This window comes from Dendrobates tinctorius, unplaced genomic scaffold (genome assembly GCF_039654945.1).
Source record: "Dendrobates tinctorius isolate UK_male_01 unplaced genomic scaffold, ASM3965494v1 ptg000143l, whole genome shotgun sequence".
In the NCBI taxonomy this organism is placed as follows: domain Eukaryota; kingdom Metazoa; phylum Chordata; class Amphibia; order Anura; family Dendrobatidae; genus Dendrobates; species Dendrobates tinctorius.
The window spans coordinates 12,279,807-12,541,717 of NW_027361810.1; the positions used below are offsets into that span (position 1 = coordinate 12,279,807).

Consider the following 261,911-nt stretch of genomic DNA (forward strand, 5'->3'; position numbering starts at 1 on the left):
GCTAAAAAGGAAGAAAGAAATGTTTATAAAACGGAAAGAGGGAGGCATATCTAAAGAAGAATATAATGCTGTCTACAGAACATGCAGGGCACAAATCAGATTACTAAAGCTGACAATGAATTGAGGCTTGCAAGAGATGTCAAAAGCAATAATAAAGGGTTTTGGGGATATGTCAAAAGTAAAAAAGTCAAAGATGCTATAGGATTTTTACAGGATGAAAATGATGAAATGGTAAGACAGGATGTTGAGAAGGCCGAACTTTTAAATTCCTATTTTGCATCTGTTTTCTCTCAGAAAGGAAATGTAACATCAACTGTTCTTCACTGTGCTATTAAGGGAATAGAAGAATCCAGGATATCTATAAACAGAAAGATAGTGAGGAAACACTTAGCTAACCTAAATGAATTCAAGTCTCCAGGTCCAGATGAATTACACTCCAGAGTACTGAAGGAGATAGCAGAAGAAATTTTTAAACCCCTCTCCATAATCTTTGAAAATTCTTGGAGAACAGGAGAAGTCCCAGAAGACTGGAGAAGAGCAAATGTACCGGTGAGTCTGACTTCTATACCAGGAAAGATCTTTGAGCAAATTATTAAACAACATGTATGTCAGTACCTGGATAAGAATGAAGTGATTAAACAGAGTCAGCATGGGTTTGTAACTAATAAGTCATGTCAGACTAACTTAATTTCCTTCTATGACGGAATCACTGATTGGGTGGATCAGGGAAATGCTATAGATATAGTATATTCTTGACTTCAGCAAAGCATTTGACAAAGTATCTCATACAATCCTTATTGAAAAAATGACTAAGTATGGAATGGACAAGCCAACTGTTAGGTGGATTCTTAACTGGCTTAGTGATCGGACCCAAAGAGTGGTCGTAAATGGCTGCACATCCAGTTGGAAGAATGTCTCAAGTGGGGTACCACAGGGCTCTGTCCTGGGCCCTGTATTATTCAACATCTTTATCAACGATTTAGATGAAGGAATTGAGGGTAAACTGATTAAATTTGCTGATGACACAAAGCTAGGAGGAATAGCTAATACTAGAGAAGAGAGAGAGGATTCAAAAAGATATAAATAAACTGGAGAAGTGGGCAGCAACTAACAGAATGGTTTTTAACAGGAAAAAATGCAAAGTACTTCATCTGGGCAATAAAAATGAAAAAAGCATATACAGAATGGGAGGAATAGGGCTAAGCAACAGCACATGTAAAAAAAACTTGGGTATACTAATATATCACAGACTGAATATGAGTCAACAATGTGATGCCGCAGCAAAAAAGGCAAATGCAATTCTAGGATGTATTAACAGAAGCATACAGTCTAGATCACGTGAAGTCATTATTTCCCTCTACTCCTCTTTGGTCAGACCTCATCTGGAATATTGTGTCCAGTTTTGGGCGCCACATTTTAAAAAAAGACATCAACAAACTGGAGCAAGTTCAGAAAAGAGCGACCAGAATGGTGACTGGTCTGCAAACCCTGTCTTATGAGGAAAGGTTGCAGGATTTGGGAATGTTTAGTTTGCAAAAGAGAAGACTGAGAGGAGACTTAATAGCTGTCTACAAATATCTAAAAGGCTGTGACATTGTAGAAGGATCAACTTTATTCTCATTTGCACAAGGAAAGACTAGAAGCAATGGGATGAAACTGAATGGGAGGAGACACAGATTAGATATTAGAAAAAACTTTTTGACTGGGAGATCAATGAGTGGAACAGGCTGCCACGAGAAGTGGTGAGTTCTCCTTCAATGGAAGTCTTCAAACAGAGGCTGGACAGATATCTGTCTGGGATGATTTAGCGAATCCTGCTTTGAGCAGGGGGTTGGACCAGATGACCCAGGAGGTCCCTTCCAACTCTACGATTCTATCCCTAAATACCCATCTATAGGGGATGCTACAGACTAATGTTTGGCGAGATGGATTATCTGGAAAGTCTCTCAGTGCAGGATACCACAGCACTGTAAAGTCGTGTAACTTGACGCTCAGGGGCCCCAGCGCAAAAGCTCCAACGGGGCCCCATTTATTGCAAGTGTTTAATAGCTTTGGTCTTTTTATATAGGCCAAAAGGGCTTTTTGGGCCCTCTAGGTCCCAGGACCCAAATTCAATTGTAACCTCTGCACCTATTGCAGTTATGCTCCTGGCTCTGTAGTTCATATGTAGCAGGGCTGACTTTGTTATATGGCACAACTCCTGATAATATAATAATGGGGGGGGGCGTCCCATACAGAAAATCACTTATCCACTGGACAGATAAATATATGTTGTCAGTAAGGGTCCGGCTGCAGAGACCCCTACCAATCACAAGCCTGGGGGGTCCTTTGTTCCCTATGTGAACATGTACGACCACCACTCCTATAGATTTAGCATGTTTGCACATTCTCACAGCACAGGAGTTAAGGACCCCAAGTCTCGTGATCAGTGGTGGTCTCAGCAGCTGGACCCCAAGTGATCATACATGTATCATCTATCCTGTGCTGACGGGTGTCTAGACTTCCACAAGACATCATAGAAGATACATTAACAAGGATTGGTTATGATGGTAACAGAATTACTCAGCTCTGCTACATATGAAGATGTCATTATAGGCTTCTGGAGACCAATCACAAACGTTACCAGAACCCCTCAATTCTTATAGACTGTTCACAGCTGGTGTCATCCTATGCGGTCGAGGGGCTGCATCGGCCCCCAAGGTCCAGGTGCGACTGTAAACTTTGCCCCCTTTCCTGTAGTGACTCTCCAGGTTCTTTCTGCACAATCTAAGGGATCGGTAGCGATGAAAAAGTTAAAGATCATGAACATCTGTTTTGCGCAGTGCCCGGCAGCCGCTATTATCTCCTGCAATTCCTATTGCTATAGATGAAATGTCACCCGGAGGCAGAGCTGTCATAGCCAGCGCAAGCTTCGTCACCCGTATCCATCACCCAGCGGAGGCCGGCCCCGTATCCACCACCCAGCGGAGGCCGGCCCCGTATCCACCACCCAGCGGAGGCCGGCCCCGTATCCATCACCCAGCGGAGGCCGGCCCCGTATCCATCACCCAGCGGAGGCCTGCCCCGTATCCATCACCCAGCGGAGGCCTGCCCCGTATCCATCACCCAGCGGAGGCCTGCCCCGTATCCATCACCCAGCGGAGGCCTGCCCCGTATCCATCACCCAGCGGAGGCCTGCCCCGTATCCATCACCCAGCGGAGGCCGGCCCCGTATCCATCACCCAGCGGAGGCCGGCCCCGTATCCATCACCCAGCGGAAGCCGGCCCCGTATCCATCACCCAGCGGAGGCCTGCCCCGTATCCATCACCCAGCGGAGGCCGGCCCCGTATCCATCACCCAGCGGAGGCCGGCCCCGTATCCATCACCCAGCGGTGGCCGGCCCCGTATCCATCACCCAGCGGAGGCCGGCCCCGTATCCATCACCCAGCGGAGGCCGGCCCCCGAGCCAAGCAGCAATTACAATGCAATATACATGGGACGGTTCCATTGTGTTACTGGCGGAGCGCCGTCAACATCCAGATAAATGAAAGTCATTAATAAATCCGTCATTACAGGAGCGCAGCTGTGGGGTGGCCGCAGGCTTAATGCAGCGCGTCTACGGGTGCAAGAGGGTCCGCTGCAATTTGCAGAGTTAAACGAGTTCTCCGGGCTGTAATAAATGAAATGCAAAACTGGTGCAATGGAAACAAGAATGTTCAAATTGCAACCAAGAGACGCTGGTTATGGAAAGCCCAAGAGTCTGTGTATAAGAGAGGGAGGGACTAGAGGCAGATGGGGGAGGGACTAGAGGCAGATGGGGGAGGGACTAGAGGCAGATGGGGGAGGGACCAAAGGCAGATGGGGGAGGGACTAGAGGCAGATGGGGGAGGGACCAAAGGCAGATGGGGGAGGGACTAGAGGCAGATGGGGGAGGGACCAAAGGCAGAAGGGGGAGGGACTAGAGGCAGATGGGGGAGGGACTAGAGGCTGACGGGGGAGGGACTAGAGGCAGACGGGGAGGGACTAGAGGCAGACGGGGAGGGACTAAAGGCAGATGAGGGAGGGCCTAGATGCAGATGGGGGAGGGACTAGAGGCAGATGGAGGGACTAGAGGCAGATGGAGGAACTAGAGGTAGATGGGGGAGGGACTAGAGGCAGATGGGGGAGGAAATAAAGGCAGATGAGGGAGGGACTAGAGCAGATGGAGGCGGGACTAAAGGCAGATGAGGGAGGGACTAGAGACAGATTGGGGAGGGACTAGAGGCAGATGGGGGAGGGACTAGAGGCAGATGGGGAAGGACTAGAGGCAGATGTGGGAGGGACTAGAGGCAGATGTGGGAGGGACTAGAGGCAGCTGGGGGAGGGACTAGAGGCAGATGTGGGAGGGACTAGAGGCAGCTGGGGGAGGGACTAGAGGCAGATGTGGGAGGGACTAGAGGCAGATAGGGGAGAGACTAGAGGCAGATAGGGGAGAGACTAGAGGTAGAAAGAGGGCAGGACTAGAGGCAGATGAAGGAGGGACTAAAGACTGATGTCAGAGACCCCAGTATGGAAAGCCCAAGATTCTATGTATTGGAGGAGGAACTAGAGGCAGATGAGGGAGGGACTAGAGGAAGACCCTCCCTTCTACATAGAAGCTTACAAAAACCAACCATCATCTATCTCTGAAATACAACAAGAAAACACAAATTGACAAATTTGTAAAAAATACTCTGCAGTAAAAAATATGACAGTAATCAGCAAGTGCTGTATAACAAATACAGGGTATTTAGTCGATACGTTTTTTGCAAAAAATATATACCAAGCTGCTCCACCACGTCACGGTAACCCTTCACGGAGCAGTCCCTATCTAATGTATTTAAAACCTGAACATGTGAACAGTGTCTAAATGAACAGGATACAGACAAGTGCCTCTTGTATATGGGCTTGTGGTTTATGGCAGCTCATTTATGTGCATGTCACACAAGAGAGGGGTGGGGTCTCCCAAACCGTGCTGACCACCCAATGGCTGAAATACAACAAGAAAACACAAAATGACAAATTTGCAAAAAATACTCTGCCATAAACCACAAGCCCATATACTAGGAGGTGCCTGCCGTCCCTAACATAGATAGATAGATAATAGATAGATGATAGATAGATAATAGGTAGATGATAGATAGATAGATAGATGATAGATAGATAATAGATAGATGATAGATAATAGACAGATAATAGGTAGATGATAGATAGATAGATGATAGATCGATATACAGTAGAGATAGATAGATAATAGATAGTAACTCAGCTGTGTTCAGGGTTTGTGTTGATGTGGGCGGGTCAGGTGACGGGTCTTAGGCGGGGTTGGGTGACAGAGGGGTTAACTCTGGGCGTGGCTGTGCGGCTGGAGGCGCTCTCTGGGCGGGGCTTTGCAGGTGGGGGCGGCCTCTGGGCGGAGCTGTGCTGCTGGAGGACGTGGCTTTGCAGCTGGTGGCGGGGCTGTGCTATTGGAGGGCGGGGCTTCGCAGCTGGGGGCGGTCTCTGGGCGGGGCTGTGCTCCGCCGCGCACTCTCCGCCGCTGTCCGTGGTGCTGGAGCGGCCGCGCTGCTGCTGGTCTCCGGGGGTCTCCGCGTTTCGGGCTCACGATGCTCCCCGCGCTGTGAGGCTGCTCCGGTGCCGGGGCCCCTCGTACACCAGGATGCGGCTCTCTGCAGGGACCGTGCTCTGCCTGCTGCTCCTCACCTGCTGCTGCCATCACAGGGGCCTGGGGGCCCGGAGCCATGGTGAGTACCGGGACGAGGGTCTCCTCTCCACCCCGCGCTCTTCTCTCCACATTACCTTCCCGGCTGCTGCAGAACCTCTTCAGGATCCTCCCACAGAGGTGTTTATGAGCGGTATTCATATTAGAGGGGGGGTAAATGGCGCCCCCTATAGAGCGGGCAGCGTCTCCCCCTCTATAGGGTCCTGATCACAGGAGAGGGGGTGATGGGGAGCTGCTGTCCTCCTCTGCTGGGCCTCCTCCCTCCCTGTGCACCTGCATGGCATGGCTGCTGCAGAACCTCTTCATCCTGTATCTTCTCCTCCTCCTTGCAGCCAGTACAGATACCTGAGGACCCTGGTGCTCAGCAGGCATTGGGGCACAGTATCCCCCGTACCTCCCCAGCTGCTGCAGAACTTCACTGCTCCCCACTGTTACACTGTGTGTATGAGAGCATGTCTGCCTATGAGGGGCTCAGACACAGACCCCCGGGGCGAGGCTGATTATCCATGGGGGGAGGAGGGGGCTCCTGACACTTCTCCCAACTTTTTAGTTTTTCCTACTTTTTGATTTATAATCAATGGGATGATGAGGGTGATACTTCTAGGGAAGGCTTCTCTACTGTAAGAGCAGAGATTGATCTTCCTGCATAGGGAATGTGATGGGGGTCCATACAAACCCCTGACTTATTGCTGAGCTCCATTGCTGTTAGAGTGGGGACCCCCAATTACTTGTTACACCCCCCAGGTCAAACGTTTGGATCTTCTGATGAGGAGATGACGTGGCTGTGGGGAGGGTCTCACTGGGGGGTGTCTGTCTGTCATATATGTTTTTTTGCAGGTTGGTTTTATTTGCCTTTTTGTATCAATTTGTTGTTTTTTTCTTTGTAAATTTAAATAGAATAAATAGAAAATGGTAAACAAAGTATCTGGTGCAGAAAGTGGGATTCTAATGTCAGGGGGAGGAGGACATGCGCCCGGTGTGAGGTGAGGACCACAACTATGAAATGGGTATATAGTATATACCTCACAGCTGTCGCCCACACGTCATTCAGCCCCCGCTCTCCTCCACTATCAGCATAAAGTAAGGACACACATGGTCTCCAGACCCCTATGATGCCGGTGATATCAGGGGACCGTTCAGCTGTAGTGAATATTATATCAACTTTAACCATTTATTGACTTATTTCTTATGTTAAATGTAATAAGACCCTGCCCTGCGTCAGACCCCCCACATATGTGAGGAGGCTGAGCTGCCAGGAGCCCCCAATACCTTAGAACAGGTTCTTCCTACATTTTATGGTGATTCATGGATGCAGAGAATTGCATTTGTTGGTCGCTTTGCCTCTGCTGAGAGACTAGATGGCAGGGGTTAATTTTCACAGTCACCCCCCCCCAGCACTTTTTGAGTTAATGGTGAACATCAGGTGAGGTTTATTTTGGTGACTGGTATTCTTTAGGCAATATTTATTCCATACGTACCACGAAAAGCTTCCTTTGTGTGAAATTATCTTTATTGGTTTTTCTTTATGGGGGGGGGGGGGCAGTACAGATACACTGGCAGACATATACAGAAAGCAAGAACAATGTATGCGGCCAAATAGCTCATCATAGTGCACATTTCCACCTACTTTGGAGGTGGCATTGGCCCCCTTTACCTCTCGGACCCCTGTGCGTCCGCACAGGTTGCACCAGTGATATGTCCACCCCTGCTAGGTCAGTTAATGCTTAGCTGTCTGAATGCTGTATGCATTATACAGATGTAGCAGAGCTGAAATTGCTCTATACAGTAAGTATTTGTTTGTTCCATAGTATAACTCAATGAGGTCAGATAAGAGTGTAGGTTTCATTGCAGTCCTATGTAAAAGTACAGTGTCTAATCAAAATAAAGGGTCAGGGGCATACTAATTATTTGGGCGTTAGGGCAGAGACTGAAGACCCCATGCCAGATGGGACTTTTAGCTTTTTTGTCATTTCGCATTCCTCAAAGGGGCTTCCATAAAGTAATGGCTTATTGCTAGAATGTATTATGATGTTCTCAGTGGCGGATTATAATGAGGTCAATTTGGGCAGTTGCCCCGGGCCCAGTGGGGTTAAGGGGCCCACAGCCCAGGCCAGTAAATTGCCCCATTATAATCCGCCACCGCGCAGGGCCGGATTATAGGCAGGGCAGGCGGGGCTTCAGCCCCGGGGCCCCCACCACAAGAGCTTCTAAGGGGGCCCCCACCACATTCCTGCTGGCTGCTGCAATGGCACTCCATCTTCTCCCCACCTAAAAGTGAGTGACCGTGGGGGCGGCATTATGTGCTCTGCTACCAGCAGCATCTACAAGTAGCCTGAACGCTGATACTGCTGGTAGCGTGCAAAGGCTTGTGATGAGATCACAGGAGGTAAGGTGTCAGGACCCCCGATCATGTGACCCCTGTCTCCTCCCCTCCTGTGACCTCATCACAGGTCCTGTGCGCACAGAGCACTGAGAGCAGCCATGTATGTGGAGTGCGGCTCTGCGGGTGGAGGCTCCATTATTCTCTATGTGGAGTGCGGCTCTGCGGGTGGAGGTCGGTGCTGGAGGCTCCATTATTCTGTATGTGGAGTGCGGCTCTGCGGGTGGAGGTCGGTGCTGGAGGCTCCATTATTCTCTATGTAGAGTGCGGCTCTGCAGGTGGAGGTCGGTGCTGGAGGCTCCATTATTCTCTATGTGGAGTGCGGCTCTGCGGGTGGAGGTCGGTGCTGGAGGCTCCATTATTCTCTATGTAGAGTGCGGCTCTGCAGGTGGAGGTCGGTGCTGGAGGCTCCATTATTCTCTATGTGGAGTGCGGCTCTGCGGGTGGAGGTAGGTGCTGGAGGCTCCATTATTCTCTATGTGGAGTGCGGCTCTGCGGGTGGAGGTCGGTGCTGGAGGCTCCATTATTCTCTATGTAGAGTGCGGCTCTGCGGGTGGAGGTCGGTGCTGGAGGCTCCATTATTCTCTATGTGGAGTGCGGCTCTGCGGGTGGAGGTCGGTGCTGGAGGCTCCATTATTCTCTATGTGGAGTGCGGCTCTGCGGGTGGAGGTCGGTGCTGGAGGCTCCATTATTCTCTATGTGGAGTGCGGCTCTGCGGGTGGAGGTCGGTGCTGGAGGCTCCATTATTCTCTATGTGGAGTGCGGCTCTGCGAGTGGAGGTCGGTGCTGGAGGCCCCATTATTCTCTATGTGGAGTGCGGCTCTGCAGGTGGAGGTCGGTGCTGGAGGCTCCATTATTCTCTATGTGGAGTGCGGCTCTGCGGGTGGAGGTCGGTGCTGGAGGCTCCATTATTCTCTATGTGGAGTGCGGCTCTGCGGGTGGAGGTCGGTGCTGGAGGCCCCATTATTCTCTATGTAGAGTGCGGCTCTGCGGGTGGAGGTCGGTGCTGGAGGCCCCATTATTCTCTATGTGGAGTGCGGCTCTGCGGGTGGAGGTCGGTGCTGGAGGCTCCATTATTCTCTATGTGGAGTGGGGCTCTGCGGGTGGAGGTAGGTGCTGGAGGCTCCATTATTCTCTATGTGGAGTGGGGCTCTGCGGGTGGAGGTCGGTGCTGGAGGCTCCATTATTCTCTATGTGGAGTGCGGTTGGAGGTCGGTGCTGGAGGCTCCATTATTCTCTATGTGGAGTGCGGCTCTGCGGGTGGAGGTCGGTGCTGGAGGCCCCATTATTCTCTATGTGGAGTGCGGCTCTGCGGGTGGAGGTCGGTGCTGGAGGCTCCATTATTCTCTATGTGGAGTGCGGCTCTGCGGGTGGAGGTAGGTGCTGGAGGCTCCATTATTCTCTATGTGGAGTGGGGCTCTGCGGGTGGAGGTCGGTGCTGGAGGCTCCATTATTCTCTATGTGGAGTGCGGTTGGAGGTCGGTGCTGGAGGCCCCATTATTCTCTATGTAGAGTGCGGCTCTGCGGGTGGAGGTCGGTGCTGGAGGCCCCATTATTCTCTATGTGGAGTGCGGCTCTGCGGGTGGAGGTCGGTGCTGGAGGCCCCATTATTCTCTATGTAGAGTGCGGCTCTGCGGGTGGAGGTCGGTGCTGGAGGCCCCATTATTCTCTATGTGGAGTGCGGCTCTGCGGGTGGAGGTCGGTGCTGGAGGCTCCATTATTCTCTATGTGGAGTGTGGCTCTGCGGGTGGAGGTCGGTGCTGGAGGCTCCATTATTCTCTATGTGGAGTGCGGCTCTGCGGGTGGAGGTAGGTGCTGGAGGCTCCATTATTCTCTATGTGGAGTGCGGCTCTGCGGGTGGAGGTCGGTGCTGGAGGCTCCATTATTCTCTATGTGGAGTGGGGCTCTGCGGGTGGAGGTCGGTGCTGGAGGCTCCATTATTCTCTATGTGGAGTGCGGGTGGAGGTCGGTGCTGGAGGCTCCATTATTCTCTATGTGGAGTGCGGCTCTGCGGGTGGAGGTCGGTGCTGGAGGCTCCATTATTCTCTATGTGGAGTGCGGCTCTGCGGGTGGAGGTCGGTGCTGGAGGCTCCATTATTCTCTATGTGGAGTGCGGCTCTGCGGGTGGAGGTCGGTGCTGGAGGCTCCATTATTCTCTATGTGGAGTGCGGCTCTGCGGGTGGAGGTCGGTGCTGGAGGCTCCATTATTCTCTATGTGGAGTGCGGCTCTGCGGGTGGAGGTCGGTGCTGGAGGCTCCATTATTCTCTATGTGGAGTGCGGCTCTGCGAGTGGAGGTCGGTGCTGGAGGCCCCATTATTCTCTATGTGGAGTGCGGCTCTGCGGGTGGAGGTCGGTGCTGGAGGCCCCATTATTCTCTATGTAGAGTGCGGCTCTGCGGGTGGAGGTCGGTGCTGGAGGCCCCATTATTCTCTATGTGGAGTGCGGCTCTGCGGGTGGAGGTCGGTGCTGGAGGCTCCATTATTCTCTATGTGGAGTGCGGCTCTGCGGGTGGAGGTAGGTGCTGGAGGCTCCATTATTCTCTATGTGGAGTGGGGCTCTGCGGGTGGAGGTCGGTGCTGGAGGCTCCATTATTCTCTATGTGGAGTGCGGTTGGAGGTCGGTGCTGGAGGCTCCATTATTCTCTATGTGGAGTGCGGCTCTGCGGGTGGAGGTCGGTGCTGGAGGCTCCATTATTCTCTATGTGGAGTGCGGCTCGGCGGGTGGAGGTAGGTGCTGGAGGCTCCATTATTCTCTATGTGGAGTGCGGCTCTGCGGGTGGAGGTAGGTGCTGGAGGCTCCATTATTCTCTATGTGGAGTGGGGCTCTGCGGGTGGAGGTCGGTGCTGGAGGCTCCATTATTCTCTATGTGGAGTGCGGCTCTGCGGGTGGAGGTTGGTGCTGGAGGCTCCATTATTCTCTATGTGGAGTGCGGCTCTGCGGGTGGAGGTCGGTGCTGGAAGCTCCATTATTCTCTATGTGGAGTGCGGCTCTGCGGGTGGAGGTCGGTGCTGGAGGCTCCATTATTCTCTATGTGGAGTGCGGCTCTGCGGGTGGAGGTCGGTGCTGGAGGCTCCATTATTCTCTATGTGGAGTGCGGCTCTGCGAGTGGAGGTCGGTGCTGGAGGCTCCATTATTCTCCATGTGGAGTGCGGCTCTGCGGGTGGTGATTGGTGCTGGTGGCTCCATTATTCTCTATGTGGAGTGCGGCTCTGCGGGTGGAGGTCGGTGCTGGAGGCTCCATTATTCTCTATGTAGAGTGTGGCTCTGCGGGTGGAGGTCGGTGCCGGAGGCTCCATTATTCTCTATGTGGAGTGTGGCTCTGCGGGTGGAGGTCGGTGCTGGAGGCCCCATTATTCTCTATGTGGAGTGCGGCTCTGCGGGTGGAGGTCGGTGCTGGAGGCTCCATTATTCTCTATGTAGAGTGCGGCTCTGCAGGTGGAGGTCGGTGCTGGAGGCTCCATTATTCTCTATGTGGAGTGCGGCTCTGCGGGTGGAGGTAGGTGCTGGAGGCTCCATTATTCTCTATGTGGAGTGCGGCTCTGCGGGTGGAGGTCGGTGCTGGAGGCTCCATTATTCTCTATGTAGAGTGCGGCTCTGCGGGTGGAGGTCGGTGCCGGAGGCTCCATTATTCTCTATGTGGAGTGCGGCTCTGCGGGTGGAGGTCGGTGCTGGAGGCTCCATTATTCTCTATGTGGAGTGTGGCTCTGCGGGTGGAGGTCAGTGCTGGAGGCTCCATTATTCTCTATGTGGAGTGCGGCTCTGCGGGTGGAGGTCGGTGCTGGAGGCCCCATTATTCTCTATGTGGAGTGCGGCTCTGAGGGTGGAGGTCGGTGCTGGAGGCTCCATTATTCTCTATGTGGAGTGCGGCTCTGCGGGTGGAGGTCAGTGCTGGAGGCTCCATTATTCTCTATGTGGAGTGCGGCTCTGAGGGTGGAGGTCGGTGCTGGAGGCTCCATTATTCTGTATGTGGAGTGCTGCTCTGCGGGTGGAGGTCAGTGCTGGAGGCTCCATTATTCTCTATGTGGAGTGCGGCTCTGCGGGTGGAGGTCGGTGCTGGAGGCCCCATTATTCTCTATGTAGAGTGCGGCTCTGCGGGTGGAGGTCGGTGCTGGAGGCCCCATTATTCTCTATGTGGAGTGCGGCTCTGCGGGTGGAGGTCGGTGCTGGAGGCCCCATTATTCTCTATGTAGAGTGCGGCTCTGCGGGTGGAGGTCGGTGCTGGAGGCCCCATTATTCTCTATGTGGAGTGCGGCTCTGCGGGTGGAGGTCGGTGCTGGAGGCTCCATTATTCTCTATGTGGAGTGTGGCTCTGCGGGTGGAGGTCGGTGCTGGAGGCTCCATTATTCTCTATGTGGAGTGCGGCTCTGCGGGTGGAGGTAGGTGCTGGAGGCTCCATTATTCTCTATGTGGAGTGCGGCTCTGCGGGTGGAGGTCGGTGCTGGAGGCTCCATTATTCTCTATGTGGAGTGGGGCTCTGCGGGTGGAGGTCGGTGCTGGAGGCTCCATTATTCTCTATGTGGAGTGCGGGTGGAGGTCGGTGCTGGAGGCTCCATTATTCTCTATGTGGAGTGCGGCTCTGCGGGTGGAGGTCGGTGCTGGAGGCTCCATTATTCTCTATGTGGAGTGCGGCTCTGCGGGTGGAGGTCGGTGCTGGAGGCTCCATTATTCTCTATGTGGAGTGCGGCTCTGCGGGTGGAGGTCGGTGCTGGAGGCTCCATTATTCTCTATGTGGAGTGCGGCTCTGCGGGTGGAGGTCGGTGCTGGAGGCTCCATTATTCTCTATGTGGAGTGCGGCTCTGCGGGTGGAGGTCGGTGCTGGAGGCTCCATTATTCTCTATGTGGAGTGCGGCTCTGCGAGTGGAGGTCGGTGCTGGAGGCCCCATTATTCTCTATGTGGAGTGCGGCTCTGCGGGTGGAGGTCGGTGCTGGAGGCCCCATTATTCTCTATGTAGAGTGCGGCTCTGCGGGTGGAGGTCGGTGCTGGAGGCCCCATTATTCTCTATGTGGAGTGCGGCTCTGCGGGTGGAGGTCGGTGCTGGAGGCTCCATTATTCTCTATGTGGAGTGCGGCTCTGCGGGTGGAGGTAGGTGCTGGAGGCTCCATTATTCTCTATGTGGAGTGGGGCTCTGCGGGTGGAGGTCGGTGCTGGAGGCTCCATTATTCTCTATGTGGAGTGCGGGTGGAGGTCGGTGCTGGAGGCTCCATTATTCTCTATGTGGAGTGCGGCTCTGCGGGTGGAGGTCGGTGCTGGAGGCTCCATTATTCTCTATGTGGAGTGCGGCTCTGCGGGTGGAGGTAGGTGCTGGAGGCTCCATTATTCTCTATGTGGAGTGCGGCTCTGCGGGTGGAGGTAGGTGCTGGAGGCTCCATTATTCTCTATGTGGAGTGGGGCTCTGCGGGTGGAGGTCGGTGCTGGAGGCTCCATTATTCTCTATGTGGAGTGCGGCTCTGCGGGTGGAGGTTGGTGCTGGAGGCTCCATTATTCTCTATGTGGAGTGCGGCTCTGCGGGTGGAGGTCGGTGCTGGAAGCTCCATTATTCTCTATGTGGAGTGCGGCTCTGCGGGTGGAGGTCGGTGCTGGAGGCTCCATTATTCTCTATGTGGAGTGCGGCTCTGCGGGTGGAGGTCGGTGCTGGAGGCTCCATTATTCTCTATGTGGAGTGCGGCTCTGCGAGTGGAGGTCGGTGCTGGAGGCTCCATTATTCTCCATGTGGAGTGCGGCTCTGCGGGTGGTGATTGGTGCTGGTGGCTCCATTATTCTCTATGTGGAGTGCGGCTCTGCGGGTGGAGGTCGGTGCTGGAGGCTCCATTATTCTCTATGTGGAGTGCGGCTCTGCGGGTGGAGGTCGGTGCTGGAGGCTCCATTATTCTCTATGTGGAGTGTGGCTCTGCGGGTGGAGGTCGGTGCTGGAGGCTCCATTATTCTCTATGTAGAGTGTGACTCTGCGGGTGGAGGTCGGTGCTGGAGGCTCCATTATTCTCTATGTGGAGTGCGGCTCTGCGGGTGGAGGTCGGTGCTGGAGGCCCCATTATTCTCTATGTGGAGTGCGGCTCTGCGGGTGGAGGTCGGTGCTGGAGGCCCCATTATTCTCTATGTAGAGTGCGGCTCTGCGGGTGGAGGTCGGTGCTGGAGGCCCCATTATTCTCTATGTGGAGTGCGGCTCTGCGGGTGGAGGTCGGTGCTGGAGGCTCCATTATTCTCTATGTGGAGTGTGGCTCTGCGGGTGGAGGTCGGTGCTGGAGGCTCCATTATTCTCTATGTGGAGTGCGGCTCTGCGGGTGGAGGTAGGTGCTGGAGGCTCCATTATTCTCTATGTGGAGTGCGGCTCTGCGGGTGGAGGTCGGTGCTGGAGGCTCCATTATTCTCTATGTGGAGTGGGGCTCTGCGGGTGGAGGTCGGTGCTGGAGGCTCCATTATTCTCTATGTGGAGTGCGGGTGGAGGTCGGTGCTGGAGGATCCATTATTCTCTATGTGGAGTGCGGCTCTGCGGGTGGAGGTCGGTGCTGGAGGCTCCATTATTCTCTATGTGGAGTGCGGCTCTGCGGGTGGAGGTCGGTGCTGGAGGCTCCATTATTCTCTATGTGGAGTGCGGCTCTGCGGGTGGAGGTCGGTGCTGGAGGCTCCATTATTCTCTATGTGGAGTGCGGCTCTGCGGGTGGAGGTCGGTGCTGGAGGCTCCATTATTCTCTATGTGGAGTGCGGCTCTGCGAGTGGAGGTCGGTGCTGGAGGCCCCATTATTCTCTATGTGGAGTGCGGCTCTGCGGGTGGAGGTCGGTGCTGGAGGCCCCATTATTCTCTATGTAGAGTGCGGCTCTGCGGGTGGAGGTCGGTGCTGGAGGCTCCATTATTCTCTATGTGGAGTGCGGCTCTGCGGGTGGAGGTCGGTGCTGGAGGCTCCATTATTCTCTATGTGGAGTGGGGCTCTGCGGGTGGAGGTCGGTGCTGGAGGCTCCATTATTCTCTATGTGGAGTGCGGCTCTGCGGGTGGAGGTAGGTGCTGGAGGCTCCATTATTCTCTATGTGGAGTGGGGCTCTGCGGGTGGAGGTCGGTGCTGGAGGCTCCATTATTCTCTATGTGGAGTGCGGGTGGAGGTCGGTGCTGGAGGCTCCATTATTCTCTATGTGGAGTGCGGGTGGAGGTCGGTGCTGGAGGCTCCATTATTCTCTATGTGGAGTGCGGCTCTGCGGGTGGAGGTCGGTGCTGGAGGCTCCATTATTCTCTATGTGGAGTGTGGCTCTGCGGGTGGAGGTCGGTGCTGGAGGCTCCATTATTCTCTATGTGGAGTGGGGCTCTGCGGGTGGAGGTCGGTGCTGGAGGCTCCATTATTCTCTATGTGGAGTGCGGCTCTGCGGGTGGAGGTCGGTGCTGGAGGCTCCATTATTCTCTATGTGGAGTGCGGCTCTGCGGGTGGAGGTCGGTGCTGGAGGCTCCATTATTCTCTATGTGGAGTGCGGCTCTGCGGGTGGAGGTCGGTGCTGGAGGCTCCATTATTCTCTATGTGGAGTGCGGCTCTGCGGGTGGAGGTCGGTGCTGGAGGCTCCATTATTCTCTATGTGGAGTGCGGCTCTGCGAGTGGAGGTCGGTGCTGGAGGCCCCATTATTCTCTATGTGGAGTGTGGCTCTGCGTGTGGAGGTCGGTGCTGGAGGCCCCATTATTCTCTATGTAGAGTGCGGCTCTGCGGGTGGAGGTCGGTGCTGGAGGCTCCATTATTCTCTATGTGGAGTGCGGCTCTGCGGGTGGAGGTAGGTGCTGGAGCCCCCATTATTCTCTATGTGGAGTGCGGCTCTGCGGGTGGAGGTCGGTGCTGGAGGCTCCATTATTCTCTATGTGGAGTGCGGCTCTGCGGGTGGAGGTAGGTGCTGGAGGCTCCATTATTCTCTATGTGGAGTGGGGCTCTGCGGGTGGAGGTCGGTGCTGGAGGCTCCATTATTCTCTATGTGGAGTGCGGGTGGAGGTCGGTGCTGGAGGCTCCATTATTCTCTATGTGGAGTGCGGGTGGAGGTCGGTGCTGGAGGCTCCATTATTCTCTATGTGGAGTGCGGCTCTGCGGGTGGAGGTCGGTGCTGGAGGCTCCATTATTCTCTATGTGGAGTGTGGCTCTGCGGGTGGAGGTCGGTGCTGGAGGCTCCATTATTCTCTATGTGGAGTGGGGCTCTGCGGGTGGAGGTCGGTGCTGGAGGCCCCATTATTCTCTATGTGGAGTGCGGCTCTGCAGGTGGAGGTCGGTCCCGGAGGCTCCATTATTCTCTATGTGGAGTGCGGCTCTGCGGGTGGAGGTCGGTGCTGGAGGCTCCATTATTCTCTATGTGGAGTGCGGCTCTGCGGGTGGAGGTCGGTGCTGGAGGCCCCATTATTCTCTATGTGGAGTGCGGCTCTGCGGGTGGAGGTCGGTGCTGGAGGCTCCATTATTCTCTATGTGGAGTGGGGCTCTGCGGGTGGAGGTCGGTGCTGGAGGCTCCATTATTCTCTATGTGGAGTGCGGCTCTGCGGGTGGAGGTCGGTGCTGGAGGCTCCATTATTCTCTATGTAGAGTGCGGCTCTGTGGGTGGAGGTCGGTGCTGGAGGCTCCATTATTCTCTATGTGGAGTGCGGCTCTGTGGGTGGAGGTCGGTGCTGGAGGCTCCATTACTCTCTATGTGGAGTGCGGCTCTGTGGGTGGAGGTCGGTGCTGGAGGCTCCATTACTCTCTATGTGGAGTGCGGCTCTGTGGGTGGAGGTCGGTGCTGGAGGCTCCATTACTCTCTATGTGGAGTGCGGCTCTGTGGGTGGAGGTCGGTGCTGGAGGCTCCATTAATCTCTATGTGGAGTGCGGCTCTGTGGGTGGAGGTCGGTGCTGGAGGCTCCATTATTCTCTATGTGGAGTGCGGCTCTGCGGGTGGAGGTCGGTGCTGGAGGCTCCATTATTCTCTATGTGGAGTGCGGCTCTGCGGGTGGAGGTCGGTGCTGGAGGCCCCATTATTCTCTATGTAGAGTGTGGCTCTACGATTCGTGACCCCCGTCACGTGACGAGGGGGGCCCACAGAGTCTGAACTGCCCCGGGCCCTGGCTACCCTTAATCCACCCCTGGATGTTCTTGATCCAGAAGGGAATCCAATCATTCCTGACAATAAAGGGGATGTAACACTGTTGTGTGGTTATGTGGTCTCAGGTGGCGAGAGGAGGATACAGCTGTACTAGAGATCAATAGCGGTCAGACTCGCACCAGACATGAAGTGATCACATAGTGTAACAAGACCCTATCACTTTATGAGATGGAAAAATTCCTTTAAGTTTTAAAATCAGGACGTACAAAACTAAAAAAAAGCAAGAGATTATAAGTTTATGATAAAGGTCTTTTGCGATCGCTTGCAGCGCAGCCCTGTAAAGATTGAGTCCAGGATTGGTAAATTTGCCCAATTGTAAATTTACAGTCCACATTTATGGTCCCTCTTGTAAATCCGTGGTCCATCTTAGCATGGGTCACACAGACTGTTGTCACTGCCATTAGCCCCCCCCCGAAAAAAAGCAAATATATAATAACATAATAGTGATTAGTATAGAAAAGAGGAATCTTCCCCTGTCCCGGGATAGTGAGGAGGATGATTTCGTTATACTGGAAATTCCTATAAATCATGAGTCCGGCAGTTTGATTAATCTCTGCATAGGGCCGCACTGCCATAAAGCGGCAATGACATCTGACCTGTAATTTTGGGTTGTCCTGGCTGCATCAAAAAAAAAATAGAAAAGCTGAAACTTGGCTGAGACTCCACGACATACCTCCTCATTTTAAGATCTTTGTTTTCAGTGAATGGAAACAGTCAAGTTCAATATCATAGGCTGAAAATATGTAAGTGCAGGTAACACTGAGAATTCACTGCAGTTGTGTCCTGATTTGGCATTTCTATTGTTCTTTAGGCTGATATGGGTCGCCCCTCACACCCAGGGCAGCGGGGTACTCGGTATCGGGCCGGTGTCGGGGATGTGTCACAGCAGCGGTGACCCGGTCCGTGGCCCCTGGGCGCCCAATATCAATGGTGGTGATGTTAATGGTGTTAAGGTTTAATTGAATGGTTCGTGACGCCACCCGTGGTGTTTGGCAAGGTAGATGTTAAGCCAACGCTGCATGCAGATCTGCTGGGACTGATGGTGTGGTGCAGCAAAGATGGTGTAGCTCCTCACAGGTGGAGCTGTAGTCCCAGGGCAGTGTAGGTGCAATGGATGAGGAGAGGCGCAGAATGGTATAGATGCTGGTACCCAGATGTAGCGGTGCTGAAGGTGTTAGCGACGAATGAATGGAGGACACCAGGGCTTGCAGTTTCAAAGCTTTACTCACAGTTCGTGGTACCCACTGGTGCCCGCCTCCGTGCCGTGTCCTCCGGGGTAGAGACTCAATCAACCTCCCGGGCAAGTCAGGGTTCTTCTCTCCAACACTCCGCCAACATGTACCTTTCCTGAACGACTCCTCTATTGCGCCTTTTAATGTGAAGTGCTCCAGTACCGTAGTTCTCTGGAATTCCTCCTGTCAGATGTTCCTAGAACCTTACTTGTATGACAGACAGCTGTAGCCTGTATCGGGGACTCCTCTCAGAGTCCTGGCTCGCAAATCGGTTGCTGTTGTGTCCCAAGTCTTGGATGGGAGTAGTGCATTTACAGCCAACTACTCCACCGGTGTCTGCTGCAGAACCATAAGTGTCCATACAACCTCGGGGACCGGGCCCCGGCCTTGCGCTGAGAACCTATAGGCAGGGTACTCTCTCAACCCACAACTCCTCTCTGTTCTCTGACTCCTTCGTTCCGCACTGTTCCTTCTCTCTCTTATGGAAGCTTAGGTTGCAGGTCTACGTCCTTCTCTTTCTCTTCTCTTTCCCATGCCAGCTGGCTCAGATCACTGAGGCAGCTGCAGCACTCTCTTTCTAAACTGAACTCAAACTGAACTCATAACTGAACTTCAGAACTGAACTTCTCTCGCCTGACCTCCCGTCAGACTGACCTACTATCGTCAACTTTCCCCTTCTTTTATACTAACTCCACCCACCTCCCAGCACATCTCATGTTACGAAGCAGGGTTCCACGAAGGGTTCTCTGCTACCCCCAGCCTGAAGCTGCTAGGTGTCCCTGCTGAACTATCCTGTGTGTGGGATGCAGGTGTTGGAGTGTGGAAAGGAGTTCCCAACCTACCTAGTTGGTGGGGCACTACACCTTAGGAGAAGGTGCAGTACCTCTGTGGCGACTGAGCCTCAGGGGCGCCACAGATACATTTCACCTGCGCTGATACATTGTTGCAAACTATCAGGCCAGAAGAGAGATTAGTGCTACTGCTGTGTTTAGTTCTGAAAAGAAAGTCTAGACTGGATATAGGTTTAACAAACCCTCAGCCTTAGATCTGTGCAGGTTTCAGCATCTTTAAATATTAATATCTTTATTCACTGACAGCAAGCAGTGATCTTGGGAATAGAGGGGAAATAAGGTAAATTAGAAAGTTGCAGGTGTTTATTGCTATAAAACCCATTGAGTTATTGCATAATCTTTATACTTATTTGCAGTTACTTTGCTTGGGATTGGACACCAGTAGACCCCCAATCTCTTGCCTTTTGCTGCTGTAAGACCAGAATTCTAAAATCTGTCTGTAATCCTTCCACAGTTATATGTCCAGCTCATGGTTTAAATAGATGCATCTCGCATGCATTACTACTCATCCCATCATCTCTGATCTGCATTTATCAGTGACATTATTAATATAAAATATGAATTAAACATGAAAAACATCTCCTCCAAGCACATTCAGGTCCCCCACCCCCTCCTACAGCACAGTATATGCTGGATCCTATATCTGGATTGGTTCTATATAATACGTCTACAGATATTATATATATGCCATGTGCATGCATTGTACGCTGATTCAGACACTGACGTTACTCATGCCTGGTTCTCCACCCCCTCTTCCTCCTGTGACTCATCCCACTTCAAATATTGAAGATGGCCTTTACGATCGGCTTGTATTTTGGTTTGTGTGGGTGATAATAACCACCATGAATTATCCCCCGAAGTCTTACATGGGGGGCTTGGTGCCAAATCTATGAGGAGATGTAGCGAGTTATCGCACAGCGGCGTTCATCAATAGTAGAGTCTAATGCAGGTTATTCTACAGCCTGTAGAGTCTGAGCTCGGGTTTGTATGGTTATGGTTGGTGTAACATGTAGCAGAGCTGAATCTGCGCCCTGTAGTACTATAGCATGCACTGATGGATCGTAGACCAGGGAAATATTGTATTCCTGTTCTCCTGGATCTTGCTCTGCCCGCCTCACAATTATCTGAGAGCCCACGCTGACGTCAGTAAGGGCAATCATCTGCTACGTCAAGTGGAGATGGGAATTTACTGACATATGAAGAAGCTCTGGTAATTCAGCCGGATGGTCTCTGAGGATTTTAGCCGTTCTCTTCCCATCAGGTTCTGGTTTCATTGCCTTGTTGATCTGGATACATGCAATTATGATGGAACTGAAGGATCGTTCTGGTATTTTGTGGTTTGTTGTGGATGAGAAAAGGATCTTCAGCCATAGATGAGAGCTTGTGAAGGGGTGAGAAGGAAAGGTGCGGAGAGAGGACGCGCAGTATATAGTACATAAGGAGACACTAAGAAGTGTAAAGTATGGTGGACAGCAGTGCATAGACTTATTGCGATACAGGAAAGATGTATATCTTTGTACTGTGTTAGCCAGTAGATAGAAAAACTGAGGACTCTCAATTCTGAATATTTTTCTAGACTTATTGTGGCACTGAACATTTATGGGGCAGAGGTAATTTGTGGATAATGTATCGATAAGGGACAAAAAGCATCAATGTACAAGAACGGGAACAAATCTGGAGTATGTATATGAAGAAAGGAAAGGAAATGAGAAGTGTGCGGAGGAAAGATAGGAAGTGAAGTAAAAGGTCAGTAATGTGACAATAATGTAGTATGTGAGAGGAAACTGAGAAGTAAAGCTGGATGATTCGTGTAAAGATAGGGGAGGATAGCAGGTTATAGAATACAGGTAGGAGAAGACGTGTCTGTCAGGTCCTTCCCAGAGGGCAGCACAGGATACAGAAAGACGGTCTGAATTCAGAGACATCGATAGAGTTTTCTATGGGTTCATTCAGTGTTTTCATGTAAAACTGCTGCCAGGATTCATAGAGAAAATCTATGAGTGCTGCTCCTCCCAGTCAGAGCTAGAGAAAACCTGTGAGTCCTGCTCCTACCACCAAGTCATAAAGAAAGCCTGTGAGTCCTGCTCCTCCCACCATGTCATAGAGAAAGCCTGTGAGTCCTGCTCCTCCCACCATGTCATAGAGAAAGCCTGTGAGTCTTGCTCCTCCCACCATGTCATAGAGAAAACCTGTGAGTCCTGCTCCTACCACCAAGTCATAAAGAAAGCCTGTGAGTCCTGCTCCTCCCACCATGTCATAGAGAAAGCCTGAGTCCTGCTCCTACCACCAAGTCATAAAGAAAGCCTGTGAGTCCTGCTCCTACCACCAAGTCATAAAGAAAGCCTGTGAGTCCTGCTCCTACCACCAAGTCATAAAGAAAGCCTGTGAGTCCTGCTCCTCCCACCATGTCATAGAGAAAGCCTGTGAGTCCTGCTCCTCCCAGTCAGCGCTAGAGAAAGCCTGTGAGTCCTGCTCCTCCCACCATGTCATAGAGAAAGCCTCTGAGTCCTGCTCCTCCCACCATGTCATAGAGAAAGCCTGTGAGTCCTGCTCCAAGTCCAGGTCCTGTCACAATTCCACCACTCACAGTTTTCTAGGGATGCTGTGAATGACAGCTCTGCTGCCGTATGGGATCGAGGGCTGGCTGAGCTGTCAGGATTGTGAGTGACAGCTCTAGTGCCCAATCTGAGGCTGAGGGGTGAGTATTGTGAATGACAGCTCAGCCGTACTATCTGGCTGGATCTGTGGGATCTCCTCCAGGTGACACCTATGCTGAGTGATTACAGGGCTATATAGCACTCTGACAACAGTCAGATAATTGCCAATTGTACGCAGCACGGTGGCTCAGTGGTTAGCACTGCAGCCTTGCAACGCTGGGGTCCTGGGTTCAAATCCCACCAAGAACAACATCTGAAAGGAGTTTGTATTTTCTCCCCATGTTTGCGTGGGTTTCCTCTGGGTTCTCCAGCTTCCTCCCACACTCCAAAGACATAGGGAATGTGTTAGCGTGTGATGGTCTGGAGCCGGAAACTCACTCCTGGAGTTTCTGGGCCTTGGCACCGAGGCACCGAGGGACCCCGGGCGAGCTGCCAGGTGGAACCGACCCCTATACAGGGACGGTTAGGAGCAGGCCCAGAGGTTCGAGTACCACGGTAGCCGGTACCGAGAGGGACGGCTCACAGGAGACACGGGTGAGTATGGCTGAAGGGCGGTACTGGATACTAGGAATTCCAGGTGTGTACACAGAAGTGCGCTAACTACAGGATAGTGTGAGACAGGTACACGTGAGCACGTATAGCGTGTAGCGAGTAATACGTCCAGAGGTAAACAAAGCAGGACGCGTGCAAGGACGGAGTGAGTAGAGCAGCAGTCATGCCAGGACGGAGTGAGTGCCAGGAGGCACGACTGAGCAAGAGACAGAGGACAGGATACGAGAGTGTGCCAGGAGGCACAACTGAGCATGAAGCAAGTGAGAGTTCAGAACGAGTGAGAGCACAATAGAATACAAGACAGAGCAGAGGACCTGAGAACACACACAGCCAGGAAGCACAACAATAATCAGGCACCTCCCATAGGGGGAGGTCACATGACTACTACTGGTTCCGGGTCTATTCCTCTAGCCAGAAGCACCTGACCACCACAGCTTCCGGGTCAGGTCCTCCTTTACCATAGAGAGGACCGCCCCGAGGCCTGGAGGACAGGAACGCTCCAGCGTGACATGGAGGAGGCGAAAACCCAGAGCGGGCGCGACACCGGAGAGAATGACGTCGGGACCGTAGCCCCGCCTCCTGGTGAGCACGGCATGACAGTACCCCCTCCCTTACGCCCCCTCTTTCTAGGTCTGGAAAACCGCACCTTATCTTTAGGAGCGGGATCCAGGTACCTCCCATCTGCATGTGGTCCTATCTGATCCTAAGTCTCTCCAAGAGAAAATTTGGTCTGGAGAACTCCACGGACAGAGAGTCGGAGGCAGGTGCGCCCAAGACAGGACAAACCGGCAGAGGCACACTGATCATGCTTGGAGGCCGAAGCGGTGGTGCGGTTACTGAAAGTCAATTCAGCCTTAAGAGCTGTCGGAGGATGGTTGCTTGGGAACTTCCTTCTTGGCACAGGACAGACAAGCAGCCACAAAGTCTTAGAACTCGTGAGCAATAGACGGCCACCAGTAGTAGTGGGATAAACGGGAGAGTGTCCTCTTGACACCAACATGGCCGGCAACCGGAGAAGAATTTCCCCAGGATAACACACCTTTACGGTTACCTTTAGCCACAAAGGTCTCCCCCGGGCGCTGGGATGTCAACTTGACGGAAGCCACGGACCGGTTACGAGACAGATGTGGAGACTGACTCTCAGCCCCCTTCTCGACAATGTCGCAAGTCACAGATCGGTTGCTTGACAGATGTGGAGACAGACTCTCAGCCCCCCTCTCGACAATGTCGCAAGTCACAGACCGGTTGCTTGACAGATGTGGAGACAGACTCTCAGCCCCCTTCTCGACAATGTCGCAAGTCACAGACCGGTTGCTTGACAGATGTGGAGACTGACTCTCAGCCCCCATCTCAACAATGTCACAAGTCACAGACCGTTTGCTTGACGGCTGTGGGGACTGAATCTCAGCCTACTTCACGAGAATGTCACACGTCACAGACCGGTTAGCGGACGGTGGACCTGTAACCGCCGAAGACGAGCAAGCAGAGTTCTTCGGATGAACGGACAGCAGGCAACTTTTTTGACAGGACGGTCCCCAACGGAGTATTTCACCGGATTGCCAGTCCAGGGTCGGCCCATGAGTTCGTAACCAAGGAAGACCAAGAAGAAGGGTATGAGCCGAAGTTGGCAATACGTGGAAGGAGATCCGCTCCTGATGACATGTGCCAATCTGCAACTCTACTTCTTCAGTGACCTGGTTAACTGTGTCCTGCAAGGGCTTACCGTCGACCGGAACTACCGACCTAGGAGTTTCCAGGGATCTGACAGGAATCCGAAACTTCTTAACTGCCTCGAGACTAATAAAGTTACCCACTGCACCAAAGTCCACAATAGCCTTCACAGTGCAACTCTCGGAAGCAAAATTCAGGGGCACAGGCACGATCAGGGGTAAAGAGGAATCAGATACACCAGAGGAGAGCTCACTTATCAGTCCCAGGCGGAGAAACTTCCCTGGCCTCTTGGGACATGAGTGTAGGAAGTGGGAGGCATTCCCACAATCGAAACAGAGCCCTTGTGCCTGCCTCTTCACCCGACACCGTTGAGCTATCTGGAGACGATCCACCTGCATAGGCTCGGGTACCGGATCTACTGCAGATAACTCGGGTAACGGATGGAAAGAACTGCGCGTGGAAGAGAAGAGGCGGGAGGCCCCTCTTTCTCTGGCTGACTCGCGGGTGCGCTCCTGGTAGCGCAAATCAATGCGTGTCGCGAGAGAGATGAGGTCCTCTAAAATGGTAGGAGCATCTCGGCCCGCCAGTTCGTCTTTGCTCCAGCTGGACAGACCACGCCAAAAGGCCCCTACGAGGGCATCATTATTCCAACCAAGTTCGGAGGACAAGGTGCGAAAACATATTGCGTATTGTCCAACTGTTAGAGTACCTTGACGGAGATTAAAGAGTGACTCGGTGGTGGAATCGAGGCGACCCGGCTCGTCGAACACCTTACGGAAGGTGTCCAAAAAGACAGAAAGTTGAGAGACGAGTGGGTCATCCCGCTCCCAGAGGGGATTAACCCATGCAAGGGCCTTCCCCTCTAAGTGAGAAACTATAAAAGCTATTTTAGCACGATCGGTGGGGTAATGCTGCGGCAAAAACTCAAAATGCAAACGACGCTGATTCAAAAACCGGCGACACAACACAGGGTCACCACCATACCGAGGTGGCTTATATAAGCGCGGTAGTGAGAGAGGAACCATGGCCTGGGCAGAAACGGATTGTATAGACAGGAGCCGATTATCTACTGACGACATATAGTTGATAATCTGGGCCTGGGAGTCGCGTTGCTGCGCGAGTTCCTGATGGAGACTGGCCAACTGGACAGCATTCCCAGGCTCAGAGGACTGTAAGGTAGATAAACAGGACTCCAAGGACTTGAGAAATAACATAATTCTAGTCTGGTTTTCCCGGAGGAACGCCAGCTCCTTTTGGACGGAAGCCGCAGTACCAGCGGGGTCCATGGCCTGAATATACTGTTAGCGTGGATGGTCTGGAGCCGGAAACTCCAGGAGTGGACCCTCTGGGCCATGGCACCGAGGGTCCCCGGGCGAGCTGCCAGGTGGAACCGACCCCTATACAGGGACCGTTAGGAGCAGGCCCAAGTGAGAAACTATAAAAGCTATTTTAGCACGATCGGTGGGGTAATGCTGCGGCAAAAACTCAAAATGCAAACGACACTGATTCAAAAACCCGTGACACAACACAGGGTAACCACCATACCGAGGTGGCTTACATAAGCGCGGTAGTGAGAGAGGAACCATGGCCTGGGCAGAAACGGATTGTATAGACAGGAGCCGATTATCTACTCAGTGATGTACAGTTGGTCTTTCCTGAACCAGTAGTTGCCCTCCCTGATAAATCTTCAGGGGAGAAAGATCAGTTCAGGGAGAGCTGTAGGTTATCGATTGGTGTCAGAAGGATTTTGTTCAGTGGATTGTTGTAAGAAACGTCTTAGTTCTGTACAAATTTGCTCTGCTAGTCTGGAGGGTCTGCCGGGGAACCTGAAAGACTTCGAAGAAAAAGAGTCAGAGATATGACCTCCCCATCATCCTTATGATTACACTATTAATCATATCTCTGATGTCAAGTTGCCTAAAACTCGCCTGTGTAATTTATCGGGTCCTGAATGGACCGTCATGAAAGAATATGTCATCAAAAGTTTACGGAAGGGTCTTATCCGTCCTTCCTCCCTTCCTGTAGATGCTGTTTTTTTTTTTCTCCACGCTTGCCTCGATTTCCCTGAATTAAACAAAAATAGAGTTGAGAATATTTACCCACTTCCACTCATCCCCGACCTTTATCATCAGCTTATGGGGGCTAAATGGTTTTCTAAACTGGACCTTGGAGGGGCTTATAATTTGATAAGTATGCAGAAGGGTGATGAGTGGAAAATGGGTATTTTAACATCTGAGAGTCTCTTTAAAAATCTTGTCACGCATTTTGGGTTAACCAATGCGCCAGAAGTCTTTCAAAACTTTATGAACAATATCTTTTCGGTATTGGAAGGTTTTTTGCGGTTTACCTTTATGACATTCTAATTTTTTCCTCGATTTGGACTTTAACTATGAACATGTCCATTTTGTTTAACAAAAGCTTAAGGAAACTTCTTTGGTTGCTAAATTGGAAAATTGTGTTTTCTCTGTCCAAGAAATATCGTTCCTGGGGTTCATTGTATCGGCTGAAGGGCTTAAGATGGATCCTGGGAAGGTGCAGGCCATAATTGATTGGGTTCAACCTCGTGACCCAAAAGCTTTGCAACATTTGTCTAGGATTCACCAATTACTATAGAAAATGTATTAGGGGTTTTTCACAGATCGTCAAACCTCTTACTGACCTCACACGTAAGAGGGGGAACCTTAAAGTTTGGTCGTCGGATGCTATTTGAGCCTTTAGTGACTTGAAAGAGTGTTTCATGTCTGCTCCAGTTTTAATCCAAGCAAATCTCCAGAACCCATTCCATCGTGAGAAGTGGAAGCGGTTGGGGTAGGGGAAGTCTTGGCTCAAGGTTACTAAACTCTGACCAACTTGCTTTTGAAGAATGGAGGCATATTTTGGAGGGAGCCATTCATCAGGTCACTGTTGTGATGGATCATACAAATTTAGCTTATATTGAATCAGCTAAACATCTAACCCCAAGACAGGCCAGGTGGTTCCTGTTTTTTTCTAGATTCAATTTTTCGATCCCGTTCATACCTGGGTTCAAGAATATGAGGGCTGATGACTTATCATGCAACCTTGATTTAGGTTTCTCCTTCAGAACCTCCATCCTCCATCCCTAAGGGCATTGTGGTTTCTGTGGTAACCTCTGAGTTGAAGGATGAGATCTGTGAAGTCGTTGGCTCCTTCTGCCGCTCCAGGGTCCAAATTATTTGCACCTGTGTATTTAAGATTATGTCTGTTACAGAAGTTTCATGATGCCGTCTTGAGTGGTTTTCCTAGGGTCATCGGTCGCCATCCATGCTTAATAATATTAATGATTTTGTATCCCCTTGTGAAGTCTGCGCACGTGCTAAAGTTATCATAACCATCCTGCTTGGGAATTGGCTCCATTGCCAATTCCAGAAAGACCATGGACTCATCTGTCCATGGATTTCATCACACATTTGCCTCTGTCTGGAGGGCAGACTGTTATTTTGGTGGTGGTTGACTGGTTCAGATAACAAGCTCACTTTGTTCCGTTTTCTGGGTTACTGAATGCTGACGCACTTTCCAGGTTATTTATTAATCAGATGCTGAGATTGCATGGGACCCCTCTGAGCATTGTATCTGATAGCGGGGTGCAATTTGTTTCCAGGTTCTGGAGAGCATTTTGTAGGAAATTGGGGATAGAATTGACATTTTTTTCTGCCTACAACCCTGAAACCAGCAGTCAGGGAGAAAGGACAATCTAGTGGTTGGAATAAATTTTAAGGTGTTTCATTGCGGCTCAGCTCTCCAATCTGACTGGGTCTGTAGGATCTCCTCCAGGTGTCATCCATTCTGGGTGATTACAGGGCTATTTAGCACTATGACAATGGTCAGACCATTGCCAATTGTAGCTTTGCTCAAGTGGTGTGTGCTTGCTCTGTGCTTTTGAGTTGTATCCTGATCTCCGTTGCCGACCTTGGATTTACTTTTTGACCATCCGTTTGACTCACTCCTTTGTCTTGATCCACTACCTTCCTGATACTCTGACCTTGGACTGTGACTATGCTTTTCCCTTTGTTATGAGCCCTCTTGGTACTGACCCCGGACTTTTTGACTATCCTGCCTCACAGTAAGTCCATGAGTAGTGTCTAGCGTCGCAGAAAGCCTGTGAATCCTGCGTCTCTCTCCCACTCTGAATGATTTTGAGGTCTTTCTATGTACAGTACAAACTCATCATGAAAATGCCTTCAATTACTTTAGTGGATAAGGTCTGCAGGACTCACAGGCTTCTCTATGACTGGCTGTAGGGAGCAGGGTTCACAGGTTTTCTCTATGACTGGGTGGGAGACGCAGGACTCACAGGCTTTATATATGACTGGGTAGGTGGAGCAGGATCCACAGGCTTTCTCTATGACTGGGTGGGAGAAGCAGGACTCACAGACTTTCTCTATGACTGAGTAGGTGGAGCAGGATTCACAGGATTTCTCTATGACTGGATGGGGGAAGCAGGACTCGCAGGCTTTCTCTATGACTGGGTGGGGAGGCAGGACTCACAGACTTTCTCTATGACTTGGTTGGTAAGGTAGGACTCACAGGCTTTCTCTATGACTGGATGGGGGAAGCAGGACACAGGCTTTTCGTTGTAAATTTATACGTGCTATCCTCTGCACCTTTTTCCTGTTGTCGTAGAGGGAATAATATTAACTGGGAATGTGCTGATTGGGTTGTTATGGACGCTGCGGGAGATGTGTGCTGACGGTCATCCTTCAGTGGGTGTCGCTGATGACGTCTTTAAGGGGTGGGCAATATAGGTGATGGATGGAATACTGATTCCCCAGTCACCATCCCTTGACGCCTGATGTGATGTCTCGTTGTGGATGTTCCACCTCCACACATCCGGGGACGCGGCGCCGGATCCATCAGTTAACATGGCCCTGTTACAGGATGTCACGGTGAGCTGTGATGACCCTGCCCCTTCGCGTCACAGGACGTGACGTTGCAATAGAGGAAATGCCTTCCTTGCCATGTTCAGATAACCCCGCCCCCGTTCATGTCGCGTTATATGAGACGGGAATATGGGGGAATTTATGATACATCATCGCGCCGATGGCGCAAGGTAAGAGGCGCCAGTTGGCGCAGTGATGACGTGGGTGTGAAGGACACTTAGACATAATGTGATACAGCTGTAAACGGTCTGATGATTGGTTGTTCATCTTGTGATGGGTGATTTAAAGAGGGCTTATTCAACACAATGTGCACTGCCCCCAGAGGAAGCAACAGCGAAACGCGCGTCGGGGTAATTGCGCTTTGGTAAACGCATTTATCATGGGTAAGCATCACTTGGGTTTTTGGGTGGAATAGGAGTCTTACATTTGTGGGTGTTTTATTCCACAATAGACATGCATTGCGTATTTGTACAGGAAACTTATAATAATTGATCTCTTTTCCCCAGAGCCATGCTTTAAATAGACATTTATTTCCAGATACAATGCACTTTTTCTTGTTGTGAAATGTATATATTTTTCATGAGTGGAAGTACTTGTCTTTACCTTAATGGTTTTGCGTACCATTGCAGACATGGTTATAAAGCTGCCCGCCTGTTCATGCAACGTTTACATTTTACAACTTTGTGAATTTATTGTTGGTGTTTTTTGTACTATGAAATAAAGGTATGGATCATTTATTCTGGTTCTTTATGATATACGATTTGGTATCTTGGATTTCTTGGACTAAAAATGACTCTCTAATAGTCCGTATTTCTATGATTCAATACTTTTGAGAGTATCCTTTTGATAAGGAATATGTATAGATTAAACCAGTTTTTCCCATATGTAATTATTTTCTCTATGACTGGGTAGATGGAGCAGGACTCACAGGCTTTCTCTATGACTGGATGGGGGAAGCAGGACTCACAGGCTTTCTCTATGACTGGGTGGGGAGAGCAGGACTCACAGGCTTTCTCTATGACTGGGTGGGGGAGCAGGACTCACAGGCTTTCTCTATGACCGGGTAGGGGGAGCAGGATTCACAGGCTTTCTCTATGACCGGGTAGGGGGAGCAGGATTCACAGGCTTTCTCTGTGACTGAATGGGGGAAGCAGGACTCACAGACTTTCTCTATGACTGGATAGGGGAAGCAGGACTCACAGGCTTTCTCTATGACTGGGTGGGGGAACAGGACTCACAGGCTTTCTCTATGACTGGATAGGGGAAGCAGGACTCACAGGCTTTCTCTATGACCGGGTAGGGGGAGCAGGATTCACAGGCTTTCTCTATGACTGGATAGGGGAAGCAGGACTCACAGGCTTTCTCTATGACTGGATAGGGGAAGCAGGACTCACAGGCTTTCTCTATGACTGGATAGGGGAAGCAGGACTCACAGGCTTTCTCTATGACTGGGTGGGGGAGCAGGACTCACAGGCTTTCTCTATGACTGGGTGGGAGAGCAGGATTCACAGACTTTCTCTATGACTGGGTAGATGGAGCAGGACTCACAGGCTTTCTCTATGACTGGATGGGGGAAGCAAGACTCACAGGCTTTCTCTATGACTGGGTGGGGGAGCAGGACTCACAGGCTTTCTCTATGACTGGGTGGGAGAGCAGGACTCACAGGCTTTCTCTATGACTGGGTAGATGGAGCAGGACTCACAGGCTTTCTCTATGACTGGATGGGGGAAGCAGGACTCACAGGCTTTCTATATGATTGGGTAGGGGTAGCGGGACTCACTTGCTTTCTCTATGACTGGGTAGGGGGAGCAGGATTCACAGGCTTTCTCTATGACTGGGTAGGTGGAGCAGGACTCAGAGACTTTCTCTATGACTGGGTGGGGGAGCAGGACTCACAGGCTTTCTCTATGACTGGGTAGATGGAGCAGGACTCACAGGCTTTCTCTATGACTGGATGGGGGAAGCAGGACTCACAGGCTTTCTATATGATTGGGTAGGGGTAGCAGGACTCACTTGCTTTCTCTATGACTGGGTAGGGGGAGCAGGATTCACAGGCTTTCTCTATGACTGGGTAGGTGGAGCAGGACTCAGAGACTTTCTCTATGACTGGGTGGGGGAGCAGGACTCATAGGTTTTCTCTATGACTGGATAGGGGAAGCAGGACTCACAGGCTTTCTCTATGACTGGATAGGGGAAGCAGGACTCACAGGCTTTCTCTATGACTTGGATAGGGGAAGAAGGACTCACAGGCTTTCTCTATGACTTGGATAGGGGAAGAAGGACTCACAGGCTTTCTCTATGACTGGGTAGGGGGAGCAGGATTCACAGGCTTTCTCTATGACTGGGTAGGGGGAGCAGGATTCACAGGCTTTCTCTATGACTGGGTGGGAGAGCAGGACTCACAGGCTTTCTCTATGACTGGATAGGGGAAGCAGGACTCACAGGCTTTCTCTATGACTGGGTAGGGGGAGCAGGATTCACAGGCTTTCTCTATGACTGGGTAGGGGGAGCAGGATTCACAGGCTTTCTCTATGACTGGATAGGGGAAGCAGGACTCACAGGCTTTCTCTATGACTGGGTGGGGGAGCAGGACTCACAGGCTTTCTCTATGACTGGGTGGGAGAGCAGGACTCACAGACTTTCTGTATGACTGGGTAGATGGAGCAGGACTCACAGGCTTTCTCTATGACTGGATGGGGGAAGCAAGACTCACAGGCTTTCTCTATGACTGGGTGGGGGAGCAGGACTCACAGGCTTTCTCTATGACTGGGTGGGAGAGCAGGACTCACAGGCTTTCTCTATGACTGGGTAGATGGAGCAGGACTCACAGGCTTTCTCTATGACTGGATGGGGGAAGCAGGACTCACAGGCTTTCTATATGATTGGGTAGGGGTAGCAGGACTCACTTGCTTTCTCTATGACTGGGTAGGGGGAGCAGGATTCACAGGCTTTCTCTATGACTGGGTAGGTGGAGCAGGACTCAGAGACTTTCTCTATGACTGGGTGGGGGAGCAGGACTCATAGGTTTTCTCTATGACTGGATAGGGGAAGCAGGACTCACAGGCTTTCTCTATGACTGGGTAGATGGAGCAGGACTCACAGGCTTTCTCTATGACTGGATGGGGGAAGCAGGACTCACAGGCTTTCTATATGATTGGGTAGGGGGAGCAGGACTCACTTGCTTTCTCTATGACTGGGTAGGGGGAGCAGGATTCACAGGCTTTCTCTATGACTGGGTAGGTGGAGCAGGACTCAGAGACTTTCTCTATGACTGGGTGGGGGAGCAAGACTCATAGGTTTTCTCTATGACTGGATAGGGGAAGCAGGACTCACAGGCTTTCTCTATGACTGGATAGGGGAAGCAGGACTCACAGGCTTTCTCTATGACTTGGATAGGGGAAGAAGGACTCACAGGCTTTCTCTATGACTGGATAGGGGAAGCAGGACTCACAGGCTTTCTCTATGACTGGGTAGGGGGAGCAGGATTCACAGGCTTTCTCTATGACTGGGTGGGAGAGCAGGACTCACAGGCTTTCTCTATGACTGGATAGGGGAAGCAGGACTCACAGGCTTTCTCTATGACTGGGTAGGGGGAGCAGGATTCACAGGCTTTCTCTATGACTGGATAGGGGAAGCAGGACTCACAGGCTTTCTCTATGACTGGGTGGGGGAGCAGGACTCACAGACTTTCTCTATGACTGGGTAGATGGAGCAGCACTCATAGGCTTTCTCTATGACTGGGTAGGGGGATCAGGACTCACAGGCTTTCTCTATGACTTGGTAGGTGGAGCAGCACTCATAGGCTTTCTCTATGACTGGGTAGGGGGATCAGGACTCACAGACTTTTTCTATGACTTGGCAGGGGGAGCAGGACTCGCTGACCTTATCTATGATGAAGCTACAGATCCAAAACAATGATGATATCTTCCCATTGTGCAGATTTTACCTCTCACAGAATTTTCTTCTCGCTCCTTTTCTCCAGGCTGTCTCTTTGATCTGCGGCTTTGCACCAAGGAGGAGGTTTGTGTACAAGGTAAGTGTCCTGGACCCAAGCGTGAAAATCTATATAAAATTGGCCAAAGAACAACTCCACCTAAAACTGAAATCATACGGCCTAGAACTTTGTGCTACATTATATTTAGAAGTTTTTCCGTAGTTTTCACCCCAGCCAGAAAGTTAATAAACAGTCCCACCATTCTGCTGCATAGTGCACAGATTGTACTGGCATACAGTGGCCGGATAGCAGAACCATAGGATTACCGCTATGACGTGATCAGATAATAACACAATGCAGTGCTCACATCCTATTGCCATAAAGGGCCCAAATAAAACCGACCCTCATAGAGAAGAAAGGGGCTTCCCTGTTGATCCACATAGAGGATATAATATTTTACATTTTCTGGTGTCCCCATACTTTGTATCATGGAGTGAGAAAAGCAAAGTTCTCTGGTTTCTGCTAGATATTGGACACAGGCAAATGATGTCACAAACTAATTTGTCCTTACACCATTGTATTGTGTTCTTTAAAGATGTAGAAATCTTAATTAGACCAAGCAGAAGAGCGGCGAAGCAATGAATATTAATAATGTGAAAGCCGCGTATTAATATCTTACTTCTCTGCTGAGATATGAACACTTGAAGTCACCGGCCCAAAGCCCGAGGCTGCACTACTTAAAGATTCTGGGGACAACAAGATTCTGATTTGTTGTCATGGAAACACCAACATGTAACATAACTGCCACCGCTCGTGCCAGGTGGCTGCAGATATTGATGTATCTGGTGATTTGAATTCTTACAAGGTCTCCGTGACAACGCTGAACAGAAAACAGAATGTTGCCATCAGAGTCTCTCAGTAGTGCAGCCTCGGGGGGCGGGATGTGTAACTTTAAACTATGATATCTCAGCATAGGAGTAAGATACTACAAAAAGGCTTTCACATTATTAACCCCTTCCCTTTATATGACATACTCTTACATCCTGTAGCAGGTTCTGGTGTATGTCACGGGATCAGGAGCTGAGCCCGCTCCACGCAGGGCAGTTGCTGGCTGTGTTATACACCTGGCATCTGACTATAAGTGTTAACCTTTTAGAGACCGCTTTCATTTTATGGTCAATGGGTCACCATCGCCGCTATGTCTGCCATCTTGGTACTCCTGGTAAGCCAGCCACTGACTGGACATCATAAGACACCTTAATTTTTCCTATCAGCTGTAATTCCATGACATTGGCAAAAGATTACAGGTTCAAGTCCATTAAGGGGCAAATGTATACATTTTAAATATTAAAAAAAATATATAAAAGTTCCTTAATTTAAAAATAAATCAAATAAACATATTCGGTATTTTAGTGTCCATATAAGTAAAATCTATCACAGTATAAAAGCATTTAACCAATACAGTAAACATTTCAAAGCTAAAAAATGCCAGAATTTTTGTTTTTTTATTTGCTGCAATTACTCTAAAAAAATGCAATAAAAGGCGCTCGAAATGAAGTATGTCGCTCAAAACGGCATCAACAAAATGTCATTTCAGAAAATAAACAAACCCTGACGCAGAAGTTAATAATAATATTATAATAGACACATACCAAATGATTATTTTTTTACTTTTACAAATGACTGAATTTCTTTTAACCACTAAAATAATAGAAAAAAACTACCGTATGTAAGTTTGGTATCGCAGTAACTGTACTCACCTGGAGAATCATGTCATTCTTAATGCACGATAAACACTGTGAAAATAAAATGCATAAAATTTAAAAAAACAATGTCGGAATTGTGTTTTTTTTTTCCACCATTTCACTGCAATTTTTTACCCATTTTTCAGTACGTTCTATGGTAAAGTGAATGATGTCAATAAAAACTAACAACTCATCCTGTAAAAAAATAAAGCCCTGCTGCGGCTATGTCAAGAAAAAGATTAAGAAAAAAATGTATGGCACTTAGAGTAAAGGGAGGAAAAAAATGAAAGCACCAAAAAAAAAAAAAAAAATTGTCCGTAACGGGAAGAGGTTAAATGCTGATATCTTCGCAATAGAACATGATGCTACAAGTAAGTTTTTGTGTTATTTATATACAGAAAATTGGCCCTTTTTATTTTGATAAGTGATAAAAAAGAGATATAATGATATAAAACCATTTATATACCCCTAATATATATAGAGAGAGATGGACGGACAGATGGACGATACCTTATATAGTCATTACCTACATAAATCGATACATGTGTATACACTTTATGATTTGTAGTCATTTTCCTTAGACATCGAGTTCTATGCATGTTTAATATTCTGCTTCTTTATTCCAGATGGTTTGTTTGGTCAGTGCCGCGATCGGTCCGAAAGGGACGTGGGCCAGTTCCAGGTGACGCCGCAGCTGCAGGCGATGCTTCGTCGACTCACGGCGAAAGGTCGGTGGTCATGAAAACTCTTAAAAGTGAGACATGACGGGTTCACACCTCACACTGTGTGACTGACGGCCAGGGTCATGGCTGCCTCGGGGATTCGCTTTCTTACCACTCGATGTCTCCCTTTCCTGTTGTGACAGGCATCACTAATTACAGGAGACATTTTATACATTTTATATCATTTTATATCGCCCTCCCGCCCCATAGTAAGGCAATAGCATGGGAGCTGGGGGACAGGTATAGACTTTTCTTTGGTGCCCAGAAGCTTTACGTTATGGATCCGATAATCTCTGGACATGCTGGGAGTTGTAGTTCTTCAGCAGCCTCAGATTGTGAACCGCTGCCGCTATTTCTACTCATTATCGCAGATGTCTTGCAGATCCATATGCAGAATATGCATTAGCTGTAATAGTCGATGCTGTGAATAGGAAGACGTGTCCGACAGGTGACCCTACTCTTCCATCGGGGACAGACCCAATTAAGGAGTAATCTCGGTAATGGATGTGCATTTTGCTGTCTCCTTGTCCCTGTGGCTGCAGGGTTGTCCTGGAAGGATGATGTAACGCAGCGTGTCATGGCTCATGAGATGGGACGTATCCCCCAGCACAAGTCCTTGGAGCCACTTGACCTCCTGGATGAGGACAGGTAAGCCGGGTCAGGCAGCTGCTGCTAAAGCTAGTGTGATATTGGTGTGCATGGAAGCTCTAGTATTATCTCTTATGGGCCGATATTAGTCATACAGACAATGCTTGCATGCATTGGGGTCATTTATGACCCTCTTACACAAGGATCACGAGCCTTTGGTCTTCTCTGGGCTGACAGTTGCCGACAGCCACATTTTACCTCCATGTTGGTTACCTGTTACTAAATGCATGTATGATCCCTTCCATGTCAGGTCTTCTTTGCCCCTTTCTCCTGGGCGGTCCGCCATTCAGCGCCTTACAGGGGCCGGTCCAATTTCACTGCAGAGATGGAGTAATCAGGCTGATGCCCTGCACTACTTCAGACCCCGGGTCTCTTCATCCGATTCTTCTCCTCTGCCACAAAGGCTTCCTGGGAACTTCAAGCAGAACACGTCTCCTCTGCTGGATCGCTACTTAACCTACTTCCTGCTGACTCTACCGTCAGCCAATTCTCAGGTGAGTGCTGGCTATGGCATTGTACGTAGTGGATATATGGAGGGATGAGGGGCTGCAAAGTAAGAGAGAGGGGTCACATGGATTCAGTATTCTGCTCTGATTAGTTTCCTAATATAACTTTATAGTGATATACAGGGCTCCATTTCTGACACAGAGCTGTAAATCCTCTGCTTCAATGTGCTGCAGATTATAACAATCTGCTGCCACCTCTAGGGGGAGCTCATGAGCTTACTGAATACTGATCATACCGCACTCTCATTACTAATAAACTTTGCAGTGAGCTCCATCTAGTGGTGGCTGCAGGTAGAAATCTAACAGATAAAAGGGGGTCTGTCACCAGTTTTGAACCTCAAAGTATTACATCAATGTACATCATGGCAGCACTCCTTTATGGCTAATGCAGGATTGTCTTGAACAGGTAACATCCTATATTTACTCTGTCATTGTATACTTATCCTGAGTTACATCCTGTATTATACCCCAGAGCTGAACTCACTATTCTGCTGGTGCAGTCACTGTGTACATACATTACATTACTGATCCTGAGTTACATCCTGTATTATACTCCACAGCTGCACTCACTATTCTGCTGGTGCAGTCACTGTGTACATACATTACATTACTGATCCTGAGTTACATGCTGTATTATACTCCACAGCTGCACTCACTATTCTGCTGGTGCAGTCACTGTGTACATACATTACATTACTGATCCTGAGTTACATCCTGTATTATACTCCAGAGCTGCACTCACTATTCTGCTGGTGCAGTCACTGTGTACATACATTACTGATCCTGAGTTACATCCTGTATTATACTCCAGAGCTGCACACACTATTCTGCTGGTGCAGTCACTGTGTACATACATTACATTACTGATCCTGAGTTACATGCTGTATTATACTCCACAGCTGCACACACTATTCTGCTGGTGCAGTCACTGTGTTCATACATTACATTACTGATCCTGAGTTACATCCTGTATTATACTCCACAGCTGCACTCACTATTCTGCTGGTGCAGTCACTGTGTACATACATTACATTACTGATCCTGAGTTACATCCTTTAATATGCTCCAGAGCTAAACTCACTATTCTGCTGGTGGAGTCACTTTGTACATATATTACATTACTGATCCTGAGTTACATCCTGTATTATACTTCAGAGCTGCACTCACTATTCTGCTGGTGCAGTCACTGTGTACATATATTACATTACTGATCCTGAGTTACATCCTGTATTATACCCCAGAGCTGCACTCACTATTCTGGTGGTGCAGTCACTGTGTACATACATTACATTAGTGATCCTGAGTTACATCCTGTATTATACTCCAGAGCTGCACTCACTATTCTGCTGGTGCAGTCACTGTGTACATATATTACAGTACTGATCCTGAGTTACATCCTGTATTATACTCCAGAGCTGCACTCACTATTCTGCTGGTGCAGTCACTGTGTACATACATTACATTACTGATCCTGAGTAACATCCTGTATTATACTCCAGAGCTGCACTCACTATTCTGCTGGTGCAGTCACTGTGTTTATACATTACATTACTGATCCTGAGTTACATCCTGTATTATACTCCAGAGCTGCACTCACTATTCTGCTGGTGCAGTCACTGTGTACATACATTACATTACTGATCCTGAGTTACATCCTGTATTATACTCCAGAGCTGCACTCACTATTCTGCTGGTGCAGTCACTGTGTACATACATTACATTACTGATCCTGAGTTACATCCTGTATTATACTCCAGAGCTGCACTCACTATTCTGCTGGTGCAGTCACTGTGTTTATACATTACATTACTGATCCTGAGTTACATCCTGTATTATACCCCAGAGCTGCACTCACTATTCTGCTGGTGCAGTCACTGTGTGCATATATTACAGTACTGATCCTGAGTTACATGCTGTATTATACTCCAGAGCTGCACTCACTATTCTGTTAGATTACATATGGGACCTTTAAAGTTTAGGCAATATTAAAGTCATTTCATTGTCAACTCGTTGAATTTCCGAGTGCCCCCGCTATGGAGTAACATTACACTCTTTCTATATACTGCTCCCCATTTCCCGTCTACTTCTGACTTTCTGTATCTTTCCTCCATCACTCAAATTAAAAACCAACCAAGCGCAGTTAGTAAATGCACAGTAAATGGCGGAGTGTCTGCAGATTACAGAACATATTGTTGTGAAGTGACTCCGGGGAGATCTGAGGCTTCCAATGTGCAGACAGAAGTCAGATAATCTCCGGATGAGTCATTGCCGCTGCATCACTTTCTGCTGAGACGCGCCATCATGGAAAAACACAATGGAGAACATTTGTGATACATGTCACATACGCCGTCTGCTTCATACTGAAATATTTCATAGGAAAACGAGTAAATGTGTCTTTAATCCCACCCGTCTGGATCCTTCTAAAGGTCTTGCAAGCTATCATTAGAATAATAGCCTTATAAATAAGAATGCGTAGCTGCAATAATAGCGATTCTCTCGTTTACAGGTCCATTATTCCGTTTTACTTAATTCCATTATATATTTTTATAGGAATTCCATTTCCTTTCCTCTGATACCAAACTATAATCCCGGCACAAAGCTATAGAGATAAATGGTGAAGTTGTCAGTGTAGTCACCACTAGGGGGAGCTCAGGAGCTTACTGAATACAGTATAGACTGTGAGCTCCCTCTAGTGGTGACTACACAGGACCAGAATTGTATTTTTACGAGACCTATGGGATATGTTAGGAACATTTTAGAGCATATTGTTATGCTATGATGAGTTAATGCGTACCTGTCATTTCAGGTGACTGCTCAGAATAAGCTGTTCTGTGTGCACACGAGGAATAACACTATTTATGGCCATTACTTGACTTGTATCCGGCATTTTTACCAGTTTTCCCCTCTGCTGGCTCTGTTGCTAATTTTCAGTTGTCTCTGAGCTGGTGGGGAGAGACTGGTTAATATGATGCCTCCCATACACAGCACACACACAAGGGATTCCTGCTCTCCTGTGTCTATGTGGCCCATGTTCAGGAAAGTCACATCCAAATTCCCCAGATAAACGCTCGGATTTCTGTTGCAGAATTCCCGCAATTTGGATTTTCCAGCCTCTATTTTCAGTAGGGCAAACGCCCCCTTTGGTCCATTTCTGTCGTGGCGAATCCATAACAAAATCTGCTTGTGTTAATTTGCTGTGGATTGTGCTACTCATTTACCGTGGGATTCCACCTCCATGGGTGGAAATCTATGGGAAAACTGCTGCAGAATTGGGGCTGTGGATTTCGGCAGCGTGGATGAGATTTCATCATCTTGTCCTGTGCTGCAATCCTCTGTGGATTTTACTTCTACAAATCCGCAGGTAAAATCCACATCGGATCCTCCACATGTGAATCCAGTAAAGTTGTCGTCATCAGGTTGACGCAGGATCAAAATATCATATCCCCAAACGTCTCACGTGAACCTCTTTCTGCCTCTGCACAGCCGAGCTATCAGGACCTGACCCGTGTGAGGAACCCATCACAGCATGTCTTCGCTGCCACCCACACCAGGCCAGATGGAACCCGGAGGCTTATCTATGGGAGGTACGAGGGAGGACGGGACCCCCCGGCGCTGCCCCTACAGGTGCCCAGCGATATCCACCATTCTTGGTCAGAATTAAGGAGGAAACTTCCCCGTGAGAGCATGGACACCGGCCTCACAGATGATGTAGCAGAAAGTTCTGAGCGGATCGAGAGGATGAGCCAGATGAACCGCGTGCCGGAAAGCAACCAGATCCGGCAGTCGGAAAGTCGAGAGGAAGGAGGACGTATGTTCAGAGGTCTGTGGCTGATTGGGGGATGACAGAGCGACAGCTAAGTATTGTGCTAATGTATCTGTTTTTGACAAAATTGGGGAGAAGTTATTATACCCACCATTACGACCTTCCCGATGAAGCAGGTAGGGTGGCGAGGATATTTCACCCCGTAACTGAGGAGACTTAATGTTCTGGAGACTGAGAGAGTGGAACTGTAATGGTATAGCAGAGCTGTAATGATGTAGCAGAGCTGTAATGATGTAACAGAGCCGTAATTATGTAACAGAGCTGTAATAATGTACATAGCTGTAATGATATAGTAGAGCTGTAATGATGTAGCAGAGCTGTAATGATGTAGCAGAGCTGTAATAATGTAGCAGAGCTATAATGATATGGTAGAGCTGTAATGATATAACAGAGCTGTAATAATGTAGCAGAGCTATAATGATATAGTAGAGCTGTAATGATGTAGCAGAGCTGTAATAATAATGCAGAGCTGTAATAATGTAGCAGAGTTGTGTTGATATAGCAGAACAGTTAATAATGTAGCAGAGCTGTAATGATGTACCAGAGCTGTAATAATGTAGCAGAGCTGTAATGATGTAGCAGTACTGTAATGATGTAGCAGGGCTGTAATGATGTAGCAGTACTGTAATGAAGTGGCAGAGCTGTAATGATGTAGCAGTACTGTAATGATGTAGCAGAGCAGTAATAATGTAGCAGAGCTGTAATAATGTAGCAGAGCTGTAATGATGTAGCAGTACAGTAATGATGTAGCAGAGCTGTAATGATGTAGCAGTACTGTAATGAAGTAGCAGAGCTGTAATGATGTAGCAGAGCAGTAATAATGTAGCAGAGCTGTAATGATGTAGCAGTACAGTAATGATGTAGCAGTACAGTAATGATGTAGCAGTACTGTAATGAAGTAGCAGAGCTGTAATGATGTAGCAGAGCAGTAATAATGTAGCAGAGCTGTAATGATGTAGCAGAGCTGTAATGATGTAGCAGAACAGTAATAAGGTAGCAGAGCTGTAATGATGTAGCAGAGCTGTAATAATGTAGCAGAGCTGTAATGATGTAGCAGTACTGTAATGAAGTAGCAGAGCTGTAATGATGTAGCAGAGCAGTAATAATGTAGCAGAGCAGTAATAATGTAGCAGAGCTGTAATGATGTAGCAGAACAGTAATAATGTAGCAGAGCTGTAATGATGTAGCAGAGCTGTAATGATGTAGCAGAACAGTAATAATGTAGCAGAGCTGTAATGATGTAGCAGAGCTGTAATGATGTAGCAGAACAGTAATAATGTAGCAGAGCTGTAATGATGTAGCAGAGCTGTAATGATGTAGCAGAGCTGTAATGATGTAGCAGAACAGTAATAATGTAGCAGAGCTGTAATGATGTAGCAGAACAGTAATAATGTAGCAGAGCTGTAATGATGTAGCAGAACAGTAATAATGTAGCAGAGCTGTAATGATGTAGCAGAGCTGTAATGATAAAGTATTACACGTTGGACACTGGGAACATCTGACGGCCATTGACTTATATGTTTTGTTCTGCCCGAGCCTCTGCAGGTGCGAGCAGAAAAGATCCGGTCGGCATACATTGCACATATATGACTATGAGGGTCGTGCACATGGCCGCGTCGCTCACACACAGCAGCATGCACAGGGGCAGACGGAGTGTCTACCGCTCCTTATTCCTCGGCTATATGTGTCTGTACATCGTCTCCATAAAGTAATGTGCTTCCCGCTCTAATACATCATGGAATCTGCCGCAATTAACCCTTTGCGCTCCTCAATGCAAAATCTGAAGCATCAGATATCCAGACTGCCCATAACGGTGCATGAGCCCCAGATCCACTGTGTCCTACTGAACCGAACCTCTGAAGCCTCAGGCGCCATTATATTTCGGCATTATGTAGCAGTACAGTGTTTATGACGGGCATTTGCCGCATATGTAACTCCGGATGGAAAATCTGCTGCGTATATACCCTATGGGGATAGATCTGCCTCCAAACGGAGCAATGAACCTCAATCACCGCAAAAACTTGGCGCCAGCGCAGAAACCTCATGCACATAGATTCCAGATCACCACCATACAGAGCCATACCATGACGGTGTCCATGAGGCGAGACTCTTCAGTCCTTCCATTTAATCTCCCATCTAACCTTGGATCCTTCTAATCATCCAGTGAGTAATCCGACACACCAGGTGAAGGGTCCGGGAAGGTGCAGCAGCCCCCTGTGGTTATCAGCCGACGGTGGGACCGCGCACAATCCATTACTCATGGCGGTGTCTGGGACGAGATCCTGAGTGATCCATCTTCTGTGTCACAGGTTCGATTGGGATTCAGAATTCAGCAGAGGCCCAGTCAGCGCCAGAGATGGCCGGATTGTTAGACGTGCAGAGCTTAGCCGGCGTGCTGGAGAGGTACGGAGTGGACCTGAAGCAGCTCAGTGACTCTCAGCTGGAGCAGCTCTCCGTCCTCCTGCAAATGCTGCAGTCTGACGTTCCGCAGAACCCGGGTGAGCGGTCACAGATCTCCTCATTGAGGAATATAATGGCAGCAAAGACTGACACCGGCACAGTCACATAGCGGGAGACGACGACCATGATGGTCACTTATCGCCAAAGCGCCATCCAAAAGTTACAGAAAGTTGGTGATAACTTTTATCCTAGAAATTAATATTATGTCATTGTTTTTGCAGGAACGAGAAGTGGAGACAGAAGCCCGCTGAAACGCGTGAGTGCAGATTTATCAAGGGATCACTTAAAGCCATAGGGGTGCAGGGGAATCCAAACATCACAAGATGCCAGTGTTATAAGGGAATGTTCACAAGCAGTTTTTTGAGCTGTCAAAATCCAAGAAAATCCATATCAGAAATCATGGAGTTTTTTCGACCCAGATTTCAGTTTGTTTGTTTTTTTTTCTCAGCTTTTTGGATTTTGTCCCATAGAGTTTTTTTTTTTAGGCAGACAAATATAATACAGGTACGGTAGTTTTTTTATAAGCTTGCCTGTTCTGATGCAGCTTTAGAAGAGTTTTCTGACGCGGTTTTGAAGCTTTTTTTTCCCATGCTTTTTTTTTTTTTGCAACCTTTCGACTTTATAAATGTCGCATTTCCAGCGGATTATTCCGTAAGGAATTTGCATCAAACCAATGGCTTTTTTTTTTTCTTTTTCAAAACTTCGCTGCAAGAAAAAAGTTATTGTGTAAACGGTGACATCGATATCACACTGAAACTATTAAGATGAGTATTCGACGTGTTTATTTTATGTTTTTATGGATTTTGGAGCGGATCCGCTTTAGAATACTTGTAATAGGAAGAGAATTCGAGCAGTTTTTTTACGTGGATTTTGGAGTAAAATCTGATCCTAAAAACACATAAAAAAATTCAGTGTGAATCTGTCCTAAATCACACATGGCACATAGTAGCCTTTGCAGGGCTTGCGGGGACTCAGGAGCTGTACATTCCGCATTATATACAGTTATTTCTAACAACGTTGCAATTTTCACAAAATCTTACCCAAACAGTTGGGTTTGTGCCGTTTTGGACACAGCAGATTTAGCTGCAGATTTTCTACTACAGATGACAGATCTGCTCTTCCGGAACCTCGGAAAGCTGGGTGACATCCCCTTTAATACAACCGAATGCATCAAGAAACCATGATCCATTTGTTTTTAAGAAATGGTCATATCACTTTCAGATCTCGGAAGGCGAGATGCAGCATTCTTCTGGGGTTCAGCCACCCTACCCCCCTCCAGACATTATCCAGAGGGACACCTCTCCGGCCCCTGCGGCACTTAATGCTGAGCAGGATGGGGACAATGTCATGAGCGCCACCCCCGCCTCTATCACCACCCATCTGGCACCTGATGCTCAAACAATGGGAGAACAACAAGCTCATCTGCTGGCTGCCATCAATGAGGGGTCAAAGAAGGAGACCCTCGAGAAGAAAAGTTACCAGGAAATTGCGGGGATCCTGGATAATTTGGAACTGAAACCGCAAGTAGCCACAGAAGACTATGGATACATCCTCACCGATGAGAAGTAAGTACCAGTGATGTCACACCGCATCGAGGCTGGGGGAAGGGAAAGGGGCGATGAAGAAGGAGATGCTCACTAAGCCTCAAAAAGACAGAGACCAGGTTCATCTGAATTAAAAGTATTCAATAGATCTCTTGCCTCTAAAAAAGTTTCATACTTGGCAGTTTTTTTTTCGCTAACTTGGGTACACTGATCATTTGGGCACTAAGTGGCCTATAGTTCACAATCCCAAAAATTAAATTTCTAGTTACCTGCAGCCACCCACTTCAGTGTACCTCACTACATATAGATTTCTACAGCCACAACTAGAGGGAGCTCACTACATACAGATTACAGATTTATACAGTCACCACTAGGGGGAGCTCACTACATACAGATTTATACAGCCACCACTAGGGGGAGCTCACTACATACAGATTTATATAGCCACCACTAGGGGGAGCTCACTACATACAGATTTATACAGTCACCACTAGAAGGAGCTCACTACATACAGATTACAGATTTATACAGCCATCACTAGGGGGAGCTCACAACATACAGATTTATACAGCCACCACTAGAAGGAGCTCACTACATGCAGATTTATACAGCCACCACTAGAAGGAGCTCACTACATACAAATTACAGATTTATACAGCCACCACTAGGAGGAGCTCACTATATACAGATTTATACAGCCACCACTAGGAGGAGCTCACTACATACAGATTTATACAGCCACCACTAGGAGGAGCTCACTACATACATATTTATACAGTGACCACTAGGGGGAGCTCACTACATACAAATTTATACAGTCACCACTAGGGGGAGCTTACTACATACAGATTTATACAGTCACCACTAGGAGGAGCTCACTACAAACAGATATATACAGCCATCACTAGGGGGAGCTTACTACATATTTATACAACCACCACTACATGGAGTTCACTACATACAGATTTATATAGCCACCACTAGGGGAGCTCACTACACACAGATTTATACAGTCACCACTAGATGGAGGTCCCTGCATACAGATTTATACAGCCACCACTAGGGGGAGCTCACTACATTCAGATTTATGCAGCCACCACTAGAGGGCGCTCACTACATACAGATTTATACAGCCACCACTAGGGGGAGCTCACTACACACAGATTTATACAGTCACCACTAGATGGAGGTCCCTGCATACAGATTTATACAGCCACCACTAGGGGGAGCTCACTACATTCAGATTTATGCAGCCACAACTAGAGGGCGCTCACTACATACAGATTTATACAGCCACCACTAGGGGGAGTTCATTACATACAGATTTATACAGCCACCACTAGGGGGAGCTCACTACATACAGATTTATACAACCACCACTAGGAGGAACTCACTGCATACAGATTTATTTCACCTAGTATTAATAACCCTTATTGACCCTTTTCAGGTAAAAAAAAAAAAGCCCTCACATATGGCTGATCACTTTTTGGCTTACGGTTCTTTTTTGTCTCCAAAATATTTGCATTGATGCATTCCCTCATTTGCTTTTTTCTGGTGAACCCATGGAAGTAGGAGGAATGTGTTTGAAATCTTAATGGATGATGGAGGAGTACTTTCTGCCCTCAGATCATCACTTTCACCTCATCCCAGCCTTGAACGAGTGGTACATATTGTCCAGATTGTGAGCTGCCAGGCACAGCAGAAGCGGATGACGAGAGTCAATAAGTGTAATTGCTGTAATTTTATGCAATTATTCCTGAGTAGCGTCAATGAGTGTACTAACCAAGCTCGGGAACATGGGGAGGATGAGCGGGGGTAATAATCTGCATCCAAACATAACGGATTGGTGGAATATTCCCCCACGGGTCTCATATTTATGGTGTGCCCTTGGTCCTATATTGGATTACCCCTCTTTAAGTGAAATATATATTATCCTTAAGTATGTGTGTATATATATATATATATATATATATATATATATATATATATATATACACACACACACACACACACATATGTCCGTTCAGGGTCACTACAATTCCAGTTTAGCTGATAAACATTTAAATATTTCAGTTAGCAAAGATGATCCTTGATCGATCACCAATTCTCTTCTCATGTCATTAGAGGAAGATAGAGCGGCCACTACAGGTCAACTGTAGTATTACATTTCCCCAATAAAAATGAATGGCAGACCATGTAATCATAGCTGTGCTGAGTCCTCCAGAGATGAAGACCCTCTTTTCAATGGCAAATAGAGGGAAAATCAATAACTTCATATTATCCTTGTACTAAGATTTTGCCCTTTTAACATGTATATTGTGCTCCCCACAGAAATGACTGTAATAGACACAATACGTCCAATTCATTATTGAAATTTGCACCTATTTTTGTCCTGTTTTTGGTGTTTCTCATCTGTTTTTTTTTTATTTGCACCTTCTTCTTTTAAATTGTGCCTTTTTTACGTCTACTTTATATGTGTTCACCTGGTTTTTTTTGCTTGTCATTGTGCACAGGGTTTATGTTTTCTGCCGCTGGAATTATTTTATGTATATTTGAATTTTTTTAACTGCAAATTTCGCAGCCTTTTAGAGGAATATATTGCTTCGTGCTACAAAATCCCCCAAAAAGGTTGGGGACAAAAATAAGGAACATTTTTAATTTTGCATAAAATTCATCAACTGCTTACCCCATAGTAATAAAAGAGAAGTGATTTACATAAAAATGAAATTATGAAACAAGACCTGTAGTTTTATTTAGGGTAAAACTTCGTTGTTCTGCTCCAGCTCTTCGGGGGTGGTAATACAATATACAATAAATGACTATCTCTAGATCTAGGAAGGACCCTCAAGGAAAACCTCTGCTAATGCAAATTCAGATACTTTTCCATTTCTAATTTTCCGTTTTCCGGGACTCTTCGTTCACTTGAAACCTTTACTGAAACTCACAATTACTGTTTAATGTTCCCACAGCGCTCCCACAGGGGAAGTGAAGTATTACAACATTCCCATTGAAATCAACTTTGCTGAGTCCTCCACAAGGTGGATGATATGGAACAAAGGACTCTCCTATTTTTTTAACTCTGAATTAGACTATAAAAAAATGGGTTTTACAACTAGACAACCCCTTTAGTGATGCCAAAGGCAACACGTATACAGGACGCGAACCTCCAGTTTGTCGGATAATAGCAAATGGTTCTAAACCTGAAGTAATAGGACAGATGCACGCAGTAAGGACATTCGCCTCCATTAGCATCTATGGGGGTGGGAAGGTCACTAAACCATGGGAAGGGCCACAGCCCTGGGCTCACCTCCACCCCTCTGCCTTTCTCCGTAGGCCTCTGAGCCTGTTAAATGGTTTTCGTCTCTTGGATATCCTGGCCCGACGCATCCACATGTCCACTTCCAGCTTCATCAACATCAGGTGAGGAAGAATGATCCATCCCACCATATAATACAACGGGGCAAAAAAAGGGGAGTTAGTATCAAAGGGGTTTCGCCATAATGGAAATTTGTATTTGAATGGTGAAGATCCGACCCGATGGGGAAAACCGACTAATGACAAGAATGGGAGTCTGATTATCCTGTGGGAATGGAGTGATGGTCACGCACGTGCACTACTGTGGGGTAGTCGGCGGTCCCCTGATCTCTTGATAGGTTGGGGTCCCACCCATCAGACATTTCTCACCTATTCTGTGGTAGATGATAGCTAAGCTTCATTATGGGAAACCCCTTTAAAGTGTGGCGAAACAAATTTTCATAGAATTGCTCATCTTCGGATGCATTTAATATGACCATATTGGGCGTGTATACTTTTGCATTTTTTTATTGCTACAGTTCATCAAAAATGAAGCAAGTTTGCAAATACTCTTGATTAAAAAATCTATTATTGATTTGCGTATGCAGCTCTATGGTTACAGACTACAAGCAAACCCTGGGTGCAGTCTGATCCGGCAGTCGAGTGTTAACCCTGGGCATAGTCTGATCCGGCAGTCGAGTGTTAACCCTGGGCATAGTCTGATCCGGCAGTCGAGTGTTGCAGCTGTCTCGTCTGTCCCCTCCCATTGATAACTCACAGATGATAAAACAAGAAAGAAGAGAGTAACTTGAGACTGCAAGGCCAGACTACACAAGGTTTGTTTGTAGTCTGTAACCATGGAAACACATAGATCTGCAAACGAGCTGTGTACACAAAACTATAGAATTCTTTCACAGTTACATGCTTGTAACGTGGAGCGGGTGTTAGTCATGGACAAGGTGCGTGTCTTCCATGCCCCCCGGCACGCTACATGGAGGTGGGCGTCCAAGCTGGTTGTGTGGACTTTGTCTACGGGGGCGCTGCACCCTTGCAGGCAGCATGATGCCGGTGACTTTGGTTTGTCTGGACCAGATGTCTGGACCAGATGTTGTCAAGCTCCATGGGGGAGACCGCCAACAACGACGTAGGGCCTGGTGTGTACAGTGGATAGCGGATGCAAATCTTCATGGACATAGTACATTTGTATCCACATTCATTCTCTCCTTCCTAAACTCTCTCAGTTCTTCCTCAGTTAGTTCCTCTGCCTTCACCACAACCTGGCACAGCACTTTGGAAGCTTCCCTAGCCCCCAATAATGACACTATGGTCCAGTGAGCAAGAGTCTTGTACTTGAACCCGCGTCTCTGCATCCTTTTGCCACTATGGCCGCTACTTAGCTTCTCTGCTTGCCAATGCCTTGGACCTACCACCCGGGGCACTCTCTTCATCTCACGTTTTCTGCTCTGATGCGTCCCGTTACCTCTCTGGCTTGAGAACTCAGGACCGTCCTGCCCCAGATTCCGTCTCTGGTAAATCAATCAATCCATCAATCACTTTTCATCATTTGTAATCTGGATCTATCTGTTGCCTCGGTCTCCTCTCACTTCAGGGACACCCACTTCAGATTGATAAAAGACGCCTCGAGCATTTGAAACGCATAACTATATCTTGCCATGTGAACTTTGCCATTGTCATGGTTTTTTAAGAAGCATTTTCTAATAAATTTTTGGAGTCAAAGAAGCTGGAACATATCTCCTTTTTCACACCCACTTCATGACTCTGTGCTCGCCCCTATTTGCCTCCAAACAGGAAACTCCCTCTTTCCCTTTACCTTGGACCTTCCCACTCTGGGCTAGTCCCAACCATTATCCCTAACTGTCCCTAGCAACCACTTAGTGCTGGGTGAAACACAACTCTATCACTATCAACATATTACTAAGCGTACTACACATGACATTACATTAATACACATATCTTCTAAGGGGGATGTGGGCAAAACTACAGAGGTGGATTCTTTAATGGCTAGATTGGAGTGTAAAGTCTAAAGGATCCTCCCGTTATTCAGTCTTAACCCTTACAAAACAAGAGGTTGCTGCAGGAAGAACTCCAGAATTCCCAGGAAAGCAGATAGGAGAGAAGATGGTGGCTTAGTCAAGAATGAAGCCAAGGTGCAGAACAGCAGGTACCATATGAATATTCTGCAAGGCAAAGCAAAAACAATATCCAAAAAATGATTCTGAGTTTAAAATCAGGGTTAATCTGGAGTTGGCACGGAAGACAAGTGCCAGGACAGGTTATGAACTGCAGTCAACAGGCAAGGCAGGATGACCCTTAAAAACCATCAGGCTCTAAGTCATGCTCGGGCACTGGCTGCCTTAGCAGCCTGATGCATCATCCAGCAAGGGCAAGATATCCAAAGGCCAAGGGAGCACGGCTAAAGCGTGAGTCGTCAGATACAGAGGACAAAGTCTCCTATTGGCTACCAACTGGATCTGGCCATTGAAGCTCAACGGGACCCAGGACTGGAACTGGACAAGGTAAGTAACAAGAATATTTTAATTAAAACTAATTGTAAAGTTGCTTCAATTGCTATTTTCTATTAACATGCAAAAGTAGACATGTCCTTTCAGTGAAAAAATTCTATTACTAACCCAATCTTGGAGCATCTCCACGCATTCCTTTCTCATATCAAACCCCAAAACCTGGATGTCACCGCAGTAACTGTATACCCACAGTACAAGCAGGATTTCGGACCATCTTGTTACTCTAACTTCCTCACATCCTCCCCCGGTGTTTCCTGCTGTGCTTGATTTTAGGTTGCCTAGCTGTCTTCCTGTCTGAGTGACTATAATTTGATGTCATGTAGCTACAAGTAGTGAGATTGTCACTGAAAGTTGCACCTGCTGTAGAATGTGCACAAGATTGATGTAGGTCCTTTTTAGAGACACCGAAAACAATTATGCAGCTTTAGGACAAATAAATTAGATACATTTGGAAGAGAGTCCCAGCTGCATATGTGATGTAGATGTAATACCCAAAGTGGGCGTGGGCATGTAATGCACTCTTTTCTCATAGCAGTACTGTGGCCTGTTATGTGTGCATAATTTCCTATGCATGCAGAGGTGGCAGTGGTCAATTTCCCAAACTTCTGTAAAATGCACACCTACATCAAATGGGGTTTCTCTCAACAAGGGATTAGTCACCCATGATTTGCTATCCCATTTTGATGACCAGTTTAGTTAGAAAAGATATTGGAAACAGAGATCAACATAGATAAGTGTGAACACAGCACTTCTACCCTGGAGGATTTCCTTATTTTTATGAAGTTCCAGAAAACAGATTTCTAAATAATTCAGTAATGAATTGTCTCATCCGTGTAGTATGAATGGAAATATGTAGGTATAGAGAAAAGTACCGTATATTCAATAAGGATTATTAGGAATCTATTGTCTATAAGTAGGGGTGAAGCTCAGCCCCATAGCGGTCCCATATCTGATAAATTCTTAGAAGATTTTTTTGTGATCATAATTATGCTCTAATTTAACTATTTTGTCTAACGTAAATGGTCAGCAATTAATATGTTAAAGGGATTACCCACTTTCTCTTGATAGTTCAGCTTTCCTAACAAACTGCCTAGAAATTATGTCGGTAAAATGACTTCTGATGGAAGAACATATAACCAGAAAAGTCCATCAGCCTCCTCCAATTGTAAAATGCCTTACATGGAAAAGCTGCTTTTCTATTGGAGGAGGTTGATGGACTGGTCAAGTCACATGCTCCATCACTAGCAGTCATTTTATAGACAAGTTCTGTGCACTTTGTGAGGATATCTGCACTAACAAGAGAAAGTGGCCGACCCCTTTAAAGTTGTTGTGAGGAATATTATTCGTCCAAGTAATATAATTGTACATAGGTATAGAAGAAACACGATGTAGTTAAAAACATAGGGAACCTAAAGTTTGTAAGTAGGGGTGATATTCAGCTCCATGGCAGTTCCATATTTGATGAGTGCTTATATGTGTTTAATCATAATAATGCTCTTATCTTACTCATTATTCTGTCTAAGGTTGGCGATCAGCAAAAAAACTGTTATGCAGATAATATTTCAGATTATGTCTGCAGCTCCACATCATGATCATGTAGACTTTATAAAGAACATCAGCCTTTACTTAATTTTATGCTCAGTTAATTTTATATTACAATATATTCTCATGGGTAGATTCAGTCAAAAGGGCTGAACGAGATCTAAGAAATATTTATCAAGAAACAGAAACACAACTATACGTACCATTTCACACAAGTAATCTCTGCACCGCCTCTTTGGTTGTCCTCGACAGTCTTTGTTTATTTTGTTGTACATGCACGTGAGAACTGCATCCAATCACTGACGTCAGCAGTATCATGTAGAATATGCATGGATCTACTGTATATGGATATACTGTTTTGTTTTTGTTTTTTTTTAAATCATCGACATCCCTTAAATGTTTAACAATTTAGTGACCCGTTCAGTAGAGCTATTTTCATCAATCACTTGTACTGTTACTCATAAGTCAACATCAAATTATATGACAGTCCAATCAGCTGCCAGTATGTACTGGAAAGTACTGTAGCATGTATTTTCAAAAGTGCATAACTATCATATCAAGCTAACAAATAGCAGGGACTCATGGGGCCCCCATTACAGTGCCTTACAGTGCAATACAACTAAATAGTGATTGTAGAGTCATATAATGCCTATATCAGTTGCTTGCTGTCTTTGATACTCAGGGCAAGACATTTGGTCACTATTTTGTTTGTACGGTCAATACCAGACAGATTCTCTATTATCTGAAAGATGGCAGACAAAAATGAGCATGTTGCTGATCAAAAATGACATGTAGCAGGAAAAGGAAGATACGACTAGTAATAAAGCACATGACCGAGCCCTTAGTAGGGTAAGAGCTGATTGCCATCATTACTACATATTCCTTGATGATATAGCAGAGCTCAATTTGTTTTTTGACACAACTAACGTCAGTGATTATTTTATGGTTTTCCATAGGGCTGCATGTAAACCTATGGAGTTTTATTAACTCGTGGTGCACAAAAAAATAGTAAAAACTCAAACATGTTGAGGTCTGCTGCATCTTTCTTTTACCCTTTATTAATAAGTAATATGTAATAGTCCTGGTATTTTGTATGTGATTCATTTTTGGTGAATTAGAACTCAAGCTCTTCTGGTTTCCCTACAGTATTGCTGGATCCGCTGTGACATTCAGGATCCGAAAAAATCGGCAAAACTTGACACTATCAGATATCACCAACCAAGCAAGTGAGTAGATTCTGTTTTTTTTTCCAATGTATTTTAAGTAAAAAATAAGCTTTGTATTTGAAAGGGCGTACTTAAGAGGATCCAGTACCGCCATCTACCACATGGTGGCACTACAGAGCTGACAGCTCAGGCGGTGCTTGTTACTGGCCTAGTAATGAGATCTGTGATTATATCAATATCTATCATCTCATTAATGAACTTGCTAATGTCAAAGTTGTGCTCTTAAAGGACATTTAATTCTAAATTGTGTGTGAACTGCCAGTGAACTAATAAAACATGTAAAAAACTGTTACAAATATTTAAAAATAAAAATGATAAATAATAATTGTATTTCTATAGCACCAACATATTCCGCAGCACTTTACATTTTAGAGGGGACTTATACAGATAATAAAAGACATTACAGCATAACAATAAACACATAGATCATCAGATAACAAGAGGAATGAGGGCCCTGCTTGCAAGCTTACAATCTATGAGGATATATAAAATATAGTAAAAAGTAAAAAATCATTATTGCCTTTGGCTTCATGGTACAAAACGGAGAAACGCTCAACAACCCCTTTAACTGTATCCCTCACTATTCATAATACTGTCTGCTGATATGTGGCGGAGAGACCTTTATCGCCCCCCTGAGGATGCAGGTGCTCTGTGCATCTGCATGACATTTTTGCATGACATGCTCAGCATAGAAAGAAGACACAAAACCGCAGTGGAATTTGCCAACAAGATTGCTTTGATATATTGTTTCAAAATGTTTCTTTACTCATTGTAAATATTTACAGAAAGGAAATATAAAATAAATATTTGCGTTTCTTCGTCTTTCAGTGGCTTTGAAGTCCGACCTGCAAACGGAGACGGGTGTGAATATTGTGCAGACGGGCACAGGACAGGTGAGACGACGGATCTCATATTCATTATGTGGATGTGTATTTGTCATGTCAGCGCTGCGCAGGTCTCAGTCCCAATACATCAGTCACAGTCATTAGGAATTACTTACCTGCTATTCATTTTATTCACTCTTGGCTATTAGGAAGTCGCTAGGATCAATGACTCCAAGTCGGCTGCGTTATCCTTTGGAGTCTGATATAGTCTGATAGCTACTGCCTGCCTCATTCTGTTGCTTTATCTCTCCATGCCTTACACTGCAGCTCTGACTGTGTCTGTACGCAGCACCTATTCTCAACAATCCCAGAAGTGATTGAACAGAAAGAATTAGTATATGTTAGGAGTATTGGCTTAGGCTTTATCCCCTCCCCGATGTGTGACGTACGAGTACGTGTCATGCCTGATTGTAGTGTACGGGGTGCAGGCTCAGGGGCACAGCCATCACAAACGGGGCGGTTGCCAGCTGTGTTATACAGCTGGCACTTACCTCTAACAGCAGTGACCTCTCCTAGCAGCAATAGCGCTGTTTAACCTCCTAAATGCTGCTGTCAATCTGTGACAGCTCCGATAAAAGTGCATGATGTGGGCCCAGAGGCCTCTCTCACAAAGTCATTGCTGCCAGGTCACTCTTACCACACAATGAATACTACAAAAACTAAATCCTCCCCTCCATTCTGATACCTCCCTTATTACTGCATGTGATGGTGTGATATGCTATGTGGATGTCATTTTTTTTTTTTTTTAGCATATCACACCACCACACTGCAGCTACATTCCCTCCTCACCCTTCTTCTCTATTGTTTTTATTGTACCCTATACTGAATGTTTGGGGAATGGGAAGGTCGGCCTACAGAGAAAGGGGCACATCAGGCTGCTGTAAAGGGGTCACTTTTACTGGTCTGCTGGGCGGTAACTATAGTGCATACAGAGGACCCCTTAGGCTCCGAGCCGTGGACCCTAGAGGAGCACAAAAAGACTATATGAGAAGAACTATTCTGATTAAGACCCATGAACGTTGGAGGCCGAGTTGGAAATATTTCATTTAATTTGTGTAATAAGAGGAAAATGAATATTAAATTAAGATATTGCTATTTCAGCAGTTGCCAAATACACATGACAAAATGTTGCTTACCTTCAGCCACCATTAGAGGGAGCTCACTGCAGATATATACTCTGCCAATTTTGCAAGTTTTCCCACCTACAAAGAATGGAGAGGTCTGTAATTTTTATCGTAGGTACACTGTACACTTCACCTGTGAGAAACAGAATCTAAATATAAAAATGCATTTTATTGCATGAAATAAGTATTTGATCACCGACCAACCAGCAAGAATTCTGGCTCTCACAGACCTGTTAGTTCTTCTGTAGGAAGCCTCCTACTCCGCACTCATTACTTGTAATAATTGCCCCAGATTTATCTCATTACCTGTATAAAAGACACCTGTCCACACCCTCAATCACACTCCAACCTCTCCACCATGGCCAAAAACAAAGAGCTGTCTAAGGACACCAGGGACAAAATTGTAGACTTCCACAAGGCTGGGATGGCCTACAGGACAATAAGCAAGCAGCTTGGTGAGAAGGTAACAACTGTGGGCACAATTATTGGAAAATGGAAGAAACAGAGGATGACTGTCAGTCTATGGGGCTCCATGCAAGATCTCGCCTCGCGGGGTAAGGATGATTCTGAGAAAGGTCAGGTATCAGCCCAGAACTATACATGAGGACCTGGTCAATGACCCAAAGAGAGCTGGGGCCACAGTCGCAAACATTACCGTTAGTAACACACTACGCCGTCATGGATTACAATCCTGCAGGACACCCAAGGTCCCCCTGCTTACGCCAGCACATGTCCAGGCCCATCTGAAGTTCACCAATGACCATCTGGATGACTCAGAGGAGGCCTGGGAGAAGGTCTTGTTGTGAGTGATTTATCTACTGGGGTTGGCTTCAGTCATTATTTACATTATATCTGTACGCTTATCCCATGTGTCTCTTACCCCTACGCAGTTTACGTACGGATGCTTCATACGCATGCGCAAGGAATCCATCTGACTTGCTTATAAAGCGTACTGCTATGAGATACTTATCTGGCTCTTGTGCGCACAAGCGATTCACCTTATACCTCTCACTTTATTATCAGCCACCCTATCGGCCAATCTACCCCAATGCTGTCTGCGCTTGCGCTGCTTTACAGGCACGCGCATTGCCGATCTCGTTGCTGGCTTGTGTGCGCGTCACTCCCATATAGTACATGCCGGCTGAGTTCCTGCTCCTGCCGTCTTATTCATGTGTATATATAATGCCGACTGCTTGTCCTCACTCACAGACCCCTGAGGAAGCCACATTTGGTTGCCGACACCCTTTGGGCGTTATGCCCCGTCTTTTGCTCTGACCTTTACCTGACCCAGGCCACCATGCTTGCCTTATGACCAACACCATTGGCATTTTTGCCCTTTAGGCGCAGGTATTTATGCTTCTCCGTTTATAGTAGGGGTTCCATTGTGCGATTGGCACCTTGTCTCTTGTAAGTCTTGCATTTTCTATGCTTACAGTATTTCTTTCCTGGGTGCCTCGGTCACATTTACACTTTTATGCTTTTAGGTGCTGTTTATATTCTGCTGGGACATTAGGTCACTAGCTTTAGGGAAGTGCATATATTGAGATTAATGCCCTATTGGGGGCGTCTCTCGGGCACGGTGGCTAGATACGGCTTGTATACTTACCTTTCTGGTTCTTCATATTGGAACTTGTATTTTGTTTCTTCTTGCCTTGGTCTCAAATCAAATTATTGTATTTAGATCATCACATTATTCATAAACTGTTTGACGGGGCCCATCACCCCATTTCTGATGTTTGTGTGTATAGTCATGTGGTTTGACTTTTTATTTATTTTTTAATTGTAGTTTGTAGCTTGCATTAATAAAATAATTTTGCACATTTCATTCTGGTGACCCCCTTTTTATATAGACTTACATGGGTGCGAGTGAGTCGGGTCTTGCGGAGTCTCGCTGCCAATCACAGCATGCCAATTCGGCAAGAGAAAATAATGGCAGATGTGCACTGCCCCATAGAGTTACACTGGGCCGAACCAATAACCTGAGCAATGGAAACCTACAAGGCTAACCTGTCGGAATAATGTCTATTATTGCATGTATTACAGCTTCTGTGTACTACTGTTTATTGGTGCAGGAGTCTCTGTCTCCAACAATAGTGTTATATTGTCAATAGTACATTGTCTAAAAAGACAAAAAGAGCACCAGGACGTTCCCGCTCCCTGTTCACACTGAGTGTAGCTGGAGCACATTCTGCTTTCACTTTTCAAGCTGGCAGACGAGATGCTAAGATCCCAAGCTGTAAGAAATACCAGTTGTAAGCTGCATTATCTTTGTTCGTGAATAAATATATCTTCACTGTTGAACAGCTGGACAGTACACAGATTAATCCACTGCCAACATAACCACCCAGCCACCGTGCTGTCCAAGAGCTGTTTACGGGCTACGTCATGAAAATGACTTCCAACACCTATGAGAAGGTTGTGAAAAGAGAAATTAGTTCCCATTGCAGCCACTCACTTCATTTTTTTAAAGTGTGCCTGAGGAGGTGGAATCTCAGCGTGCTCTGTCTGAGTTGAACAAATGACTTCAACAACATTAATAACCACTGAGCCACCATGCTGCCCAGGAGATTATTTATAGGTAGGTTATCAGTATGACTACCAGCAGTAATGGCAAGATCATGAAAGAGAAAGCTAGATGCCCAAGGCATCAAATCAGTTAATTGATTTTAATTTCTGAAGTGTACTTGAGAGGTGGAATCTCATTATTATTGGTCAGAGTTGAGCCAATCACTCCAGTGCTAACCACTGAGCCACAGTACTAGCTGGCAACAGCCACTGTATTACCCGGCAACTGCCACTGTGCTACACTATAAACATCACCAAGCCACCACCATGCATCACTGTAGAAATCAATAAGCTCCCACTATGCTTCACTGTAGACATCCCCAAGCCCCCCACCATGCTTAACTGTAGGCAGTGTGTTCTTTTCAGTGTATGCTTCATTTTCCCTCCTCCAAACAGTACATAATGACACTAACACTTTGGGTACAGGGTAATGACACTAATACCTTGAACAGGGAGTAATGATGCTGACAATTACGGAACAGAATAATTACACACTGATTCTTGGAATATATGATAATGACACTGAAACTTGAGGTTCTCCTCTTTCTGGCTGGATGTTCATCTAGTTCTCATCATCCATTAGTGACAACATCCATGAGTGAAGAATGAAGCTACATTGCATCTCGTTGCTTGTCCCTCACCATACTGGTTTAAGCATGGTGAATCTCCTGATTTTTCTTCTCTGTAGTTTATGCTCACCCTGGAGCCGGTCATGCAGATGATGTGATCATCTCCTCTTTGTACAATGATAACAATTATCAACTGTCATGATCTGAAGTGATCTGATAGTTTTAAAAGCACAGAGTGAACTTTTTTTCCTTTTGGCAAGTTGCCAAGGTGACTTGACTGTCCCCGGTGGTGGTTAGTGGTATCGCACCTTAGGTTTTCAGTTTAAAGTTCTCTGTAATTATGATTCAGGTGTGGGGCTCTATAAATGAGTCTCAGGGTGTGCAATCACGGCTGGTGATACTCATTCATTGATTCTGAGTTGGTGAGAGCCTGGTGGAAGGATGGAGCTGAGGAGGAGTCCTGCGCAGCTTAGCCAGGGGGGACGTGTGTCAGCTATGGTGTCTGGACGAAGGGCTGGCATGGCGTGGTGGGGTCGCAGTGATGGTGTCGGCAGGAAGTGTCTGCATGGACTGGTGGAGTGGCGACTATGGAGAGTGGCACTCACCATGTGGGACTTGGCTGCTGAGCTGGACTCAAGCATGCTTGCCTTCGTGGCAGAAGCTGAACTCATCTTTGGGACTCTGTTACTAAGCAGCAGCAACTGGTGGTGGACTCTGCTCCAAGGCTGCACTATGGTGATGGATCCGGGTGGAGGAGAAGACGCACGCAGGTGGAGGGCTCTGTTGCAGGAGCATAAGCACAGAGCATAAAGCTAAGTGGTGTTTCCCCTGTATTGTCTTCTTTCCTCATGTGTGTTATTAGTGCAGTGGTGGGATTAGTCTCCGCACCGCCCAATTCCCTAGTGAGGGTTTAGCGTCAGGGCGAGCAAGGGCTTTGAGGTACGCGTGCGGCGACAGGTGCGGAACCGGCATAGGGAACGTTAGGAGTGCAGGGAGACTGGCTCAGGGGAGCTCAGGAGGTCTCCAATTCCCTTTTCCCTATCGCAGGGCCCACCATTGTTAATGTGATCCAGGTTCCCCCTTGTTGTTTAAATTTGCCGTACTGGAGGCGGGGTTTCCAGAATTTATATTAACGTGTAATACCTAAATTCGCCAGGTGGAGGCGGTGTATCCATCTGCACGTATTATTATTTAAATTCGCCACTGGAGGCGCTGTATCCAGGGTCACGTGTGTTATGGGTCCGCCTTGCGGTATCATCTGCGTCCAGACACACGTGATCATGACATCAACAATATAAAAGTAGACAATTTTTTTTTGAGGTGTGATATTTATACGAGGTTGCGATCTATACTGTCCTGCAGTCCAGAAAATAATCTACTATAACAATATGTAGTATATAACCGCAGCTCACATGCAAAACCTGCAGTGGAGAATAAAGATATGGGAGCGGCCAGACACGGTGGTGAACCGTCCACTGACCCAGTGCGAGGATAAAGCGGTGTCACGATCCATTTTTGGATTTGTGGCAACTCTGGTTCCACTTTGATTTAAATGGAGTTATTTTCCCTTTCAGGATCAGCGGGGGTTAATATCAGTTTTCCTTGCTGGCAGCTTGCTTGAATTGCAGAGTGGCTAGGTCAGCTGATGTGGGTGGTGACCACTCTCACCATCCTTTAAATAGTCACCTGATGCATCAGCTGACTGTCGGTGATAGAGGATTCTATATTGACCAAGCCTGGAGGAAGGAGCTCTCTGGGTGCAGTGGTGAATCTGCTGGTTTTGTGAATGTGTGGTCTGGGTGCCTTTCTTCTGCTGTGCAGTGCTTTACAGCAGAGAAGGCTATTAAGCTAAGTTTGGGGGTTTTGTCCTCCTCTGTCTCATATTTCACTGTCCCCTGTGTCGTTCCATCTGCTGTGATGATGCTAGCGCCCTTGCTGGCCAGTGCACTAGCCAGGGAAAGGCTAGGTGACAGCGAGGGACGAGGTCCTGACGGCGGTGGGGGGAAGGACCCACTTAGGGCGTTAGGGGAGTGCATGATCAGTCTCAGGTTTGAGTAGGAGGTGTCCATCCCTCATTTTCCTAACAGTAGGGCCTTCCTCTCCCCATTTCCGTCCCATTTTGTGTGTGTCGTGCCGTCTTCTGAGCTACCCCCTGTGGGGTCGCTACATATCGTGACAGGTGGCTGCAGGGCACAGCGCTTTGAATATGGCATCATACATAGGCATTTGCAGGACTGGATTGCTTGACATAAATATGGCAAAAATGGTAAACTGGGAAGGAATACCCATTTAATTATTTTGATGTAAAATGTTCTGTAGCTTTCTTATATAATCTCTGCTTCAATCCTATGTATCCATAATGCTTCCATCACCCATCTGCATCATCTATCAGCCATCCATCTTACGGAGCACAGTGAAGCTGTAGAGGACCTGACTGTCGTCTCTTGGGGCCCGTTTCGTCCCTCTTTCTCCCACCTACATTTATATACCAGTTTATCTTTGCTTCTCTTGGCACCGCTCAGCATGAACACGACTGATGGAGACGATCTTGTTGAAGCTGCTTCACACCTCTTTCCTATTCATCACATGCGCTGTGTTGTGCACACGCTGCAGCTGGCAATAAGAGATAGTCTGCAAGAGGGACATGCTGGAACTCTGATTAGCAAAGTGAGGAAATTGGCTATTGCTGTCAGAACCCCTAAAATTGATTCCATCTTGAAGAGATGTGCTAAAAAAGGGGAAATTGTGGATCAAGCCACTCGGTGGGGAAGCACCTATTGAATGATTGAGTGATTGCTTGAGCTGAAACCCTTCCTTGTAGATATGGCCAACCCTCAGGTAACACTACATGGACACAGGTGGCTGAATTGAAGGAATTGCTTCATCACCCATTTACAGTGACTAAAAAGTTACAAGCTGAGGATTTAACTCCTGGCATTTTTATAAAGGAGTGGAAGAACTTGTTTTACCTGTCCCAAAGGGGAGGATTAATCGCAGATGGCATTGCTGCTTCAATGAAATGGAGACACAGCTACTAGAAAATAAAATTATTCTGGCAGCTGTTTATGTGGACCCGAGTCATCATACACTGCTGGAAGATCAACAGCTTACTAAAGGATCGAAGCTCTGACTGAGGTAGCAGTTAGGATGAGTGGGCTGCAGGACGGCCAAGAGCAAGAGGACTCGGGTCCTGCCAGTGCTGCCGCTGCCGTTTCTTCATCCTCATCAGATGAGGAGTTTGATTTCGACAAGTATTTGTACGACATGGAGCAGGCAAAGCGTTGCCGCAGGGAGAAAGATTCCACTCCCACAGAAAACAGATTGACCATATTTCAGCAATATTTTTCACTTGCTCTCAAAGAAGTAGAAGAGATCAATTGTTCATCAAAACTGACTGTGCGCGAGGCAATTCCTCTACACCCTGAAATTGTTAGTGATGTTGCCGTGTGGTTACTGCTTTACCACCAACACAAGTTAGGGTAGAGAGGTTGTTCTCTAGCGTTATAATAGTGAGGTCAGATGTGAGGTCATCTATGAAGAAGGATCTAATGGAGGCGATACTATTTCTCAGAACAAATTCATAGACCGCACAAATGTTATTCAGTACGGTTTTGTTAAAAACTGTTTTTTTTTCCCCACTTACTGCATAGTGTATAATATATTGTAAATATGCAAAAGGTTTTTTGTTCTAAAGTTGTTTTCCAATAAATATATTTTCTCTTCTATCTAAATGGCTTGATTATTGTATCAAAATAATGATTAAAAGCCTGATGTCACCATTTTACTAGAGGAAATTTATCACTCAATCTTAAATATGAGCCATGTATGAGGGAATCGGAGTCGTGGAAATTGAGGAGTCGGAGTCGAAGGTTTGCCTTACTGACTCCACAGCCCTGATTTTGTGTGACTGTGTGGGTTTCCTCCCATGTTCTGAAGACAGACCTGTAGGAGATATGCCCCCTGATGGGTGCAGTGATGTCTGTAAAGTGCTGTACAATCAATAGGCTTATGTATTATGCTTCATAAGAACAGTCTCACTTTGCAGACATTGTTGCTCCCGTCAGGACTCACATTCTATCAATATGTCTTTGGAAGTGGAGCTGCTCATACTCTGCTCCATTCATTGTTTATGGGACCGTCTCAGAATGCAGAGCTCCGTTATTTCCAGACAGTCCCGTAGACAATGAATACAGTGGAGGATAAGCCCGCGCACCTCTGCTCCATTCAAGAGTGGGATGGATCTAGGACACTTGTGCACCGAGCTCTGGAGACCGTGTCATGGAGATTATTACGTGATGTATTCTAGTACGTGGACGTGTCAGAAATGTCCCACAGTGAATGGCCGCCCTCGCCGGACTCTTGTCTGAGAACACGGAGACTAAAGGCCTTTTGTTCCCGTCTCATAGATCGGTGCACAGCCTGCTGGTGCTGGTGGTTAAGCACCTATGGGGCAGCATGGTAACACTGAGGCTTTCTTTTTCTTGTTACTGTTTTCATTGGTTCAGCTCTGACCAAGAACAATGAGATTCCTCCTCTCAGACATGTCTCAGAAAATGTTCGGCGCAGGTCACCGCACCGACAAAACGAGGCATCCACATACATCGGCACGGCCTGCGTACCTAATGCTAAAAATAGGGTACGCAGGCCGCATGCCGACGGAGGCGGAGCTGACCGGAGGAGGAGCGGTCGTGGGCGGAGCTTCACTGAGGAAGTCCGCTTCCCTCCGCAGCTCCTCCATACGCTAGTGTGAAACTAGCCTTATACAGCCAGTTAGCAGGAGCTCACTACATACAGATTTATACAGTCACCACTAGAGGGAGCTCACTACATACAGATTTATACAATCACCACTAGAGGGAGCTCACTACATACAGATTTGTACAGGCACCACTAGGGGGAGCTTACTGCATACAGATTTATACAGTCACCACTAGAAGGAGCTCACTACATACAGATTTATACAAGCACCACTAGGGGGAGCTCACTACATACAGATTTATACAGTCACCACTAGAGGGAGCTCACTACATACAGATTTATACAGTCACCAATAAGGGGAGCTCACTACATACAGATTTATACAAGCACCACTAGGGGGAGCTCACTACATACAGATTTATACAGCCACCACTAGGGAGAGCTCACTACATACAGATTTATACAGCCACCACTAGAGGGAGCTCACTACATACAGATTTATACAGTCACCACTAGAAGGAGCTCACTACATATAGATTTATACAAGCACCACTAGGGGGAGCTCACTACATACAGATTTATACAGTCACCACTAGAGGGAGCTCACTACATACAGATTTATACAGGCACCACTAGAAGGAGCTCACTACATACAGATTTATACAAGCACCACTAGGGGGAGCTCACTACATACAGATTTATACAGTCCCCACTAGGAGGAGCTCACTACATACAGATTTATACAGTCACCACTAGAGGGAGCTCAATACATACAGAATTATACAGTCATCACTAGAAGGAGCTCACTACATACAGATTTATATATCACCAATATGGGGAGCTCACTACATACAGATTTATACAGTCACTACCAGGAGGAGCTCACTACATACAGATTTATATAGCCACCACTATGGGGAGCTCACTACATACAGATTTATACAGTCACCACTAGAGGGAGCTTGCTGCATACAGATTTATACAGCCACCACTAGTTGGAGCTCACTACATACAGATTTATATAGCCACCACTATGGGGAGCTCACTACATACAGATTTATACAGTCACCACTAGAGGGAGCTTGCTGCATACAGATTTATACAGCCACCACTCGTTGGAGCTCACTACATACAGATTTATACAGCCACCACTAGGGGGAGCTCACTACATACAGACTTATTCAGCCACCACTAGGGGGAGCTCACTACATACAGATTTATACAGCTACCACTAGTTGGAGCTCACTACATACAGATTTATACAGCCACCACTAGGGGGAGCTCACTACATACAGACTTATACAGCCACCACTAGGGGGAGCTCACTACATGCAGATTTATACAGCCATCACTAGGGGGAGCTCACTACATACAGATTTATACAGTCACCACTAGAGGGAGCTTGCTGCATACAGATTTATACAGCCACCACTAGTTGTAGCTCACTACATACAGATTTATACAGCCACCACTAGGGGGAGATGACTACATACAGATTTATACAGTCACTACTAGAGGGAGATTGCTGCATACAGATTTATACAGCCACCACTAGATGGAGCTTGCTGCATACAGATTTATACAGCCACCACTAGTTGGAGCTCACTACATACAGATTTATACAGCCACCACTAGGGGGAGCTCACTACATACAGACTTATACAGCCACCACTATGGGGAGTTCACTACATACAGATTTATACAGTCACCACTAGAGGGAGCTTGCTGCATACAGATTTATACAGCCACCACTAGTTGGAGCTCACTACATACAGATTTATACAGCCACCACTAGGGGGAGCTCACTACATGCAGACTTATACAGCCACCACTAGGGGGAGCTCACTACATGCAGATTTATACAGCCACCACTAGGGGGAGCTCAATACATACAGATTTATACAGTCACCACTAGGGGGAGCTCACTACATACAGACTTATACAGCCACCACTATGGGGAGTTCACTACATACAGATTTATACAGTCGCCACTAGAGGGAGCTTGCTGCATAGAGATTTATACAGCCACCACTAGTTGGAGCTCACTACATACAGATTTATACAGCCACCACTAGGGGGAGCTCACTACATAGAGACTTATACAGCCACCACTAGGGGGAGCTCACTACATACAGATTTATACAGCCACCACTAGAGGGAGCTCACTACATATAGATTTATACACCTTCCGCAGTGGTGTTAGGGACAGTAGAGGATTTGGAACTGTTTATCAGAATAAAAAAGACTCCTGTAAAGATTTTGTTATGGGCTTGTTGCTGTGTGCATGCTCTTGGTCAGATGCATAATTACCCATGTCTCTTGCAAATCCATATGATGACTTGTGGTTGTAGCTGGGATGACGGACAGCAGATACTATAATGACTGATGTGCAGCAGATAGAGGGAAGCTGGATATGTCTCTGATCACATGGAAATCATTACTGGGTTACCATGACAACCCAATTTGGAAGTCCCATTTCCGTATTGGGCTGATTGCATAATACATAATGGTGATCAGGACTTCATTCTCTTGCTGCATCTCCTGACAAATATCAGAAATGGTGACGTGTCCTGGAAACGATGTCAGTCTCTCCATGTGACAGCTCCGGATGTTGTCTGTCAGTCTCTATGTGACATGACAGCTTTGGATGTTGTGTGTCAGTCTCTCTATGTGACAGCTCTGGATGTTCTCTGTTGGTCTCTATGTGACATCTCCTGATGTCTGTTAGTCTCTGTGTGACAGCTCTGAATGTCAGTCTCTCTGTGTGACAGCTCTGGATGTCTGTCTCTCTATGTGACAGCTCTAGATGTCGGTCTATCTGACAGCTCTGGATGTTGGTCTCTCAATGTGACAGCTCTGGATATCTGTGGGTCTATAAGTGACAGCTACAGATGTTGTTCTCTCGGTGACAGCTCTGGATGTCAGATTCTATGTGACAGCTCTAGATGTCTGTCTCTCTGTGACAGCTCTGGATGTCTGCCTCTCTATGTGACAGCTCTGGACATATGTCTATGTGACAGCTCTAGATGTCAGTCTCTATTTCACAGCTCTGGATGTTGGTCTCTCGATGTGACCACTCTGGATGCTGTCTGTCGGTCTCTATATGACAGCTCTGGATGTCTGGTTCTCTATGTGACAGCTCTGGATGTCTGGTTCTCTATGTGACAGCTCTGGATGTCTGGTTCTCTATGTGACAGCTTTGGATGTCTGGTTCTCTATGTGACAGCTGTGGTTGTCGGTCTCTATGTGACAGCTCTGGGTGTCGGTCTCTCGATGTGACAGCTCTGGATGTTGTGTGTCGGTCTCTATGTGACAGCTCTGGATGTCAGTCTCTGTGTGACAGCTCTGGATGTCAGTCTCTCGATGTGACAGCTCTGGATGTCTGTCTCTATGTGACAGCTCTGGATGTCTGTCTCTCTATGTGACAGTTCTGAATGTTGTCTGTCTCTATATGTGACAGCTCTGAGTGTTGTCTGTCTCTATATGTGACAGCTCTAGATGTCAGTCTCTCTATGAGACAACTCTGGATGTCGGTCTCTCTAAGTGACAGCTTTGGATGTCTGTCTCTATATGTGACAGTTCTGGATTTCTGTCTCTATGTCACAGCTCTGGATGTCTCTCACTATGTGACAGCTATGAATGTTGTCTGTCTCTCTATGTGACAGCTATGGATGTCAGTCTCTCTATGACAGAACTCTGGATGTCGGTCTCTCTATGTGACAGTTCTGGATGTCTGTCTCTAGGTGACAGCTCTGAATTTTGTCTGTCTATGTGACAGCTCTGGATATCAGTCTCTCTATGTGACAGCTCTGGATATCAGTTTCTCTATGAGACAACTCTGGATGTCGGTCTCTCTAAGTGACAGCTCTGGATGTTATCGGTCTCTCTATGTGACAGCTCCGGCTGTCGGTCTCTCGATGTGACAGCTCCGGATGTTATCGGTCTCTCTATGTGACAGCTCTGGGTGATATCGGTCTCTCTATGTGACAGCTCCGGCTGTCGGTCTCTCGATGTGACAGCTCTGGATGTTATCGGTCTCTCTATGTGACAGCTCCGGCTGTCGGTCTCTCGATGTGACAGCTCCGGATGTTATCGGTCTCTCTATGTGACAGCTCTGGGTGATATCGGTCTCTCTATGTGACAGCTCCGGCTGTCGGTCTCTCGATGTGACAGCTCTGGATGTTATCGGTCTCTCTATGTGACAGCTCCGGCTGTCGGTCTCTCGATGTGACAGCTCCGGATGTTATCGGTCTCTCTATGTGACAGCTCTGGGTGATATCGGTCTCTCTATGTGACAGCTCCGGCTGTCGGTCTCTCGATGTGACAGCTCCGAATGTTATCGGTCTCTCTATGTGACAGCTCTGGGTGATATCGGTCTCTCTATGTGACAGCTCCGGCTGTCGGTCTCTCGATGTGACAGCTCCGAATGTTATCGGTCTCCATCTAATACTTTGTATCTTTTCGCATCTTCTCTTCCTATTGATTACAGGTTGATGTGGGGGATGGGCCCTTAGTGGGGGCTTGTGTGTGTGTGGGGGTGATCCTGGGTGGTGTCGGTCGGCCTTTGGGTGGGGGGGGGACGCCAGCGATCACGCCTCTCCTCGGTAACATGGAGCTGTTGTCATGGTAACCCCTTTTGATGTGACAAGTGCTGTGATTGTGACGGAGCCGCTGATGATGTCGGGCGCTCCCGGTGGCACGGAGAGGGTGCGAGGGTCCCCATCCCACCCTGCCTGCCGCTCCCATCCTCTCCGCCATCCCTGCTCTCCATCCCTCCCCGTGCCTCTCACTTGCCCATCTTTTGTGCCCTCTCGGTATTGTCCGTCCGCCCTCGTCGTCCCCTTCTTCTCATTCATCGCACACACAGCCGCCCCTCTCTCACTTTTTTCCCGGACCCCTGTCCCTCTCGCTCCCCCACCCCTCATGCCATCTCCATTTGTCCCATCTCATTGTCTCCCTGTATGGCTCCTCCCGGGCCCTGAGTAAGGTGCGGGGCCCTGAGACCCCACAATTGTCCCCACACCCCCCTCGGAGGACTGAGTGAGGAGGCGCTCAGGTGGACCTGTCCTCCGCTGCCATTAGGTAAGTTCTCGGCGAGCGGCTCCTCTCTTCTGTCTGTGCAGGAGGGTGTTGCCTCTAAATGGAGAGAATTGTTATTTTTTATTTGCATTTTTGCATTTATTTATTTATTTTTGCTTCATTTTATATCTTGTTTTTTCATTAATGGCAGCTTTATTAACATTTATACAAAGGCTCGAAATAAAAAGTGGGGCCCGAGGCCCTCCTTGCCCGGGATGGGGTTAGGAGATCGGTAGCACCTTAGGCTCTATGATCACATTGACCTTGAAAAGACGGGGTAACCTCCAGAGTTTGTCCGGTCCGGATCGCAAGCTCTGGTGGCAAAGAAGTAGCAAACGGAAATGCAAATGCTGGAAGGGAGGAGTGACGATTATGGGATGTGTTATACATGCAGGTCTATAGGGTCCGATATGGGATGTGTTATACATACAGGTCTATAGGGCAAGATATGGGTTATGTTATACATACAGCTCTATAGGGTCAGATATGGGATGTGTTATACATAGAGGTCTATAGGGTCCGATATGGGGTGTGTTATACATACAGGTCTATCGGGTCCAATATGGGATGTGTTATACATAGAGGTCTATATGGTCCGATATGGGATGTGTTATACATAGAGGTCTATAGGGTCCGATATGGGATGTGTTACACATACAGGTCTATAGGGCAAGATATGGGTTATGTTATACATACAGCTCTATAGGGTCAGATATGGGGTGTGTTATACATAGAGGTCTATAGGGTCCGATGTGGAATGTGTTATACATACAGGTCTATAGGGTCCGGTATGGGATGTGTTATACATAGAGGTATATAGGGTCCGATATGGGATGTGTTACACATACAGGTCTATAGGGCAAGATATGGGTTATGTTATACACACAGCTCTATAGGGTCAGATATGGGGTGTGTTATACATAGAGGTCTATAGGGTCCGATGTGGAATATGTTATACATATAGGTCTATAGGGTCCGATATGGGATGTTTTATACATGCAGGTCTATAGGGTCATATATGGGGTGTGTTATACATACAGGTCTATAGGGTCCGATATGGGATGTGTTGTACATAGAGGTCTATATGGTCCGAAATGGGATGTGTTACACATAGAGGTCTATAGGGTAAGATATGGGATGTGTTAGACATACGGGTTTATAGGGTCCGATATGGGATGTGTTACGCATAGAGGTCTATAGGGCAAGATATGGGTTATGTTATACATACAGCTCTATAGGGTCAGATATGGGGTGTGTTATACATAGAGGTCTATAGGGCAAGATATGGGTTATGTTATACATACAGCTCTATAGGGTCAGATATGGGGTGTGTTATACATAGAGGTCTATAGGGTCCGATGTGGAATGTGTTATACATACAGGTCTATAGGGTCCGATATGGGATGTTTTATACATGCAGGTCTATAGGGTCATATATGGGGTGTGTTATACATACAGGTCTATAGGGTCCGATATGGGATGTGTTGTACATAGAGGTCTATATGGTCCGAAATGGGATGTGTTACACATAGAGGTCTATAGGGTAAGATATGGGATGTGTTAGACATACAGGTCTATAGGGTCCGATATGGGATGTGTTACGCATAGAGGTCTATAGGGCAAGATATGTGTTATTTTATACATACAGCTCTATAGGGTCAGATATGGGGTGTGTTATACATACAGGTCTATAGGGTCCGATATGGGATGTTTTATACATGCAGGTCTATAGGGTCCAATATGAGATGTGTTATACATACAGGTCTATAGGGTCCGATGTGGTATGTGTATTATATACAGGTCTATAGGGTAAGATATGGGATGTGTTATACATACAGGTCTATAGGGTCAGATATGGGATGTGTATACATACTGGTCTATAGGGTCATATATGGGGTGTGTTATACATACAGGTCTATAGGGTCAGTTATGGGATGTGTTATACATGCAGGTCTATAGGGTCAGATATGGGATGTGTTATACATACAGGTTTATAGGGTCCGATATTGGATGTGTTATACATACAGGTTTATAGGGTCCGATATTGGATGTGTTATACATACAGGTCTATATGGTCCGATATGGGATGTGTTACACATAGAGGTCTATAGGGCAAGACATGGGTTGTGTTATACATACAAGTCTATAGGATCAGATATGAGGTGTGTTATACATAGAGGTCTATAGGGTCAGATATGGGTTGTGTTATGAAAACAACAAAAATTACTCCAAAAATATAAATAAATGTACATCAACTCATGATCAATATGAAAACACCAGAAAAGAAGAGTATAAGTACCATAAAAAATATTTTATTAAATACATAATTAAAATACTATAAATATGAAATAAAAGAGTTGTAATGCCAGAGGCTGAAAAAAACATATGCAGATTGAAGGAGGCCAAATCACATGTATTTTACTCAACTCAGGTTGTACCACATGTCCACAGAATATAAATCTTTAAATTTATTATTTTTTTTTTTATTATTATTATTTATTTCTATAGCACCATTGGTTCCATGGTGCTGTACATGAGAAGGGGTTACATACAAATTACAGATATCACTTACAGTAAACAAACTAACAATGACAGACTGATACAGAGGGGAGAGGACCCTGCCCTTTCGGGCTTACATGCTACAGGATGGTGGGGAAGGAGACAGTAGGTTGGTGGGTTGCACCAATAGTAAATTAAATAGTAAATTACTGCTGGTGCAAGTGCATATAGTGCAAAAAGCTGCCTTATAGCGTGCAAAAAATAGCAGTAGAAGTCAATGAAAGAACTTATATTAAAGGACAGGGTATAGTGATGACGCTCCTGCTGCCCCAACGCACGTTTCGTTATGTAACATTCTCAGGAGGCTATATAGTCAGATATGGGATGTGCTACGTATGTAGGGCTAAATGGTCAGGTATGGGATGTGTTACACATATACTGTAGGTCTTTAGAGTCAGTTAGGGGATGTGCTATATATGTCTAAAGGGTCAGGTATGGGATATGTCTGCTCCTGAAGAGCGGCACTTATATGAATACTAGCTGAAGAGCCCGGCGCTGCCCGGGCATAGTAACTAACTACAGTTAGTTATAACAAATTAAAATGATTATATCTATATATATATATAAAGCTGAGTGTAGAGCCCCGTCCACTCCGCATAGCCACATTCACTATAATATCCCACATCCCGTCAGCCAGAGCTACCGGACAACTACCCCTAATATCCCACATCATCCCGTCAGAGCCACCGGACTACTACCTCTAATATCCCACATCATGTCATCAGCCAGAGCTACCGGACTACTACCCCTAATATCCCACATCATCCCGTCAGCCAGAGCCACCGGACTACTACCCCTAATATCCCACATCATCCCGTCAGAGCCACCGGACTACTACCTCTAATATCCCACATCATGTCATCAGCCAGAGCTACCGGACTACTACCACTAATATCCCACATCATCCCGTCAGCCAGAGCTACCGGACTACTACCCCTAATATCCCACATCATCCCATCAGCCAGAGCCACCGGACTACTACCCCTAATATCCCACATCATCCCGTCAGAGCCACCGGACTACTACCACTAAAATCCCACATCATCCCGTCAGCCAGAGCCACCGGACTACTACCCCTAATATCCCACATCATCCCGTCAGCCAGAGCCACCGGACTACTACCCCTAATATACCACATCATCCCGTCAGAGCCACCGGACTACTACCCCTAATATCCCACATCATCCCGTCAGCCAGAGCCACCGGACTACTACCCCTAATATCCCACATCATCCCATCAGCCAGAGCCACCGGACTACTACCCCTAATATCCCACATCATCCCGTCAGAGCCACCGGACTACTACCACTAATATCCCACATCATCCCGTCAGCCAGAGCCAACGGACTACTACCCCTAATATATCACATCATCCCGTCAGCCAGAGCCACCGGACTACTACCCCTAATATCCCACATCATCCCGTCAGAGCCACCGGACTACTACCTCTAATATCCCACATCATGTCATCAGCCAGAGCTACCGGACTACTACCACTAATATCCCACATCATCCCGTCAGCCAGAGCTACCGGACTACTACCCCTAATATCCCACATCATCCCGTCAGCCAGAGCTACCGGACTACTACCCCTAATATCCCACATCATCCCATCAGCCAGAGCCACCGGACTACTACCCCTAATATCCCACATCATCCCGTCAGCCAGAGCCACCGGACTACTACCCCTAATATCCCACATCATCCCGTCAGCCAGAGCTACCGGACTACTACCCCTAATATCCCACATCATCCCATCAGCCAGAGCCACCGGACTACTACCCCTAATATCCCACATCATCCCGTCAGAGCCACCGGACTACTACCTCTAATATCCCACATCATGTCATCAGCCAGAGCTACCGGACTACTACCACTAATATCCCACATCATCCCGTCAGCCAGAGCTACCGGACTACTACCCCTAATATCCCACATCATCCCATCAGCCAGAGCCACCGGACTACTACCCCTAATATCCCACATCATCCCGTCAGAGCCACCTGACTACTACCACTAATATCCCACATCATCCCGTCAGCCAGAGCCACCGGACTACTACCCCTAATATCCCACATCATCCCGTCAGCCAGAGCCACCGGACTACTACCCCTAATATCCCACATCATCCCGTCAGAGCCACCGGACTACTACCTCTAATATCCCACATCATCCCGTCAGCCAGAGCCACCGGACTACTACCCCTAATATACCACATCATCCCGTCAGAGCCACCGGACTACTACCCCTAATATCCCACATCATCCCGTCAGCCAGAGCCACCGGACTACTACCCCTAATATCCCACATCATCCCGTCAGCCAGAGCCACCGGACTACTACCCCTAATATCCCACATCATCCCATCAGCCAGAGCCACCGGACTACTACCCCTAATATCCCACATCATCCCGTCAGAGCCACCGGACTACTACCCCTAATATCCCACATCATCCCGTCAGAGCCACCGGACTACTACCCCTAATATCCCACATCATCCCGTCAGCCAGAGCCACCGGACTACTACCCCTAATATCCCACATCATCCCGTCAGCCAGAGCCACCAGACTACTACCCCTAATATCCCACATCATCCCGTCAGCCAGAGCCACCAGACTACTACCCCTAATATCCCACATCATCCCGTCAGCCAGAGCTACCAGACTACTACCCCTAATATCCCACATCATCCCGTCAGCCAGAGCCACCGGACTACTACCCCTAATATCCCACATCATCCCGTCAGAGCCACCGGACTACTACCCCTAATATCCCACATCATCCCGTCAGAGCCACCGGACTACTACCCCTAATATCCCACATCATCCCGTCAGCCAGAGCCACCGGACTACTACCCCTAATATACCACATCATCCCGTCAGCCTGGGGTCAGAACCAAATCACTGAGTGGAGTGGTCCTAACTTCCATACCGGGGATCCCTTTAAGAGAGGCCTTGGGTCAGAACCAGAGCGCTGGATGGATTTGCCCTGACTTGCATACCAATGATCCCTTTAATAGAACCCTGGGGTCAGAACCAAAGCACTGGATGGATTTGCCCTCACTTCCATACCGGAGATCCCTTTAAGAAAAGCCTGGGGTCAGTACCAAAGCACAGAGTGGATTTGCCCTAACTTCCATATCAATGATCCCTTTAAGAGACCCTGGGGTCAGAACCAAAGCACTGAGTGGAACTGTCCTAACTTCCATACCGGGGATCCCTTTAAGAGAGGCCTGGGGTCAGAACCAAAGCACTGGATGGATTTGCTCTGACTTCCATACCAATGATCCCATGAAGAGGGAAGATGTGCCTATAGGATGGAGGATGTGTGATGGGTATATAGGCACGGGAGGGGGGGATTCATTTCTGTCATGTACTCACTGCTCCTTTCTGGGGGATGGCTGGAACTTATGTTCCCAGGGATGCTAGATTTCTCCCACCATGTCAGTGTCTGCTGAGGTGTTGTCAAGTGGGAAAACTTGCTCATAGCAACCAATCACAGCTCAGCTTCTTTTAACCAGCTCTGGTGAAATGAGAGATGCTTAGTGATTGGTTGCAAGGGAAAACTGTTGCTCATAGCAACCAATCACAGCTCAGCTTCTGGTGAAATGAAAGATGCTTCATGATTGGTTGGTGATGCACACATACATACATACATACATACATACATTCAATTTTATATATAGAGATTATGACACATAGTGTAACCTGCAGGATGAATATCTACAATGTATCAAATCCAGAATTGTATCTTCATGCAATCGCATTGGTTCTTGATTGTTGTCTATTGTCCGATTTCATTTAGATCAGGTCTGATTCAATTAAATATAATAATAAAAAAAAATGTATTTTACCAAAGTACTTTCTGTTGTTGTAGTTTTTGGATATTTTTGTCCCGGGGACTTCCACCTGCCGGGTCAGTGACTTCCTCTGGATCAGCTCCTCTTATGTTCAGCTCAAGGATATTTTGGGTCGTCCAGAGTGGGAGAAGTCTTTGGTCTGAGCCTTACTAACAATACTTTGGTAGGGAACGGGGGTAGCAACTCCCATTATGGAGACCAGGAGTGTTTAGCAAAGTTCCATGGGAAAAACATGCAAATTAGCTCTATCCCAAAGGGGAGTAACTACCTCACTACTGCCACCTGTCAGGACATGCTGAGAGTTGCAGCTTTACAGATTGTTGACCCCAGTCTTTCAGGTTAGAGCAATCTCCGGCCATGATCCTCCCTGACACGTGGTGCTTAAATACAAAAATTAATTTTTTTAGATAAATATGATAATAGAAAGGAAGAAGCCGGAATTAATAAATATTTAATGATATCAAAATAAAGGCCGTGATATTCAGCTTTTCAATACTCAGATTTGCTTTCAGCTCAAAGTAAAGAATCCGAGAAATCTGACTACTCATGAAGCCGGGATGGGAGAGGACATTGGGATTGTCAGAGGGTTGTCAGACAGAAGATTCGTAGTCACAGCCAGTCTGTCACATATTACTTAGAAAACAGGAGAATTCAGGAGGATTCGGAATAACTACTGCACATCGCTCTTTTTCTCTTGCTGCTACAGTGATCAGATTATATGTTTTTTATTTTATTTTATGATTTTACGTATTTGGATTAAAATCTGCTCTTCTTCAATCCCAGAGGAGCAATTCCACCACCAAAACCTTCCCTCACGCCTCTCATTTTGGGGATACTTTCCGGTTTGTTCTCCTTATCTTCATCGCCTTGGCCTGTATAGCTGGAATCGTCATCGCCTCAGCTGTTATATTCTGTCTACGACAACATGCCAAGCAACGGGAAAAAGAGAGACTTGCGGGGCTTGGACCTGAAGGAACCGGAGACTCCACTTTTGAGTACCAGGTAAAAACATCTACTGTTGTCAGTTAAGTATTATGCACTTTTATTCTTGTACATAGGGGCAGTATTATAGTAGTTATATTCTTGTACATAGCAGCAGTATTATAGTAGTTATATTCTTGTACATAGGGGACAGTATTATAGTAGATATATTCTTGTACATAGGAGCAGTATTATAGTAGTTATATTCTTGTACATAGGGGGCAGTATTATAGTAGTTATATTCTTGTACATAGGGGACAGTATTATAGTAGATATATTCTTGTACATAGGGGCAGTATTATAGTAGTTATATTCTTGTACATAGGGGGCAGTATTATAGTAGTTATATTCTTGTACATAGGAACAGTATTATAGTAGTTATATTCTTGTACATAGGGGGCAGTATTATAGTAGTTATATTCTTGTACATAGGAACAGTATTATAGTAGTTATATTCTTGTACATAGGGGCAGTATTATAGTAGTTATATTCTTGTATATAGAAGGCAGTATTATGGTAGTTATATTCTTGTACATAGGGGCAGTATTATAGTAGTTATATTCTTGTATATAGGGGCAGTATTATAGTAGTTATATTCTTGTACATAGGAACAGTATTATAGTAGTTATATTCTTGTACATAGGAGCAGTATTATAGTAGTTATATTCTTGTACATAGGAGCAGTATTATAGTAGTTATATTCTTGTACATAGGAGCAGTATTATAGTAGTTATATTCTTGTACATAAGGACAGTATTATAGTAGTTATATTCTTGTACATAGGAGCAGTATTATAGTAGTTATATTCTTGTACATAGGGGGCAGTATTATAGTAGTTATATTCTTGTACATAGGAGCAGTATTATAGTAGTTATATTCTTGTACATAGGAGCAGTATTATAGTAGTTATATTCTTGTACATAGGAGCAGTATTATAGTAGTTATATTCTTGTACATAAGGACAGTATTATAGTAGTTATATTCTTGTACATAGGAGCAGTATTATAGTAGTTATATTCTTGTACATAGAGGCAGTATTATAGTAGTTATACTCTTGTACATAGGAGCAGTATTATAGTAGTTACAGTGGGGCAAAAAAGTATTTAGTCAGTCAGCAATAGTGCAAGTTCCACCACTTAAAAAGATGAGAGGCGTCTGTAATTTACATCATAGGTAGACCTCAACTATGGGAGACAAACTGAGAAAAAAAAATCCAGAAAATCACATTGTCTGTTTTTTTTCCTTTTATTTGCATATTATGGTGGAAAATAAGTATTTGGTCAGAAACAAGCAATCAAGATTTCTGGCTCTCACAGACCTGTAACTTCTTCTTTAAGAGTCTCCTCTTTCCTCCACTCATTACCTGTAGTAATAGCACCTGTTTAAACTTGTTATCAGTATAAAAAGACACCTGTGCACACCCTCAAACAGTCTGACTCCAAACTCCACTATGGTGAAGACCAAAGAGCTGTCAAAGGACACCAGAAACAAAATTGTAGCCCTGCACCAGGCTGGGAAGACTGCATCTGCAATAGCCAACCAGCCTGGAGTGAAGAAATCAACTGTGGGAGCAATAATTAGAAAATGGAAGACATACAAGATCACTGATAATCTCCCTCGATCTGGTGCTCCACGCAAAATCCCACCCCGTGGGGTCAGAATGATCACAAGAACGGTGAGCAAAAATCCCAGAACCACGCGGGGGGACCTAGTGAATGAACTGCAGAGAGCTGGGACCAATGTAACAAGGCCTACCATAAGTAACACACTACGCCACCATGGACTCAGATCCTGCAGTGCCAGACGTATCCCACTGCTTAAGCCTGTACATGTCCGGGCCCGTCTGAAGTTTGCTAGAGAGCATTTGGATGATCCAGAGGAGTTTTGGCAGAATGTCCTATGGTCTGATGAAACCAAACTGGAACTGATGGTAGAAACACAACTTGTCGTGTTTGGAGGAAAAAGAATACTGAGTTGCATCCATCAAACACCATACCTACTGTAAAGCATGGTGGTGGAAACATCATGCTTTGGGGCTGTTTCTCTGCAAAGGGGCCAGGACGACTGATCCGGGTACATGAAAGAATGAATGGGGCCATGTATCGTGAGATTTTGAGTGCAAACCTCCTTCCATCAGCAAGGGCATTGATGATGAAACGTGGCTGGGTCTTTCAACATGACAATGATCCAAAGCACACCGCCAGGGCAACGAAGAAGTGGCTTCGTAAGAAGCATTTCAAGGTCCTGGAGTGGCCTAGCCAGTCTCCAGATCTCAACCCTATAGAAAACCTTTGGAGGGAGTTGAAAGTCCGTGTTGCCAAGCGAAAAGCCAAATACATCACTGCTCTAGAGGAGATCTGCATGGAGGAATGGGCCAACATACCAACAACAGTGTGTGGCAACCTTGTGAAGACTTACAGAAAACGTTTGACCTCTGTCATTGCCAACAAAGGATATATCACAAAGTATTGAGATGAAATTTTGTTTCTGACCAAATACTTATTTTCCACCATAATATGCAAATAAAAGGAAAAAAAAACAGACAATGTGATTTTCTGGATTTTTTTTTTCTCAGTTTGTCTCCCATAGTTGAGGTCTACCTATGATGTAAATTACAGACGCCTCTCATCTTTTTAAGTGGTGGAACTTGCACTATTGCTGACTGACTAAATACTTTTTTGCCCCACTGTATATTCTTGTACATAGGAGCAGTATTATAGTAGTTATGTTCTTGTACATAGGAGCAGTATTATCGTAGTTATATTCTTGTACATAGGGGCAGTATTATAGTAGTTATATTCCTGTACATAGGGGCAGTATTATAGTAGTTATATTCCTGTACATAGGGGGCAGTATTATAGTAGTTATATTCTTGTACATAGGAGCAGTATTATAGTAGTTATATTCTTGTACATGGGAGCAGTATTATAGTAGTTATATTCTTGTACATAGGGGCAGTATTATAGTAGATGTATTCCTGTACATTGGGGCAGTATTATAGTAGTTATATTCTTGTACATAGGAGCAGTATTATAGTAGTTATATTCTTGTACATAGGAGAAGTATTACAGTAGTTATATTCTTGTTTCTTGTACATAGGGGCAGTATTATAGTAGTTATACTCTTGTTTCTTGTACATAGGGGCAGTATTATAGTAGTTATATTCTTGTACATAGGGGCAGTATTATAGTAATATTCTTGTACATAGGGGCAGTATTATAGTAGTTATATTCTTGTACATAGGAGAAGTATTACAGTAGTTATATTCTTGTTTCTTGTACATAGGGGCAGTATTATAGTAGTTATACTCTTGTTTCTTGTACATAGGGGGCAGTATTATAGTAGTTAAATTCTTGTACATAGGAGCAGTATTATAGTAGTTATATTCTTGTACATAGGGGCAGTATTATAGTAGTTATATTCTTGTACATAGGGGGCAGTATTATAGTAGTTATATTCTTGTACATAGGAGCAGTATTATAGTAGTTATATTCTTGTACATAGGAGCAGTATTATAGTAGTTATATTCTTGTACATAGGGGCAGTATTATAGTAGTTATATTCTTGTACATAGGAGCAGTATTATAGTAGTTATATTCTTGTACATAGGGGCAGTATTATAGTAGTTAAATTCTTGTACATAGGAGCAGTATTATAGTAATATTCTTGTACATAGGGGCAGTATTATAGTAGTTATATTCTTGTACATAGGGGCAGTATTATAGTAGATGTATTCCTGTACATTGGGGCAGTATTATAGTAGTTATATTCTTGTACATAGGAGCAGTATTATAGTAGTTATATTCTTGTACATAGGAGAAGTATTACAGTAGTTATATTCTTGTTTCTTGTACATAGGGGCAGTATTATAGTAGTTATACTTTTGTACATAGGAGCAGTATTATAGTAGTTATATTCTTGTACATAGGAGCAGTATTATAGTAGTTATATTCTTGTACATAGGAGCAGTATTATAGTAGTTATATTCTTGTACATAGGAGAAGTATTACAGTAGTTATATTCTTGTTTCTTGTACATAGGGGCAGTATTATAGTAGTTATACTCTTGTTTCTTGTACATAGGGGCAGTATTATAGTAGTTATATTCTTGTACATAGGGGCAGTATTATAGTAATATTCTTGTACATAGGGGCAGTATTATAGTAGTTATATTCTTGTACATAGGAGAAGTATTACAGTAGTTATATTCTTGTTTCTTGTACATAGGGGCAGTATTATAGTAGTTATACTCTTGTTTCTTGTACATAGGGGGCAGTATTATAGTAGTTAAATTCTTGTACATAGGAGCAGTATTATAGTAGTTATATTCTTGTACATAGGGGCAGTATTATAGTAGTTATATTCTTGTACATAGGGGGCAGTATTATAGTAGTTATATTCTTGTACATAGGAGCAGTATTATAGTAGTTATATTCTTGTACATAGGAGCAGTATTATAGTAGTTATATTCTTGTACATAGGGGCAGTATTATAGTAGTTATATTCTTGTACATAGGAGCAGTATTATAGTAGTTATATTCTTGTACATAGGGGCAGTATTATAGTAGTTATATTCTTGTATATAGGGGCAGTATTATAGTAGTTATATTCTTGTATATAGGGGCAGTATTATAGTAGTTATATTCTTGTACATAAAGAGAGCAAATATTTGATTTTCTTTCTCCTGTTTTCTCCCATTACGCAAACTCTTTCTAGTTAGGTAATCCGTATACGGTATATTAGAAAACTGATGTAAGTGAACTTTCTCTGCAATTTCAATTTTAACTGGAAATTCACTTTTAGGGTCATTTGTGAATCATAAGATGACATTATTTATGTGTGAGCTCAGGTTTTTCCATGGGTATTGTGTCAGTTTTCTGCTGTCTTCAGGTCTTAGGTACAGACTGACCTAATGAAGTTGTATCTCAAGTGTCCAATATCACCTAATAGTGCAAAATAGATTCATACCATCATTTTTGTAAAATTCATATATCTTTCTCCCTTTGAGATTTCATATCTTTTCGCAAAATGACAAAATACAGTTGAGTGACATTTTTTAAACCGGATACCATGTTCTAGATTTTTACATGGTTTACACAACACATTTTTATTTACCGTAGGTTCTTTAGGGGCTAATTATTGTACCTGTAATATTTTTGAGATATTTCTTAGGAGATGTTCTGTGGGTAATGCCAAGTTTCCTTGGTGGCACTCGAGGGATAACGGTAAAACAGACATATCCATTGAGAATATAATGGAGACATGTACTATGTATGTAACTCTATTTTTATCATAGGTTCACAAATTCGCTGTTTTCTTTTGTACAGCCCAAAGAATATTATTCTGTCTGCATGTAGCTGCTACTAGAGGGAGCTCAGAGCGTACAGATTTAAACAGCCACCCCTAGAGGGCGATCACAGCATACAGATTATACAGCCACCACTAGGAAGAGCTCACTACATACAGATTTATACAGCCACCACTAGGAGGAGCTCACTACATACAGATTTATACAGTCACCACTAGAGGGAGCTCACTACATACAGATTATACAGCCACCACTAGGAGGAGCTCACTACATACAGATTTATACAGTCACCACTAGAGGGAGCTCACTACATACAGATTATACAGCCACCACTAGGAGGAGCTCACTACATACAGATTTATACAGTCACCACTAGAGGGAGCTCACTACAAACATATTTATACAACCACCACTAGGAGGAGCACAGCCACCACTAGGAGGAGCTCACTACATACTTATTTATACAGCCACCACTAGGGGGAGCTCACTGCCTGGAAAGATTCACAGCTCCCATTCAATCTGATGAAGTATTTTCTCTCCTTATAGTCCGATTATTTTCATCTTCATGTCTTTCCACAGGATCTTTGCAGGCAGCATATGGCCGGAAAATCTCTGTTCAGTCGCACAGAGGCAACCGGAGCAGCGGCAGAAAACTCTCGCGTCAGCAGCGTGTCGTCCCAATTTAGTGATGTCCCACAGCCAAGCCCCAGTTCCCACAGCAGTACTCCATCCTGGTGTGAGGAACCCGTGCAGTCCAACATGGACATTTCCACCGGTCACATGATCCTGGTGAGTGAATTGTGTAAGGACAGTCTCTACCACCTCCTCCAAAGCTTCATATCTCATCTTTTGTGAGTTCTGTACTTTGCGTTTTGTGCTTGCTCAGGCATACATGGAAGATCATCTGAGAAACAGAGACCGTCTGGCCAAGGAGTGGCAGGCCCTGTGCGCTTACCAGGCTGAGCCAAACGCTTGCTCCACTGCTAAGAGTGACACAAACCTGAAGAAGAACAGGAACCCAGATTTTCTACCTTGTGAGCGCCATCATTATATTTAACCACTGAGCCATCTGCACTCCCTCATTCTTTGCACTGCAGCTAGGGTCAGCCTTAAAGGGATTATTGACTTGTTATTCATATATTTATTTTTAATGTTGCCACTTTCAGCCGAGGCCAATTTAGAATGTGTTTTAAAGTAGTGGACAATCCCTTTAAGAGTGCCCAGTTGCACCTAGTAATGTGTCATTACTTAAGAGGCCCTGGAATCCAGGAGCGTACACCTCAGATCCTGTACTTGGTACACACATTATGTGGCTTCATTTCCTAGTTTTGTGATTGGAGACTGTTTTATTATTCACGATTAGAGAAATTCCCTGCAAAATACTGCAAATAGTAACCCGAATAAGAGCATCATACTGTGTTAAAATCATGTCACTGTACTGTGCAAAATAGCATTATATAGTACATTCATAATACTGCCACATAGTGCCATAACATGACCATACAGTGCTATAGTGACAAATAACTGTACCATATAGAAACTATACAAATATCAGAATAATACAGTTGTTTCATAATACTGTTATATGGGGCAAATAACTGTACCGCACCACACCTTCCACAAGTACCGTGCAGTGCCCTCATTATACTGTTATACAATCCACATAACAGTTCATACTGTGGTTTCATAATACCACCATTTATTGCCAAATTACTATTAGCCCATATACCGAAAAGTAGTATTGTGTTCATACACTGCCTAAATTCAGCAGCATTGTCAATATAATAGCACTATGATCCATAACACTGCCATATGGTTCCCAAATAACAGTACGATACAGAGCGTCCATATAACTGCCATCCAGTGCCATGATAGCAGCTCTGTATAATGCCCAAATAAACCCACCATGTTAGACCCAAGTTTACTGAACGATCACAGATTAGATATTGGAAGCGGGCTGAACATGGCGGTGCCGTTTCTCTCCCGCTATAATCTGGGCATGATCACATACAGCGGCTTTATATCTATTCTGGCAATTGTGCTTATTCTGTCATTCTGCGGATTCATTCTTCATGTTCTGTGGTTTCTATGTGACCCTCTGTATCTCTCCTGCAGACGACCATGCACGGATAAAGCTGAGGAGCGATAACAACCCGTCCCGCAGCGATTATATCAACGCCAGCCCCATCGTACGTAACGGTCACTGAGTGTTCCTTAGAGATACGTCTTGTGGTGTTATCCAAGTGCTGATACGACAGCCCCCGACGGCTGCCAGGACGTGATGTTCCCCAGGGAGCACTTACAGATGGTGCTCACTATTGTACATATGAAGATGGATGATCGATACATAGATATAGACATAAAGAGAGCGATAAATATAGAGATTAAGAGATAAATAGATTGTGGGGATTCACGCTCTTTGACAGCCGTTAGCGTAGACACAAGCAATAGGTTCTTGTCCAACAATGCAATGTTTATTCGGAGGACTCAACACAAAAACAGCCTCTTCACGGCATATAGGTGTCACAAATTCACCAGCTCAGATAACCATCCATTTCTCTGGCTATGTCACACGCTCACAGTTCAGCTGTCTTAACCGGGAGTGTGGAGATATGGGATTGACCAGTCCCACCCAAGCTCTTCTAGTTGTTCCTAAAACCCAGACCAAAAATTTGGTTCCAAAAAAACCCACTCTCAGTAACCTTCTATTGCTGGAGCCTTCACCTCCGGGAACTTTCGTCTCTGAGGCTAGCCAACTCAGCGACATTTACCTCCCATTCAGGAGTTTACCTCCTGCTTTCCTACAGGATATAAAGAGAAAGGAAAAGATAGATAAAAGACAGATTATCCGATGAGAGAGTTGTCTGGGGGGCCTTGCACTCTTCATTGGCATATTTGGTGCTGTTCCAATATTTTTTTATTCTAGATAGAATACCTCCAGATAGCTCCAAAAAATTGAAAGCAACACTCCATCTAGACTTTAGGAAAAATTGATTTATTAGCCCATTGGGGCTCAGCAACGTTTCGGTTCTATTGAGACCCTCTCTCACGCCTTGCTGAGCCCCAATGGAGTGCTGCTTTCATTTTTTTTTTTTAATAAATGCATAGACGCTGGAGATGGAGGATGAGATGATTACAGATGTTGATTTCCGCCATAACACTCTGAATCTCCATTAGATTGAGCACGACCCCCGTATGCCCGCTTACATCGCCACCCAGGGACCCCTCTCTCACACCATTGCTGATTTCTGGCAGGTGAGTTCTTACGATGCTGGGACAATTATTATAGAACGTCCCTGGGTTATAATATATCCCTGCCCCAATAGCGGATGTGTAATATCAGCCGGACTCACCGGTTCTCTGTCTGTAGATGGTTTGGGAAAACGGCTGCACGGTGATAGTGATGCTGAGCCCCCTGGTGGAGGACGGAGTTAAGCAGTGTGATCGCTACTGGCCTGATGAGGGATCCTCTCTCTACCACATCTATGAGGTTAGTGAAGAGATGCAATGTAGATTCCTGTTTACACATTCATCAGCTGCTGCAGAACATCTTTGTAAAAAAAAAAACCTGCTTTTATTTTTCATCTTAAATCTTATATGGAGTAATTTCATAATATATCTTTGCAATCATCTGAGCTCCATTTTTCTGATACATGGCGACAAATCCCCCGCATAGACATAGAGGGCATAAGATTGCTGCCTGCAGCCACCACTGGGTGGAGCTGAAGAGCTCAGTGCATGCTGTGTTAAGATCAATGTATAAGTGTGCAGTGAGCTCCCCCTAGTGGTGACTGCCATGAAGAAACCGTGTGCAGTGAGCTCTCCCTAGTGGTGACTGCCATGATGAAACCGTGCGCAGTAAGCTCCCCCTAGTGGTGACTACAGAGAGCGATAATTTTAATCATTTTAATGTCCATGCAGAGGATTTCGGGCGCTGTGCTATAAAACAAAACCTCCAACCGCTGTGAAGGTATATTAAGAAATTAATCAGTCAGGAATTTTGCTCTTAACCTCTAAGAATGCTAAAAGTTGGAGAATCCTTTTAGGGCATAATTATTAGAAATCAGTGTGGGGTTCCATGAGCCAGGTACCGTGCATGTTCTTTCCTCCTGCAGGTTAATCTTGTGTCTGAACATATCTGGTGTGAAGATTTCCTGGTTCGCAGCTTTTATCTGAAGAACGTCCAAACCCAGGAGACTCGAACTCTTACACAGTTCCACTTCCTGAGCTGGCCAGCAGAGGGCATCCCCAGCAGCACTCGCCCCTTGCTGGACTTCCGCAGGTGAATTCCCCAATCTTATTACCAACAATGGGGCTCATTTATCCTCCTACAGTCTAATACAAGCATAGATGTTGGGGTCTTGTGTACATGGATGCGACAAGAGAGATGATCCTTAGGGTTAGTGCAGATTTTGGGATGTTCATTTTCGATAATTGTTACAGATGGAGAAACTTCTGCAAATCTGCCGCATGTGAATATGCCCCAATACTGATCAAAGCTGAAGATTTGTTACAAATACATCCAGAGCTATAGAGCCTGGACTTCAGAATGATACATTTTACTTGCGCTGATACATTGTAACAAACTATCAGAAGTCAGGACAGCAGAGATGAATCTAGCGCGCAGAGGGCACAATACATTCACTGACGGCAAGCAGAAATATTGGAAACTGTATTGAAACACAAAGAGTATTATACAATGAACCTTCTGCTTATAGAATTGTTAGGCTGTGTGCACACGCTGCGGATTCCGCTGCGTTTCCGCAGCGGTTTTGGCCGCTGCGGACACGCAGCAGTTTTAGCTGCGGTGTACAGTACCATTCATTTGAATGGGAAAAAAAAAACGCTGTGCCGACGCTGCGGAAAAAAACGCGCGGATTTGCTGCGGTTTTGAATCCGCAGAAAGAATTGCATGTCAATTCTTTCTGCGGAAACCGCTGCGGGTTCCTATCTCCACCATTGTGGAGATAGTGAATCCGCAGGACCAAACCGCAGGCAAAACCGCAGATAATCCGCAGGTCTTTGCAAAATCCGTGCGGATTAATCCGCAGCGGATTCCGCAGCGTGTGCACGTACCCTTATGATAAAACTGCATCAATGCCTCTGATGTTAACGCCTTAGATTCCGGCCTTGAGGACGCTCCGGTAGATGATGAACTCTCGTTTGTTGTCCGGCCACGTGTTTGTTTCTTTGCAGATCCACAGTTCTGTATTTCTTGCTTTCGGCTTCCCCCCCGGGACTCAGCTCATGGCTGCCCTTGTCATTTTTGTGATTTGCAGCTTGTAATTTTGGTCTCAGTTGCATAGTCACAAAAGTGATCATGAGCAGATGAGACGTGCCTCCACCAGCAGGGGGCGCATTCTGTCCTCTTATACACAGTACAGGGATGTCGGCCTCCCGGGGATTCCCTGCATGGACTCTACACAGTGGAGGGGAGAGGGTCCATAGGTGACAGTAATGGTGATACTGGTTATACTGGTGTGATCGTGTTCTCCTGTGTTACAGGAAGGTGAACAAGTCTTTCCGAGGACGATCCTGCCCCATTATTGTGCACTGCAGGTAACAGTATAGTCTCCCAAATACATGCACAACTGTGCTTTACTACACCCGGTGCACATGCTACACTATACTACATCTGGAGCACATGCTGCAGGCGCGCAGCTCTGCTATACTACAGTACACCGGTGTATACGCTGCAAGTGCGCAACTCCGCTATACTACACCTAGATCATATATTGCAGATGCACAGCTTCACAATATTACGCTCGGTGCACACGCTGCAGTTACATGGCTTCGCTATACTACACCTAGTACATATACTGCAAGTGCACAGCTTCGCTATACTACACCCAGTACATATACTGCAAGGGCACAGCTTTGCTATACTACACCCAGTACATATACTGCAAGGGCACAGCTCAGCAATATTACGCCCAGTGCACATGCTGATGGTGCATGGCTCCGCAATATTTGCCAGGTACACTGCTCCTCTATAGTTCACCCGGTACATACACGGCAGGTGCAAGGCTCCACTATACTACACTCTGTGTATATCTTGCAGTTGAACAACTCCACTGTACTACATCTGGTGCATGCGCGCAGATGTATAGCTCCACTATACCACACCCAATGCATGTTCTGCTGGTGCACGTCTCTGCTATACTACACTCAATGCATATTCTGTAGGTGCACAGCTGCGCAATACTACACCCATTTCACACGCTGCAGGGCCTCAGCTCCACTATGATACATCCGGTGCATGTTATGCATGTGCTATACTACACCCAGGGCATACACTACAGCGCCATCTATGATACACATGTACAGATAATATACATACTTTTCTTCTAGTGACGGAGCTGGGAGGACAGGAACCTACATCCTGGTAGATATGGTTCTGAATCGCATGGCTAAAGGTGAGAGAACATAATTATAATTTCCATTAGAAATCACCAGTATCCAAATACTCAGTGTAGCTAGCATCCCGGCTCCAATTTATCATGTTCATTTTCCCTACAGTGCCCCTAAAGGTAAAACATAGAATTGCAGTATATCTATAATAAACCACAGTCCTCCAGCCGCTACACGCAGCTCTTGGCTTCAGCTAATATGAAGGACAGGACCCAAGCTGCTGCAGAGCTTGATATAACCATGTCTCCATCTTCCAGGAGTAAAGGAAATCGATATCGCTGCATCACTAGAACATGTCCGGGACCAGAGGCCAGGGATGGTGCGGACCAAGGTATACACTTACTATTAGGGGTTAAATGACTGATACTTCTGCACTAATCAGCTGTGCTCTCTGCTTCATCCGCCCCCAATGTAAAGATCGATGGTGGGCACACCGCACATTAGACAGGGCATGCCTCTTCCCAGCAGGAATCATTCGATGCTTTTTGCTGGTGATCCCCAATGTAAACGCTTTTATCTATCATTCCAGGATCAGTTTGAATTCGCCCTGACGGCGGTGGCCGAGGAAGTCAACGCGATTCTGAAGGCCCTGCCGCAATGAGAAGGAGATGAACGAGGTTTCCTATTCCGTCTCATGACCTGGACCTGCATTATGGAATTGGCAGTTCGATACATCCTCAATAAAAACCCATTTGGTGTTCTCTCTGCTCATCATTCCAGGGAGCCAAGGCTGCCCATCCATGCCCCTACTGCCTATCTGCCTTTCCAAGCTTTTATCCCAGTACTGACAGATTTAATGCCTAAAATTTGCTACCTCGTCCCCCCATGCTTCACTCCTAAGCTGCTGGTACCTCATTATTATATAGTCATGTCTGTTCATGTTTTCATGTTTCCCAAAAGCAAATCTGTTCTTAGTCTCCTAAGCTCCCACGGGTGAAATCCTTGAATAACTCTTATATCATATCTGTAATGCAACGTTCCAGAGCACGGCATGCCCACCTTTCCATTATCCTCCATAATCTTACATAAACATATACTTCTGTACATACGCCATGGCGTTTAGAGAAGCAGGATGGAAGCATGTGGATGAGTGTTGTCGGGAAATAGTCACACAACAATAGTCCCGGCCTATGTATTCTGTTGGGGTAGGTAAGATAGGTGGTAGAGGTGCCCATCATCATTACCTACTCCCAGCGTCTACCAGAAATAAAATATTGGCATCTAAATAGCTGTCCTGTGTAATAAATCTATGTACCTAGCAGCAGATTAAAAATGGCTGATGAATCCGCCGATACTTGTGCGGGGTCAAGATTTCTCAGCAAAAGCTGAATCATTGTACAATGAAAGCTAATTCACATTCAGTCTAGAAGCCTCTCTCCCTGCTTGCTGTCAGTGAATGGAAATATGCTATAGCTCCAGAGGTTGATCTCCAGTACAGACCCAATACTTTTCACATTTGTATCCAGTCTAGATAATCTTTGGGAGCTAAAAACACAAGCAGCCAAACCTCTGCTTTGTGCTGATAGTTTGCTACAGTGTATCAGTGCAGGTAAAACCGAGCTAATCAATTCAGGACCCCAATGAAAAGCTATGAGTACTCCCCCCTACAGCCGTGCCCTTCCTGCAATGTCAGCGCCACTATTCCCGGCGGGTGAGGTGACATTATTGTGTCACGTGGCCGCAGCTCATCAATATTCCATCCGGGCTGACGTCTGGGAATAGTAACATCGACATTGCAGGAACAGCAGCGCTGCAGGAGCCGAAGGATCCAGGTGAGTTTTTGTTTTAATTGCTGTCCTGAATTGATTAACCCCTTTATTTCTCCTCTCAGCTGAAGATTTGTTACAATAGTATCTGGTATTCGAGAGGAAACATTTTACCTGCTCTGATACATTGTAACAATCAGGACAGAGAGATTTCTGCTGTTATTGTTTTAGGCCTATTCAATAAGAAGGCAAATTTCTATTCAGAGACAACAAGCAGTTCCGTCCCGTCCTATTCCAGTTCCGTCCCGTCCTATTCCAGTTCCGTCCCGTCCTATTCCAGTTCCGTCCCGTCCTATTCCAGTTCCGTCCTATTCCAGTTCCGTCCTATTCCAGTTCCGTCCTATTCCAGTTCCGTCCTATCTTCTGTGTATCTGAATATGCTGCATTCTCCGCTGGGGATTGGCATGGGGGTGGCACGTTAGAGACGAGGTAGCCCTTTCTCTGCCCAGCCTTACAATCTGTTTTCTATGTCATCGCATCGTACATCACAGAAAAAAAAATCATTTCTAGAGAAATATAATAGACTTTAATTTTGTATATTGATGTGAATAAAGTAATTGTGTTTCGTTTGTGCAAATGCAAAAGATGTTGCCTGTCTTCATTTTAGCTTGGTCCGAAGAATGGGTTACATCAGGGGTCTCAAACTCGGCAGAGTAAATGGGCCGCACGTAAAAATAATTTGAGCTCCAGGAGGGACCGCATTCCTTTCAAACTTAATACACCTCGTGCACACCTCATTCACATGCGACTCCGCACACCTCGTACACACGCGGCTCCGCACACCTCATTCACATGCGACTCCGCACACCTCATACACGCGGCCCCGCTCCGCACACCTCGTACACACGCGGCCCCGTTCCGCACACCTCGTACACACGCGATCCCGCTCCGCACACCTCGTACACACATGGCTGCTCTCCATACACTTTGTACACACACTGCTCTGCTACATCCAACCTGTAAACCTCTCCTGACCCCACCCATAAACTTACCTTCATCCTGCACCATGACAACCAGCAGAGAGCAGCGTCTTTCATACACTGAGGCCCCTGATCATGTGACCCCTGACTCCTCCCCCTCCTGTGACCTCATCCCAGGTCCTGTGCAGAGTGTCCACACAGAACAGCCATCGCGGATCGCACACATTGCGCCTCCCCCCCCTGCCTCAGGGAGTGAGACATGTGGTGTACCTCGGGCCGCAGATGCCGCGTGTTTGAGACCTCTGAGTTAGATTGTAGGAATCGATGGGCACCAGCCAAGCATGAGGCTTCTTATACAAGTGAACTTCCTGAACTGCGGAATGAGAGCACGAGAGTATCACCTGCAATTACCACTAGGGGGAGCGCAAAGCAGACATATTTACACAGCCACCACTAGAGGGAGCTCACTACATACAGTGTTGCATGGCAACCACTAGGGGGATCTCATTATATACAGATTTATACAGCCACCACTAGAGGGAGCTCACTATATACAGATTTATACAGCCACCACTAGGGGGATCTCATTTTATACAGATTTATACAGCCACCACTAGAGGGAGCTCACTATATACAGATTTATACAGCCACCACTAGAGGGATCTCACTACATACAGATTTATACAGCCACCACTAGAGGGAGTTCACTACATACTGATTTATACAGTCACCACTAGGGGGAGCTCATTATATACAGATTTATACAGCCACCACTAGGAGGAGCTCACTACATACAGATACACGGCAACCATTAGGGAGGAACACAGTATATACAGATTTAGACGGCCACCACTAGGGGGAGCCCATTACTTGTTTTTTTTTTTTTCTTTATACAGCCACCACTAGAGAGCTCATTACATACAGATTTATACAGCCACCAATTGGGGGAGCTCAATGCATATGAATTTATACTGCTGCCATTGAGGTTATTAGCTGTGTAAATACATATGCAGTGAGCTCCCCTTAGTGGTGGCTCATGGTAGCTCACTGTAAAATCCAAAAAAGGGCTCTTCAAAACAGATTTTATTAAATTAAATGGGGATTCCCAACTCATGGCATATGGGGAAAATATCACTTTATTTTCCTGTATGGATCTGGCGGTTCCATTCTTGTCATGTAGCCAGATACCTCTATGTGGGAAAAAAAAAAACCTTGAAGGGGGACACAGCGCAGCACTGAACACGCAGCTGTCCACCTTCTTTCTCAGTATGAATCTCCTCACTGCCAGTAAGAATCAAAAACAGTGTACATTAAAAGGTTTGTGTATCAATAGATGTATACGGCAACTTTCATCAAGAAACAGTGCCTCCCCTGACCACAGGCTATGTGTGGTATTGCAGCTCTTCATAATTCACTTTAATGGAGGAGAGCAGCAATACCCAACACAACCAGCAGACACGTGTGGTGCAGATATGACTTTCTATTTCGGTACATCACCTTGAACATGGTACATTTGGAGGAGCAACGCTCAGTGGAGACTGAGGCCCAGTCTTATTTTTCGATGGTTTGTGATTTCTGCAGAACTTTATGGAACTTCATCAAACCTCCCACCTGTGGGCAGTGCTGAGCAGCTCTCCATGTATGTAGCAGATCTTAATATCCCATGATCCCCTGGGGCATCGTGGGTAATCCCAGGTTTCTACAGTGTGAAAGAATAAAAGCTTAGGATTCCAATAGACACCAAGGATCGGATCCACCAGCTGTTCCTGCACCGGCGCACACCGCCCTCCGTCATCATAACAACACGAGCAGATAAGAAAAGTTGTCAGGTTTAATTGAGATGGTGGATTGTTCACATCCTCGCCGCTCATATGTCGCCATCACATGAATTCAGTCCGTGATTAATATATTAAATCTTAAAGCACATAACACGGCACACGCCATCTCGCCCGGAATATAAATATGCATCACACGCAGCCCGAGCACGTAATGTCCCTTGGGTCCAGCCCCTCTTTAAATCCATACATGAAACCTCCCATCCATAAAAAAAGGGTTCATTCCAGTGTAGTGCAGAATATGGGAAGAAGGGGGAGAGGGGTCCCCAAATCTGTCAGGATGGTAGAGCCCATATGCCAAACCTGCGCAGAGGAAAGGTGCAGCGGTCGGGGGGTTAAGCTTGTCTGTGCTCCCCTCGTACCCCCCAGCCAGCGATGGGAAGAGCCCTGTAAGTCATCCATTCTCAGAACACACCTAGTGAGAAAAGCAAGACATTCAGTAGGCAAATCATGGGGCTGCACGGCATCAATAATCAGCAGGAGGGGGAGAGGTGCTACCGAAAACTCAGTGTGAACACCGCCGATAACAAGATGTGCTGACTATACTGCTGCCCCCAATAACTAAGGCAGGTCCCCCATGTACAGACCATGTGACCAGATAGCACTGCTCTAGACAGGAGAGAAGCGTCTGTCATCACACATTGTGCCGCTTATCTCCTGGGGCTTAGAGAATTCAGTATATCAATGTCTTTTAGCCTGCTCCTTTTATTCTCAGGGAGGTAAGCCGAAAACAGGGGTGTCAGCCCCTCTCCCTATAGAAAACACATGCACACTCAGTCGAATTAAGCGTGCATGAGTATTGTGGAGGTACGGAGGAATAGCTCACAGTTACCGAAAATGTACAGCTCTGACAAAAATTAAGAGACCACTTACAAATATTCAGTTTATCTGATTTTTTTCTTTATAGGTATATTTTGAGTAAGGCCTGTTTCACACTTCCGTTTTTGTCATCAGTCAAAATCCGCCAATTTAAAAAAAAAACAAACGCATCAGCCAAAAAAGGGGCGGATCCGTTTTTTCCTCCATAGACTAACGTTAGTGGCGGATTGTGACTGATGGTTGTCTGTCTCATCCGCTTTTTGACGGATCCGCCAAGATTCTAGCGGCTCCCGGGCGCATGAAACGGACCCTGCAACGTTTTTTGGCTTGGCGGACAGCTATTTGTAGCTGCGCATGCCCGGCCGAGAGCTCTTTTAACCATTTAATACCATTCCGGGAGCACTCTCTCTCCCGCGATGTCACCTCCGTCCTCCCGTGAGATCGCGGCCACCACCGACCTCCCACGATGTCACCTCCATCCTCCCATGATTTCGCGGCCGCCGGTGTCCCCTCCGACCTCCCACGAGATCGCGGCCGCCGATGTCACCACCGACCTACCGCGAGATCGCGGCCGCCGATGTCACCACCGACCTCCCGCGAGATCGCGGCCACCGATGTCACCACCGACCTCCCGCGAGATCGCGGCCGCCGATCTCACCAATGACCTCCCGCTAGCCGCCGTGACGACCGCGGTCCCTTTAAATCATGCCGCTCCACGGATCCGTTTTCCTACGTGGTCCGATGTCATCCGACATCACTAAACGGAGACGGATCAGTTTCTTTCATCCTTTGGCGGATTTCAGCTGACCGCCAACGACGGAGGTATGAAACAGGCCTAAAATGTAAATTATTTTATTCTATAAACTTCTGACAACATGTCTTCGAATTTCCAAGCAATACATTTTGTATTTTTTTTTTTCCTGACAAAGAAAAATGGTCAAAATTTGAAAAAAAAAAAAAACCCCAGTGCTTTCAGACCTCAAATAATGCAAAGAAAACAAGTTCAAAATAATTTAGAAATAATGCTAATGATTTAACTCAGGAAGAGTTCAGAAATCAATATTTTGTGGAATAACCATGATTGTTAATCCCAGCTTTCCTGCGTCTTGGCTGCTTTCCACCAGTCTGTCACACTGCTTCTGGCACAAAAATGTAAGTTCTTCTTTGTGTGATGGCTTGTGTCTATCCATCATCCTCTTGATTACATTCCAGAGGTTCTCAGTGGGATTCAGGTCTGGAGATTGGACTGGCCATGACAGAGATTTGATGTGGTGGTCTCTTAATTTTTTTCCAGAGCTGTATGTGCAATTGTAAAGGCAGACTCCTACCGATGTCGGTGAAAATCTCAACTACTCTGCGAGTTATCAGAGGGTGAGAAACTGAAGGGAAGAAGGTAAAGCCGAGGACTATCACTACTGGTTGTGGACTTACTCAAAACAAGACCAATGGCACAAAACTAAAGCAAAGGCACCAGAGCCTGAGACGCCGTCATTTACATAAATACTGTATATATCGTTACATTGTAACTTCACATTTGGCAGTTTAAAAGGAAACTGATTCCATAATAAAAGCGGCAGTAACCGGTCAGAGTGGAAGTATTGGCAGAGATCAGCCACAGGAGGCAGCGCAGAGCGAGGAAGCTTAGAGGGCGTCCGGGCCAGGGACCAAAAGTATTCATACCCCACACCTTCAGTCACGAGACCACCGAGCGAGTACAGGTAGTGCTGGGAAATCGTGACAGTGTGTGCACCGCAAACTCATGATTCTACAGTCACAGTCTGGCGGCAAACTTTTGTCCCAAGCCCAGGCAACCACTCTAACCTTCCAGATGTTGGTACAAAAGGCACTGCAAATGCTCTGCAGACTTAACCCTCTAGCTGCTGGAAGTGAGAGAAGGCACTGTAATGCTCTGCAGGTTTAACTTTTCCAGCAGCTGGAAGAAAGAGAAGGCACTGCAATGTTCTGCACGATGAAGCCTCTAGCAGCAGGGATAGAAGGCATTGCAATATTCTGAAGAATTAACCCTTTAGCAGCTGAAAGAACAAAGGCACCGCAATGCTCCGCAGGATTAACCCTCTGGCAGCTAAGAGAAATAAGGCACTGCAATGCTCTGCATGGATTAACCCTCTAGCAGCTGGGATAGAAGGCACTGCAATGCTCTGCAGGATTAACCCTCTAGCAGCTAAGAGTGAGAAATAAGGCACTGAAATGCTTGCTCTGCAGAATAACCCGCTAGCTGCTGGAAGAAAAGTCATTGTAATGCTGTGCAGGAGCAATAGCAATAGGAAGAGAAGGTATTATAATGTTCTGCAAGCATAAAACACTGGCGCCTGGAAGAAAAGGCGCTGCAAGGGTAAATTCAGTTTTACCACCCACGGTGTTGGCCTAAAATAAAAAGTAATGCAGTTTATGTGAGAAATAATGAGAAGCAAAAAAATGCTACAAAATGAAGCATCTTCTTTTCTTTTTCTCCTCTTTGTTTTTGGGGTCCCCCTCTCCCCCTCCACTTTCCTTGACTTCCTCTGTGTGTCCCGCCTGTTCCTCTGATTCATCTCTTTGTGGCCTAACAACTTTTGCCTGATGTCTTTTCTGCTCATTTGGATGATCTGCCCCCTGCTGGTGACTGGGTGGCTCCTCACTCCTCTGCCGCCCCCTTTGCTGTCTCTCTGCTCTCACTTTACTTCGCACACCTGCTCTGTGCTGCCCGGCGGCTTCCATCTCAGAGAGGCTGTATGCCATTGCCAGCTGCAGATCCTCATCTTCATCGTCGCTGTCCAGCACCAGGCAGGTAGGGGGCGCTCTCTGCACGTCATGTGGAGGCTCCCTGGTCTGGTTTCTGGTTGGCATTGGCTCACTTTTCTGATCCCTTTTGCTTATCTCGATTGCAAGAGCGAGTTCATCTTCAACCCCTGCAAAATGAATGCACAAAAAAGGACAGTGTCAGCTGCGACATAATGTATATGAACGTATGGGGCCGATGCTGAAGGGAACGACTCACAACATGGTCATATCATTTAGGATGTGGTTACCCCCGGGCTTCCTCGCTGTAATATCTAATCTTTCTTCACGTCCATTGCTAAAAGGCTTCCAACTTCTGCTGCTGTAATCTCAGGGGACGTCGTCACTGCTATAAAATAGAACTACACTGATGGTCACTAGAATTACACTTTTCTGGAGCGGCAAATGCACGGTTTTTAAAGGGGTGGTGGGACCCTCTGCTCTTATGCTCTTGGTAAACATGGCAGAGAACTTACTGTATATACTCGTGTATAAGCCGACCCCCTTAATTTTGCCACAAAAAACTGGGAAAACTTATTGACTCATGTATAAGCCGAGGGTGGTGCTGCACAAGGGTTAATGGTGGTCCAAAAAGATGATCCATAGATTAATACCCCCATAAAATGCTGCACAAGGGTTAATGGTGGCCCAACAAGATGCTCCAAGGATAAATACCCCCCACATATTGCTGCACAAGGGTTAATGGTGTCCTTAGTAGATGCTCCATACATAAATACCCCCATATGCTGCACAAGGGTTAATGGTTGCCCAAGTAGAAGCTCCATACATAACTACCCCCCATAATATGCTGCACAAGGGTTAATGGTGTCCCAAGTAGATGCTCCATACATAAATACACCCATACATTGCTGCACAAGGGTTAATGGTGTCCCAAGTAGATGCTCCATACATGCATACACCCATATATTGCTGCACAAGGGTTAATGGTGTCCCAAGTAGATGCTCCATACATAAATACACCCATATATTGCTGCACAAGGGTTAATGGTGTCCCAAGTAGATGCTCCATACATAAATACACCCATACATTGCTGCACAAGGGTTAATGGTGGCCCAAGTAGAAGCTCCATACATAACTACTCCCCATAATATGCTGCACAAGGGTTACTCGTGTCCCAAGTAGATGCTCCATACATAAATACACCCATACATTGCTGCACAAGGGTTAATGGTGTCCCAAGTAGATGCTCCATGCATAAATACCCCATATATGCTGCACAAGGGTTAATGGTGGCCCAAGTAGATGCTCCATACATAAATACCCCCATACACTGCACAATGGTTAATGGTGGCCCAAGTAGATGCTCCATACATAAATACCCTCATATACTGCACAAGGGTTAATGGTGGCCCAAGTAGATGCTCCATACATAACTACCCCTCATAATATGCTGCACAAGGGTTAATAGTGTCCCAAGTAGAAGCTCCATACATAAATACCCCCATATACTGCACAAGGGTTAATGGTGGCGCAAGTAGATGCTCCATACATAAATACCCCCCATATGCTGCACAAGGGTTAATGGTGGTCCAAGTAGATGCTCCATACATAAATACCCCCATATACTGCACAAGGGTTAATGGTGGCCCAAGTAGATGCTCCATACATAAATACCCCCATATGCTGCACAAGGGTTAATGGTGGCCCAAGTAGATGCTCCATACATAACTACCCCTCATAATATGCTGCACAAGGGTTAATGGTGTCCCAAGCAGATGCTCCATACATAAATACCCCCATATGCTGCACAAGGGTTAATGGTGGCCCAAGTAGATGCTCCATACATAAATACCCCCATATACTGCACAAGGGTTAATGGTGGCCAAAGTAGATGTTCCATACATAAATACCCCCCATATGCTGCACAAGGGTTAATGGTGGCCCAAGTAGATGCTCCATACATAACTACCCCTCATAATATGCTGCACAAGGGTTAATGGTGTCCCAAGCAGATGCTCCATACATAAATACCCCCATATGCTGCACAAGGGTTAATGGTGGCCCAAGTAGATGCTCCATACATAAAATACCCCCCCATATGTTGCTGCCATATTTAAAAAAAAAAAAAAAAAGACATACTCGCCTCTCCTCGCTGGAGGCCAGGTGCTGGTGTAGCCGCTGGCTCAGGCCCTGGGCACTGGCTATATTTACCGTTCCCCGCTCCATCGCTGTCTCCCGGGTCCTGTGCAGTGATGTTAGCAGAGGGCGCGCACTGACTACGTCATCGCGCCCTCCGCTGAATGTCACAGCCAGAGACAGCAATGGAACGGGGAGCGATAAATATTGCTCTGCTCCCCGTCCTCCCCTGTCATACTCACTCCCCTCCTGGCGCACAGTCTCTTCAGCCCCTGCTTCCCCCATGATCTCAGCGTCCCAGCTGTTCCTGCATTCAGCGGTCACGTGGTACCGCTCATTAAATATGCGCATATTCATGAGTTTAATGAGCGGTACCACGTGACCGCTGAATGCAGGAACAGCTGGGACGCTGAGATCATGGGGGAAGCAGGGGCTGAAGAGACCGTGGCAGGAGGGGGTGATTATGGTCTCTGACACCCCCACTCCCCCTCCGACACCCGTATATGACTCGCGTATAAGCCGAGAGAGGGACTTTCAGCCCCCCAAAAAATGGGCTGAAAATCTCGGCTTATACACAAGTATATACGGTAGGTTTTTTTTCAGTATCATATACTGTAGTGTTCCTGATAGTACGTGTCACTGTAGAGGTTAAAGGGTTAATAATGCCTAATATTTTTCAAATATGGTGGAGGAAGGGTTCACAATAAAAATTTTTGGCGAACGAGGTTTAGTTATAGGTTAATATATATATATAATTTCCCCAGAGGTCTGAACCTATTAGAGGTGAATATCTTATATTTCAGGTCAAGGCTGCAGGTGATTAATGCTATTATCTGCTAAAGTCTACACTTTATCTTTTCTCCAGTTGTGACAAATATTTGTTGCTTCGTATTAGAATTTGTTGGAATTCTGGAGTTCAGTTACCCTTCATAAATAAAGTAAAAAAAAAAAAAAAGAAAAGAAAATTGATGTGGGAATTAAACTCCACCCACCAACAATCACCACTAGGGGGAGCTTAATGGACTACCAGTAAGATCAATACTTGCCTCACAAATTCCTAAGTGGTAGAATTGCATTGTTTCCTTTGGCACTTTTCAGTATATATTTATTACACACACCCCTTCACCTCAGCCCCCCCATTTCAGCAGTGCAAGGGTTAAAGGCGTGCGGCATACTGCTCATGGCTACTGGACATGATGGTAGACGCCATTTGCACATCCGGCTTCTCCTGTAATGGGTCAGGTCCCCCATTACTGTATACAGACCACACAAGGGAGACGGCTGTTTTTTGTTGGCTATGCACATAGGTAACTGCACGTCTCTATATAGTTCTGTGCATGGGACATAAGATATATGTGTGTAGTCATGTGTGCGTGTATTAATACACTTTGTGAGACGCGGGGTCGCCCTGCACAAACAGCCACACACAGAGAGAGTGCACGTCCTGTTCTCCTTTATTACAGCACTGCTCGGTTAGCAGAATCTCGGACCTTTACTGTGGCTCCTCATAAGTCCTTACCATTCACCCGGATGGACTTCAGCTGCCCGTCCTCCTCTACCTCTTCTCGTTCTACACCATTTTCTACTGTCCTGTAAGAAAGACCATGTAATTAATAACGATAATGACAATGGCAGGATGGCTATCCGCATGAACGCCATCGCCGCTCCATGACATATACCAATCATGTAGTGGGTGCAGGTGAATGGAGCGAGCTCAGGAGCTGTTATACAGGAGGTGCCATCTCTATCGGCAGTGACCGGAGCTTGCTCCAATCACTGCTATTAACCCCTATAGATGCTGCTGTCAGTCTCTAACAGCGACATTTATGTGTCACGAATATGGGGCATGTACGTGCAGTGTATGGACCAGCAGGGGATAAAGCCTGTCACACTAACAGAAGCTCTGGTTGGATGATTTGGGGTAGAAGTAGCGGCCACACCTGGGCGCCGGTGCTCCTCTCTCACATCTATATAGGGTAGGTTCACACGAGCGTATTTTCGATCAAAAAAAGAACAGCGGACCAATGTTTATCAAGGGGCAAGTGAAGAGGAGCGTTTTTTTTCACTGACTGAATCTGCGCGTAAAAAAAAAAATATTGAGGCATGCACTAATATTTTTCCATATGTCAGATGAGACTCGCCCATTCAAGTCTAAGGGGGCACAAAAAAATAAATTGGACTCCATACATATAGCATCCGATTTTTACGGACACTCTGCAATTCTTTAACATAGGAAACTGTATTTAGACTTGTGCATTGTTAATAGCTACTGCTGTATGAAAACACTGTTCTGTGATGTATTAAGAGAAGCACAGAGTCTAGATCACGTGCAGTAATTCTCCCCCTCTACTCCTCCTCGGTCAGGCCTCAACTGGAATACTGTGTCCAGTTCTGGGAACATTTTACAAAAGACATTGAAAAACTGGAGCAAGTTCATAGAAAAAATACCAGGATGGTGATCGGACTCCAAACTATATCCTACAAGGAACGGTTAAAGGATCTGGGAATGTTTAGCTTCCAAAAAAGAAGGCTAAGAGGAGACTTAATAGCTGTCTACAAATATCTGAAGGGCTGTCACAGAGTAGAGGGATCATCATTATTCTCATTTGCACATGGAAACACGAGAAGCAATGGGATGAAAGGGAGAAGATACAGATTAGATAATAGAAAAACATTTTGACAGTGAGGGAGATCAAGGAGTGGAACAGGCGGCCATTAGAGGTGGTGAGTTCTCCTTCCATGGAAGTCTTCAAACAGAGGCTGGACAGACATCTGTCCGAGATGGTTTAGTGAGTTCTGCATTGAGCAGAGGGCTGGACACGATGAGCTCCGAGATATCTTCCAAGTCTAACATTCTATGGTTCTATGAAATCAGATTTCATACAGATGACAAATGAGTAAAAGAATCGTCAGAGTTTTCTAGTGGATCTATTTATATGCTTGTGTGAGCCCAGCCTTATGAATGGCTCATGGTAGTTGGGGCCCCTGGCACACACTTTTTGGGGCCCTGGTTAGATTGCTATGTTGTCCAGGATCTTTAAGTGATGTTTGCAGGAAGAGCTATGGAGAAATCTCACCTTCTGGTTGTTATCTTCTTCCCGTTAACAATCGTGGTTGTAGTAGACACAGAGGAAACGTTTCCGGACAACCCACTATTTCCAAAAGATGAAAAGGACGAGTAAACTGAAAAAAGAAATGCTAACTTCAGGTTACTGGTATTAAAATCTGAGGATTTCATTAATAAAACAAACAAAAAAAAAAACACAGATGTTGATGGGGGTTTTTAGGACTCTGCTTGCTGCCAGTGCATAAAAACGTCCACTAATAGGTGGGATTGTTACTATGTATCAGTGAATATAATAGCAATTAGCCAGAAGTTCAGGGCAGGTATGAGGACATTACTACACCCCCCCAGAGTAATGGCATTTAGGCTATGTGCCCACATTGCAGAAATGCTGCAGAATTGTCCGCAGCATTTCCGCAACTCCCTGCCGCGGGTAAAACACATGTGGAATTTGCATGCGTTTTCCCACAAAACACAAGCGTTTTGCAAGTGTTTTTAGCTTGCAGAATGCTAGCGCTTTTCCAAGAGATTTGAAGCATCGCTTGGAAAAGTGATTGACAGGTTGGTCACACTTGTCAAGCATAGATATTTTTAACATTCTAACAAAAAAAAATAAAAAATAGGGATATATTTGCCCTCTGTCGGCCCCCGGAGCCCTCCCGGTCCTCATTGTCGCTGGCGGCAAATTCCGTTCCCAGGGATGCCTTGTGACAATGACCTCTGATAACGTAATGCTACATCATCAGAGGTCATTGTCGCAAGGCATCCCTGGGAACGGAATTTGCCGCCAGTGACAATGAGGACCGGGAGGGCTCCGGGGGCCAACAGAGGGCAAGTATATCCCTATTTTTTATTTTAATTCAATTTTTTCCCGGAATATGGTACCCAGGGCATGGGGGAGTCTCCTCTCCTCCAGACCCTGGGTATCATCCGCACATGAAGACACACTTTACGCATGGTGGGCATAGCCACATGTGTAAAGTGAGCGTTTCAATGCAATCCTATGACGGCGGAATCGCCGCGATTCCGCAGCAATAATGGACATGCTGTGGATTTTACTATGCGATTCCGCAGTGGAAAAATCCGCAGCATTGGCACAGTAACTGCGGAATCCCATAGGATTGCATGGGAATGCGTTTTTTTAAGCGTTTCCGCTGCGGGAAAAACACGGCGGAAACGCATAAAATACGCAACGTGGGCACACAGCCTTAGGAGGTCATTCGTGGATTTTGCCACATGTTTCCAAAATGTCAACAAAAATGCAGCATGACTGGGAGAGGCGAATAGTAAAACACCTTACACTTTAAGTACGGTAATTCTGTTCAGCTTTACCTCTGCTGCCTGGAAACATGTCTGTAAAGAATGGCGAGGAGTGGGTGTGACGCATCTCATCGCTGAGCAAACCAGGACCTTAAAGAGACAGAACATTGCAATGCCTCACACTCAGCAGAAGGTGGCAAAATTAAGGATCACAAATATAATGACATTTGCCTTGAGGCCAGTTTATATCCCATCATACTCTCAATAGAAAGTCTAGGAGTCTGCTCTGTGCATGGACTCTGTGAAATCATCATCCATTCCTCCAGTGAACTATTCCTTTTTCCAATTATTTAAGAAATTATCAATTAAATAATGGTTCCTTTCAAGTACAGAGCAGATATACGTGAAGGCTGGGACTAGCAAAAATAATATACATGTGCTGTCTGACCAGGACTATGCTTCCTATGAATATAATATATGCAGCAAAATACTGACCAACAATAATGTACCTGAGGGAGAAACAGGAAAAGATCACAACATCCTCAACTACTGCAGAAATCAGGACACCTTAACTTACCAAAGAAATCCGAGAAAGGGTCTCTGCTACCAAAAAACTCCCGGAACACTTCCTCGGGACTCCGGAATGTGTATGTAAAACCTTGGTATCTAGAGTTGGAGCCCGAAGGTTCTGGGACACAAATAAAAGAAAATAAAGAAAAAATATAACATTTAAGGATAGAGATTAAAAAGAAATTAGCAGAAAATTAATTATAGATTTCACTTCAGTATCTGGTGTCATAAAGTCAGAACTTTTACCGCATGGCAATTTTATGTTCATATTTGCCCTTTTTTTTAGCTTTTAAACCAATCCTGACTATAGTAGAATATAACAAGAGGCGTTGTTATTATTGGCTGGAATTAATTTCTATTCTAATTATATGTATTTTATACTTGGACAGAGAGGAGGTGAGACTTACCAGGTCCTGAGAATCCGGCTTTACCGTAACGATCGTAAGTTTCACGTTTGGTCACTTACAAAAGGAAAAAGAAATGATGACAATTCACTTCATATTTACATGTTAATATTTCCAGAGAACTTAAACCCCTTTCCATCCAGCCAAGAGGCACAACTTTTTACTTTCCCGTTGTCATTGGTGTATGAGGGTTTGGCGGCTGTGGGACCAGTCATAGTTTTACATTAAATTAAATGAACTGGTAAAAAATAAATTCTGTCTTTTTTGGGTGGGAGGTGTTACTTTTAAGGCATTAATTGTACAGGCAAAATGACGTAGTAACACTATTCTCCAGGTCAGTATGATAATGACAATACCAAATTACATACAGGTTTTTATGGTTTTTATATTTTATTGATTTAATAAAAAGATGATAATTTAATTAAAAAAAAAAATTAGTTTGTTCCATCAATTTCTAAGTCCTGGATTGTTTTCATTTTTCTGTTGAGGAAGATAAAGTGTGATTTTCTTGTGTGCTAAGCTGCAGTATTTATTGGTACCAATTTGGGATAATTACGGCTTTTTGACTGCTTTGCATTCCAGTTTTTGCAGAGGCGAGATAAATAGGATGCAGCGCTGTCATTTTTATTTTTTTTACACTGTCGTTTACTACATGGACTAAATTTTAGACTTTGACATATAAGCTCAAATAAAGGAGGGCCAAGATGGTGGCAACATGGTCTTCAGTTTACACCGGCCGCCATGCTACTCCATAGGTACCCCCACCCTGTATATTTATGACTAAAGTGATGTCTGTCAGCAGTAGAGGGTGTGCTCCGAAACAGAAGATACTATTAGCACTGACTTGAGAGCGTCACCTCCAACTAGTAACGCCCATTTGTCAATTTACACGTACATTTCCAGGAGTAAACAGAGGAGGTGTTCAGCAATGGTGAATTAGTACATTATCATGGGCGGCACATGGTGGCTCAGTTGGCAGCACTGTATGTTGGCTCAGTGGATACCACTGTAGCCTTGCAGCGCTGGGGCCCTGGGTTCAAATCGCACCAAGGAAAACATCTGCAAGTTGTTTGTATGTTCTCCCCATGTTTGTGTGGGTTTCCTCCGGGTTCTCTGGTTTCCTCCCACATTCCAAAGACTTACTGATAGGGAATCTAGACTGTGAGCCCCAATGAGGACAGTGATGATAATGTCTGCAAAGTGCTGTGGCGTTAATGGCGCTATATAAATGAGTAAAATAAATAAAAAATAAATTATCATTGATTATTCTGGTCTGTGATGTTATAAAGTGAGATGAGTGTGGTGGCCACATTGCGTGTTCCTTATTTCAAGGAACGACCTTTCCCAACTTCAGAGAGCAACATTTTACAGTGCTCGGAGTAGTCGTCGCTTGCTTTTCTCCACACAGCAATAGAACAATAATTAGTGGTTCAGGCCAAGCGTTATATGATGCTGCGGAGCACAAGGACCAGCCAAATGTCTATAGGGGAAAGTGGCTTATTACCCCCTCAGTTTTGAAACTGTATATGATAAAGTAGGGAAATGACCGCTATAATAAGTGTACGGCTAATTAAATAGGTCATTATTCATATCATAGTCAAATTGCAGCAGCAGCACAGCTACATACCATCCGATAACACCTCGTAAGCTTCCGCAATATCTTTGAATTTCTTCTCTGCAAGCTCCTTGTTATCTGGGTTCTTGTCCGGGTGCCATTTCAATGCCAATTTCCGATATCTGAGGGGTCAGGAAGCATAAAAACTAGGAATGTGTGTATCGGGCAGTATTATAGTAGTTATATTCTTGTACATAGGAGGCCGTATTATAGTAGTTATATTCTTGTACATAGGAGCAGTATTATAGTAGTTATATTCTTGTACATAGGGGGCAGTATTATAGAAGTTATATTCTTGTACATAGGGACAGTATTATAGTAGTTATATTCCTGTACATTGGGGCAGTATTATAGTAGTTATATTCTTGTACATAGGAGGCAGTATTATAGTAGTTATATTCTTGTACATAGGAGCAGTATTATAGTAGTTATATTCTTGTACATAGGAGCAGTATTATAGTAGTTATATTCTTGTACATAGGAGCAGTATTATAGTAGTTATCTTCTTGTATATAGAGGGCAGTATTATAGTAGTTATATTCTTGTACATAGGGACAGTATTATAGTAGTTATCTTCTTGTATATAGAGGGCAGTATTATAGTAGTTATATTCTTGTACATAGGAGCAGTATTATAGTAGTTATATTCTTGTACATAGGGGCAGTATTATAGTAGTTATATTATTGTATATAGGAGCAGTATTATAGTAGTTATATTCTTGTACATAGAGGCAGTTTTTTTGTAGTTATATTCTTCTACATAAAAGCAGTAATATAGTAGCTATATTCTTGTACATAGGGGGCAGTATTATAGTAGTTATATTCTTGTACATAGAGGCAGTATTATAGTAGTTATATTCTTGTACATAGGGGCAGTATTATAGTAGTTATATTCTTGTACATAGAGGCAGTATTATAGTAGTTATATTCTTGTACATAGGGGCAGTATTATAGTAGTTATATTCTTGTACATAGGGGGCAGTATTATAGTAGTTATATTCTTGTACATAGGGGCAGTATTATAGTAGTTATATTCTTGTACATAGGAGCAGTATTATAGTAGTTATATTCGTGTACATAGAGGCAGTATAATAGTAGTTATATTCTTGTACATAGGGGCAGTATTATAGTAGTTATATTCTTGTACATAGGGCAGTATTATAGTAGTTATATTCTTGTACATAGGGCAGTATTATAGTAGTTATATTCTTGTACATAGGGGCAGTATTATAGTAGTTATATTCTTGTACATAGGGCAGTATTATAGTAGTTATATTCTTGTACATAGGAGCAGTATTATAGTAGATATATTCTTGTATATAGGAGCAGTATTATAGTAGTTATATTCTTGTATATAGGAGTAGTATTATAGTAGTTATATTCTTGTACATAGAGGCAGTATTAGAGTAGTTATATTCTTGTACATAGGGGCAGTATTATAGTAGTTATATTCTTGTACATAGGGGCAGTATTATAGTAGTTATATTCTTGTACATAGGAGTAGTATTATAGTAGTTATATTCTTGTACATAGAGGCAGTATTATAGTAGTTATATTCTTGTACATAGGGGCAGTATTATAGTAGTTATATTCTTGTACATAGGGGCAGTATTATAGTAGTTATATTCTTGTACATAGGAGCAGTATTATAGTAGTTATATTCTTGTACATAGAGGCAGTATTATAGTAGTTATATTCTTGTACATAGGGGCAGTATTATAGTAGTTATATTCTTGTACATAGGAGCAGTATTATAGTAGTTATATTCGTGTACATAGAGGCAGTATAATAGTAGTTATATTCTTGTACATAGGGGCAGTATTATAGTAGTTATATTCTTGTACATAGGGCAGTATTATAGTAGTTATATTCTTGTACATAGGGGCAGTATTATAGTAGTTATATTCTTGTACATAGGGCAGTATTATAGTAGTTATATTCTTGTACATAGGAGCAGTATTATAGTAGATATATTCTTGTATATAGGAGCAGTATTATATTAGTTATATTCTTGTATATAGGAGTAGTATTATAGTAGTTATATTCTTGTACATAGAGGCAGTATTAGAGTAGTTATATTCTTGTACATAGGGGCAGTATTATAGTAGTTATATTCTTGTACATAGGGGCAGTATTATAGTAGTTATATTCTTGTACATAGGAGTAGTATTATAGTAGTTATATTCTTGTACATAGAGGCAGTATTATAGTAGTTATATTCTTGTACATAGGGGCAGTATTATAGTAGTTATATTCTTGTACATAGGGGCAGTATTATAGTAGTTATATTCTTGTACATAGGAGCAGTATTATAGTAGTTATATTCTTGTACATAGAGGCAGTATTATAGTAGTTATATTCTTGTACATAGGAGCAGTATTATAGTAGTTATATTCGTGTACATAGAGGCAGTATTATAGTAGTTATATTCTTGTACATAGGGGCAGTATTATAGTAGTTATATTCTTGTACATAGGGCAGTATTATAGTAGTTATATTCTTGTACATAGGGGCAGTATTATAGTAGTTATATTCTTGTACATAGGACAGTATTATAGTAGTTATATTCTTGTACATAGGAGCAGTATTATAGTAGATATATTCTTGTATATAGGAGCAGTATTATAGTAGTTATATTCTTGTATATAGGAGCAGTATTATAGTAGTTATATTCTTGTACATATTAGCAGTATTATAGTAGTTATATTCTTGTACATAGGGGCAGTATTATAGTAGTTATATTCTTGTACATAGGGGCAGTATTATAGTAGTGTGGCAGGGCTAAGGGTCGTGTAATCGATGGGAGATATGTGTCTCATAAATGGCTTGTCTCTATAATGTAAGGCATAAGTAAAGCATACCAGATATTGTTTTTGTTGTTGCTTGAAGAACCTGTGGTGAGGTCACAGTCATGTGACCAGTCAGCTGCTGAGTTCGTGGGTGTGGCTACAGCCTTATAATGTGGCCTGCTCCTGAACCAAGGAGTTGTGTATGGGGAGGACTAAGCTTCCCATGTTTGCTGAGACTCCTGGTCTGAGTCTTCAACCACGGACATTTTCTGTTATTTTGCCTGAGCTAAAGGCTACTTTTTGGTGTTACGCTGCCTTGTGCGTTTATGACGTGAATAAACCGCATGAACTGTTGAAGAACCTGTCTCCTATTTGTCTCCCGCTGCCCCTAAGCGAGTCACATCCCCACAATTGGTGGAGAATGCGGGCAGCGGTCCCAGCAGAGACTTGAGACAGTTGCTGCATGTCCTGGGTGAAGTTTGCAGCGGGGCAACAAGCACTGCCTGGAATCATGGAGGACCTGCTGAAACACCTGGTCCAGTCCCAGGCACTGCAGCAGGAAACCAACAAGCTGTTGTTACAGCAGATCCAGCAAAGCCAGCAGGACCAGCGGCAGCAGTTCCAGCAGAGCCAGCAGGAACAACGGCAGCAGATGCAGCTTCTGGCAACAGCCATCCAGGAGGGCAGGACGAGTGCCCCAACCCCAGGTCGGGCTGATGCCACCGACGTCGAGAAAGCGGTAAGACGTGCATTACAAAAAATGACCCCTGAGGATGATGTGGAGGCCTTCCTGACGGTGTTTGAGAGGGTGGCTGAGAGGGAAAAACTTCAGCCAGAGCGGTGGGCGGAGGTACTGGCCCCATACCTAACGGGGGAGCCCCAGAAGGCGTAATTTGACCTGACGCCAGAGATGCCAGAGAGTATCCCAAATTAAAAGCGGAAATTCTCGCATGCTTGGGGGTAACAATGACTACCAGGGCACAGCGAGTTCATCGCTGGGCCTATCACCGGGACAAACCCCCGCGCTCCCAAATGTTTGACCTGTTGCACCTGGTCCAGAAATGGCTGCAGCCAGAGTCGGCTTCCCCTGCACAGATGGTAGAGCGAGTTGTGATGGATCAGTTTGTGCATTCTCTGCCGAGACCTCTACAGACTTGGGTTGCCCAGGGTGATCCCCAAAATGCTGATGGGCTGGTTGAGAGATACCAGGGGATGGAAGGTTCCTTGGCGAAGCAGCCCATTCCGTATTGGGGGTCCCAGCAGGGGGTGGAGTCCCAAAAAGTGGTGGTGCTTCCAAGGTCAAAAGGGGTGGGGGTGGCGGTGCCCAAGGTCCCCTCGGGTGATATTATTTGCTGGAAGTGTCACAGGCCAGGACATATAGCGGCCCGTTGTCCCCAGACCACCGAGCCGATGGACTGCAGCATGGGACGCCGTAGTTCATACTACGCATATCCAGCATGCAGTGTGAACTCGCTACCTAACAAGGGGCCACAAGCGTATCCCGTGAAGGTGAACGGTCGAGCAGTAATGGCACTTCTGGACTCTGGGAGCTTGGTGACCCTTGTGAGGGCCAGTTTTCCTCTCAACATACTCCCGAATAAAAAGATTGGTGTTCGGTGCATACATGGCGATGCAAAGGACTACCCTATGGCTAGGGTGAATATTGAAACGGCGCATGGCACCGAGTCGCATGAAGTTGGTGTTGTTCGAGACTTGTTGCATCCTATAATTATTGGCCGGGATTTCCGTCTGTTTTGGGATCTGTGGGGGATGGGTTCTGAGGGTGCTAGCAAGAGCAGGGAACCAATCCACTCCACTGAGGTATCTCCACCACCTGAGGCAGACGGGTTTCCTTTATGTGTCCTTGTTGGGGATGAAGAGGAAGGGTCCCCTGTACCTGACATACCAGAGTTAGGGGTGGCCGGAGAGAATTTTGGGACTGCCCAACATGGGGACCCACGCTAAGGGAAGCCTTTAACAATGTCACCGTCATTAATGGGATTGCACAAGAGCCGGGAGCAGACACAAGGTTTCCCTATTTTATGTTGAGTGGGGAATTGTTGTACCGGGTCACGAAAATAAGAGAGGAAGGGGTGGAGCAGTTAACAGTACCAGGCCCCTATAGACGGAAAGTGTTGGACATGGCCCATTCACACATCTTGGGGGGACACCTGGGGGTGGAAAAAACGCAGGAACGGATTGTACAGAGGTTCTATTGGCCTGGGTGTCACCGGGAAATAGCAAACTATTGCAGATCCTGCCCGACATGTCAGTTAACTGCCCCCACATCTCATTTTCGGAACCCTCTTGTGCCACTGCCCATTATTGAGGTACCATTTGAGAGAATTGCCATGGACTTGGTCGGTCCCTTAGTTAAATCTGCTCGGGGCCATCAGTATATATTAGTCATCCTGGACTATGCCACACGCTATCCTGAGGCCATTCCCCTGAGAAACTCCTCCGCGAAGAGTATAGCCCGCGAGCTGGTCCATGTGTTTTCCCGGACGGGTTTGCCGAAGGAGACCCTGACCGACCAGGGGACACCTTTTATGAGCAAGGTGATGAGAGAATTGTGCAGAGTCTTGCAAATTTCCCAGTTAAGGACTTCAGTGTACCATCCGCAGTCAGATGGCCTTGTTGAGAGGTTTAACAAGACACTGAAGAGCATGCTGAGAAAAGTCATAGAGGAAGATGGTAGAGACTGGGATTGTCTCTTACCGTATTTACTGTTTTCTATCCGTGAAGTTCCCCAGGCCTCCACGGGGTTCTCGCCCTTCGAGCTTCTGTACGGCCGGCATCCGCGAGGTCTCCTAGATATAGCCAAGGAAACCTGGGAAGCCGAAGTCACGCCCCACAGAAGCGTCATTGAGCATGTGGCACTGATGCAGCAGAGGGTTGCGAAGGTGATGCCCATTGTTAAAGAACATCTCCGCCAGGCACAAGAGGCTCAGGCCAGGGTCTACAACCGGTCAGCCAGAGTGAGGCAGTTCAATCCGGGAGACAGAGTTCTCGTGCTAATCCCGACGGTGGAGAGTAAGTTCTTGGCCAAGTGGCAAGGGCCATATGAGGTGGTGGAGAAGCTGGGAGACGTAAACTACAAGATCCACCAACCCGGAAGACGGAAGCCATACCAGGTTTACCATGTTAACCTTATCAAGCCGTGGCAAGATAGGGAGCCAGCGGTAACTCTGTGCTTTCTGGGCAACCTAGAAGGGGAGGTTGGAGCAGCTACCATAGCGGAGACTCTATCGAAGGCCCAGAAACAGCAGTGCCGGGAGTTACTCCAGAAAAACAGCAACCTGTTCTCAGAGTTGCCGGGGTGCACGAAGGTGGTGGAGCACGAAATTCTGACCGAGCCACATGTGCGGGTGAACGTGAAACCGTATCGTATTCCTGAGGCCCGGCGAGAGGTAATCTCCAAGGAGGTGCAGCGTATGTTGAAGCTCGGGGTCATTGAGGAATCCAAGAGCGGCTGGTCGAGCCCGATTGTCCTGGTCCCAAAACCTGTTGGAGAATGGAGGTTCTGCAACGATTACCGAAAGCTGAATGAGGTCTCCAAGTTCGACGCTTATCCCATGCCACGCGTTGATGAGCTCATCGAGAGACTTGGACCTGCCAGGTACATCACCACTTTGGATCTGACAAAGGGATATTGGCAGATTCCCATGGCACAGGAAGCCAAGGAGAAGACGGCTTTCTCCACACCAGACGGGTGCTTCCAGTATGTCCGGATGCCGTTTGGCCTACAGGGAGCTCCGGCAACCTTCCAGAGGGCGATGGATAGAATCCTTGAGCCTCTAAGCTATACGCTGCCGCATACCTGGATGATATCGTCAGCTTTACCCCGGACTGGGAGACTCACCTGGAAAAGGTCCAAGCAGTGTTTGACGCTCTAAGAGAGGCGGGGTTTACAATAAACCCGAAGAAGTGTGCTTTGGGGAGAGAAGAAGCCAAGTACCTCGGATATGTAGTGGGGCGTGGCGAGATCAAACCCCAAATCAATAAAGTGGAGGCAATTCAAACATGGCCGAGACCTCTGTCAAAGAAGCAAGTTAAAGCCTTCCTGGGGATTGTGGGATATTACAGGAGGTTCATCCCAAACTTCGCCACAATGGCTGCACCTTTAACTGATCTGCTTAAGGGGACAAAGTCAGTGATGGACAGCTGGTCCGAAGAAGCAGAGTCAGCCTTCCAAGAAATGAAGGGAGCTCTTTGCAAGCAACCCGTTTTGGTGGCCCCAGACTTTAAACGTGAATTTGTCCTCCAGACAGATGCCTCAGATGTCGGGGTAGGAGCTGTCCTTTCCCAAGAGATACGTGGGGAGGAGCATCCTGTTCTCTACTTGAGTAGGAAGTTGACTTCTTGTGAGAGAAATTACTCAGTTGTAGAGAAGGAGTGTTTGGCCATAAAATGGGCAGTGGACACATTACGGTACTACCTGGTGGGACGGAAGTTTAGGTTAATATCCGACCATGCCCCACTCAGGTGGATGAGGGAAACAAAGGGCAAGAATGCTAGGGTCACCCGCTGGTTCTTAGCCCTACAAGACTTCAGCTTCCATGTAGAGCATAGGGCCGGGAAGCTACATGGGAATGCCGATGCCCTCTCCAGAATCCGTTGCCTGGTAGGTGAAAGTGCCAAGCCCCACGGCTTTAGGCAGAGGGGGGAGGTATGTGGCAGGGCTAAGGGTCGTGTAATCGATGGGAGATATGTGTCTCATAAATGGCTTGTCTCTATAATGTAAGGCATAAGTAAAGCATAACAGATATTGTTTTTATTGTTGTTTGAAGGACCTGTGGTGAGGTCACAGTCATATGACCAGTCAGCTGCTGAGTTCGTGGGTGTGGCTACAGCCTTATAATGTGGCCTGCTCCTGAACCAAGGAGTTGTGTGTGGGGAGGACTAAGCTTCCCATGTGTGCTGAGACTCCTGGTCTGAGTCTTCAACCACGGACATTTTCTGTTATTTTGCCTGAGCTAAAGGCTACTTTTTGGTGTTATGCTGCCTTGTGCGTTTATGACGTAAATAAACCGCATGAACTGTTGAAGAACCTGTCTCCTATTTGTCTCCCGCTGCCCCTAAGCGAGTCACATCCCTACAGTAGTTATATTCTTGTACATAGGGACAGTATTATAGTAGTTATATTCTTGTACATAGGGGCAGTATTATAGTAGTTATATTATTGTATATAGGAGCAGTATTATAGTAGTTATATTCTTGTACATAGGGGCAGTATTATAGTAGTTATATTCTTGTACATAGGGGCAGTATTATAGTAGTTATATTCTTGTATATAGGATCAGTATTATAGTAGTTATATTCTTGTACATACTAGCAGTATTATAGTAGTTATATTCTTGTACATAGGGGCAGTATTATAGTAGTTATATTCTTGTACATAGGATCAGTATTATAGTAGTTATATTCTTGTACATAGGAGCAGTATTATAGTAGTTATATTCTTGTACATAGGAGCAGTATTATAGTAGTTATATTCTTGTACATAGGAGCAGTATTAGGCTATGTGCCCACGTTGCGTGTTAAAACGCACACTAAAAACCGGACTCCTTCCCAGAAGTCGCGCGTTTTTTTCAGCGCGATTTCACCACGATTTTACCGCGATTCTGTTCGCGATTTTGCCGCGATTTTCTCAAGCGCTTTCCAAGCGATTTGAAGCAGCGCTTGGAAAGTGATTGACAGGTTGGTCACACTCGTCAAACATAGTGTTTGACAAGTGTGAGCAGTTTTCTACTATTGAGGCTGCCTATGCGGCATCAATAGTAAAAGATAAAATGTTAAAAATGATAAAAAAAATAGAAAAATCGGGGTATATTTACCTTCCGACGTCCCGCGCTGCCATCCCAGGCCACAGCGTTCCCAGTAATGCATTGCGAGACCTGTGATGACGTTGGTCTCGCGTTACTATAGCGATCTCGCGAGACCGCTAGAGTCACGCGAGACTACGTTATCACAGGACCGTGCCGCAAGGCATTACTGGGAACGCTTAGGGCGGGAATGCAGCGCGTGACGCCGGAAGGTAAATATACCCTGATTTTTTATTCCTTTTTTTACAGGGGTATGGTACCCAGGGCCTGGAGGACAGTCTCCTCTCCTCCACACCGTGGGTACCAACCGCACGAGACGCTTAACTTCCCGCATGGTGGGCATAGCCACATGCGGGAAGTAAGCGATTCTCATGCATTCCTACAGGTGCGGAATCGCTGCAATTCTTTGCGATTCCGCACAAAAGAATGAGCATGCTGCGATTTTTTCTGCGATGCGATTCCGCTGCGGAAAAAAGCGCAGCATTAGCACAGCATGTGCAGAATGCCATAGGAATGCATGGGGGGCGTTCTGTACACGATTTTTAAACGTTTTCGCAGCGTTTTCGCGCCGAAAATCGCGGCAAAAATGCTTAAATATCGCATCGTGGGCACACAGCCTTATAGTAGTTATATTCTTGTATATAGGATCAGTATTATAGTAGTTATATTCTTGTACATGGGGCAGTATTATAGTAGTTATATTCTTGTATATGGGGCAGTATTATAGTAGTTATATTCTTGTACATAGGGGGCAGTATTATAGTAGTTATATTCTTGTACATGGGGGCAGTATTATAGTAGTTATATTCTTGTACATGGGGGCAGTATTATAGTAGTTATACTCTTGTACATAGGGGCAGTATTATAGTAGTTATACTCTTGTACATAGGGGCAGTATTATAGTAGTTATATTCTTGTACATAGGACCAGTACTATAGTAGTTATATTCTTGTACATAGGGGGCAGTATTATAGTAGTTATAGTCTTATACATAGGGGCATGTTATGATTGAGTCACCGTAGGAGGCAAAAATAGAAATGCTAGCTAAGTCCAGAAAACCAGAGAAGTTGGCAGCTATCGGATTGCAGACCCCTGAACCTATCAACACAACTAGCAGTAGCCGTGGGGGGCTCCTACGATGCCCTAGGCCCCTCGATCACAGCCGGAGGACTACATAGCCTAAAGACAGAAAGGGAAATCGAAACTGCCCCAGAGCAGACCCCAAAGCAAAAGGCAGCCCCCCACATATAATGACGGTGAAGCAAGAAGAAAGAACAAAACACAGACAGAAAGATAGACTGAGCAAAGATGGGGCCCAAGCTAGCTTAGATAGGAAAGGACAGGAAGGCTGCTGTCTGCAATCCGTGAAAAAACCTAAGAAAATAAGAGCCAACAAACTGACAGTAAAAAGGCCCTGAAGACGCTAGGCTTCAAAAAAGGCTATGTCAGTACTCAGGAATATTCTGAAGACAGAGCAACAGGCAAAAGGAGATTCAGCTCACCCCAGCAGGGAATGGCAGAATCCAGAAAAGCAAGGAAAACAAAACAATAATGCAAAAAGGCAAAGCAGAAATCTTAGCTTTAGATGAGCAGGAATCAGACTGGTTTCCTAGAAGTCCACAGAGAAATCACCCGCAGGCCAGAAGGGCGTCGGCAGCCTTATATCCAGTCATTAACTCCACTCAGCCAGTCATCATCATCAGCCCCAGGTGTCTGACAATCAGGCTCACTACCTTTCTTCACCAGAAGAGAGAGTTCCTCGGGCCTCAGTAGTGAAGGGGAAAATGAACTCACAACAGGGGCAGTATTATAGTAGTTATATTCTTGTACATAGGAGCAGTATTATAGTAGTTATATGTTTGTACATAGGGGGCAGTATTATAGTGGTTATATTCTTGTACATAGGGGCAGTATTATAGTAGGTATATTCTTGTACATAGGAGGCAGTATTATGGTAGTAATTTCCTTGTAGATTCTTATCTCGGTCAGATATGTGCTTGGAGCATTTCCCATTTCCTTTCTAACATTAAAGTATAAGACATACGTAATCCTTTGTAATGTTCATGCATCTGTGTCTGGCAATGTTCCATGTATAATATATGAGGTCTCATATTACAACCAATCATCGAGAAGATGAATAACTTACGCTCGTTTAATATCATCCTGGGTGGCGTTTCGGGGAACTCCAAGAATTTCATAATAATCTCCCATGATTGACAGGAAATCTCTGGAAAGTAGAAGGGATGAGGTTACAGATACTTCTTTGATACATTGTAAATAGATGTCCAGCAGTGAATCAGATACAGAAATAGTAGATGACAGATGTTCGGATTTCCCCTAAAGTTACGACCTTCCCCTACTCATCCCGCCCGGCAGCCATAATATTTCAGGAAACAGTGAGCGCAGTAAAACAATACCATTCCCTTCTTATAAGTTGAAACCATCAACAAAAAATAAAATAAAATTTGGAGGACTCAGGTGTTAGGGACAATTTAAAAGGATACAGTTATTAAAATGTGTACTCCTTATGTTTCTGGTGCTGGAAATAGCTGATAATGAGTAAGAGATGTTGGCATACTGATATTGTTCCCTGTTATCAGCTATTTAAGAATAGCATAACCGTCCTAAGTGGAAACAGTGAGTGGGAGCAAAAAGGGTCGGGGGCAGGGATAAGAGATGGCTGGTGCGATTGGCATGTTGATGTATTACGATGCCACTCTCACCTGGCAGCTTGTGCCCCTCTTCTCTTATTAACGAGTGAAACTAGAAGCCGCAGGTGATACCTGAACATGCAAACCTGACCGCAGGAACACGACGTCAAACTCTATTTTTACCGGCAGGGACGACAATGAGAATAATGGAGCTGCAGTTCTCCGCTCTATAAAAATCATTCAGTAAAAGTCAGACGTCTTTCTCCGTCTGTGCGGCTCAGATATCGTTGCTTACGTACATGCCGTCACTTCTGATCGCTGGGTGCACGACCTCTGGGATCCCCACTAATCCTGATCATGAACAAGGCTTCAGCACTGATGATAGCAGTGTTGCCCCTTTTTGTCCAGGCCACCCGCTGTGCAGGGAACTGAAGCAAGACCTCATTCAAGTGAACGGGACCGGCTACAATTCCCTGCAAAGTTAGGGTTTAGGGAAACGTTATGCAAGGCAAATGAGGTGAAGGGGACCCAACAATGCTGCCGCATCCACTTCTAGGTTTTCAATGCATCGTGATACTCCTGGCCACCAGGCTGTGAAGGACACTGTAGCAGGTCAGTGACTTGAAACCTCCCTTTACAGCTGGGTGTCTGGAGATCCCACCGAGTCAATGCAGTAAAAGCTATTGAATTTCCAGAACCACAATAGAAAATTTGGAAAGAAGTTAAATGGGTTGTCCGGTCTTAAAGGAGTTGTCCAGTCTTAAGCTAAAAGTCTGCAGTTACTCTGTGACTCCACTTGTGAATCCTCACATTACGCACACAGTGAGGACTCTCCGGTTCCGGTGGTGATGTGGCTACAAATACGCGATATGTGACACATTCAGACTAGATGGCTAAGTCTAGTCGGAATGTGGCCAGGAGTAAGCATATCGTATACTTCTGCTCACATGACCACCGCCCCCCCCCCCCCCCGCCGGCCGACACCAAAGAATCCTCACAGTGCGCACGATGAGAGCATTCACATGTCTGTAGTCACACAGAATGACTGTAGACTTGTAGCTCAAGGTCGGACAGCACCTTTAAAGAGGTACACTTATCTTACAATGTAACGATATACAGCTAGGACATGTAATGAACTATTCAGGTGACTTCTCAGGATAGGCTGTCATGTATGTGAACAAGAGGAATAACACTATGTCTCGCCATCACATGACTTGTATCCTTAATTTTCCTATCAGCAATGTCTCTCATTTTCATTTATCTCTCAACTAATAGATGGAGACTAGCTGTTATGAGGTCTCCCACACACAACACACACAGACGCAAGGGATTTCTGCTCCCCTGTCTCTATATAGCACATGTTCAGAAGCAGAAATAGCAGCATGTAGAGCATTATGTTTAAATACTAAGCATTGTAGCTGTGAATCCAGCTCTGAGATAAGATAAAACATTTGCTATAAAGCAGTAGCACAGTCTTTATTTTTCTATCTGCCTGTGTTTCACTGTGCGCCTTACTCCTCTCCATACAGTTTAATGGGCAGCTGTGACTACCGTATAGCCCTCAATAAGTTGCATTTTTTGTTTTGTTTTGTTTTGTTCTTTTTACAGCGAATGGTTCTGGAGGAAGGAGGTGAGAGGCAAAAGCAGCTCAAAAGTGGAGAAAGAAGCAGATCACTGACTGATAAGATTATATGCAAATTAGTTGAAACAATAATGATCATTCACAATTGGCTGCAGTCACTTTTCTTGCACAGTGGCACGTCCAGCCGTTCACTGTGCAAGGGTTAACTGTTGTTGTCTAATCTAGAAAACCCCTTTTCCATCACTCATTTAGGGAATCTCTAAAAGGGGGGGGGTCTCATTAAGGACCCTTAACTATTAGAAAGATCCTCTCATACATTACATAGGCAGCCTGCTGCCTTGAGTAAAAGCAGTTGTAATACTTCCTTTCACCTGTGGTGGCACTGCAGGGAAATTGCGGTTAATCTCAAAGGGTTACATCAGCAGGACACTCGGTCAGGGGGATTTCTAACAAAAGGGACTGACCAATGTTTTCTAATATACTGTCACTTTCATATTATGTTTCATGGAACTGGAAATTTACACACAAGCATCTGACAACCCTACATCCTTCATTATAAATGCATGAGATTCCTGTTAACTCTTCATATCCCACGCTCGAATCTTGCTGTGCTCATGATCCATCTGAAATATCTCAGATGCCAGGCGCATGTGACACTGGTGGCACGGCCTATTTGTGGGATGTCTGCCAGTCCAGATCGACACAAACGAGTCAGACCAACTGCTATTAGGAACTTGGGACTTTCTGGGTGATGTGATAAATCTAAACCCCTTACTATGTGCACCCCACACACACGGAAACTAGCTGGAAGACTGCTATCCAAAATAGCACCCCCTGCCGGGTCATGCTACAATATACCCCTCCCTAGGCGCCAATGTCCACAATTCCTTCTAACAATTCCTTCTTGGAGAGGAGGATGGCATGACATTTAGCCTTTTCCAAGTCTTCTTTGCTTACATTGAGGTGCAGAAAACCATAAGTAAACCCTAACCCATAAGGAAAAGGGAAGAGGCCGTCTGACCTGGAGACCCAGCGCCCTTAAGGGTGATCCTAAGGAGTATTTACATACATTCATTGACATACGAGGTGCAGACAATCTCCTAAACTGCACCCAGGGGCCACAGTAACCATGTTAATTCTGAAGAACCCTACTGTAATCTGCCGGGCGGCCACCATGGCTAATATACGGTGGTCCTGAGCAGAGCATACCTCCTCTATGATCATAAGCATATCCATATTCATGAAGACTTGTGATCACGCTCCTGGGAGGAGTGGAGAGGAATAGCTTGAAGGGGTAACCAACCTGTAAGATCCTCATCATTTCACAGAATGAAGGGGCTAAGGGTGCTGGTGAGGTTTTGTATCCCCTTCACAGATGCCAAAGGGGTACAGGACTAGACCAGCCCTGCAACCTCTTTATTTTCAGAATTGATAGGGGTCACAGTGGTCGGACCTCTACCAATCGTGAAGCAATTAGCAATACGTCTTCACATTGGGGGGAAAACAAATATGGCAACTTTTAAAAGGGGTTTCCAAAAATAACAGAAGACTGACTAGTGGGAGGAAACTGCTAAAGGAAATAAACTCGATAAATCAGATGCCGATTCAGTGGCCTGACTTTTTTTTCCTATAGCATTGCTATGTCATCAATCCATGTGACCACTGCAGCCAATCACTGGCATCAGCTGGAAGACATAACAAGATCACCGAGGCCAACGACTGGACATAGTAATCACAAGGATGTACATGATGTCATCAATGCAGGAACGTTGGTGGAGACCAGCAGAGAACTCACAGATAACCGGCACAGGAGTGGATATTTTAAGTACAGTTTTTTTGGTTTTTTTTTAACCATTTTCTTCCCTCTTTTTTTCTGAGCTTGGACAACCTTATAAATCCAGCCCTGATGCTTTGAACATAGTGTCCCCTGTACAGGCAGAGCGCCCAGGAGAGTCACTTGGTGGCGGATGAACAGAGGCTACAATATGTCGGATATCTCAGCGGTGTTGCCGGCTTCCTGGAGATGCTCCTTTCAGACGTGATGTACAAGTGGCAATACATATAACATAGAACATGAACTAATGTAGATTCCTGATCCAGTCATCGCCCCCTCCCCCACCTCGCGCACTCAGGAGCAGCTTGGAAACATATTTTTTTACCAAATATGTCCACTATGAAAAGAAAATGAGAGTAAAAGCAGGGATCCCTGCAGTGTTTTCCCTGCTGTAGGGAAAAGAAGTGCCATATGTACAGGAAAGTGCTGACAGACAATGTCACTACGGTGAACGAGGCACAAAATAAGGGCGCGCATTGTGGGAAAGGTCATTACCAGAATGAGGAGGCAGTGTCAGACTGTACAAATGCTTTACTGACATTATAAGCTCATAGTACACCTCGGCTGCTGCAGAACCTCATAACACACACATAGCACACCCCTCGGATGCTCCAGAACCTCATAGTACAGACGTCAGCTGCTGCAGAGCCTCATAATAAACAACTCTGCTGTTGTTATTATTATATGGTGTATCACATAGTAGATTATCTTTACAGCATTTTATTACATCACATATATTATGTGACGTCACATTTTTTGGTGGTAAATTTTCCCAGACAACTCGAGGCAAGACTCTGCATTAAGTGATATTACATGCTGCTACGTTACACAATAACCCTTATCAGAGTCTATTATACTGCATCGCGTTATATATTATAGGTTACCACTTTATCGTACATCCTGTTACATTACATGTTTGGAGAGCAGCGTCGCACACAGCGCCTTTCACTTACCCTCTTCTCAAGGTCTCTTAATACCAGAAGACACAGGACTGGGATATTTTGTAGCAGCTGTGGTGGGAATAAGACGTGGAATGTAAGGAGAATCCGCTGATACTAATCCAGGGTCAGGCCATTGCCCAGCTGTCCTTCTGCCCCTTGGTTCCTACAAGTTCCTAAAGAAGAAGGAGAGATGCCCAGGATGATGCCAGCTGGATTCTCATTGACGGTATGTGATCTACATACGTACCCCCTACACCCCCCCCCCACACACCCTCAGCTCTGTAAGAGGCATTCTGCCCACGTTAAGGCTAATCTCCCCATGCAGATTATGGGACAGTCTGCTAATCCCAGCTGCTCACCAGTATGACATCATCCCTCACTGGAGACATTTATTTCTCTGACCCACAGCAGATAAAGCAACTGCACTTGTTACATTGTATCAGTACCTATTAACCCTTTACTGGCAGGACTCCATTTCTGGCCCTACCCAGCGTGTTCACTCCTGATACCGTATACTAATATCTCGTCGTTACCCCCAGTACGTTCCATACCTCCTCCCAGTGTACTCCAGTATCACGTTATACGAGAGTTGCTGTATCATCCGAGTGTCAGCACCTATAAGGCTCGGGCCCCACGGGTGTCTGGCGGCATCGAGACCGCGGAGTCAAACTTATGGCGCTGCATCCAATGATTCCTTGCGGTGTCACATTGCAGTTTATCGACCTTCCGCGACTGCGACAGTTTCCCAAATGTGCTGAATATTCTGTCGCCGGTCACAAATCGCACCCGACCCACCCAGTTGTCACAGATTTCAGCACAAGTCTCATGGGACTGGCCTGCAATTTCGCCATTTTTCTTTTGTAAGGCAAAATTTCAGCTCTGAAGTAGCTGCAGACAAGTTTGCATGAATGTTTTTAGTCTCGCGACTTGTCTGAGAATGGAGCGCGGCTGCGCAGCGGGTCGTGTCCTGTGTAACGCTCCAACAATATCATATCTGCCACTTGCCATAGTGCGAAGATTTTACAGCTGCGACTTTCCTGTAAAACAATCTCCAATGGCGGACAAGTCACAGGCGCTCGCCACTCGCATCAGTCCGCGACAGCCGCGCGTCACCGGCAGTTACGGCCAGCGACAGAAAATCCAATGTTTGACCCGGAATCGCAGTCGCTGTGAATCGCAATGCGGCAACAAAGGAAATGGTCAGATCCGATGATCGCACGATGTCACATGTAGGGGCGACGACAGCGAGAAACCAAAACCCCAATCCTGCTGAGAGAAGCCTGGCCACCACCTGCTCCGTCCACATCACCCGGGGGAGCTGGTGAAGAGGAGCCCCCGACCCACCAGGACACTGCTGCATTGTATCCGCCCCTATTAACCCCTCACTCCCCAGGAGCTGGGATCTTCCTCTTCTGACCAGTCATATTATATCAGCCCCTATTAACCCCTTCCTATAACAACTCGCCAGTGTCACCCCCCCGCTTATCCCACATGACGTCACCGCGTCCCCCCCTCCTTCTCCCGGTCACACTCACTTTCCGTCTCCTGTTATTTCTCCCCGGTCTCGGTCGCGCTCCGTCCTGTTGATGTTATATCAGTTCGCCTGTGACGTCACCGTCAGCTGAGGAGAAACGTCCAGAAAATACCAGACGAGAGTTTGGAGCGTGACAACCAATCAGCTCTCGTCTCCGCCTCTAGGCCTCACATTCCGCGGTTTGATTGGATGAGCTGGGGAAGAGGGCGGGGCATGAATGCAGCAGAAGAGAACGATGAAAGGTGCAGAAGACTTATAATGTCCAGGGTTATAATATCTAATAATATCTATCATCTATCTATCTATCTATCTATTGTCTATCTATCTATCTATTGTCTATCTATCTATCTATCTATCTATCTATCTATCTATCTATCTATCTATCTATTGTCTATCTATCTATCTATCTATCTATTGTCTATCTATCTATCTATCTATCTATCTATCTATCTATCTATCTATTGTCTATCTATCTATCTATCTATCTATCTATCTATCTATTGTCTATCTATCTATTTATCTATCTATATATTGTCTATCTATCTATCTATCTATCTATCTATCTATTGTCTATCTATCTATCTATCTATCTATCCAGAGGCGTATCTAGGCTTTCTGGCACCCGGGGCAAGAATTCGGTTCGGCGCCCCCCCCCCCCCACGTACATATGCGACTTGCACACTTAGCCATGTACCCACGAGCTGCTCTTCCTAATGCTCTCAGTGTTCAGTAAAAAACTGAGAGAAGCAGAAAGAGAAGCTCGTTGTCACAGGACCATAAGTATGAGAGTCGCATATGAGTGAAGTGTCCATGTGATGACTCCTGGAACCTGCAGAGCTGAATCCTGACACTGCAGCTTCTGAATTCTCACAACGAATGCACTGCACACTTTTAGGATTCTCCCTTGCCGATGTACAGTCATGTCAGCACAAGTATGTGATTTATATACTTCTGGCCACATTCCGACTAGACGTGCCCGGCCTCGCTCCGTTCATTTTGATTGAGTGAGGCCACACATGTCTAGTCAGCATGTGACCGCATGTATGTAAATTACCGGCACGAGAGAATCCTGACAGCGTTCAGTGAGCACTGTGAGAATTCAGAAGTCTGCAGTCACATAGAATGACTGCAGACTCAGCACAAACCTGGACAACCCCTGTAATGTTCCTAACAAATAAAAACATGAGAATTAGTCAGTATCACAAATAATATCTACATCCAGGTACCTTATAGATGACGTCGTCTCTGCAGTCAGTCACATTTTCTTCTAGACCCCATGATGAGTTTTCTCATCCACATCTCGTCTCTGTAGACTTCCATCTTCTCCGGTCTTCTGCAGCAAATCTCCACACGACGCCCTTAAAGATAGAAGTGTCATTATAATGCCCCTAAATAAAAATATCTGCAATATACTGTCACCTCACACTATTCCCCTCTAGCATCCCACCTGTTCACCATACTGTCTCCTCATATATTTACCCCCTCACTCTCTATACTGTCTGCTCACACATACCCCTGACTCCCCATACTGTGTCCATCCACATACATTAACCCATTCGCTCCCCATACTGTCTGCACCAATCCCCCATACTGTTTCCTCATACATACTCTTTATTTTGTGTCCTCAAATCTCCCCACACATTAAATCCCCCCATCCCCAATCCCCCACACACATTAAGTACCCCCATCCCCATTCCAAATCCCCCCACACATTAAATAACCCCCCATCCCCACTCCAAATCCCCCCACACATTAACCCAATCCCCACTCATTAACCCCCATCAGCACTCCAAATCCCCCCACCCCCACTCCAAATCCCCCCACACATTAACCCCAACCCCACTCATTAACGCCCCCATACATTAACCCCCATCCCCATTCATTAACCCCCACGCACATTAACCCAATCCCCACTCATTAACCCCATCACCACTCCAAATCCCCCCACACATTAAATAACCATCTGCACTCCAAATACCCCCACACACATTAACCCCCATCCCCACTCATTGACGCCCCCACACATTAATCCCCATCCCCATTCATTAACCCCCCCACTCATTAACCCCCATCACATTAAATAACCCCCATCTCCACTCCAAATCCCCCCACACATTAACCCCATGGCATCCCCACTCATTAACCCCCACACACATTAACCCCCATCTCCACTCATTAACCCCCATCCCCACTCTAAATACCCCCACACATTAACCGCCATCCCCTCTACAAATCCCCCCCATCTCCACTCATTAACTCCCCCTCATCTCCCATCTTCAGGGTTCTTCAGCTCCACAGTGGAGCACACTTACCACCAGCGTTTGCTTTGGGCGCCGGGGAGTGACGTCAGCAGCGTGATCACATGACCTGATCACGCTGCTGACGTCGCTCTGGCCCGGCAGTCAGAGCTTCAATTGTACAGGCGTCTGTATAGACGCCAGTACAATTGCTCCCTGGGAGCCGGCACGGCCTCCTTCTCTGCGCCGGCTGTCAGCTTGACAGCTGACACAGAGAACCGCCGACTCTCAGGCGGAGGGCGGCAGAACGCAGCCGCCAGGGAGGACACTGCGGACCGCTGCATTAGGCGGCCCGACTGCGCCCCCCTGCTGGCTGCGCCCGGGGCAACTGCCCCGGCTGCCCCCCCCTAGATACGCCACTGGGTGTATCTAGGCTTTCTGGCACCCGGGGCAAGAATTCGGTTCGGCGCCCCCCCCCCCCCCCCCCCGCGTACATATGCGACTTGCACACTTAGCCATGTACCCACGAGCTGCTCTTCCTAATGCTCTCAATGTTCAGTAAAAAACTGAGAGAAGCAGGAAGAGAAGCTCATTGTCACAGGACCATACCTATGAAAATCGCATATGAGTGAAGTGTCTGTGTGATGACTACTGGAACCTGCAGAGCTGAATCCTGACGTTGCAGCTTCTGAATTCTCACAACGAATGCACTGCACACTTTTAGGATTCTCCCTTGCTGATGTACAGTCATGTCAGCACAAGTATGTGATTTATATACTTCTGGCCACATTCCAACTAGACGTGCCCGGCCTCGCTCTGTTCATTTTCATTGAGTGAGGCCACACATGTCTAGTCAGCATGTGACCGCATGTATGTAAATTACCGGCACGAGAGAATCCTGACAGCGTTCAGTGCGCACTGTGAGAATTCAGAAGTCTGCAGTCACATAGAATGACTGCAGACTCAGCACAAACCTGGACAACCCCTTTAATGTTCCTAACAAATAAAAACATGATAATTAGTCCGTATCACAAATAACATTTACATCCAGGTACCTTATAGATGACGTCGTCTCTGCAGTCAGTCACCTTTTCTTCTAGACCCCATGATGAGTTTTCTCATCCACATCTCGTCTCTGTAGACGTCCATCTTCTCCGGTCTTCTGCAGAAAATCTCCACACGACATCCTTAAAGATAGAAGTGTCATTATAATGCCCCTAAATAAAAATATCTGCAATATACTGTCACCTCACACTATTCCCCTCTTGCATCCCCCCTGTTCACCATACTGTCTCCTCATATATTTACCCCCTCACTCTCTATACTGTCTGCTCACACATACCCCTGACTCCCCATACTGTGTCCATCCACATACATTAACCCATTCGCTCCCCATACTGTCTGCACCAATCCCCCATACTGTTTCCTCATACATACTCTTTATTTTGTGTCCTCAAATCTCCCCACACATTAAATCCCCCCATCCCCAATCCCCCACACACATTAAGTACCCCCATCCCCATTCCAAATCCCCCCCACACATTAAATAACCCCCCATCCCCACTCCAAATCCCCCCCACACATTAACCCAATCCCCACTCATTAACCCCCATCAGCACTCCAAATCCCCCCACCCCCACTCCAAATCCCCCCACACATTAACCCCAACCCCACTCATTAACGCCCCATACATTAACCCCCATCCCCATTCATTAACCCCCGCGCACATTAACCCAGTCCCCACTCATTAACCCCATCACCACTCCAAATCCCCCCACACATTAAATAACCATCTGCACTCCAAATACCCCCACACACATTAACCCCCATCCCCACTCATTGACGCCCCCACACATTAATCCCCATCCCCATTCATTAACCCCCCCACTCATTAACCCCCATCACATTAAATAACCCCCATCTCCACTCCAAATCCCCCCACACATTAACCCCATGGCATCCCCACTCATTAACCCCCACACACATTAACCCCCATCCCCACTCATTAACCCCATCCCCACTCTAAATACCCCCACACATTAACCGCCATCCCCTCTACAAATCCCCCCCATCTCCACTCATTAACTCCCCCTCATCTCCCATCTCCCAATTGAAGCTCTGACCGCCGGGCCAGAGCGACGTCAGCAGCGTGATCACATGACCTGATCACGATGCTGACGTCGCTCTGGCCCAGCGGTCAGAGCTTCAATTGTACTGGCGTCTGTATAGACGCCAGTACAATTGCTCCCTGGGAGCCGGCACACGCACCTTCTCTGTGCCGGCTGTCAGCTTGACAGCTGACACAGAGAACCGCCGACTCTCAGGCGGGGGCGGCAGAACGCAGCCGCCAGGGAGGACACTGCGAACCGCTGCATTAGGCGGCCCAACTGCGCCCCCCTGCTGGCTGCGCCCGGGGCAACTGCCCCGGCTGCCCCCCCTAGATACGCCACTGTATCTATCTATCTATCTATCTATCTATCTATCTATCTATTGTCTGTCTATCTATCTATCTATCTATTATCTATCTATCTATTGTCTATCTATTATCTATCTATTATCTATATATCTATTGTCTATCTATCTATTGTCTATCAATCATTCTATCTATTATCTATCTATCTATTATCTATCAATCATTCTATCTATTATCTATCTATCTATCTAATATATATCAATCAATCATTCTATCTATTATCTATCTATTATCTATCTATCTATCTATCTATCTATCGTCTGTCTATCTATTGTCTATCTATCTATCTATCTATCTATTATCTATCAATCATTCTATCTATTATCTATCTATCTATCTATTATCTATCAATCATTCTATCTATTATCTATCTATCTATCTATCTATTGTCTATCTATCTATCTATCAATCAATCATTCTATCTATTATCTATCTATCTATTATCTATCTATCTATTATCTATCTATTGTCTATCTATCTTTCAATCATTCTATCTATTATCTATCTAGCTATTGTCTATCTATCTATCTATCTATCACAAATATTATGTGGCCATTGCTCATTTGTGGCTTTCACTTATAAACAAACATAGGAGAATAACAGGTTTTTCTTACTTTGTGTTAAGATCTCTGCTTGCTGTCAGATAATGGGAATATTAGATAATCGCGGGTGCAGATCCCCCAAGGTAAGTTATTTAAAAATACAAAAAGTCAAATCACTCAACTTTTAAAATAAATAAATAATTTTAAAAAATAAATAAATGTATTTGGTATCGACACATTGATAAAAGTCCAGTCTATCAAAATCTAAAATTAATTAATCCACATGGCAAACTCTATAAAGAAAAAAAAATCAAAAACACCAGAAATGTGATTTTTTGGTTCCTATACCCTCCTTAAAAAAATGCAAAAAAAAATTATTTCAATGTCTTGCATAACCTAAACTGTTTTCTATTAAAATGTCATGTTGAAATAGAAAAATAAGCTCTCATACAGCTCTATGGACAGAAAAATAAAAACGTGATGAGTCTCAGAAAATGGGGTAAAAAAAAATCCCAATTTTGTTTTTACAAGTTTCTAAATTTTTCTTCAGTACCTAAAAGAAAAAAAATCAATAAACAATGCAAGCGTGATATTGCCATAATTGTGCTGACCTGGAGAATCATGTCAACAGGCTATTTTTTGCCATACGGTTTAACAGTCTTGAGGAATTGCGCTTTTTTTATATAATTTTACTGAACTTGGAATTTTTTTTCCCAATCCTTAGTGCAATGTATGACAAGCGGAATGGTGTCACTCAAAACTACAGCTCAAATAAAAAAAAAAAAAACCTCTTATATGTCTATGTCATACATGCGGTCACATGCTGACTAGACGTGTGTGGCCTCACTCAATGAAAATGAACGGAGCGAGGCTGGGCACGTCTAGTCGGAATGTGGCCAGAAGTATATAAATCACATACTTGTGCTGACATGACTGTACATCGGCAAGGGAGAATCCTAAAAGTGTGCAGTGCATTCGTTGTGAGAATTCAGAAGCTGCAATGTCAGGATTCAGCTCTGCAGGTTCCAGTACTCATCACACGGACACGTCACTCATATGCGATTTTCACAGTTCTGGTCTTGTGACAACGAGCTTCTCTTTCCTGCTTTCAGTTTTTTACTGAACATTGAGAGCATTAGGGAGAGCAGCTCGTGGGTACATGGCTAAGTGTGCAAGTCGCATATGTACTTGGGGGGGGGGGGGCGCCGAAACAAATTCTTGCCCCGGGTGCCAGAAAGCCTAGATACGCCTCTGCGTACAAATATCCTAATAAGGTTGTACAGATGAACGACAGCTCAAGATGAAATGCTGATGCAAAATATGCCAGGAATCTCGTAATTTGTGCTCAGCCTTCTAGTTCTGGGACAGAAATTTCTAGAAAGTCAAATATTAAAGAAACTTTTGGTGTTCAAAGTGTTTGAGATGTACGATGCTTGTTGATTATTAATATTAATCTGAAAAGCAATGGTACATAGATGTTTAAGGGTGTGTGCACACGCAGCGGATTCTGCTGCGGATCCGCAGGGGATTTGGATTTGTACCAATATTCCCTATGGGAAATGGAAACCGCTGTGCAGACGCTGCAGAATTTTCCGCGCGGATTACCTGCAGTTTCTAAACCACAGAAAGAATTGACATGTTAATTCTTTCTGCGGATTCCGCAGTTGTTTCCTATCTCCACCATTGTGGAGATGGTGAAACCGCAGGGCCAAACCGCAGGATAATCTGCAGATAAACTGCAGGTCTTTTGACCTGCGGATTTATCTGCGGATTTTGCAAAATCCACGCAGATGAATCCGCAGCAGATTCCGCAGCGTGTGCACATACTCTAAAGGGTACCTGTCACCTGATGCATGCTGCCCAAACCACAGGGAGCATGAATCAGAGACTGGCTGCCGGATTATAACCCGGTATGCTTTTTTTTTTTAAATATTGCAGTGTTAAAACATTTTTTTAAAGGGAACCTGTCACCCCCCCAGGGCCTATTAAAGTAAAAGAGCCACCTTCAGCAGCACTAAGGCTGCATTCTGTGAAGGTGGATGTTATGTTTATTATCCCTATGAACGCTGAAATAATCACTTTTATAAATTTCCCACCATACCTCTATTGAGTCAGGGAGGTATGTTTTCTCCACCTAAGGCCGGGGTCACACTGGCGAGGAATACGGACAAGTGAGAGGCGTTAAAAGCACGCATTACACACGGACCAATGATTCTCTATGGGTTTGCTCCCAACAGCCGTATATTTCTCGTCTGTACTCTATGGTCCGTGCCAATCGCAGCATGCTGCGATTGTCAGCGTACTACTCCTGTAACACTACACATAGGGATAAGAAGAATTTACTAATTATCCCAAAAAGAAGCGAACCAGCTAACCATATTAATAAAAATATTATTTTTTTTTTTTAAATATCAAATACACCAATTTTCATAAAAAATTGCAGACTACATAATACTTAACCAATAACATACCCCAACGGGGAAAATGCACAGGCCATAAATACAGACAAATATTCTTCTATGAATAATCATAATATCCCTGCATAATAAATGACAAAAATCCAATATTATAGCTCTCCCAAACAAAAAAACAATCTAGCCTTGTCGTTATAGGGCGTCTCCGACGTTTATAATATATAATTATATGTCTCACTCTGTGTATTAGAATTTAAGGTACAAACACCTTGTATAATTGCAGACGTGAGACACAGTATCAGTACCATATAGAACCATCGGGAAGGGATAAATCCCCACAATAATAAAGCACCAATATGGCATAGGCAGGAAAGAGCTTGTCACCAATAGGATAACATAGTAAAGAAATCACCAGGCTAATAATTACCTTAGACCGATCATGCAGAGATAAATGGTCCTGTGCAGGAATCCCCGCGCCCCGACGCGCGTTTCGCCCTCTAGCTTCTTCCGGGAAGTTATTGGTTAAGTATTATGTAGTCTGCAATTTTTTATGAAAATTGGTGTATTTGATATTTAAAAAAAAAAAAAATAATAATATTTTTATTAATATGGTTAGCTGGTTCGCTTCTTTTTGGGATAATTAGTAAATTCTTCTTATCCCTATGTGTACTATTGTGTCTGAAGTGCCAAAATAGTTGTAAGGACAGTTTAGTGTCTTACTCCTGTAATACGCCAATGCAAGTCTATGGGTGCGCAAAAAATACGGATTACACACGGACCACACATGTGACTTGCGAGAAATACGCACCCGGTGTCTTTTAGAAAAGCCGGCAATTCAGTGTGCTATACAGTAAACTCACCCTGACAGGTTTAATAAAGAAACGGAAGAATAGATATATACACATAGAATACATATATATATATATATATGCATTCTATGTGTCTATATCTATTATTTCGTTTCTGTTATAAACCCTGTCATAGGGCTCCATTATACTGTATGTCCATTTTGCTTCCGCTACATGAAGGCGCGATATCCTTACATCACCTGATGTAAGTTCCTGGGCAGCGCGCTCGGCACATGCCCCAGAAATGCCCAGGCTTCTGTGACTGAAAGCTGGAAGCTACCGGGAAGAATAAAGTACATCTCCTTGTAGACAGAATTTAAATGACACTGTCGCACTGCTTAAGAATGCTATTAACCTGCAGATTAACCCCATATTTGAAGGTTAATAGCACTTGGGGACATGACAGGTTCTTTTTAAAGATCCAGTTTAGAGAAAATACATTTTAAAGATCCAGCCAGTGACCATAGCTGGCAACGAATTTAGTACGGCATTGCTGGACTTCTCCCAGCGCCGCTGCGGGTGATTGACAGATTTCTCACTCATATGTACATAGGTAGAGACCTGTCAGTCGCCCACAGCAGCACTGGAATGAGCCGGCCGGGGGCTGTGCCGGACTCTAGTCTCTTATACGACTATGGACCCGAATGGATCTTTAAAGTTTATTTTCTCTGAAACGCCAGTGTTTCAGAGAATATTCTACCTGGCTGCAATTGAGTAGCTGGGATCTGATTTATGCTGCCTGAGAGTTGGACAGCATGAATCAGGTGACAGCAGGTTTACTTGTAGCATCCAATGCCAGGCGGCTGTTATAAAGACTGCTGGAAACCTGTCATGCCATAAAGCCCATTTACCCAATCAGTCATCATCTAGGTAACTTTTATTGTGTTCTGTCTCTCTAGTCCCCCCCTTATTAGTCGTAGCTGTTCTATAAGTCAGTGTTGGATCTTGCTACATGATTAGGATGTTAGCCAAACCATAGTCTCCTCTAATAGGAAAAGACACCCATCTGTAGACAGGAGTTTTGGGGTTCTTGCCTATCATCAGTACAGAGCAGGGTACGTCTTGGTCCAGAAGTCTAGGAAGAGACAGCACCGTGGAGGTAGACGTACAGTTCAGGCAATGGTCCATGGAAAAGGAATTAAAATGAGCTTTCCACCAGAAGGAAGGAAGGAAGCTGTCTCTCTAATACCCCCTGTAGGGAGCATTATGTCAGTCGATCAATATTTGAATATTTGCCCGTGTAATGATTCTCACAACATGACAACAATTTTGTCGGACCCATTTTTGTGGGTTTTGTGTGAAATGATGTCCAATTTGTCTTTTTTCCTGTGTTTTTTTTTTTGCGTTGTTCCAATACACACAAAGGAAATAAACATGAGTATAACAAAACGTGTAATTGCAATAATTTTCTGGGGGAAATACTTCATTTTTGGAACAATTTCGGCCATAACTGTATATAAAGCTGTTGAGACCTGCAGCCAGTCTCAGCATCGAGGTCCAAACCCAGACCGGGTTCCTTATACGACTGAATTCTACCTCAGTATGGACACCCCCAGAGTAGCGAGGTAACAAACCATGCATTTGCCATGTTGGGGGTCACATTTCGCCATCCGGTCGGCACTGGTGGTCTCAGCTATGTCATATACCGTGTTACGTATTCCATCATATTTGACCCTTGGTAGTACACAGTATATATAGATCAGTATATATGTATTTTAGGGATGATACACCTGCTCTTCCTGTGTTAGTCATGCTTGTGTACGTGTTGACATATGTGACCTGTGCTTATTTTGCACAGTAAGTCTCTTGTGTGGTGGGGACATAGCAGTCTGGTGTCATATTCTGGGGCTGTCTGTAAAATGGCCTCATTAGTGGTAGAACACATCACGTTTTCCATAGTTGTAACCTGATAGACCTTTTCTGTTGCCCTTAATGTCCATAGCAACCAATCACAGCTCATTTTTCATTTTTGAGACAGCTCTGGTCAAATGAAAGCAGCACTGTGATTGGTTGCTATGGGCAACACACAGTCAGTTTTTATAAATGAGGCCTAGTGTATCCAGGTAAGCCTGTACTTGAGTAGTTGAGTGTATAAGTCCACGCAGCAGATTATCAGGGGCCACATCTGTCACTGTCTTACAAGACCCGGTAAGTGTATAATTTTACCCCTTTGGATTATAACAATCCGTACACTTCTCTGAGCTTGTGTTTTTGCAGGAGTTGTGTACTTCCGAGTGGTGTTTGGTGGTGGTCTCAGGACTCAAGCCCCTTCCAGTCAACAGCACTTTGCTGCCCTAATAACATATAAAGCTTTTTTTTTGGAAAATTATAGGTTGATATTAAGGGCCAGTTCAGACAAGTGTATATATCTAAAGGGCTGTCACATTGTAGAAGGATCATCTTTATTCTCATTTGCACAAGGAAAGACTAGAAGCAATGGGATGAAACTGAATGGGAGGAGACACAGATTAGATATTAGAAAAAACTTTTTGACAGAGTGATCAATGAGTAAAGCAGGCTGCCATGAGAAGTGGTGAGTTCTCCTTCAATGGAAGTCTTCAAACAGAGGCTGGACAGACATCTGACTGGGATGATTTAGCGAATCCTGCTTTGAGCAGGGGGTTGGACCAGATGGCCCAGGAGGTCCCTTCCAACTCTACGATTCTATGATTCTATGATAATCTGACCGGACATAGAGCCATTATAACCAGTGTGTCAGTGTACATGGCCGATTTCTCTCCATGTATTTCTTTGGTTGGCAATGTGAACGAGCATAGGGAGTCATTTGCATCTGCAATTTGCAGTTGCGACCGGCCCGATTTCCAGTGCTGCCGTCTGCTAAACATTGCTTAGCCTTCAGCCCAGTGTTATACTATGGGGCAGCTCACATCTGTGATTTTTCACATGCTGATTCAGCATGAGAGAACAATCGCAGCGAAACTCGGCTCACTAGCACCCATACATGTCTATGGGTGCGTGTGAAACATCGGACTGCACTCGGATGTCATCCCAGTGCAGTCTGATATATGCCAAGCCAGGCCATGGAGGAGATGGAGAAATTACTTTCTCCGTCTCCTCTGCACCTGTGCTCTGATTCTCTCATTCAAGAGGATTGTGGCACTGACATTCGACTCACGGTCGCAGCCGACCAGGAGCCGAGGGTCATTAGAATACCGCATCCTATTCTCTTGCATTGGATGCCATACGCTGGTGTGACTCCAGCCTAAGAGATGCTCTAAGGGGGTTGTCTGTGCTTATAACATTGACGACCTATCTATTATGTGTCATATAATATGTACATATAGTCTCAGCAGGGAGTGAGGAAACCATTTATCATTCTAAATAGAATTATTAAGTGGGGGTCCGACCCCCGGCAGCCACACCAATCAGTTGTTATCATCTCTGGCGGTGGCAGGAGATATAAACACTGTGCGGAGTAGAATACAGTATGTACAGTTGTGGCCAAAAGTTTTGAGACTGATACAAATGTTGGCGTTTACATTTTGCGGCTTCTATGTTTTTCCACTCTTTTAGTTGGATATTTCTATGGTTACTGAATTATAAACATTTCATAAGTTTTTATACTTTTATTGACAAATACATAAAATTTCTGTAAAGCCTTGATATTTCCAACACTGCCCCTTATTTCTCCATACTTCTTCCCCTCTTCTCAACGGCTGGATATCGGCTTCTGGGCCAAATCCTGACTAACGACTGCCCGTTCTTGTCTCATCAGAGATTGGGGTTATCACAATTTCTTGGTTTTCGTTTGTCACTTTATGAGGATTGACTGCAGGTTCTGAATGGGATGTGATATGGGGAGTTTCCTGACCATAAGTATCAATGTTCTAGTCACCAAACCACTTAGTTATGACTATTGGTTTGCGACATGGTCTCCATCATGCTGGAAAAAAATCCTTGTTCATCTCCATATTGCTCCTGGATTGTTCCTGGTGGAAGTTTAGATACCATTCTTTAATAATGGTCGTGTTCTTAGGCAAAATTGTGACTGATCTGCAAACTCCCCAAACATGAATGGTCTCAGGATACTTTAATCTTGGCAGACACAGGACTCATGGTAGCATTTACCTTGTATTCTCCAGACATTCTTCCAGATCTCACATAGTCTCAATAGGCATCATCCGAGAAAATAACTTTACCCCCCCCCCCCCCGTACTCTGCAGTCCAATCTCTGCACTTCCTTAAAAGTTATTTTCTCTGATGAATCCTTGAGCCGCTTACTTCCAGTCACTGGAGCGGTGCAGCGTGCAATCACAGACACTGCACCGTGTACTATGAGTGTGCTGAGATCCCTCCCCGATACTTTGATTGGCAACTTGCTTTGCAGCACGTGCGCATGTCAAAACGTGTTGTCAATCAAAGTGCTATGGGGAGTGATCACAGACACGCTCACAATATAGTAGGTGGTGACCAGAGCTGGACTGGCCATCTGGCAATTCTGGCAAATGCCAGATAGGCTGGTCCAGTCGTTGGCTGCATTGTCTGCTATGCTGTTAACAGTATCAACATCCTCAGGGTGCAGTTGAGACGGAGCATCAGAGGAGAGGAACAACACGGGCCTATGTGCTTTTAAATGCCAGGGCTGAATTTCAATCCCAGTCCATCCCTGGCGGTGACTGTAACCACTCCCTGTACTGCCCCAATGTCTGGAAGCAATTAGTTGCAGGGAGGATATAACTTCATTTTTCTCCCTGTTGCCACTGACCCAGACAGAATTTAAATGCTATTTACCTTCAGATTACCTTTGCATCTGTATGTAAATAGCGTTTGTGGACTTGACAGGATCCCTATAATCTATGAGTGCAGTAGCACATCATGAGCTGCAGATGTCACTGTTGTCTTTAAAGAGCTTTATCACGGTAGTATGAAATCAAAATGATGCAGTGACTGCATTTAAATTGACCAGGATTAAAAAGAAAAAAGAGGACTGCTTATATCTTAAAGAAAAAGTGCTACTAACTTTACTGGGTTCACTTTGGTTTAGCAGCTTTTTCATCATTCAACTAAATGGAGGGGGGGGGGGGGGGGGCTGAGCTGCAATGACCAACAAAGCCCTTGGATTAGAGTGGAGTTATTTTCTGCATTTGTTTTCCAAATCTTTTTTTCAAAATATCACTTATAACTTCCAATAGGTGGCACTACAGTTCAAGTCCTCTTCCTCTCTGAAGAGGCAATTTGCATATTTAATTTCCCAGAGGAACACGTAAGGCTAAGTGCACACATACCGGAACTCTCGTGGAAATTACCGTGAGAATTCCGGAATTCCATTCCACGGGAAAATCGCATTTTAAATTCCCGCGATTTTCCCGCGGAAAAACTAGCATTTTGCAAGCGTATTTAGCTTGCAAAATGCTAGCGTTTTCCAAGCGATCTGTAGCATCGCTTGGAGAACTGATTGACAGGTTGGTCACACTCGTCAAACACAGTGTTTGACGAGTGTGACCAACGTTTTACTACTGAGGCCGCCTATGCAGCATCAGTAGTAAAAGATAGAATGGTGTTATTCTTACCTTTCGACGTCCCGCGCATCCGTTCCCAGTAATCCTTTGCGAAAATGCCCGCAATGACGTCCGTTCTTGTGGGATCGCGATGTCTCGCGGTCATTCGCAATGACGTCGCACGAATGACCGCGAGACTTCGCGATCCCGCGAGAACGGACGCCATCACGGGCATTTTCGCAAAGGCTTACTGGGAACGGGAGCGTGGAGAGAGGCGGGAAGGCTGCGCGGGACGCCGGAAGGTAAGAATAACAATATTTTTTATTTTAAATTCTATTTTTTACAGGGATATGGTACCCAAAGCCCGAAGGACAGTCTCCTCTCCTCCGGACCGTGGGTACCATCCGCAATTGTTCTGCTTACTTTCCGCATGGTGGGCACAGCCACATGCGGGAAGTAAGCAGAACAATGCATTCCTATGGGTGCGGGATCGCCGCAATTCCGCAAATTAATGAGCATGCTGCGTTTTTTACCGTGAAGCGATTCCGCCGCGGTAAAAACCGCAGCATTAGCACAGCATTGCCGAATCCCATAGGAATGCATGGGATGCTTATTTTTCGCGTTTTCGCAGCTAAATCGCGCAGTTAAAACCGCCGCGGAAACGCAAAAAAACCGCCACGTGTGAACTCAGCCTTAGGCTTATAAGTCTCCTCATATGACATGCCAGACCTGCCTTGTCACTCTCCACAAGGCGAAACTTTACCCCTTAGGTTTCAAAATAGCAGAAATTTTACAAGAATTAGTATGTATTGCAAGTAGCTTTATAACAAAAAGACATTTCTCAACCAGACATATTCAGATGAGAATTCAGAAACAATCCCATCTCCCTCTCTCCCGTGTCTATGTATAACTTGTATAGAAGGTAGAAGATTACTAATTGATTGTCCAATCTGATAAAAGAATAGCTGTTTGCCCTTTACAAACTTTTGTTAAATACTTATTAGTTCTGACTAATTTCTAATTGTCTTTCAAGGTTAAACAGAAACATTCATTGCCTACCCTCAAATTTCATTTTGTTCGTAAATGTAGGATTAAAAAAATTCTGGTCTGATTTATTTCTCAATACGCTTTTTTATAGCTCTTGGAGCTTCATTTTTCTGATACAGAGCTCCAAATCATGTACGTAGATGTAGCTATAAAATATAACATGCTAGTTGCCTGCAGTCACCACTAGGGGGAACCTAATGCACACTGTTACCCATGCAGTTAGCTCCTAAGCTCCCCCTAGTGGTTACTACAGGCCTTCAGAATATCATTATTAACCTCAATGTCTGAACAGAAGATTTCGAGCTGGGGTTAATAGGGGGACATTTCTGTAAAAGCAACCTAAATCCCAAATACAAACATTATATTTCCTGACAGTATAACAGCTTATTTGCTATAACCTTTTACACTTGAGTTTACTTTATTATTTATCATGGACGCCACTCAAGAATTTCTGGAGTTTGCAGTCTTGAATAATCTCAAAATTACTTTATTTTCAGTTCCACTTCCATACTCTTCATCAAGGGGAAGGGGAAATAGTCTCCAGATGAAGGAAGGAAAGAAACAATGTATCATTCCTAATATCAGGCTTTATGCATTGTGGGCGCCAACATGTTCATTGTGTTACCTCCTCTATGTGAAGCCTTTGTGAATGTGATGATTGTTACTGACACATGAAAACTATAAATTACAGAATGTAGCGGCTTCAAACAAATATTTCTACTGAGAATTATTGTTTATTGCACTTATAGATGAGTGCATGAACATTTAATACTCTTCTCCCTCCTCTCCTTCCCCCTCTCCTTCCACGCTGTCAGTGCCAACCTCTTCGTAATCCTTCTCCAGGGCAGCCATGTCCTCCCGAGCCTCAGAGAACTCTCCCTCCTCCATGCCCTCACCTACATACCAGTGCACGAATGCTCGCTTGGCATACATCAGGTCAAACTTGTGGTCCAGGCGAGCCCAGGCCTCAGCAATGGCGGTGGTGTTACTCAGCATGCACACAGCGCGCTGCACCTTGGCCAGGTCTCCACCGGGAATCACAGTTGGTGGTTGGTAATTGATTCCAACTTTGAACCCTGTTGGGCACCAGTCCACAAACTGAATGGTACGCTTGGTCTTTATGGTGGCAATGGCGGCATTGACATCCTTAGGTACCACATCACCACGATAAAGCATACAGCAAGCCATGTATTTGCCATGCCTGGGGTCACATTTCACCATCTGGTTGGCCGGCTCAAAGCAAGCATTGGTGATCTCAGCCACTGTGAGCTGCTCATGGTAAGCTTTCTCAGCAGAGATGACGGGGGCATAGGTGGCCAGGGGGAAGTGGATACGGGGGTAGGGCACCAGGTTGGTCTGGAACTCTGTCAAGTCCACATTCAGAGCGCCATCAAACCTGAGAGAGGCTGTGATGGAGGACACGATCTGTCCGATTAGACGGTTCAGGTTGGTGTAGGTTGGGCGTTCAATGTCCAGGTTCCTGCGGCAGATGTCATAGATGGCCTCATTGTCCACCATGAAGGCGCAGTCTGAGTGCTCCAGTGTCGTGTGGGTGGTGAGGATGGAGTTGTATGGCTCAACCACAGCGGTGGAGATCTGGGGGGCAGGATAGATGGCGAACTCCAGCTTGGACTTCTTGCCATAATCAACGGAGAGACGTTCCATCAAGAGTGAGGTAAAGCCTGATCCAGTACCACCACCGAAACTGTGGAAGATGAGGAAGCCCTGGAGACCTGTACACTGATCTGCCTGATGGAGAAAAGACACAAAAGAAACTTTGATGTTAGAGGAGACATTTCTCTAAAGTGTTGAGGATTTAAAACTTCACTCCAATTATTTATCTCTTAAGACGTCTTCTTTATATCCTACTATCTGTATTGTTGCTTTGGGTTCAATATTGCATAGTACATGAACATCTCCATGAACTCACCAGCTTGCGGGTCCTGTCCAGCACCAGGTCAATGATCTCTTTGCCAATGGTGTAATGGCCACGGGCGTAGTTATTGGCGGCATCTTCCTTGCCGGTGATGAGCTGCTCAGGGTGGAACAGTTGTCTGTAGGTTCCTGTTCTCACCTCATCTGTAGGAGAAAAATAATGAAGGTTTCTATGTGAGATCCAGAACTAACCGCTCCTCTCATCTCTTCAGGTATGCACTGCCATCTCTTCTATTCGTTGTCATAGACAATCGATGTACTCACCTATCACAGTGGGCTCCAGGTCCACAAACACAGCGCGGGGGACGTGTTTACCAGCTCCTGTCTCACTGAAGAAGGTGTTGAAGGAATCGTCTCCTCCACCGATGGTCTTATCACTGGGCATCTGCCCATCCGGCTGGATGCCATGTTCCAGGCAGTACAACTCCCAGCAGGCATTGCCCATCTGGACTCCAGCCTGGCCAACGTGGACTGAGATACATTCTCTCTATAAACGTATAAGAATCCGATGTGAAAACCTGAACCAACATATGCAATCTGAATTCTATAAGGCAGAGGTAATTTGCAGGGCAGGTACTTGCTTTATCTTATGAGAATACAATACTTCTTGAGATCCTCATAGATAGAATATCCAGTGAAGCCCATATGGATTATCACTAGTATCATTTTAGACTCTTTTAGGAATCTGGGTAATAATATATATTCCCCTAAATACAGTTAGTTTACTCAAAGTCTGCAGTGTAGACTTTACAACAGGTATTAGGGTATGTGCACACGTAGTGAAATCTGCTGCGTTTCCGCAGCGGTTTTGGCTCTGCAGAAACACAGCAGATTCTGCTGCGTTGTACAGTACCTTTATTTTCAATGGGGAAAAAAAAACGCAGTGCACATGCTGCGGATTTTTCCGCGCGGTTTTGCTGCGGTTTACAATCCGCAGCATGTCAACTGTGTGGTGCAGAAACGCTGCAGTTTTACACCTCATCCATTATGAGGTGCAAAACCGCAGATAAACCGCAGGACTTTAGTCCTGTGGATTTACCTGCGGTTTTCTCTCCAAAATCCGCACACCCAAAAAACTACGTGTGCACATACCCTAAGCTATGTGCACACGTTGCGGATTCTGCTGTGGATCCGCAGCGGAATTGGCCCTGTGGATCCGCAGCAGTTTCTGCTGCGTTGTACAGTACCCTTTTAATCTATGTAAACTGAAAACCGCAGTGCCCACGGTGCAGAATTTTCCATCCGGATTTGCTGCGGTTTTAAATCCGCAGCATGTCACTTCTTTGTGCGGATTCCGCAGCGGTTTGGCACCTGCTCCATGACAGGTGTCAAACCGCAGGGGAAAACCGCAGGCAAATCCGCAGATAAACCACAGGTCTTTTGACCTGCGGATTTAGGCAAATCCGCGTGGAAAATTCCGCAGCAGAATCCGCAACGTGTGCACATAGCCTTATAGAAAAAACTGTCACCTTATGAATTATTGGGACTCAAGAAGACTGTTAGACATGTGTCTGACTTGTAACTTGCTGACTGTGACTGCAGCTCTGGAGTATAAGGCTATGATCAAACGTTGCGTTTTTTTCATCCTTTTTCTTGATGCATGTTTTTTATGCAAATTTTCAGCTGTGTTTTACAGTACCGGCAAAGTGGATGATATTTCAGAGCTCTCAGGCACACAGTTTGGCTTTTATGTCCTCAGTATTCCGTGCCAATCCTTGGTTTTTGCAGAATGCAGCATGTCACTTCTTTCAGTGTTTTTTCAGCATTTTTCACCCATTTGAAGTAATGGGTGGTGCAAAAAATGCTGCAAAAACACAGGTATCAGTTTTTGCTGCATTTTTTGTGCCAAAATCTGATTAAGCAGGATCAGATTTTTTTTCACTAAACTTTATCAGAATGCACAGGAGGCAAAAACACAGCAAAAAAAAAGTAACAAAAACTAAGCAAAACTTGCTTTTTTGAGTCAAGTTTCTTACTGCCAAGAGATCAGGTTTTACCTTAGGAAAAAAACGCATAAAAAATGTAGGTATATACTGTGCAAACATCCCATTTTCCAGGGTTTCAGACGTAAGCCCCGATTGAACCACTGACAGTAGTCTAAAATGCAATTTGGACATAGCTTGAATCATATATATTAGATACAGACCAAAGTGTCTGGGAGGCACTCACCATGATGTAGATGTGTAATCCCTGATATGGTTTCTGAGTGTGAAGCTCTGGCTGCCAAGACGCCTGTGATCATTATATAATGTGGGGGGCTGGACTGACCCTCAGCTGGACACATTGTTTGGAAGACTGGCCGTGTAACGCTGGTGATACGTCTCCAAGACACAACGTCCCCAGCAATAAACAATCAAACCATTACAATTAATTCTAAATACCAGTTTGTCATTGTGTAGAAAAAGAGAAAAAGCTTTAGAACTTGATACAATGTGTCAGAAGTAGTTATGGAAACAGCAGACTGGTTATAAAGTATCAACAAATGTATCGACAGACATCAACACAGCGTCAGTATCAGATGACAACCGAATAATCTGCATAATAGTCACAAGCATCATTTAGCCAGAAAGAAGAGAATGTAAAGCGCCATGCACTAGAGTATTACCCCTCCATACAAAACAGAGCAGCAATACGGCCACATACCATCCTGAGTGGGGAACCATTATACCAAGGGCCACGCTGTTATCTTACCATCAAAAAGGCACAAGTACCACCACCACTTACAAGGATCAGTATCGAATATAATACAGAAGCTAACTCAGGATCAGTACAGGATCAGTAGTGTAATGTACGTATATACACAGTGACTGTGTAGGGGAAGTGGACTGATGTACGGACCTGTCTGCAGCAGGAAGGGTTAATGTACAATATGCTGGACATGCACTGCTGTATAGGAAGGTGGGAGACAGCTAGTCAGAGGGGAAGGATGATGTTGTAGTACTGCAGTTTGGCCACGAGATGGGACCAGGGAGCAGTGAGAGCAGGGCTTAACATCAGCTTATGGCTACGAAAACGCAGTCATGGGGTGCGGGGTTACAAGGACTCTAGGGGGAATTCCCAGGGAGGGGATATATAGAAGGCAGAGAGTTCTAGAAGGGTCAGTCCAGAGAGAGGAGCTCAGAAGAGAAGACTAAAGGAAGAGACAGGAGAAGCTCCAGGAAGGACTGTTGAGGAAGACGGTCAGGGGGGTGACCCTGACAGGAGAAGCCGCAGACAGAGAGAGAGCCTGGGGGTACCACTAGACGGACGGACTCGGGCAGGCGAAGCGCTGTGGTGGTAGGCCTAGGGAAGCCACAGTGAAAGAGCCGCGAGGGACGTCATAAAGAAGAGGAGGCAAGTGAAGGTACCCGGGCCTGTGTGCGGAGTTGAGCAGCTGCTGTGTGGTGCTGCGAGTTTGTCGTGCAGCTGCTGTGTGGTGCTGCGAGTTTGTCGTGCAGCTGCTGTGTGGTGCTGCGAGTTTGTCGTGCAGCTGCTGTGTGGTGCTGCGGGTCGTGAGAGTACGACCAATAAAGAGGACCTGTTGGATGCACCTTGGACTCTGTCTCAAGTCTGTTCGCGGCGAAGAAAGGGGTCACCCCCCAGTCGGCTCGTCTACCTACATTTGGCGTAGTCGGCAGGATCATCGCCGCCAATACACCATTCTACACCATCTTCTGCGGTAAGCCTGCCCCGAAGATCCAAAGGACCCAAGCTGAATGGGTTGAAGATTTTCCCTGTGGATTACAAATTGGACTGTGTTCAGGATTGCTGGCTGTCATCAGGCGGATCCAGAGTGGAAAAGAACTTTGCAGGATGGCGGTGGCATAAAAGCGCCTGAAAGAATCGGGGGGGGCGTGCGGCCACATTGGACTACCAGAAGCAGCCGCTGGAGGAGCTGTTGCCGATCGTCCCAGGGGAACCATCAGGCCTGGAGGCTGGTCCTGCCGGACGGCGGGATGAAGAACAGCAGCGGATCTCAGATGACAGGACCGGGAGCTGCAGAGGAGCAGCGGAGACCAGTGACTCCCCGAACCGACCCCTGGAAGAGTGGTGGAGCGGCCGGAAGGGAGCTGTGGCGTCGGGGAAGGTGAGCATTCCCCCGGCTCGGCCGGCGGCCCCGCAGGCAGTTCCTGCTCCCATGCCCCAGGCTCCTGATGATCCCGTGGGCCCCGCAGGGCCGACCGACGCCCCCGCCAATGACCCTGAGCCGCCCCGCCCGGCGGCGGTGTCCCGCGTCACCGGCGTGGAACCGATCCGCTGCCGCCCCTGCCGTGCTCCACCTTCCGGCGGTGGCCTATCCATCGAGGCCTGCCGCCACTTCGGCCCCGCTCCAGATCGCCACGGTGTCCAGGCCACCAACCATCGCGGCCTACTCACTGGCATCCGCGGCCGCCGCTGCTCCATCCTCAGCCTTGGCTGTGGCCTACTCCGCGGCCGCTTCCACTGACTTGTCAGGCTCCGCGGCCTACTCCGCAGTGCCTGCGGCCGCTTCTGCCCCACTCCATACCGCAGCTGAGGCCTGTGCATCAAGGCCTGCGGCCGTTCCGCTCCAGATCGTGGCTGCGGCCGGGTCACCGGGCTCTGCAGAGAAGGTGCCAATCCCTGCGCAGGGACGGCTGAGGCCTCCTCTGCCCCTGAGACTTTGCCGCCGTTTAGAGATGCTGCGACGGCGGAGTGAGGATGCGGCGCAGGATGCGCGCCGTGGAACTATGTTCGGCCCCTTCCCCTTTTAATGCATCTCTCAGGAGGGAGATGAACTCCTAGGTCCTGGGCAATAAGAACACTTGGGGCCCAGAGACACTTCAAGCATCCCGGAGGCTCTACGGCTGTGGAGTTCCTTGCTGCCGGCAGAACATCGGCCATCAGGAGATGGCCCAGAGTATCCTTACAAAAAGGACTACCGGGACTGCTGTGCGCTGTTGCGCAGCATGGGGACTGTTCCGCGTCCCCTCGGGGTAAAATATCCTACTCTTGATGCAGCGGGGATGTGTGGAGGTGCTGTTCGCAAAGGAAGGGGGCGTACCACTCTTTAAAAGTATTGTTGAAAAATGTTTAAAAATGCATCATGAAGCTGTATGATAATGATGTGTAGTTTGATAAAATTGTAGGAATGATGTCCGTGAAGTAACGGGGATGGTGACTAGTTTAAATGGTTAAAACTAAGAGGGGAAAAAAATGTTTTGATAATGTTTGGAACGTTGCATAATGAGACTGGTAGATATAGGTAACAGAACTAGTGAATAGTTTAAGCATAGTATGGTAATTAATGTAGAATGTTGTAGGAATAGGGTCAATGTTATACCCGCCAAAACGTAGTACATGTTGCAACTATGTATAGTTGATTTGAAATATTATTTGAAAAAATGAAAATGTTCAACAGCTCCTGGGTAATCAGAGTGAAGAGAAAACCGCCGACCATGACTATTTGATTTGACCGGACAATAGAGACAGATGAGATTGAAACAGACAACGGTCTCCAGTACCACATACACCCCCAAAAGAAAAGGAAGACGCTGACGATGACCTGGTAGCTTAGGGCCTCGGTCATTGCGCACCAAATTGTAAGATGGTACAGAAGGGGAGAAAAGTGGGAGATACGCACCCGTAGAGTAGTCCGGGTGGACCTAACCCATCCTGAAGGAATTGTCATAGTGGCGTACGCGCTGGCGAGTAAGCCATCAGCTACTCGGAGCATGATTGCTCCCAGTTTGGTTCAGCCCCCCGTGTATTGCGGGACTGGCTTAACAACCGGTCAGACAAGAGATGGTGGGGAAGCTTCAGAACGACAAAGAGAGGGAACGAGATTGTCGAGGACGACAAAGGTCAAAGGAAGGGGAGTGTAGGGGAAGTGGACTGACGTACGGACCTGTCTGCAGCAGGAAGGGTTAATGTACAATATGCTGGACATGGACTGCTGTATAGGAAGGTGGGAGACAGCTAGTCAGAGGGGAAGGATGTTGTAGTACTGCATTTTGACCACAAGATGGGATCAGTGAGAGCAGGGCTTAACATCAGCTTATGGCTACGAAAACGCACAGTCATGGGGGGCGGGGTTTACTAGGACTAGAGGGAATTCCCAGGGAGGGGATATATATAGAAGGCAGAGAGTTCTAGAAGGGTCAGTCCAGAGAAGGGAGCTCAGAAAAGAAGACTAAAGGAAGAGACAGGAGAAGCTCCAGGAAGGACTGTTGAGGAAGATGTCAGGGGGGGTGACCCTGACAGGTGAAGCCACAGACAGAGAGAGAGCCTGGGGGTACCACAAGACGGACGGACTCGGGCAGGCGAAGCGCTGTGGTGGTAGACTAGGGCAGCCACAGTGAAAGAGCTGCGAGGGATGTCATAGAGGAGAGGAGGCAAGTAAAGGTACCCGGGCCTGTGTGCGGAGTTGAGCAGCTGCTGTGTGGTGCTGCAAGTTTGTCGTGCAGCTGCTCTGTGGTGCTGCGGGTCGTGAGAGTACGACCAATAAAGAGGACCTGTTGAACGCACCTTGGACTCTGTCTCAAGTCTGTTCACGGCGAAGAAAGGGGTCACTCCCCAGTCGGCTCGTCTACCTACAACTGCACCAGCAGAATAGTGAGTGCAGCTCTGGAGTATAATACAGGATGTTACTCAGCTTCAGTAATGTAATGCAAGTACACAGTGACTGCACCAGCATAATAGTGAGTGCAGCTCTGGGGTATAATACAGGATGTAACTCAGGATCAGTACAGGATCAGTAATGAAATGTATGCACACAGTAACTGCACCAGCAGAATAATAATAATAATAATAATAAATTTTATTTTTATAGCGCCGACATATTCCGCAGCACTTTACATTACATCAGAGGGGATTTGTACAGACAATAGACATTACAGCATAACAATAATCACATACAGTAGATTATAACAAATAACAAGAGGAGTGAGGGCCCTGCTCGCAAGCTTACAGTCTATGAGGAAAGAGGGAGACACGAAAGGTGGGTGGAGAATAGTGAGTGCAGCTCTGAAGTATATTACAGAAGATAACTCAGGATCAGTAATGTAATGTATGCACACAGTAACTGCACCAGCAGAATAGTGAGTGCAGCTCTGGAGTATAATACAGAAGATAGCTCAGGATCAGTAATGTAATGTTTGTACACTGTGACTGCACCAGCATAATAGTGAGTGCAGCTCTGGAGTATAATACAGGAGGTAACTCAGGATCAGTAATATAATGTATATACACAGTGACTGCACCAGCAGTATAGTGAGTTCAGCTGTGGAGTATAATATAGGAGGTAACTCAGTATCAGTACAGAATAAGTAATGTAATGACTGTACACCTTAACTGCACCAGCAGAATAGTGAGTGCGGCTGAGGAGTATAATACAGGATGTAACTGAGGATCAATACAGGATAAGGACTGATTGTGTTTCTGGTGCTACACTCATGTACTGACAGTGTTTCTGGTTCTGCATTCATGTACTAACAGTGTTTTTGCCGCTGCATTCATGCACTGACAGTGGTTCCGATGCTGCATTCTTGTACTGAAGGTGGTTCTGGCTCTGAATTCATGTACTGACGGTGGTTCTGGCTCTGAATTCATGTACTGAAGGTGGTTCTGGTGCTGTATTCATGTAATGATGGTTGTTCTGATGCTGCATTCATGTACTACTGGTGGTCCTAGTGTTGCAGTCATGTCCTGACAGTGGTTCAGATCAGATCTTGTACACATGTAAGCAATCTATAACATGATTCATGGCTATTTTAAAATTCAAAAAGTTTCAAAATTTAGTCATGTGAGATTATGAGAAGGATTTGGAGAGTTTCTGCAATTTAAATTAAAATTAACGTATCTCAATTTAAAATAATGTGTGTTCACACTGATTTTTTGAGCAGAAACTCTCCAAATCCTTCTGAAATACTCAAATTTGGTTCTGGTAATGTACTAATGTACTGATGGTGGTTCTGGTGATGTATTCATGTAACTACACTATTAAAAAATGTTGCCGCCCTTGGAATTGATTCAGTATGGCAATGTGGCCTTTGAACCAAAAAATGTGCACCCCTGCCTTATACTATACTCTACAACCATCGCTGAATCTATTTGATTAATATAATATAATATGTAGATTACACATGCCTCAGCATTAGAATTGTAACATCAAGAAGGAAAAGTCATAGAGTTATAGAAATTACATGATGGAGACATGTTAATAATCAGCAAATTATAAAATAATTCTAAACATCTCAATTCTTCAGTCTGAAGTCTGAGCCTCCTGCAGAAATCCCAGCACTTCCAGCCTCGGCTGCTATCACAGGTTATTATTGGTCGTCTAAGGAAGGTTCTGCCGCTGAATGCACTTGGGCAAATACTCAAAATCCTCTCCTGGCATCTCCTGTGCATCACCTCGACCAATGATGTCCCAGATGTGACAGACAGGAGACAAGTCCGGAGACACTGTGACCATCGGAGGACATTCAGGCCACACAGACTACTCCTCAGAGTAGAAAAGCAACATGTGGTTTCTAGGACACTTTGGAGAAATGGCCGTATAACTAGTTCCACAATTGAACTATTCTGTACTGCAAGTGAGATTGATTGCCACATAATAAGCCTGAAGAGTCAATCAATGTTGGTACAAACCAGATATCCATCTACAGGTGTCCATTGACCTTATGGCACCACTCTCAAAGACCATCAACAGAGCTAGACCACAATGAAGGCTGGTGGGGAGATTTATCCTCTTCAGCGATGAGCCCCACTTTTGCATTAAATGAAGTGTTCTAGAGACCACGTGGGCAAAGCCATGAAGAGGCCTTCACTGGTGAACATCACACAAGTCCTACTCACAGGATCATGGTGTGGGGCGGCATAATGTATGATAGCGGGACCCCTCTAGTTTTTATTGCAGGCACACTAACCGCTCAACATTACATTGATTTTGTGGTGGAACCAGTGGTGCGGCCATTTCTCCAATGTGTCCTAGGAACCATTTTTCAACACAACAACACCACGCCACATGTTGCTCGTACTACTGTGAGCAGCCTCCGTGTCCTAAACCTGCTCCAATGGCTGCTACGTCTCCAGATTTTGAACCTTCCTCAGAAAAATTAATAACCTTATTGGTAACAGCCATGGTGGGTAAGTGTGGGCATTCCTTTACATGGTGCTCATACTTGATACTGACTATAATCCGACACCTCACTGTGCTGGCAGTCCATCTTGCTTTTGCCAAGACAGAAGTGTTGTTTTTGGGCCCATTATATATAGAGCATTATATGGGGCCAATTATATATGGAGGAATATATGGTGCATATTCTGTAGGGAGCATTATATGGGGCCATTCTGTATGGAGCAATATATGGGGCCCATCATATACTGGAGCATTATATGGAGCCCATCATATACTATATGGAGCATTATATGGGACCCATGTATGGTGCTATATATGGGGCTCATTATTCTGTATGGAGGACTATGTGGTGCCCATAATACTGTATAGACGACTATGTGGTGCCCATAATACTGTATGGAGGGCTATGTGGTGCCCATGATACTGTATGGAGGATTATTCTGTCTGGTTTCTGACCTATTGTAGAATCTACAATAGATATCACTCATGTAATGTAAGAAGTAAGTGAAATCTTTGGCATTGTACTATACCTATATTTCTCTGCCATATCTATGCATCATGAATTGTGGTATGTGTTACAGCGGCCTACTGAGACTCTTTCGCCCGGGGCCCACGAAAGTAGCCGATTTCAACCATAATGAATGATCGTCGGGCGTCTCGATGATCAACTGTGAATGATCATTCATTTTAAAAACCCTGTAGGGTGTGTTGTATTCTTTCGTCTGATGATCTGCACAGATGGAATGTAAATGTGTTACTCAGGCGACCAACAGTCGTTCTACAATCACCTGTTTTCACTTGTATGAAAGTTTGATACAGAGGTGACCAACAAAGGATCCTTCCGTGAGCCGGCCCCACTCAAGTACATGCCATGTCATACTAAAGTTGCATTCAGCAGTGGGAGCCACCAAAATCAAAGATATGTCATAAAGTGTTTTACCTGTTGTAGCCCTACAAATTCTACACTACACCCATAGAAAAATTAACACACTGCAAAGAATATCTAGGTAGGGAAAATATATACTTGTGGCAACAAATGTAACATTTTTTATTTAAACATAAAGCTTTATTCTAAGATAGCAGAAGTATAAGTGACAATGCCTGTTCAAATCTTATAGAATATCTGTTACAATTTACATTTGTTTGAGAAAATACAATTGTGTGTAGCTTAATAGAGGGAATATGCGGAATATTGGTAGCAGGAATATTAGCAGAGTCGATCGCTGCTCAAGTCACTCAAGGAAGATACCTGCAAGATACCATACAATTTCCCAGCTATGGATAGACATTATGTTCTGGTGATCATACAAGTATATATATAGAAATTTCCTGCTATAAATAAAGAAGAACAAGAGCCCTATAAACTTATTAACCCCTTCCCGATGTAGGATATAATATCAATAGGTTTCAATTAAATTTTCAATAACAAACAAAAACAAGTCCTCGCACAGCTCCATCGACAGAAAAATAAACACTCTAGGGATCTCAAAAAATGGTGACATAATTCCATAAAAAAAATACTACACAATTTTTATATTACAATAATTGTAAAATGTGGGGAATCATGTTACCAGGTAATTTTTTCTTTCAACTGTAATTTTTTATCAAAGTTTTACAAATTTTTAACAAAAGGACTCGAGTCCCGACAAACAATTACATTCAAATCATCATAAAAAAAAATTGAAAAATAGAAGATTAGAAAGGTTACAACGACAAAGTAATGTGAGATATAATATACCCAGTTATAATATCTGACTGGGATGATTTAGCGAATCCTGCTTTGAGCAGGGGGTTGGACCAGATGGCCCCAGAGGTCCCTTCCAACTCTACGATTCTATGATTCTATAAGCATTGACTACAAATTTTTCCAAGTCAATCTAGGTACCCATACACCCAAATCAAAAACTAAGTAGAATCATCCAACAATATACAGAAAAACTACACAAGAAAATGATCTTGGATATTGTGTAAATGCACCTCAAATAGATGGATAAAAGGATATAACCCACACACACAAGGTAGGGAAAGGGTGGGATGCGGGATCCCAACCGTAGTAAGTGATCAAGAAAAGCTTAACCATTTCTCTGAGCCCAGTAGTAATCCTAAGGGGCCCGAACGGAGTCAAATCCATCCACTCTCGCTCCTAAAAGAGCCATCATATATTCCATCCTATGAATGTCATTTATTCTATACAATAAGGAGGAGACGTCTGCTTCCAGTGAAGAGCGATCAAACACCTTGACGCTGTAAGAATATGTAACAGCTTGGCTGAGACTTTTTCCCATCCCCTTGGGGGAAATATTTAACAAATATATAAACGAGTCAAGCCCCACCTCAACATAAAGACCCCTTCTAATTAATACTCTCACTTTGTCCCAAAAACCTGTGATCACTGGACAAGACCAAAAAAGATGGTATTGAGATCCCACCTCAGAACCGCAACATCAGCATAGATTCGAGAGTAGAGGGTTCAATCTGTGGAGGAGGTCAGGTGGGTGATACCAGAACATCAGTATTTTATACTGATTTTTCTTTATAAAGAGTACAAATCGAGGATTTAGCAGCTTTTCCCCAAATAAGGTGCCAACTTTGAGGTTATATCCCCCTTTCCAGAATAGACTCCCATTTGCTCATGTAGGGATGTTTTAGTTGTTGGCCTTCCTGAGGAAAACCTAAAATCTTATATATTTCTGAGATTAGTCCCTTAGTCGACGGTTTTCTTCTGCAAATCCTCTCGAAGTCAGTCGATAAAGAGACCTTTGGTACTCCATAAAGCGAGGAAGCAAAGTGCTTAATCTGCAAATACTGGAAGAACTCTTTATTAGAGATGGAAAACTTGGACTTGACAGTGTCCAACATGAGAAGCTCCAGCGTGTCCTCTTCTACTAGGTCCGCAAACCTAAATAATCCTGCAGAGGTCCACAGGTGAACCATCGCATGATCCACAGTAACAAGGGTTGGAATATGAATGAGATCATTGGCGAGTTAGGGGAGGTCAAACTGAACCACTTCATACAAGAAAGCCATATCTAGCTCGTGAACAACATTGGACACAGCAAAGACATCGGCATTCTAAAGGTCCTAGATGACCATAATAGCGAATTCAGATGAATTGGCGCTAGCCATAATTTTTTTTATTTCTGTCCACTTGTTGTATGCCCATAATGAAGTCCACGAAGGAGTCCTAAGTAAATATGCTGCCCAGTAGTATTTAATAATGTCCAGAACTGAGAGGCCCCCTTGTAATTTATGAGAGACAAGGACACACTTGGAGATCCGGTGACGCAAATCAGAAATCAGACTTTAACCTGTAAGGTCTCAAAAAAATATAATAACTTAGGAAGGAGCGACATTTTAATTGAAGTAATACGGCCTATTAAAGAGAACGGTTTCCATTTTTCTATTAGTCTCCTTAAGTCATTCAAAAGTGGCGAAAAGTAGGTGCTATATAGGTTACCATAGGAAGAGGCCAGGTTAACCCCTAGGTATTTAACCTGGTAATTTTTATTGCACAATGAACACCGTAAAAACAAAAAAAAACTATTACGGAATTGCATTTGTTCACCATTTCATTGCATTTGTAGCTTTTTTTCCATTTACCAGTACATAATATGGTAAAGTGAATTATGTCTTTCAAAAGTAATGAAAAAAACAAACAAGTACCAGAAGGAGACTAGGGAGCAAAAGAGCGCAATAGGATTTCATCCGATGGTAAAGTTGTGAAAAACACAACACTTTCTAAGTAATTTGAACCAGTTGCTGCAATCCACGAGTTAAAAACCAAGATAATATTCAAATCAGATGTGTAGGTTGTTTTTCTGCGCTGCTGGTAAAGTTCCACAGATGAAACCAGGATACACAGGATGAAGGAATATGCGGTTTTACAATCTACGCGTTTTGAAGTTATCAAACTTCTTCGGGATACAACCATAATATGCACCGTGCTCTATGTAATATAAACAGATGTATGGACGCTCTTTATTGAATCATAGAATCATAGAATCGTAGAGTTGGAAGGGACCTCCTGGGCCATCTGGTCCAACCCCCTGCTCAAAGCAGGATTCGCTAAATCATCCCAGTCAGATGTCTGTCCAGCCTCTGTTTGAAGACTTCCATTGAAGGAGAACTCACCACTTCTCGTGGCAGCCTGTTCCACTCATTGATCACTCTAACTGTCAAAAAGTTTTTTCTAATATCTAATCTGTGTCTCCTCCCATTCAGTTTCATCCCATTGCTTCTAGTCTTTCCTTGTGCAAATGAGAATAAAGTTGATCCTTCTACAATGTGACAGCCCTTTAGATATTTGTAGACAGCTATTAAGTCTCCTCTCAGTCTTCTCTTTTGCAAACTAAACATTCCCAAATCCTGCAACCTTTCCTCATAAGACAGGGTTTGCAGACCGGTCACCATTCTGGTCGCTCTTTTCTGAACTTGCTCCAGTTTGTTGATGTCTTTTTTAAAATGTGGTGCCCAAAACTGGACACAATATTCCAGATGAGGTCTGACCAAAGAGGAGTATAGGGAAATAATGACTTCACGTGATCTAGACTGTATGCTTCTGTTAATACATCCTAGAATTGCATTTGCCTTTTTTGCTGCTGCATCACACTGTTGACTCATATTCAGTCTGTGATCTATTAGTATACCCAAGTCTTTTTCACATGTGCTGTCACTTAGCCCTATTCCTCCCATTCTATATATGCTTTTTTCATTTTTATTGCCCAGATGTAGTACTTTGCATTTCTCCCTGTTAAAAACCATTCTGTTAGTTGCTGCCCACTTCTCCAGTTTATTTAAATCTTTTTGAATCCTCTCTCTCTCTTCTCTAGTATTAGCTATCCCTCCTAGCTTTGTGTCATCAGCAAATTTAATCAGTTTACCCTCAATTCCTTCATCTAAATCGTTGATAAAGATGTTGAACAATACAGGGCCCAGGACAGAGCCCTGTGGTACCCCACTTGAGACATTCTTCCAACTGGATGTGCAGCCATTTACGACCACTCTTTGGGTCCGATCACTAAGCCAGTTATGAATCCACCTAACAGTTGCCTTGTCCATTCCATACTTAGTCATTTTTTCAATAAGGATTGTATGAGAGACTTTGTCAAATGCTTTGCTGAAGTCAAGATATACTATATCTACAGCATTTCCTTGATCCACCCAATCAGTGATACCGTCATAGAAGGAAATTAAGTTAGTCTGACATGACTTATTAGTTACAAACCCATGCTGACTCTGTTTAATCACTTCATTCTTATCCAGGTATTGACATACATGTTGTTTAATAATTTGTTCAAAGATCTTTCCTGGTATAGAAGTCAGACTCACCGGCCTATAGTTGCCTGGGTCCACCTTCTTCCCCTTTTTGAAGATAGGAACAACATTTGCTCTTCTCCAGTCTTCTGGCACTTCTCCTGTTCTCCAAGAATTTTCAAAGATTATGGAGAGGGGTTCAAAAATTTCTTCTGCTATCTCCTTCAGTACTCTGGGGTGTAATTCATCTGGACCTGGAGACTTGAATTCATTTAGGTTAGCTAAGTGTTTCCTCACTATCTTTCTGTTTATAGATATCCTGGATTCTTCTATTCCCTTAATAGGACAGTGAATAACAGTTGATGTTGCATTTCCTTTCTGAGAGAAAACAGATGCAAAATAGGAATTTAAAAGTTCAGCCTTCTCAACATCCTGTCTTACCATTTCATCATTTTCATCCTGTAAAAATCCTATAGCATCTTTGACTTTTCTTTTACTTTTGACATATCCCCAAAATCCTTTATTATTGCTTTTGACATCTCTTGCAAGCCTCAGTTCATTTTCAGCTTTAGCTAATCTGATTTGTGCCCTGCAGGTTCTGCAGACAGCATTATATTCTTCTTTAGATATGCCTCCCTCTTTCCATTTTATAAACATTTTTTTCTTCCTTTTTAGCATGTGCTTAAGTTCTGTGTTCATCCATCCTGGTTTCCTTAAATGCTTCCTATTCTTCCCTCTTTTCGGAATTGTTAACAACTGTGCTTTGAGAATTTCATTTTTCAAGATTTCCCATCCTTCCTGGACATTTTTGTCTTTAAGGATATCCAGCCATTGGATCCCTCCAATTCTCTTTCTGAATCCCTTAAAATCTGCCTTTCTGAAATCTAACCTTGACGTCTGAGTCTTCACAGGTCTTCCACCTCTAGTAATCCAAAATTCTAAAATAGCATGGTCGCTACCTCCTAGGGTCCCAGCCACTTTTACCTCCTCAACCATTTCCTCCCTGTTTATAAGGATTAGATCCAAGGTAGCAGTTCCCCTTGTTTTCTCCCTTACCTTTTGGAAGATAAAGTTGTCAGCAAGAGAGGATAAGAATTTCCTTGACCTGTTAGTTTTGCCTGAGAGAGATTCCCAACAAATGTCTGGATAGTTGAAATCTCCCATGACAACTATGTCATATTTTTTGGAGAACTTGGCCATCTGATGCATGAAGAGTTCATCTATATCTTCGGCTTGCACAGGCGGCCTGTAGTAAATGCCTACAATGGTGTCCTTTCCATTGTTCTGTCCTTGTATTCTTACCCACACAGTTTCCACAGAACTCCCAGTCTCTGAAGCTTCAATCTCTGTGCAGATATACGCGTTTCGAACATACAATGCGACACCCCCTCCTCGTTTATCAAGTCTGTTTCTTGCAAATAAGTTGTATCCTTCTAGTCTTGTATTCCAATCATGTGTATTGTCCCACCAAGTTTCAGTGATTCCAATTACATCATATTTCTGTTCCTGTGTTAGTAGTTCCAATTCTCCTTGTTTGTTGCCCATGCTTTGTGCATTAGTATAGAAACATTTTAGTTTGTGATTGGTTTCTCTTTCTCCAATATTTTTATTAATTAGATTCTTTCGTCTTTGTTCTTCCTTTCCACTTCTAATAGCAGAGTTCTCAATAGCATTTGTCAGGTGTATGGCTTTTTCTGGTCTTTTGCTTCCCTTCCCATGTTGTTCTAGTTTAAAGCTCTCCTTACAAGTGTAGCAAGGCGACTTCCAAATACATGCTTTCCAGTCTTCGTAAGGTGCACCCCATCTCTAGCAAGTAGTCCATCGTATAAGTAGTTCACTCCGTGATCCAGAAATCCAAATCGTTGCTGACGGTTGTGGCTGCTGCCCCATCCTCCCATTCCTCTTCGGGGAGTTATCAGTCCTTAATTTTTCCACATAGAGGGAAAACTGTTAAAAAATGGTAATCAGCTGTGGGTTCATTAAAAAAGTAAGTTGGTAAGGAGAAAGAAGGGACCACAAAATCTGAGATAAGAAAACCTATGAGTCAAAGGGAGGTCAAATTCTTCTTGTAGTCCTGGAAATTCTTATCCTCTGAGTATAACTGAGATAGATGCCAATTACCTATTTTCCTCCAATCTATACACAATTAACAATTTAACATAAAAGGATATATCAAAAAATTATTCATTTTGAAGGGCAATCAGTTTCGCCTCTGCCTCTGTTACCAAAGCCTTTAATTGCGACATAAAGTTAATTTGGATCCTCAGTGTATGATTAATAAGAGACTCATCACCTGTAAAAAAAAAAAAAAGTAAAAAGTGTAAACTCGTATTTCATGATGATCATTCATATACATTATGACCGCTTAAAATATATAAAAAGAGTATTTCTATTATGGTTCCACTAGCATCTGTTCAGTTGTTTTGTAAACTATTTTTTTTACCACCATGAGAACTTATTGTACTTGACCACGACAATCCCGGATCATTGGTAAAATTCAAATGAAAGCAAAGTTATGTGCTTTTGTGGGAAGGATTTGCCCACAGTCCACACACTGCAATGCCCGAATTTGGGAAAGCAAAGATACAATGTAATTATTTCATTCCTAATTGACACTTACACAAACAGATCTGAGGTCCTTGTGTAACACTCAGAGAGCCAGGAGGTTCTTGTGTAAGGGTACCGTTACACCTAGCGATGCACCAGCGATCCCGACCAGTGATATGACGCAGTCAGGATCGCTGGTGCATCGCTAGGTGGTCGCTAGTGAGCTGCCACTCAGGCAGATCTCACCAGCGACATCGGTGGGGACGGGGATCGCTACTTACCTGTCAGACGCGGCGATCCTGAGTCCTCCCGCCCGGCTCCACAGCAGAAAGCGCCGCAGGAAGCTGACGACGAGAAATGATCCAGCAGCTTCTCACGCGATCAGCGATAACCAGCGGGGGAGCGGGTCGGAGGTAAGTATCACATGCAGCGATATCGCTAGTAATATCGCTGCAACGTCACAAAATCGGTGACTTTACAGCGATATTGCTAGCGATATCGCAGTGTGTAACGGGGGCTTAACATCCAGAGAGCCAGGAGGTCCTTGTGTAACATCCAGAAAGCCCGCAGGTCCTTGATCGAGCTCTGCACCATTTTGCATACTTGGAGAAACTGTGGCGAAAACAATAAGGCATTATGATATTTGTTTTTTTTTAATGTATCATGTAGCCACTTATCAACCTTTAAGTTGACTTGCTTTTCAGATAGTGCTTGCTATAAAGGCCCTGTTACACATAACGATGTCCCAGCAATCCTACCAACGATCCCCGACATGATGGGATCGCTGAGACATCGTTAGGCTGATCGCTGGTGAGCTGTCACAAAACAGCCCCAGCGATCAGGACCAGCGACGCTGGACGCTGGTTTCTAATGTAAATATCGGGTATCCAGGAGCCGCACGACTCCTGGATACCCACTGTTTACCTTGGAAACCAGCGTCCAGCGTCACTGATCGCTGGTCTCTCGCTGCCACACGTGCCACAGCGGGAGACCAGCGATCGAAAAACGGCCCAGGCCGATCAAGAACGATCAGTGATAACCGGCAGGGGGGCGGTCGCTGATCCCCATCACACACAGCGATCACTGTGGCGTCACAAAATCAGCGATCTCTCTAGCAAGATCGCTGTGTGTAACGGGGCCTTAAGGCAATTTGGAACCATCAACCAGTGGGCAGAGCAGTACATTAAGCTTCTTGGACACACCCAGTCTGCAACAAGCACCTAATTAGCATACTATATATGATTTAACTTCAGTTTCTGCAGAACGAGGGCAGGGATAAGATCACTTTTGGGGCAATTAGGCGCTATCCCTTACAAGGCTGTGCACTAAAGGACCCTTTACACATAGCGATATCGCTAGCGATATCGTTAAAGCGTCACCGATTTTGTGACGCAGCAGCGATATCACTAGCGATATCGCTACATGTGATACTCACCTCCGACCGGCTCCCCCGCTGGCTATCACTGATCGCGCGAGATCGGCCTGGTCCATTTCTCGTCGTCGGCTTCCTGCTGGCGCCGACGAGTGAGCCATGGACGCAGGTGGAAGACGGTCACCCTCACCGTGTCTGACAGATGAGTACGACCTCCGACCGCTGCTGCATCGCTGGTGAGATCTGCCTGTTTGGCAGCTCACTAGCGACCATTTAGCGATGCACCAGCGATCCTGACCGGTCATCGTGGTCGGGATCGCTGGTGCATCGCTAAATGTAACGGCACCTTTAGTTTATACTGTCATTGTGGGCACACTCCCTTAAATTGTTGCTGGTAACCAGGGTTTATTCTCTGCATTTCTAGGAATAATTGGAAGAGGACTGATCAGGAGCAACGGACGCATAAAGGGAATACAGCTACGGTCTCATACAGCACTACCTCTTGTTCTCCACTCGCTGCTACAGACTGCACACTCCTTCTTATAAGGTGGAAGGTCTTGGTGCCAGATTAATGTTGTCGTGCCTCCACTAGATATTGTAATGCGGCCAATTCCTGTCTTCTGCCACCTTCCTGCCTGGGACATACACTTCAACCTGCCCAAGTCACAGAAACACACTCAGAAATCCCACAAACAGCGGATCCTATCTTCAATACAGGGCCATCCCTCTTGTATGTTCTCCTGTAGTTTCTGGATGTTCCATCACCCTTACCACATTTTTCAACTTCTATCCACCATTTTATGCTGTTATCCCAGCAACCTGGTTATTGATAATATAGTTCTTAAATCTGGAAGGCAATCTCCAAAAGTTGAAACGTTGAGAATAATTTACCTGGGACGAGTGTTGTGAGCCGGGATGGGTGTTCTCCACTTTCCCTGATGAAACAACAACCTTTCCAATGGTTCAGCATTTGGACCAGATGGTACCCACCAAGTTTCCTGTCCGTGCATTCTCTCTGTTACCGGAGTGTGAACTGGTGCTGATTGTTGGGATATACTCACAGATATTTAGGGGGGTAGCATATGTCTGTGGACAATACTATGGGGTCTTGAATCTTCCTTGCGTTTGACCACAAACCAAGAAATTAATTTGTCTCACCACTTCATAGCAGCTGGAAACCATTTATGCTGTAACTTGACGTCTCTTCACAGTCTCCATCCAGTAATGGCAACTCCCATAGTTTCTGATTTACTGTGATCGAGTGTGACCTGAGCCGCTGGGCTACCAGGTCATACATTTCCTGTGCCTCAAGTAATTGCATGTCATCCAGGTTTGTAGCACCCAATCACCCATCCTTTCCATTGTCCCACAACATCATGTTGAGAGGACATCTCCCATTTCTTCCAAAATCAATAAGAAGGACCAGTAGCCAATAGTGCTGTGTATGTGTAGTGCTGTGCTGTGCTGTTACACACCAAGACCAGTTCAGAAATATATTCAAGTTATATTTCTTTCGTTTCTTCTTCGAGAACTTGAAAACACTGTAATAGAGTACATATCAGGCATTCACATCCACTGTCTCACTGAGGGTTTTAGGGTGTGGTGCGGAGTATTCGAGTGTCAGATATTCTTGATGAATAGAGACAGTCACTAGATCTTTGTAGGCTCGATCGATTTCCTTAATATTATTATTTATTATAGTCCCATTTATTCGATGGCCATGGTCGGACTGGCCCACCGGAGAACACTGACATCTGCTGGCATACAGGGCCGGCAGCTGCCTAGGGCTCCCGCTACCCCAGGGGCCCCCAGCCAGTGGTGTTTCGCTAATAGCGGAACACCATGCAGCTGCTATGTGACCCATAAGTAAGGTGGGCCCGCCTGGCGCCAGCAGAGCAGCAGAGGTGAAGCAGCAGGTGACAGGAGGCCGGAGCCGGCTGCTGCGGCTAAAGCCTGTGCCAACTGCTAAAAAGAAATTAATATTCACTGCTCCCCACACCCATGGGCGTGGAGAGGAGTGAATATTCCTTTCACTTTAATAGCGGGCAGTGTTAGCAGCAGCTGCCCACTATCAGGGCCAGCGTTAGAGGCAGGCAGACTGGGGCCCCGATCCCTCAGGGACCCCCAGCCAGTGGCGCACCGCTAATAATGGTACAGCATGCAGCCGCTATGTGGCCCGCCCGGCGCCAGCGCGGCCTCCACCAGCGCACGCCACATTCAACTGTATCAGCATCCTAGATACCGATACAGTTGAAAGCAATAATGGAGGAGAGGGCGTCAGATGATGCTCCCTCCCTCTGCCTCTGACACAGCGGGTGCGCGGTGACGTCAATTCATCAGGTGCCTTGCTGAATTTGTGGAGTCATTTTATCAGACAATTGATACATTTTTGTCTAAATGATTTCACTTACGAGCCATATTGGCCCGGTCGGTCCCTCTGCCGCCACAACTCGCACACTTATCTCTACCTTTTAAATTGTGAAATGTAAAAAAATTATAATTTTTTTTTTTAAATTATAGAAGAGGTGGTCCACTACATTTTATACTGCCCCCAATGATTTAAACCATGTTAATAGGTATTTTTGTAAATACCTTCTGTTGTCATCTGTGCCTGTGAGCAGCGCTATCGCTGACCGCTCACTCGGCATCACGTGCTTGCGGCCAATGAAAGCAGAGGACAGAGACAAAGCGCGCTGGATACTGGGCTGTGACGTGTAGTGAAACTCTGCCCACAGCCCAGTCAATAGGGAGGGAAAAGGCTGAGACTGGGTCACGCCCGGGTGATGCAAAGGATTTTGGAACTTAACGTGATTTCAGCAGCGGCTGCAGCCGGGGTCGCGTGCTGCGGACTGAGCGTTTAGCAATAGAACCGCTCACAGCGAGAGATAGCAAAAAAAAGGTATTTACAAAAGACATTAGTAAGGTTTAAATTGATGGGAGTATTATAAAATGTAGTGGACAATCCCTTTAAGGAACTTACCATCATTAGGCATGTCTAAACTAAACTACATTTGCGTGTGATACTGAGGCAAAACAGAATCATGTGGAATGGGTTACATATACTTAGGCTATGTGCCCACGTAGCGTTTTATTCCGGACACTAAAAACCGGACTCCTTCCCAGAAATCGCGCGGTTTTACAGCGATTTTACCGCGATTATGATCGCGATTTTGCCGCGATTTTCGCGTGCGATATTCAAGCACTTTCCAAGCGATTTGAAGCATCGCTTGGAAAGTGATTGACAGGTTGGTCACACTCGTCAAACATAGTGTTTGACAAGTGTGAGCAGCTTTTTACTATTGAGGATGCCTATGCGGCATCAATAGTAAAAGATAGAATGTTAAAATGCTAAAAAAAATAAAAAAATCGGGGTATATTTACCTTCCGACGTCCCGCGCTGCGTTCCCGGCCTCAGCGTTCCCAGTAATGCCTTGCGAGACCTGTGATAACGTTGGTCTCGCGTTGCTATAGCGATCTCGCGAGACTACGTCATCACAGGACCTTGCCGCAAGGCATTACTGGGAACGCTGAGGCCGGGAATGCAGCTCGTGACGCCGGAAGGTAAATATACCCCGATTTTTTATTCTTTTTTTTTACAGGGGTATGGTACCCAGGGCCTGGAGGACAGTCTCCTCTCCTCCACACCGTGGGTACCAACCGCACATGAGACGCTTAACTTCGCGCATGGTGGGCATAGCCACATGCGGGAAGTAAGCGATTCTCATGCATTCCTATGGGTGCGAAATCGCGGCAATTCTTTGCGATTCCGCACAAAAGAATGACCATGCTGCGATTTTTTCCGCAATGCGATTCCTCCGCGGAAAAAAGCGCAGCATTAGCACAGCATGTGCGGAATGCCATAGGAATGCATGGGAGGCGTCATGTACACGATTTTTAAACGTTTTCGCAGCGTTTTCGCGCCAAAAATCGCGGCAAAAACGCTTAAAAATCGCTACGTGGGCACACAGCCTTACCGTATTTTGTTACCCTGAGTCCACAGACAGCACATAAAGGGTTAATGCTTTTCTTTTTCTGATTCTTCTGAGCTAGGACTGAAGAAAAAAAATGGCATGATACTCACTAATTAATACATTAGCCAACCATGCTTTATTACACAAAATGTAAACCATCTAATTTATAATAGTTGCTAAGGTTATTTAAAAAGAAAAAATATATATGTTTTTTTTCTATCATATAATGTCTGTTGTATGTTTATGTTTGTTTTCTAAATCTTTTTTTTGGCAGGTTACATGCATTTCACATTTTACATTTATTTTCATTGTACTTTGTGTCCATGACATTTTGCACTTGATCATGGCATTCCTGGGTCATTGGTATATTGGAAATCAAAAAATGTATGTGCTTGTCTAGAAAGGATTTGACCACTTCAACACATTGCAATCATGGAACTTGGGAAAACAGAGCTAAATGCAAATATTTAATTCCAAATAAACTTACGCAGAGAGGTCTGAGGTCCTTGTGCAAAATCCAAAGAGGTCTGTGGTCTTTGTGCACCACCCAGAGAGGTCTGTGGTCTTTGTGCACTACTGAGAGAGGGCTGTCGTCTTCGTGCACCACCCAGAGAGGTCTTTGGTGTTTGTGCACCACTGAGAGAGGTCTGTGGTCTTTGTGCACCACTGAGAGAGGTCTGTGGTTTTTGTGCACTACTGAGAGAGGGCTGTCGTCTTCGTGCACCACCCAGAGAGGTCTTTGGTGTTTGTGCACCACCGAAAGAGGTCTGTGGTCTTTGTGCACCACCGAGAGAGGTCTGTGGTCTTTGTGCACCACCCAGAGAGGTCTGTGGTCTTTGTGCACTACTGAGAGAGGGCTGTCGTCTTCGTGCACCACCCAGAGAGGTCTTTGGTGTTTGTGCACCACCGAGAGAGGTCTGTGGTCTTTGTGCACCACCGAGAGAGGTCTGTGGTCTTTGTGCACCACCCAGAGAGGTCTTTGGTGTTTGTGCACCACCCAAAGAAGTCTGTGGTCTTTGTGCACCACCCAGAGAGGATTCAGGTCTTTGTGTAACACACAAAGAGACCTGTGGTCCTTGTGTTGAACCTAGAGAGACTTGTGGTCCTTGTGTTGAACCTAGAGAGACCTGTGGTCCTTGTGTAACACCCATAAAAGCTTGTGGTTCTTGCTCCACTTCTTGACTTCCTTCCATTATTGGAGAAACTGTAGAAAAAGTATTATGACATTTACTAGTTAAGCTCAAAACATGTTGTCACTTATAAATCTAGAAAAGTATCACACATATGTGAACCCCTTGGTATTTTCTTATTTGACACATTGGCTGCTGCAGAAAACCATTCAAAGATGCCTTGATGCCAATACAGTTGAAAGTGCGATACCTGGCGGTGGGGAGCGATACTGGTGTCATGGGCCAAATATAATTACCCAGTGGGCCAGACTATGCCATGTGTGCTCTACATGTTCCTCTTACTTCCTCTTTGAAAGCAATGATGGATGAGGGAGCCGTCAGCTGATGCTCCCTCCGCCATAATACTTACTCTGCTTCTGATGTCTCAGCGCTGTGGGTGAGATAACACCACTATTTTGCGCCCACTGTGCCGAGCAGTGAAGAGCTGCAGCGATCTCGCTGCCGAGACCGAAGCAGCAGGAGAATGGTGATAGGTGAGTGTTTTTTTATGTGGGTCCACTATACTGTATGGAGGACTATGGGGGCCATTATACTGAATGGAGGACTATGTAGGCCCATTATACAGTATGGAGGACTATGTGGAGCCATTATACTGTATGGAGGACTATGTGGGGCCATTATACTGTATGGAGGACTATGTGAAGCCATTATACTGTATGGAGGCCTATGTAGAGCCATTGTACTGTATGGAGGACTATGTGGGGCCATTATACTGTATGGAGGACTATGTGAAGCCATTATACTGTATGGAGGACTATGTGAAGCCATTATACTGTATGGAGGCCTATGTGTAGCCATTATACTGTATGGAACACTATGTAGGGCCCATTATACTGTATGGAAGACTATGTGGGTCCCATTATACTGTATGGAGGACTATGTGGGTCCATTATACTGTATGATGGATATGTGTGCCCATTATACTGTATAGAAGACTATGTGGGGCCCATTATACTGTATGGAGGACTATGTGGGGCCCATTATACTGTATGGAGGACTATGTGGGGCCCATTATACTGTATGGAGGACTATGTTTGGCCCATTATTCTGTATGAAGGACTATGAGGGGCCCATTATTCTGTATGGAAGACTATGAGGGGCCCATTATTCGGTATGGAAGACTATGTGGGGCCCATTATTCTTTATGGCAGACTATGTGGGGCACATTATTCTGCATGAAGGACTATGCTGAGCCCATTATACTATATGGAGGACTATATATTTACATAGTTGCATTGGTTGAAAAAAGATCTAGGTCCATCAAGTTCAACCTTTCTCGATGAATTGTACATTTTGTCACTGATTTAATTATAACCCACAATGTTATGTCTATCAAGGAAATCATCCAGCCCTTTTTTTAAAAACTGTTGTTCTGTCTGTCATTACTACTTCTTGTGGTTGGCATGCCACAGTCTGACTGCTCTAACTGTAAAGAACACTAATCTAGTTGCCGCCTTTGAACTAACTCTAACTTCTGAATATTCTTTGTAAAATTTGGAGCCCAAACCTGGATCCCATATTCCTGATGTGGCCTCAGTGATTTATGAGTGACTATGTGTGCCTCTTACACTGTATAGAAGACTATGTTTGGCCCATTATACTGTATGGAGGGCTATTTGGGGTCCATTATTCTGTATGGAGGACTATGCGGTTCCCATTAATCTGTATGGGGAATTATGTGGGACCTATTATTCTGTATGAATGACTAAGTGGGCCCATTATACTGTGTGGAGGACTATGTGCGACTCATTATATTGTATGGTGGACTCTGTGGGCTCATTATACTGTATGGAGGACTATGTGCGCCCATTATACTGAATGGAGGACTATATGCGCCCATTATACTGTATGGTGGACTCTGTAGGCTCATTATACTGTATGGAGGAGTATGTGGGGCATATTAAACTGTATGGAGGACTATGTTGGGCCATTATACTGTATTGAGAATTATGTAGAGCCCATTATACTGTACGGAGGACTATGTGGGGCTCATTATACGGTATAGAGGACTATACTGTTTGAAGGACTGTGTGGAACCCTTTATACTGTGTGGGGTTCACAGTTGGGAAATCATAGTGTGTTGGGGTCATCATACCATGAATGTGGAGGGTACTGTGGAAGAATTCACTGTGGTGGTATTATACTGTGTTTGGGGGGTCACTTTTGTTGGCATCATACTTTATTATCTGTATTATTTATTAATTCAATTTTTTTATTCATTGTTATTATATACAGTGGGGCAAAAAAGTATTTAGTCAGTCAGCAATAGTGCAAGTTCCACCACTTAAAAAGATGAGAGGCGTCTGTAATTTACATCATAGGTAGACCTCAACTATGGGAGACAAACTGAAAAAAAAAAATCCAGAAAATCACATTGTCTGTTTTTTTTTCATTTTATTTGCATATTATGGTGGAAAATAAGTATTTGGTCAGAAACAAGCAATCAAGATTTCTGGCTCTCACAGACCTGTAACTTCTTCTTTAAGTCTCCTCTTTCCTCCACTCATTACCACTCATTACCTGTAGTAATGGCACCTGTTTAAACTTGTTATCAGTATAAAAAGACACCTGTGCACACCCTCAAACAGTCTGACTCCAAACTCCACTATGGTGAAGACCAAAGAGCTGTCAAAGGACACCAGAAACAAAATTGTAGCCCTGCACCAGGCTGGGAAGACTGAATCTGCAATAGCCAACCAGCTTGGAGTGAAGAAATCAACTGTGGGAGCAATAATTAGAAAATGGAAGACATACAAGACCACTGATAATCTCCCTTGATCTGGTGCTCCACGCAAAATCCCACCCCGTGGGGTCAGAATGATCACAAGAACGGTGAACAAAAATCCCAGAACCACTCGGGGGGGACCTAGTGAATGAACTGCAGGGAAGTGGGACCAATGTAACAAGGCCTACCATAAGTAACACACTACGCCACCATAATAATAATAATAATAATTATAATAAATTTTATTTTTATAGCGCCGACATATTCCGCAGCACTTTACATTTCAGAGGGGATTTGTACAGACAATAGACATTACAGCATAACAATAATCACATACAGTAGATTACAACACATACCAAGAGGAAAGAGGGCCCTGCTCGCAAGCTTACAATCTATGAGGAAAGAGGGAGACACGAAAGGTGGGTGGTAACAGTTACCCTGATTGTATGGACCAGTCATAATGTTAAGTGTGTAACAGTACAGACACAGAGGGCTAATGGAGGCATAAAGCATGTGGGAACATGATGCGGGGAACCTGGTTATGGTAAAACTTTTGGCTCTGCCACACAGGGATAGATTAGGTTAATGTGTTGGGGTGGTAGGCCAGTCTGAATAAATGCGTTTCAGGACACGCTTAAAATTGTGGGGATTGGGGACTAATCGTATTGACTCAGATATTGAACCATGGACTCAGATCCTGCAGTGCCAGACGTGTCCCACTGCTTAAGCCTGTACATGTCCGGGCCCGTCTGAAGTTTGCTAGAGAGCATCTGGATGATCCAGAGGAGTTTTGGGAGAATGTCCTATGGTCTGATGAAACCAAACTGGAACTGTTTGGTAGAAACACAACTTGTCGTGTTTGGAGGAAAAAGAATACTGAGTTGCATCCATCAAACACCATACCTACTGTAAAGCATGGTGGTGGAAACATCATGCTTTGGGGCTGTTTCTCTGCAAAGGGGCCAGGACGACTGATCCGGGTACATGAAGGAATGAATGGGGCCATGTATCGTGAGATTTTGAGTGCAAACCTCCTTCCATCAGCAAGGGCATTGAAGATGAAACGTGGCTGGGTCTTTCAACATGACAATGATCCAAAGCACACCGCCAGGGCAACGAAGGAGTGGCTTCGTAAGAAGCATTTCAAGGTCCTGGAGTGGCCTAGCCAGTCTCCAGATCTCAACCCTATAGAAAACCTTTGGAGGGAGTTGAAAGTCCGTGTTGCCAAGCGAAAAGCCAAAAACATCACTGCTCTAGAGGAGATCTGCATGGAGGAATGGGCCAACATACCAACAACAGTGTGTGGCAACCTTGTGAAGACTTACAGAAAACGTTTGACCTCTGTCATTGCCAACAAAGGATAGATCACAAAGTATTGAGATGAAATTTTGTTTCTGACCAAATAGTTATTTTCCACCATAATATGCAAATAAAATGAAAAAAAAAACAGACAATGTGATTTTCTGGATTTTTTTTTCTCAGTTTGTGTCCCATAGTTGAGGTCTACCTATGATGTAAATTACAGACGCCTCTCATCTTTTTAAGTGGTGGAACTTGCACTATTGCTGACTGACTAAATACTTTTTTGCCCCACTGTATTTAATTTAGGAAATTGGGCCATACAGTGGGGAAAAAAAGTATTTAGTCAGTCAGCAATAGTGCAAGTTCCACCACTTAAAAAGATGAGAGGCGTCTGTAATTTACATCATAGGTAGACCTCAACTATGGGAGACAAACTGAGAAAAAAAAATCCAGAAAATCACATTGTCTGTTTTTTTTCATTTTATTTGCATATTATGGTGGAAAATAAGTATTTGGTCAGAAACAAGCAAACAAGATTTCTGGCTCTCACAGACCTGTAACTTCTTCTTTAAGAGTCTCCTCTTTCCTCCACTCATTACCTGTGGTAATGGCACCTGTTTAAACTTGTTATCAGTATAAAAAGACACCTGTGCACACCCTCAAACAGTCTGACTCCAAACTCCACTATGGTGAAGACCAAAGAGCTGTCAAAGGACACCAGAAACAAAATTGTAGCCCTGCACCAGGCTGGGAAGACTGAATCTGCAATAGCCAACCAGCTTGGAGTGAAGAAATCAACTGTGGGAGCAATAATTAGAAAATGGAAGACATACAAGACCACTGATAATCTCCCTCGATCTGGTGCTCCACGCAAAATCCCACCCCGTGGGGTCAGAATGATCACAAGAACGGTGAGCAAAAATACCAGAACCACGCGGGGGGACCTAGTGAATGAACTGCAGAGAGCTGGGACCAATGTAACAAGGCCTACCATAAGTAACACACTACGCCACCATGGACTCAGATCCTGCAGTGCCAGACGTGTCCCACTGCTTAAGCCTGTACATGTCCGGGCCCGTCTGAAGTTTGCTAGAGAGCATTTGGATGATCCAGAGGAGTTTTGGGAGAATGTCCTATGGTCTGATGAAACCAAACTGGAACTGTTTGGTAGAAACACAACTTGTCGTGTTTGGAGGAAAAAGAATACTGAGTTGCATCCATCAAACACCATACCTACTGTAAAGCATGGTGGTGGAAACATCATGCTTTGGGGCTGTTTCTCTGCAAAGGGGCCAGGTCGACTGATCCGGGTACATGAAAGAATGAACGGGGCCATGTATTGTGAGATTTTGAGTGCAAACCTCCTTCCATCAGCAAGGGCATTGAAGATGAAACGTGGCTGGGTCTTTCAACATGACAATGATCCAAAGCACACCGCCAGGGCAACGAAGGAGTGGCTTCGTAAGAAGCATTTCAAGGTCCTGGAGTGGCCTAGCCAGTCTCCAGATCTCAACCCTATAGAAAACCTTTGGAGGGAGTTGAAAGTCCGTGTTGCCAAGCGAAGAGCCAAAAACATCACTGCTCTAGAGGAGATCTGCATGGAGGAATGGGCCAACATACCAACAACAGTGTGTGGCAACCTTGTGAAGACTTACAGAAAACGTTTGACCTCTGTCATTGCCAACAAAGGATATATCACAAAGTATTGAGATGAAATTTTGTTTCTGACCAAATACTTATTTTCCACCATAATATGCAAATAAAATGAAAAAAAACAGACAATGTGATTTTCTGGATTTTTTTTTCTCAGTTTGTCTCCCATAGTTGAGGTCTACCTATGATGTAAATTACAGACGCCTCTCATCTTTTTAAGTGGTGGAACTTGCATTATTGCTGACTGACTAAATAATTTTTTTCCCCACTGTATGTTCTTTACTGCTCTTATCTAGCAAATTATATTATTCCAGTATACCCTCTTTGTGATTATGTGTCTATTTTGTTCTAAGATCTATTAATTAAAATGTACTTTGTCCATGGGACAAACCCTTTAAGTTTATGTCTACATGAAAAAGTTAGTTGTTCGGGTTCGTTGGGTTCTGCCGAACTTTGGGTACACCAACTTGACTCTAAACCCCATATGAGTGTAACGCCGCTGCCTGCCCCGCTGCCGCGCGTGCCACCGCTGCCCACGCCCCGTCATACTCACCGGGTCCGGCGCGTCCCCGTCCTCTCTCTTCCTCCTGCAGCAGCGTCTGCTTCCTGTCAGGCGTGCGCGGCCAGCCCTACCGTGCATGCGCACACCGCACTCTGTGAGACTGGCCGCCCTCCCTCCCGGCTCACTATAGGCTCTGACCAGGAAACACCGCCGCACTTGCCCTTATCAGGCCGCCTCTTCCTCCTGGAGTTGCCTGATCGTCACTTGTGCTTAGCGAGTGATCCTGGCACCACGCCTGCCTGTCTTCTCCGTCCTGCCTGCCACGCTTCCCTGCTTCCTATCACCTCCACCCTGACTAACGTTCTCCTTTGTATCTCTCCCAGTGCTTGCCTTCCCGTGTCCACTCCCAGCCTGAGTTCCTGTGGCTCACCTACCCTCCAGCCTGTGTCTCCATCTAGCCCGTGTCTCTTTGTTCCAGCCTGTGTCTCCCAGCCCATGTCTCTGTGTACCAGCCATGCCAGCCTGTGTCTCCATCCTCTCCGTCTTCCGTGGTTCCTGCCTTGCAAGTCCGTCCGTCTGCCTCTCTAGTCTCCTGTGTCTCCTGTGTCCGCCCTGGGTACCGGCTGCCGCGGTAATAGTTTCCCCTGGGCCTGTCCCTAACGCTCCCTGTGGTGGTCCACCTGGCCCGCTCGCCCAGGGGAGGTTCGTTGCCGTGGTCCTGTGGGTTCACCCTTGGGAATCCTCACAGTACAATCAGGCCATGTACCCCGCTGGTACCTCAGCCGCCGCCCAAAAGGAACTAGCGTTCCTGCGGGAAAATCAGTCCCGGATCATGGCCTTTTTGAAGACTATGGAGTCCCGTCTCTCGGCTTTACAACCCTCCGGTCCGGGGAGCGCGTCCCAGTTGTCCAGTCTCCAGCAGGAGCTTGCCCAGCAGCGAGACACCCAAGCCCACATTCTTAACTACATGACTTCGGTGGATAACTGACTGCTCTCACTCCAAACCGCTGCCTCGGCCCCGGCTCCAGTCCCACATCTGTCACCCCGTTTGGCCAAACCTCCGCGGTATAGCAGAGATCCCAAGTTGTGTCGGGGGTTCCTTAACCAATGCCAGTTGCATTTCGAATTGTTGCCACAACAGTACCCCACCGACCGAGCCAAAGTGGCCTTTGTGGTATCCCACTTGGAGGGTGAGGCGCTGGCCTGGGTGAACCCCCTGTGGGAGCGAGACGATCCTCTGGTCTCCCAGCTGGCAACCTTTCTAGAGACTTTTCGTAAAGTCTTCGACGAGCCTGGTAGCCTGGCCTCTACCACTGAGTCTCTATTTAGTCTCCGCCAGGGTACTCTCTCTGAAGGGCAGTACGGTTTCCAGTTCCGTACGTTGTCCTCCGAGCTGGGATGGAACAACGAGGCCCTGGTAGGAGCTTTTTGGCGAGGTTTGTCCGCTCGAATCAAAGACGAGCTGGCAGGGCGAGACACACCAACGTCTCTCGAGGACCTCATTTCCCTGGCTATGCGTATCGAGCTACACTTCCAGGAGCGTTCCCGCAAAGCTGCCAGGGAGAGAAGGCCTCCTCGTTCATCTCCAGCTACACACAACTATCCCCGCTCGCGATTTTCCACCGCGGCTTCAACACCAGAGCCCATGCAGGTGGACCGCCTCAAGCCAGCTGAGCTGCGTCGTCAATAGAGGCTCGCTCAGGGTCTCTGTCTCTACTGTGGCAGCTCCTCTCACCTTCTGCGCTCTTGTCCAGTGACGCCGGGAAACGCCTCCGCCTAGGACAGGTAAGAGAGGCCTCCCTAGGTGTTAGCGATACCTCTCTACCCTTGACCCTCTCCGTCGTACTGAATTTTGGTTCGAGCCGCTCCTCTGAGGTGGCCTATATAGATTCTGGAGCAGCCGGGAACTTCATCCAGCTCGAGGCGGTCAAAAGATTGCGGATACCTGTCAGATCCTTGGAGACTCCTCAGCAGTTAGCTTCGGTCGACGGCGCTCCTGTTATGATGAGTCACCGAAGGAGGAAAAAACAAAATACCAGCTAAGTCCAGGAAAACCAGAGAGGTTGGCAGCTATCATATTGCAGACCCCTGGACCTATCCACAACAACTAGCAGTAGCCGTGGGGGGTTCCTACGGTGCCCTAGACCCCTCGATCACAGCCGGAGAACTATATAGCCTAAAGACAGAAAGGGGAAAACTAAACTGCCCCAGAGCAGACCCCAAAGCAATAGGCAGCCCCCAACATATAATGACGGTGAAGCAAGATGAAAACACTAACACAGATAGAAAGATAGGTTGAGCAAATGATGGGGCCCAAGCTAACTACATAGGACAGGATAGGAAAGCTGCTGTCTGCCATCCGCAAAAACCCTATCAAAATGAGCCAACCGACTGATAGGAAAAACAGGCCCTGAAGTCGCTAGGCTTCAAAAGACTATATCAGCACTCAGGTATATTCTGAAGACAGAGCAAAAGATCAACAGATCAGAGACAAAAATGGAATTCAGCTCACCCCCGGCCGGGGATGGCAGAACTCCCGAAAAACAAGGCAAAACAAAAACAAAACTGAAGATTACAAAGCAGAGCAGAAAAACTTAGCTTTGAGATGCAGGAATCAGACTGGTCTCCAAGAATCCAGCAGGAAAATCACCAGCCAGGAAGAAGGGCATCGGCAGCCTTATATCCAGTCCTCAATTCCAGCCACCCAGTCATCATCTAGCTGCCCAGGTGTTTGGTAATCAGCCTCACCACCTTCCTTCACCAGAGGAGGGAGTTCATCAGACCTCAATGGTGAAGGGAAAAATGAACTCACAACAGTACCTCCCCCTTGAGAAGGGGTCACCGAACCCTCATCCATGCCACCAGGGCGATCTGGGTGAGCCCGATGAAAGGCATGCACCCATCTTTCGGCATGAATATCAGAGGCAGAGACCCAGGAATTATCCTCCTGACCATAACCCTTCCACTTAACCAAATACTGGAGTCTCCGTCTAGCCAGACGGGAATCCAGTATCTTCTCTACCTCATATTCCATGTTACCTTCAACCAATATAGGGTCAGGAGGTGCCACCACAGGAACTACTGGTTCAACAAACCTCTTCAACAAGGACTTATGAAACACATTATGAATTTTAAATGTGACAGGAAGAGCCAACCGAAAAGAGACCGGATTAATAATCTCCAAAATCTTGTAAGGTCCAATGAATCTAGGCTTAAACTTAGGAGAAGCCACCTTCATAGCGATATTTTTTGATGACAACCAAACCATATCACCCACCTTAAACTGGGGACCAACGGTCCTACGCCGGTTGGAAAACCGCTGGGCCTTTTCCTGGGAGAGATACAACTTATCCACTACTTGGTCCCAGATCTGGTGCATTCTCTCCACCACAGTGTCAACACCTGGGCAGGCAGAAGGCTCCACCTGCCCTGAAGAAAATCGAGGGTGAAAACCAAAGTTACAAAACAAAGGTGACATCAAAGTGGCAGAACTAGCTCTATTATTTAAAGCAAATTCGGCCAAGGGCAAAAATGAAACCCAATCATCCTGATCGGCAGAAATAAAACATCTCAAATATGACTCCAAAGTCTGGTTTGTTCTCTCCGTCTGCCCATTGGACTGAGGGTGAAACGCAGAGGAGAAGGACAACTGAATTCCCAGCTTGGAACAGAAAGTCCTCCAAAATCTAGACACAAACTGAACTCCTCTGTCAGATACAATGTTCTCAGGAATCCCGTGCAAGCGAACCACCTGTTGCAAAAACAAGGGCACCAACTCAGAGGAAGATGGCAACTTAGGGAGTGGTACAAGATGGACCATCTTAGAGAATCTATCACAAATCACCCAAATAACAGTCATTCTCTGAGAGACAGGCATATCAGAGATAAAATCCATTGAAATATGGGTCCATGGCCTCCTGGGCACCGGCAAAGGCATCAACAAGCCACTAGAGCGAGAACAAGGTTTAGACCGGGAGCAAGTCCCACAGGACTGCACAAAACTCCTGACATCATGAGACAAGGCGGGCCACCAAAAAGACCGACTCACCAGATCTCTAGTACCAAAAATACCTGGATGACCAGCCAATGCAGAGCAATGAACTTCAGACATCACTCTCTTCCTCCACTGGTCAGGAACATACAACTTTCCACTGGGACAATGCTCAGGTTTGTCCTCCTGAAACTCTTCCAGAGCACGTCTCAAATCGGGCGAGATGGCAGAAAGAACTACCCCCTCGCCTAAGATGGTAGCAGGCTTAGTCACAACAGGAGAATCAGCAAGGAAACTCCTAAAGAGGGCGTCAGCCTTGACATTCTTAGTGCCCGGAAGAAAAGAGACCACAAAATCAAAATGTGTGAAAAACAAGGCCCACCTAGCCTGTCTAGGATTCAAGCGCTTGGCCGACTCCAGGTAAATCAAATTCTTGTGGTCAGTAAGGACCACGACTTGGTGTTTGGCTCCCTCCAACCAATGTCTCCACTCCTCAAATGCCCATTTCATGGCCAACAGTTCCCGATTCCCCACATCATAGTTACGTTCGGATGGGGAGAACTTTCGGGAAAAGAAAGCACAAGGATTAATTTTAGATGTCACAGGATCTTTTTGGGACAACACCGCTCCTGCACCAATCTCAGAAGCGTCCACCTCCACCTGAAACGGGAGTGAGACATCAGGTTGCCGCAAAACCGGAGCAGAAGTGAATCTTCGCTTCAGCTCCTGAAAGGAAGAAACAGCCTCCGGAGACCAATTCAGCACATCAGCACCCTTCCTAGTCAAATCCGTCAATGGCTTGGCAATACCAGAAAAATTAGCTATAAATTTCCGATAAAAATTAGCAAAACCCAAAAACTTCTGGAGGGCCTTCAAAGAAGTGGGCTGAACCCAATCATAAATGGCCTGTACCTTGGCCGGGTCCATTTCAATAGTTGACGGAGACAAAATAAATCCCAAAAATGAAATCCTCTGTACCCCATAAAGGCATTTCGATCCCTTGACATACAGGGAATTCTCCCTCAAAATCCGGAACACAGTCCGAACATGTTCCACATGAGAGTCCCAATTCTTGGAGAAGATCAAAATATCATCCAGATAGATAATCAAAAATTTATCCACAAACTCTCGAAATATATCGTTCATGAAGCACTGGAAGACAGAAGGGGCATTAGTGAGCCCAAAAGGCATCACCAGGTACTCAAAATGTCCCTCCGGAGTATTAAACGCCGTCTTCCATTCATCCCTATGCTTAATGCGAATAAGATTATACGCCCCCCTGAGGTCAAGCTTGGTAAACCAGCAAGCACCTTTAACTCTGGAGAATAGATCATAAATCAGGGGTAACGGATACTGATATTTAACAGTAATTTTGTTGAGGGCACGATAGTCAATACAAGGCCTTAATGAACCATCCGTTTTAGCCACGAAAAAAAACCCAGCACCTAAGGGTGAAGAGGATGGTCTAATATGACCCTTCTCCAATGCCTCCTTAATATAGGATCGCATAGCCTCGTGCTCGGGTACAGATAAATTGAAAAGCCGACCCTTGGGGAATTTACACCCCGGGTTCAGCTCAATTGCACAGTCATAACTCCTATGAGGAGGCAAAGACGCAGACTCATTCTCACTAAATACATCATAAAAGTCAGCCAAATAGTCAGGAACATCATGCGACTGGGGAGAGGTGGAGAAAACAGGAGCATCACTAAGGGCACACCGACAACCCCAACTCACCACAGACAAAGATTTCCAATCCAGAACTGGATTATGGATTTGCAACCAGGGAAACCCCAGAACAACGGCATCATGCAGACCATGCAACAGCAAAAAAATGCAATTTTCTTGATGGTCTGGGGCGACCCGCATTACCACCTGGGTCCAAAACTGAGGTTTATTCTTCGCCAAAGGAGTAGCATCAGTACCCCTCAAAGGGATAGGCGTCCGCAGAGGTGTCATAGGAAATCCACAACGTTTAGCAAAATCCAAGTCCATCAGGTTCAGAGCTGCTCCTGAATCCACAAACGCCTTGGCGGAAAATGTGGACAGGGAGCAGATCAGAGTAATTGCCAGAAGAAACTTAGGTTGAACACCACCCACAGAAAACGTGTGTGCACAACGTTTCTCTCGTTTAGGGCAGACAGAAATAATATGCGAGGCATCTCCACAGAAAAAACACAGCTTATTACGCCTTCTGAACTCCTGACGTTGCGCCCTAGACAAAACTCTATCACATTGCATAGGTTCAGACATTTGTTCAACAGGTGGCAACATCTCTCGTGTAGTTTTGCGATCACGTAAACGCCGATCCACCTGAATGGCTAATTACATAGAATCGTCAAGACCAGAGGGAACAGGAAATAAAGTATCTTTTACAGTTTCTGACAAACCCTTCCGAAAGAGGGCTGCCAAGGCACCATCATTCCAGGTAGTAAGGACCGCCCACTTTCAGAATTTTTGACAGTACAACTCTGCCGAATCCCGACCCTGGCTTAATGCCAACAGGGTCTTTTCAGCCTGATCAATAGCATTAGGTTCATCATACAACAACCCCAAGGCTTGAAAAAATGCGTTCACATTATTCAGAATAGGATCATCAGGTTTCAAAGAAAATGCCCAATCCTGGGGATCGCCGCGCAGCAAAGAGATGACAATTTTAACCTGCTGTGCGGAGTTCCCTGACGAGTTAGGCTTCAAGGCAAAAAATAATTTACAATTATTCTTGAAATTCAAGAATTTAGACCGATCCCCAAAAAACACATCAGGAGTGGGAATCTTTGGTTCAGCAGCATGTGAATGAGCAAGATAGGCGGAAATTCCGCGCACTTCAGCAGCGAGCTGCTCCACACGATCAGACAATTGCTTCATCTCCATTGAGAGAAAAATTCCCCCTATGGCCTCAGAGATATAGAGGAAAAAATATGCACGCAAAAAAAAAAAAATTCTGACACTTTTTTTTTCCTTTTTTACAATTCTCTCCTGCTATTGAGTGCCCTAGGATCTGCGGTATGGCTGGTGATTCTGTTATGATGAGTCACCGAAGGAGGAAAAAACAAAATACCAGCTAAGTCCAGGAAAACCAGAGAGGTTGGCAGCTATCGGATTGCAGACCCCTGGACCTATCCACAACAACTAGCAGTAGCCGTGGGGGGTTCCTACGGTGCCCTAGATCCCTCTATCACAGCCGGAGAACTATATAGCCTCAAGACAGAAAGGGGAAAAACTAAACTGCCCCAGAGCAGACCCCAAAGCAATAGGCAGCCCCCAACATATAATGACGGTGAAGCAAGATGAAAACACTAAAACAGATAGAAAGATAGGTTGAGCAAATGATGGGACCCAAGCTAACTACATAGGACAGGATAGGAAAGCTGCTGTCTGCCATCCGCAAAAACCCTATCAAAATGAGCCAACCGACTGATAGGAAAAACAGGCCCTGAAGTCGCTAGGCTTCAAAAGACTATATCAGCACTCAGGTATATTCTGAAGACAGATCAAAAGATCAACAGATCAGAGACAAAAATGGAATTCAGCTCACCCCCGGCCGGGGATGGCAGAACTCCCAAAAAACAAGGCAAAACAAAAACAAAACTGAAGATTACAAAGCAGAGCAGAAAAACTTAGCTTTGAGATGCAGGAATCAGACTGGTCTCCAAGAATCCAGCAGGAAAATCACCAGCCAGGAAGAAGGGCGTCGGCAGCCTTATATCCAGGCCTCAATTCCAGCCACCCAGTTCATCATCTAGCTGCCCAGGTGTTTGGTAATCAGCCTCACCACCTTCCTTCACCAGAGGAGGGAGTTCATCAGACCTCAATGGTGAAGGGAAAAATGAACTCACAACACGCTCCCCTGCGGGAGACCGTTACCTTGGTCACTGAAGAGGTGGAGCTACAGATCGGAGCCCTGCATCGGGAGAAGATCGCCTTCTTCGTACTGCCAACGCTATCCCATACGCTCCTCTTAGGTCTTCCTTGGTTAAGGACTCACGAACCCATACTCGATTGGCGAGCTGGTGACATTCTACGATGGGGTCAATCCTGTCAGTCTACGTGCCTTCTTCCCGTTCAGCCAGTCAAATCTTCTCGGTCTCCTGCGGTGCCTGCAGGCTTGCCTTCAGCCTACTGGTCCTTTGCAGACGTTTTCAACAAGAAAGAAGCAGAGAGCCTGCCTCCGCATCGTCCCTATGATTGCCCAGTCGATCTCATTTGGGGCTCTACTCCACCCCGGGGACGAATTTACCCTCTGAATCTTCTCGAATCCCAAACCATGACCGAGTACGTGCAGGAAAATTTGGCCAGGGGCTTTATTCGGAAATCTTCTTCGCCCCCAGGCGCGGGTTTCTTCTTCGTCAAGAAGAAGGATGGCTCTCTTTGTCCCTGCATCGACTACCGGGGGCCTCAATGATATCACAATCAAAAATAAGTACCCGCTCCCTCTCATTCCAGAGCTGTTCGATCGGTTGCGGGGGGCACGAATCTTCACCAAACTGGATCTCCATGGGGCCTACAATCTCATCCGTATTCGCTGCGGAGATGAGTGGAAGACTGCTTTTAACACCAGGGACAGCCACTACGAATATCTGGTCATGCTATTCGGTCTGTGCAATGCCCCCGCAGTATTCCAGGAATTCGTGAACGATATTTTCCGAGACCTTCTGTACTCCTGTGTGTTAGTGTATCTGGACGATATTCTTGTCTTTTCCCCGGACTTGTCTACCCATAGAAAGAACGTCCGTCAAGTTTTGTTGCGCATGCGGGAGAATCGCCTATATGCTAAGCTCAAGAAGTGCTCCTTTGAACAGAAGTCTCTTCCATTCCTGGGCTACATCATTTCTGATTCCGGCTTATGTATGGACCCGGAAAAGGTGTCTGCCGTGCTCAACTGGCCACAACCTCATGGAGTCAAGGCAATTCAGGGATTTCTTGGTTTTGCAAATTATTGCCGGCAGTTCATCCCTCACTTTTCTTCTTTGACTGCGCCAATCTCCTCTCTGATTGGTAAGGGGGCCAACCCTCACGTCTGGTCCTCAGAGGCCGAAAAAGCTTTTCTTACCCTGAAACAAGCCTTTGCCTCAGCTCCCATGCTCCATCGTCTAGAGACTAACAAACCTTTTATTTTGGAGGTGGATGCCTCTGCCATCAGGGCCGGAGCCGTACTCTCGTAGAGATCTTCCTCTGGGCGACTGGTCACCTGCGGCTTCTTCTCAAAGACATTTTCCATCTCGGAGCGAAATTATGCCATTGGTGACAGGGAGCTGTTGGCCATCAAGCTGGCATTGGAGGAGTGGCGGTACCTATTGGAGGGAGCTGTGCATCCATTTAAGATCTACACGGACCATAAAAATTTGGCATACATCCGATCGGCACAGAGGCTTAATCCCCGGCAAGCTAGATGGTCCTTATTTTTCGCTCGTTTCAATTTTGAACTTCACTTCCATCCGGGTAGTAAGATAACAAATCCGCTGTAGTCCACAGATGCGAAACTGAAAGACATAAAAACAAGAAACACTCCCTCATACACCAATTTATTATTTAAAAAAATCCCCGTAGCTCAGAAGTAATCCATTGGGGTTCCCATGGAATCCAGCGATTCTGCCTTGCAACCTATGGAGCAATATTCTAAGAACGAGGCTGCATAGGTCTCTTTTGAAAGGGGAAATGTGTCAAGTGTGTGTGGTTAACAATTACAGCTATGTGGTAATGAATTATTGTTACATGAGAAAAGTGCATTACTCTCATATGGATTATATGGTAACAATTTAAAGTCACATGGGTGAATGTCAGCACTTCCATGTGGTGTGATATATATGTACTATATTTTTAAGGACACTGTTTCCGTGAGACATGTGGTAATTGACCAATGTCATTTATGTGTGGGGTGATATATACTGTAAGAGGGCTTCCGGATGAGTCCTTGAGGGGAGATTTCGTCATCGCGGCTATTAGCTGCGGTGATGTGAGTTTGGAAGTATGCTCCAGCACGTATAGTGCTGAGAGAGTTATTTGGTCATTCCAGGGCCGGGTTTTACAAGAAGATATAAGAGATGGGTGGAAATGACCGCTCACCTATCCCAACCCCAGGGGCGTGGTTTGGCATATAACATGGAGACCGAGTGTCTCATTCAGTGTCTGGAGCTGGAGATGTGTGGACACTATTCCGAGCGGGTGTTGTACAGACTTTTTACTTTATGTTTTCACTTTGTGCCGGAAAAGGCTGTTCTTTTGTTTTGCTATCCAGAGCGGTTTAGGAAGTTTAAATGATCTTGCCTGAACATTGCAGCAATACCGCTTCCTTCCATATTTAACAGGGGAACCGCAGAAGGCTTATTTTGACTTGGCGTTGCAGGACGCAAAAGAGTACATCAACTTAAAGGCTGGCATCTTGGTACACTTAGGAGTGACTCTGAGGCTGAGTTCACACGTTGCATTTTTTTCGCGTTTCCGCGGCGGTTTTAACCGCGCAATTTTGCCGCGAAAAATAAGCATCCCATGCATTCCTATGGGATTCCGCAATGCTGTGCTAATGCTGCGGTTTTTACCGCGGCGGAATCGCTTCGCGGTAAAAACCGCAGCATGCTCATTAATTTGCGGAATCGCGGCGATCCCGCACCCATAGGAATGCATTGTTCCGCTTATTTCCCGCATGTGGCTGTGCACACCATGCGGAAAGTAAGCAGAACAATTGCGGATGGTACCCACGGTCCGGAGGAGAGGAGACTGTCCTCCGGGCTTTGGGTACCATATCCCTGTAAAAAATAGAATTTAAAATAAAAAATATTGCTATTCTCACCCTCCGGCGTCCCGCGCAGCCTTCCCGCTTCTCTTCACGCTCCGGTCCCAGTAGTCCTTTGCGAAAATGCTCGCGATGACGTCCGTTCTCGCGGTCATTCGCGCGATGTCATCGCGAATTACCGCGAGACGTCGCGATCCCGCGAGAACTGACGTCATCGCGGGCATTTTCGCAAAGGATTGCTGGGAACGGATGAGCGGGACGTCGGAGGGTGAGAATAACACCGTTTTTTGTTTTTTTTTTTTTACATTCTATATTTTACTACTGATGCTGCATAGGCGGCCTCAGTAGTAAAAAGTTGGTCACACTCGTCAAACACTATGTTTGACGAGTGTGACCAACCTGTCAATCAGTTCTCCTAGCGATGCTCCAGATCGCTTGGAAAACGCTAGCATTTTGCAAGCTAAATACGCTTGCAAAATGCTAGTTTTTCCGCGGGAAAATCGCGGGAATTTAAAATGCGATTTTCCCGCGGACTGGAATTCCGGAATTCTCGCGGTAATTTCCGTGAGAGGTCCGGTGCGTGTGCACTTAGCCTCACTGTCAGGGTGCAACGGTTGCACGAGTGGACATATCGAAGTGACAAACCTCACCGGTTGCAAATGTTTGACCTCCTACACTTGGTCCAAAAGTGGTTTCAACCTGAATCCTCCTTCCCAGCACAGATGGTGGAGAAGGTTGTCATGGACAGATTAATCCACTCCCTATCAAGGTTGGTGCAATACTGGGTTGCACAGGTAATGCTGATGACCTAGTGAGCCTGGTGGAAAGATACCAGACCGTCAAGAGTTCCTTGGGGAAGCAAGTGATCGGAGTATCCCCATACTGGGATTCCCAATGGGAACACCCAAAAGACGGGAGCTAGACTCGTATCTGGGGGACATCCGGGAGCCCCAGAGGCATCTGAGTTAGTGTCAAAGGCCCCATCCAATAGTGTAATTTGTCATACCCCAGGTCACATAGTCGCCCGTTGCCCCATGACCACCGAGACAATGGACTGCAGCACAGGACGACGCTGTTCATATTTTGCATATCCCGCCTTCAGTGCTGTCCCTCAACCAGGCAAGGGACTACATGCATGTCCCGGGACAATAAACGGGAAACAAATGACTGGTCTGTTGGACTCGGGAAGTTTGGTAACCCTAGTGAGGGCCACAATTCCCCATTGGCTGATTTCTGAAAAGAGGGTGGGCATCCGCTGCATCCATGGCAATGCTAAGAACTACCATGTGGCCCAAGTGGTCATAAACACAAACTGTGGCACCGCGTCCCATGAGGTCAGCGTAGTCAAGGTCCTATTGCACCCTATTATAATAAGGTGGGACTTTGCATTATTTTGGGACTTGTGGGGTAAAGGGAGGAAGTCTGGTTGTCTGGACAACAGCCAGGTCACTCCTAAAGAAGCCTTGTTGCAGGCCACAGCTGACATGTTTCCACTTTTTGTGCTTATTGGTGATGAGGATGAGGCAGTATCCACTGAGGCCAACGTCCCTGAGCTGAAGGCGTCCGGGGGAAACTTTGGAATTGCTCAACTCAGGCGCCCCCCATAAAGTATAATGCAGCCACTCCATAGAGTATAATGCAGCCACCCCATAGAGTATAATGCTTCCACTCATAGAGTACAATGCAGCCTCCTCATAGAGTGCAATGCGGCCCCCTCATAGAATATAATGCAGCCCCCTCATAGAATATAATACATCCCCCTCATAGAATATAATGCAGGACCCTCATAGAGTATAATGCAGGACCTCATAGAGTATAATGCAGCCCCCTCATGGAGTATAATGCAGCCCCCCAGAGTATAATGCAGCCCCCTCATAGAGTATAATGCAGCCCTCCATAGAATATAATGCAGTCTCCTCATAGAGTATAATGCAGCCCTCTCAATGAGTATAATGCAGCCCCCTCATAGAGTATAATGCAGCCCCCCAGAGTATAATGCAGCCCCCTCATAGAGTATAATGCAGCCCTCCATAGAATATAATGCAGTCTCCTCATAGAGTATAATGCAGCCCTCTCAATGAGTATAATGTAGCTCCCTCATAGAGTATAATGCAGTCACCCCATAGACTATAATGGTGCTTCCCCCATAGAGTATAATGCAGCCCCCTAATGTGATTAGAGTATTGATGAACCAGGCACACCATCTGAAGGATCTTTCTCTGTGATTCCTGGACCTTATCTTTAATACATCGAACAAACCATTTGGTTTTGGTGACAGCCTCAAGCTAAGTAAAATAATGTTTAGAAATTATCCAATCTATTACTCCTGATGAACCTTTCTGTTGAAAGGGGAAACGCGTCAAGTGTGTGTGTGGTAAAGAATTACAGTTATGTGGTAATGAATTATTGTTATATGAGGATAGAGCATTACTCTCATATGGATTACCGTATATGGTAATAATTTAAAATCACATGGGTGAATGTCAGCACTCCCATGTGTTGTGACATATGCTGTATGTACTATATTTTAAGGATACTGTTTCTTGGCATGAGCGATGTGGTAATTGAACAATGTCATTTTTATGTGGGGTGATATACACAGGGTTGGACTGGCCCACCAGAGAACCGGAGAATCCTCCGGTGGGCCCTGGCTTCTCCTTCAGGAGAGTTCATAGTGCAAATCTTGCAGTTGCTATGGGGCTCTTGAGTGGGGGTGAAAAGTGTTCCCTCAGAATCAAATCCTCCAGGGGGCCCAATGTTCTTCAGTCTGACACTGGATATATATAGATTATATTTCAAAACTGACAGTGGTGAATACATCATTTTCATGTGATATGAAGCTTGCACTATGTCCTGAAATTTAAGTGAGAGATATATTTGCAGAAATTGCACATGATCACCAGCTTTTTTGCTATGTGATTTCTGTTAAATATTTCTCTATATAGAAATTATGCTGCAGGTTATAATGGCGCAGACATCACAGGTCAGACAGGAATGTTTTTACACTGTTGTATATTTTATGGATTTGGGCAAAATTCATTTTTTCCTGATTTGTAAAACTAACATTTTTATTGTCACTTTCTGTAATATAAATAATTACACTCAGCGCTGATTGTTCAGTGTCACCAAAATGTCACTTTTCCCGTCTGTCACTGGTCCTGTCCGTAGCTGCGACATTGTGAGAAGTGGGCAGAGCTTAACAGGGAGAGGCGTAAAAGAGCACAACCGACAGTCATCATAAAAGAGCACAACCGACAGTCCTCATAAAAGAGCACAACCGACAGTCCTCATAAAAGAGCACAACCGACAGTCATCTAAAAGAGCACAACCGACAATCATCATAAGAGAGAACAACAGATAGTCATCATGAAAGAGCACAACCGACAGTCATCATAAAAGAGCACAACCGACAGTCATCATAAAAAGCACAACCGACAGTCATCATAAAAAGCACAACCGACAGTCATCATAAAAGAGTGTGAAGGGTTAAAACTAAAATCAGAGCTGAAGTTTCACTTCTCCATTTTTCCTGAAGGTTTCGTTTCTCCGTTTTTGTTGCTGTAAGATAAATTTTGTAATTAGGTAAAAGTTCAAACTGTCATGAAACCAGACTGTTCCCATCAGGTGCAAGATAAGGGAGGCGGGGGTGAAGAACTCTGAAGAATATGCCATTTGGATACGGACATATATGCAGTTTCCGGTTTTCTTGCAATATTATTGGCTTATAAAGTGAAGTATTACCATGATGCTATAGGTAGTTGAGAACTTTGCATAATTAAGCAAAAGATTATAAAAGAAGTGACTAAAATAAAGGGGACTGGTGATCTGCCTTGATCCTCCCGTACAGATACCCCCGTCTCCGTGTGGTCATTTGAGTTGCTAGCAACACTCTGTGGAATAATTTGGACATCACTGGCTCAACCGTGAAGGGTTAATTTAGTCCTCCCTCAATAGCTACCGCAACAGCTGGCCGCCCAACGTGGGGCCCCCGAACTGGGACGCCTCTGCCCCCGGAGGACAACAAGACAAAGGACCCTCGGAGTGGACGCAGGTGCTGGAAAATTGGGAATGATCATCCCCCACAACAACCACGGTAAGTTGGCAGTTATACTGTTCAGACTGACCGTTGGTGTGGCTTTTCTGTGCTTGTTGCTGCAAAGAGGATCTGAGTTTTGTCCCCATGGTGGGGTGATTCATGGGTGGAATCATAAAGAGGTGCAGTCCTGTTGGGGGCCCAGTGCTCGAACCGTACCTCATAAGGGACGGACACCCCGGATTGACCAGTGATTGTGGCTCTCTTTATAGTCAAAATATCCTGAAATCCTGAATTCCCTGTTAGAGTCAGGCGTGGTGATGTGATCGAAGACTGGGTAGGATACGTAACTCAGGTATATATAGATAGATACAGTGGGGAAAAAAAAGTATTTAGTCAGTCAGCAATAGTGCAAGTTCCACCACTTAAAAAGATGAGAGGCATCTGTAATTTACATCATAGGTAGACCTCAACTATGGGAGACAAACTGAGAAAAAAAAAATCCAGAAAATCACATTGTCTGTTTTTTTTTCATTTTATTTGCATATTATGGTGGAAAATAAGTATATGGTCAGAAACAAGCAATCAAGATTTCTGGCTCTCACAGACCTGTAACTTCTTCTTTAAGAGTCTCCTCTTTCCTCCACTCATTACCTGTAGTAATGGCACCTGTTTAAACTTGTTATCAGTATAAAAAGACACCTGTGCACACCCTCAAACAGTCTGACTCCAAACTCCACTATGGTGAAGACCAAAGAGCTGTCAAAGGACACCAGAAACAAAATTGTAGCCCTGCACCAGGCTGGGAAGACTGAATCTGCAATAGCCAACCAGCTTGGAGTGAAGAAATCAACTGTGGGAGCAATAATTAGAAAATGGAAGACATACAAGACCACTGATAATCTCCCTCGATCTGGTGCTCCACGCAAAATCCGACCCCGTGGGGTCAGAATGATCACAAGAACGGTGAGCAAAAATCCCAAAACCACGCGGGGGGACCTAGTGAATGAACTGCAGAGAGCTGGGACCAATGTAACAAGGCCTACCATAAGTAACACACTACGCCACCATGGACTCAGATCCTGCAGTGCCAGACATGTCCCACTGCTTAAGCCTGTACATGTCCGGGCCCGTCTGAAGTTTGCTAGAGAGCATTTGGATGATCCAGAGGAGTTTTGGGAGAATGTCCTATGGTCTGGTGAAACCAAGCTGGAACTGTTTGGTAGAAACACAACTTGTCGTGTTTGGAGGAAAAAGAATACTGAGTTGCATCCATCAAACACCATACCTACTGTAAAGCATGGTGGTGGAAACATCATGCTTTGGGGCTGTTTCTCTGCAAAGGGGCCAGGACGACTGATCCGGGTACATGAAAGAATGAATGGGGCCATGTATCGTGAGATTTTGAGTGCAAACCTCCTTCCATCAGCAAGGGCATTGAAGATGAAACGTGGCTGGGTCTTTCAACATGACAATGATCCAAAGCACACCGCCAGGGCAACGAAGGAGTGGCTTCGTAAGAAGCATTTCAAGGTCCTGGAGTGGCCTAGCCAGTCTCCAGATCTCAACCCTATAGAAAACCTTTGGAGGGAGTTGAAAGTCCGTGTTGCCAAGCGAAAAGCCAAAAACATCACTGCTCTAGAGGAGATCTGCATGGAGGAATGGGCCAACATACCAACAACAGTGTGTGGCAACCTTGTGAAGACTTACAGAAAACGTTTGACCTCTGTCATTGCCAACAAAGGATATATCACAAAGTATTGAGATGAAATTTTGTTTCTGACCAAATACTTATTTTCCACCATAATATGCAAATAAAATGAAAAAAAAAACAGACAATGTGATTTTCTGGATTTTTTTTTCTCAGTTTGTCTCCCATAGTTGAGGTCTACCTATGATGTAAATTACAGACGCCTCTCATCTTTTTAAGTGGTGGAACTTGCACTATTGCTGACTGACTAAATACTTTTTTTCCCCACTGTATATATAACCAGAGGTGTCCGGAGGGATAGTCTGAGACGCCCTACCCCTTTCACTGAGTACCGCGTTCAATCTTGGGCAATCCCAGAGGGGGATTATTGACCCTGTGGAACAGACTGATACGGCCGCGCCAGTACTGTGCACAACTGAAGTAAGGATATTTAGCTCTAAATGAGAGAATCCGTGGAAGGAAAAGAAGAATTTTGTGGCTTGGCACATGAATTGTGTGACGAAGGTGTTAGGAAGACCAGAGAAAGTGAATTCTGATTGTTTCTGTTACTGCTATGTTGAAGAATGAAAAATTGTCTATTATGACAGGGACGGGATGTTTTGTAGTTCAAGAAAGTGACTGTGTTGTGAGAATTGAGGAAGTGATTAAAGAAGAAACTGATATCGAGACTAATGTGTCAGGCAGATAAATAGTTAAGAATGATTTGAAAGAAGAGGTCTCCCAGCTAGATGACAATTGTACAAGGAGACCGAGAGTCGCAGCCCCCACCTTTTCTTTGTTAAACGCTCACGGTATCTCAGCCACCGCCGCCAGCCTCAGTCCCTGTTATGCCTAATATTGCTAGTGGATATGAGTATCCACCCCTTCCAGATCCAGAAAAAAAAAGTTTTCAGAAGACTTTAACCAGCTCTGTATCAGCAAGGAAAGAAAAAAAAAAAAAGCAAGCTAGCAACTGCAGCTGCTCCAGTTCTCCCTCCAATCCCAGCTCCCCCTCTCACATCGCCCCCACCGCAGCTCGTTCACACACAGCAAACCCCAGCCCCTCCCTGCTAATTCTTGTCTGCAATTCTGGCGCTGTGCCCGATTCGGACACTTTCAGAGAGATTGTCATACAGGCCTCTGTTTTAATTGGAGTAGATGGCAGACCCAATTAATATACTCTTACAAAACCGATCCCTGTGGGACCCTTCCCCAAGGTTACTACTCAGTTTGTAATCTCTCCCATATGTCCAGTAAATTTACTATGGACAGATTTATTATCACAGTTCCGCTCCAGAATACAATTCCAAGATGATGGTCAGATGGCTCTTACGTTATATAATCCCTATGTAGATGAAGACAGTGAGGAAATCTGTATTTTGCATGCCTTTCCCACAGTTATGCCACAAGGGGCCCAAAACAGTCCCAACCAGTTTGCAAAAAAGATATGAGCAGGTGTCTTTTGCCATTGCTGCCACTGTTAGCCTCCTCAAGCATCTGGCAGCACTGAATTGTCGGGTTTTGGCCTCGAGACTTCAGTTCTTCCTTGGTCAAGTGATGTTCTTGGGTCACTGTCTCCTTCAGGGTGCCAGACACTTCACGAAAGAAAGAAAAATAGCTGTCAGCTCCCTTCCTTTCCCGAAAGATGAAACTGAACTCCAGCGTTTTCTTGGACTATGCACTTATTTTTGTCAGTGGATACTGGATGCATCCCTCATAATGCAACCCCTTTACAACACCTTGAAAGACGGTATAATGAACTAGAAGGGAAAATGGCAGTGATGAGGATTACCTCCAACATGATTGTTCCCAAATTTTTGATAGAAGCAACAGCTACTCCACCAAATGTCAGTGAGAATTCACTCCCAAATCCTGATCTGGTGTTATACACGGATGGTTCAAGATATGCTGATGAGTTTGGTAGATTCCACACGGGATATGCTGTTACCACAGAGGATACTGTAGTGCACGCAGCTGCGCTCCCGCCCTCACAGTCAGCACAAGAAGCAGAACTCCAGGCTCTGTCTACTGCATGTACTTTGGCCAAGAACAGACGGGCTAATATATACACGGACTCACGGTATGCATTTGGTATTGCTCACGATTTTGGGGCTCTATGGGCCAATCGAGGGTTTATTACTACTGCCGGAACCCCAGTGAAAAATGCTGAAGCTGTTAAAACCCTCATGGACTCGATAAAATTACCTACTCAGGTGGCTACTATCAAAGTTAAGGCGCACAGTCCTAGGAACAGCCCACAGACTGTTGGCAACACATTTGCGGATATGCAAGCAAAAGTCGCCGCTCTTTTACCCGTTGAACCAACCATACCAACTATGGTGACCACACGCTCTCAGCGTAAACAGTTACAAGAAGCACTGACCCTACAAGAACCTGATGATCTACAACAGACTGAAGTTTTCTGTCGGACCCCGCGAGACCGCTTAATGACGATGCAGAGAATGTCTCCAAAGGAAGAGGTGAAGCAATGGAAGACTGATGGGGCACGTATGGATAATGGTCTCTGGAAAAAGGACCAACTCGTGTGTCTCCCTAAGCGGATGTACCCTGCTATTGCCATATGGGCACATGGACCTATATATCAGGGAAAGAATCAGGCCCTCGCACTGGTGCAAAAATTCTACTGGGCCCCGGTTCTCCAGTTGGCCGGAAGCATTCCCTGTTACCAACATGACTGTGAAGACCACAGCGAAGAAACTGGTGATGGAAGTTATATGCAGATATGGGGTTCCAGAAGTTGCTGAAAGTGATCAAGGCCCGGCCTTTTCTTCTCATGTGTACCAAAAAGTTCTGACAATGCTTGGATCCACTGTAGCCCTCCATACTCCGTACCACCCACAATCCAGTGGGAAAGTTGAGAGGTTGAACGGCACACTGAAGGGACAATTGACCAAAATGATGCAGGAGACTACGGCTCCATGGCCAGAGCTCCTACCCATTGTACTATACCTTATTCGTACTACCCCTATTGTAAAATATGGCCTGTCCCCATATGAGATATTGTTTGGTGCTAGGCCCCCAGTTGCAAATTTCCAGCCTCAGCAGTTATCAGAAGAAACTGACCGTGCTGCAGGCCCGGATTGGCAATATAACCAACCGGGCATTTTCCCGCTGGGCCGCTGTCACGTGGGCCGCGGGCGGCAGCGCCCGATCATCTGTCCGCTTGCCAGCTGCTGCGGCCACTGTTGCTCCTGCCGCCGGCCCTCTGCGGGCACGGCGGTGATACTTTCCAAGTTCCTCCCGCACTGCAGGGAGATAAGCCGCCACGCCCCCCCCACGCACCCCATCCTCGCCTTAGCATGAGATGAGACCCCCCCCCACCCGCAGCCACTCACAGCGTCGCACTCGCTTGCCTGCTCACTCTGTTCGCAGGACCTGTGATGAGGTCACAGGAGGGGAGGAGTCAGGGGGTCACATGAACAGGAGCCTTTGTTTAGACCCCCGATCATGTCACCCCCTGACTCCGCCCCTCCTGTGACCTCATCACAGGTCCTGTGCGCTCAGCCTTGCCTCTACCGTCTGCAAGACTCTGCTTTGCTGTTGTCATGGTGCTGGTTGAGGTAAGTATGTGTGGGGTCAGGATTTACAGTGTGGATGTAGCAGAGCTGTGTGTATGAGATGTACGGAGCAGAGCCGTGTGTATGAGGTGTACGGAGCGGAGCCGTGGGTGTACGAGCGGAGCCGCGTGTGTATGAGGTGTACGGAGCGGAGCCGCATGTGTACGAGGTGTACGGAGCGGAGCCGCGTGTGTACGAGGTGTACGGAGCGGAGCCGCGTGTGTACGAGGTGTACGGAGTGGAGCCGCGTGTGTGCGAGGTGTACGGAGCGGAGCCGTGTGTACGAGGTGTACGGAGCGGAGCCGTGTGTGTACGAGGTGTAAGGAGCGGAGCCGTGTGTGTACGAGGTGTACGGAGCGGAGCCGTGCGTGTACGAGGTGTACGGAGCGGAGCCGCGCGTGTACGAGGTGTACGGAGAGGAGCCGCGCGTGTACGAGGTGTACGGAGAGGAGCCGCGCGTGTACGAGGTGTACGGAGAGGAGCCGCGCGTGTACGAGGTGTACGGAGTGGAGCCGTGTGTATGTACGAGGTGGAGCCGCGCGTGTACGAGGTGTACGGAGCGGAGCCGTGTGTGTATGAGGTGTACGGAGAGGAGCCGTGTGTACGAGGTGTACGGAGAGAAGCCACGCGTGTACGAGGTGGACAGAGTGGAGCCGTGTGTGTATGGAGTGGAGCCATATGTGTACGGGATGTACGGAGCGGAGCCAAGTGTGTACAAAGCATACAAAGCGGGCTTTTCCCACGGACACAGGAGTACACGGCGGAGCCCCGAGGAGCATTTTAAAACACACACATGACGTTCCACCTGAAGTGATGTGCTGGAAGCTGACCGGAAATGAGATAATTTCTTGAGGAGATTGTGACGAACCAGGAATGCTTCAGATCCATAACCATGTCCTCCTCCGACAGCGCAGACAGCAGGATCGCCTTGGAATCGGGGATGCCGGCCATGTGAGCGGATCATGATAGGTCCTGCACCGGGAGGCTCAGGTGGGCACTACAATGGGAGCCGGGCTGCTATAGTATCTTTGTAGAATCTTTCTTTATTTCTTTCTCTTTTTCTTTCTCTCTCTGTTCTTTCTTTCTCTCTCTGTTCTTTCTTCCCCTCTTTCTTTCTTTTTCTTTCCTCTCTTTCTCTCTGTTCTTTCTTTCTTTTCTTTACTTCTTTCTCTCTCTGTTCTTTCTCTGTCTCTCTCTGTTCTTTCTTTATTTCCCCTCTTTCTTTCTCTCTCTGTTCTTTCTCTGTCTCTCACTGTTCTTTCTTTGTCTCTCACTGTTCTTTCTTTCTTTCCCCTTTCTTTCTTGCTCTCTCTGTTTTCTTTTTTCTCTCTCTCTCTGTTTTCTCTCTTCCTTAGTGCCAGTCAGTGTGCTCATAATGCCAGCCACTGTGCCCTCAGTACCAGTCAGTGTGATCAGCAGTGCTAAATGGGTGCGATTAGGTGTGGACATGGGTGTGACTAGTTGTGAAATGGGTGTGGCTGGGCGTGGCCAAAATTTGCAGCGGCGCGCTGCGCGCGCCGCAGTCTTTGTCCATCTTTCCCTTCTTCAAAAGTTGGGAGGTATGATAGTGGCGGCTATGACCAGGGGGTCTGGTTGCCCAATAGAGAGCAGTTCTGCCAGGAATACTGTAATCATGCATACAAAAGGGCACAGAATTTGGGAGGAGTACTGTACCTAAAAGCAATAAATAGGACTGAGCTGAAATACTGGGCACAGCTATGACTACATGTTATATAGTCGTGTTAATCTCCTCTCACTTCTTGTAAGCTACAAGTGTACAAAGATATTATATAGTCACCATGTGACTAGTGGGCCTGTGTAACTTCAAATGCCAGGGCTGAATTTTAGTCCCAGTCCGGCCCTGCCGTGCTGTTAAATATGTTATTCAGCTTAGTAAAAATCTTGCTAACACCCATGCTCTAGTTTCTTCTTCTCTTCCAGATTCAGCAGAAACCGACACATCTCATAATCTGAAGCCTGGTGATTTGGTAGTCGTGAAGAGGCATGTCAGGAAGCACGGACTAGAACCCTTGTATGACGGGCCCTATCAAGTTCTCCTTATCACCCCTATATCAGTGAAACTAGAAGGAAGACTGACTTGGATTCACGCATCGCACTGCAAGCTGGTCAAACGAGCCAATAGCAAATGAAGGAGACATAATGTTTTAGTTTTTCGCATTTTTCATATTATTATTGGTAGAAGTTAAAAGTTAAAGTTAGAAGATATTCAAAGACTCAGAGATCAATATGATAAAGACAATGATCGTCATAAGGACAGTTGGTGGTCAGACACTTTCTCTTTACTCAATCCAGCCAATTGATTTAAGGGAATTGGGGGCTGGGTAGCTGGGATCTTGCAAAGCTTGTTACACATTGCTGCCTGTATCCTTGTTGCATATGTGATACTAAAACTTGTTCTTTGGTGTATTTCTGTATGTATTAGGAAATTCTGCACTAAGCCAGCTAATGATGATACCAAAGGCATCGTTGCCCCTGCTCTTCTCTACACCGATCTTAAAAGGTTACTTGATGAAGATGTTGAAGCCAAGCACATGGCTACCTACAAAAGATCTCCACCACCGTCATCAAAAATTGTTATTCGTGAACTGCAGAATACAGGGGGGACGGGTGCGCTGCGACAGACATGACTGGTAACACGGCATCAGTCATGTGAAGACCAGTACCCCTCAAGCTGTTAGCTTGGGATAGCACCTCTGATGCTGCATATGTGTTAAAAAATTTATCTAGGGGGTAATGTGAAGGGTTAAAACTAAAATCAGAGCTGAAGTTTCACTTCTCCATTTTTCCTGAAGGTTTCGTTTCTCCGTTTTTGTTGCTGTAAGATAAATTTTGTAATTAGGTAAAAGTTCAAACTGTCATGAAACCAGACTGTTCCCATCAGGTGCAAGATAAGGGAGGCGGGGGTATAGAACTCTGAAGAATATGCCATTTGGATACGGACATATATGCAGTTTCCGGTTTTCTTGCAATATTATTGGCTTATAAAGTGAAGTATTACCATGATGCTATAGGTAGTTGAGAACTTTGCATAATTAAGCAAAAGATTATAAAAGATGTGACTAAAGGGGACTGGTGATCTGCCTTGATCCTCCCGTATAGAGACCCCCATCTCCGTGTGGTCATTTGAGTTGCTAGCAACACTCTGTGGAATAATTTGCACATCACTGGCTCAACCGTGAAGGGTTAATTTAGCCCTCCCTCAATAGCTATCCCTACAAGAGCACAACTGACAGTCCTCATAAAAGAACACAACCGACAGTCCTCATAGAAGAGCACAACCGACAGTCCTCATAAAAGAGCACAACCGACAGTCCTCATAGAAGAGCATAGCCGACAGTCATCATAAAAGAGCACAACCGACAGTCCTCATAAAAGAGCACAACAGACAGTCCTCATAAAAGAGCATAACCGACAGTTCTCATAAAAGAGCGCAATCAGCAGTCCTCATAAAAGAGCATAACCGACAGTCCTCATAGAAGAGCACAACCAACAGTCCTAATAAAAGAGCACAACTGACAGTCCTCATAAAAGAGCACAACCGACAGTCCTCATAAAAGAGCACAACCGACAGTCCTCATAAAAGAGCACAACCGACAGTCCTCATAAAAGAGCATAACTGACAGTCCTCATAAAAGAGCACAACCAACAGTCCTCATAAAAGAGCATAACTGACAGCCCTCATAAAAGAGCATAACTGACAGTCCTCATAAAAGAGCACAACCGACAGTGCTCATAAAAGAGCACAACCGTCAGTCCTCATAAAAGAGCACAACCGACAGTCCTCATAAAAGAGCATAACCGACAGTCCTCATAAAAGAGCATAACCAACAGAGCATAACTGACAGTCCTCATAAAAGAGCACATCCAACAGTCCTCATAAAAGAGCACAACCGACAGTCCTCATAAAAGAGCATAACCGACAGTCCTCATAAAAGAGCATAACTGACAGTCCTCATAAAAGAGCATAACCGACAGTTCTCATAAAAAAGCACAACCGACAGTCCTCATAAAAGAGCACAACTGACAGTCCTCATAAAAGAGCACAACCGACAGTCTTCATAAAAGAGCATAACCGACAGTTTTCGTAAAAGAGCACAACCAACAGTCATCATAAAAGAGCATAACCGACAGTCCTCATAAAAGAGCATAACTGACAGTCCTCATAAAGGAGCACAACCGACAGTGCTCATAAAAGAGCACAACCGTCAGTCCTCATAAAAGAGCACAACCGACAGTCCTCATAAAAGAGCATAACCGACAGTTCTCATGAAAGAGCGCAATCAGCAGCCCTCATAAAATAGCATAACCGACGGTCCTCATAAAAGAGCATAACCGACAGTTCTCGTAAAAGAGCATAACCGACAGTCCTCATAAAAGAGCATAACCGACAGTCCTCGTAAAAGAGCACAACAGACAGTCCTCATAAAAGAGCACAACAGACAGTCCTCATAAAAGAGCACAACCGACAGTCATCATAATAGAGTGCAACCGACAGCCATCATAAAAGAGCATAACTGACAGTCATCATAAAAGAGCATAACCGACTTTCATCATAAAAGTGCATAACCGACAGTCCTCATAAAAGAGCGCAACAGACAGTCCTCATAAAAGAGCATAACCGACAGTCATCATAATAGAGCGCAACTGACAGTCCTCATAATAGTGCGCAACAGACAGCCCTCATAAAAGAGCATAACCGACTTTCATCATAAAAGAGCATAACCGACAGTCCTCATAAAAGAGCGCAACAGACAGTCCTCATAAAAGAGCACAACCGACAGTCCTCATAATAGAGTGCAACCGACAGCCATCATAAAAGAGCATAACTGACAGTCATCATAAAAGAGCATAACCGACTTTCATCATAAAAGAGCGCAACAGACAGTCCTCATAAAAGAGCACAACCGACAGTCCTCATAAAAGAGCGCAACAGACAGTCCTCATAAAAGAGCACAACCGACAGTCATCATAATAGAGTGCAACCGACAGTCATCATAAAAGAGCATAACCGACTTTCATCATAAAAGTGCATAACCGACAGTCCTCATAAAAGAGCGCAACAGACAGTCCTCATAAAAGAGCATAACCGACAGTCATCATAATAGAGCGCAACTGACAGTCCTCATAAAAGAGCGTGAGTGTGAGCACTCCTTTTTTTCACCTCCACATAGAAAAGGGTAATAATTGTTTTTCTAAACATTGAATTGCTCCACCTTTTTTTTTTGACTATTTGGCTCTATTCACGTTGCCTTTTTGACTGAACCCCTAATGGAGGAAAATGGTGCAATGAAACAGCAGACTTCCAATAGACTCTGTTTTGCTTTTTTTCCAACAGTGTCTTTTCATTTTTGGATGGCACAAGAAGGTAGTTTGTTTGTAAACATTTGCAAAGGACATAGGTCATCCTGACACGGATTATCCAATTTCATACAGCTTCCTTATCAGGTGTAAGAGATTGTGTTACTATTGTGTGGCACAAACATTATTCTGTCAGTTGCTCCATGCTAGGCAAGTCTTAAGGGCCTGTTACACATAGCGATATCGCTACATGTGACACTCACCTACGACCGGCCCCCCGCTGGCTATAGCTGATCGTGCGAGATCCTGGTCTATTTCTCGTCGTCGGCTTCTTGCTGATACCGACAAGCGAGCCATGGACGCAGGCGGAAGACGTCACCCTCTCTGCGTCTGACAGGTGAGTAACAACCGCTGCTATGTCACTGGTGAGACCTGCCTGTGTGGCAGCTCACTAGCGACCATTTAGCAATGCACCAGCGATCCTGACCGCGTCATATCGTGGTCGGGATCGCTGGTGCATCGCTAAATGTAAAGGGGCCTTTAGTATTCTTTCACTAATCTTCTGTACATTAATAATTATTTTTTTTCATTTAACTTATATTGTTCCATCTGCAGCACTTTACAGACATTATCGGCACTGTCCCCTTTGGGACTCACAATATAAATTCCCTATCAGTCTTTGGAGTGTGGGAGGAAACCCACGCAACCACAGGGAGAACAGACACAGATGTTGTTCCTGATGGGATTTGAACCCAGGTCCCCGGCGCTGCATAACAATAGTGCTGAAAATAGAGCCACTGGCTGCCCTATATACAGTACTAAGCATTGAGCCACCGTGATTCCTATATACAGTACTAAGTATTGAGCCAGTGTTCTGCAGTTTCCAATGTTTCTTGTTCTACATTCACAGTGGAAGAAGATGTTCTGACCTCAGCGTCCAGATCACCGCAGGTCTGCTGAAACTAATGTTAAATTCTCGTAGTTATACATATGAGATTGTTGACCTGTGTTCATCCATATTCAGACTCTGAGTGTCAGACACATGAAACTGCCCCAACAATAAGGGACACTTGTGGTATCAACTTATCAAACAGATTACATTTTTTTCTAAAGCTTTTACTTACAAGCAACATTTTTCCTTCCATCACGTTTGGTCCCACGACTTGCACGGTTGATTCTACCTTAAAATTGTGAAATTTAAATGTTTTATTATTTGAGATAAATTATAGAAAAAATAGGGGCTTTTCATCATTAAACACTAGGAAATTAAACTGCACAAAGCAAAAACAGAATCCAGGGGAACATTTCCGATACTGAGACAATTGTATGGCAGGATCTGCCCTCACCTACCATGTCTCCTGTCCCGACCCTACAGCCCAAGGGCATGTGCACACACGTTGCGGATTCTGCTGCAGATCCGCAGCGAATTTGGCCCTGTGGATCAGCAGCAGTTTCTGCTGCGTTGTACAGTGCCATTAAAGTCAATGAGAAATGAAAAACGCTGTGCACATGCTGCAGATTTTTCCGACCGGATTTTCTGCGGATTTAAGGCTATGTGCTATGGAAAAATCCGCAGGTAAAATCTCAGGTCAAAAGACCTGCGGATTCACACCTCACAATGGTTAAGGTGTGAAACCGCAGCGGAATCCGCACAAAGAATTGACATGCTGCGGATTATAACCCACAGCAAATCTGCAGCATGTGCACAGCGTTTTTGGTTTTACCATTGCAAACAATGGTACTGTACAACGCAGCAGAAACTGCTGCGAACCCGCAGGGCCAGAAACGCTGCGGATCCGCAGCAGAATCCGCACCGTGTCCACATAGCCTTAATCTGCAGCATGTCAATTCTTTGTGCGGATTCCGCAGCGTTTTGGCACCTACTCCGTTATAGGAATCCGCAGGTGTAAAAACACAGGGGAAATCCGCAAAAAATCTGCACTAAATCCGCAGGTAAAACGCAGGTCATTTGACCTGCGAATTTACCTGCGGATTTAGCCAGATCCGTGCGGAAAAATCTGCAGGAAAATCCACAACGTGTGAACATACTCTCAGAGGTGTATCTACGGTTTTAGTCTTGCGGTTTGCGCACGTAGCTTTCTATTAATTTTTTTAATTGATAAATGAAACCTAAACGTGTTAGGGTATGTGCACACGTTGCGGATTAGACTGCGGATTTTTCTGCAGTGAATCCGCATCTCTTGGCAGAAAACGCAGGGTAAAACGCTTGCTGTTTTCCAGCGGAATTGATGCGGATTCCTTGTGGCTTTCCTGCGGATTTGATGCCGATTTTAGTGCGTTTTGGCTGTGCGGATTTGTTGTAAAATTTCTCCCTGGTGCAGAAAGAGAGAGATTTTGAATGTGCTAGAATGGAAACCGCAGCTGCGGATCTGCAAAAAGAATTGACATGCTGCATAAAATAAACCGCTGTGTTCTCCGCAGCGATTGCACAGTGTTTTTGCACTTCCCATTCATTAACATTGTGTGCACAACGCACTGCGGATTTGAGGTGATTCCGAGAGTCCAAAAACGCTGCGGAAACGAATTAAAATCTGCAACGTGTGCACATACCCTTAAATTCCCTGTCTGCAAAAGAAGAAAACCATGCTCAAGGACTAAAATATAAAATAAATCAGAGTACTTACTATTTTCCCCAATGCGCTGCCTTATGTCATCCAACAACTCCTGTTCCCTACATTTCATATCCGACCACCTCTTCCTCAGCTGCTCCCTGGAGCGGGGAATACCAAATTCTTTCCGAATGCTCCTAATAATTGTATCCAATATTGAATTTTTTCTGAGATTTTGATTGGGGTATTTTTTTTTCCTCCCATCATAGTCCCTCTGGTCAAGTATCTGGACCATCATCTCCATCTCGGGCATGCACATAGCTGTGGCTCTTGAACTTGCCATTTGCACGGAGTGGTTTGCGGAGTGCAGGAGTGTGCGATCAGCGCTGAGTGTGAGTCCTGACTCCTGCTATGGGAGGGGAATAATCACTTTCCCTCAAACGTCGGACAGTTGTTCTCTAATGACATGGAACAGGTCTGGTGCAAAGCATCACTGCCCGATGTGATCCAATGTTTGCGGCTGCGCTGCCTGTAGGTCTTCAGCTGTGGAGGGTTTCTGTCCTCTCTCTCTGCTCTTCTCTCTATATAAGGGGTTAGGAGAGTCTTTAGTAACAGGAAGGAGATGTGAGGAGCCCGGGGCAGGTGATGCCCAGTCACATGGGATCTGCCTTGTGTATAACACATAAACTGTTACCAGGTACAGTGCTGCTAAAAAGTCAGGAAGGCAGAGAGGAGAATGGAGAGAGGTACAGAGGAATGAACGAAGAGGGGCAGGAACAGGTGAGAATGGAGGGAGGCAGAGAGGGGAGAATGGAGGGAGGCAGAGAGGAGAGAATGTAGGGAGGCAGAGAGGGGAGAGAGGAAGGAGGCAGAGAGGGGAGAAAGGAGGGAGGCAGAGAGGGGAGAATGGAGGGAGGCAGAGAGGGGAGAATGGAGGGAGGCAGAGAGGAGAGAATGTAGGGAGGCAGAGAGGGGAGAGAGGAAGGAGGCAGAGAGGGGAGAAAGGAGGGAGGCAGAGAGGGGAGAATGGAGGGAGGCAGAGAGGAGAGAATGGAGGGAGGCAGAGAGGGGGAGAATGGAGGGAGGCAGAGGAGAGAATGGAGGGAGGCAGAGAGGGGAGAATGGAGGGAGGAAGAGGAGAGAATGGAGGGAGGCAGAGAGGAGAGAATGGAGGGAGGCAGAGAGGGGAGAAAGGAGGGAGGAAGAGGAGAGAATGTATGGAGGCAGAGAGGGGAGAAAGGAGGGAGGCAGAGAGGGGAGAATGGAGGGAGGAAGAGGAGAGAATGTAGGGAGGCAGAGAGGGGAGAAAGGAGGGAGGCAGAGGGGAGAATGGAGGGAGGAAGAGGAGAGAATGTAGGGAGGCAGAGAGGGGAGAAAGGAGGGAGGCAGAGAGGGGAGAAAGGAGGGAGGCAGAGAGGGGAGAATGGAGGGAGGCAGAGAGGGGAGAATGGAGGGACGAAGAGGGGAGAATGGAGGGAGGCAGAGAGGGGAGAAAGGAGGGAGGCAGAGAGGGGAGAAAGGAGGGAGGCAGAGAGGGGAGAATGGAGGGAGGAAGAGGAGAGAATGGAGGGAGGCAGAGAGGGGAGAATGGAGGGAGGCAGAGAGGGGAGAATGCAGGGAGGCAGAGGGGAGAATGGAGGGAGGAAGAGGAGAGAATGTAGGGAGGCAGAGAGGGGAGAATGGAGGGAGGCAGAGAGGGGAGAATGGAGGGTGGTAGAGAGAGGAGAATGGAGGGAGGTAGAGAGGGGAGAAAGGAGGGAGGCAGAGAGGGGAGAATGGAGGGAGGCAGAGAGGGGAGAATGGAGAGTGGTAGAGAGAGGAGAATGGAGGGAGGTAGAGAGGGGAGAAAGGAGGGAGGCAGAGAGGAGAGAATGGAGGGAGGCAGAGAGGGGAGAATGGAGGGAGGAAGAGGAGAGAATGTAGGGAGGCAGAGAGGGGAGAAAGGGAGGCAGAGAGGGGAGATTGGAGGGAGGCAGAGAGGAGAGAATGGAGGGAGGCAGAGAGGGGAGAATGGAGGGAGGAAGAGGAGAGAATGGAGGGAGGCAGAGAGGGGAGAAAGGAGGGAGGCAGAGAGGGGAGAATGGAGGGAGGCAGAGGAGAGAATGGAGGGAGGCAGAAAGGGGAGAATGGAGGGAGGCAGAGAGGGGAGAATGGAGGGAGGAAGAGGAGAAAATGTAGGGAGGCAGAGAGGGGAGAAAGGAGGGAGGCAGAGAGGGGAGAATGGAGGGAGGCAGAGAGGGGAGAATGGAGAGTGGTAGAGAGAGGAGAATGGAGGGAGGTAGAGAGGGGAGAATGGAGGGAGGCAGAGAGGGGAGAATGGAGAGAGGCAGAGAGGGGAGAATGGACAGTGGTAGAGAGAGGAGAATGGAGGGAGGTAGAGAGGGGAGAATGGAGGGAGGCAGAGAGGGGAGAATGGAGGGAGGCAGAAAGGGGAGAATGGAGGGAGGCAGAGAGGGGAGAATGGAGGGAGGAATGGAGGGAGGCAGCGAGGAGAGAATAGAGGGAGGCAGAGAGGGGAGAATGGAGGGAGAGAGAGGAGAGAATGCAGGGAGGCAGGGAGGGGAGAATGGAGGGAGGCATAAAGGGAGGAAGAGAGGAGAGAATGAAGGGAGGTAGAGAATGGAGGGACGCAAAGAGGAGAATGGAGGGACGCAGAGAGGGGAGAATGGAGGGTAGAAGAGAGGGGAGATTGGAGGGAGGCAGAGAGGGGAGAATGGAGGGAGGCAGAGAGGGGAGAAAGGAGAGTGGTAGAGAGGAGAATGGAGGGAGGTAGAGGGGAGAATGGAGGTAGGCAGAGAGGAGAGAATGGAGGGAGGCAGAGAGGGGAGAATGGAGAGGTAGAGAGAGGAGAATGGAGGGAGGCAGAGGGGGAGAATGGAGGGAGGCAGAGAGGGGGAGAATAGAGGGAGGCAGAGAGGGGAGAATGGAGAGTGGTAGAGGGGAGAATGGAGGGAGGCAGAGGGGAGAATGGAGGGAGGCAAAGAGGGGAGAAAGGAGGGAGGCAGAGATGAGAGAATGGAGGGAGGCAGAGAGGGGAGAATGGAGGGAAGCAGAGAAGAGAGAATGGAGGGAGGCAGAGAGGGGAGAATGGAGAGTGGAAGAGAGAGGAGAATGGAGAGAGGCAGATAGGGGAGAATGGAGGGAGGCAGGGAGGGGAGAATGGAGAGTGGTAGAGAGAGGAGAATGGAGGGAGGCAGAGGGGAGAATGGAGGGAGGCAGAGAGGGGAGAATGGAGGGAGGAATGGAGGGAGGCAGCGAGGGGAGAATAGAGGGAGGCAGAGAGGGGAGAATGGAGGAAGGAAGAGAGGAGAGAATGCAGGGAGGCAGGGAGGGGAGAATGGAGGGAGGAAGAGAGGAGAGAATGCAGGGAGGCAGAGAGGGGAGAATGGAGGGAGGCAGAAAGGGAGGAAGAGAGGAGAGAATGAAGGGAGGTAGAGAATGGAGGGACGCAAAGAGGAGAATGGAGGGACACAGAGAGGGGAGAATGGAGGGTAGAAGAGAGGGGAGATTGGAGGGAGGAAGAGAGGAGAGAATGGAGGGAGGCACAGAGGAATGAAGGAAGGGGAACAGAGCAGGGGAGAATGGAGGGAGGCAGAGAGGGGAGAATGGAGGGAAGCAGAGAGGGGAGACTGGAGGGAGGCAGAGAGGGGAGACTGGAGGGTGGCAGAGATGAGAGAATGGAGGGAGGCAGAGATGAGAGAATGGAGGGAGGCAGAGAGGGGAGAATGGAGGGAGGAAGAGGAGAGAATGTAGGGAGGCAGGGAGGGGAGAATGGAGAGCGGTAGAGGAGAATGGAGGGAGGCAGAGAGGGGAGAATACAGTCATGGCCAAAAGTTTTGAGAATGACACAAATATTAATTTTTACAAAGTCTACTGCTTCATTTTTTCTAATGGCAATTTGCATATACTCCAGAATGTTATAGAGTGATCAGCTTAACAGCAATTACTTGCAAAGTCAATATTTGCCTAGAAAATGAACTTTATCTCCCAAAACACATTTCAACATCATTGCAGCCCTGCCTTAAAAGGACCAGCTAACATCGTTTCAGTGATTGCTCCATTAACACAGGTGTGGGTGTTGATGAGGGTAGGGCTGGAGATCAATCTGTCATGATTAAGTAAGAATGACACCACTGGACACTTTAAAAGGAGGCTGGTGCTTGGCATCATTGTTTCTCTTCTGTTAACCATGGTTATCTCTAAAGAAACACGTGCAGTCATCATTGCACTGCACAAAAATGGCCTAACAGGGAAGAGTATCGCAGCTAGAAAGATTGCACCTCAGTCAACAATCTATCGCATCATCAAGAACTTCAAGGAGAGAGGTTCCCTTGTTGCCAAAAAGGCTCCAGGGCGCCCAAGAAAGACCAGCAAGCGCCAGGACCGTCTCTTAAAAGTGTTTCAGCTGCGGGATCGGACTACCAGCAGTGCAGAGCTTGCTCAGGAATGGCAGCAGGCAGGTGTGAGTGCATCTGCACGCACTGTGAGGCGGAGACTCTTGGAGCAAGGCCTGGTCTCAAGGAGAGCAGCAAAGAAGCCACTTCTCTCCAGAAAAAACATCATGGACAGACTGATATTCTGCAAGAGGTACAGGGAGTGGACTGCTGAGGACTGGGGTAAAGTCATTTTCTCTGATGAATCCCCTTTTCGATTGTTTGAGACATCTGGAAAACGGCTTATTCGGAGAAGACCAGGTGAGCGCTACCACCAGTCTTGTCTCATGCCAACTGTCAAGCATCCTGAAACCATTCATATGTGGGGTTGCTTCTCACCCAAGGGAATGGGCTCTCTCTCAGTCTTGCCTAAAAACACAGTCATGAATAAAGAATGGTACCAGAATGTCCTCCAAGAGCAACTTCTCCCAACCATCCAAGAGCAGTTTGGCGATCAACAATGCCTTTTTCAACATGATGGAGCACCTTGCCATAAAGCAAAGGTGATAACTAAATGGCTCAGGGAACAAAACAGAGATTTTGGGACCATGGCCTGGAAACTCCCCAGATCTTAATCCCATTGAGAACTTGTGGTCAATCATCAAGAGACGGGTGGACAAACAAAAACCTTCAAATTCAGACAAAATAAAAGCATTGATTTTGCAAGAATGGACTGCGATCAGTCAGGATTTGATCCAGAAGTTGATTGAGAGCATGCCAGGGAGAATTGCTGAGGTCCTGAAGAAGAAGGGTCAACACTGCAAATATTGACTTGCTGCATTAACTCATTCTGTCAATATAACCTTTTGTTACTCATAATATGATTGCAATTATATTTCTGTATGTGATAAAAACATCTGACAAACACACATAAAAACCAGAGGCCAGCAGATCATGTGAAAATATAATATTTGTGTCATTCTCAAAACTTTTGGCCATGACTGTAGAGGGAGGCAGAGAGGAGAGAATGGAGGGAGGCAGAAAGGAGAGAATGGAGGGAGGAAGAGAGGGGGGAATGGAGGGAGGAAGAGGAGAGAATGTAGAGAGGCAGAGAGGGGAGAAAAGGAGGGAGGCAGAGAGGGGGGAATGGAGGGAGGAAGAGGAGAGAATGTAGGGAGGCAGAGAGGGGAGAATGGAGGGAGGCAGAGAGGGGAGAATGGAGGGAGGAAGGGAGGAGAGAATGCAGTGAGGCAGAGAGGGGAGAATGAAGGGAGAAAATGGGAGACCTTGCCATTGCCCAGCGACGCAAAACCATGCTTTGCCTTTGCCATTTGATCACATTTGCAAAAATGTGACTTTCCTGTCTATTATATCGACACCGTTCACAAAGCCTCACTTCATAATGTCTATAAGGTAGACCAAGGATTTTATGTTTTCTTTTTAGCTGGAGCTCCTATCTCTGGCCGTCTTTTTGTGCATTCAAGCTAAGATTGACCTCACAGTTGCTAGCCAGTAGGATTTTCCTTAAATGGAACCTGTCAGCTGTTTTGGCCGCTATAAAATGCAGCCACTTTCAGGGCTTATCTACAGCATTCTATAAGGCCGGGGTCACACTTGCGAGTGTGATGCGAGAAACTCACGTGAGTCTCTCGCATCAATACCCGGCACTGCCGCCACTCGGACCGGAGTGTGCGGCTGCATAGAATTACATGCAGCTCTGGTCCCGAGTGGCGGCAGCAGTGCTGGGTATTGATGCGAGAGACTCACGCGAGTTTCTCGCATCACACAAGTGTGACCCCGGCCTAATGCTGTAAATATGGGGTTAATCTGCAGGTTATCAGTGTTATGATGCTGTCCAGTGTCTGCACGCAGCTGAGTGTAGCGGAGACAAAATGATCTTTATTCTCCCCGCCAACATTCAGTTTCATAGTCTTATAGTAAACCTGAGGCAAAATGAGTTTTCAAATAATGCAATTTATTCACTAGGTATCAGTCACACAGAAAACCAACGTTTCACACAGGTCCCATTACTAATCTAATCAGAACTCTGAGATTCCACTATAGATCTCTCACACAGAGAAATGCCCTTGACAAAGGCCGATGTGGTCGAAACGTTGGTTTTCTGTGTGACTGATACCTAGTGAATAAATTGCATTATTTGAAAACTCATTTTGCCTCAGGTTTACTATAAGACTATTTATTTATCTTTCCTGAAGGCTTGGTTGTTTTTCCCCCTTCATATTATATAACATTCAGTTTCAGTCACGGAGGCAGGGTGAAGATGCAGTCACCGCTCTGTAAGCACACACCCAGCACTGACTGAGGTCGGTTTCACACGTCCAGATAATTCCGATACCGGAGAAAACGGTCCCGGAGCTATCCGAGTGACATCCGTGTGCTGTCCGTGTGAATACGTATCACTCACAAAGCTTTTGATGCACACGGATCACACACGGTCCGTGAAAACACGCTGACATCTGCATAGACTCATTCACTAGAATGTGTCTACGTGTGTCAGTGTCTCTGGTACGTGAGAAAACTGTCACTACACGTACCGGAGACACTGACGTGTGAAACTGCCCTTACAGCCGGCCGCAATGTAGAGCCAGTGTCAGTCAGGGCACGGTTACAGCGGCTGCTCTGTATACTCAAAGCAGTGACTGAACGGTGCAGCCCCCATGACTGCGTACTGAATGCTGGCGGGGAGAATAAAGATCATTTTGTCTCCTCTACATTCTGCTGCGTGCTCTGGGGTATAATACAGGATGTAACTCAGGATCAGTAATGTATGTACACAGTGACTGCACCAGCAGAATAGTGAGTGCAGCTCTGGGGTATAATACAGGATGTTACTCAGGATCAGTGATGTAATGTATGTACACAGTGACTGCACCAGCAGAATAGTGAGCGCAGCTCTGGGGTATAATACAGGATGTAACTCAGGATCAGTAATGTATGTACACAGTGACTGCACCAGCAGAATAGTGAGTGCAGCTCTGGGGTATAATACAGGATGTTACTCAGGATCAGTGATGTAATGTATGTACACAGTGACTGCACCAGCAGAATAGTGAGTGCAGCTCTGGAGTATAATACAGGATGTAACTCAGGATCAGTAATGTCATGTATGTACACAGTGACTGCACCAGCAGAATAGTGAGTGCAGCTCTGGGGTATAATACAGGATGTAACTCAGGATCAGTAATGTAATGTATGTACACAGTGACTGCACCAGCAGAATAGTGAGTGCAGCTCTGGGGTATAATACAGGATGTTACTCAGGATCAGTGATGTAATGTATGTACACAGTGACTGCACCAGCAGAATAGTGAGTGCAGCTCTGGGGTATAATACAGGATGTAACTCAGGATCAGTAATGTAATGTATGTACACAGTGACTGCACCTGCAGAATAGTGAGTGCAGCTCTGGGGTATAATACAGGATGTAACTCAGAATCAGTAATGTAATGTATGTACACAGTGACTGCACCAGCAGACTAGTGAGTGCAGCTCTGGGGTATAATACAGGATGTAACTCAGGATCAGTAATGTAATGTATGTACACAGTGACTGCACCAGCAGAATAGTGAGTGCAGCTCTGGGGTATAATACAGGATGTAACTCAGGATCAGTAATGTAATGTATGTACACAGTGACTGCACCAGCAGAATAGTGAGTGCAGCTCTGGAGTATAATACAGGATGTAACTCAGGATCAGTAATGTAATGTATGTACACAGTGACTGCACCAGCAGAATAGTGAGTGCAGCTCTGGGGTATAATACAGGATGTAACTCAGGATCAGTAATGTAATGTATGTACACAGTGACTGCACCAGCAGAATAGTGAGTGTAGCTCTGGGGTATAATACAGGATGTAACTCAGGATCAGTAATGTCATGTATGTACACAGTGACTGCACCAGCAGAATAGTGAGTGCAGCTCTGGGGTATAATACAGGATGTAACTCAGGATCAGTAATGTCATGTATGTACACAGTGACTGCACCAGCAGAATAGTGAGTGCAGCTCTGGGGTATAATACAGGATGTAACTCAGGATCAGTAATGTAATGTATGTACACAGTGACTGCACCAGCAGAATAGTGAGTGCAGCTCTGGGGTATAATACAGGATGTAACTCAGGATCAGTAATGTAATGTATGTACACAGTTACTGCACCTGCAGAATAGTGAGTGCAGCTCTGGGGTATAATACAGGATGTAACTCAGGATCAGTAATGTCATGTATGTACACAGTGACTGCACCAGCAGAATAGTGAGTGCAGCTCTGGAGTATAATACAGGATGTAACTCAGGATCAGTAATGTCATGTATGTACACAGTGACTGCACCAGCAGAATAGTGAGTGCAGCTCTGGGGTATAATACAGGATGTAACTCAGGATCAGTAATGTCATGTATGTACACACTGACTGCACCAGCAGAATAGTGAGTGCAGCTCTGGAGTATAATACAGGATGTAACTCAGGATCAGTAATGTCATGTACGTACACACTGACTGCACCAGCAGAATAGTGAGTGCAGCTCTGGAGTATAATACAGGATGTAACTCAGGATCAGTAATGTAATGTATGTACACAGTGACTGCACCAGCAGAATAGTGAGTGCAGCTCTGGGGTTTAATACAGGAGGTAATTCAGGATCAGTAATGTAATGTATGTACACAATGACTGCACCAGCAGAATAGTGAGTGCAACTCTGGAGTATAATACAGGATGTAACTCAGGATCAGTAATGTAATGTATGTACACAGTGACTGCACCTGCAGAATAGTGAGTGCAGCTCTGGAGTATAATACAGGATGTAACTCAGGATCAGTAATGTAATGTATGTACACACTGACTGCACCAGCAGAATAGTGAGTGCAACTCTGGAGTATAATACAGGATGTAACTCAGGATCAGTAATGTAATGTATGTACACAGTGATGGCACCAGCAGAATAGTGAGTGCAGCTCTGGGGTATAATACAGGATGTAACTCAGGATCAGTAATGTAATGTATGTACACAGTGACTGCACCAGCAGAATAGTGAGTGCAGCTCTGGGGTATAATACAGGATGTAACTCAGGATCAGTAATGTAATGTATGTACACAGTGACTGCACCAGCATAGTGAGTGCAGCTCTGGGGTATAATACAGGAGGTAACTCAGGATCAGTAATGTAATGTATGTACACAGTGACTGCACCAGCAGAATAGAGAGTCCAGCTCTGGAGTATAACACAGGATGTAACTCAGGATCAGTAATGTAATGTATGTACACAGTGACTGCACCAGCAGAATAGAGAGTGCAGCTCTGGAGTATAATACAGGATGTAACTCTTTTGCTTTAAGGCTGTAAAAACCAGGGCTGTTGAGTCAGAGTTGGTGTCCATTTTGGTGGCGTCAGTATGAAATGGACCGACTTCGTCTCTTAAAATATATAATACATTGGGTACAGTAGTACAATGCAGAATGTGCTGTAAATGTTTCCATAAGAATTTTGGAAAGTTATGAAATGTCCTATAAATGTCTGTTCTGTTCCTGATCTCGGCTTTTAGTTGAGATGAATCTGTGCTGCACTTTATGTACATGCTCAGTAGTGAGGCAGTGCCATGGAGTTGGAGTCGAAGGTTTGGCTTACCGACTCCATAGCCCTGGGAAAAACAGAAAATATTTATTTGAAAGGTGTCTGAAAAAGGAACATTTTATCTGATACATGTAATGCAGCCATTTAATACTCTTCTCCCTCCTCTCCTTCCCCCTCTCCTTCCACGCTGTCAGTGCCGACCTCTTCGTAATCCTTCTCCAGGGCGGCCATGTCCTCCCGAGCCTCAGAGAACTCTCCCTCCTCCATGCCCTCTCCCACATACCAGTGCACGAAGGCTCGCTTGGCGTACATGAGGTCAAACTTGTGGTCCAGGCGAGCCCAGGCCTCGGCAATGGCGGTGGTGTTACTCAGCATGCACACAGCGCGCTGCACCTTGGCCAGGTCTCCACCGGGAACCACAGTTGGTGGTTGGTAATTGATACCAACTTTGAACCCTGTTGGGCACCAGTCCACAAACTGGATGGTACGCTTGGTCTTGATGGTGGCAATAGCGGCATTGACATCCTTAGGTACCACATCACCGCGGTACAGCAGGCAGCAGGCCATGTATTTGCCATGCCTGGGGTCACATTTCACCATCTGGTTGGCCGGCTCAAAGCAAGCATTGGTGATCTCAGCCACTGTGAGCTGCTCATGGTAAGCTTTCTCAGCAGAGATGACGGGGGCATAGGTGGCCAGGGGGAAGTGAATACGAGGGTAGGGCACCAGGTTGGTCTGGAACTCTGTCAAGTCCACATTCAGAGCGCCATCAAACCTGAGAGAGGCTGTGATGGAGGACACGATCTGTCCGATTAGACGGTTCAGATTGGTGTAGGTCGGGCGCTCAATGTCCAGGTTCCTGCGGCAGATGTCATAGATGGCCTCATTGTCCACCATGAACGCGCAGTCTGAGTGCTCCAGTGTGGTGTGGGTGGTGAGGATGGAGTTGTATGGCTCAACCACAGCGGTGGAGATCTGGGGGGCAGGATAGATGGAGAACTCCAGCTTGGACTTCTTGCCATAGTCAACGGAGAGACGTTCCATCAAGAGTGAGGTAAAGCCTGATCCAGTGCCACCACCAAAACTGTGGAAGATGAGGAAGCCCTGGAGACCTGTGCACTGATCCGCCTGGAGGAACACAGAAGACATTAATGTATGGAAAAATTAACAAGTATTTATGAAACAATTCTAGGGTGTCAAATAGGAAATACCTAGATATAACTGTGTTATTTCTCCCCAGCCACCACTAGGGGGAGCTTAGTACTGCATTCTGATCCTGATAGTCATAACAAAGTATACACCAAGCTCTTGAGCTCCCTCTAGTGGTCACCACAGGAAGACAGAATTGCTTTATTTAACTCTATGTCTGCTGAGTATTTAGTGCTCTGTGTTGAAAAAATTAACTCTGATTGATGAACAGACATATTTGAAATTTATCAGCATGACTTATTGGATACAGAAAAGAAAAGATGCTATTTGGCTCCATCACGATATGTGTTCACAAAAGAAGTGTTTTTACTGATTCACTAACCAAACTTTGAATCTTCCAGGCAACATCCTCCCCAGAATCTGGAAGAGCTCATTTACATAAAGTGATGAAAGATTATTTATCGGCAACAAGGCATCTGATGTGAGACCTACAGCGAGGACTTTTTCAGCAGTCTATAACCTGTATGCCCATAGTAATAGTTTAGATAGCTCAAAGGTTGTGACAGATTTCCTTTAAGGTACATTTTCATTGTCAGCCCTCCTCTCCTAGATCTTAGCTAAGAAGATGGCAAACATTTCTAAGCCTGGGACCAGTACAATGAACGCACCAGCTTGCGGGTCCTGTCCAGCACCAGGTCAATGATCTCCTTGCCAATGGTGTAATGGCCACGAGCGTAGTTATTGGCGGCATCTTCCTTGCCGGTGATGAGCTGCTCAGGGTGGAACAGTTGTCTGTAGGTTCCAGTTCTCACCTCGTCTGTAGGAGGGAAACAAAGGAGATGTTTGAGATCCAGAACCATCTGCCCGCTTATGTCTCCAGATCTTCACTATACTCACCGATCACAGTGGGCTCCAGGTCCACAAACACAGCGCGGGGGACGTGTTTACCAGCCCCTGTCTCACTGAAGAAGGTGTTGAAGGAATCGTCTCCTCCACCGATGGTCTTATCACTGGGCATCTGCCCGTCCGGCTGGATGCCATGTTCCAGGCAGTACAACTCCCAGCAGGCATTGCCAATCTGGACTCCAGCCTGGCCAACGTGGATAGAGATACATTCCCTCTGTATGGGGTAGATAGGGTATATGATTGGGGTCAGACTGCATGCATCAGAATTAGTCACATGGAAGGTGTATGTAACACGTCCCAGATATCCCACAGACCGGACTGATACATTGGAATAAGTCGTTTCTATTGGAGATAGGACACAGAACAGATGAGACTGGACAATCACTCATAGGTCACATATATGGGGCAGGAGATCAGACATAATACATCAGACCGGGCAGTTACATATAATGTATGATAGCTCGGATTAGATAGCTGCACATATAATAGATCAGAATGGACAGTGTGATAGGTGAGAATAGATAGTTGCACATAGGATAGATTACACTGAGCAGCCACAGATATAGTAGATGAGATTGGACAGTTACATGTATGATACACGACAGTGCTCAGGTGCAGATGGAATAGATGAGATTGGAGAGCTGCACATGTTATGGTTTTGCATATAATATAAAATGTATAACATAAGAGCTCAGATCAGATAGATTAGATTGGACAGACACAAACGTATTATATTAGAAAGTCAAAGATAAATGAAATTGGACAGTCACATGTAGATTTCATTGGGAAGTAACATAAATAATACGTAAAACGGTGTTGATGAGATCAGATACATGAGATTGTACAGACACATATAGATTAGACTGTGTATAAAGCATAGAAGATTGGATAAGATTGTGTAGATGAGATCAGATTGAACAACATACAATAAATTATATTATACAATGACGTATACATCAGGATTAGCCATATAAAGCCACGTTCACACATTCAGTATTTGGTTAGTATTTTACATCAGGAGTGGAACAATCAGAGGAAAAGTCAATTAGAAATGAGATCGGGCACTCACCATGGTGTCGGCTGTAGATCTCCAAGCTCCGATAAGTTAGGTCTTCGGATGTGGAGGGTTTCTGTCCTCTGTGTCCTCCTCTCTCTCTATATATAGGAGTCAGCAGAGTCCTTAGTAACAGGAGGGCGGTGAGAGGGGTCCGGGGCAGGTGACCCCCCAGTCTCCAGGACATGAGAGCCCTGCCCTGTGTATAACACAACACAACCGTTACCAGGTATCACCTCCAGGGCAGAGGAGAATGGAGGGAAGCAGAGAGGGAAACCCAGAGGGAGGGAAAAGTGGGAAAAAGGAGGGAAAAAGTAAATAGAAGGAAGCACAGACTGCGGAGACCTCGGGTTGTGTTAGTATTAGTATCATTGCCTCTTCTGTAACTTATATCAGCTTCAATTATTCCAACATAATATTCAGAAGCTGCACAAATCTGCCCCCATCCTGACCGTTTACTACAATGTATCAACGCAAGTAGAATATATTGTAGAGTGTATATAAAAGGGCCGACATATACCATTATTGGTGCCACCTGAGCAGCCACACAGGGGCCCAAGAGGTAAGGGGGCCACTACTGCCTCAAAAGCAGGTGGAAGTGTGCATTATGATTAGTATTGCTCTTGCTCAGGGGCCTTTTCTCTGTGTCTGCTCCTGTTGTATAAATAATAATAACGAGCAAAAAATAAACTACAAAAAATATATATAAATAATCCAAAGGATATCACCTCTAATATGATACTATATGATTACAAGAAAAAAGAGTAAAAATATAATTATGCTTGCAATTTGTAAACTTTAAGCTTAAAAAAATCTAAAAATAAATTAAAAAGTTTACATATAAAAACATAAAAAAACAACAAAAATCACATTGTGAAAGCCCAATAATTTAAAAAAAAATTATAGTTATAGCTATCAAAAATTAATAAACTTTTTCAGGCCCTGATGCCATGAACCTGACCTGACACCAGGCAAACATTCCTCATTTCCTGTATTAAATGAAGTGGAGGAGCTGGATGATCAAATATTCTGTATTATCAGATGATGAGAACGCAGCATTAGAAATAATCGCATTTGTGGGTGTGAAGTTCTGGTATATCAATCCAGTATTTCTGAGTTGGAAGTGAGTGCCGGATTATGAGATTTTCTGGATTATCAGAATTTCAAATTATTAGTGATGTTATAGTATTATTATGGTCATCTGTAGACTGGAGTTGTCTTAGACCCCCCCACCCCCACCCCTTTATCTGCTTGTATACCCTCACCATAGAGATGTGACGTCATCTATATACCCCTCGTGTTGGGTTTCGCGTTTCGCCATCTATATAGCTGCTCTCTTTGTATCCGGTGATTAGTTCTAACGCTTCCCTAGATACATTGTAACTCTGTGTTTTTAGAACAATTGGTTGCTATGGGAGACTGTAAACAAAGTCAGGTGCTTTATGCAGCTACCTACAGACTCAGGTGTGGTGGAACTGGATCAATGGTAAAGATAAAAAGGTGACCCCTTTCAGTTGTTGCCTGACACCAGCACAAAACTAAGGAGGTCCTGCGGCTCCGGCCCCATTTTTGGTACTTATGCACTTTTTCTACTTTGTTTTCCCCCCTATCCATTAAATGGAGACAAGACCAACCTGGAAGGCACCCACTGTCCCTTGGAGCAGCATAGCAGCGACATGGGCTCCTACACAGTGTGTAACTACAACAGGTGCAGGGGTTGCAATCGCACCCGGGCCCTGGAGCCTAGGGGGCCCTAAAAGTCCCTTTGGCCTATAGAAAAAGACTATTCTTATTAGAGATTTAAAATATTTGGGGGCCCCGTTGGAACTCTCGCATCGGGGCCCATGAGTTTCAAGTTACGCCACTGCTCCTACATCAGGATGTACAGAGCACAGTACAGTGAAGGAGAAGCTGGGCGCAATGATTGGTGTCCAGGGAAAGCTATTCAGTGTCATTCGTATTTTATTCATTAAACATCTCTGCTGTTTGTATTGATAAGTCCAGTAGGCGGTCTAACTAGTGATTGACAGCCATCTCAGAATGCACAACTATACAGGGAAGACTGTCAATCACTGAATAGGACCGCCCACTGGACTCATGCATACAAACACTGGGAACTTCAATGAATAAAATGCAATTTTTAGTGACACTTTTCTTATAAAAATATCAATCTTATCAGCTTCAGCTGCCCTATTACATCCTGCCTGCAGATCAGACACCATAGTCAGCATGACAGGTTCCCTTTAAGTTCATACTAAAATATGAGGCTATATGGGGTGCACATAGGACCGGCTGTAGGGGTGCGTGATCCGTACCTGCACACACACATGGCCCATGCTGAAATCTATGCAGCTGCTGAGGGTCCCACATATAAAAGGGATTTTCATAAGTATATTGTGTATCAGTCTATTAACTAAAGGGCTATTCCTATTATTTATATTATTGGAATATCTACAGGACATGATCTAAAAATGTCTGATAATTGCAGGTCCCAATTGGTGTCTGAGGGGGATCATATGCACCATATTCCTTTTAGTATGGGGGTGGTGAAGGAGTTATTGGTGGTGTTGGGCATGCACGTCTACGTATATTATTATTGTATTTTTTTTAAATAAATTTTAAGATTATTTACATGCGTCAGAACTTTGCTTCCTGATAGAGAACTCCAAATTTTCTGCTTTTCTTTACATAACCTTTCGCTGCCTGCAGACACCTGTGATAAATCACTATGCAGGGTGCTCCCCCTAGTGGCAGCACAAAGAATTAAATCATTTAAAGGGGCTGTCCATTTTGGCACAACCTGCAGTGTGCTGAACAAAATAAAAAAAAAAAAAAAAAAGCATATTTACCCCTGGGCCGGCGCTTCTTCTCCGCTCTAAACGGTCTAGTGACATTGTTACATCATATGAGCGCTGCAGCCTATCAGCGGCTGAGCCTTCATAATAACGTTTGATGAAAGTGTAAAGTCTACAGTCAATCAGCCGCCACTGATCGGCTGCAGCGCTCATGTGACATTGTTAGCTTTTTTGGCGCATACGACAAATGCACGTTGCTACATACCGCAGAAGCCTATCTAATTATCCTGGGATAAAAACCCAAACCCGAATATTCTAGGCAGGAACAATAGAGATTTTTACATATTTCACTCTTCTAGTCACTCGTTCATGGTGACGTTCTAAGGCTGCTTTTACACATGCCGGGTTTTTTGCCGTCCGTTTTTACGGGCCGTATTGCTGCGATTTTTGCGGGTCTCCAGCAAAAACTGCCCGCAAAAATACGGCAAGTGTAAAAGCAGCCTAACTTACACAGATACAAAAGTTAGTGCCCCCCCCCATTATTTTCCATATAGAAACAGACATAATAGTGCACGGCCCAGTTCTGGCTCTTATTTTTCTACATTTTATCTGAATAAAGCAGAGACGCCGATTGTCAGCCCTGACGGCTGTGACGGGCAGATAGCTGCGGGCGCTACGTGACGCTGAGAACAATTGGTGCCATGATGCCAGACGTTTCCTCTCCACCGGGCGAGAAGACGTTTGCTGAGTAGCTGCAGATGGAGTGATGTTCTGGCTCCGGGGGTCTGCAGATCACAAACGTCTCCATGTGCAGGAGGGTATACTGGGTATCTGGGATTTGCAGTGACCAAAACTCTCCAAAGACATACTGATAGGGAATTTAGATTGTGAGCCCCATCAGGGACAGTGATGAGAATGTGTGCAAACTGTACAGCGCTGCGGAATATGTTAGCGCTATATAAAAATAAAGATTATTATTATTAAATTGTCACATTGTTTTACCCTCAAAATGATTGCTGTAAGAAATGTTACACAGCACCACTGTTTTTTGTGTATCCGACTTTAAATAAAATGGAATAAAAAGTGATCAAAATCTCATATCTCAAAATAATATCAAAAAAACATTTTGGAAATGACCCGACTGTTATGGGATGAAACTCCGGAGCTCTCCCGCTCTCACAGGGCCGTCTGTGCTCATAGCCTACCGAATACATTGTGAGCTGCTCCCTCCATATACTGGCATTTTCCCCATAGGTCCCCATTCATCATACAGAGGCCGTCTGAACAATATGTATCTACACAGCATTTGTTTTACTGGATAGGAAAGCACTGCACTATTCTATAAAGAGCGCCACTGCAAAGAATTGTATACAATGGGTCTCTGTGGTGGATGTAAATGAAGGAAGCATCTACCCTGACTGTATCCACTCCTGAACATATGGGCACAATATCGCTATGTCTAGCTAACCACACCTACTGCATATATTAATATTATACACCCTAGGGTAACGTTCTCCTGGAATCATCAAACACAGACTCTTCCGTCAGCCGCAGAAGTGCGATCCGTCACTGCACAGAACAGGTCTCCTCCAGAGTCCAGTACTGGTGGCTTTACACCACTACATCCGACGCTCAGCATTGTGCTTGGTGATGTACGGCTGCATGCAGCTGCTCGGCCATGAAGCTCCCAGCGGGGGCGCAGTGTTTGTGCTGATACCAGAGGGGGTCTGGACTCTGCAGTTATGGTGTCAGCAGAGCAGCGGAGACCTTTCTGCTTCTCAGCACTCGGCCCCCCCACTCTGTAACATTACGGGATCTCCACTTCATAGCTGGGTTGCTGTGGTTCCTTCTACTTCTCAATAATAGCACTCAGAGGTGATGGAGCAAGTCATGAACTGACTTGTTACCCCGGTAGCTCCTGTTAGGGCCGCCATCAGAGTATTACTGCCCTTACTGCTGTATGGGGCCCGGTGAGCAGAACGAAAGAGGGGGGACCCCCCTCTTGTGCTTCTGCTCACTGGGCCCCAGGGTATAATATACTGTGCACCAGCGCAGGGAGCTTTCCTGCCTGGTGCTGCACTGCCGTCAGCTTCAGGGCTTCCTCCTCTCTATTCTTCTATGATGCGCTGGTGAAGACATCTACACAATGACGTCATTGCTTACACACCAGTAGGTACATGCGCCACTCGTCAGGAGGACAGTAGAAGTGGAGCTGCAGGGGATCGTCTGAGAGGTATGAAAAACTTTTTTTTTTTTTAATAAAATGAATGAAATGAGTGTGAGGAGGGGGGACAAATGAGGATGAATTGAGACTGGGGGATGGGGTACAGCAAATAATGATGAATTGAGACTGTGGTCGGGAACAGCAAATGGTGATGAATTGAAATGGGGTGTGGGATAGCAAATAATGATTAATTGAGACTGGGATGTGGGGGACAGCAAATGGTGATGAATTGAGACTGGGGGATGGGGTACAGTAAAAAATAATGATGGATCAAGACTAGGGGATGGGGGACAGCAACTGAGGATGAATTGAGATTGGCGGATGGGGGACAGCAAATGGTGATGAACTGAGGCTGGAGGGTGGGGAACAGCAAATAATGATTGAGACTGGGGATGAATTGAAGGGGATCCTGTTACTGTGCAGGGTGGTACAAAATCACTATATCATTTTTTTTCTTTATCTGGCATAGTGTAGAAGTTGTGGGGAATATGCTCTGGAAGTGGTGCTCTAGATATGTGTTATTTTCTGCAGAGACGAGTCCTGACTGGAACAAGTGATTGTGGTTTGTGCTGGATGAAGAAGAAAAGCGAAGATGAAGGGCTTAAACTAGAGATGTCACTGGTGAGTCAGTCTGTTACCTGTACACTGACATTATACATTATATAGTATATACAGAGCTCCTATGTATAATATCACCAGTGATCACTGCATTACCCATACATTATATAGAGCGCTCCTGTGTATAATGTTACCGGTGATCCATGTATTACCTGTACACTGATACTACAGTTGTGGCCAAAAGTATTGACACCCCTGCAATTCTGTCAGATAATACTCCTTCCTGAAAATGATTGCAAACACAAATTCTTTGGCATTATTATCTTCATTTAATTTGTCTTGAGTTAAAAAAAAACACAAAAAAAATTGTCCTAAAGCCAAATTGGATATAATTCCACACCAAACATAAAAAAAGAGGGTGGACAAAAGTATTGGCACTGTTCGAAAAATCACGTGATGCTTCTCTAATTTGTGTAATTAACAATCAAATCAAATCAAATTTATCGCGAAGTACATATTACATATATACAAGGAATTCTTTGTGGCAAAGAGGCAACATAATATATAACAACAGATACAACAAGTAACATCTAACAAGACAGATACAGTATATAGTCTACACATGACGATTTAATTGTTGAACAGAGAGTGGATAGAAGCTGTTCATATGGCGGTTGGTGCTGCATTTGGGGACTCTGAAGCGACATCCTGAAGGGAGTAGTTGGAATGAGGAGTGTCCCGGGTGAGAGGGATCGGATGAAATTTTCAATGTGTGGGATCGAATACTCTTATCATAAAGATCCTGGATTTTAGGCAGGGGGGAACCTATAATTCTCTCTGCTGTTCTGAAAGTCCTTTGTAAGCGGAGTTTGTCATGCGCAGTGGCTCCCCCATACCAGACTATCAGAGAGGAACAAATCACAGATCTGATGACAGCATTAAAGAATAAGATCAGCAGATTCTTAGACAAACCATATCTTTTCAGCTGACGCAGGAAGAACATCCTCTGTTGTGCTTTTCTTATAACAGCATCCACGTTTTTCCCCCATTTAAGATCATGAGAGATGATAACACCAAGGAATTTGGTCTCTGTGACCCTAAGAACCACTTCGTCATGGATGTAGATTGTAGTTACAGCACCTGTAACTTACCTGTGGCACCTAACAGGTGTTGGCAATAAATAAATCACACTTGCAGCCAGTTGACATGGATTAAAGTTGACTCAACCTCTGTCCTGTGTCCTTGTGTGTACCAGATTGAGCACGGAGAAAAGAAACAAGACCAAAGAACTGTCTGAGGACTTGAGGAACCAAATTGTGAGGAAGCATGAGCAATCTCAAGGCTACAAGTCCATCTCCAAAGACCTGAATGTTCCTGTGTCTACCGTGTGCAGTGTCATCAAGATGTTTAAAGCCCATGGCACTGTGGCTAACCTCCCTAGATGTGGACGGAAAAGAAAAATTGACAAGAGATTTCAACGCAAGATTGTGCGGATGTTGGATAAAGAACCTCGACTAACTTCCAAACAAGTTCAAGCTGCCCTGCAGTCCGAGGGTACAACAGTGTCAACCCGTACTATCCGTCGGCATCTGAATGAAATGGGACTGTATGGTAGGAGACCCAGGAAGACCCCACTTCTTACCCCGAGACATAAAAAAGCCAGGCTGGAGTTTGCCAAAACTTACCTGAAAAAGCCTAAAACGTTTTGGAAGAATGTTCTCTGGTCAGATGAGACAAAAGTAGAGCTTTTTGGGCAAAGGCATCAACATAGAGTTTACAGGACAAAAAAAGAGGCATTCAAAGAAAAGAACACGGTCCCTACAGTCAAACATGGCGGAGGTTCCCTGACGTTTTGGGGTTGCTTTGCTGCCTCTGGCACTGGACTGCTTGACCGTGTGCATGGCGTTATGAAGTCTGAAGACTACGAACAAATTTTGCAGCATAATGTAGGGCCCAGTGTGAGAAAGCTGGGTCTGCCTCAGAGGTCATGGGTCTTCCAGCAGGACAATGACCCAAAACACACTTCAAAAAGCACTAGAAAATGGTTTGAGAGAAAGCACTGGAGACTTCTAAGGTGGCCAGCAATGAGTCCAGACCTGAATCCCATAGAACACCTGTGGAGAAATCTAAAAATGGCAGTTTGGAGAAGGCACCCTTCAAATATCAGGGACCTGGAGCAGTTTGCCAAAGAAGAATGGCCTAATATTCCAGCAGAGCATTGTAACAAACTCATTGATGGTTACCGGAAGCGGTTGGTCGCAGTTATTTTGGCTAAAGGTTGTGCAACCAAGTATTAGGCTGAGGGTCCCAATACTTTTATCTGGCCCATTTTTGGAGTTTTGTGTGAAATGATCAATGTTTTGCTTTTTGCTTCATTCTCTTTTGTGTTTTTTCATTTAAGACAAATTAAATGAAGATAATAATACCAAAGAATTTGTGTTTGCAATCATTTTCAGGAAGAAACTGAGTATTATCTGACAGAATTGCAGGGGTGTCAATACTTTTGGCCACAACTGTATATCCAGCACTCCTGTGTATGTCACTAGTGATTACTGTATACAGAGCTCCTGTGTATATTGTCACCGGTGATCACTGTATTACCTGTACACTGACACTATGTACAGAGTTCCTGTGTATTATGTCACTGGTGATCACTATGTTACCTGTACACTCACACTATGTACTATATACTATGTACAGAACTAATGTGTATAATGGCACTTATGGTAGTATTAGTATTGTGGTTTTTTTTAAATTAACGAACAGTATCGTAGTATTTGGTCACTGTGGTGGTGATATGTGGTCTGGTCTCAGTGTGGTGGTATTTGTCCCCTGTATGTGGCATTATTGGTCACTATGTGGAGGTAATATGTTGTTGGTCATGGTGTTAGGGTATTTGTCCCTTGTATATGGTATTATTGATCATTTAAAAAAAAATGTATGTGACACATTTCCTTATTAAATAAATAAAAATATAACTAAAAAGAGTATTGGATATTTTAAGAAATGTTTAATAGGTTAGAGTACCGCCCGTGCAAGTTTTTGCGGTAATAGCTTCAAAAATCTTTTGGCCAAAACAAAAGCTGCTGGCTATGTATGAGATATGGTGTTCAATGGGAACTGTTAATGTGTGATTGGTTAGGACAAGGTGCAGAAGTGGAGCTTTTCCAAGAGTCGGCGGTGGGACTGTGTAAGGTTTGAGGGGTGGGATCCTGGGTGGAGTCTCAAGGGGGTCTAAAAAGTTTGCCAGTATGGTGCCCTGACATTCCTGGTGGCAGCCCTGGCTTCTATTACAGGGTGTGCTGGTATCTGAGCTGTGCACTGCCATCCGTTCTGTTACATGTTAGTAAAGGCAGATGGCATGGCAAGATCATATCTTCACCAAAATGGTATTAAAAATATCAGCCCCGCACGCAAAAAATAAGCCCCCGCTCAGGCCAAGATCACAAAAAATGGAGACGCTACGGCTCTTGGAAAATGGCGGAATTTTTCTTTAACCTTGGATTTTTTTTCACCAGTTAAATATAAAGGAACCTAGACACGTTTGGTGTCTATGGCTGGTTTCACATTAGCGTTTTTTTGCGCTGCGTTTTTGCGCATACATGCGCATGCGTCCTTTTCCCCCTCTTTAACATGGGTGCGCATGGTCTAGCGTTTGCACACGTTTGTATGCGTTTTACGTGTGCATGCGTTTTTTTGTAGTGTGCGCCGGATGCTACCTGTTGCATTTTTGGTCCGTCCGACCTGTCTCAAAAAAACGCCTGCGCACGGAATGAGCAAAAAAAACACATTACAGTCTATGGGAACGCAGATGTGCGCATGGACATGTGCATGTCTGCGTTTTAAGAGTAAAAATGGCTAAAAAAATGGTTAAAACACATGCGCAAAAAAGCAGCAAACGCATGATGCGGTTTTCGTATGCGTTTGCACTGCGCAAAAACACACTAGTGTGAAACTAAGAACTCATAATGACCTGGAGAATCCTAATGGCAGGTCAGTTTTAGCATAAAGTGAACATGGTAAAAAAAAATCCAAAAAACAGTTCTAGAATTGCACTTTTTTTTTTGCACATGGAATTTTTTGCCCCATTTTTGAGTATGCGATATAGTAAAACCAATTATGTTGTTCGATAGCACAACTCGTCCCGCAAAAAAACAAGCCCTCGCACGGCCATATTGACTGAAAAATAAGAAAGCTATGGCTGCGGGAAGAAGGGGAGCAAAAATCAGAAACACAAAAACAAAAAAGGGCTGTGGCGCTAAGTGGTTAAAGATGCAGTTGACATGAATAAGTGATCAGACCTAGGGAATAAAGGAAAGTTCTGTGTCAGCTCTAACCCCGAGACAGCGGGCGTGCTGCTGCTGGGAGTTATGGTTCAACCCTCCAAAGTGTATTCTTAACCTGGCATTAAAACATCTGCGGGTCCAGACAAGGTAATACACAGCGCAAAATAACTGTCACTGCGCCTCCTGCCCTGCGCGGTTTTGTACTTTTAATGCCATTAAGATTGCTGAGCGGCGTGCTTGAGTTCTAACCAGAGAGACCCTTTAGAATCATGTATTTATTTATGTGAGATGAAGTAACACATTTATGGGCTTTTTCTTGCATCTAATTGTTGGAGTGCTACATTCTTCTGTGGATTTTAGACAGATGTTTCCAAATTCACTTGGCAGTAAAAAAAAAAAAAAAAAAAATCTTGAAATGCAGTAGCTAGATGTGATCTGTAATCACTACACATACCAGCAGGTGGCGGTGTAGGACAGAAAAACTTAGTTTAGCACCAAGTTCTCCTTAACTTTTATGACTTATATATTATTTATTATGCTCATTTATATAGAGCGCAATCCTATTCCACAGCGATTTACAGATATTATCACTGTCCCCAATGGGGCTCACTATCTAGATTCCCAATCTGTATGCGTTTGGAGTGTGGGAGGAAACCCACGCAAACACGGAGAGAACATACAAACTTCCTGCAGATGTTGTCCTTGGTGGGATTTGAACCCAGGACTCCAGAGCTGCAAAGCAACAGTGGAACCTGATCATGAATAATCACTGGCTGCATTGATTAAAGCAAACATTTTTAAAAACTGTCAGGGACTATGTGTCTCTGATGACAAGCCCGAGACAGGACTTTAGCTGGCTTCTCCCCAGCTGAACCTTGTGACTGATAGATCGATCTCTCCCTAGACACACATAGACATAGGACCTGTCAGTCTAGGAGACTGGGATGGGGAGAAGTTGGTCAGGGACCGGCCTCAGACTACTTGTCCAAGACAGGATTTCCAAGCATATTTTCTCTAAAATGCTGCAGCATCACAAAATAGATGCAGCCAGTGTCTGTGGTTCGGGCAGAATGAATCAGATGACAGATTCCCTCTAAATTTGGCGCTCAGATGCAAAGTCTGTATAAGAGCCTCCTCTCACCCTTATTATAGAGTAATTTGAAAATAAATGAAGCAATTATTGAGGGCTGAATTACGAATCATCAACAATCTTAAATACGGAGACGACACAACGTTGATGGCACCAAGCGAAGATGGAATGAAGGACGTATTACTGACGGTCAGGATGGAAAGCTCGACCATTGGACTCTTACTCAATATAAAGAAGACAAAGATATTGACCAGTGCCCGATACGATCAGGACACATTTGAGATGGACGGCGACAATGGAAGTTGTAAAGGACTTCAACCTACTCGAATCAACGATCACTCAAGATGCAGCGACGACACCAGAAGTCAATAAGAGAATAGTTATGGGCAAATCACCAATGAAGTCACCGGACAAGGTCTTCAAATCAAGGAACATTTCACCGTCAACGAAGACGAGGCTCGTACATAGTTTGGTGTTTTCTGTGGGAACATACGGATGTGAAACCTGGACGATAAAGAAACAAGTCAGAAGAAGAATCAACACCTTCGAAATGGAGAAGGAAATTATCAATACCATGGACGGCAAGAAGAACCAACCAATCATTTATGGAATAAATCAAGCCAGACATGTCACTCGGAGCAAGGATCATCAAGCTATGACTTGTGTACTGTGGACACATGATACGAAGAGAGCGATCACTGAAGAAGGACATCATGGAGGGAAGAATGGAAGGAAGAAGGCAAAGAGGATAAACAGCGACCTGATGGCTTGATACAATCAACATAATGGTGGAGAAGAACCTGGTGACCTATCTAGGCTTCCACAAGATCGATCTTCCTCCAGAGCGTTCACACACCAAGTCGCCATGACTCGTGATAGAACTGAAGGCCACCAAGTAATAATAACTTCATTCTCAGATACAGAATCACTGCATGAGCTTCGCATTTAAGTGAATGCAATAACAGACAGACCCAGAGAGAGGCGCTGTTTATAGGCAAAGAATCAGACCTTTTTTTTCCTGACCATTTTATGTTTTGAGACGTTCACTGATAAAGGATGTATATTATGTCTACTGTCTATGCAGTGGAAACAGCGAACCGCAGGATGGCTACAATGTATCCACATGTATCGGTGTTTACATAATATGCACCAACAGCCGTAACATTAAAGAGACTGGTCAGACAGATTATTGATAACCTTTAGTTTGGTAAGCCTTCAGATCAGTGGGGCCTGACACCCAGCACCCCCATCATTGCGCGGTGGCGGCCGGGTGTATAAAATGTACAGAAACGACACAGCACAAGGTGCAGCAGCCGCTGCTGAAAGCTACAGATCAGCTCATTTCTAAAAATGAAGCCTTAATTAAAGGCTAGGTCATGAATACCATATGCCCAGACAACCCCTTTAAGGGGGATAATGCAGAGTAAACGGCTTCCACATCAGTTCTCTGCACAGACGGGTGAACGGAGCGCTGCTGCGCAGGGAATAGGATGGAGCACTAAACCAGCGCCGTGCCCCTTTATTCTCAGGATCGGTGGGGGTCCTAAAGTCCAGGCTGGCAATGGTCAGACTTTATCAACATACCATCACTTTACAGTCATATGCAAACGTTTGGGCACCCCTATTAATGTTAACCTTTTTTCTTTCTAACAATTTTGTTTTTTGCAACAGCTATTTCAGTTTCATATATCTAATAACTGATGGACTCAGTTATATTTCTGGATTCAAATGAGGTTTATTGTAGTAACAGAAAATGGGCAATCTGCATTTAATCAAAATTTGGCTGGTGCAAAAGTATGGGCACCCTTATCATTTTCTTGATTTGAACACTCCTAACTACTTTTTACGGACTTCCTGAAGCACTAAATTGGTTTTGTAACCTCATTGAGCTTTGAACTTCATAACCAGGTGTATCAAATAGTGAGAAAAAGTATTTAAGGTGGCCACTTGCAAGTAGTTCTCCTATTTGATTCTCCTATGAAGAGTGGCATCATGGGCTCCTCAAAACAACTCTCAAATGATCTGAAAACAAAGATTATTCAACATAGTTGTTCAGGGGAAGGATACAAAAAGTTGTCTCAGAGATTTAACCTGTCAGTTTCCACTGTGAGGAACATAGTAAGGAAATGGAAGAACACAGGTACAGTTCTTGTTAAGCCCAGAAGTGGCAGGCCAAGAAAAATATCAGAAAGGCAGAGAAGAAGAATGGTGAGAACAGTCAAGGACAATCCACAGACCACCTCCAAAGACCGGCAGCATCATCTTGCTGCAGATGGTGTCACTGTGCATCGGTCAACAATACAGCGCACTTTGCACAAGGAGAAGCTGTATGGGAGAGTGATGCGAAAGAAGCCATTTCTGCAAGCACGCCACAAACAGAGTCGCCTGAGGTCTGCAAAAGCACATTTGGACAAGCCAGTTACATTTTGGAAGAAGGTCCTGTGGACTGATGAAACAAAGATTGAGTTGTTTGGTCATACAAAAAGGCGTTATGCATGGAGGCTAAAAAAACACAGCATTCCAGGAAAAAAACTATTTTTATGATGCTGCAGGTCTTTGGAGGTGGTCTGTGGATTGTCCTTGACTGTTCTCACCATTCTTCTTCTCTGCCTTTCTGATATTTTTCTTGGCCTGCCACTTCTGGGCTTAACAAGAACTCTACCTGTGTTCTTCCATTTCCTTACTATGTTCCTCACAGTGGAAACTGACAGGTTAAATCTCTGAGACAACTTTTTGTATCCTCCCCCTGAACAACTATGTTGAATAATCTTTGTTTTCAGATCATTTGAGAGTTGTTTTGAGGGGCCCATGATGCCACTCTTCATAGGAGATTCAAATAGGAGAACAACTTGCAAGTGGCCACCTTAAATACCTTTTCTCGTGATTGGATACACCTGGCTATGAAGTTCAAAGCTCAATGAGGGTACAAAACCAATTTAGTGCTTCAGGAAGTCAGTAAAAAGTAGTTAGGAGTGTTCAAATCAAGAAAATGATAAGGGTGCCCATACTTTTGCACCAGCCAAATTTTGATTAAATGCAGATTGCCCATTTTCTGTTACTACAATAAACCTCATTTGAATCCAGAAATATAACTGAGTCCATCAGTTATTAGATATATGAAACTGAAATAGCTGTTGCAAAAACCAAAATTGTTAAAAAGAAAAAAGGTTAACATTAATAGGGGTGCCCAAACATTTGCATATGACTGTATATGTCTTGGTGCCAGAAACCACAGGCCAACACCCGAGGTCCCATGGACTCGATGGATCAGCGCTGGTCAGGCTCTGGGTCTATGGGAGATTCGCCAACTTTTTCAGGGTCCTCTTTTGCCAGAAGCTCTTCAGAGAGAATTGACATGTAGGCAGAGACAGCAAACTGCTATATATCATGTTAGGAATCATCAGGAAATGGATTTATCAACATGTAGACGATGAGATGGGGAAATTGCTCAGAAGACAATTCCCAGAGTGTTACATAGTAAGCAATTGTCTTATCCCCCCCCCCAGAGGTGACTTTGTGCCTCTATCCAAACACTGGCGACTCCTCACACACTGACATCATTTCCATAAAACCTTTATCCTAATTTTGCCGACATCAGAAGAAAATAGCTCAGATTGCAGTCAGGAACAACAGCGAGGTCAGTGAGCGAAGTAGTAGTCAAATCATCCAGGATAACGCAGGCAAATCTGCGTAGTGATTGCAGACAGGAGCGTAATCGGACTGGTGTCCAGTGGTCGGGCCCGTCCTTGTCTGCCCTTAGTCACACACTGAGATCCACATGATAAGGTTTTTAGTATTAGGCAGAGTAGGACCGCCCCGATCACAGTCACCTTGTCGGTGGTGGGACGGCTTTTATGCTATTTTTGATCAAAAACAGTATTACTAAGAACTCTGTATTACTTAAATGCACTTTTGCTTTTTTACTTATTTAGTTACAGCAGGGTTTTTGCTCATTTTGCTTCTTGTAGTTTTTATATGTTTTATGGCGAATGTGAACATCTGTTTATGTGCTGCGTGTATACCAACTCAAAGGAGCGTAATAATGGCAGCACCGGAGACCCCGCCGGCCAGGTGCGACGCTGACAGCTCAGTATAACGCTCGTTTTCTTCTCATTTGGGCCCTAAGGTGACAGGAACCATCACAGATGACAGCCGAGCGCCTGTTCCAACATGTCGGCTTCTGCACTCTTCATTATCATACTACGACCCCCATCATGGAACCCCAGATACGCTGCTGAACTAGCAATTCTCTGTTGTAACCAGTTAGGCTAAGTTCACACGTTGCGTTTTTGCAGTTCCTTTTTTGCTGCATTTTTAAAAAAATGCAAATTAAAAGCTGCTTTTTACAGGATCAGCAAAAACTACGAGATTTCAGAAATCTCGCGCAGCAGCTCGGTCTTATCTTCCGGATTGAATTGGAAAACTGCGGAATGTCAATATTCTATCAGTCTTTATGCAACATTTTCTCACCATAGAAAGTGAAAATGCTACAAAAAATAAATAAAAATACCGTAAGCGACATGAGATTTTGGTGAATAAGACAAACTTTACTAAACATGGGCTGCGGACAGATGACGCAGATGATCTGCAGTAAAAGAATGCAGCAAAACCGGCTTTTTCTAAGCAACTTTACTGCCGAGAGAGCAGGTTTTGCCTGCAAAATAAATGCTGCAAGAATGCAATATGTGAACATAGCCTTATAAGAATCCAGGACCATCTCTGGTGAAGGTGGAGGAGTAAAGAGCAGTCCCAAGCAAATCTGGAAAATGCGATGTCACCAAGAATTGTTGCGCCTCGTACCAAGCTTTTGAATTGAAACCGGTTTCCCCAGAGTTTACAACAATCCCCCCAGCGCAGAGACAGCCTTCAGCCTCACAGACCCCTGAATCCAGCCTCAGCTCACTATGGAGGTTTCTTTGTACCATTGTGGTCTCAAGGCTAAAGAATTGTGGGGTCTCATCTGCGGTGCAGGATGTGGCCCTGATCTCACTGCAGGAGCGGGACACAGAGTACGAATCCTCATGTCAGAAACTTCCGGTATACATGACCCAGATGAGAATTCCCCTGCAGGGCAGGGTCATAACGCTGAGGTCAGGGGTCCGGGACCGCTGTATGGTGGGTCCGGGACCGCTGTATGGTGGGTCCGGGACCGCTGTATGGTGCTGCCTCATTGCAGCAGAATCGAGGTGGATGGGTTATGTTGGCACCTGCCATGGAGCGCCACCAGTCCGTAAAACGCCAAACGTAGGATTTTTTGCTGCTTGTTGCAGTTCCATGATGAGCGCGATTCATCCCCCACAGAGAACATAGCGAACACGGACGGCACGACCGATGCCTCAGCCAAGGCCGCTGTGTAGCCTCACACGTCAGTGCGCTGCTGTCTGATTTCTTGCACTTTTTGTGCTTTTTCCCCCCAAAAAAATGTAACATAGAATGTGAAAAAACTTTGACACAGTGTAACTCGCTGTGGATGTGTCGTTCTCCAGGATCTGATACATTATAAACAAAAAAAGGCGGCAAAAGCCACAAACACTGAGAAATGGAGAAGCAGCGGCCGCAAGGAGGGCGGAGGACGCAGCTCCAGGCCTCAGCCGCTCACACACCACCTCTGCCCCTCCTACCGCTCACAGCCCACGAAAATCAGCACACCCCTCCTGAAAATCAGTACACCCATCGGGCTCCAGGTGCGGAAGGAACATGTTTAACCTTTGCTTTGCCGGCAGTTCCCGCCCCAACAGGTTAATATTTAATTGTATTGAACAGTTCCATCTACAGCACATGGGGTCAGAAAGTGTCCAGTGTGTACAGGGGTCACCGACCCACGATGGCGGAGATCGGGGGAAAGAAGGATCAGCAGTATTCACATCCCCTCTGCCATGCACGCTCAGCAAACAGCTATTCCTCCTGACCTCCTCATACACATGCACGCTCAGCACATAGCTGTTCCTCCTGACCTCCCCCATACACATGCACGCTCAGCACACAGCTGTTCCTCCTGACCTCCCCCATACACATGCACGCTCAGCACACAGCTATCCCTCCTGACCTCCCCCATACACATGCACGCTCAGCACACAGCTGTTCCTCCTGACCTCCCCCCATACACATGCACGCTCAGCACATAGCTGTTCCTCCTGACCTCCCCCATACACATGCACGCTCAGCACACAGCTGTTCCTCCTGACCTCCCTCATACACATACACGCTCAGCACACAGCTGTTCCTCCTGACCTCCCTCATACACATGCACGCTCAGCAAACAGCTGTTCCTCCTGACCTCCCCCATACACATGCACGCTCAGCACACAGCTGTTCCTCCTGACCTCCCTCATACACATGCACGCTCAGCACACAGCTATCCCTCCGGACCTCCCCCATACACATGCACGCTCAGCACACAGCTGTTCCTCCTGACCTCCCCCATACACATGCACGCTCAGCACACAGCTGTTCCTCCTGACCTCCCTCATACACATGCACGCTCAGCACACAGCTGTTCCTCCTGACCTCCCTCATACACATGCACGCTCAGCAAACAGCTGTTCCTCCTGACCTCCCCCATACACAAGCACGCTCAGCACACAGCTGTTCCTCCTGACCTCCCTCATACACATGCACGCTCAGCACACAGCTATCCCTCCCCCATACACATGCACGCTCAGCAAACAGCTGTTCCTCCTGACCTCCCCCATACACATGCACGCTCAGCACACAGCTGTTCCTCCTGACCTCCCTCATACACATGCACGCTCAGCACACAGCTGTTCCTCCTGACCTCCCTCATACACATGCACGCTCAGCACACAGCTGTTCCTCCTGACCTCCCTCATACACATGCACGCTCAGCACACAGCTGTTCCTCCTGACCTCCCTCATACACATGCACGCTCAGCACACAGCTATTCCTCCTGACCTCCCCCATACACGCTCAGCACACAGCTGTTCCTCCTGACCTCCCCCATACACATGCACGCTCAGCAAACAGCTGTTCCTCCTGACCTCCCCCCATACACATGCACGCTCAGCACACAGCTATCCCTCCGGACCTCCCCCATACACATGCACGCTCAGCACACAGCTGTTCCTCCTGACCTCCCCCATACACATGCACGCTCAGCACACAGCTGTTCCTCCTGACCTCCCTCATACACATGCACGCTCAGCACACAGCTATTCCTCCTGACCTCCCTCACACATGCACGCTCAGCACAGCTATTCCTCCTGACCTCCCTCATACACATGCACGCTCAGCACACAGCTGTTCCTCCTGACCTCCCACATGCACATGCACGCTCAGCACACAGCTATTCCTCCTGACCTCCCCCATACACATGCACGCTCAGCACACAGCTATTCCTCCTGACCTCCCCCCATACACATGCACGCTCAGCACACAGCTGTTCCTCCTGACCTCCCCCATACACAGGCACGCTCAGCACACAGCTGTTCCTCCTGACCTCCCCCATACACAGGCACGCTCAGCACACAGCTGTTCCTCCTGACCTCCCCCATACACAGGCACGCTCAGCACACAGCTATTCCTCCTGACCTCCCTCATACACATGCACGCTCAGCACACAGCTGTTCCTCCTGACCTCCCCCATACACAGGCACGCTCAGCACACAGCTATCTCTCCTGACCTCCCTCATACACATGCACGCTCAGCACACAGCTGTTCCTCCTGACCTCCCTCATACACATGCACGCTCAGCACACAGCTATTCCTCCTGAACTCCCTCATACACATGCACGCTCAGCACACAGCTGTTCCTCCTGACCTCCCCCATACACAGGCACGCTCAGCACACAGCTGTTCCTCCTGACCTCCCTCATACACAGGCACGCTCAGCACACAGCTGTTCCTCCTGACCTCCCTCATACACATGCACGCTCAGCACACAGCTGTTCCTCCTGACCTCCCCCATACACAGGCACGCTCAGCACACAGCTGTTCCTCCTGACCTCCCACATGCACGCTCAGCACACAGCTGTTCCTCCTGACCTCCCTCATACACATGCACGCTCAGCACACAGCTGTTCCTCCTGACCTCCCACATGCACGCTCAGCACACAGCTGTTCCTCCTGACCTCCCTCATACACATGCACGCTCAGCACACAGCTGTTCCTCCTGACCTCCCTCATACACATGCACGCTCAGCACACAGCTGTTCCTCCTGACCTCCCCCATACACAGGCACACTCAGCACACAGCTGTTCCTCCTGACCTCCCTCATACACATGCACGCTCAGCACACAGCTGTTCCTCCTGACCTCCCACATGCATGCTCAGCACACAGCTATTCCTCCTGACCTCCCTCATACACATGCACGCTCAGCACACAGCTATTCCTCCTGACCTCCCTCATACACATGCACGCTCAGCACACAGCTGTTCCTCCTGACCTCCCACATGCATGCTCAGCACACAGCTATTCCTCCTGACCTCCCTCATACACGCTCAGCACACAGCTATTCCTCCTGACCTCCCTCATACACATGCACGCTCAGCACACAGCTATTCCTCCTGACCTCCCCCATACACAGGCACGCTCAGCACACAGCTGTTCCTCCTGACCTCCCTCATATACATGCACGCTCAGCACACAGCTGTTCCATCTGACCTCCCACATGCACGCTCAGCACACAGCTGTTCCTCCTGACCTCCCTCATACACATGCACGCTCAGCACACAGCTGTTCCTCCTGACCTCCCCCATACACATGCACGCTCAGCACACAGCTATTCCTCCTGACCTCCCTCATACACATGCACGCTCAGCACACAGCTATTCCTCCTGACCTCCCTCATACACATGCACGCTCAGCACACAGCTGTTCCTCCTGACCTCCCCCATACACATGCACGCTCAGCACACAGCTGTTCCTCCTGACCTCCCCCATACACATGCACGCTCAGCACACAGCTGTTCCTCCTGACCTCCCTCATACACATGCACGCTCAGCACACAGCTGTTCCTCCTGACCTCCCTCATACACATGCACGCTCAGCACACAGCTGTTCCTCCTGACCTCCCTCATACACATGCACGCTCAGCACACAGCTGTTCCTCCTGACCTCCCCCATACACAGGCACGCTCAGCATACAGCTGTTCCTCCTGACCTCCCTCATACACAGGCACGCTCAGCACACAGCTGTTCCTCCTGACCTCCCTCATATACATGCACGCTCAGCACACAGCTGTTCCATCTGACCTCCCACATGCACGCTCAGCACACAGCTGTTCCTCCTGACCTCCCTCATACACATGCACGCTCAGCACACAGCTGTTCCTCCTGACCTCCCCCATACACATGCACGCTCAGCACACAGCTATTCCTCCTGACCTCCCTCATACACATGCACGCTCAGCACACAGCTATTCCTCCTGACCTCCCTCATACACATGCACGCTCAGCACACAGCTGTTCCTCCTGACCTCCCCCATACACATGCACGCTCAGCACACAGCTGTTCCTCCTGACCTCCCCCATACACATGCACGCTCAGCACACAGCTGTTCCTCCTGACCTCCCTCATACACATGCACGCTCAGCACACAGCTGTTCCTCCTGACCTCCCTCATACACATGCACGCTCAGCACACAGCTGTTCCTCCTGACCTCCCTCATACACATGCACGCTCAGCACACAGCTGTTCCTCCTGACCTCCCTCATACACATGCACGCTCAGCACACAGCTGTTCCTCCTGACCTCCCTCATACACAGGCACGCTCAGCACACAGCTGTTCCTCCTGACCTCCCCCATACACAGGCACGCTCAGCATACAGCTGTTCCTCCTGACCTCCCTCATACACAGGCACGCTCAGCACACAGCTGTTCCTCCTGACCTCCCTCATATACATGCACGCTCAGCACACAGCTGTTCCATCTGACCTCCCACATGCACGCTCAGCACACAGCTGTTCCTCCTGACCTCCCTCATACACATGCACGCTCAGCACACAGCTGTTCCTCCTGACCTCCCCCATACACATGCACGCTCAGCACACAGCTATTCCTCCTGACCTCCCTCATACACATGCACGCTCAGCACACAGCTATTCCTCCTGACCTCCCTCATACACATGCACGCTCAGCACACAGCTGTTCCTCCTGACCTCCCCCATACACATGCACGCTCAGCACACAGCTGTTCCTCCTGACCTCCCCCATACACATGCACGCTCAGCACACAGCTGTTCCTCCTGACCTCCCTCATACACATGCACGCTCAGCACACAGCTGTTCCTCCTGACCTCCCTCATACACATGCACGCTCAGCACACAGCTGTTCCTCCTGACCTCCCTCATACACATGCACGCTCAGCACACAGCTATTCCTCCTGACCTCCCTCATACACATGCACGCTCAGCACACAGCTGTTCCTCCTGACCTCCCTCATACACATGCACGCTCAGCACACAGCTGTTCCTCCTGACCTCCCTCATACACATGCACGCTCAGCACACAGCTGTTCCTCCTGACCTCCCTCATACACAGGCACGCTCAGCACACAGCTGTTCCTCCTGACCTCCCCCATACACATGCACGCTCAGCACACAGCTGTTCCTCCTGACCTCCCTCATACACAGGCACGCTCAGCACACAGCTGTTCCTCCTGACCTCCCTCATATACATGCACGCTCAGCACACAGCTGTTCCATCTGACCTCCCACATGCACGCTCAGCACACAGCTGTTCCTCCTGACCTCCCTCATACACATGCACGCTCAGCACACAGCTGTTCCTCCTGACCTCCCTCATACACATGCACGCTCAGCACACAGCTGTTCCTCCTGACCTCCCACATGCATGCTCAGCACACAGCTATTCCTCCTGACCTCCCTCATACACATGCACGCTCAGCACACAGCTATTCCTCCTGACCTCCCTCATACACATGCACGCTCAGCACACAGCTGTTCCTCCTGACCTCCCACATGCATGCTCAGCACACAGCTATTCCTCCTGACCTCCCTCATACACGCTCAGCACACAGCTATTCCTCCTGACCTCCCTCATACACATGCACGCTCAGCACACAGCTATTCCTCCTGACCTCCCCCATACACAGGCACGCTCAGCACACAGCTGTTCCTCCTGACCTCCCTCATATACATGCACGCTCAGCACACAGCTGTTCCATCTGACCTCCCACATGCACGCTCAGCACACAGCTGTTCCTCCTGACCTCCCTCATACACATGCACGCTCAGCACACAGCTGTTCCTCCTGACCTCCCCCATACACATGCACGCTCAGCACACAGCTGTTCCTCCTGACCTCCCCCATACACATGCACGCTCAGCACACAGCTATTCCTCCTGACCTCCCTCATACACATGCACGCTCAGCACACAGCTATTCCTCCTGACCTCCCTCATACACATGCACGCTCAGCACACAGCTGTTCCTCCTGACCTCCCCCATACACATGCACGCTCAGCACACAGCTGTTCCTCCTGACCTCCCCCATACACATGCACGCTCAGCACACAGCTGTTCCTCCTGACCTCCCTCATACACATGCACGCTCAGCACACAGCTGTTCCTCCTGACCTCCCTCATACACATGCACGCTCAGCACACAGCTGTTCCTCCTGACCTCCCTCATACACATGCACGCTCAGCACACAGCTGTTCCTCCTGACCTCCCCCATACACAGGCACGCTCAGCATACAGCTGTTCCTCCTGACCTCCCTCATACACAGGCACGCTCAGCACACAGCTGTTCCTCCTGACCTCCCTCATATACATGCACGCTCAGCACACAGCTGTTCCATCTGACCTCCCACATGCACGCTCAGCACACAGCTGTTCCTCCTGACCTCCCTCATACACATGCACGCTCAGCACACAGCTGTTCCTCCTGACCTCCCCCATACACATGCACGCTCAGCACACAGCTATTCCTCCTGACCTCCCTCATACACATGCACGCTCAGCACACAGCTATTCCTCCTGACCTCCCTCATACACATGCACGCTCAGCACACAGCTGTTCCTCCTGACCTCCCCCATACACATGCACGCTCAGCACACAGCTGTTCCTCCTGACCTCCCCCATACACATGCACGCTCAGCACACAGCTGTTCCTCCTGACCTCCCTCATACACATGCACGCTCAGCACACAGCTGTTCCTCCTGACCTCCCTCATACACATGCACGCTCAGCACACAGCTGTTCCTCCTGACCTCCCTCATACACATGCACGCTCAGCACACAGCTGTTCCTCCTGACCTCCCTCATACACATGCACGCTCAGCACACAGCTGTTCCTCCTGACCTCCCTCATACACAGGCACGCTCAGCACACAGCTGTTCCTCCTGACCTCCCCCATACACAGGCACGCTCAGCATACAGCTGTTCCTCCTGACCTCCCTCATACACAGGCACGCTCAGCACACAGCTGTTCCTCCTGACCTCCCTCATATACATGCACGCTCAGCACACAGCTGTTCCATCTGACCTCCCACATGCACGCTCAGCACACAGCTGTTCCTCCTGACCTCCCTCATACACATGCACGCTCAGCACACAGCTGTTCCTCCTGACCTCCCCCATACACATGCACGCTCAGCACACAGCTATTCCTCCTGACCTCCCTCATACACATGCACGCTCAGCACACAGCTATTCCTCCTGACCTCCCTCATACACATGCACGCTCAGCACACAGCTGTTCCTCCTGACCTCCCCCATACACATGCACGCTCAGCACACAGCTGTTCCTCCTGACCTCCCCCATACACATGCACGCTCAGCACACAGCTGTTCCTCCTGACCTCCCTCATACACATGCACGCTCAGCACACAGCTGTTCCTCCTGACCTCCCTCATACACATGCACGCTCAGCACACAGCTGTTCCTCCTGACCTCCCTCATACACATGCACGCTCAGCACACAGCTATTCCTCCTGACCTCCCTCATACACATGCACGCTCAGCACACAGCTGTTCCTCCTGACCTCCCTCATACACATGCACGCTCAGCACACAGCTGTTCCTCCTGACCTCCCTCATACACATGCACGCTCAGCACACAGCTGTTCCTCCTGACCTCCCTCATACACAGGCACGCTCAGCACACAGCTGTTCCTCCTGACCTCCCCCATACACAGGCACGCTCAGCACACAGCTGTTCCTCCTGACCTCCCCCATACACATGCACGCTCAGCACACAGCTGTTCCTCCTGACCTCCCCCATACACATGCACGCTCAGCACACAGCTGTTCCTCCTGACCTCCCTCATACACATGCACGCTCAGCACACAGCTGTTCCTCCTGACCTCCCTCATACACATGCACGCTCAGCACACAGCTGTTCCTCCTGACCACCCTCATACACATGCACGCTCAGCACACAGCTGTTCCTCCTGACCTCCCTCATACACATGCACGCTCAGCACACAGCTGTTCCTCCTGACCTCCCTCATACACAGGCACGCTCAGCACACAGCTGTTCCTCCTGACCTCCCTCATACACATGCACGCTCAGCACACAGCTGTTCCTCCTGACCTCCCTCATACACATGCACGCTCAGCACACAGCTGTTCCTCCTGACCACCCTCATACACATGCACGCTCAGCACACAGCTGTTCCTCCTGACCACCCTCATACACATGCACGCTCAGCACACAGCTGTTCCTCCTGACCTCCCTCATACACATGCACATGCACGCTCAGCACACAGCTGTTCCTCCTGACCTCCCTCATACACAGGCACGCTCAGCAGACAGGTTTCCCTCTTGCACCCGGAAATTACGAGCATGTCCTGATCCGTAGCTCCTCCTTCTCTCCGCCCATAAGCGTGGTGTTACGGCCGCATTTGTTAGTGTTCCTCGTAGTGGGCGTGTCCGTACGTTACTGCCCCTCCCCTGTTATGATCAAGGCGGGGATGACGCCGCAGCACTTTACAGCCGCAGGGCGTGTCCTCAGACCGTAGCTCCTCCCCTCCGATGTGCATCCTGTAACATCTCGGAGATTGTGATGTAGACTCCGCCTATGCCTTCTCTGATTCGCTAGGAGTTCCCTAATCTACATAGCTCCTCCCTTTCCGCAGTAGCGCCTGCACCTGACTCCGCCTCTGGGCGTGTATTTAGCGCTCCCGGCGCCGCCTCCCTACATAAGGCTACTGTCTGCGCAATTAACAGTTCACTTCTCACAGAGATCCGTCACCCAGGCTCCGGTGAGAATCTACCCACTGCCAAGCTCCCACCCGACCCCCGCGGACACGACGACATGGTGAGCGCCCCCCCGAGTGCTGCGTGCGCTGCGGCTGACCCTGCGGTAACGCCTCCATACTGCAGATGTGTACTTGCCCTTTAAATATCTGTACAGGGGGTCCAGCGGCCCCGGGTCCTGCGCCAGGTGCTGAGGATCTCCGGGATCCCCTGATGATCTGCCGATGGGATCTCACATCTGTGGCAGATTAACTCTATGCTTGCCTTCTGTTTATTTAATTAAGGTTTTTTTGTATTTTTTCGTGATTTTTTTTTTTTTTTTGGAGGGAGAATTCTCCCCCCCCTCTGATGTGAGACTGTGGGACGATCACCCTCATCAGGCGCCGCAGGATTTCATCATGATCGTTACAACATTCTGACTTCCTGCAGCCTGTGCTCCGCTCTCCCCCTGATCCCTGTGTGTCAGATGCAGCAGGGCTGAGAGTGTGTGTCAGATGCAGCAGGGCTGAGAGTGTGTGTCAGATGCAGCAGGGCTGAGTGTGTGTGTGTCAGATGCAGCAGGGCTGAGAGTGTGTGTCAGATGCAGCAGGGCTGAGTGTGTGTGTCAGATGCAGCAGGGCTGAGTGTGTGTGTCAGATGCAGCAGGGCTGAGAGTGTGTGTGTGTCAGATGCAGCAGGGCTGAGAGTGTGTGTGTGTCAGATGCAGCAGGGCTGAGAGTGTGTGTGTGTCAGATGCAGCAGGGCTGAGAGTGTGTGTGTGTCAGATGCAGCAGGGCTGAGAGTGTGTGTGTGTCAGATGCAGCAGGGCTGAGAGTGTGTGTGTGTCAGATGCAGCAGGGCTGAGAGTGTGTGTGTGTCAGATGCAGCAGGGCTGAGAGTGTGTGTGTGTCAGATGCAGCAGGGCTGAGAGTGTGTGTGTGTCAGATGCAGCAGGGCTGAGAGTGTGTGTGTGTCAGATGCAGCAGGGCTGAGAGTGTGTGTGTGTCAGATGCAGCAGGGCTGAGAGTGTGTGTGTGTCAGATGCAGCAGGGCTGAGAGTGTGTGTGTGTCAGATGCAGCAGGGCTGAGAGTGTGTGTGTGTCAGATGCAGCAGGGCTGAGAGTGTGTGTGTGTCAGATGCAGCAGGGCTGAGAGTGTGTGTGTGTCAGATGCAGCAGGGCTGAGAGTGTGTGTGTGTCAGATGCAGCAGGGCTGAGAGTGTGTGTGTGTCAGATGCAGCAGGGCTGAGAGTGTGTGTGTGTCAGATGCAGCAGGGCTGAGAGTGTGTGTGTGTCAGATGCAGCAGGGCTGAGAGTGTGTGTGTGTCAGATGCAGCAGGGCTGAGAGTGTGTGTGTGTCAGATGCAGCAGGGCTGAGAGTGTGTGTGTGTCAGATGCAGCAGGGCTGAGAGTGTGTGTGTGTCAGATGCAGCAGGGCTGAGAGTGTGTGTGTGTCAGATGCAGCAGGGCTGAGAGTGTGTGTGTGTCAGATGCAGCAGGGCTGAGAGTGTGTGTGTGTCAGATGCAGCAGGGCTGAGAGTGTGTGTGTGTGTGTGTGTCAGATGCAGCAGGGCTGAGAGTGTGTGTGTGTGTGTGTGTCAGATGCAGCAGGGCTGAGAGTGTGTGTGTGTGTGTGTGTCAGATGCAGCAGGGCTGAGAGTGTGTGTGTGTGTGTGTGTATGTGTCAGATGCAGCAGGGCTGAGAGTGTGTGTGTGTCAGATGCAGCAGGGCTGAGAGTGTGTGTGTGTGTGTGTGTGTGTGTGTGTGTGTGTGTGTGTGTGTGTGTCAGATGCAGCAGGGCTGAGTGTGTGTGTCAGATGCAGCAGGGCTGAGTGTGTGTGTCAGATGCAGCAGGGCTGAGTGTGTGTGTCAGATGCAGCAGGGCTGAGTGTGTGTGTCAGATGCAGCAGGGCTGAGTGTGTTGTCATCTGCTTTACTGGTGCCAGGACCCCCCTACCATCGGGGCAGAAGCCTGCACCCAGGGGAGAGGCGGCAGCACAGGAACAGGGGGCGCAGATCCGACCCCCTTACCTCTCACCAAGGGCTGTGCCACATGACAAACTCAGGACTGCTACACCTGTCATTCACCCTCAGAGTCTGTGGGAATTTCACATTCCCGGCCTTGAGGCGTCATCAGCAGGATGTACGCGCCATTTACGGCAGGTTCAGACACGGTGCGCTCTCACTGCTTTTCATGCATGTGTGTCAGATGCAGCAGGGCTGAGAGTGTGTGTGTGTCAGATGCAGCAGGGCTGAGAGTGTGTGTGTGTCAGATGCAGCAGGGCTGAGTGTGTGTGTGTGTGTCAGATGCAGCAGGGCTGAGAGTGTGTGTGTGTCAGATGCAGCAGGGCTGAGAGTGTGTGTGTGTCAGATGCAGCAGGGCTGAGAGTGTCAGATGCAGCAGGGCTGAGTGTGTGTGTGTGTCAGATGCAGCAGGGCTGAGTGTGTGTGTGTGTCAGATGCAGCAGGGCTGAGTGTGTGTGTGTGTGTCAGATGCAGCAGGGCTGAGTGTGTGTGTGTGTCAGATGCAGCAGGGCTGAGTGTGTGTGTGTGTCAGATGCAGCAGGGCTGAGTGTGTGTGTGTGTCAGATGCAGCAGGGCTGAGTGTGTGTGTGTGTGTGTGTGTGTGTCAGATGCAGCAGGGCTGAGTGTGTTGTCATCTGCTTTACTGGTGCCAGGACCCCCCTACCATCGGGGCAGAAGCCTGCACCCAGGGGAGAGGCGGCAGCACAGGAACAGGGGGCGCAGATCCGACCCCCTTACCTCTCACCAAGGGCTGTGCCACATGACAAACTCAGGACTGCTACACCTGTCATTCACCCTCAGAGTCTGTGGGAATTTCACATTCCCGGCCTTGAGGCGTCATCAGCAGGATGTACGCGCCATTTACGGCAGGTTCAGACACGGTGCGCTCTCACTGCTTTTCATGCATTTGTCTTTGTCCAAATTTTACTTGGCAATTTTTGGGGGGCTAAAAACATTTTTTTTCCTTGAAAAGTTTGCACCTTTTTGACTTTTCAGGTTCTTATTTCCCGGAGTATTCTACTTTTGATGTGGTCATAAATCAGAGGCGCTCATAGAAAGACAGATAAAAGAGAAACTCAGAATGCGCTCGCTGACGGATTCTCCGATGACTCATTCTGCAGCCGCAGAGGCAGCGGGAGGCAAACGGTGCAACGTTTTTAATGAAACCCAATCGCAAAAATGAGTTTTAGCCGTTAAGAAACAGAAATTGTCCCCAAAGACAGAAAATCCATTCTTCAGTGTTGTTTTTCTGGAAAAGTTGGGTGACAACCAAGGAGGCCGCCATTGCAGACATAATGCTGCATCAGTCCCTGACCTGCTGGTTTCCAGATGGTTAAAGTCCCATTCTCCAGGGGACGCTCCCAGCAGCAGGGTGGGCACCTGTCACTGGGGGGCTTTCTGGGTCACCCCCCTCTCTTCTTTAGGGTCCCAGCTGCCGGGCGCCGTCCCAGGCCTCTTTCCTAACTAGGTAATTGTAGTAGAGTCCGATGGGCGCAGGAGGATCCGTCATGGGGCTGTTTATCTTTGGCTTGTCACATGGAGAATTCCCAGCACCTGCCTGACACCCATCCTACAATTACCCAGACACATGGGAGGCCGTGGGCAGCGCACGGGGGGATCCGGTGCCCGCCGCTGGGGTCTTATATGGACGTTTTCTGGAAAGTTTGTAACATACTTTACACTTCAGTTAATCAGTGAAAGGAAACCTTATTGACCCCCTGAAAGCTTGTGTAGGGGGTCAGTCCACGACAAACATCTACCGATTGGATGATGAGAGTATAAACGCTGAGGGTCTCACTATTGGGACCCCCAGAATCACTACAGGACAGAGGTGGTCCCTACCATAGCGGAGAACTGCACCCAGATGTCTCCGGCAGGTCCATGGACTAGAGCCGCAGCGCTACTCTATCTCCTCCAGAAAGTGGACTCGAGACCCCCATCTTATAGAGCAGCAGGGTCCCCCAGATACATCGTAGCTAATCATGGCCTATGTGCTGCAGATTTCTTCCGGAATTTTGCAATGCAAAGAGTGAAATTCGGACAGTCCAGTCTATTGTCCTCTGTTATCAGCCAGTCCAGGGGGGGGGGGGGGGTTGACCCTAGTTATACGAAATAATTTCAAAGGGGATCTGTTCTTCATACAGTCCGGGCAGTACAGTATAGAGGAGAAGCGGAGCGGAGTGATATATCAGTTTGTAGGAAAAGTGTCAGTATAATGTGTATTGTAGTCATTGAAATGCAGAGGAGTCCAGTGGGCGGTTCTATTCAGTGACTTGTATGAGTCAAATGGGTGGTCCTGGTAAATGACTGATAGTGATCTCTGCCTGCACATCATATAGGAAACACTGTCAATCACTGACACTGGACTCGTGCAGATCACTGAATAGGACCGCCCACTGGACTCGTGCAGATCACTGAATAGGACCGCCCACTGGACTCGTGCATATACCAGGGATTTCAGAGAATAAAATAAAGTTCCCTGGAACGTTTCCCACAACACTGTATATCAATCTGATGGGCTCTTCCCGCCCTATAGCATCACAGACCAGACACCATTGTCACCCTGATGACAGGTTCCCTTTAAGGTCGTGAACACATGACGCTCCGCACGCTCACAGGCGACTGATCTCCGCTGTGAGGCTTATTACGCCTCCGCACTATTAGGGTACGTGCACACGCTGCGGATTACAGTGCGGATTTGGCCGCTCGAATTTTGTAAAATCCGCAGGTAAGTCTGCAGGTTAAAAGACCTGCGGATTGTTCTGTGGTTTTGCCCTGCGGTTTTTCATCTCCACAATGGAGGAGATGGCAAACCGCAGCGGAATCCGCAGGAAAACCGAGCGGAAAAATCTGCACTGCGGTTTTTTATTCCCATAGGTTATAATGGTACTGTACACCGCAGCAGAATCCGCAGCATGTGCACACAGCCTAATAACGTTAGGTCTGCGGCAGACATGGCGGGATTATGTATGCTTTGGAATAGAAGGTCACGCGTGCCTGGATTTCTCATGCCTCGAGCCCATGTGAATGAGGTCGGAGGCGCTGAATCTTGGCTCCCGCCTATAGGCCCCGCACCGTAATGGCATGTCACCTATGCCATGCTCTCCCATAACAGGAGGGCTGACGAGAACCACGGAGGACACGCCCGGCTCTGCTACATCAGCATTTACTTTGTTGACTTTAGAAAGGTCAGAATTTCCGGCTTTGGCGGAAACATTGTGTTCTCATTCCCTCCTACCTGACTATAGGTGAAGGGGAACACCGCCGGGAATGTGAAAGAACCCTGAGGTTTAGAAGTTGCTTCCCCGGCCCCTTCTCTATTCTGATCTACCCATGGACGTTCCCTTTAATTCACCGATTACTAGAGAAAGCTGAAGGGGAACTCTGACCAAACCGTCAGACTCTTGTTGGAATGGATTTAATCTCATTTTGTCACATTGCTGTGCGATGTCAGACCCCTCATTGTGAGGTCGGACCCTCCAACTACTCTGTACCAGGCCAGGAGGACCCCGTTATGGGGCTCTCCAGGGCCAACGCCATAGAGAACAGCACCCCGATCTCAGCTCAACTTCAAAGGAGCAAAGGAGATGGACAAATGGGATTTATATAAAGAAAAAAACAGTGTCTGGCGTTTCCCATTAAGTCTTATGGTATCTAATATTGGACCCCGTGCAGTCGCTGCCGGCGCGGAGCGCTAGATGACGGTATTATATTGATCACATTGGGAGCGGCAGGTGCTCCATTGCCTCCTCATTTGTCATCTTGTGTGACTTATACACGGACTCTTTTCTTTTTCTTATTTGTCTTCACCCAAGATAAAAAGAATAATAAATGTAGTTTATGTAGAGCCGGGCACAGCAATGTCAGAAACAGCCAGCGGGGGCGCTGTTTCAGGAGGATAAAAAAACAAAACAGCACAGAGCGGAGCTTCCCCTCCTCATCTTATACCACCCCTTTAAGGCCAGACTGTTGGGAGTAGTAGTTTATTACCGCTGCAGCGCCACATGCACATTGCAGACGTGTAGCGCCCCCTGCAGCTTCCACCAGAGGCGTTATCAATATCCTCTGTCACAGTTTATTATTAGAGTGCAGCGTCCACCGCCGCTCCGGCCCCTGGATTCACTTTCTGGCCTCGTGAGCTTCTAAATACAGAAAATGACGCTTTGGGAATGAGCGTCCGAAAGTAATGGACGACCCCCCCTCAAATGATGAAAAGCAGAGACTGGCAAAACCCTCCCTTCCCTTAAAGACGATATTTCAAGTGATGCTTAATAAACTGACGGCAGGGGGCGAGAGCTGAACCGACAGCAGCACAGAGTATTTCAGGAGGACGATTCTGACCCACGAAGGAGGCCGTGACCTGTCCGCTCATGTGATGTCATGCTTCCCAACTCTCTGGCAAAACACTTCGAAAATGGCGAAAATAGAAGCTTGCAGACCCCCACTGTAAACTTTCCTTCATTACGCCTAGTATCGCAGGCTTTCAATAGTATTGCTCGTCTTATATGGGCCAAAGAGACCTTTTGGGCCCCTAGACTCCAGGGCCCGGGTGCGCCCGCAGCCCCTGAACTTCAGTCCGGGAGGATAAAATTTGCAATAACAAAGCGCATTGCCAGAATAGTTTTTTTTTTTTTTTTTTTTTTTTTCTGGAGCGGTTACACTTCTCTTTTCAGGCCACACCGCCTCCGTGGCTTCTCTGAGCCCTCATCCTGCATCCCCTCCATAAAAGAAACCTTGCGGAAGTGCTGCCTTCTGTCTGGTTATGGAAGGATATGACATGTGCCAAGGAGTGCTATTGGCTCCTCTGGGGGGGGGGGTCTTACTGGCTTCAGGGACCCTCCTAGATGTGCCGGGAAAGTTGGCAAGTATGGGGGGGGGGCTGGCACCAGTATCCAGCTCTAATGGGCAAGTGCAGGGACCCCTGTTGTGAATTCACTTTCTGGTCTACCTCTGGTTGCTGGTGAGGGTGGTGGAGCTGGTTGTATTGACAGAGGAGTCGTGAGTTCTCTTTCCAGGCTCCCTCTGGTGGTTACAGGAGGTAATGGAGCTGATCTAATTAACAGAGACCTGCCACCTGATAATGAGGAAGACATCTGGAGCCTCTGACTGGATTTAAGACAGCCGACTCCCTCTGTCTATGCTGGTGATTTTTCCTGCCTCCTGAGGTCTTAGTTTCCAGTTCAGTCCCTGCATTCTCAAGCTAAGTGTTCTTTGCTATTGTTCACATTTGATTTGGTTTTGTCTATTCAGTTTTGTGTGCTCAGCTATCCCCAGCTGGGTCTGTGCTGAATTTCCATCCTTATGTTACTGTTTGTGCCAGGTTGCTTTTTGTCCCTTATTAGATTGGCTTATTCTTAAAACAGAGCAAAAAGAGGCCAGAGTGCTGATATAGTGGGTGAAGTCTAGTGACTTCAGGGTTTTTTTGCTATCAGACGTGTTGGGCATTTTTTGCAGGGTTTTTCAACTTTTTTGCGTGATTGCAGACAGTGTCTTTCCTTTCCTGTCCTTCCTAGTTAGTGTGGGCCCCATCGTTTGCTCAACCTATTTTCCTACCTGTGTTTGTGTTTTCATCTTGTCTCACCAACAATATATGTTTGGGGTCCGCTCTGGGGCAGTTTAGATTTCCCCTTTCTTGCTTTAGGCTTATTTAGTCCTCCGGCTTTCTCGAGGTGTCTAGAATCATCGTAGGTACGCTCCACGGCTACTGCTAGTTGTGTGGATAGGATCAGGGGTCTGCAATCCGCTTAGTTACCAACCTCTCTGGTTTTCTGTGGCTTAGCTTGGTCTTGTTTACCTCCTCGGTGACCCAATCATAACAGAATCACCAGCCAGGACAGAGGGAGTCAGCTGTCTTAAATCCAGTCAGAGACTCCAGATGTCCAATCGTCTTCCTCATTATCAGGTGGCAGGTCTCTGTTAATTAGATAAGCTTCATTACCTCCTACAACCACCAGAGGGAGCCCGGAAAGAGAACTCACGACTCCTCTGTCAATACAACCAGCTCCACCACCCTCACCAGCAACCAGAGGTAGACCAGAAAGTGAATTCACAACAGACCCCCATACAGATTAGATATCTGCAAGTTCCGCCTGCTTTATTCTAATGTGTATGGGGGTCTTTAGATGACGCTATCAATTGTGGCAGCGGAATTTAAGAGGCTGGAAATGTAGGAAAGGGCCTCTTCAATGCCCAACCGCCCCTCGCAACAGAACTGCCAATGGCATTGCCAAGGCGCTTAGTCCCTCCAGAGCGCCCCCTTGTCTGCCATGTGTGTACACGTCTTCATAAGACTAAAAAACTATGAAAAACATTATGAAAAACATTAAAAAAAAAAGAAAGTGACCTTATCATATGTGCGAACTGTCCGGACTAATCATGTATCACTATACTGATCTCATACGATACACACCGAGCTGATAACGACCTAGATATCTAGAAACGGCCGAATCGCGGCTTTATGGCCACTTCACCTAATGAGACCATGAAATAAAAAGAAATCCAACAATAGTAAAGTACAAACTACATCTCGGACCACACAAACCCCACTCTGTGTTGTAACGTGACATGTTCCATATTACCCCAGATGCTAATGGTGCACCGTGGGGACGCCGCGCTGCTCGGGCGACCGGGGCCTGGTCACTGCTGCTCGCACTTTTCCACGTTGGGTCTCAGCCGCTCTCAGGTCTCACCTGGTTTGTACTTCAGGTTTTGACGTGATCTTCTTTACATAAGACCTCTTCCGACAAGCCTATAACCTGCAGTAACCACCGATCGACCAAACCGCTGCACGACCAGCTCTACCCTCGCCTACTGTATTATCACCCATCCCTTGTAGATTGTGAGCCCTCGCGGGCAGGGTCCTCTCTCCTCCTGTACCAGTTATGACTTGTATTGTTTAAGATTATTGTACTTGTTTTTATGTATACCCCTCCTCACATGTAAAGCGCCATGGAATAAATGGCGCTATAACAATAAATAATAATAACATAAGCGCGGCCCGCATTCCACACGGAGATTATACCTGCTAATCCCGCAGGTTATTAAAAGTCCCAAGTCCAAGTGTTAGCTGGGACAATCGCTGATTTCACCGGAGTACAATGCTCTCCCCGGTCACAGGTCACATGAACAGATCTGTACAGAATGTGTGAGCTCATAATGAAGCGGTAAGAAAGGTCGCTCCCCCTCCAAACCACATGGGGAAGAGGAGCAGTCCGGCGTACGGTCCCTATTACAGCCCCTATGGTTACGTCCCAGTCTACATTCGCTCCCATCCTTCAGCTTTTTAGTGATGTGACCCCCATGTTACTTTTCACAAGGATCTGCTGATTGCCGCCGAATCATCCATAGCGGACCCAGCTCTTTCGGCAGCTCTACACCCCGCTGATAAAGAGGACCCCTCTAGGACTTCATTATGGGCATACATCCTTCTCAACAGTCCTGGGAAATTCAAGGATGTCCCGTAGTGAAATCCACCACAAATGAGAAGTCCCGGAGGTGTTGGCGTAATTCCCGACAGACCCAGTGATGGGTCCAAAATTTCCCCAGATTGGGAAAATCGATCACCGGCGCTGTTCCTTCGCACTCGCTACTGTCCCCTCCACCCGTCAAGTCTTCTTGGCATCGACATCCTGCGGGGGGCGTCACGTGCCGGCTGCGGTTTTCTTATTCTATCCAAACAGTAAGAAGCTGGACGGAATAAGATGGTTGCGGTGGTCACGTGATGCCCGCCGGATGGCGAGGCCGTAGCGAGTGTGGAGGACTGGTACCGGTCGAGGAGGCGAGTATAGTCAGTTTTTGTTTTTTTTATCTTCCTGTCACCAACTGTCCTTTATAGAAAAAGAACTTCAAGAATTGAGAAAATCTAGAAAATTTCTAATATTGCAATTCCCCTACATACAGGCAAATAATCACCACTGGTTCAAAGTCAAGATTTGACACCCGAGCTCCTTTATGATGAAATTGATCTGCTGAATCCTCAATAATAACAACGCCCACGCAGCTCGTATTGTAGTCTGACCATATGTTGTGCTTTTTTAGATCTTTAGGGCGAGACCCAGAATGGCGGGTGCAATTATCACCGCTGCCCTAAGGAGAGGGCGTGCAGACTTGTTTGTGCAAGTTCCGCAGGTTTCAGGTGGAGGTGACTTATGTCAATAATGGAAGGTGAAAACCACCGAGAGGAGAGAACAATGTATGTGATCTAGAGGCCAGAGAGCCGCACATCCCCGACCTGTGGAATCTGACAACTGCTGCTCTCTGCAACTTCACACTTCATATGTTCCTGCCACTTTTGTCTTAAAGGGGATGTCCACCCCAGGCCGTAACTGTACAGCTTGTGGAAAAACACAAAAATTGAGATTGGTTTAAGTTGGTCCACATGCAGCATATAAATGCATGTTCACATGGCCAAAAAGCATAGAAAACCTACAAAAGACAAAATGAAAAAAAACCTGCTAATTAGACTGCAGCCATCCTGGGGATCCTGATCCGTACACAGACATGTGAATGAGGCTTACGACTTGTTATCTGCTGGTGGCTGATCTTACCCTAGATCCACATTATATGGTTGACCTCATCTCTAAATGTAGAAACCCTACAAAACCCGTGATCGGTCCCCTCTCATGCGAAGACCGGAACATCCTGGCATAGAAAGAGGCTTAAATAAGCCTCAGGAGAGGGCTGAGACATGTACGAGATAAATGCAGAGAGAATACTTATTTCTTAATATATTTTCTTTATTTTACAGAGGGAATGTATCTCCGTCCATGTTGGCCAGGCTGGAGTCCAGATGGGCAATGCCTGCTGGGAGTTGTACTGCCTGGAACACGGTATCCAGCCAGACGGGCAGATGCCCAGTGACAAGACCATCGGTGGAAGCGATGATTCCTTTACTACATTCTTCAGTGAGACGGGGGCTGGTAAACACGTCCCCCGTGCTGTGTTTGTGGACCTGGAGCCCACTGTAATCGGTGAGTATAGTGGGTGGGGGGTCTTCTAATGCAGCACCTACACGGTACCATACAACTTTCCTTGTGTCCTAATATCTCCACTCCGTTCTCTTTCTAGATGAGGTCAGGGCCGGCACCTACCGCCAACTTTTCCACCCAGAACAGTTAATCAGTGGCAAGGAAGATGCAGCCAACAACTACGCCCGAGGCCATTACACCATCGGCAAGGAGATCATTGATCCAGTCCTAGACAGAATCCGCAAGCTGGTGAGTGATTCGTATTGATCATCTCTCTGCGTGCCGTGGGCCACGCTCAGCTGGTAATTGTGCTCTCTACTCTTACAGGCCGATCAGTGCACAGGTTTGCAGGGATTTTTGGTTTTCCACAGTTTCGGTGGTGGCACTGGATCAGGCTTCACCTCCCTCTTGATGGAACGTCTCTCCGTTGACTATGGCAAGAAATCCAAGCTGGAGTTCTCCATCTATCCAGCACCTCAGGTTTCCACTGCTGTAGTTGAGCCATACAACTCCATCCTCACCACCCACACCACACTGGAGCACTCAGACTGCGCCTTCATGGTGGACAATGAGGCCATCTATGACATCTGCCGCAGGAACCTGGACATTGAGCGCCCAACCTACACCAACCTGAACAGACTCATTAGTCAGATCGTGTCCTCCATCACAGCCTCTCTCAGGTTTGATGGTGCTCTGAATGTGGACTTGACAGAGTTCCAGACCAACCTGGTGCCCTACCCCCGTATCCACTTCCCCCTGGCCACCTATGCCCCCGTCATCTCTGCTGAGAAAGCTTACCATGAGCAGCTCTCTGTGTCCGAGATCACTAACGCTTGCTTTGAGCCGGCCAACCAGATGGTGAAATGTGACCCCAGACACGGCAAATATATGGCCTGCTGCCTGCTGTACCGCGGTGATGTGGTACCTAAGGATGTCAATGCCGCCATTGCTGCCATCAAGACCAAGCGTACCATCCAGTTTGTGGACTGGTGCCCAACAGGGTTCAAAGTTGGTATCAATTACCAACCACCAACTGCAGTTCCCGGTGGAGACCTGGCCAAGGTGCAGCGCGCTGTGTGCATGCTGAGTAACACCACAGCCATTGCCGAGGCCTGGGCTCGCCTGGACCATAAGTTTGACCTCATGTATGCAAAGCGAGCCTTCGTGCACTGGTATGTGGGAGAGGGCATGGAGGAGGGAGAGTTCTCTGAGGCTCGGGAGGACATGGCCGCCCTGGAGAAGGATTACGAAGAGGTCGGGATAGACTCTTATGAAGATGAGGATGAAGGAGAAGAATAAAGTGTCGTAGTCCATAACTGTATCATGTCCCGCAGCAATAAACATCAGTTGTAACTTTGGATTGTCATTGATGTTTCAACTTTTATTCTCCATTCTTGGAGACATTTCTTATTCATACAGTGAATAAATCTGTAATGTAAAGATCTGATGAGGCCCGTCTGATATCACACACAAGAGCTGAAAGTAGAATCTTAGTGGGAGGCCGCGGTCAGAAGCACATCCCAGAATGTCCTTCATCAGTGACATCTGAGAAGTAGAGCAAGGAATGTCGGCGGAATGAATGGCAGCCGGCTGCTGACTGGGGTGAGATGATCTCTGGGGTCAGTAAAAGCTGCAGGACAAGTGGTGTGTGAAGGGGAATGTAAAGGAGGCCGAAAAAGGGGGCAAATCTGGGTCATGTGCAGCCAGGAACGTAATGCTGGAGCGTCAGAAGTGAGACTGTCCTGACTGCACCCTCTGCCTGGAGGCCGTCACCTGTCTGGACAGGTGTCAGATTGTTCAGCACTTTGAAGACCATTGGTAATTTTACTACATTTCAGCAAATTCAGCTTTCACTATTCAATCAGGCATTTTTTTATTTTTTGCTTCTGGTTGATACATTTTATCACTTAGAGCGGTAAATGCTCAGTACATAGATTCATTAGTTATACATAGCTACAATTAAAGTGTTCTAAGGAGGTGGAGCTTGACGGTGAAAGGGCGGAGCATTACTAAAAGGGTGGAGCATAGAGAGGGCAGAGCATGACAATGACAGGGCGGAGCATAAAGAGGGCAGAGCATGACAATGACAGGGCGGAGCATAAAGAGGGCAGAGCATGACAATGACAGGGCGGAGCATAAAGAGGGCAGAGCATGACAATGACAGGGCGGAGCATAAAGAGGGCAGAGCATGACAATGACAGGGCGGAGCATAAAGAGGGCAGAGCATGACAATGACAGGGCGGAGCATAAAGAGGGCAGAGCATGACAATGACAGGGCGGAGCATAGAGGGCAGAGCATGACAATGACAGGGCGGAGCATAAAGAGGGCAGAGCATGACAATGACAGGGCGGAGTATAAAGAGGGCTGACCCTGCACAGAACATTGTAGCATATGAATGTTGGCATCTTTATTGAATACTGCCCCATCCTCCATGCTGTCTCACCTCCAAAGCCAGAAATGGCACTCATGAGAACATGCAGGAAATATCCCCAGGTTCCACACTGCCATGTTCTATTCCATATTTCCAGTGTATCACTATAAGCCGCGGTGCCCGGTGCTGGCGGATACAGAAGCCGTCCTGCTTTATTACACAGGGAGCATGACACATAAACGTGACTCGCCACAATACAGAATCTGCGTATCAATAGGCTAAAGAGGCCTCCATTACTACCAGGGCCCAAAAGCAACCACTGCACCTCCTATTTCCGGCCCTTCCCTGTCCTTATATCCCAAGGTGACTATGGCTGCCAGGTCCACACTCTGTTGATTTCTTCCTGCTGTAACATTAAGGTGAAAGCAGCCAGACTTCTGCACATATTGTGCAAGTCAAAGAAAGAAAATGAGCAAAAATTGGCTGCAATCCTTCCTCCATGGCTTCAGAGTCCACTAACATCTCCACAATCTGCAGAAAGCTTGTCTGAGCCCAGCGTCTTATCCAGGAGCTTGTAGATAATGCACTCAGCCTCAAGTGCTCCTGTCATCATCCCAATCAATTAAAGGATATGTGCACCTCTGCCTACCATGATCAGTCACACGTTACATCCTGTATTATACTCCAGAGCTGCACTCACTATTCTGCTGGTGCAGTCACTGTGTACATACGTTACTGATCCTGTATTATACCCCAGGCTGCACTCACTATTCTGCTGGTGCAGTCACTGTGTACATACATTACTGATCCTGTATTATACCCCAGGCTGCACTCACTATTCTGCTGGTGCAGTCACTGTGTACATACATTACATTACTGATCCTGAGTTACCTCCTGTATTATACTCCAGAGCTGCACTCACTATTCTGCTGGTGCAGTCACTGTGTACATACATTACATTACTGATCCTGAGTTACATCCTGTATTATACTCCAGAGCTGCACTCACTATTCTGCTGGTGCAGTCACTGTGTACATACATCACTGATCCTGAGTTACATCCTGTATTATACCCCAGAGCTGCACTCACTATTCTGCCGATGCAGTCACTGTATACATACATTACATTCCATTACTGATCCTGAGTTACATCCTGTATTATGCTCCAGAGCTGCACTCACTATTCTGCTGGTGCAGTCACTGTGTACATACATCACTGATCCTGAGTTACATCCTGTATTATACCCCAGAGCTGCACTCACTATTCTGCCGATGCAGTCACTGTATACATACATTACATTCCATTACTGATCCTGAGTTACATCCTGTATTATACTCCAGAGCTGCACTCACTATTCTGCTGGTGCAGTCACTGTGTACATACATTACATTACTGATCCTGAGTTACATCCTGTATTATACCCCAGAGCTGCACTCACTATTCTGCTGGTGCAGTCACTGTGTTACATACGCTACATTACTGATCCTGAGTTACATCCTGTATTATACCCCAGAGCTGCACTCACTATTCTGCTGGTGCAGTCACTGTGTTACATACATTACATTACTGATCCTGAGTTACATCCTGTATTATACCCCAGAGCTGCACTCTAAATGATGTTGTTTACTCTTGGAAATATTACACATGCATGTCAGCAGACTTACCACTAACTTCTTAGTTGAACTCATTCCTTGTCGAGTGTAAAGAGAACACTTCACATTGTGAGTAAACTGGAAAGACACTAGGGCAATGAGGCATCGTAGATTTTTTCTATGACGCCCCCATAACTGTGAAGGCAGCAGTTGTGGACAGTTGGGGCATATACAGAGCTGGCCGAAACTGTTGACACGTGAATTTGTTTCAGAAATTTCTCACAGAAAATTTCCTTTGTATTGGAACAGCACAAAAAAAATTAAAAGAAAGCGTCCAAGTTACCAACAATGGCGGACACTGGGCTCAGCGATGGTATCCCCACCCCCCGTTTGCTTTGTGATGGGAGTAGAGGACTCTGCTCCCGCTTTGTTTGTTGTTTATTCATTGTTTTTTTTCCGTAGTGGTTTTTTGTATTTTTTAGGTAAAAATCGCAGCCGACAACAGTTTTAGTTTTTCAGTGATGTCTCTAAATTTTGCCCAGGCAGTATGCACCATATTCAGCCGAACAAAACATGGGGTCTGAGTTGATATTTATGACATGGAATGTGAGGGGTATAAAAACTCCTGGGGAAAAGATCAAAGTCTTCTCACAGATCAGACACTGCCGCCCTCACATTGTGGCCTTGGTGGAGACGCACCTGACCAGGGAAACAGCGGGGTGTATGCAGAAGCCTTAGGTACTATGGTCTGTCCATGCATTCCACACCAGCTATTCGAGAGGGCTCTCACTGTTGGTACATAGAGACGTCAGATGGGAAGCTAGGGAGACGCGGAGGGACCCTGAGGGTCGATTTGTTTTTGCATTCATAAACACCAGGAAATATGTGGTCTTATGCATTTATAACCCCCCCCCCGGCTCGTATGTCCATTCTGCAGAAGGCAATGAGTTTTGCCCTTAATTACCCAGACGCGGATGTTATTTGTGTGGGAGACTTTAAAGCCCCCGTTACACACTGCGATATCGCTAGCAATATCGCTGTAAAGTCACCGATTTTGTGACGTTGCAGCGATATTGCTAGCGATATCGCTGCATGTGATACTTACCTCCGACCAGCTCCCCCGCTGGTTATCGCTGATCGCGTGAGAAGCTCCTGGACCATTCCTCGTCGGCCACTTCCTGCTGGGCTTCCTGTGGCGCCGATGAGCGACGCGTGGAGCCGGGCGGGAGGACGCAGGATCGCCGCGTCTGACAGGTAAGTAGCGACCCCCGTCCCCAGCGATGTCGCTGGTGAGATCTGCCTGTGTGGCAGCTCACTAGCGACCACCTAGCGATGCACCGGCGATCCTGACCGCGTCATATCGCTAGTCGGGATCGCTGGTGCATCGCTAGGTGTAACGGTACCCTAACATGGTCATGAACAACAGCCTTGATAAATTGAGGTTGGATGATGGAGAGACTGGGGGGTCCTCTCCACCGACTACAACCCCGTTATCATTATTTATAGGGGGTGGCAGGTGGCTGGATTTGTGGAGGGTGCGTCACCCTGAGCTAAGGGAATATACCTGCCACTCATCCACTAAACGCTCTCTATCACGCATAGACTATATATTTGGTTCTGGCGGTCTCGCAATGTGGGTGGCTGATATAGAGCATGGAAGTAGGGGGATCTCAGACCATAGCCCGGTCATCCTTAAACTCAAATATGGTCAAATAAACAGCGGGATGGCTTGGAAGTTGAATCCTTTCTTGTTAAAATTGATGGGGTCTCCCGACAGAACGATTGGTCAGTTGATTTGCTTCATCGCATCCCACTCGGAACCCCGGTATATTAATTTATTTTGGGACGCCCTTAAGGTATATCTGAGGGGCTGCTTGTCCTCCACGATCTCTTATATTAAGCGGGTAACCTCGAGAATGGATGATGAGGTGGAGCAACAACTGAGAGACGCAGAGGCAACATATAGTTCTAACCAAACTAGAGGGAACAGGACTGAGTGGTTGGCCGCCCAGAGGTTATATACTCAGCACGTGGACACTAAATCTAAGCGTAATCTATTCTTTACCCGTCAATCTTACTTTGAATTGGGGAACCAGACGGGCAAATTCTTGGCCTATCTGGTGCGCCAACATAACACCTCTGATACAATATTACAGATTCGTAGGGCGGATGGTCTATTGGTGTCTTCGACCAAGGAGAGTCTTAGCTGTTTTCATGACTACTATAGGTCACTATACGAATCTAAAAGTGACTTTGACACTTTGGGGTGCTTAGACTATTTGTCAGATGTGTCATTCCCCACATTAGATCCCGAGCAGCGGGCCCTTATGGACGCTGTGTTCACCGCAGAGGAGATAGAAAATGCTATGACAGACATGGCTTCTGGGATGGCCCCTGGACCAGATGGGTTCCCCTTTGGATTATATAGGAAATACCGGGATATATTGACGCCACTTTTGGTGAAGGTGCTCCGGGGAATTTGGGATGGGAATTCTATGCCTATGAGGCTAACATCATATAGTGCTTGGGAAGGACCTGTTGGAATGTGGATCCTATCGTCCTATTTCATTAGTGAATGTGGACTATAAAATTTTTACCAAGATCCGAGCTACCAGGCTGAATTCAATTATATTGAACCTTATACATCTTGATCAAACGGGCTTTATGCCTGGTAAAAGCACTTCCATCAATATCAGACGAGTCCAGTCAATAGTCCAATATAGCTCCCTGGTGCCAGACAACAAATGGGCACTGGCATCGTTAGATGCTGCCAAGGCTTTTGACTCTTGAGTGGCCTTTCCTCTCCGCATGCTTGCAAAGATATGGCTTTGGCAATAAATTTATAACATGGATCAAAATATTATACATGAAACCCAAGGCCCGTATTATAGTAAATAACTCTATATCTGAGTCTCTCTCATTATATAGGGGTACCCGTCAAGGCTATCCTCTCTCCCCGGCCCTCTTCGCCCTTGCGATTGAGGCACTAGCAATACGTATAAGGTGCTCCCCTAACATCCGAGGTATAGATATAGCAGGTCGGGTGGACACCATAGGCCTATATGCCGATGATATGGTGATATTCTTGAATGAAGCGGAAGAAACTTTGCCACAGGTGATATCCCTTATAGATAGATTCAGTAAATATTCAGGTTTACATATAAATTGGGAGAAGTCTGCCGTGTTGCCCCTTTCCCATGCCCCGATGCCCCAGCTGGAGGCTCTCTCCTTGCTATCTATTGTATCTAGCTTTAAATATTTGGGCATCCACATATCTCACAATAGTACGCTTGATCTACAACTCAACGTCCACCCACTGCTGGAACTAGCTAAAGTTCAATTTGCATCCTGGAGTAGGCTCCCGTTGTCTGTGGCCGGACGCATTAATCTGATTACAATGATACTGCTCCCTAAGGGTACCGTTACACCTAGCGATGCACCAGCGATCCCATGTGGATGGGATCGCTGGGACATTGTTAGATGATCGCTGGTGAGCTGTCCCATAGACAGCCCCTCCAGCGATCAGGACCAGCAAGCCGCGGGGCCCTTAGAAACCCGATGTTTACGTTGGTAACCAGCATGCAGCATCGCTGGCTCCCGCTGCCGCACGCAGCGATGTGTGCTGGCCAGCGGGAGACCAGCGATGAAAAAATGGGCCGGGACGATCCAGCATGATCACCGATACCCTGCGGGGGGGGATCGCTGCTGGATGTCACACACAGCGATCTCGCTGGAGAGATTGCTGATGTGTCACAAAACCAACCATCTCGTGTGTAACGGGGCCTTTAATTTAGCTACTCCCTTCAGCACAGTGCGGTAGCGGTGCCCAGGTCCTTTTTTGAAATCTCAATTCCCTGGTCACGTCCTTTATTTGGGGGGAAAACTAGGCCCAAACTTAAATTGTCCACTTTACAGAGACCAAAGAGGGGAGGCGGGGCGGCGCTGCCAGATTTTTTCCTATACTACTTAGCTGGGCAGGCTAAAGCATTAAGTAAATGGATGCCGGGTAGTTGCCTCCCCAGTTCTGAAGGTCATTTGCTTCACGCTGCACAAGTGGATTGCCCATTAGGATTTCTTGAGCTAGAGAAAACCAATGTCCCACATCTGCTGCCCCTGCTCCGGCTGGCATGATCAATATGGAGTTAAGTCAAGAACGTAATTGGGTTTAAAGATTTTATAGCTGAAATGCCCCTGTGGAATAATCATCATCTTCCGGAATTGCTAAATCACCCGTTCACCGTTTTCTGGACTCAGTATAGCGTCTCTTCAGTGGGGGACCTGTATGACCAGAGGATCTTCAAGTCTTTTGAGCAATTACAGGCCGCACATGATATTCCGAGATCTCAATTTTTTCGCTATCTACAACTGAGATCGGCTCTTCAATCACATATGAGGGATAAGGGTCTGGGCCGCGCTATTTCATCGTTACCTCTGATAGGAATCCTTAATTCTCAGGGTCCCCAGGGTCTCATATCCTCTTTATATACGTACATGCTGTCGGTGGGGGCGGAATCTGCCATACGCTCTATTAAGAGGAAGTGGGAACGACTCATCCCTAATGCGCAAAGAGAGGAGTGGGAGGAGATTCTGGAATCTCCGATCGGAGTGTCACCATCTATCAATAACAGAATGATACAATTATATATAATCAATCATACTTGACTCCGGTGCGACTTTTTAGGATGGGTCGACTGCAATCATCAGAATGTTTGCGATGTCACTTGCCAGATGCGGATTTTATTCACATGGTGTGGCAATGCCCCACTATCCTGCACTACTGGAAAGAGGTGACTACACTACTGACATCCCTGGTGCAGGCGCCTGTCCCTCTAGAGCCATTGGTCTGTTTGTTTGGGGTATGGGAGGAGGAGATTTGGGATCGCTATACTGGGGTCTTCCTGCACGAAACACTGTTTATGGCGCGGAAGGTGCTGGCACTGCGGTGGATGGGGGGGCTCATGTCCTTCTCTTAGATTTTGGGTTGATTTGGTAAATTCGATTGTTCCATATAAGCGCACGTTATACCAAAATAGGAGATGCCCGGGTACATTTGAAAAGATTTGGGAGAGGTGGAACTCCTCTCATCTTACTCTGCAAGGTTGAGACATCACATACGACATAATGATATAGGAGACCAGGCTGCGGAAATAATAGACACTAGTTGATGTAGTGGTAGTTTAGGAATTTTAGTTAGACTTTATTTCCGAATGATATTACAAGGCTTGTGAAATTGGATTGATATACATGCTGAAAAATGTAAGGCCAATTATTCTTTACGTACGCTTGGAAGGATATGTACATATTGCCTTGTTTATCTACAAGAATGTGCAATTTCTTTGATTTATATTTTGCAATGGACAGAAACAAGTGTGCTATGTATAATGCTTGTTATCATAAGCCATTATGTATGTTGTACATTCTCTGTGTCCTGAGGTTCAATAAACAAATTTTTAAAAAAATTAAAAAAGGCAAATTGGACATAATTTCACACAAAACCCCCAAAATGGGCCAGACAAAATTGTTGCCACCTTTCCAAAATTGTGGGTAAACAAACTTTGTTTCAAGTATGTGATGCTCGTTCAAACTCACCTGTGGCAAGTAACAGGTGTGAGCAAAATGAATATCACACCTGAAACCAGATATAAAGGGGAGAGGTTGGTTCAGTCTTTGCATTGTGTGTCTGTGTGTGCCACGCTAAGCATGGAGAGCAAAAAGAGAAGGGAACTGTCTGAGGATTTGAGAATCAAAGTTGCTGAACAAGATCAACAATCTCAAGGTTACAAGTCTGTCTCCAGGGATCTTGATGTTCCTTTGTCCACAATGCGCAACATAATCAAGTAGTTTACAACCCATGGCACTGTAGCTAATCCCCAAGCATGTGGACGGCAGAGAAAAAGCGATGAAAGATTGCAGCACAGGATAGTTCAGATGGTGGTAAAGCAGTCCCATTTCAAGCTCCAAAGAAATTCAAGCTCACGGTGCATCAGTGTCAGCACAAACTATCTGTCGACATTGGAATGAAATAAAACGCTATGGCAGGAGACCCAGGAAGACCTCACTGCTGGAACAAAGACATAAAAAAGCAGCTTTTTGGTAAAGCACATCATTCTACTGTTTCCTGAAACTAGTATGAGGCAGAAAAAGAAAAGACAGTACCTACAGTCAAACATGGTGGAGGTTCAAAGATGTTTTGGGGATGTTTTGATGCCTCTGGCATTTTGTGCCTTGACTGTGTGCAAGGCATCATGAACTCTAAAGAATGCCAAATGATTTTGGGTCACAATGTAGTGCCCAGCGTCAGAAAGTTGGTGGGGTTTGCGTGCTAGGTCATGGGTCTTCGAGCAGGATAATAAAGTATATTTGGGGTTAAGAAGCCCCAACAAATGAATGGAAACAAAGCACTGGAGAATTCTGAAGCTGCAGCAACGGTCTAGACCTAAATCCCATTGCACACCCGTTGAGAGATCTTAAAATTGGTGTTGGGAGAAGGCAAAATATGAGAGACCTTGTGCAGTTTGCAAAACAAACAATTCCAGCTCAGAGGTGTAAGAAGCTTGTGGATGGTTACAGGAGGTGATTGATTGCAGTAATTTATGCCAAAGCTGCAAGCAAATATTAAGTTGAGGGTGCCAACAATTTTGTCCTGCCTATTTTTGTGTTTTTTTTGGGGGAAATTATGTCTAATTTGCTTTTTTTTAGGTTTTTTTTGTGTTGTTCCAATACACACAAAGGAAATAAACCTGTGTATAACAAAACATGTGTAGGCGCCAAAATGTTCTGGGAGAAATACTTCATTTTCTGGAAAAATTTCAAGGGTGCCAACACTTTTGGCCATGACTGTAAATAGAAACATTTTTTACAGAATCCGTTCCAGGATAACCACTCCTGGCCAGACTCATCAGCTGTCATATTTCTAGACCTTGGACCATTATCTCTGAAGACTCGCATCGCCATTAACAGGTTGCATTTGTGATTCAGACCATTTTCACATTCCCTGGTGTCCTTCCCCTTTAATTAGGTGATTTCTGCTGCCTGTAATAGCACAGGAGCAGCACTCCGTCATGCAGTTGCCGCACACGCCTGTCTTTGAAGCTCCACTTTAGGAACACGGGGTGTGTACAGTAGGGGAAGAGTCAGAACTGTAAAGAACAGGATGTGGATCAGGTTAGACGGCGAGCAGCAGCAGTTTTGGGGAGCGCTTGTGTTTTGTACGATTGTTCTCGAGTAGCCGCCGCCGCGAGAAGTGAGGCCTATTCAGGTTTATACTTAGACCGACAACAGCTGCGCTCGCTCTGGGAAATGGCATTTTCTGGGTTGGGGCGGGAGTGGGGGGTGATCTTTCTATTTGCAGGAGCAGGCTGGTAAAACTATTTCTGCCTCCAGCAATATCCTGCAGGGGAAACTCCACAGTGACCCCACCGGCCACACAAGAAAAAGCTGACACCTGATAGACATGACTACTGTGCTCCGGCATCAGAGAACTACGAGGGACGGATACGACTGTGGATAACGCTACTCACTTATTCAGCAATTATGTTTTACTCCCGAAACATCCTGCAGTGTCCACCACTAGGTGTCACCCTCCAATATGCAGTCCACTGCCGATTGTGAGTGGAGGAGGTTCCCCGTCTCTCTACAGCAAGCGGGGCCGGGGTCCCTGTCTCTCTACGGCAAGCGGCGGTCGGGTCCCCGTCTCTCTACGGCAAGCGGCGGTCGGGTCCCCGTCTCTCTACGGCAAGCGGGGGGGGGGGGGTCGGATCCCCGTCTCTCTACGGCAGGTCCCAGTCTCTCTACGGCAGGTCCCCGTCTCTCTACGGCAAGCGGGGGTCGGGTCCCCATCTCTCTACGGCAAGCGGGGGTCGGGTCCCCGTCTCTCTACGGCAAGCGGCGGTCGGGTCCCCGTCTCTCTACGGCAAGCGGCGGTCGGGTCCCCGTCTCTCTACGACAGGTCCCCGTCTCTACGGCAAGTGGGGTCGGGTCCCCGTCTCTCTACAGCAAGCGGGGGTCGGTTCCCCGTCTCTCTACAGCAAGCGGGGGTCGGGTCCCCGTCTCTCTACAGCAAGCGGGGGTCGGTTCCCCGTCTCTCTACAGCAAGCGGGGGTCGGGTCCCCGTCTCTCTTGAGCAAGCGGGGGCAGGGTCCCCGTCTCCCTACAGTAAGTGGGAGCAGTTCCCCGTCTCCCTACAGTAAGTGGGAGCAGTTCCCCGTCTCCCTACAGTAAGTGGGAGCAGTTCCCCGTCTCCCTACAGTAAGTGGGAGCAGTTCCCCGTCTCCCTACAGTAAGTGGGAGCAGTTCCCCGTCTCCCTACAGTAAGTGGGAGCAGTTCCCCGTCTCCCTACAGTAAGTGGGAGCAGTTCCCCGTCTCCCTACAGTAAGTGGGAGCAGTTCCCCGTCTCCCTACAGTAAGTGGGAGCAGTTCCCCGTCTCCCTACAGTAAGTGGGAGCAGTTCCCCGTCTCTCTAGAGTAAAGTGGGGCAAGTCATTTTTCCTAAACATGTAATATAAGTTCATCTTTGTCTCTATTGGAAGTGGGGTCGGGTCCTTGTCTCTATGTTTCTGCTTTCCTGGCGGTTTACATTGCACAGAAGCAGATCGGTGCTGGGCAGTCAATTCACAAGATAATGGCATGCTAAATGCATGCTGTGACGTTCCTACACCTATAATGCTGACAGAATGCTTATGAGTGGATGGCCAGTTACATAAACGGTTCTGGTTCTGCAGTGTTTAATTAAGCCAAAAACAAGTTATACATTATATACAGTGGGGAAAATAAGTATTTGATCCACTGTTGATTTTGAAAGTTTTCCCACCTACAGAAAATGGAGAGGTATGTAATTGTTATCGTAGATACACTTCAACTGTGAGAGACAGAATCTAAAAAAAAAACCCCAGAAAATCACATTGTATGATTTATACATAATTAAATTGCATTTTATTGCATGAAATAAGTATTTGATCACTGACCAACCAGTAGGAATTCTGCTCTCACAGACCTGTTGGTTTTTCTGCACTCATTACCTGTATAAAAGACACCTGTCCACACACAATCAATCACACTCCAACCTCTCCACCATGGCCAAGACCAAAGAGCTAAGGACACCAGGGACAAAATTGTAGATCTGCACAAGGCTGGGATGGGCTACAGGATAACAGGCAAGCTGCTTGGTGAGAAGGGAACAACTGTTGGCGCAATTATTAGATGGAAGAAACACAAGATGACTGTCAATCTTCCTCAGTCTGGGGCTCCATGCAAGATCTCACCTCGTGGGGTAAGGATGATTCTGAGAAAGGTCAGGAATCAGCCCATAACTACATGGGAGGATCTGGTCAATGACTTGAAGAGAGCTGAGACCAGTCTCAAACATTACCATTAGTAACACCCTACGCTGGCATGGATTAAAATCCTGCAGGACACACAAGGTCTCCCTGCTCACGGTAGCACATGTCCAGGCCCGTTTGAAGTTTGCCAATGACCATCTACATGATCCAGAGGAGGCATGGGAGAAGGTCATGTGGTCAGATGAGACCAAAAGAGAACTTCTTGGTATTAACGCCATTCACCATGTTTGGAAAAAGGATGAGTACAATCCCAAGAACACCATCCCAACTGTGAAGTATGGTGGGGAAAAAGCATACTTTGGGTGTGCTTTTCTGCAAAGGAGACAGGACGACTTCCTTCAGTAACAGCATTGAACCTGGATCGTGGCTGGATCTTCCAGCATGACAATGACCCAAAACACACAGCCAGGGCAACTAAGGAGTGGCTCCATAAGAAGTATTTCAAGGTCCTGGAGAGTAAATAAAAGTAAATAAAAGTACCTTTGACAAGTGTCTGCATTTTAAATATCAAAAGATCAGCATAATAATTCGATAGCAGACAGAAAATAAATGGACGATAAGGACAATCGCAAACTACCTAAAGAGAAAACTGAGCAGAGCTCCAAAAAAGCGACTATAAGTCCAGAGTAAAGTCAAAAAAGTTTTATTTTAATTAAGACACATCCAGATACAAATGGGGGGGAGTGGGCGATAAAGTGCGAAACCGCACACCGCATGGATAAAAAAAGGATTGCTGTACAACCAGAACCTATGCAGTAACAAGGCATACATAAAGTTACTAAATTATCACAAAGTGCATGGCAATGTATGGCAATTAGGAATAGACCGCCAAACAGTGTATATATATATATATATATATATATATATATATATATATATATATCTCTATCTCTTTATACCAGCTCCATCCATCAAGTAAACAGCTAGATACACAGATCATTATCAGGTAGCAGGTGACCATTCACCATGGTTAGACAGATATATGATGCCTAAGAAGCATAGTAATAAGAGAGGAAGCATAAATTACCTAATGAAATGGCGGGCAGAGGCTCCAGCAGTCAGCAATCCACCCCAACGATCGTTTCGGAGGGTTACTCCTTCATCAGGGGGCCCTGATGAAGGAGTAACCCTCCGAAACGATCGTTGGGGTGGATTGCTGACTGCTGGAGCCTCTGCCCGCCATTTCATTAGGTAATTTATGCTTCCTCTCTTATTACTATGCTTCTTAGGCATCATATATCTGTCTAACCATGGTGAATGGTCACCTGCTACCTGATAATGATCTGTGTATCTAGCTGTTTACTTGATGGATGGAGCTGGTATAAAGAGATATATATATATATATATATATATACTGTTTGGCGGTCTATTCCTAATTGCCATACATTGCCATGCACTATATGCACTTTGTGATAATTTAGTAACTTTATGTATGCCTAGTTACTGCATAGGTTCTGGTTGTACAGCAATCCTTTTTTTAAATCCATGCGGTGTGCGGTTTCGCACTTTATCGCCCACTCCCCCCCATTTGTATCTGGATGTGTCTTAATTAAAATAAAACTTTTTTGACTTTACTCTGGACTTATAGTCGCTTTTTTGGAGCTCTGCTCAGTTTTCTCTTAAGGTCCTGGAGAGGCCTAGCCAGTCTCCAGACCTGAACCCAATAGAAAGTCTTTGGAGGGAGCTGAAACTCAATATTTCCCAGCGACAGCCCCGAAACCTGAAGGATCTGTATGGAGGAGGGGGCCAAAATCCCTGCTGCAGTGTGTGCAAACTTGGTCAAGAACTACAAAAAAAAAGTCTGACCTCTAATTACAAACAAAGGGTTCTGCACCAAATATTACGTTCTGTTTTTCTATTATATCAAATACTTATTTCATGCAATAAAATGCAAATTAATTATGTAAAAATCATACAATGTGATTTTCTGGATTTTATTTTTATATTCTGTCTCTCACAGGTGAAGTGTACCTACGATAACAATTACAGACCTCTCCATTACTTGTAGGTGGAAAAACTTGCAAAATCGACCGTGTATCAAACACATTTTCCCCACTGTATATATTTCTCTCTGCAGTGCCCCCCACAGGGGAATATCAGGCATTACACAAAGCCCATTCAAATCAAATGGTTTGCCTGCAGGACAGGTTTTTCAGCTTTCCACTGAAAACATGCAAAATTATCCACCGAGGGGTTGGGGCTTACAAAAGACACATCCCGGTGCCTGTTTGGGGATGTTCCAGGTTTTGTGACAGTGCTACAAGTCCCTGGATCCCAGTTTGCCCGCAGACAGGCAGGAACTGTTTGTCTATAAAGTTCAGGTAAAGGAGGACTCAACTCAGCTCCAGGATTTTGCTTCATGTTAGGAAGGCCAAGCCCTTAATGTTTGTACAAAGACCATAAAAGTATGTGTTATTACAGGAGGGGTGGAGCGCTCGCCCCGTATACAGTGATGCATCACTCCTCCGCTCCATTAATAGGTCATTTACTATTTCCTCCTACATGAACTCTGATGTGACGAGCGCCCATTAATTTATACCCTGTGTTGTCTGCATCGCTCCTAGGATATGATCATGATAATTACCCCAGCTCCTTTACTAATAAGATCAGCATCAGTAAATCCAGCAATTACAGTCATAAAACAAAGGGACCTTCCCATCTGTGTGCAACGTCAGCCCTGAGTCACGTGTACGGCGTACTGCACCCCGGGGTCACTAAACACAAGGCAATGGGATAACCCTCCCCGTACAGGACATTATAAAACAGTACAAGTGTTTTTATTATTATATTATAAAGGTCTCTGAAGACTGCCCACCTATGCACCCCCGTGCACACCACTGGGCCCCCCCGTGCACACCTCTGAGCCCCTCGTGCACACCTCTGGGCCCCCCCCGTGCACGCCTCTGGGCCCCCCCGTGCACGCCTCTGGGCCCCCCCGTGCACGCCTCTGGGCCCCCCCCGTGCACGCCTCTGGGCCCCCCCGTGCACGCCTCTGAGCCCCTCGTGCACACCTCTGGGCCCCCCCCGTGCACACCTCTGGGCCCCCCCCGTGCACACCTCTGGGCCCCCCCCGTGCACGCCTCTGGGCCCCCCCGTGCACGCCTCTGGGCCCCCCCGTGCACGCCTCTGGGCCCCCCCGTGCACGCCTCTGGGCCCCCCCCCGTGCACACCACTGGGCCCCCCCGTGCACACCTCTGAGCCCCTCGTGCACACCTCTGGGCCCCCCCCGTGCACACCTCTGGGCCCCCCCCGTGCACAACTCTGGGCCCCCCCGTGCACGCCTCTGGGCCCCCCCGTGCACGCCTCTGGGCCCCCCCCGTGCACGCCTCTGGGCCCCCTTGCAGTCTCCAGTATACAGTAAGAGGGTCGTCTGGTATCTGCCATATGATGGCACTGCTTCATGGTGTCCATTATAAGCGGACACTGCCTTCATCATGTTAATGCTCATAACAAATCTTATACATGACTCAGCTGCTGAAGAACCTGGGTGGGGTTCATCACCAGTCACAAAAGCAGCCCAAACGATATGTTGTCCTGAGAACCTCCATCATGATGTTATCGTCCCACACATACACTATATGGAGAAAAGTATATGCCCCC

The 261,911-nt window shown here is 46.4% G+C and overlaps 5 protein-coding genes across 7 annotated transcripts; 2 read left to right on the forward strand and 3 right to left on the reverse strand.

The window, feature by feature from the left end:
* Nucleotides 1-5,499: 5,499 nt before the first annotated feature.
* PTPRN (protein tyrosine phosphatase receptor type N) lies at nucleotides 5,500-89,421 on the forward strand. Of its 2 annotated transcripts, XM_073545465.1 has the most exons (23): nucleotides 5,500-5,742; nucleotides 33,032-33,082; nucleotides 35,355-35,456; nucleotides 35,993-36,098; nucleotides 36,349-36,592; nucleotides 40,088-40,424; nucleotides 42,737-42,925; nucleotides 43,109-43,143; nucleotides 44,109-44,452; nucleotides 47,765-47,851; nucleotides 52,957-53,036; nucleotides 53,865-53,929; nucleotides 75,156-75,374; nucleotides 81,240-81,449; nucleotides 81,547-81,694; nucleotides 82,776-82,849; nucleotides 83,838-83,915; nucleotides 84,031-84,150; nucleotides 84,776-84,942; nucleotides 86,166-86,219; nucleotides 87,012-87,076; nucleotides 87,329-87,402; nucleotides 87,601-89,421. In XM_073545465.1, exons 1-23 carry the CDS (start codon nucleotides 5,658-5,660, stop codon nucleotides 87,670-87,672), a joined length of 3,006 nt encoding a protein of 1,001 aa, XP_073401566.1. In that variant the 5' UTR covers nucleotides 5,500-5,657; the 3' UTR covers nucleotides 87,673-89,421. The 2 variants fall into 2 exon arrangements, with proteins under 2 accessions (XP_073401566.1, XP_073401567.1); XM_073545466.1 differs by lacking the exon at nucleotides 47,765-47,851.
* A 2,149-nt stretch (nucleotides 89,422-91,570) lies between these two features.
* Nucleotides 91,571-125,028, reverse strand: DNAJB2 (DnaJ heat shock protein family (Hsp40) member B2). 2 transcript variants are annotated; one of them, XM_073545467.1, is made up of 12 exons: nucleotides 124,648-125,028; nucleotides 122,582-122,713; nucleotides 121,357-121,549; nucleotides 119,834-119,994; nucleotides 114,960-115,040; nucleotides 104,213-104,322; nucleotides 102,589-102,642; nucleotides 102,189-102,299; nucleotides 101,684-101,761; nucleotides 100,365-100,470; nucleotides 98,807-98,877; nucleotides 91,571-95,320 (listed from the first exon to the last, which is right to left on the reverse strand). In XM_073545467.1, the coding sequence occupies exons 5-12, from the start codon at nucleotides 115,022-115,024 to the stop codon at nucleotides 94,851-94,853; spliced, it is 1,065 nt and encodes a 354-aa protein (XP_073401568.1). In that variant the 5' UTR covers nucleotides 115,025-115,040; nucleotides 119,834-119,994; nucleotides 121,357-121,549; nucleotides 122,582-122,713; nucleotides 124,648-125,028; the 3' UTR covers nucleotides 91,571-94,850. The 2 variants fall into 2 exon arrangements, with proteins under 2 accessions (XP_073401568.1, XP_073401569.1); XM_073545468.1 differs by lacking the exon at nucleotides 124,648-125,028 and having other exon boundaries at nucleotides 91,571-92,007; nucleotides 95,102-95,320.
* Nucleotides 125,029-136,846: 11,818 nt separating this feature from the next.
* On the reverse strand, nucleotides 136,847-140,573 carry LOC141049244 (tubulin alpha-2/alpha-4 chain). Its single transcript, XM_073545469.1, has 4 exons — nucleotides 140,480-140,573; nucleotides 138,575-138,797; nucleotides 138,306-138,454; nucleotides 136,847-138,124 (listed from the first exon to the last, which is right to left on the reverse strand). The coding sequence occupies exons 1-4, from the start codon at nucleotides 140,480-140,482 to the stop codon at nucleotides 137,141-137,143; spliced, it is 1,359 nt and encodes a 452-aa protein (XP_073401570.1). The 5' UTR covers nucleotides 140,483-140,573; the 3' UTR covers nucleotides 136,847-137,140.
* A 65,274-nt stretch (nucleotides 140,574-205,847) lies between these two features.
* LOC141049245 (tubulin alpha-1A chain-like) lies at nucleotides 205,848-209,295 on the reverse strand. Its single transcript, XM_073545470.1, has 4 exons — nucleotides 208,904-209,295; nucleotides 207,826-208,048; nucleotides 207,597-207,745; nucleotides 205,848-206,907 (listed from the first exon to the last, which is right to left on the reverse strand). The coding sequence occupies exons 1-4, from the start codon at nucleotides 208,904-208,906 to the stop codon at nucleotides 205,924-205,926; spliced, it is 1,359 nt and encodes a 452-aa protein (XP_073401571.1). The 5' UTR covers nucleotides 208,907-209,295; the 3' UTR covers nucleotides 205,848-205,923.
* A 24,651-nt stretch (nucleotides 209,296-233,946) lies between these two features.
* On the forward strand, nucleotides 233,947-246,366 carry LOC141049246 (tubulin alpha chain). The gene is made up of 4 exons (XM_073545471.1): nucleotides 233,947-234,099; nucleotides 244,789-245,011; nucleotides 245,109-245,257; nucleotides 245,336-246,366. The coding sequence occupies exons 1-4, from the start codon at nucleotides 234,097-234,099 to the stop codon at nucleotides 246,305-246,307; spliced, it is 1,347 nt and encodes a 448-aa protein (XP_073401572.1). The 5' UTR covers nucleotides 233,947-234,096; the 3' UTR covers nucleotides 246,308-246,366.
* The last annotated feature ends 15,545 nt before the right edge of the window (nucleotides 246,367-261,911 follow it).

Bases quoted from the DNA above. Each gene is read 5' to 3' on its own strand.
- LOC141049245 (XM_073545470.1), bottom strand. The intron at 207,746-207,825 runs GTGAGTATAGTG...TCCCTCCTACAG, and splicing joins CCTGGAGCCCACTGTGATCG to ACGAGGTGAGAACTGGAACC. The intron at 206,908-207,596 runs GTGCGTTCATTG...GTGTTCCTCCAG, and splicing joins TGGACAGGACCCGCAAGCTG to GCGGATCAGTGCACAGGTCT.
- LOC141049244 (XM_073545469.1), bottom strand. The intron at 138,455-138,574 runs GTGAGTACATCG...TTTCTCCTACAG, and splicing joins CCTGGAGCCCACTGTGATAG to ATGAGGTGAGAACAGGAACC. The intron at 138,125-138,305 runs GTGAGTTCATGG...TTTCTCCATCAG, and splicing joins TGGACAGGACCCGCAAGCTG to GCAGATCAGTGTACAGGTCT.
- LOC141049246 (XM_073545471.1), top strand. The intron at 245,012-245,108 runs GTGAGTATAGTG...TTCTCTTTCTAG, and splicing joins CCTGGAGCCCACTGTAATCG to ATGAGGTCAGGGCCGGCACC. The intron at 245,258-245,335 runs GTGAGTGATTCG...CTACTCTTACAG, and splicing joins TAGACAGAATCCGCAAGCTG to GCCGATCAGTGCACAGGTTT.
- PTPRN (XM_073545465.1), top strand. From the start codon at position 5,658: ATGCGGCTCTCTGCAGGGACCGTGCTCTGCCTGCTGCTCCTCACCTGC. The intron at 43,144-44,108 runs GTGAGTGCAGAT...TATCACTTTCAG, and splicing joins ACAGAAGCCCGCTGAAACGC to ATCTCGGAAGGCGAGATGCA. The intron at 84,151-84,775 runs GTTAGTGAAGAG...TTCCTCCTGCAG, and splicing joins CTCTCTACCACATCTATGAG to GTTAATCTTGTGTCTGAACA.
- DNAJB2 (XM_073545467.1), bottom strand. From the start codon at position 115,024: ATGGGAGATTATTATGAAATTCTTGGAGTTCCCCGAAACGCCACCCAG. The intron at 102,643-104,212 runs GTATGTAGCTGT...TCCTTTTGTAAG, and splicing joins TTACGAGGTGTTATCGGATG to TGACCAAACGTGAAACTTAC. The intron at 95,321-98,806 runs GTAAGGACTTAT...TTCATTTTGCAG, and splicing joins GAAGTCCATCCGGGTGAATG to GGGTTGAAGATGAACTCGCT.